We start from the raw sequence: 288,358 nt of genomic DNA, 5'->3' as shown, positions 1-288,358 counted from the left end.
CCTCCCTCATTCACATATCAATGTTTCTCCTGGGAAGATGCTGGGAGCCAGAACCACCCCGCTCTTTAGCATCTGTACCTCTGCGTGGTGGTCTCAGAGTGGTGAGCCTTTAAGATGCCAGTTCAGGATTCCCACATACATGTCACAGGAAAGAAAAGAAAGCAAATGGAACTCAGTCCAGGTCTCCCATTCGGGCAGCAAGAGCCCAAAAATTTGAGCCATCACTGCTGTCTCCCAGAATATGCATTAGTAGAAAGCTGGGATTTGGAATGAAGGTGGCACTGAAACACAGATATCTGATATGGGACATGAACGCCTTTTCGAATCTTCAGTGCTGTGCCAAATGCCCACAAAGATGTTGTTTTAAGAGTTGGAGTCTGGGCCTGGCACGATAGCCTAACAGCTAAAGTCCTGGCCTTACATGCGCTGGAATCTCATATGGCTCCGGTTCTTATCCCAGCATCCCCGCTTCCCATCCAGCTCCCTGCTTGTGGCCTTGGAATGCAGTTGAGGATGGCCCAAAGCCTTGGGAAACCACTCCCATGAAAGGAGACCCAGAAGAGGCTCTGGGCTCCTTGCTTCAGATTAGCTGAGTTCTGTCCATTGTGGCCACTTGAGGAGTGAATTAACGGATAGAAGATCTTCCTCTCTGTCTCTCTTCCTCTCTGTATATCTAACTTTCCAATAAAAAGTTTTTTAAAAAAGAGCTGGAGTCTGTAGAAATGGAAGGAGACGTTCCAGACAATCAACAGAAATGCTACAATGTACATAGGACCACTTTAATTATATTCAGCAGCTTCTGACACAATGAGATTCTTATCACCAAGTAATTCTATTGATGCATATTAAATAATGTGATTATGTTAAGCAGTAAGTGTATCCACAGTGCCTTACCTTAGAGAGCTCGAGATTCAGGATGGGCTATACTACTCAATTTCTTCACTCTTTCCAAAATAAACAACATATTTTCAAAAGGTTTTAGCCAGGCTTATTGGAATATAATTTCCATTCGGTAAGATGCAATCATTAAAGCAGACAATTTAGACAATTTTTAAATGCATATGTCAAAGAACTTATCAGCACAAACCAAATAAAGAACATTTCCAGCACTCTAACATGTTCTGTATAGCCCTTTACAGACCCTTTAACAGATCCCATTGTGGGATACGGGCACTTACTGAATTATTTTCTGTTACCATACAGTAGGTTTCAAAAGACAATTTAAGGGCTAAGTAAGAAATGTGCGGCTACATAAAGGCAGTTCAGTAAAGGATGGTAGAAAATTGTTACCACTCACCATGAAATCAAGACCAGTAACCTAAAATAACCTCTTTAAATATGCCTATCTGAGTAAGTTCTCTATCAACACTATTCCCAGTCCCTGGGACACAAAGTGATATTTTTCAACACACTTCAAGTTACATGGAGAATTTCCAATACAAGATTAGAAACTTTTCTTACAATTGACTGTTTCTTTTAAGATTTATCTTATTCATTTCAAAAGCATAGTGAGAGAGAGTGAGAGAAAGGGAGAGAGAGAGAGAGAGAGAGAGAGAGAGAGAGAGAAAGACAGAGACAGAGACAGAGAAACAGAGAGAGAGACAGAGAAAGAAACAGAAATCTTCTGCAGGTTTGTTCTCCAAAACCTGGGCAGGGGCAGGCCAAAGCCAGGAGCCAAGAACTGCATCCATGTCTCCCACATGGGGGCAGGGCCCAGGGATATGGACCATTTTTCACTGCTTTCTCAGGTTTATTATCAGGGGGCTGCCAGGACTCAAACTTAAGCTCCAGTGTAGGATGTTAGCACTGCAAGCGCAACAGAGTCCACTGTGCCTCAACATCATCCCCACATTATCTTTCTCAGAAGTTTGATTTTACTATGATTTGCAAAAGTATCAGTAACAGAGTGCACATTCTAAAAACTGATACACTTAAAAAGCAGAATGTTAAACTTCTGTTACTAAAGGACTACACTACTATAATAATATGGGGGAAAATGGAACGGAGGGGGAAATCAGAGTGAGAAGCTGGGGGATTCCCCATACCTGAAAAACTGAATCATGAAAAATAACAATGACAAGGCCCTAAGACTTCACCATAAGACAGAGACACTGACCTCCAATAGTTGAGTTTTCCTCTTTGCTTTCTAATTTGGATGATAGCTTTTTAACATTCAAGAGGCAGAGAGACAGAGATAGACACACCAACAGCTCCCATGGACTGGTTTACAATCCCCAAATCTCCACAATGGCCAGAACTGGGAAAGGCCCAGAGCAGGAATGAGAAACTCAGTGTGAGTGTCACATATAGGTGGCAGACCTCCAATGACACTTGCCATTAGCGTCTACACCCCCAATCCTCCACTCTTTGCCAAGAGTGTGCTCTAGCAGGAAATCAGAATTGGGAGCAGAGCTGAGACTTCCTCTTAGCCACTCCAATATGGAATGCAGGCATCCTATCTGTATCCAAACTGCTAGGGCAATTATAGCCAAGTAAGGATGTCTGAAAGATATACACTGGATCAAGAAGAGGAAATACATAAGCAGCCTTCCAGAAGTTCATGGAAAATGTGTATCATGAAAAAACTATGCCTAGTTTTCAAAATTATTTGGCAACAGCAAACTTGTTTTAATTCTGTTTTTCTAGAAGCTTTGGTGAAGTACTTTCATATGAGGTTTTTATCAAGTTTTTAAAATATGCAAGCAGAGAAACAAATTCTCAGTGAATTATCTAGATTTTAGCCAAAATAATTCTCAAAATTAAAAAATATATACTGCTCATTAAAAAAGGGTCAAGGGAATTGGTGCTGTCCATAATTTATTTAATCTAGTTAAGTAGAACTTAGGTGTATTTATGATAATGGCCTTTCCAATGACCATGGTGAAAATCTCCCAAATGTTTCATTTCTATCAAGGGCTCAGAAAAGGTAAAATTAATATTTGACTTTAAATTAAAATATATAATAATACTGTCTTATAAAATACATTATTCAAGATAGTAGTAGAAAATACATATAGTTCTTATAATAAGTATTTATACCATTTATATGAATAGCAAGATAGCAACTCATATCTTTCCCATTTTATAGATTGTTATTTCATTTTCTCTCCCATAACATGTTTTTCACTTCCTTTTTAATAGTAATTTCTCTATCAGAATTTCTAAGAGAACACTTATGATTAAATCTGTTAATAGTTTATCATGTATCACCAATGAAATGTCACATTTTCCTCTTGTATTTGAATGTTAACTTTTATATTTGTATGGAGTGATATGTTGAAATATAATAATTTTCTAGTTTATGACTTAAAAAAAAAAGAAGCTAAGGACAAAGAAATTGTGTGGTTTGCCCAGGATCACACAGCCAGTAGTGGCCAACGTGGATTTTAAGCCATGGCACCATGTGTCCATGTCGTTGGGACTGATTTCTAGATTTGTCTTCTTTTCACTGTTGAGAGGGTTAACTTTGTCACAGGAGCCATTAAAAAAGGGGGGACTAAAAAGATGGAAGTAATTAGTGCTCCATTAAATTTTCCTGTGACTTTGTCCTATCACTTATTAAATTAAACATTGAGCATTAACTTGTTACTCCTCCCTGGAATATTTTCCTTGTAATTTTTTTAGTAACACTGAGATTATATAACAATCCATTGAGAAATTAAAGAGTAACTCTCCAACAAATTGCTTTTTAAAATAAGGTTAAACAATTGTTTATTTTTCCCACTGAAATAATTGTCTACTGTGAATGATATTAATCCACAATTTGCTTTGGTGAATAGTATAAAATATGATCTAGGAATGACTGTTTATGTTATGCATTGTCTACAAAATATCAATCTTATGGCTGAACTCCTTCCCTTACTTTATAATTTCTCTTACACCAAATAACATACTCATTCTATTCATTCTGTTTTATGTCCCACAAAATTAGTATAAACCTATTATGAATTTTGGTAATACTAGAAAAATCAAATGATTTGATTTTTTAAGTCAGGAAAATTGTAAGATATTTCCACTAAAATAAAACTTTTTTGCCAAGAACATAAATGATGTGTGTTGTCATTGTCTAAATGTATGCATTCACTGTCCATCAATTCAAAAACTGGACATGGGATGGATATTACCACCCAGCCGTTTTAGCCACAGCTTATATGCATGCATCCTTTATAAAAGCTGATTTTTGGCAATTTTGAGTCCCAGACAGCTTTCTGTTAATGGACCTAAAACAACAGTAAATGATGGTCTAAATACTTCAGTTCTTGCCACCCACAAGAAAGACTCAAATGGAATTCCTGACTCCTGGCTTCATCCTGCTTCTGCCTTGGGTGTTAGCGTCACCTGAACTGTTAAAGAGTAGGTGGAAGCTTTCTTTACCTTTCTCTTTCTCCCTCTTTCTCTCTCTCCTTCACTCCCCAGCCCCCTTTCAAGTAACTGAAATATAATAAACAGTGAATAAATAAATAAATGTAAAATTGATCTGAAAGATGCCAGGCACACATCTCAACTTAATGAAAGTACATCTTCCAAGACCTTCCAGAATGACAAATGTCTCTTGAAAAGTCTTACTTTGCTTGTTATAGCAGTTACTTGGTTGAATAGTAAACTTGGGTGCTGAAAAAAAATCACCCAAAATGTCCATTGGTTTCATTTTCTTATATTTTCCCCTTTTTTATTATTAATATTTTATGATACAATTCCATATGCTCTGGGATTTCCCTTGCTCTCTCCCCAAACCCCCTCCACCCTATCTACTGATTTTCCTTATATCACTACAATAGCATAGTCCGTCATAAACTGTCATAAGTCCAACATTGTGGGCAGGAACAATGGCAGGTAGTCCAGCATCCTATTGTGAAGATACATTTAACAGTTTCATTGATATTTCATCTTTGATCAGGAAGTAGAGATGCATGTTGCATTGTATCCTCACGTCTGGATATATTACACAATTACTATACACAATTACACAATTACTATACATCCCCTTAAATGAAAACCTTCACCAGGAAGAAAAACAGAAATTTACAATGCCAAAGCTAAATAACATGCTACTGAATAGCTAATGTATCACTGAAGAAATGAAAAAGAAAATCAAGAACTTTCTTGAAGAAAATGATGTTACAGTATGATCTATGAGTCAGTGAAGAATTTGAGCAAAAAAACTGTTTTAAAAAAAAAATAAAAACAAAAACATCAAAATCCATGAGATATAGTTTCCACTGATATTGTTGGTGGGGGCTACCCAGACCTATTTTAAGTGGAGCTTATAGGATTCCATATCAGAGCAATGCACCGTGCCTGAAATGAGTTTGCTCCCAGGTTAGTGCATGCACAGTTCTATCCCAAAGCCTTTACCTCTCTACACAAAATGGCACCTAATGCAGTTCTGGGCTGTGAAATCCACTCTGTTCCTGCAAATTCTGCTTGGGATGAGCTGCTCTCTCTCTCTCTGCTACTGTTCAAATTTTAAAAAAAACTCAGCAGGTCGGACAGTTCTTGCTTGGGTTCAACTACTGATCTCCAGGTGAACTCTCCATCCTCCCTGGCTATGGGTGGAGCTGAGATCACCACTTGTTGACTGCCCCTGGAGTATCTAATCACTGCTACACCACACCATTGTCTTCACTGCTTTCCTATGTTGGTCAATCTCCAGATGCCTCTTTGCCGTCAGCCTGTCCTTTATTTCTTAGAAGGTGCTCTCTGTGATTCACCCTAGCTAATGATTTTCCATCTGTTTAAATGTGTCCTTAACCTATTCTGCCATCTTGTTTCTCCCCACTGATTTCCTTTTAAGAGCATCATTACATTTGTACCAAATACAGTAATAGAAGCATCTATTATTTTCCACACATTGATTTTTCTATTAAAATAACAACAAGATGAAGATATTAGGAGAATTTTTGCGAAAAAGGTTAGTGACAGGTTAGTTCTTTAAACATCTTATTCCCCTAGAAGTTAAAGATTTCCAATTACCAGATGAGCTGTTCAGTGTTGGCCAGGGAGAAATTTCTATCATGGTGTGCAAAAAATATTGAATGAAAACAATGGGTGCCAAAACAAGAGAATTGCTGAGGGACATGTCAGAATCAATTTGAAATATCACACAGACTACTGTGTATTTTGGCTCAGATGGTTTCTTATAAAATGAGAGCTTATCACTCACAGCAATATCACCAAGCATGAAAGTATTCAAATGTGTAGGAACTTCTTAAAGAGAAAAGCAGTCACAGTATTTTTTAAAATATTTTCCCCTTTCTCTACATGTACCTCCATGTATTTATTTACTGAGTACTGAGAGTCACACACAATGCTCTCCTGCTTTAAGTGAGATAGATAGTAATTAACATGATGCCTGCCACCGAAGTATGTCTGAGGAGGCAGATGAGGAAATGACTGGTACTTCATAGGCATCTACACACACACACAGGATGATTAAATGAAAACATCAGCACAGTATTTAAATAACTCTCTCCTAGAAAAAAAACTCAAGCAAAATTATTTTTGCATACTTAATTATGGAAAAATTCTTTAAAAATTGCAACTCAAGAAGTATGATTTGTTTTAAGGAATGTGGTGGGGGTGTATAAAAGAGGTGCTGGGATGAAATGCCCATAGAGATCTTTGAAAAGTTATGACATTCACGGAGAGGAAAAGTCAAAGTCATGAGCCTGTCCAGAGAAGATCTGAGAAAACAGTATCTCACCACTGGCCCTTTGAAGCTTTCTCAAAGCAGGAATGAAGGCAAAATCACAGTGGAATGCTGACATTCACACACACAGACAGCATCTTAGCAAAGGGTAGGACCATGTAATACATTTAGCCTAATTTCAGTCCAATTTTTAGTTGACCACTAAGTTAACCAAGTGAGGATTTTAACCTTTCCAAATTACAAGTATTACAGACTTTAAAATTTGACCAGAATTCATTCATATTAAACAACAAATGGCAACAACAACAAAGATCATCAAGGGCCTGGCATGATGGCTCAGTGGCTAAATCCTCACCTTGCATGGGCTGGGATTCCATATGGGCACTGGATACTGTCCTGACTGCTCCACTTCCCTTCCAGCTCCCTGCCTGAGGCCTGGGAAAGCAGAGGATTGTCCGAAGCCTTAGGACCCTGAACCCACATAGAGACCTGACAGAAGCTCCTGGCTTCAGATCAGAGCAATTCAGCTTTGGCTGTTGCAGCAACTTGGGAGAGTGAACGGGTGAGTATAAGATCTTTCGTTTTGACTCTCCTTTTCTCTGTATACCTGCCTTTCCAATAAAAATAAAGAAATTTTGAATAAATGAATTAATTAATTAATTTAAAACTCATCAGTAATAAGGAGTAATGGTAAAGAGAAGTCTGATTTCTAGCATTTCTAGACAGTATTACCTAAAATGCTCAGGGTAGATTATTCACCTGGCACATGAGATAGACATATTTCTATATATGAATACAAGGGTGGATTTTTTAAAAAGATTTATTTATTTTTATTACAAAGTCAGATGTACAGAGAGGAGGAGAGACAGAGAGAAAGATCTTCCATCTGATGATTCACTCCCCAAGTGAGCACAACGGTCAGTGCTGCGCCGACCAGGAACTTCTTTCTGGGTCTCCCACATGGGTGCAGGGTCCCAAGGCTTTGGGCCGTCCTCTACTGCTTTCCCAGACCACAAGCAGGGAGCTGGATGGGAAGTAGAGCTACCGGGATTAGAACTGGCGCCCATATGGGATCCTGGCACGTTCAAGGTGAGGACCTTAGCCGCTAGGCTACGCCGCTGGGCCCTGGATTGTTTTCATTTTTAAGATTTATTTTATTTTTATTGGAAAAGTCAGATATACAGAGAGGAGGAGAGACAGAGAGAAAGATCTTCCATTCGCTGATTCACTCCCCAAGTGACTGCAACAGCCGATGCTATGCTGTTCAGAAGCCAGGAGCCAGGGACTTCTTCCAGGTCTCCCACACAGGTGCAGAATGCCAAGGCTTTGGGCCGTCCTTGACTGCTTTCCCAGGCCACAAGCAGGGAGCTGGATGGGAAGTGGAGCTGCCGGGATTAGAACCGGTGCCCATATGGGATCCTGGGACGTTCAAGGTGAGGATTTTAGCTGCTAGGCCACGCCGCCAGGCTCCAAGGGTGGATTATTGGCCTGGCACATGATATAGACATGCTTCTATATATGAATACAAGGGTTCAAGCCAGTCTTGACTCCCAATTCTAGCTTCCTGCTAATGGCAAACCTTGTGAGGCAGCAGATGATGGCTGAAGTGGTTTCTGCCACCAACATTGGGGACTGGGACTGATTTCCACACTTTGGGTTTTAGTCTTACCCAACCCCAGATATCACAGTCATTTGAGAGTGGAAGGACAAATGGGAGCATTTTCTCTATCACTTACTCTCTCTTTAAAAAGCAACAACAGGGGCTCGGTGGCGTGGCCTAGTGGCTAAGGTCCTCGCCTTGATCCCATATGGCTGCTGGTTCTGGTCCCGGCAGCTCCACTTCCTCTCTATTTCTCCTCCTCTCAGTATATCTGACTTTGTAATAAAAATAAAATAAATCTTTAAAAAAAAAAGCAAAAACAAAAAATTCCAAATTTAAGAAACATTATGAGACATACAAAGCAAGAAAGTATGATCCATATGCAGTGGTAAAAACAGAAATATTATAAATAAATATGATCTGAAGAAGTCATTGTTCTAAAAATAATTTAAACCAGTTATAAATTTTGTCACTTAATGAGACTGTGTCTAAGGAATCAAAGAAGAGTATAAGAATGATGTCTCACTAAATGGATTCCATTAGTTAAGAATCAGAAATTACTTTTTTGAAAGAGTCCAGTGGAAATCCTAGATTTGAAAAGCATTAATAACTGACATGTGAAAGTCACAGATGACTCTCAGAAGCACAAGTAAGCTGACAGAAGAAAGAATCTAAGGAATTGGAAGATAAATACAATCTACAATCTAGAGAAGAAAAAAATTTTAAAGCTTAATTAATCCCCAGACATATGCTGACATATCATAGTCAAGTTGTCAGAAGCCCCGGGGGACGGGGGGATCAACATGCAAAACAGTAAAAGAAAAGCAATTCGCATGACATGAGAGTCTCCAAGATTAATATCTGAATTCTCATTTACAACGGAAACAAAAACAAAAAACAGACGCCAAAGGCAATGAGCTCATGAATTCAAAGGGCTAAATGGAAATGACTACCAACCAAGAATTTTAAGTTTAGGATATTCCTAAATAAACAAAACTAGAGGGAATTGGATTTTGGCAAACAAACCTACCCCCTGCAAAAAAAAATGCTAAGAAGTTTTCCAAAGATTCAAATGAAACAACAATAATTGTAGATTAATTCTATGAGAAGAAATAAATAGATCCAGAAAATACATCTGCTTAGATAAAACTAAAACGCAGTCAAAAAGGAATTTTGTTCATAAATATTTGTCACCCAAAAAAGTAAAGGATAATGATACAAGGTCATGATTTTAAAACTGCAATCATGTGCTTATAAATTGTATGAGAAAAAAATAGCAAAAAGTGAGAAAAAGAATGTAAGTAAAAAGGCATACATTTTATATGCTATTGAAATTAGACTAATATTCTGAACTAGATTTTTTAAATTGAGATACTAGTTATTATAACAGGGACTATGAAAATAATTCAAAAATCTGGGGAAAATTTTAGAAGCCCCATATTTAGCACAATAAAGATGATGGAGGAATAGATGTACAAAAAGATGAAAGTAGAAAGTTAAAGAAATAAATGCCTCATAAGTATGTACGTCAAAGTAAATATGTAAAATACTCCAATTATTATCCAAAGTTTGGACGAATATATTCTTTTTAATGTTCCATTGTGTGCTGTCTACAAGAGGTATAGTTTAGGTCCATTAATAGAAATAGGTTTAAAGCAAAGACTTGAAAGTTCTAATGTCTAAACTCAACCAAGCAAAAGCTACAGCAGCTATAGCAATATCAGACAAAAAGAAAAAAAAAGAGGACAAAAGAGGACATCTCTAATGATAAAAAAGCTAATATCGATTAAGATACAACATTTACAAATGTATCAATAGAATAAAAATGTAAAATACAGACTCTTCTGTATAATTAAGGTCCATGTCATTAGAACACATAAATAACTCCTACAACTCAATAATAAAAATGGCATATACCCAATTATTTTCAAATAGACAAAATAGTTGAATAAACATTTTTTCAAAAAAAAATAATTGACAGAAAGATGCTCAGCATCATGAACCTTCACAGATTATAAGCCAAAACCACAAAGAGAAATAATTTGAGACTAAATATGATAGCTAGAATTTCTTTTTAAAAGCAGACAATGGAGGCCAACACCCTGGTTATCCTCTGCCTACAGTGCCAGCATCCCATGATGGTGCCAATTCTTTTTTTTGGGGGGGGGGTGATGGGGAGACCCCACTCATTTCTTTTTTTTTTTCTTATTAATTATTATGGATGGTGCCAATTCTTGACCTGGCTGTCCCACTTCTAACCCAGCTCTCTGCTTATGGCCTGGGAAAGTAGAAGAGGATGACTACATACTTCAGCCACTGCATCTATGAGGGAAACCCAAAAGAAGCTCCTGGTTCCTGACTTTGGATCGGCTTAGTTCATGCATTTGTAGCCATTTGGGGAGTGAATCAGTGGATAGAGGATCTCTCTCTCTCTCTCTCTCTCTCTCTCTCTCTCTTTCTCTTTCTCTCTCTCTCTCTCTCTCTCTCTCTTTCTCACTCTCACTCTTTCCCTCTCTGGCTGTTCTTCTTTCAAAAAAATAACAAGTATCATAAAGGACGTAGAGATATCAGAACACTCATATATTTAAGATTAGGATATAATACATATTATGTAAATATTTTAGAAAATATCTTGGGAATTCTGGTATAAATCATATATAAATTTAATTACTGTGTAACACAACTGTTTTATGACTGTAACATTTATAAGTTAATTAATAGTCAGTACTCAAATAAAGCTTGCACAGAAATGCTAATACTGGTACTACGCCAAAAGATAGAGAAAAAAAGCAAATTTTCAGAAACTGAAAGTAGATAAACAAAATAATATCTGTCTATACAATGAAATATTGCTCAGCCATGAAAAGTAGTGAAATAAAGTCAGTTGTCCTTATAAGCTAGTTTTGTGGTATGACTTCAACCAACTGCAGAAAAATCCAGAAAGTTCCCAAACACAAACATGACTTTGCACATGCTGAAATTTGAAGTAAACCTAGACAAATACAATAGTATGTGGGCATGTTCTGCTGTGGCCTCTATCATGGCAAAAGGCTTAAGTCTTTCTCCAGAGCTCCTTGTTTAACCTTTGTTCACCTTGATTCTCCTTCATGTGCAATGCAGTAAGTCAGAATTGTTGCTTTCATTTCCTAATCAGTATAGAACAACAGTCACAAACATGTCCTAGGAATTTTAAGTAATAAAGGTGATTCATAGTATATGAGAGGAATGTGCATTTCACACACAATTTTACACAGGGAGCTTGCGAATTTGTGGGTTCTGGTATCCATATGGCATCCTGGAACAATCTGTAGAAAAGAAGGGCTGTCTGCATTGACACATGCTGCACCATGGACACAACTCAAAAAGATTCTGCTGAGAAATGCCTGTCATAAGGTGCTACCTACTGTATAATCAGATTCATACAAAATGTCTAGATAGGAAATTTCATAGAAACAAAAGTTATTTCATGATTGTCAGCTGCTGGGAATAAGAACGCATAGGTAGTGACTGATAAACGATGAAAGGATGCTATGGTGGATGATTAAGACATTCGATCAGTAAGTAGCAGTAATCACAGCACAGCTCTGTCCATAAAAATCTCATTTAAAATAGATGAATTTTAAGCTATGTGAATTATATGGCAAAAAGTCATTGTTTAAAATGTAACACTCATAAATTCATGTCACTCTTCATAATCCAATTATCAATAAAACAGTATCTCACTTTTCCTTTTACGGTTACATCTTTCTGTGAAAGAACAAGTGAGAAAGCATTCTTACAGAAAAGAGATGGAATCTTTGTAGTTGAAGATATAAAACATACGGTAAATTTTAACAATAAACCCGATAATTCCAAAGTATAATGGCATTACACTTAAGGACTATCCATTGTGGTGCTATATAGATTGTGCTAGAGTCCCACATCAGCCTAAACATTGTTCCACAAAACTGTGGACAAAAGAAATGCAAATCTAGAGTTCTGTAATCCTGACTACCTGATATATTTCATTTCTCCAAGGATATTGAAAGGGAGACTCTACTTCATCCTCAGCAATTTAGAAAAACTTCTCAGAGCATAGTCTCCATGGAAACCTCAATTTCACACTTTGCTCTCAGCCTTTGTGAGTATCCTCTTAAACCCAGCTAATATTGTCCATAGAATGGTTTTCCATATTTCCTGAAAAACACTTGAAGTCCAAGCCAATGCTTTATTCCTGTCATCAAGACAGAAGTGTTAAAAAAAAAAAGTGTATTTTTATTGGAAATTCAGATCTACAGAGAAAAAAAAAAGAGAAACAAAGAAAGATCTGCCCACAGAATCTCTCCCCAAATGGCTGCAACAGTCGGAGCTGAGCCAGTCTAAAGCCAGGAGCTAGGACCTTCTTCCCAGGTCTCCCACTTGGTGCAGGATCCCAAGGCTTTGGGACATCCTCAACTGCTTTCCCAGGCCACAAGTAGGGAGCTGGGTGCGAAGTGGAGCAGTCAGGACAAGAAGCAGCATCCATAAGGGATCCTGGCGCATGCAAGGCAAGGACTTTAGCTGCTAGGCTATTTGGGGGCCCCAAAACATAGGCTTTAAGAACAGCTTCAGTTTACATAATAAAGAGTTATTGTATGTTCTGACTGAAAAAAAAAAGATTGTATTATACACATCTAGGTACAATACAAGGCTAGAAAGGCAAGTTAAGTCCTTGGCTGGAATTCAGTTTATTTGGTTTGTAATTCTCAATGCTACTAGGGGAGAACTCAGCCAACAAAGTTAACCCAGTCATCCTTAGTTTTCTTATGTTAAAGATGCTGTATAACTTAAATATTCTATGAATCTGTGAATTTGAAGAATCATGCAAATCCTAGACAATAGATTATAATATCCCAGGGTCATAAATGAAGCAGTGCACTTGGGGCCAGGATAATCCTCGTGAAACTTCTATCCCTATCATCAGAAGTGAAGAGGCTAGCCCTGTGGATCCAGTGGGCTATCCCAAAGATTGTCTTCCATCTGTATGGCCAATTTAAAGGGCAGACTTCCCTGCTCCAACAGGGATGGGGCAGGAACTATGAGCAGAATGGGGTTTCTTCCTTTATACCTCCCACCTGCTCAGAGACGAAGAGGAAGTTGTTTCTGAAATACACTCTTCTATGCCTCAATACCCCATTCTGCCTCAAGTTTCCACAGAAGCTAATCTCATTTTTTTTCTTTCCCATTTTGTCAGTCAAGATGAGAAACCCCAGATCTTTGGTCAACTCAGGTTCACCTCCCAGTTTTCCATCCCTATAATACTTTTCACTACCACATTGTGTCACTGGAAGGTTATAATTACTATAAAAATGCCCATATTCTGAACCCCAATTCCAAATGTTCATTTGTCATTCCATACAGAACAAAAGTGTTTTTCTCCATGAACACATTACTTCCCCTACAATCCTTTCGGAAATTATTGCTTTCCTCCCAACTCCCTTTCCTGTTTAGGCTCAGAGATAGGAGAATTGCCCTTCTTTTCCAGTTTCGAGTCATTCTTGATTTTTCTATAAAATGATTCAGCTTTGAAAACCATGGCATAAAATGCCAGAAACTGATAGTCTCTTTGGCAGACCACTTGTAATTTCCCTTTGTTGCTGTCATCTATAGCTTACTAGTCTCCATTCATGATTGTAGCCCCTCATTCACTCTCTTCCTACTCTAGGATTGAAACTCTCTCCTGCCTTAATTCTTGAAATTCCCCATTTTCAGCAGCGTTAATGCATATACCATTCTAATTTGTCAACTATTTGATTGCCTTTCTATTCATGCAAGAGTCTTATCCACTCTCTGTACGTCATCCACTCACTCTCATTAGCAGTAATTGCAAACAGGATGGCAGACTCTGTTCGGACATCAGTGATGCTTATCATCAACAAACAACACTTAGGAATAAGCATCCAGGAACTTTGAAGCCCAATTTGAACAAATCTAGGTCCTCTGCCTGAAAAACACAAGCTGGAGGGCATTTTAGTTTTATGTAAATCATGTTTTTGTGTAGTACACACCACTATTCTGCTGAAAAAGAAAACAGTGTATCATCCACTAATATTTTGCATAAATATGTTTAAAATCAATAACAAAAAAGAATGCATATCCAAAACCAATGACAGATCTCAGTGTAAAGAAGAAATACTCTGGCTCTCCTCTTCGAGTAAACTATTAGATCATAATTTTTTGTAAACATGCTACATGAAATTGACTTTGTATGCTTAGTATCTTAGGCAAAGTTCTGATTTTTCAGTTTGGTTTAATTTTGTTTAATTCGATACTGGATTCAAATCACTGTCAACATGCAAGGGTTTTCATTGACCCTAGCTAATTACATATTTAATGTTAAATTAAGTCCTGTTTTTCTGCAGCAGCAAAGCAATCTGATGAGAATGCCATGGCTCAGCTGCGTATTTGCATTAGGACTGCCTAATTACACCAGGATTTGCTTGGGCAGCACTGGTTGATGTTCTTAAAACTTGTGCAAAAGACAGTCACGGTTTCAAAGATGACAGACACTCATTTAGGATCATCCTAATGTCAGTGCAAATACCTATCTCAGTGCTTCTGTGGATCAAAACATGTGCTGAATACTTCTTAGTATCATTCCGTACAGCAAATCACCTGAGCATCTGTAACAAAGGCATTTGCTCTCCATCTGCATATGGATATATTACAATAACTCATAAATATATTGAGAAAACTGGTGACTTGTAAAACAAAATGTTGCAGAACACAAATTGTTTAAATGATCATGATCAAAGCTTTTATCTCATTACACAAGTAATATATTTCCATTGAGCTAGCTGATAGTAAATTTTCTAAAATTTTTATTCAACATAAGGCATGAGATTTAAGACACTATGAGATTCTGCTTGTTTTAAGCCCTAGTGGTTCAGAATTGAGTGGGTGGCACCCTGCCAACCATTTCTGCTTCATAAAGGAATGAACAGAACTAAGCTCTTTTGTTTTGTGCCTCATCACACACTGGCATACTTCAAAGAATAATTGTAGGGCAGACAAGTGACAGGTGACATATCTGAACCCATAAAATTTGCGCATGATCGGGGTTCTCCCTTATCTACCACACCCAGAAAATATGCCAAGGGTTCATGCATACACAGTTTCACTCCCAGAGTTCTGGCTGTGTCACAATCGCTCAGATCAACCGGTTAGGTATTAATTTTGAGCTAGGAAATGTGGACGACGCACATTTGGTTTCCCGGAGTTTTGACTCTGCCTTGGAAATTTCCGTCCCCTGAGAAACAGCCCTAGAGCAGATCCTGAAGTAGCCCTAGAACTTGGCTATAATCCCTTTCAGCTGCAGGCCAGAAGGGAGAGCAGCCCTGTCCAACTAGGAGCTTAAAAGGAGATATGCTCATCTGTACTCTTAGAGGATCAATGAACTAGAAGACAGATAATTTTAAATTAGGCAATTAAAGGAGCAGAAATAAAAAAGGGATGAAGAATATTGAAGAAAGTATAGTCACATATGGGATGTCATTAAACCTACAAACATTTAAATTATGGAAATCCCCACAACAGAAATAGAAATATTTGAAAAATCAATGTACAAAATATTTATCAGAAAGCTTCATAAATATTCGGAGGAATAATGACATTCAATTTGAGCATTCAAGATCACTGGCAGTATTTTTTTATATGATCTCAAAACACAAGAGACAAAAGCAAAACTAGATACATGATATGAATCAAAATACAAAACTTCCGTATAATGAAAAAAATATTCAATAGAGTGAAGAGAATGGGTTGAAGTATCTGTATCTGACCCCTTTGTGAAAGAGTTTTATATATATATGTATATATATATATATATATGTGTGTGTGTGTGTATATATATGCATATATATACATATAACTCTTTCAGCTAAATAATGAAACACAACTAATTTAAAGTGGAGCAAAAAAACTTGAACGGATATTTCTGAAAGAGCACACACAAATTGCCAAGCAGCTGTGTCTTTAAAATGCTCAACATCATTAATCATGAGAGAACTGCAAATTGGAAACCACAATGAAAGGACATTGTGACACAGGAGTGTCACCACTTGTGACACAGCATCCTACGCTAGAATGGCAGTTCTAGTCCTGCCTGCTCTGCTTCCAATTCAGCTCTCTGTTAATGTGCTTGGGAAAGTAGCTGAAAAGGCGTCAAGTACTTGGACCCTTGTGACCCATTTGGAAGACCCATATAAAATTCCTGGATCCTGGCTTCAACCTGATCCAAACCCTACTGTTGCAGCCATTTGAAGGGTGACAGTACTTCTCTGTCTGTATCTCTCTCTCTCTATCTGTCTCTGTCTCTATTTCTCTGCCTTTCAAATATGAGATATCATCTCAAACTGGTTAGAACAATCGTTACTAAAAATTAAAGATAACAAGTGTTAGTGAGAACATGAAGATAAAGGAACCCTCCTGTATTGTTCATGGTAATATAAACAAAGCCAGTATAGAAAAGCAGTGTACAAATACCTCAGAGAATTAAAGAGAACTGCTATGTGGTGCAAGAATCAATCTGCAGTATACATCCAAAGAAGATCAAGGCAGTATTTGAAGAAATATCTGTATCACTCATTCACTGCAGCAGTATTTACAATAGCAAAAATGGAGTCAACCTAAATGTACACTAATGAATGAATGGATAAAGAAAAATCTAGTACATATACAATTAAATTTTATTTGGCTATAAAGAAAGAATTGCTGTTATTTTGACAACATGGATAATTCCAGGGGATAGTATGCAAGTGAAATAAACTAAATACTAAAGTAAATATTATCTTATTTATATATGCCTGTAAAAACAAAGCCAAACTCTAGCTGAAAGTAGAACAGCAATAATGGGGAACTTAGCAGTAGGGAACATGGGGAAATGGTCGCAGTGCAAACTTTCTGTTGCATGATGGATAACTTCTGGGAATTCAGTGTGCAACATAATGAGTATAGATTGCAGTGTTGTATTGTTTATTTAAAATCTGAAGAGAGAAGATTTTAAGTGTCCTTACCTAATACACAAGCATAAACACAGAAAGGTAACTACAGGTGGTGATGGATATTTTCATTAACCTGATTATACTAATAATTACACATAAATACATGGATCATCACACTATACACCTAAGTGCAATTTCTATTTTTCAAATAGACATACTTCTTAAAAACAACTGTTTCCCAGTAACACCAGGAGCTCCTACCTTTGACATGTTCCTTCTTTGAAATCAAGTGATTCTTGGTTAGGCAGTGTAAGAACAGAACTATCCCTTTGAGAAAAATTGGAGAGTAATTCTGTTCCCTTTCCAAGACATATCACCATATGTGAGTTACCAAGGGGCACCAACTGCCATCATTCCTGCCATGTTCTATCATGTCTTTCTCACCCTCCCTATCCCACACACATGCTGCTGCTGTGATTTTATAGAACAGAAAGAGCAAATTGCTTGAAGACAGTAAAACTGGTCTGGGTTACCATCATATCCAAAGCAACTAGCACAATGCCAAGCATACACCAGATTCCTAACAAAAGTTTATTAAGTAAATGTTAAATGCCTTATTTGTTACCAATAAAACTGGCAAGAAGAATCAGGACTATCTAAATAGCGTGTCCACCAAAGAAATAAGCCATGTCAGGAAAACTTCTGTGTGTAAAATTGTTATGCTGATGGTCCTCAGTGAACTACATCTCCCGACATTGTCTTCCCTAGCATGCATTACTGTTGTCCTTCCCATCAAATAACTGAGACTATTTCTCCTCTCCCTGGTGTCTGGACTGACTATGAACATCTTTGGTCACAGCAATGTAAGATAAGATACATCCTAACCTTTGAAAATGTACTCCCACAAGGCTACTTCTTTCATAGTCTTGCTTCTGTTCCCTTGGAGCACAACATGAAGAAATGGAGACTGGCCACCTGGATGAGAAGCTACATGGAGAATAAAACAGCCCTATCAATCCTCAATATCCATTGCCAGGCTTTTGAATAAGGCCACCTTAGACACATCAGCTCCTGTAAAGACATCTGTGTATATATGCACAAAAACCACCCACCCATACCACAAATCACAGAATCATAAGCAACCAATCATTCCTGCCTTTGCAGGGTCAATTACACAGGAACACAGAAACTCCATCATGCCTGGGCTATTAGTGCTTCTTCTCCCACCACCAATGGCTGAAGCCTATTGTATTCATACAAGACTATAGCTACATTCATAGCTTCAAGACATTCCTTGGGCTCTTAACAGCCATAACCCAGAATCCACTTACTCTCATTTATTTCCCCATCACTATGGGCCTTTGTTTTGTACTTCACTATCTAGCACCACCCCTGACATAATTAGTGTCATGATCTACTGATTTTTCATTTGAAATGTTTCCCCAAGAACTAACAGTTGCACCTCTCTCTCTGGGTTCCACATCGACATCCCAGGACAGATGAACTTACTTTGTATAAATTCATGATCCCTTGAACATTGGCATGATTATGGGAGCACACATAGCCAAGGTTATGGTTCTTTAGGAAGGTTATTCAATTCAGTAACATAACTTATTCCAAGTTTGGGGGAAAAAAGATGTGTATAATGATATCCCACATAAAGCAAAAATGATTATAGAACATTATCTTGAACTTTCTCTGTGCCCCATTAAGTCTTTACTCTTACCTGTAGTATGTTCTTATCCTTTATTTTGGTATGAGATGAGTAATTTCTGGTAATGAATAATGGACTATTTTTAAATATTTATTTATTTGAAATGCAAAGAGACAGAAACACAGGGAAAGATGGAGGGAAAGGGAGATATCTTCCCATCCATTGTTTTACTATCCAAAGGCCTGCAACAGCCTGGGCTGGGACGGGCTAAAACAAGGAGCTAGGAATTCTGTTAAACTTTCTAACATGAGTGGAAGGGTCCCAAGTACTCGGCCCACAATCCGTTGTCTTCCTGGAAATAGAAAACTGTACCAGAAGCAGAATATCTGGAATTTTAAGCAGCACTATAATATAGGATGCTGGAATTAAAAGCTACACTTAATCTATTGCACCACAATGGCACCTGCAGAATAGAAGTTACTAACAAGCTCTTTATCAATGAATTTCTTTGCTATTTGCTATCTCAGGAGTAGAAGCCTTGTCTGTTTACTTCATTTGGTAGTGTTATTTACAAACAGAAAGACCTAGGTCTAGAGTTCCCCAGAGCAACATTGAATCCTCACCAATTTCAGGATATCCTATAATATTGAATAATAATTATCTCAAGCTCTTTTTAGTATGAGCAGTCATTATTTGAACAGAATTCCAGCTGTAATGACAACCAACCCTTTCCAGCATCACCACATATCAGTCCCCTGGCAGTTGTTGCCTGGGGTTGTGTTTCTGCTCAAATCTACCACAGACACCAAACTGCACCTGCAGACTCAGTTGCTGTGCCAATGGCAGTCCAGTAAGACAGGTGACAGTGGCAGTCACTCTATGGCCATTCTTCCCTGGTCACCTGCTTCCTCTTCCATCTTAGGCTCCTTCCTGAGTATTCATTTGAGAACAAATCAACATCAGAACTTGGGCTCTGAACAGATCACTACTTATCTTTCCATTTGGTCTACTACCACTCTCCAGAAAAATGATAGGGCTTAAATTTTCACTAGACAAAAGCATCCATTAACAATTATCTTCTTATGGAGACATTGTACCTCTGCAGCAACAACATCTACCAAATCTGATTGAATGCATATCCCCTTCTTATTTTAAATTTTAATATTAATCTAAGTAAAAATTCTTATAGGGAAAACATCAAGGATGAACTACAGAAATGATACAAGTAAATTTTGTATTTTTGTAGCCCTCAAATTTTAATGTACTCTACCCAAACAGCACTTTTGATTGTTTTAAGTGAGGATAAAGTAGAGGAGGAATCAGTGGGAGAAAAATGGAAAAAATGAGTTTCATTTCCTCCCATACTCCCAAGAGTGAATCATAATATGAGTGTGGAATCTACACCCGTCCAACTTCCACTTTCAGTCAAACTAGGAATTAGAAGGAAGAAGTGCTGGGAGCCACACACTAGGAAGAGGGTTCCACAAGGCCTCACCTATGCAGGAAGGACAGAATGTCTGTCCCAAAGGCAGGGACTCATAGCCTAATTCTGACATTTTCTGAGAGACCAAGGATATGACAAAGTAAAAACAACATGAATTTCTGGTCACACAAATATAGGTCCCAAAACAAGCTCTATTACTTTTTGTTTTACCATTTTTGGACAGTGTTTTTCTATTCACAATGTTGTTTTGCAGTGTGTTACAAGAATAAGAAAAGAAATGCAAGAGATAAAATGTAGTAGTTACCACTGTGCCTCTGGTTGATATTTTTAATTAATCAGTTTGTGTTAAATATCCACAAAACTGAAATGCATCCAAATCATTTTAGTATTCATTTCTTAGCTCTCTCGGGGTGCTAGAATATTTTTCTAAAGTGGCTCCTAATCCAGTTCAGTTCATTAAAAAGAGAATTATCTAAAACAAACCATACTATTATGACATCCGTGGGTTAAAAAAAAACTTTTTAAGATTTATTTAAGACAGGCCTGGTAGAGCTGCAGCACCAGCCAGTTCACATTAGGGTCTTAGGACTCACTGGGTCAGTTAGGCAGCACCCGCCAATGTGAGCTGGAACAGGGGCAGACTGGTCTGGGCCTGCTACTTTTTGCAACTTCAGAATTTCTGATATTTTATGTCAGAAATTATCTTTTTCCAGGGAACTAGAATTTATAAATTTGAGTACTGTAAGTTTGCTAGGAATTAGTTTTGATTCTCGATGATGTCCTAGAGAGAGAAGCTGTGTTTGTTTGATGAGTATGTAGAAGCCCTTGTGTAAGATCTTCCTGAGACAGGCATGGTGGCTCAACAAGTTAATCTTCCACCTGTAAGTACCAGCATCCCATACAGGCAACAGTTCACATGTTGGCTGCTTCTCTTCCCATTCAGCTCACTGCTTATGGCATAGGAAAGCAGTGGAAGATGACCGAAGGCCTTGGAAAACTGAACCCATGTGGGAAACCTGGAAGAAGCTCCAGGCTCCTGGCTTTGGATTGGCTCAGCTATGGCCATTTTAGCCATCTGAGGAGTGAACCAGTGGATGGGAGGTCTTTCTGTCTCTCCTTCTCTATACAAATCTGCCTTTCCAATACATTTTTTTTAAAGTAGGGCTGTCATGTTTATGTCTTTTTTGAGCTGTGCTGGCACTCACAATTCTCAGCCTTGAAAAACTGCTGGGCTTCCATCCTACACAGTCAGTGATATTCTCTGAAACAGCAGTAAAAAGGTCTAAATTCCAACAGCTCATCTCATGTACACACCTTTCCTTTTTTTCCTATAATTGCTTTGTTAAGGTGGCCCAAACAGACTAGAAGTAAGCAACACACAACTCTGAGGGGAAAAAATAAATTAGAATGTGTCTACAATTATGCCCTGTGTGACACAAATTATAATCACTTTCTTAAGACTCAATTGTCCTAGAGTTACTGCAACTGCAGCAAATAAAACTTTAGTATCAAGGATGAAAATGAAGAAGTGTGTTTTAATAAGTATGCAATTTATAAAAACCACCTCTTTGTTGGCATAGTATAATTCTAAGACTGCTTCACAGTCCATTTTCTGCAGCTATGGCTGAATATTTGAGAGTGGGAAATTTATGGTGAGCAAGAAAGTTTTTGACTCACAACTCTGGATCCTGGAACATCCAGGAACATGATATTAACATCTGGTGAGGGCTCATGTGCTATCATCCACGCCTGAAGGTGGAAGAGCTAGGGAAGGTGAGAACCAGAGATTAAACCCACATTTTTAACAAATTGGTGTTCTGGTAACTCCCTTTCACTACCATACCAATCCACTCAGAAAATCAGAACCATCACAACCACTCAAGTAACACTTTCAAAACACTCCTCCCTTACATCAGTCTCTAAGTCATCATCAAATGGCTGTTCCCTCATTCCCAGGTGCTGATGTAGTTTGACAACAAGGAGTGGTACCCTCCTCTTCCCCTCCTGCGGACACAGTAGAAAAAAAAAATTGAGACATTTGCCCCACCCCACCTTCCATACCTCCATTCCTCCACCCTCTGCACCCTAATCAAAGACCCACATGAGTGTGCACCCCTGTCAACATGTAAGCAATGTTAAAAATAAAGTTTTAAAAAAATTATTTTGCTTATCTCAGTTGGGGATTATTCCAAAAATGCTTTGTTCTGCTTGCCTCTAATCCGCATCTGCTCTATAGACAACCCTGACTCATTGTTTGACAATAATCATCAACCTGGTTATAAAATAATCAAGTGAATTCCTTATCAAGGAGAAAATAACAATACTGTTTAAAAAGTAACAAAATGTTTAAAGTATTGTATTACTTTTGGAAAGGCAAATCTACCTTAAGAGAATTACTTTATCAAGACATATATATGTATGTATATATATATATACATACATATTTTAAAAACTATAATTTAGTAGAATAATCCATAAGTAAGTATTCAGAGGGAATGATTCATATTAATAAATTGTTATTATACATTTGATGCAAGCTTATTAATTTTTTTTCCTATTTGAAAGCCAATCAGAAAAAAGAGGAAGAGAGAGACAGAGGGAGTAGGAGATATTATCTGTTCTCTGGCTCACTTCTGAAATGGCCCCAGTGGTTAGAACTAGTGTAGCAGAAGCCGGTAGCCTAGAATCCCATTCAGCTCTTCAGTGTGGGTATCTTGTGGCCCGAGCACCTGGACCGTCACCTGCTGCCTTCCCAGATGCATGAAGAGGAAGCTAGATCCAACCAGAGTATCTGAGACTTGAACCTGCACCTTAATACAGGATGACAATACAAACATCAGTCTGTGGCTTAAAGCCCTGTACTACAACACTGGACCATAAAATCTTCATTTCAAAATAATTATTTTTATTAAATGTAAATAAAGGTTTTAAAACTATGACTTGAAACGATATTAAAGACATTCACATTTCAAACATGCATTTGTTGTTTAAACTACGGTACATAAAAACCGTAAATGTGCCACCAAAATTCTTCCCATTTGTTTCCACTTCTTTCTCCTTTCTGCCATGTCCCACTACTGACCTCTACTGAGCATTAAGTAGATTTTACAAGAAAACATGAAAGTTCTTATCTTAATTACTTTTCTTTTACTTACTATTACCCCACAAATGTATATGCTTATTGGAACTATTACATGTAAGTAATGATTTCCATTAGAATGGCCAGTGGAGCAGCCTGCAAGGTCAGAATAGGCATGGGTCCACTGGAGCTGTTTAATTAAGGACTTAAAAGTTACTTGCCTTGGAGTACACTCTGCGGAAATCACTCTCTTGTCTTCCCAAAGAGTTTTACATTTTTATTGTACTTTTAAGATACATTTCCTGTCATCAGAATTACTGTTGCAGTTAATTAACACAACGTTGAATCACAAGAATCCCAATGAATAATTTTTCTTTTATTGTTCTGTATGTCTGTAGTCAGGAGCAAACCCTAGGGACCTAACATCACGCACATTTTTGGCAGAGCCACATTGCTTTAGGGGCTCTAAGGGAGGATCTGTATCTTTGCCTTTCCCAGCTTCCAGAGGCCACCTACATTGTAGCCAAGTCCTACAGCTTTAAAACATGTTATTCTAGAGTTGTGCACATGGTTTGCTGGTGAAGAGGCTAATTAGGACACCCAAGTTACACACTGGAGTACCTGAGATTAATCTGGCTTATGCTCCTGACTCCAGCCTGCAGCTAACACACAGCCTGGTAGGCAGCAGGTGATGGTTCAAGCGCTCGTGTTCCTGCCCGAAAAACCTGGATGGAGTTCTGAGTACGTGGCTTCAGTCCTCACTCTGTCCTAGATGTTATAAGCACTTGGTGAAAGAACCAGCAGATGGGAGCTTTCTCTGCCTCTTTGTCTCTCCCTCTTTCTTCTCTCTCAACTAAATAAAAGAGGAATCGTGAACATTTTAATAAAAATCACACATCACTACAACCTCTGCTTATATTGTCAAATCTCTTTCTCCCCGTCTGGCACTTCTGCTCCCTCTCTCATAAAGATCAATGTCAACATATTAGGTCCATCTAGATAATCTTGGATAAACTCTGCAATAAGACCCTCAGCTAATTACACACCCCAAATCCCTGGTTTCAGACTCATTGGTTTTAGGGCTGCAGTGCACAGACATCTTTGGAGGACCAATCTATCTAACAAAGCACCCAAAAATTATTGCAAATGAAACTTTCTTTTAAAAGTGAAATAGACTCAACTACAAAAGGCAACAATACAGTTTAAATATAAGCAAAAGAGTGCTCCAAAATGTACATATAACTAATAAGTGCATAAAAACACTGATATTGATCAATGGCGGAACATTAATCAAAACATTATAAGACATCATTTTGTACTACTAGGTGGTTATTATCAAATGATAATAATAGGACATAATAAATGTCAATAAGGATGTATTCAAATGCAATTTTTCATGCTTTTCTAATGGAAATGTAAAATAGTACAACATCTGGGTCCAATGTGGTACCCTAGTGGCTAAGGTACTCACCTTGCATGCGCCAGGATACCTTATGGGTGCCAGTTCTAGTCCTAGTGGCCATGCCTCCCATCCAGCTCCCTGCCTGGGAAAGCAGTCGAGGACGGCCCAAAGCCTTGGGACCCTGCAGCTGTGAGGGAGATCCAGAAGAGGTCCTGGACTCCTGGCTTCGGATTGGCACAGCTCTGGCCATTACAGCTACTTTGGGAGTGAAACAAAAGACAGAAGATCTTCCTCTCTGTCTGTGTATCTCACTTTCCAATAAATAAATAAATCTTTTAAAAAATAGTACAACATCTGTGCAAAATTGTTTGGTGACTCATCAAAAAGTTCTTTATAGACTTAACACAAAACACAACAACTCTGCTCTTTGCATATATCCAAGAGAACTGGAAACTGGGGTTGATACAAACCCTTACCTAAGAATGTTTACAGCACCACTATTCACAATAGTCAAAAAAAAATGAAAGCCACACAAATGCCCACTAATGCATGATGGATCAATAAAATGTTCTATAAACTACAATGGAATGTTTTCCACAAACAAAAAGGAATGATGTATTGATGCATGCTACCACATGGATGGGCATTGAAACATCCTATGTGAAAGAACCAGCTCGCAAAATACTACCTATGATAAAATTCCATTTATTTGAAGTATCCAGAACATGCAGATCAAGAAGGCTGTGAGCAGGTGAGGGTTGAGCTAATGGGGTGAAGAAGGAAAGTTCACCTAATCTTTTCTGACCAACCAGAGATGCTTCACAGGTCTATGACATCCTCAAATTGTTGAAATAATGTGTGTCAAACAACTTGGCAAGTGAAGGGATTATAGCACCACCCATAAACCATTCCAGGCTGAGAACAAAGAAGCCACCATGTTTCTAAATGTTCTGTGTCCAAAGAATAGGAAAGTAAGATGATACAGTTCTCTGGCGGAAATAGTTGAGGAAAAGAGGTGAAGAGACCCTCCTGTGGATGAAGAAGGAGGGAGGGAAAGTGACACTTAAAATTTCAGAAGACTGTGATGGGCATTGTGGCACAGCTAATTAAACTGCCACTTACAGGACATCTACCTATAGGTTCCTGCTAATACACCCTGAATAGTATCAGGTAACGCCCAATTACTTTGATGTCTGCCACCCACATGGGAAAGTTCCTAGCCTCTGGCTTCTGTCTAGCCCATCCCCAGTTGTTGTGGGCTTTAGGGGAGTAAACAAGCAGAAGGAAGATCTCTCTCTCTCTCTCTCTCTCTCTCTCCCTTCCTCCCTCCCTCCCTCCCTCTCTCTTTCTTTCTTTCTTTCTTCCTCTCCCTCTATGGAGGGATGCAAAACAGATCATGCCAGACAAGTCTAGGCTGTATTAAGGAGGCTTTATTAACCAATCTTGGTAATACAGGGCCCACTAGAAATTAGCAAATGACCAGTCCATATGGCAATTCAGTCTGAATCAAAACCCTGAGAGAAAAAACTGGTCATTACCATGAAGTCAACTGCGGACCTATGTTCCAACTTTCCCAGCAATATAAGTTATCCTAAGAGACATGCAGCAAAAAAACCTGGACACAATTACAAAGCTGCAAACACTCACCTTTTCCTGGCCTCTCTGTCCACATTCCATTACTACTAGGCCTCACCTCTCCTGGAACACTTGAAAGTACACAGATTAGAAATACAAAGCATCTTAGCAATCACATCTTCACTGACTCATCAAGCAGTGAGCAGAGGGTGAGGAATACAGACATACAGGGACCATGCTCAGGGGCTACCTGCCCTCGGAGTCTGTCCATGGGAAGCCAGAAAGCAAGCAAGTACTGAGGAGGCCAAGAGCCACAGTGCCACAGTAATGGAAGCACATGACCAAGAGAGCGAGTCCCTCCCTATCATGGGCCTTTATGAGGGCTTGCAAGGGGAGTGGTTATGCAACAATACAATATAACCCCCTCTGAGGTTCCAGGTGGTGATAGGTGAGCATCAAAGGTTGACAGAAAGAATTATGTGTGTGGGGAAGGTGTGACTTCCAAGCTCGTGACACTGAAGTAGTTGCCTAAGACCACAACGCCACTCCCTTCTTTCCTCCTTCCATCACTTTGCCTTTCAAACCCATAAAAACTTTTGAAAACGTTTGAAAGCACATTGGGTACACAAGACTGAGTAGCCATCTAGCAAACACAGCAGGTGAAGATATTCCAGTGGTGTTGACCAGAAAGAAACCACACCTGTTCAGAGGCCTCTGTGGGTAAGAAGAGGAAGAAAGCAAGGGCAGACAGGCAGCCCGACTCAGGATGTGTCATAGACAGGAGGCAGGAAAGATCTGGTCATACAGCCACGGGGGTCACTGCTTCCCCAACATGGTAAGTACACTGACTACTTGAGGCAGGTAAGCTAAGTGCTAGGTGATAGCTACACACATGTACAATCACTGTTCCATGTTGTGGCTTCCACATCCACAGGTTCAAGTAACATGGGTAGCATTGAGGGGAAAAAAACTTGCATCTATACTAAACAGGTACAAATTTTTTTCCTCTTGTCATTATTCCCTGGACAATACTGTATGTCAGCTACTTACACATCATTTTCATGTTAGGTATTGTAAGTAAATGAGATTATTTAAAGTATATGAGAGGATAAATAATATATCATGTGATAAAAGAGTCTTTAAGCACCACAGATTTTGGCTGTCCAAGATGGGGTAGAGAATGTCCTGGAAGAAATCTCCAAGAATACCAAGAAATGACTAAACAATTTTCCATGCAGTTTTTAGCATATGCCTTACATCAACTGCAAAATTTCAAAATATTATCCCTGAAAAAAATCTGAGGAAGATTAACTTTATTGTGATACCTGATGCACACTGTACAATTGCTAGAAATTTGAGAAACAGTGTTTGATAATTCTTCCAAGAAACTGGTCCTGAGTGTTCGCACATGTTTGAGGGCCTGTTGTACGCATTGTTTAACAGGGAAAGCCTAACTTCAAGAGCAAGATGTTTGTTTGCTGGTGCATCTGGCTAGAAGAGCAATTGTATTGGATGTTGTGAAGGGATTAAACTAAACACTGCATGTCATGTCCCAGCAAGTAATGGCAAAAATTCCCCAGGTGAGAAAGTGAAGAAGAGCCCAAGCTGCATTCTGTAGTGTTAGTAGGATCTGTGTGTGTTTTAAGTACAGAATGCAGCACAGATCCAGAAGGAAAAAAAAAAAAAACCTTTTCCTTAACCATGAATTGTATCATTTCCTGTCTGATTTTTCTTCATATCACAAGGAAGGATGTGCATTATTAGAGTAAGCTTATGATTCTAAGGGGATAACATAATAATTAAACTCAAGATGGGAAATAATGTTTCATTACTTGTCCCTTTCTCTTAAGTGAGATTCTCAGAAAGAACTATAAAAGCATAATATTTGTGTCATTATTTTCCCGCACTGATTTTCTGCAATTTCTAAAGTATTTCCTGTTTTGAGGGTTATAATCCACTTATACCCTCCTAAGGGAAAAATATGATCAAAGACTGCTTCTTGGTAAATAGTCTGGATTTATTCCAGTCCCTTTGTAATTAAAAACATTCTGGAATATATTAGTTGGTTAAAAAAATAGCAAGGGTGGTAACAATGAGTGTGTTTAACAATTGACTATGCCACAAGTAAAATATGTAGAAGAACAAAGTAGAAATGAACGTCACAAATTATTGAAAACTCATCCAACTTTAAATGTACATTTTATTTTCATTTTAGAAAGCAGTGTTGATCTCAAGTATCTTATTTACTACTAAATATTTGTACCAACAAGAAGAAAATAAGACACAAGAGCATTAGTTCACATAATGAATTGCTACTGAATTAATCAACCTATCTCTCTGTAGTTTCAATTATGATTTATTAATTCTAAAAAAATCATTGTCCCCAACTTCAAATCAAAATGTATGTGATAATCAGAAACTGTATGTACAATATTGAGTAACTTTAAAAAGCAGTCCACAAGTGGGCAGGTACATGAATGAAAGTCACAAACATGACAGAACCCCTCATTATCAGTGAGGGGGAGTGACACCCGTGTGAAAGTAACCAGAACACAAGGTGAAACAGGTTTTCAAAGATCACAAATAATAGATGGTGGGAGCCAAGAAGAGAGAAATAACTGTGACTTGAACCCTGAAGAAAAGCATAACTTAAACAGAGATAGGTGGGAATGGAAAAAAAAGAATAAGCCATGCAAAAAAGATAGGAGAGCATGACATGTATAGCTTGCAGGCAATAATGAAATCAATCTGCAAAAAGTCAATGAATGTGAAGGATGTCACTCCTACTGGTTACTATTGCACATGAACTCTATGCCAGATACAGTTGGGAACGTTTTATACAAGATGGCTTATTTAATTCTCCCCCAATCCTGTGAGGCGGTTACTGATTTTATCACAATGTTAAAATAGGGAAATCAGAACAAAGACATTGAGGAATTTCTTGAGCTTCTGAAGTGCGGAGAGGCAAGGTTGACATCAGAGCCTACAATCTTAACCAAAACACTGTTTTACTCCAAGCTAAGCTCAGTACCTTCTTTCTTCATCTCCTCTCCCCTAGTTCCTTGTATCAGTAACCCACATTCCACTCACTGTGGAGCCACACCCCAGACGGGTGCCAGCCTTGCCTCCTCACTCTTCTCAGTCAGTCACTGGTTCTGAACCTGCCATGCGTTTCTCAGCTATTCCACTTCTGTCTGTCACCTCCACCTCTCCTATAGTACAAGCCACCCTCATCACCTACCATGGTCTCCAGGCTCTGGTCATGCTTATCTCAGAGTCATGGCCCTCAAAGTATGATCCCAGGACCAGCACTGTCAGCGTTTCCCAAGAGCTTGCTAGCAATGCAGATTTGCAGAATCTTCCCCACATCAGCTTGGAGATGGGCCCGGTGATAGGCTGACCTAGCAATGCCTCCAGGGAATTGTGACACATACGCAAGTTTCAGCACCACTACTTCTAATCCTGCCCCCATGCTATAGCTAGTCAAGCTGTTCCATTTGCTGATGAACTAGCAAGTGCTTCAGCACAAATATTTTGCCTTCAGAAATATCAGCCTCTTCAGTTAGTTGGGGTTGCCTTTGCATCTTCCCCTACATCCGCGGTTCCCTATCGAAGCACTCATGATGGCTAGCTGAGATTCCTATCTGTCTTTCCATTTTATCTGCATATTCCATAGTTAGGAGTGGAATTTGTCTTGCTCCTCAATATATTTTCAACACTTAACTAAGGAATCGTTCACAGTATGTAATTGGAGGAGGAGCAAGTCAAGAAGAGAAAGGAAAGAAAGCAGGAAAAGACAACTAAGGTCATAAACTGGAAACCCTGAATGTCATCTTAGAAAAATAAGAACTCCAATAGACAATGGGAGTCACTGAAGGTTTCTGAGCTGGGGAAAAGAAAAGGCACAAACAGAGTGAGTCTGAGTGACCGAATCACAAACAGATGGCGGACCAATCAATAGGAGGGCAGGCAGAACAGATGGGGAAGAGTTCTGAGTGGATAGCACTGAGTACCTGAAACGCAGTGAAATAGAATAGAAATACATAGACATTACTAAGCCTTTAATTGGCTAGCCAGAACAATCTGGAGGCAGTGCACCTCGGAAGCTTTTTTTTTAAGATTATTTATTTTATTAGAAAGGCAGATCTACAGAGAGGAGGAGAGACAGAGATAAAGATCATCCATCTGCTGATTTATTCCCCAAGTGGCCACAATGGCCAGAGCTGACCTGATCCGAAGCCAGGAGCCAGGAGCTTCTGTCAGGTCTCCCACGCAGGTGCAGGGTCCCAAGACTTTGGGCCGTTCTCTACTGCTTTCCCAGGCCACAAGCAGGGAGCTGGATGGGAAGTGGAGCAGCCAAGATACACCTGGTGCCTGCCTATATGGGATCCCGGCACATGCAAGGAGAGGACTTTAACCACTAGGCTACCACACTGGGCCCACCACAAGAACTTTTATATTCCCAATCCAGGTGAATAATAAACATAGAAACCCTGTTACAAAAGAGGGAAAAAAAGTATTATAGAGAACAAACTGAATTCTGACTATAGGCATGATAGGCTCAGGCTATGTTGCACCCAAAGCCACTGGGTTACCTGGATGGCAATGTATTATGAAAATATAAGAGTGAACTGAAAAGAAAGGGAAGCCTGAAGAGACAGGCTTGGGATGTAGCTGTGGAGAGGTCAGAGTTGAAACCCACAAAGCAGACTCCTATCATAAATGGTAATAAGAAAAAATGGCCTATAAGCCCACCAAAATAAAAATTAGGTGAATTAAGTTATATTCCTGTGGCAGTTCCACTTTCTGGGCGTAACAACACTGAAGGATTTGCTCTGTATCCTTTCAAGTGTTTTCTTTGCTTATTCATACACAGTCTAGGGTTTCTCTTGGAATCTCCTCTTCATTAGAAAAACCTATATCCTTCCTTCAAAGTCATTCTCCAGGAACATTTACAAAATGGATTCATCAGCTCACAGCACACAAACCAGTGATTATAGCTGAATAGAGGAAAACACAGAAAATGGCACTGTACCGAATCTACACACTGAAGTATCTTATTAAAATGTGAAGCTCTTTAACCATACGCTCAAATATTCAGATGTCATTTTTTAATGGAGGAAAACAACTATACCTAGCATACTAATAAAGCATTTAAACACTTCACATGATTTGATATTTCAATTTTGGATGTTTTACTTTCCTATAAATATTCAGCAAAAATAATAATTATGCTAAAAAATCCATAAATGCTTTTAAGAATTTAGGCTTTTCTAGTAGAGGAAAGTGTATAAATACCTAATCAGGGTACTCACATTATTCAAGTAGACCCCACATCAACCATCAGAACAGCTGGTTAATAACACTCTGAACAGCATAGACAATTGCAATGAAGAACATTTTTAGCCTATTGAGACAGACTAAAATCCTTAAATCTGTCTAGTCACAAAATAGTTTCAGCAGGAAGATCAAACTTTAAGAGACAAATACTTACTTGTGCCATCATGATGATGATGGCTGACAACTATCCTGCCTTAGTTCCATCAAGATTGGCCTGTATTCTTTTCTTTCCTTGTGTAGCCTCAAGCTTTAGTAGCCATCCAGAGAAATGATCAATACATGTAGAATGTATGTAACAAAGCCTGCTGTAATGAATAAGCGAAGCCTCTCCTTTTGGGCCTATTGTGAAAGCCAAACAACTTCAAACTACATTCAAGTGCAGCAAGTGTGTTCAGCTTCCCTTACTAGCCCAGGATCTTTCTTGACCTGCTATTCAGAAGATAACTTCCTAAGGATTATTTTCTTGTGTGTGTGTGTGTGTGTGTGTGTGTGTGTGTGTGTGTGTGCTTTTTTTATTGTGTTTTCAATGGAGAAATACATCATCTGTTTACAAAATAGCTCTTGAAAAATATAAGGAGTACAGATACTATAAAACAAAGCAAACTCCAGTCATGAGACACTACGTACATCGTGCGAAAGCAACAGTCTGATCTCCAGGTTATGAAAACTAGAATTAAAAAGTCACTACACAGAAAATGTCCAAGTTCCCAGCTTGGCAAAACTTGGGTGCAATTACATGAAATGTTTAATAAACTGAAATTTTCCCCAATGTGTAAACAAAATGACAAGACTAAATCTGTGCCTGGCAATTTCAATCTAACTCTGAAGCTACACGAAACACACAGACACCTTGTACACTTCACCTGTTGGTAGGACCGTCTCTCCTGTGTAGGTGGTGGAAGAAAGGGGAAGGTGATGGGGCAGCAGAGATGTGGGAAGCGGAAATGTTGTCTACTAGACATTAGAAAGTCATGGTGGAAAGAAAGCTTCAATTAATGCACAGCCTACAGGGGGAAAAGACTAGACTCCAACTTCAGCAAATTAATGTGAAGGATGGGGAAGAGTTTAAGTCCTTGCAGATTAACATGAAGAATGCACATGTGATACAACGGAGCACAATGGAAGATTCATAAAGCATGCTCATTAGAACAAACGTTAGGTCTGCTTTGTCCAGGTAACAGTAAGCTGATCCACATCTGGCAACCCTCACACTTTGGAAAGATGCATTTTCTTACACTTAATTATTAGGATTATTTTCTGTAATGGAAGGAGTTCATAATCATTTGGTAGAATAAAATAAAAGGAAAGCTGACGTCAGGATTATTTTCAAAAGTATGAAATCAGTCACACCACTGTTTTTGCTGTTATTGCTATTGTTTAACAACCCTAAATGTCTTTTTTTTAATTCTATAATTGGGTGAAACATCATTCTACAAAATAAAATAGTGTTCTGTTGAACAGAGTAGAAGAGATTGATTTTTATAGAGTGAGAAAGGAGAGAGCAGAAACAGCGCTGAAAAGAGGGAACTGATCATTTAAATTTACTTTCCTTTTAAGTCATAAATACAACAGCAGAGAAATAACTGTGTGGTTGATACCAGATTATTTCAAGATTATTTCCACTGTGGATAGACTAAAGCAAAGGAAACTTCCTTATCATGGCAATAAAAACTGGCCTGCTTTGAGAAATGTGGCTGTTTTCTGTCTAATCCTCATTGTGTTGAATGTCAGATAAGAAGCTTAGTTTCAACTTGGTTACACAAAACTCTAACATGAGTGACTCTGTTTGACTCTTAACCTGGTCAGCTAGTGCCTAGTGCAGAATTTAGGTCCAAAACAATGGACGGATGTAATTTTTATTTAACAATTTCCTCCTTTGCTCATGCTGTTACTTAGATGATCTTGGTCAGAGTGTTAAGGTATTAACACTACTGTCACCATCAGTTTGGGCCTTTGGTAGCAATGCATTATTTTTGGGTTACAGTATTTTTGTGCATTTTCTTTGATTTATTGCTGCAACTGAAGAGAAACAAAATATAACTATGAGAAAGATAACTGTAAAAGTCTAGGGCCCAGTGGTGTGGCCTAGCGGCTAAAGTTCTCGCCTTGAAAGCCCCGGGAACCCATATGGGCGCTGGTTCTAATCCTGGCAGCTCCACTTCCCATCCAGCTCGCTGCTTGTGGCCTGGGAAAGCAGTCGAGGACGGCCCAAAGCTTTGGGACCCTGCACCCATGTGGGAGACCTGGAAGAGGTTCCTGGTCCCGGCATCGGATTGGCGCGTACCGGCCCATTGTGGCTCACTTGGGGAGTGAATTATCAAATGGAAGATCTTCCTCTCTGTCTCTCCTCCTCTCTGTATATCTGGCTTTCCAATAATAAAATCTTAAAAAAAAAAAAAGTCTACACCTTAGTCAGCATCCAAGGGAACCAAAGCAACTAAAGTCAAATAGATCAAAACCCAGATGAAGAGTCTACTCAATTTAATCAAGTATATAGGTCATTACCATCTAAAAAATTGAGTCTCCATAATTACCTATGCTCAACAAGAAGTATCAGCAACTGCATATATTTCTGCCTGTTCTATTGGTAGGTACCAATTCTTTTTTTTTTTCAAGATTTACTTATTTTTTATTGGAAAGGTGGATGTACAGAGAGGAGGAGAGACAGAGAGGAAGATCTTCTGTCCGATGGTTCACTCCCCAAGCAGCCGCAAAGGTTGGAGCTGAGCCAATCCGAAGCCAGGAGCCACCTCCGGGTCTCCCATGCAGCTGCAGGGTCCCAAGGCTTTGGGTTGTCTTCAATTGCTTTCCCAGGCCATAGGCAGGGAGCTGGATGGGAAGTGGAGCTGCCGGGATTAGAACCGGCGCCCATATGGGATCCCGGCGCATTCAAGGCAAGGACCTTGACCGCTATGCTATCACGCCAGGCCCAGAAGGTAGCAATTCTATCAGTTAACACATAGGGATGGATTAAAGTAGGAATACATGCTTGATTTAAGACTACCACACTTAGTAGAATGATTCATGTGTGACTGTTGCTGAACAACTATACTGTTGTAATAATATAGTGGAAAGCATTGGTGTAGGGGAGGTAAATGGGATGGTGGAAGGGGAAATCCCTGAGACTGGAATTTTACCATGAAAAACAAACATGAGAGAGAGAAACTGCCAGCATGATTTTAACAAACCGTTGCTTTCGGAGGGTTCCTAATGTCTAATGTGGAGTAAAGCTTTACTTAGGACTTCTCAATATCTGAGTTTGACCTGACAGATTTACCATTTACCAAGTTATCTGCAGATACTACTGATTGTGAAAGTTTGGTAATAGTCTTATCCTGCCAAGTGAAAGAGGTGAGCATAAACAAAGAATAAAAGGGGAAAGAGTTTTGTAATAATGATGCTTATTCTGATAGCCCTGAAACCTGATCACAATGTGAGGTCATCATCTCATCCTGTTTTGCAACCCTAATGCCCCTGGTTATCTCATCAACTGTTTTAGTGAATTCTGTGTAGCACACTAAGAATATACATTCCACACAAGTGTCAACATTAGGAGCCACATCCCATTTATTTAAACATTAGATCCCCCTCCATTTGTAATAGATTATCACTGGTGGATAGTTATATAAATGCGAGATGAATGAAATGTTTTGGATGTTGTTACTGACTAGATATTTAGGTCCTTTCATAATCAACATGCTGCAATCCTAACCTCCAAAGGAATGGCTTAGGAAGCAGAGCCTTTGGGAGGTGATTAGATCGCGAGAGTTGGATCCTCATAAATGGGATTAGTGTCCTTATAAAAAGAAACTCAATCTAGGTCTTCCTCCATGAGAGGAAACATCAGGAGGGTATCACCTATGAGGCAAGAATTACATCCTTAGCAGATGCTAAATTTTCTAGCACCTTGATAGTCAGCCACAGCCTTGAGAACTGCAAAAAGCAAATACTTGCTGTTTAAGTTACAGCATTTGCGTTATAACAGTCAAACTAGATTCAGATAGTCATTCAAGAGATTTCAGAAATATCATGGGTGTAGGAAACTAAAAGATAAAATTTTTTAAAACATATACAATTTTGTTTTTTGATATATGATTCAGACAGTTCAAAAGACTATTATGAGAAATTATATCAATCAATTCATCCATTCCTAAACTACAGAGTTCTCGGATTTAATCACATCAACATAGTCTTTTCTATATTATTAAAAAACAGGTGACATTAAAAAAAAAACAGGTGACATTAGCAAACTAAAATGTCATAAGACCTGGAAGATATATGTCATGATATATATATGTCATTATATATACATACACATACATATATATGTGTATGATTTCTCATTGAAAATCACAAAATGTTCCTTGTCTAATGAGATGAATGAACAAAGGATTTTTGGCAAAGCTTTCCTAAGCATTTTTATGTTTAAATTTGGACTAACTTCCATAAAGCTCCTACAAAAAGCTTATGTTAGTCTTTGACCTCTCAGAAATTCAACCAAAAATGCATTAAGCATACAACCAAAGCTGTTGGCATGACCTTGTGACTATTCTGTTTGTGCTGTGATTGCGTGATTTCCAATTCTTGGTAGCCATTGGTTCAGTCATGCTCTGTCTTCAGGATTATGTTGATAAATTCAAGTTTCCTGTTACAATTCTCAAAAATAAATACTTCAAGATCTTGAATTTACTTTTAAAATTTTCCATTAAAGCCTTGCTCAGTACTACTTATCATTAAGGAGAAGTAAATCAAAATTATAATGAGATTCTACCTTTCTCCAATTAGGTTGGTTATCATCAAAAAGTCAAAAGCTCACACATGTCAACATAGATGCCAGAACTGAGCCAATCCGAAGCCAGGAGCCAGGAGCCTCCTCCTGGTCTCCCACACTGGTGCATGGTCCGAAGGCCCTGGGCCATCCTTGCCTGTCCCAGGCCACAAGCAGGGAGCTAGATGGGAAGTTGGGCTACCAAGACACAAACCAACACCCATATGGAATCCCAGCACATGCAAGGCAAGGACTTCAGCCACCAGGCTACCACGCTGGACCCATATACACTCTTGATAAGAATGTAAATTAGTGTAATCATTGAGAAAACAATGTGCAGCTTCCTCAAAAACTTTACAGTAAGACTACCATATGGCCCAGCAATCCCATTACTCGATACATGGCTAAATAAATAACGAAAATGGTCTGTGGAACAGACTCTGCACTCCCATGTTTGCTGCAGCACATTTCACAACAGCACGAAATGGAAAGAGTCTGCAGCTATTCACTGATCAATGGATAAGAAACTGCAAATATTTACACAAAGGAATATTGTGCCACAAACAGCATGAAATCTTGTCACTTTCAACAACATGGATGGAATTGGCAGTCATTGTCTTAAGTTTAAGTCATTGTCTTAAGCTAAGCACAGAAGACAAACTTTACATGGTTTCACTTGTATGTGGAATCCTAAAAAAAAAAAAAAGGAACCACCTAATAATATTTAAAACTGTAACACTGGTTACCACAATCCAGGCAGGGTAAGGGAAAGGAAGAGATAGGGAAAGATTGATTAGGCTATAGTTAGCTAAGAGTAAGAGGTTCAGGGATTCTGTGGCACAATAGGATGGGTTTTGATAATGTTACAATAATGTATATTTTGCTGTGGAAAAAAAATGAAAAATAAAAAGTTAGGGTGGGAGTGGTCTCATTACAAACTAATAATATTTTTTTAAGCAAGGAAACATACTAGCCCTGATTGGAAATCACATAACATAAACAGATATAAAACTGCTTTTATATATTTGTTCATTTTTAAATAAAATGTTTGTTGGAGTGTTTTTTTTGGGGGGGGGTGCTGAATTTTTTCACATGGTGATAAATACTGAAGAAAAGCACAGGATTTGTTTAAAATAAAATTAAACCACTCTTCCAAGGTAAAACAGTCCTCTTCCTATTCTTATGAACATGTGATACACATCCAAAGTATATTACCAATGATATCTCTCAACTTTTCTGAATGAAATTAAAACTTCTTCCAGAAAGCAAAAGCCAGAAGCACCCAATGCACAAAAATGCTTCCTGTCGCATCAAATCGAGATTTAAAAACTTGCAGAAACTCAGCAGGATGCTCCACCTTGCTACTCCCACCTGAGAGATGAGGAAGTGGTAGTCTTCCAGGTTAAAATGACAATATTCCATCTCCATGCAATATGTCAATGTCCTATCTCCATGATAAACTCTTGGGGTTTGGAAAATTACATGCATCGGTACATATTTAAGAAACAAGAGAGACCTCCCATTGGCCAATTCACTCCTCATATGTCCTCCTTCCAATTTTAGCATAAGTGCACTCCTCATATGTCCTCAAGGAGCCCTGTGCTGAGGGATGTGGCTTGGGGGAGGACAGGGAGGGTGGGCTCAAACCAGGTCTTCCAGGTTACTTTCAGCAATCCAACTACCTCAGTCATCATCATTGTCCCCTAGAGTCTGCATTGAGAGCAGGCTGAAGTCAGGAACCAGAGACAACAGTTGAACCCAGGCACCCCAGTATGGGACATGGACATCTTAACAGCTCAGCTAGCTGTTAGTTCCAAAACAAATCTCACCAGCTAGCAGAATGAGCAAAGGCCTTACCTGTCACCACAGTTTCAACTCAAGCCACGGCAAAGCAACCTCGTGGAACAACATGTAATACAGTGGTGTTAAGAGTAAGTGTGCGTTTACTTAAATAAGAGACTGATGGACTTATGACTCCTTATGAAGGACTATATTATTGTAGCAACATGGGGAAAATCTGTTGGGGTGGGAGTTTAGGGGGAAATCCCAGTCTATACGAAATTATACCACAAAATTCAAAAATTCAAAATAAAAATATAGCAAAAAAAAGTGTGTGTTGAGGGCCTGCTGTAATAATTTCCCTTTAAATTGCTTTGCATCTGATACCTTATTTAATATTCCCTCAACCCTGTGAGATGACTCTTATCATTACATTTGCCATTCTGAAAAAGAATAAGGCAAGTGTAGGGCAGTTACATTACTTTCCCTGAGTCAGAGAAGGTCAGTTGTGGAGTTTGTGCTTGTGACAGCTTTATAATGCTGCTGCTGGTGCCTGAGGACAGCTCAGTCCCCTTTCTAATACTGCTCTGTGCTCTACTTCTGGACAAGCCAAGTTCCTGCCAGGCTAGCTCTACATGAGCCAAAAGAGCATGAAAAACATGACATTTAGTCTGGTTCTGCTTAGGGTAAGAATAAGGAAACTGCATGGAAGCAGTGACTTAAATATACACTTCAGATGACAGAGATTTGAAACACATGCTCTCAGAAAAAGGGAGTGGCATCACTGTAATTATACTGTGACCCATTTTAAGTGGCCTGTATTCAGTGTTCTATGTATAGGGCCTTTCTGCAGGCTAGGCAGACAAAAACCCAAGCAGGAGAAAGAAGGAAAGAAGGAAAGAAGGAAAGAAGGAAAGAAGGAAAGAAGGAAAGAAGGAAAGAAGGAAAGAAGGAAAAAAGGAAAGAAGGAAGGAAGGAAGGAAGGAAGGAAGGAAGGAAGGAAGAAAAGTCCTCAAAGACAAAGTCAATGTACAAGTACTGGTAATCCCAAAAGAAAACGCAGAGCTGGCACACAACAAACATGAGCTGGTTGATTGGGGGGATAGCAGGGGTGTCTTTTTTTGTTGGGAGGGGGGAGTCAGATGCACAGAGGGGAGGAGAGACAGAAAGATCTTCCTCAAGTGGCTGCAACAGCCAGAGCTGAGCTGATCCAAATTCAAGAGCCAGGTTCTTCCAGGTCTCCCACGCAGGCTCTCAAGGGTTTGGATTATCCTCTACTGCTTTCCTAGGCCACATGCAGGGGAGTTGGAAGGGAAGCGGAGCCACTGGGACAGGAACGAGTGCCCATATGGGATCCTGGCATATGCAAGGCCAAGGACGTTAGCCACTAGGCTACCATACCAGTCCCCAGAAGGGAGTCTTTATCATATCATGATCTAATTGTCTCCATAAACGAGAGCTCCTTTCCTGACATGGTGACAGCAGATGTGTTTCCATGAAATCCATAAAGAAATAAATAAGGCAGAAAAAAAAGCACACTGGGTTGAAGAAGTCATCTAAGATACCAGAACAACCTGGAGGAAATCTACTGTCATAATACAGGAATTTTTAAAAAAATACTTGTCACTGCCTTATTTGAGGAGATGTGTGGAGAAACCAACTTTGTGAGAGAAGCTGAGCCCCAGGCCTGTGACAGTGGGAAGCTTCTCTTCAGGATAAGCAGGGAGCCACTCTGCTGGGCCTGGCACAGCGTGCAGAGCACAGGAGGGAGGAGTACCAGCGAAAGCTCCCAGAAGAGACAGAAAAGGAGGCAGCATGACCAAAGCCAGGAGGCAGATGACGGCTGCCTGAGGGCAGCTGCTGGGGATTGTTCCTTGCTGTTGCACAGGAAGTGGGGTGACCCCCTCCACTGTCTCCTAGAGACATGCTCAGCTTCGGCTCTCTCCCACAGGCTCTTTTGGTGCCATAAGTCACACTAGCTGGATCCATGAGCTTCTGTCACACACAGTGCGGTGGGCAGTTCTGTAAAAGCTCAGATTCATCTCCTGGCCATTGAGGAAGCCTTAGCATTCTCCTAGGTTGTATGGGAACTAGAAATGGGGAAGGGGCGGAAAATCGATGCCAGGAGCCTCTCTTAAGTCTTACAAAGCACAGCCTAGCTGTCTACAGCAGTGACCTTGATAACTAGCCTTTTTTTCCCTCCTTTTGTGAGGCAGAGTCCTGCTCTGTCACCCCAATTTCCTGAGATCAACTCCCAGAGGAACTCCCTGGCCTGAATTCTTGCTTTGAGCAGAAACCAAAGCTAGCACTCTCCCTACTGTGTTGGTGTGAAATGAATCTTCACGTAGCGAGCAGGCACAATGTTCCACATTCAGCAAATGCAGGACAAAAGACAAGCATGACTGTCCACCTGCAGCAGAGGCTCGGGGAACAGAGGGGTGGGATGTGGAGGCACTCAGGAACGTGCAGTCCATGTTTCCTCTTTACCTTGCTCCCTTCATTCTTACCTCTCCAGTGGAGTGCCTGTTGCCCATGTCCTGTAAGCTTACTAAATGGTGCAGTTTTAAAAAATGAGTAACAGATTCAGACACTCACATAAGATGGCACACAATCTGTCAATAATCATGTAAAAACCATACAACATCATTCATCATCAAGGAAATGGAAATTAACACCACTTCCTGCTCACTAGAGGGGTGGTATAAAAAACAATAATGGTCTCAAATACTGATCTCGGTGTAGATCAGTTGTGGGTTGGAACACAGAATGGTAGAACCAGTTTTGGAAAAAGTTTGGCTTTTTCTATGAACCTATGACCCAGTAATCCCATTCAAGTAATCTAACCCAAGAGGTAAGAAAACATACAACCACTGAAAGACTTGCACAAGAATGCCTTATGCAAGTGCAGAAGCCAGGCTAGAGCGCAAGTCATGCCGGGCTATGCTGTCACACATACTGGTTTGCATGAATCAGGGATGGGAGCAGACTGAGCAGGGTCACATTCCAGCACCTGCCAGCAAGGGTTAGGACTGGGGACAGGCCAGGTCAGGCCAGGTTACAGCATTCAAAGGCAAAGGCAGTGAGGTGAAGGACTATGCCAAACTGGATCAGAGTAACCACTAGCATGTGCAAGATCTACGGCAGGAACAGGCCTGGTTGGGGAGCTAAGGGGACCCTCTGGCTATGTTGTGGGTCTGACTGGTGAGCACGTGGGGCCAGAGTGTGGGCTGCGTTCTGATCTGGATATGGCTGCATTAAGTGTGAACTGGGTCTGGGGTGTGCCAGACTAGACTCAGACTCCAGTACCCACTGGTGCTCATGAGAACCAGGGGAAGTATAGGTCAGGCTAGGCTAGGTCTTTGCCCCTGCTGAGCCATGTGTGAGCTGTGTCAGGGTGTGGACCAGGCTTGGGGGACTATAACATCCAACAATAAAAGCAGGAATGGGTTGAAGGCTGGTCAGAAAAGGCAACTGTTCCGGGTAGGACAGGAGGTAGACTAAGTAGGACAGGCCCATGGACCCACAAATAAGCATGAGATCTGGCATCGGAAGAGGTTCTGATGGAGGAGCATGGGCACCTCCTCTGTCAGGACTCAGTCTTTGCAGGTGAGCACAAGAACCAAGAAACGGAGCAGCTCAGACCAGGCCAGGGAACAGTATCCACCGGGATACATTTGGCAGAGGTCGGTGGGCAAACCAGGCTGAGCCAGTTCATATCACCTGCTGGTGAATCTGAGCACCAGAATGGAGTGTGGGTGGTGCAGGGTTCAGTTGTAACACATGACAATTCACAAGAGGGCCGTGACTGGAAGCTGGCTGGGTTAGGCTAGACTGTAGCCCCCACCAGCATGAACTAGAATTGGGTGTGGGCCAGACCTGGCCAGGCTATACAGCACCCACTGACAAGTGCCAAGGTGACACTGGCTGTGCCAGACTGGGCCACAGTACCCAGCCAGTGCACATGGGACATAGGAAGTGAGGGGGCAAAATTGGTAGGGTAGCTGTGTGGACCACCCAAGCTGGACTACCATTCCCACTGTAGAGCATGAGTTGGGATGGGAGCAGGCCAGACTGGGCAAGGTTATAACACCTGTGGGCCTCATGTAAGCTGGATCAGTGAAACGCCAGGTGAGCTGACTGTTCCTCCTGGTGCATGGATAAGCCAGAGAGGGTGAGGGTTGGTTGGACTTTGCCACAGCATCAGCTGGCAGATGCTGAAACTGAGGGATAATTCTGTCAAGTTAACCTGCAGAATCACCTGGAGAGTGCAGGATCCAGGAGTGAAAGTGGGCCCATTAGGGAAAGAGTGGGCACCTCCCTGTTGGGTTGCCACTCACCCTGGTGAGCATGAGAACCAGGACTGGACCAGGCATGGTTAGCTAGAGTTGCACCTGCTGGCATGTGTATGGGCTGGATAGTGGGGCTGGTTGTATTGAACTAGACTTCAATGCCCACTGACATGTATGAGAGCTGAATGGGATGTGGGATAGACTGGACCAGTCTCTTGTACATACCGGCAGGCATGGGAACCAGGCCAGGGTGTGGGACTGGTGGGGATTATTAGATTGCTCCAACTAGGCTGCAGCTCCCACTGGTTTGCGTGAGGCCCAAGTGTGTGGTAGGTAGGATCGGGCTGGGCTGCAACACTAATTGGTTTGTGTAAAAGACAGGGCTGGAGGCATAACTGACCCAGCAATTGCAACCACCAACATATGCATAAGTTGACTGGGGCAATGGACCGTGCCTGACCCTGTATTGACAAGCACATACAAGAATCAGATCTGGGATCTCCTCAGATGAAGTTTCTTTGGGGATTCCCCCAATTGAATCACTGGATTCAGAACCATAACCACGAACAGAAGTGCAGGTTCTATGGTTTGACCATGAAGTGCATGTGTCAAAGCTGAGCCTCCTCAGTGGCACTGGACAGCATATCCAGGTGCACATGCAGGATATGGCAGTACACTGGAGCCTGCAGAGGACACCTGGTACCTTGACAGAGAACAGAAGGAACTGACCAACTACCGCAGCCAAGTGTTGGCAGTGAATATCTTGGCAAACAGAAATGCTGGGATGGACTATGTTAACCAGTGGATTTGGAGCAATTTCATCATGCTTGGAGTGATGAGACTGGCAATAATGCAGAACTGTTGAACTATCAAATCCTCTTGAGCAGGACCCTCAGGGCATGTCTCACATCAGGGACACTGGGGTGGTGTCAGGTGTCTGTCCTCCATCCCACGGTGCAGAGGCATTGGGAGGCTGGGTGTGGCTCCTCTGCTTGTACCTTCCTTCCCCCATATACAGGAAGGATAAAAAAGAGAGAGAATGTTTAATGGTAATCTCACCCACCTTCCTATAGCCCTTGACCCTTATCACCTTAATCAACTATCATCAAAAATAAATATAATTAATAATAAAAAGAATGTCTTATATAAGGAGAACATACAGGAGTCTATTTCTATGAATGCTCTGGAACACACATAGTTTAAAAAATGATTGCCATTAGGGACATTGAATTAAGGCAATGACTGGGAAGTGGAAGGAGGTTTTTGTGCTAAAAAAAATAGTCTGTTATCACTTAAAAAGAAAACAGATTTATTTATTTACTTGAAAGGTGGAATGATGGAGACAAATAGAGAAAGAGATCTTCCATCCACTAGTTTATTCCTCAAATGACTGCGACAGCCAGGGCTGGTGAGACTGAAGCTGGACTAAAGACTCCATCTGAGTCTCCCACATGGGACCCAATTAATTGGGCCATCTACCACTGCTTTCCCAGGCACAGTAACAAGGAAGTAGGTCAGAACTGAAGCAACTGGAATTCGAACCAGCACTCTGACATGGGATACTGAATTAAGTGGATGGCAGTTTAACGAATTGTGACGGAATGTAGGCCCCAATTGATTTTAGCTTTGAGCTCTCACTGTTACATATGTTTCTACTTATGATAGAATATTCCAAAGCTTTTATAAAAACCTTCACTATAGTATACATGTAAAATTGAAGTAGTTTTGTTCTAAACTATTTCACATGACCCACAACCATGATTTCCCTTTCGTATGTGTCTGACTCATTTGATCCAGGATTTGTGTTGTGAACTGAAGCAAGGATTGTGAGCTTCATTATCATGCATGACCAGAAAGAGATCAATACAGCCTTTGTTTTTCTTTATGAAACTTAATTCAAACTGACAGACCATTGACAGCAATTTCTGCATTCTGTGTCAGTTCCAAGAGTTCCACCAACCACACCTGCTGCTCTACTCTTGACCTGATTCTTCACTATTCTTCTGGGTACTAGGGGAAACTGACTCTGCAGCACACCACCCTTTCAACTCTTCGCTTTGTCCTCTAAATAAGATTGTCAAATGTCCAAGTGTCATTCTAAAAATATTGTACAGCATTTTATGAAAGAGAAAACAGAGTGGGGAGGAGCAGGGAGAGTAGGGGTGGTTCCTTGCTTTGGAGTATATAAGCAAGGTAAAAGCAATTTCTGGAAAGGTGCTTAGCTGTAGTTTTGGAGATTCGATACTCAAAATCAGGTGTTACCATCTGTATAGTATCTTCAAGACAACACACATTGATCCAGGCTGCGGAGACACACACAAAAATATCACATTCCCTCCTAATAACACCACCAGTTTACCATCTTAGGGGATCTAGCTCAGCAATCTAATCCCATCTACCCACTTTCCAAAGTTCCCTTCCTTAACAAATCATTCTTAGATCAAGGCTCTACCATATAACTGTTTGCAATACATGACCCTGGAAGTCACATGTCTACATGAGGCAGGGATCAAGCCCTACTCAATTTATATTAGTAATTATGTGAGCTTAGACAAATTTTATATGATAATCAGTAACAGAGATGCAGAATTACTTTCATTAAATTGTGTTTCTAAAAATTCTTTTATGGGTTAACAAAAAAGATTTCTCTTATTTCAAAATTAAAAGCATAAAGACAATTAGTAAAACAGTGAATCTTAAATATCTCCCAACCTACTTTAAAATTAAAATCTTTAGTATGAAATCCAATGTCAAATCCAGCATTCAAGTTTAACACTGTATTCAGAGTGAAATTAAGTAGATCTGATGATTTTACAGGAAGAAGTGATAAATGCTACCTGAAAATTTCTGAAAAGTTGATTATGCATTTTTATTATTTTTGTTTTTATTTGGTTTTTCTCAGAGTTTTTTTTTTTAATTTTACGGTACAAATCCATAGGTCTGGGATTCCACTTCACCACAAATTCCCACCCCCAACTGATTTTCCCCATACAGTTACAATAGTCCTTGATGACAAGTTATAATTCCATCAGTCTGCTATTTAAGTGTGTGCTGACACTGCTGGTACAATGTCAGACAGTCCGGCATTCCATTGTCTAAATATGTCCAACAGTTTCTTTGGGAGTCCATTTATGATTTGGAAGTAGGGATGCATATTGCATTGCATGTATATTCACATCTGGATATGGCAGTCTCTACTATGTCATCACTATACAGTCCCTTAAATGAGAAGCCACGAGACAAAGTCAACAACAGATATGAAGTTAAAACAATAACAACAACAAATTACAGTACCATGGAGTCAAAAAAGTGCACCACTGAATAACCAACACATGGGTGACAAAAAGAAAACACAAAAACCTCTTGGGTAAAAAGATGCCACCACATAATCCATGAGCCAGTGATGAGTCCCAAAAGAGAAAAGAAACCATTTGGAAGACATGAAAAAGAAATCAAAAACATCAAAACACATGGGATGCAGCAAAAACAGTATGGAAAGGGTTATTGAACTTATAATTTCATGATGGCTTCCTTATATTAGAGAGAATATACGGTATTTGTCCTTTTGGGATTGAGTTATTGCACTGAGAAAATGATCTCTAGTTGGGACCATCTAGTTGCAAATGGTATAATTTCACTCTTTCTAGTGGCTGAGTAATAGTCCATGAACTAGATGTGCCACAGTTACTTTAGCCACTCCTCTTTGAATGGGCATCTGGATTGTTTCCATGTCTTTGCTATTGTAGATTGTGCTGCTATAAATTGAAATGTCAATGAGGTGGTCACAGAATGTGGTTTAGAACTCGCATTTATTTTTAACATATTGGTTACTCATTACTATGTCAATTAATTCCATAATGATGTAAATTTTTGCTGATGGTATGTTGGAGCATTTAATTGATCGGGATGATACTCTGCTGGCTCTGTCTTCAAACCAGAGAGGGTCTAACTAAGAAGCCATTGAACTTGACTGGACAATAAGATGCTGGACTCTATGTCTGGTATATGCTTCCAATGAGGGAATCTCAACTGAACTTGAACTGTGGTTATGCAACAAGGTGGAAGAATCCACCATGGGGGGAGGGTTTGGGGAGCGGTGGGGAGAATCCCAGTACCTATAAAACTATGTCACATAATACAATGTAATTAATAAAAAAAATTTTAAAAATTATAATAAAAAAATGCAGAATTACAGACCCCTTCTCATATGCAGTAGTTTTCACTTTCTTTGGGTATATTCCTAGGAGTGGGATAGCTGGGTCATATGGCAGGTTTAATTGCAATTCTCTAAGCACTCTCCATACTGATTTCCATATTGGTTTTACTAGTCTGCACTCCCACTAGCAGTGAAGGAGGATACCTTTCTCCTCACATCCATACCAGCAGCTTTTGATAGTAGAGTTCTGAATATAGGCCAGTCTTACTGGAATTAGGTGGCACCTCAACGTGGTTTTCATTTGTATCTCCCAGACAGCTAGAAAGCCTGAGCATCTTTTCATATGTCTGTTAGCTATTTGAACCTGTTCTTTTGAAAAATATCTGTTCATTTCCTTCACTCATTTCTTCACAGGGTTGTTTGTTTTACTATGCCTGGTTTCTGAAGCTCTTTGTGAATTCTGGATATTAGTCTCCTATCACTTGTATGGTGTGCAAAGATTTTCTCCCATTGTGTTAGTTGTTTCTTCACTTTGTTAGTTGTTTCCTTTGATGTATAGAAGCTTTTTAGTTTGATGTAGTCCCATTTGTTTATTTTGTCTTTGACTGCCTATGCTGTTGGCATCTTTTCTAAGAAGTCTGTCCCCTGTTCCTATTTTTTGGAGAGTGCTTCCTTTAATAGTTTGAGGGTTCCTTGGCATACATTTAGATCCTTGAACTATTTAGAGCTGATTTTTGTATAATGTGATAGGTGTGGGTCTTGATTCTTAATTTTGCAAGCTGCTATCCAGCTGTCCCAACAGCATTGGTTGAAGAGACCAGGTTTTTGCTCTGGATTTTTTTTCAGTTTTCTTGTCAGAGATTAGTTCACTATACATGTATGGGCTTCCTTCTTGTGTTTCTGTTCTATTCCATTGATCTTCTCTGTTTCTGTACCAGTGCAAAACTGTTTTGATGACCACTGTTGTGTAGTACATCTTAAGGTCTGGAGTTGTGATTTCTCCAGCTTGATTTTCATTCTTCAGGATAACTTTGGCTATTCATCATAGTCTCTTGTGTTTTTAAATGAATTTTTGTATCTTCTTTTCTACTTCTGAAAAGAATGTTGTTGGGATTCTGGTTGGGATTGCATTGAATCTGTCCATTGCTTTTGGTAATATGGACACTTTGATGATGTTGATCCCACCAATCCAGGAACATGGTAAGCTTTTCCATTTTTCAATGTCTTCTTCTACTCATTTTTATTATTAAGGAAAACAATTGCCATAATTAATAGGATAACTCTAGTATTCCATGGTTGCAACCTAACTATCAGTCCTGTACTTTATGACAGGACTGGAGACTAACATCCAGATGTGAGGATGCAGTGTGGTATGCATTTCTGTTTCCAGACAAAGATGGACTTACAATGAAACTGTTTACTATATCTTGACAATAGGATGCTGGACTCTCTGCCACTGTCCATGCCCGCAATGATGGACATATGACTGTGTATGAAGAACTATACTTTAGTAATGATATAGAGGAACTAGGTGGGGGGGGAAGGAATTGGGGAGAAGATAAGGGAATATGGAGCTGTATCATAAAAAGATAGCAATAATAATAAAATGTATTTAAAAATATTGAAAAATTAAAATTGAAAGATAAAGATTCCAGCAGGCATATAGAATCAGCTAGGTTGAGCAGAGGCTGGTGTCAGATGCATTGATAGCAGTAGATCAATATCTGAGGTAAGGTAGGGTCAGATACTGGAGTCTGATTCTGTCGACAAAAATGATCAAGATAGAGTCACAGAAATTCATGTTAAAATTGATAACAAATAAGAATTTAGGAGCTAATGTTAATATGTATAACTGCTTAACATTTAAAAGGAAATAATGGGCCTGGCAGCATGGCCTAGCGGCTAAAGTCCTCGCCTTGAAAGCCCCGGGAACCCATATGGGCACCGGTTCTAATCCTGGCAGCTCCCATCCAGCTCCCTGCTTGTGGCCTGGGAAAGCAGTTGAGGACGGCCCAATGCATTGGAACACTGCACCCGCGTGGGAGACCCGGAAGAGGTTCCAGGTTCCTGGCTTCGGATCAGCGTGCATCGGCCCGTTGCGGCTCACTTGGGGAGTGAATCATCGGACGGAAGATCTTCCTCTCTGTCTCTCCTCCTCTGTGTATATCTGGCTGTAATAAAATGAATAAATCTTTTTAAAAAAAGGAAATAACTTCTTTAGAACTATGGGGAAAGGCTATGGAAATAAAGCTTACAGAAGACCAGCTCCAAAGGGCTAAGGAACATGGAAAAAAATGGAAAATGCAGAAAAATGAGATATTATTATTGTCATCCAGATGACATTATTCAGTGTCTAGATAGAGAACTGACCGTGTTTTATTCCATTTAAAATGGTTATCAATGGGATAACATGAACAAATGTTCACTCAAAGTATGTCTAGTAGAGGATTATTCAAGAAAAAAAGGGAGCTATCATGTTTCAACATTCATTAATGTGCTGCAATTCCTTTTTGGCACTAAGTACCTCAATTAGTAGCTACCCCACAAGAGAAAGGTTCAGTACTGCATATAACTCCCCCAAATCAGATACCACCCACAAGCTATTGGCATCACCAGATTACTCCCAACATTATCGAACTGATGAAAAATCAGGGGTTCTCAGCCTCCGACAGATTCGGATGTTTGTTAGAATGATTCACAGAAACCAACAAAGCACTCCATTGACAGCTCTGTGTTTAGTGTAAAGAGTTCAACTCATATACTTTTCTGAATTTCAGTAGAATATAAGGTACAGAATTCTGTAAAAATACTGTTGACCTGGGGTTTCTAAAGATGAATAGTCAATTGGAAGAAATCCAGGCTAACTGTCAAATGTAAGGACTCTTAGAAGTGAGAGTATTCTAGAGGCAGGAGTGGACGATACATACAGAACAGCTGGCTCTTCTAAGTACAACCAAAGAACCATTAAGTTTGTGAACAAAGAACACCAAAAAAGAGAGCAGAAGAGAATAGAGAAAGAAAACTTACTTTGAAAGTATAAGTACTGACATTCTTTTGTTTCAGAATTTGCTGTTTATCTTTTCAATTGTTCTCTATTAAGTGCTTCCCAATTCACACCAATTTTTACTTTAGCACAATTTAATACTTAACATTTGATTGGTTCAATGAACTCAGCCTGAGGCATGGCAAATTTAAAATATTTATATATTTTTTATTTTACATCTGTTTTGCTTCAACTATCATAATAGTATTTTTCAAAAGACTAATGTGTAGAAGTCAATCATTTGTTAACATTAAAAACATGAAACCTAGCACCTGAAGGCAAGAATGTAAGGCACTCAAACCTCATCTAAAATTAGTTTCTCTTTTAAAGTCACAGAAGCTAACCCATATTTTGCTGTCTTTCACATTTATCCAATCTTTGGTGAATGTTCCATTTTTAAAAATTCATTTATTTTTATTGGAAAAGCAGACTTACATAGAGAACACAGAGAGAAATATCCTCCATCTGCTGTTTCACTCACCAAATGACCGCAATGGCCAGAGCTGAACTGATCCAAAGCCAGGAGCCAGGACCTTCCTCTGGGTCTCCCATGATAGTGCGGAGTCAAAAGGCTTTGGGGCATCCTCTACTGCTTTCCCAGGCCACAAACACAAAGCTGGGTGAGAAGTGAAGCAGCTGGAACATGAACTAGCACCCATATAGAATCCTTGTGCTTGAAGGAGGGAGATTAGTCAATTGAGCCATTGCACTGGGTCCAAATTGTCAGACTTTAACATAGATTTTTAGTGAGTTCTGTTGCTGTGAATTTTGCTTTAATATAGTTGTATTCATAGTCATTCTTCTTTATTTTAGAAATAGCTCTCAATTTTCATCTTGTCAATGCTTCAAAAGTTAGAAATAAATGTTTTAAAGGTTTGTGTTTACTTGAAAGGCAGATTTACAGAAAGAAAGAGATCTCCTATCCACTTGTTTATCCTTGAAATGACCACAAAGGCCAGAGGTAAGGTTAATCAAAGCCAGGAACCTAGGTTTTCCTCTGGGTCTCCCATGTGGATGCAGGCATCCAAAGACTTGAGCCACCCTCTGCTGCGTTCACAGGCCATAAGCAGGGAGCTCTATTGAAAGTGCAAGTAAGTGGGACACAAACACCATATGAAATGCTAATCCTGTGAAACATGCAAAAATACCCATAGTAGAAATTCTACCTCTACCCATACCTAGTACCTCACGGTACAGTTAAATAGCGGAAAGTTACTCTTATAACTTATTACTAAGGGACCAGACTACTGTAATCATTTGGGGAATAATAGCATGGTGGGAATGGGTAGCAGCGAGAGAAGGGAGTATTACTGTATTGCAATAATAAAAAAATTAAATAAAAGAATAGTAACTCAGTTCAAATTAGATGAAATTAAAAGTGGGATTTTGTTGGCTCATATGCCTAAATCACATGGCTTTAGCGATGAGGAGAACCAAAGCCTAACAGCTTTCAGGTTGTGACCACAAACTCCAATTTCTGTGTCTCTCTGCCAGGTGTGTTCCTTCGTTACAGATGTTGAGGTGCCCTCACACGTCAAGAAATGGGATGTCAGCTGACTCACAGCACACATTCTCCTAGTTCTGCACCAGGGAGGACTTTTCCCCTCAACAACTGTAAAATAGCTCCCTGGAGGATAATTACGATTGACTGCCTTTGGTTATGTTATGATCTGTGGTCCAATACTAGACAGAAAGTGGCACACCATGACTGGTAGTTGCCACTAGAATGACATTGACGTAAGAGTTCTTTGGAGGGCCCTGCGGTGTGGCACAGCGGCTAAAAGTCCTCTCCTTGAATGCGCCGGGATCCCATATGAGCACCGGTTCTAATCCCGGCAGCTCTACTTCCCAACCAGCTCCCTGCCTGTGGCCTGGGAAAGAAGCAGAGGACGGCCCAAAGCCTTGGGACCCTGCACCCGTGTGGGAGACCTGGAGGAAGTTCCTGGATCCTGGCTTCGGATTGGCATAGCACCGGCCTTTGCGGTCTCTTGGGGAGTGAATCATCGGTCAGAAGGTCTTTCTCTCTGTCTCTCCTCCTCTCTGTATATCTGACTTTCCAGTAAAAATAAAATAAATCTTTTCAACAAAAAGAGTTCTTTGGAGAAAAGGGGGAGCTTTGTTAAAAGCTGGGAAAGAATGCTAATTTCAACTACTGACTACCGAGACTGTAAACAGAAATGAATATTGATTGAGATTAAAGCTCATTATTTCACATGATGTGTCTTCTTTCATCAGAATCTCCATTTCAACACATCATGGTTCATGCATCAATATTACCTTTAATGCTTATCTCTTTAACTTATTTCTTTAACTCTCAAAAAAACTGATTATATATTATTTGTATTGCTTACATTTAACATGATACCCAGCACATAGCAGATGATTAAGAAGTGTTAGACAAACTGAGTAGATAAATATACATAAACCCCCAGCTGTTGGCAACTTGCCTAGGTTGTCTTGTACCTAGGCAGGTGTTAGGCTGCTGAGAGAAAAGCAACCAATAGCTGGCAGGCCATGCAGGGTCTTGTTAATGCCAAATTTGTGTTAATTATAACAGTGTGTCAGCACAGTTGCCCTTTTTTTTCTTTTTTTTTTTTTAAGATACATGGGGAAGGTGGGAAACTCCAGATTGGGACACATCACTCCGGCCCCCATGCGGGGGACCTGCAGATTATCTGGGGACATATTGGAATGGCAATGGCTGAAGGCATGTTTAACAGGAAGGAATGATTTCTGGGGTCTTTCACAGACCCAGCCACTACTCTTGCAGATACTCAAGGGAACCGAGATGAAGTGGTTTTGAAGGGGGAAACCCAAGGGCATGTCTGGGTCAGGCCCCGGTACCCACCCACATGGAAGACCTGGATTGGACTAAATAGCATCACAATCTGCCCACTGGCACTTGCAAAGCTGGCACTAGGAGGAATGCCTGGCTGGGCTAGGCTACAGTGCCCACCCATGAGTGTTGGAGCAGGTACCCACCAGAATGCTAGAGAACTGGGTCTTGGAGCAGGTTCTGTAAGGGAATTCTGGGCTCACCTTTGTGGGACTGCAGCAACTGCTAGTTTACATAGAAAACTGGGGCAGTGACAAGCCAAGCCAGGCTGGACCATGGAACTCACTTGACATGAACCCTGACAAGACAGACACTTGCGGGGTCTGAGGGTAGGAGAAGGCCTGGTGGTGACAGGCTGCAGCACCTGTTAGCACATACAAGGGCCCACCAGAACATGCAAACCTTGCCAAGCAGGGTCAGTGTTCCTGCTGGTGTGCATGAGATCCAGGTCTGGGAGCAGGCCTGGTAGAGAAACTTGGGGAACTCTCCTACCTACTCATCCTTATCTTCCTCTCGGGAGCTCATAAGCCAGGCCTGGGGGAAGGCTAGGCCTGGCAAGGCTACAACACTCATCAGCACTTATGTGGGCCGAGTCTGGAGGCACACTGGGCTGAGCCAGACTGCAGTACCCACTGGCATGCATGAGAGTCAGGACAGTGTGTGGGCAATGCCGAGCTGGGCTGCGCTGCAACACCTGCCAGTGAGAACTGAGACTTTGGGCAGGCCATGCCATTTTGGGTCAAAGCACCCATGAGCATGAACAAGAACGGTGCTGGGCACACACTTCATGGGAAACTCCGGAGACTCCCCTGCCAGGCTGCATCTCCCCTTGGTGAGTGCAAGAGCTAAAGCTGAGAGCAGGCTAGACCAGGCTTGGCTGCAGTACTTGTTGGCACATGTGTGAACTGGGTCTGCAGTCAAGCTGGGCAGGTCATCCCACAGCACACCATTTCATGAGAGTCAGGAGCGGGTACAGGCCAGGCCAGCCCAGGTTGTGGTGCAACCACCAGTTCATATGAGGGGTGGGTTAGGCTGCTGCACAAGAGCCAAAATGGATGTGGGCCAGTTAAGCTAAGCTATAGTATCAGCTGGCAAATGCCAGAGCCAGGTGCTAGTCATGTCAGATTGGACTGCATTGCCCCCTGCCAAGCACAAAATTGGGCCTGAGGACATGCTTAGCAGGGAAACTTTGGGCACTCCCCTGCAAGGTAGTACTTATCACTGGTGAGAATAAGAACCAGGGAGCTAGTCAGGCTGGACTAGGTGGAGGCACCTGTCAGCATACTTGAGGGCCAGGTTTGAGGGCATGGAAGGCTAGGTCAAGCTGCAGCACTCATGGGTGTGCATGAGACACAAGAGCCAGATGCAATGTGGGCTGGGCCAGGCTGGGCCACAAGGGAGGCTGGCACATACAAAAACTAAGACTGGAATCAGGGCTGATGGGTTATTGGGGGTCACTCCAATTAGGTGTGGCACCTGCTGGTATGCGTGAGGACTGAGTCAGTGGAAGACTGGTTGGGCTGGGTTACAGCACCCACTGGTTAGTGTGATGTATGGGGCTGAAAGGGAACTGACGAAACTGCATCTACTGGTGTGTGTGTGTTGGCCAGTGCAGGTGACAGACCATACCTGAACCTGCACTGATTGGTACATTTAAGAGTCAAGTATGAGGTCACCCCAGGTGAGGTTTCTTGAGGGTGTTCCAGACTAAATGACTGGACTGAGACCCTGGCCAGAGGGGGACTCACAGGATGTATTGTCCAACCCTGGCATGAATGCATAAGGACTGGGCCTTCTCAGTTGCTGAAGCATGGGCAGTGGACAGCATGTCCAGATGCATGTGGGGGACATGATAGCCAAGCTCATCAAGGCCAGCAGAGGACATTAACTGCCTTGTCAGAGGATGTAAGGAACAGGTTGGACAATTCTCTTGGCCAAGCTTCACAGCATGTTCCTGGATCTGTGGATGTACTAAGGTGGACTTTGTTAACCCTGCAGCAACAAAACCAACAATGACTTTGGGCTATCGAGACCACACAGTAACATCCTTGGAACATTTTTCCCTACATTGGAGTCACTAGAACAACATCAAGGCATGGTCCCCCATCCCAAGTGCTTATGTAGTTATATGCAAGGATTGGTCCTCTCTGCTTTATTTCCTGCAGACAGACACACACACACACACACACTGAAATATGTGTCCCACCCATTCCCCTCTATACTGCCTGCCACCTTCCCCACCCTAATCAGAAGCCCACAAGGGCATGCATCCCTCTCAACTACGTAAACAATATTAAAAATAAAAGTAAAAATAATTAAGTAAATAAATACAAATAATTGTTAAAAGCAAAAACAGGAGTAGCCTTGATCAACTCATAGACACCAACCCTCCACCTGTTCCCAATGTATAGTTACTAATAATCAGGATCATTTTTATTGAAGAATAATGAATAGTGTGGAACAACTTTTGATACTACACATTTCTTGGGCTCTCTTATACTTTAAATCTGACCTCTTAGCTATGTTCTTTAAATGCTGAAACATTTGCCACTTGGGAAACTAGATTTTGGACTATGCACTTGGCATTTTTCTTTCTTTCTGTTTGCTGGAACCTAGATTCATCAAATCTTAACCTTGCAAATAATGATAACACCTTGGAAAACTGTGCAGTCAGGCAAACAGGAAGTTTGGGTAACCCAACAATCACATGGAGCAGAGTAGACTGAATACACTGGAGAACTCACCTTGAAGTCAGTAACAGAGGACAAAAACGTTACCCTTAATTACATTGTTGGGTTGCTCTTTGTGACTGAGGTTAGTATCTTACCCCAAACTTTCATTTTTAAGATTTATTTATTTTTATTGCAAAGTCAGATATATAGAGAGGAGGAGAGACAGAGAGGAAGATGTTCCATCCAATGATTCACTCCCCAAGTGACCACAACAGCTGGAGCTGTGCTGATCCGAAGCCAGGAGCCAGGAGTTCTTCCGGGTTTCCCACACAGGGTTGCAGGGTCCCATTGCTTTGGGCCATCCTGGACTGCTTTCCCAGGCCACAAGCAGGGAGCTGGATGGAAAGTGGAGCTGCTGGGATTAGAACCGGTGCTCATATGGGATCCTGGCGCATTCAAGGCAAAGACTTTAGCTGCTAGGCCACCGTGCAGGGCCTCTTACCCCTAACTGTTAAAATAGCACAAAGAATTTCAAAATCAGAACAAGTCAAAATCTGGGATATGATTTACTTAGAACATAAGAAAAAAATAATAAAGGAAGAACAAAAGTAGATTTGAAGATATAAGACAATTTGGGAAAAGGAGTCCACACTGGAGACGAGCAATGAGAGCAGTTTCAGGTGGAGAATGCTGTGGCAGCTGTGGAAAGGCAGCAGGCCAAAAACAGACTGCCGAAAGAGCATTTTAAAAAGTTGTTAATTTTGAATTTATTTGCTCTTATTTTCTTAAACAATGTAAATATTGGTGACAGCAGGAGGGAGGGTAAGGTGTAAGTAGTACTACCTTCCTAAATCTATATCAATGTGAAATTTATTTAATTTATATAATTTTTTTTAAAAAAAATAATAAAATTTGTAAAAGGATTACAAAATATGAAATGTTTCTGGTCACTCTTGGCCACTATACTTGTGTTAAATTAAAGATGATATTAAGTAAATGGAATGGCCCTGCAAGCAATCAAATTAAATTACCTTACAGAGAATGAAGTGAATATGTCTTCTCACTAGAATTAAGATGAGTAAACTGCTTTTGATTTTAAGTTTGAAACCACTTGCCAGAAAGACCTTTTTAAGCTAATTACTGAGTAGAATATAATAATTTCTATATTGAAAAAATACACTTACAAATACTTCTAGATGTGTGTAAGGCTAAGAAGTAACATTAAAAATTAGAATTATTTCCATTGCTTTTTCATTGTCATCAATCACTGTCCTCTTCCTATTTTACTATGACTTGTATTTTGAAAAATTTTAAACCTATAAAAAGTTTGAGAACTAATACAATAAACAATAATATAATAAATACTAATACGTCCCTCACCTAAATGTGTTTCTTACTAACATTTTATCCTTTTCTATTTTTGTGCCTCCTTTCACATATTCCCCAATATTATCTTCATTTTATTCTAGAGGAATTACCTTATTGTTTCATAATGAAACTGAAAATCTACCTGGCAAAGATTTTTGTGCATAAAATTGTAGCAATTCTTAATTTCTTTAAAATGAAAGATGGACATTGAATTGTTTCCTGTACCACAAACCTACACTCGCAGACTCTGTGGCAGTTTCTCTTACTTCTCCTTTGCTACCCAGTAGAGAATGGTGAAGAAAAGCTAGAGTTTCAGACAAACCAGCGACATTCTCCTTCCTGTGCACTCTGTTAATGTCATTCCGATAACAACCCTTCAGCACACAGTGGCTTTGTATTCACAGCAGTTGTTTCAGTTTCTAGGTATTTTTTCCACACCCCTGAAACCTATCTCTTCGTACCTTCTTAGAGATATCAATGCCAGCCAGCTTATACCCTTTCCTGTGAGGTCAGGGTCCACATTCTGGCAACCACAAATATTTCTTTCCCTTTGAGCTGTCTAGGCCTCAGCTGTGGCAACTGCTTCCTCTGTGACATAACTCTCATTCTTGCCACTGCACTTCTCTGATTCTTAGTTACTACATCTCCTACATTCAATTCTCTCTGTTAAAATAATGATGTGATTGTTACTTTGCTCTGTGGACTTTGATACCAATAACCCAGCATTGTTTTGTGCAAAAAAGAAAAAAATTCATTCTCACAATGCAATGAAACCACCACTTTGCACAAATCACACAGCAATAAACCTGTGGTTTTATTTTGAACTCTTTATAGTTCCACTGATATATTCATCTTTAGCCATTACTTACTCTGTAAGTGTAATGTTATAATGAATAGTAATACCCAATATTGTAAATCTTTTCATCTTGCTCATTTCTTTCTTCATTCTTTTTTCTTACAAGATTACATTGTGAGAATGCCCAGATATTAGTTCTGTAAGGATATTCCTCAACTACAGAGAACCACTTTGTCAAGGTAAGACACTTACTGAAATAGCCTGTTTCTAGTTACTAACACACACAAGTACATAAATACACAGCCATTTGAACCAGGGAAGGACCTTCTGGAGGATACAGCCGGTCTCTGCACTCCCAGCCAGGTTGCCTGAGGCTTTGACAGACCCACAGTGCTGTTAGACATCTTCCCCTTTCCATCCTGCTTCCATTTTCCTTTCACAGGTGCTGAATACCTTGCATATCTCAACACCCTTTACAGGAAAATCCAAAGTGACACAAGATTTTATCTGGGCTGACCTAGCTTCATTTATTTTATTTTATTTTAGTCTGAAAGGCAGAGAGAGAACATCCTTTAATTTATTCCCCCAAATGCCCACCACAATCATCTGTGTTAGGTTAAAGCCAATAACCAGAATTCAATTTGGATCTGCCGTGTGGCTGGCAAGGACCCAAATACATGAGCTATCACCCACTTCCTCTCAGATCATACATTATTAAGAAACTGAAAGAAGCAGAGTCATAATTCAAAGCTAGCTACTTCAGTATGAGGTGTGGGCTTCTTCAACAGTGTCTTCACTGCAGTACCATTGCCCAACCTTTCTATTTTAATGCTAAGAACTGAAGTCAATGTCCTTGGTTATTATAATCTGTTGTCTCATTGATGTCACAGAAGTGAATTGTACCATAACGAACATTGTGCTAAAGAAGAAAGTTCACAAACTCTGAATATAAAATAGCACTTTGCTATAGAAAAACAATGCAGGGGTTGTGGAGAAGGATCCAAGAGCCATAGGCTTGAGATCTCCATATGCACTGATACTCCAGCTCCTTCTTAATGCTCTTCCGGAACTTCTTTTCTCTTGATCGTTACATCCATAAATTTGTCTGCTTCCACTGGATTTTTGGAGAACTGACATTTTGTTGGTAGCTGTTACATCATTGTTGCTTAACTTTATCGTCTGAGCCATTGATTTCTGCTCTAATTATTATTGTTCTGTACTCTTTGAGATGATTTCCTTTTTATTGTTTAACATTTGGCTCATTAATTTTTTACATAATGTCATTTTTTTACATAATGTGAAAACAGTATTTAGATCTCATTATATATCTGACTTCCTTGGATAGAGTCCACCACGGAAAAGAAAGAAGCTATAACTTTACTGTAGAAGAACCTGACAAACACTATCTTTGCCAGGTTATGAAGGTCAACATGAATAGGAGTAAATTCTCATGACAGTAATTATCATTAAAACATATGAGGGTCACACTTTAGTTCTGTGGTCTTGCTCCCCCCCAAAAAACAAATATTAGAAAATATCAAACAAATCTGAGTGGTGCATCTACAGAATGCTTAACCAATGTCTGCAAAATTAGCAAAATCATCATAATCAAGGAAACCTCAGAGACTTTCACAACAAAGGCGAGCCTAAGGAGACATAAATGGACTGCGGCATTTTATCTATACTCCTGGAATAAGAAAGCATGGTAAATATGAATAAAGTATGATGCTTTCTTAACAATAGTATAATATTTACTCATTAACTATGGCAACAAGTGTATTACACTAATATAAGAAGATAATAATAATCAAAAAATTGAATGTCATGGATAAGGGAATTTCTGCATATTTCCCCACCATATATGTAAAACTAAAGCTGTTCTTAAAACTATGTATATAATATGCTGGTTCTAGATATATTTAAGTATAGTCATGATTCCTTTTTTAACCCATGTGTTACTCAACAACTTAATTTTTAGCTTTCAAATATTGTAGAGTTTTATCATTTTATTAATTTCTTCCTTATTTAAAATATGTTCACAGATCACAGTCTATGTAATATCCATACATTGAAATTTTGAGGCTTTCTTTGTGGCTAAATTATGATCAATTTGTAGAAATGTCTCATGTTTACTATTGAAACAAGTACGTTCAGTGCTTGTTAGAAGCACAACTCTTAAACAGGTATAAACCCAAATAGTGTTTTTATTGTCTTCATTTACTTGCTCATACTTTACTGCTTAGCCTGCAGCATTTAGGAGTTGAATTGGAACTTCCTATAAGGAAGTTTGTTTCCTACTGCTGTGTTAATTTTTGCCTCACATATTTTAAAAATTTATTAAATGTTGAATGATTTAGGACTTTCATCCTTGAGCTGTTACAGATCTTGCTATGTCTTAAAATCTCTGCTAATATCAATATACCAGCTGTGTTTCAGTTAGTATCTCTGTGTCTTGTCATTACATCATTTTACTTTTGACCTTTGTATCCGAAATGCTTAGGTGTGCCTTTTGTGAATAATACTATCTGTCAATATTTGGTTTTAGCTGCTGTTTAGTTCATTTACGTTTTGTACTAACTGGTATACATTTCTGTTTCAACCATGTGTGTGTATTATTTCATTTCATCCTCACTTTTGAATATTTCGCTTTAGTTACCCAGACGTGAAAATTTTAACCTGTTTCAACTCCCTTGGTCTGTGAGCGCATCATACAAACCTGTGCAAGCCTGGCACTCCTGGAAAGACAACAAGCATGATCAAGCTACCTCCTGTTTGTTTCTGCACATGATTGTTTGCACCATCTCCATACTTGTCAGTCTTTTTAAATACTTCACATAAAACTATTTTTAATGAGGAATTTTGCACATCAGGGTGTTAAAAGTCTTCCTTGTGAGAGAAGAGTTTTTTCACAATTCCATATATGATTTTAAGTTGGCTAGGATATAAAATACTATGTTATGGGACCAGTACAGCACCAGCATCTCACCAAGAAATCAGTTCATGTCCCTTCTGCTGTACTTCTGATGCAGCTCCCAGTTTATGCACTGGGAAAGCAGCAGAGAATGGCTCAAGTCTGTGAGCCTCTGTTTCCACATGGGAGACCTCAAAAAAGCTCTGAGGTTGTCAGATCAGCTTACCTCTGGCCATTGCAGCCATTTGGGGAATGAATCAGTGGACAGAAGACCTCTCTGCAACTCTGTGTTTCAAATAAAAATGACATAAATCTTTCAAAATTTTACATTCTAAGTGTTTCTTCTCTTTCAGTATCTTGCAAATATTACTCTTCCCCTCTACAGTAATCTGATTTTTTTTCATTTTGTGCTCTTTTCTCTGTATGTGTAGTTATTAGAGTCCTCACTTTTTTCTTAGTGGCACAAAATTCTTGTTATAAAAGACAGATGTGTATCCTCATCTTTTTTTAATCATTCCAATCTAAGACCCATTTTATGTAATTTTATAAAATTTATCTCAATCATTTTTTCAAATATTTCTTTAAATATTCTCTCTGCTTTTTGCTTTGCTTTTTTTTTTAGGACTTGCATTATTTAGAAATGCTACTTCTATCTTCCTTAGCCCACAACTGTTTCTCTGTATTTTATATTTCTTTGCCTCTTGCTCCTGCATGGAAGATTTTCCCAATTTGCTCTTGTAATTTTTCAATCCTCTCCATTGTATTACTCTTGACACTGATGTATGCTCTATCAAAACGTTTGAATAGTTGAACATGGGGGGGTGCAGGAAGAGACAGATATTTGGCCTAGCAATTCAGATGTCTGCATTCTATATTGGAGTGGTTGGATTAGGTTCCTGACTCTCACTCCTGATTCTAGATTCCTGCCAATGCAGATTCTAGGAGGCAGTGGTGATGACTCAAGTGACTGGGTCCGTGAACCCCAAAAGGGAGACTGAGTTGAGTTCTTGACTCTGGCTTTGACCCTGGTCCAGTCTTAGCAATTGCAGATATCTGAGGGATGCAATGAGCCAGTAGCTGGAAATTTTCTCTCTCTGTCTCTTTCCTCCCTCTCAATTTAAAATGAGTATAACTATGGAAGTACCAGATACTTCTGCTTGGTTCTCAGTTTTATTTTCTCATCTTTGTTGCTAATACACTTTCTTATATCATTCTTGGTGTCAATCAAGCTACATTATTAGCATATCTCTTCTGAGAGTTCTGTTTTCATGCAAACCATAAGAAAGATAGTATGCCTTTTTTTCTTTTTAAATGCTCCTTGCACTGCTTGTTGTTTTGATTGGGAGCTGTGTTTTGCCCTGAATGTATGAACTGTTGTGTCAGGCAATATCCTGAGAGCTCAGAGGAGTAGATGAGTAATGAATGGGTGATCTCAACAACTAAACCACATCAATCAACCTGTGGTCATACTTCCAATCATCTCTTCAGCTCAGAGTGTCTTCACTCACTCACAGCAAGATGAGGCCTACTACACTCCCTGGATTACAGTTGTCCATACCAGGGAAGTTTGGAAGGATAGAGATAGAAAAAGCTCATCCTAGTGCACCCACTAACTTTTCACAATGCCCCTTAAGCACAGAACTTCTGTGCTGCCCTGATTCTCTTCCAAATGATCCTTCAAGGAGAGCTCTATGTTTTTTGCAAGTGATTAGATAGGCCCAGTCCGGGCCAACACAATAACAAGAAGGGCAAAAACAGAACTCTGGAACTTCTTTTTGATTTTATCTTCCCACAATATCACCACAACTTTCTACAGCTCAGCAACACCACAATCCACCCACACAACACCTGCGTACTTTACTTCCCCATCATGGGGCTTCTTTAACTTTTAGTTCTTTATGTTTTTCTTCTATCATTCTTTCAGAGTTGATCTCATATTGGGAGCTATAGCAAACTCAGCATCTTGACAAGAACTGGAAATTCTCATTAGTATTAAGGTTCTTTAGTACATCCCAACCAGAAGTCACCTCACGCTCAAGCACAATTTGCATTCCCTCCAGAGTGGACTTGCGGCAGCAGAAAAGAATGAATTAGCTAGAGGACAGACTCTCTAGTGATTCTGAACATAGAGTTCATTGCAGGGTACGGAAATTCTCTATAGCCATAAAAACTGCATAGACAGGATGTGGAGAAAATACATTTGAAATGGACCAGTGTTTGCCCAGTAAAACTTTAACAGCCATCATTATCTTCAGACATCTAACTTTCTTTCTGTAACACTGTCACTACAGTTCTGTTCCAGGGACATAGGGCGAGCTATGGGAGCTGAGGAAATGTGAAAGAAGCTGATGGAACTAAGAGACACCCAAGGCTGATGCTGTAACCAGGTGGAAGTGGTGAGGGAGGAGAAAGCAAAACCACAGCTGGGAACACACAGAGTGAAACAATCACAAATGTCTACTGTCCTAGCCAGCTCTAGCGCAATCCAGAAAGAAGAGTCCTTGGTTTTCAGGAGAGGAGGACTGTGGAATTCAGTGTTAGAAACAGATAGCAAAACTGAACTGGGGGTAAACTGATAATGAGGAGACAACAGGCAGGGAACTGTCCCCAGAAGTGAAGCCAGAAGTTAGATTGTAAAGTGTAGGAGGTGGAAGGAAGTGGGAAGGGTATTCATACATTAAAGAGTTCAGTACATTCAAATAACTAAACCGACTGGTCTCAACTGGGGCCACTAAGTGATGGGAGGTTTTTAAATAAATAAATACATGTAAGGTCAGGTCCTACCCCCAGATATTCCAACGTAATTGGTCTGGAATGAGGTCCAGGGCAGGCATCAGAAGAGTTTTGAACAATCTCCCAGAACATTCTAAGCCACGGCCTGATTTGGAGTACCCGGTCTAAGAGAAGAACCCAGTAGAGAGGAAGGCAGGAAACACGACAAAAGAAAACAGAATTACTGGAGTGAATGGACTCATGCAGGGGCAAAGGACTTGGTTTTAGCAGACAAGGCATTTATTCTTTTGGTACACAAGAAAGGGATGAAAGGTGGGTTCAGAATTCAATAACTTTGTGGCTGCAATATGGAAGAAAGTTGAGGAATTTGTGACTGAAAGTCTGTATTTTTCTTTGAAATAGGAAAAAAAAAGTCATCAACTGAGGGTAGAAAGAGAAGCTGGAGAGGAGACCAAGAGGAGCAGTGAAGGGTTTGCATGGATCTTGAAATATTGTGGTCTCCCCATTCGAAGTTGCTGTGGAAATATGTGTAAGTTAGATGACTCTGTCTGACAGTAATGAGACCATGGATCCGAGAAAATTGGCAAAGTGACAGATACGGTTATACTGGCTCATTGAGATAGAACGTTCCTACTGCAGATAAAAGAAGTATGGATGTAGATTTTAGGGTGTGGGGAAGAACAGAAGAAACAGATGAAAGAAGAGGGTTAGCAGAGAAAAAATGGAGATTCCAAGAAACTGAAAAGATAGAGGTTGAAAAGTCATGTAGCAAGAGAAGCTATGTGAGTAATGGGGAAATCAGAAGTGTTATCTGAAAGCAAGTATTAGGATCCATGTCTTCAGACATGAACAAAACTGAGAACACCTTGCTGCATACACAGTCGAGGTGTGTGTGCAGTGGAGGTAAAACAGGGAAAAAAATGGGGACAAAAGCTTTAGGAGATCCATTCCATTACTGCAAGTATTCCAAACAAGCTTGACTTAGATAGTATATTGATTTATGTTACACATGCAGGGAATTTTATATCTTAAGTAGCATATACAGAATGACTTTGAAAATATCAAAAGGAAGAGGAAAGAAGAAAGGCACCATGGTTATATACTAGTATGCATAGTTGTAGGCATAAAAAGCACTAAAATAACGTATACAAAAAAATTTTAACAGTGAGATCATGGTTCACTTTTGTTCTTTCTCTCTGTGTCTCTTTCCTACGTGTTTTACAAGAATCAAATACTTTCTCTATAGTCATAAAAGGCAATGTACTTTACATTTAACAATAAATGTATTAGCTCAAGATGCATTTTGTCCTTTCAGGCTATATTGGTCATCAAAGAAAGTACTATTACAAATGCTAAAACATATTCCAAAGCATTAGTGCAGACTGCTAATGCAAACAGAAATTGCAGCAAGTCACTTTCTTTCCGGCTCATTTTAACTGTGAGATAGCAATCAAGCCTGATTGTTTAGACTTACAAATATTTATTCTCAAGACAAGTTCCTGATGCTGATAATGTTGACTTACTAAAAGCAAGTTGACATTGATATACTATGACTTCCTTCTCAAAGGGCAATGTTTTCAGCTGGGAGAACTACGTGAAGGAGGACAAGAAGAAAGTAAATGAGCAAGGAATTCTTTCTCTTACTATCTAACTGTAACTTACAACCTCTCCAACCAACACACATGTACATTTTCTGTCCCTTTTCAACTTCAAATTCCTTATTATTTATAAACAAACTATCTTTTCCACTGGATATGTGAGATCTTTACAAGCATGCATAAACACATATGGTAAATATTAAATCTGAAATAGATTTACAGGCTGTGTTATGGAACAGGCTTTGCTATTTTGCAAAGCTTTGTGGTGATGCTTATGAGCAGCCAGGATTGAACATGATCAACTTTGTTTGAATCAATGTGGAATTTCAAGGACCTTGCTCTTTTGTTCCACAGACAGCAAGACTTTCTTGGTCACTACTATTCCTACTGGTTTTGTTGTCTCAGCTATCCTGAATATTTGGTATTCAATTCCAAGCTTATCAGCTGGTGACCCCCAGTACACTTATCCTCAGTATCTGTATCTATCCATTTTGAAATTTTAGGAAAAACGAAGAAAATAATTTCCTCAGTTGCTTTTAAAGACAACAAACTAAGGGCAAATTACATCTCCTGGGTTCTTCAAAAGGCAAAATGAAAGAAGTACCTTCTGGGTCTGTATGGTGGCTCAGCAAACTAATTCTCTGCTTGTAGCACTGGCATCCCATATGCAGGCTGGTTCATTTCCCAGCTCTTCCACTTCTGATTTAGCTCCCTGACACAGAGCAGGAAAGCAACAGAGAATTACTCAAGTCTTTGGCCCCCTGCTTCCATGTGAAACACCCAGAAGAACCTCCTAGCTTCAGATCATCTCATTTATAGCCATTGCAGCCATTTGGGGAGTGAACCAGCTAATGGAAGATTCTTTCTCTTTCCTTCTCTCTTTCTCTCTGTAAATTTGCCTTTCAAATAAAAATGATACTTTTTTTTTAAAAAAAATAAATACCTCTGATGGAGAGTGGTATTGATAACTGCTTGAAAAGACTTCTCTACAATGATCCCTAGTGACCGCAGAGTCACAACTGGCAAGGCTAATAAGCCACCTGTAATACAGTTTACCAGAAACCGTGAAATGACAGTTGGCAGGGCTTACACAGGATACTTTAAGGAAGTTCCTAGAAAATGGTAAAGCAGTAGCTGGCAGGTCTGCAAACAACTCACTTTGTTAGGGATACACTGTGGTACAACTAATTAAGCTGCCATTTGGATCTCTTACATCTCAAGACAGACTACCGTGTTTAAGTGTCAGCTGCTTGCAGCTGCTCATTCAACTTCCTGAAACACATTCAGGGGGCAACAGGTGATGGTCCTGCAACCCACATAGCAGACCCCGGTGGACTTCCTGGTTCTTGACTTCAGCCTACCCCAGTCCCAGTTCATGTAGGGGAGTCTTTCAGTAGATTAAGATTCTCTCTTTTTGTCACTCTTTCACATAAATAAATGAATAACTTTTTTGAGATCATGAAAGATACAAGGTCCCATGTGCTTTCTACACAGTTTGCTGCAACATTTGTTTGTTGAGGAACCATCTTAATATGTCAAAACCAGCAACCTGCATTGCCACAACATGCATATACAGCCCATGCCATTGTCATCATGTGCATATAATATAACCATCATTGCAGCTGACATAGAGTTTTCCCATTCTTTATCATGTTTCTGGGATAAATACTCGCATGTTTTATTCTTAATGTTCTCTCTGGACCAGGTAATTTTCTTTGCCATTTTTTTAAAGACTTATTTTATGTGATTTCTTCTGTGATATTTACATGGACTATCTTCTTCTATTATACTATTATCTATAGTATTATATTTGATTTTATGTGATTTCTTCTGTGATATTTACACGGACTATCATAATATTATCTATAGTATTATATTTGATATGAATTTCTTACATATAACATATAATTGGACTACATTTTAAACTTCTTAAAAATTAATGGTCTGTTTTTGGAGAAGTTATAGGTTTATAAGAAACAATGGGCAGAAACAGAGAATTTCTATATGATCTTCCACTCTTCACTATTCCCTCTTCTCACAGTTCTTCTGTTAACTAACATCTTACACAAGTGCAAAACATTAGTCACAATTTTAAACCAACCCTGGAAAATTATTAGCTAAAGGCCATTATTTATGCTAAGGTTCACCCTTTCTGTTGTTCAGTTTACAGATTTAAACACATCATATTAAGATTGAGCTCCAATAATTCAGCCTTTCCTCTCACCCCCACATCCCTGGCCCCCACTGATACTTTTAATATATCTATTGGAATTGTAGGCCAGTAGACAATTTTTAAATGATAAAATTTTTAAAAATTGGCTTAAAAACTAACTTGGGTAACAACAGATTTTAATAACTTATTTATTGATACACAATGAAAAATTTCACAATACAGATTTTAGGAGCACAGTGATACTTCCGATTCTACCCTCCGCCCTGCCCCTATTCCCCACTTGCTCTCCTCCTTCCTTATTCAAATTTTAATAATAAAATGAATAGAGCAGATAAACAGTTTTTGTTGAATTAACAAAAATGCTACTCATTTAAGTTCATTTTGAATTTTATATAACTATTTGGCTTAATGATTAAATTTTGAATCAGAAGTTAATATTTTTTCTGAACTGTCAGCAGTCTTTGTGAAACTACGGAACAGCAATAGACATTCCAAATAGAAAGACAGTGCATGTCTATTGGCCTCTAACATACCATTACAACAGGTTAAACTAAGAAGGGGGTTTTTCTACCTGTTATATAAATTAAGTCTAAGCTGCTTACGCTTATTGTTAATGCTTTATATAGTTAAGCAATGGCAATGTAAATATAACAGATTTGTATTAAAAGGCATTGAAATCTCAACAGAAAAGAAAATACTCCAAAATAATAAAAGTTCATTATCTCTATAATATAAAAAAATTATTCAGGGAAGTAGGCAAATTCTACCCATGGCTCTTCTCAACACTGAATACCCTGTTTATTAACACAATGTGACATATCTTCTGAACCTGCTTTGTTCCATAGCTCAGTTATCCTCACACTTTCCTGTCCTAAAGTTTCTACAGGAACCATCCCATTAGCATTTATGTGATTTTTTTGGAGATGTAATACTAGCATACTATGTCCTACACCTCCGAGGGTCAGGGTAGCTTTAGTTGTTGCAATGAGAAAACTGGGGAAGATACATCTAATCTTTTTCTGCTGTCGACTTAGGGAAAGGATTTAGCACACACAGTATCCAGGAACTTGTTTATTCTTTTTTTACATAAGTACTTATTGAGTGCCTGCAATTCTATGTGTGTCTTGGGTGTTAGCAAAACAGTGACCAATATACATTCCTGGCTGCCATAGAATTATGTTCCTATGCTGGAAGATAATCACTAAATACTCGAGCAGAAGGATGTACAGGTGCATACTATAAAGCCAGAGTAATTAACCCATGAGGAAAAGCAAATCAGGTTAAGAAAGAAAAGATAGGAATCAACACCGTGGCTTAGCACATTAATCTTCCAACTGTAGGCACTGGGATCCCATACGGGCACCAGCTGTTTCACTTCTGATTCAGCTCCCTGCTTAGAGTCTGGGAAAGCAGCAGAGGGTGGCTTAAGTCCTTAGGCCCCTGCACCTACGTGGGAGACCTGGAGGAGGCCTCTTGCTCCCTGAATTTGGATTAGCTCAGTTCTAGCAGTTGTGGACATCTGGGGAGTTAACCAGTGGATGCAAGATCTCTTTCTCTCTCTCTCTCTCTCTCCTTTTTTACGTGACTCTACCTTTTACATAAAAATATACAAATTTTTTTAAAGAGAGAGAGAGTGAAAGAAGAAATAATTGAGACAGCAAGATCATAAAAGTGCAATTCCAGTCCAGCTTCCTGCTAATGATGGACCTAGAAGGAGGGGAAGATGGACCAAGTACCTGTACCCATGCCAACCATGTAGAAGCTTCTGGCTTCTGAGTGCTATAGACCTTGCTATTATAGCCATGAATCAAAGATTTTTCTTTCTTCCTGTCTCTATCCCCCCACCACTCTTTATTGCTCTGCTTTTTAAATAAATAAGTACATTTTAAAAATTAAATATGAACAGATTATTTGAATGTATATTTTTAAACATTATGGGAAATGGAATCTAAAAATAAGCTTTAATTGCACTTATTATTATTATTATTATTATTATTATCCCTGAGCATACAAGAGGTCCCCAAATGTTCATGGAAATGCTTCACAGTAAAAATCTTATCCTTTAACTCCATTTTTCACAAACTTTTTGAGGTCCATTTTAGGATGTATTAGGGAAGGCCTGTGCATGTCTGCGACCTCTAGGTCCAGAAAGAAGAGAGAAGAGAAGCCCCATGGCTAAGTAGAAAACCAGAGCCCCTGCAAACACAAAAGCTGTGAGCTATGTGCATATCTCTCACATTCAAGAAAGTTAAGGAGCTGACCAAGCTAGATTAAAACAAACAAGCATGGGGAGGAAGAAAAGTCAGCCAGAAGCTGGGGAGCAACTCAAGTTGGCTTTAGAGGTCCTAATTAGAGCCTCACTTGCAAACACCTCTTTCTTAGGCACACCTTCCTATCTACCTTTCAAATGTCAACACTCACTGAGATAATGTCACTTCATTTTTTTCCACAGTTATTACAATCAATAGGACTTAGACTACATTTTTATTTATCTTACGTTGTATGAAAAAATGTTGAAGGCTTTTTGGTTGCTTGCCTAGACCTGCCCCATGCTTATGAGCAATCCCCTTGGATACCCTATGGAGAACATTATACAGGAGTCATGTACAAACCCAGGTGGTCACCCTGGAGGCTCTCCCATGAGACAGTGGCAGTTTAGGAAAGAGTATTTGTGAAGAGGTGACATGAAAATATAACTTGTAGTGTAATTTCCATTTAGGGCCATTAAACATTCTACTCGCCAGTGATTTAAATGCCTGTAGAGAAATAGCAACCTGGGAGATGTTGAGTCTTGAAGGGTTGGTACTCTACTATGGACTGATGAAGGCTGAGTAGGGGAGAAATCCTGAAGCTCCAGTATAGGAGAAACTTGACTGTTTGGTTGTTTGGTGTTTCGTTTTGTTTTCTTTTCATTTTTGGGGGGTAGTTGTTGTTGTTTGTTTGTTTGTTTGTTTGAGATAAGCAAAAGGTCCTGAAGATTCCTTTATGTTCGGGGTCCAGCACGCTGGCCTAGCAGCTAAAGTCCTTACCTTGAACAAGCCGGGATCCCATTTGGGCATCAGTTCTAATTCTAGTGGTCCCGCTTCCCATCCAGCTCCCTGCTTCTGGCCTGGGAAAGCAATTGAGGACGGCCCAAAGCCTTGGGACCCTGCACCCGTGTGGGAAACCTAATGGAGGTTCCTGGCTCCTGGGTTTGGATCGGCTCAGCTCCGGCTGTTGTGGCTGCTTGGGGAGTGAACCATCAGATGGAATATCTTCTTCTCTGTCTCTTCTCCTGTCCGAATATCTGGCTTGCAGTAGAAATAAATAAGTCTCTTTAAAAAAAGATTCCCTCACATTCAAAGATATCACTATAAGTTAAGGTAGTTTCCATAAAATGCAACTAAGTGGTCTCTTCTTTTTAGGCCCTAAAAAATCATTCCCTTGCCCTGTGGACACTTTGGGTAGTGACCAGAGCATTTTCCTAACCTCATTGGTTTACGGTTATCCATTCAGAATATAATTCTATCTAAATATTAATTTGCCATTACATGCTAGTTTATCAAAAACTTTTAACTTCCAAAGTTTCTTGTATGCATTTTCTCTCTCCCTGTCAGCAGCATTAATAGTTTGTTTTTGGCTGCTTTTCACAAAGAAACAGAAATTATTTCCCCTCCTGAGTGTTGCTGATTATGGGACAATGATTCAGCATGAGAAAGCCAATTAAAGATAATTTTGTCATGTGAGCTGTGAATCTCTCCTCAGCCATATAGACCAACAGGAATACCAGCTTACCTTTCTCTTAAATAATCCGCAATATAAATCAGCCTCATTTTAAAATATTTCAAGTAATGACATCTTAGAAAATGATTAACACCAAGGTTTTCAAACCATGAATGTCAATGATCTACTACATAAATCCATCATATTCAGTGTATGGTAATTTTATATGCTATATGCTTTTAATGAAGTTACAACTTTTTGGAGATCCAAAAGATTTCTATTAAGAACCTCAGTAAATCTCTAAAATTTCCAGAAAGTCTTTGTATTCAGAAACAAAAAGATCTGGATTCAAACCTTGTGTACCATTTTAAAGTTGGACGACTTGGAAAAGTTGCTATGCACTCTGGGCATATTCCTCCATCTTTAAAAGGGACCAATGACACCTTGGTTGTGAGGAGGTAGTTCAAAACAGTCTGCAAGGTCTTCAAAAGTCATAGAAGTGTCACTCGGATTCCCCAACGTTCAGGAGGTCTTGCTGTGAGCTCTGTTGGCTGCCAGATCTGGCCACTATGGTATTTACTCTGAAGGCCATTGGCCCCAGTACATGATCAAGTGTGGTGGGAGTGTTGAAGCTGATCATAAACCAGGATATACCTCTAAAAGTGAGACTGGGTGTGGCTTCTCTCCTTGTCCTCCTGCCACCCCCAGACATAGGAAGAAGATAAGGAAGGTGTGGAAATGGTGGTTTCACCCACTTTCCCCTAGTCCTCGCCCCTTCCCACCCTAATCAACTGTGTAAACATCACCAAAAATAAAATTAAAAAAAAGAGTCTGTGTTAGAGATCCCACTGAGAAAAAATGACCTACTGTTTCTCCTAACTGTAATAGCTTTCCTTTTCTGTCTCTGTTCTCACAGTTAAGCCATTTCACAGGCCAAAGGGTTCCTGCTCTACTACTCCTTGCTAGCCTGTTAGCCTCCAGAGATGCTTCTCTCAATGTACCACTTGTGTGCATGCTGCCTCTCTAGGACAAGTCTTTAATGGAGATCAGTAGGACCTTTGGCACTGCCTGACCTTAGGTTACTTGGCACTTTAGCATTTCCAACAATTTTTCCCCACCAGGTCATAAAGCACAAGCTCTTTCTGCAGAGTTAATTATGAAAAGCCAGGGCACCATTAGATGGGCTTGGATGCTTCCTATGCTCATGACAGCACTTCAGCCCTGGTCCCTGCACCTTCTCCTTCCCAGTGTGGCCTTCCCTGTCCTCTTCAGAATTCTAAATCTCACCTTTTTACAGTCTCCTGCATTAGTTGTCCTCACCACCAATCCTGGTCCCTGAATTTCCTAAGCTCCTGGACAAAATACATACAGCTGAGCTCTGGAGTTGAGTCATAAGCCCCTCTATCACTTGACCATAAGACACAGGGACACAACAGTAAGGCTCTTGGAAAATCACCATGATTACATAATAAATCATCAGCGCTGAGTGGATGAGCAAGTGTGTGTTCTAGAGCCAGACTGCTGCAGTGCAGATCTGGAGTTGTCATTCATGAGATATGTGACTCTGAATATCCTTAATAGCTCAATTTCCTTGTTTATATAATTTGGATAACAATTACATCTACATCTTAGGATTGATGTGAGAATTATGCAAATCAATTTATATAAAGACGCACTAAGTCCAAGTACATCCTAAATGCTCTTTGCTAATGTTAATGTTTCCTATTTTATCTGTACTTATGGAAATCTAAAATACAAGATTTCCCCAGTTAGCAAATGTTTAAACATTACAAATTTTATTTTCAATAATATTGCATTTTATTTTGAGAACAAAATTAAACTTGAGAGATTGTTTTTTTTTAATTTCATAGTTACTCATGTCAGCAAGCATAGTGCCTGAATCTACAGAATCTTTCAAGTTTACTCCTTTGTAATAGCTTTTATCACTATAACAAAATACCTAAGACAAGCTGCTTCTCATGGAAAGAAGTTTACTACAGCTCATTATTCAGGAGGTACATAGCTTTAGACAAGATTCCATTGGTTTGACATCAGGTAAAGCTGGAGGATGGCAGTGGTGGAGTGTGTGTGGAAGAAAGTTTGTAGGGTGAGCCAGAATGCAGAAATAGAGCGGTTGGCCGCAACACCAAGCTCTATAACCAGTCATTTTTGGAGAACTGTCTTTCAGGGGAATGCCCCAAAAGACCTAAAGGTCTCCCACTAAGGCTACTTTCTGAAAACCATAATTGGGTTAAATGTCCACCTTCTTGGTACCATTGTTTTTTGACTTGGAGGATTAAATGTCTGCAAGAGTTCAGAAGAGAAGAAATAACTGAAGAAAAATGGAAGAAGAAATGATGGATAGGAGGGGGAAAAAGCTAGGCAGCAAATAAAACTACATGTAGGACCATGGGCTAAAGATGGGGTATCAATGAGGCAGATGGGTGAAATAGCAAGCAGTAAGGCAGTGTTTCTCAGACTTTTACCTATGAAACTGTGTCACATAATACAATATAATTAATGAATAAATTTAAAAAAGAAAAAATTATTGTTCTCCGTCAACACAAGAAATCCATCACTTATTTGCAATCATCCCTTCACCCCATAAAAATGTAATATCAGAGCTGTACTATGCATTTGTGCACTGTGACTCCTTGAAGTTATTTTTGTCTAAGTATTTTTATCCCACCAATATTCATGTCCAACTGTAACAGCCAAAGTGATAGCATTAAGAAGTGTGGCCTTTTGGTGAAGGAGCTATAGGGTAGGCGGAATCTGGATTCTTATGAGGAGTGTGTTGTTTCTCTTCTGCTCTTCTGCAATGTGAGGACCCAGGGTTACTTCATTCCAGAGGAGGCAGTTACGATGGACTGTGAAGCAGAGCCAGGTTCACCAGGTTAGAAGGCACATAACCCATTGGTGCCTTCATCTTGTATGTTCCAACCCCCAGAACTGGGAGGCATGAATTCCTTTTTATTTACAAATTACCCATTTTTTGGCAGAATAAACCAACTGACAGGAGTTGGCCAGTGTAATAGTTAACTTTTTGTTTTGTTTCATTTTCCCCTAAGTGCCAAATTTCACCCTACTGTAGGTACAAATGCATGCTGTGAAGTGACCAGTGCTAGATCTACCTTAACTCTTTTGCAAGTCACTTAGTTCTTCAAGATTCAATTTTCTCATTAGCAAAATGCAGAGGTTGAATATTTACTTGAAGGCTCCTTTATGGTCTGGAGGCCTACGACTTGTATATGATATGCATGAAATCACAATAACTGACTTCTCCTGCCCTGCCCACCCCCTTTTTCAAGACACTTTTTCAGGGAGAAGCAGAAAGCTGCACACTGCCTTGTGATCCTTAGTTTGCCTGCCAGTTTCCCTCTAAAACATTATGAATTCTTTGGGAACAATGTCCATATGAATCTGGTACAGTGTCTAGCATGAAGTAAGCACTTGAGTAATGTTTGTAGAGTGAGGTACTTAGTACATTTACAGATGGAATCACATGAAATTGTCATAGTTTTATTCAATTTTGACAATTGCATATCCTAATGTGGGTCATGGAATCAAACAGTAGTTGCCTTGTACTATAACTCACATCCACACTGTGTCTGATCTGTCACAGAGCCAAGAAATGAAGGAAGGAACAGTGAAAGTAACAGAGAGAGAATAGATCAAAGACATTGTAACATTACATATTTCATATTCCCGCCCCCCCAAAAAAAAGCCTCAGGCCACCTTTCTTGCCGGCTTACAGGGAACCAGAGGAGCGCTGCTGGTGGGCATGTGTGGGGACCTGGAGGCTAACATCCAGGCAGGCAGAGTTAGCCTGGGGATTTCCCCACATGCTTAGTCCTCAGCAGACTTGGGGGAAGGCAGGGGAGAGCCCTAGGTTAGCATGCTAGCCTGGTGTGCTTGGGGAACTTCGAATGGGCCTGAATCTTGCAGCTGGAGGCTTTGTCACAACATTGGCTGCCAAGTGCTGGGACTGGGGCAAGCCCTGTCAAGCTAGACTCCATAACCACCTGGAGAATGCAAGAACCGGGAGTGGGAGTAGGCCCAACAGGGAAACTGTGGGTGTGCACCTCTCTGATTGGTTGCAATTCCCACTCTTGAGCATGGGAACCAGGGCTGGCAGTGAGCTTGGCTATTGGCTAGATAGGCAGTGGCACCCACTGGCATGAATGTGGTCTAGATAGTGGGGTTAGTTAAGTTGAGATAGGCTGTAATGCCCTTTGACATGTGTAAGAACTGAATGGGATGTAGGACAGATTGGGCCAGTCTGCTGCACATACTGGCAAGCACAGGAACCATGGCTGGGGGAAGGTCTGGTGGGAGTTATTGAGTAGTGCTCCTACTAAGCTGCAGTTCCCGCTAGTGTATGTGAGGACCAAGTTTATGGTGGGCAAAGCTGAGCTGGGTCGCAGTATCCACTGATTTACACAAGAGATGAGGCTGGAGGCAGGACTGACCCAGCAATGGCAACCACCAGTGTGCATGTAGACTGATGTGGGCAACAGAGAGAGCTGGACCTCATACTGGCAAGCATAAAAAAGGGTCAAGTCAGGGATCACTTCAGACCAGGTTTCTTTGAGACTCCACCCCTGCTTCCTACCCCCCCCCCCCCCCGCCAACTGAAACGCTGTACTCAGAACTCCAACCATGGGAAGAATCACAGGATCTGTGGTCTGATAGTGGAGTGAATGTATCAGAGCTGGACCTCAATGGCTTAGATGGAGCAGTGGACAGCATATCCAGATACACATGGAGGATATGGCAGTCCATTGGAGCCTGCAGAGGACATCTGGCAGAGGAAGCAAGGCAGAGCAAATTGATCAACTACCCCAGTCAAGCACTGACAGCAAATATTAGGTGAATGGAGACTCTAAGGAGGACTATGTAAGCAAATGGATCATGGAAGGAACTTCTCATCCTAAAATGAGCAGAGTTGACAGCATTTCAGAACTATCAAACTATCAAAGTCATTTATCATAACCCTTGGAGGATGCTCCACATTAGAAACCCTGGGATGACCTCAGGTGGCCGTTTCCCATCCCTGGGTGCTAATGTGGTTTGGAGGCTGTGTGTGGCTTCTTCTCTTTTCTCCCCTCTTCTCCCAGATACATGAAGAAGAAAAAAAGTTGGAAACAATGGTCTCCCCTAACCCTTGATCCTTCACACCCTAACAAGTTCTATTCTCTTTATGCTGTAAATTTCATATTTTTGAGGAAGCAAATAACACTTGTTCAGTACTTTGCAGTTTCTAATGGATTTTCTCATTCATAATATCCTTGCAATCTCCAGAAAAGATTCATGTTGCTCAAAAAGCATGACATACTAAATACATTAATAATGTTTGCCGAACCAGTGATAGCATAATTTCTTTGTTGGCCACATTTGTATCTTACGTAGTGATATTAGCAGTCTCTTCCCATACTAATGGATTGTATTCAAAATTTCCTTGACTACAAAACAATTTATTCACCACTCTCAAACATTAACCACGTGAATAGACCCAGCAAATGCAACTGATCAGCTTCTAAGACTTAATACCACAAAATGAGAAAGACAGCATGACTTTCATTTTCTGAAAGAAATATTCTTGACTTTAGGTACCTGAATCTAATTGAGGAGAAAGCTGTATAGCTGTGCAACTGCTTACCACAATGGTCCACATCTTTTTCAGAGCATCAAAGACTGGGGGCTCCCCGATGACAGCTGGCAGAGGCCAAGTGAGGTTCCTCTTGTTTCACAGCACTGATCCCAATGGTAATCCTGGAAGACACAGTTCTGGTTGTCTTAGGTCTGAATGTTGAAATCTCAACAAATTTGAAGTCCCACAAATGTAATTGTGACATGCCCCCTGCCCTATCCTGCATCACAACACCAAAAGCTTAGAATTTTGATGTCGAAATCCTGAAAGCCAAAATCCTAAATACTTCATGCAATTTTCACTGAAAAAAAAAAGCTTACATTAAATGGGTAGAAGCCCAAATTCTGGGGACAGGATTAATATGATTTCTGTTACATGCAAGGAGGTTGCTATATGGCTGGCAAATGAATCTCTAGAAATCTGGAAAAGCATTAATATTTGATTCTGTACTATTCCTGCCCCTTCACACACAGCATCATGCTTGCTTTCCACAAATGCCTTTCAGCAGAATGTAAAAACAATGAAACAAGCCCTGACACCTTTTGAACCAAAGACACTTCCTGATATGGAAGCCCCTCCTATGTTAAAATTAAATAATGAGCCATTTTGTTTAGGGATTTAGCTGTCAAAGAAAATAGACTTTCTATATTTGCAAAATGTAGTAAATGTATTTACTACTTACTAAACCTAACAGGAAAACTAGGCCTATTTCACTTCGTGCAATCCAACATTGTCTTCTGTGTTTTTAACACAATTCATGTTACTGTTGGGTCTGAAAATTATAGAACATGTTCTTTCACTTAGACATTGATGGCTGGAAAAATTGAAGCATTTTATAAATCTTAATTCAAGGACTGGATGCACTTTGCAGAGGAAAATGGATTTCTATGGGATCCGTAAACCAAACTAACAGATTTGGAATTAGGTGTGATTAAGGTTTCTTAAACACAAGTTTCAAAGTATTAGATTAGTTCGTTTTTTCAATTTAACTCAATGTATTTGTGAAAATTCACAAATAAATTTACCACGTGATGAGATAAAAATAACAGAAACTTCAGTTCAAAAATGTAACATTTGGGGGCAGGCATTGTGCAGTGAGTTAAGCTACCTCTTAGGATGTTCACAATAATGGAGTGCTAGGAATTGAGTTTTATCTCCCCTGATAATTCCAGCTTTCTGTTAACGAAGACCCTAGGAAACAGCAGAAATTGGATTAAGTACTTGGGTTCCTGCCACCTAAGATCCAGATGAGCTCCAGGTGCATTGCTCTGGCATTTGGCTGTTGCGAACATCTGGAACGTGAATCAAAAGAATGGAAGATCTCTCTCCCTCTTCCTCTCTTCCTCTTTTCCCCCATCTCCCCTTCTGTCCCTCACTCTCTCCCTCTTTTTTTTCCCCTCTCTATTATCAGAACTTTGCTTTTCAAATAAAGAAATAAACATTTAACAAAGAATCCTTTGTCTGCATTGATATTCTTGCAAGCTTACAAAGTTCCAGGGCCTTTTAATGAATTAGGGGCTCATTTGTCTGAAGAAGCCAGTGAAGCTATCTCATAGTAGGATGAGAAGACACTTGCCAAAACAGTGCTATTATTCTATCAGCAGCATTGTTTTTGCAAATTTATGATCTGTATATAAGTCCATGCATAGTGTGTTTCTACATACCCCAATTCACACAGATGGAAAAATTAATAGGGAATGCTTATGTCAGTGTTCATAAATTCATAGCATTTCAACAAGAGCAGCACTATGTAAAATACAGAGTAAATATGTTCTCAGAAAACAGCCAGGCCTTTTTATTTTTTAAGCGGCTATTCATAATAATTGCAAGACTTTCAAATGCAGTTAATGAGCATGAAAGTTGGCAAATGCTTATGGACTTTTTCCATGTATTCATCCGTAGTATATTCATATAATCCACTTCTTGGCTTGTTTGCTTAGGGCATTTCTGTTTAAATTTTTTTGAAGATCTATTTGCTTTTAATTGAAGGGCAGATTTATAGAGAGTAGCAATATTTTGAGAAAGTAAAAGTATCAGCAATAATTTAAACTAAGGATAAATAATTAATTTGATTGTTACTCCCATAAAAATGGGAAAGAATTGCAGCTGGTTTTAAAAAGAAACAAGTCTGTACTCTTTTGGTACCTCCCTTCACTGAGATCTTCAGACGTTTTATATTTTCCCTGTATCAAAACTAGCTTTCAAGATAAAGGGTTGAGTTTCTAAAAGATAAAGCCCTGACTATACTGTCATGTCTGCATGGCAAACAGTGCAAACCACAAAAACAGCAGGGAATACTATCCGTCTTACACACACACACACACACACACACACACACAATATGATGGCTAGCAAATGATTGTGTATCCAAATATCATCCAGCATAACATACTTCTGAAATGAGGTAAGTAGAATATAAATCTACAAAAAGAAAGTGGAGCCTCAAGATGAAGGGAAACAATAAGTGCATTCTCTGTGCTTCCTAGGCAGCCAACGGAGTTCCTGTAAATGTTAGAGAAAGCACCACCCTCTAGTCATCTTCATGGTTCCCCAAAAAATCTTGTAACTTTAGTTTCATATCAATCTGAGTAACATAGCAAGCAGTTCATCATATATGAATCATTTACATTTTAAATTTTCTCAAGTTGGGGTTAGGGTATGTCTAAAAAGCCAGAAATTCTATACTTAGGTTTTTACACACCTGCCTGTATAAGTATATATGCCTCCTGACAGATACCTACATTCTTTATCTCTCCTTTTGCATTAAAGCTAGAAAAAGCAAGCACAATAAGGACATCTTAAAGGCATAAAGAAAGCAGAATTACATATGATTTGTGAGACAAATGTTTAGAAAACATTTTCACTAAGTTTTCCTAGTTAATATGTTGCTTGGCACTGGGAGAAGTCGCTTCAGGGAACATCTAGGGCATTAGCATCTCAGTTTAACGCAAAGGGATCTGCCAAGATAGAAATGAGTTGATTGCTTGATGAAGTCAGCATTGGAGCACTTTCATAAATTACAAAATATCCAGAGCTAATGTTCAGAGCTGTAATGCAATATCAACCATTTTTAAAATAATAGATATTTCATAAATTAAAGAAATGATATAGAATTTTAAATATATTTGTAGTGGTTTTTTTAGCTTAATAAAATCTTGCTGTCATGGTACAGGGAGATTTTTCCTCATTTTCATACTAGAAAGCCTTTAGACAAAATCTCTTCAAATTTTTTCATACTGGCATGGTAATGTTTGGTCATGTGCTTATAAAATTACAGAATAGATTCAAGTGAGGATGATGACAGTGCAAAATTGGTTCAGTTAAACTAATTTGGTATATGTAATGCATGATTTCCCATTGCCTTTCAAAGATTTAAGTAAAGTAATTGAACCAATTTCACACATTGTAGTAATACTATTCATTATGAATCAAATTCATCTCTTTTGCATGCTTATTCCACTTGATAAAATTGGGATATTGTAAAAGGTGGCTTTAGGATACTTTTCCTTGAGTCAATGACATATCTCCAACTGAAGATAATTGTTTTTAATGAAAGAAAAGGAAACACTTGTTTTGGACACACATACACTATATTCATTAGATCCTTGGAGCATATATGGTTTAAGCAATACTTAACTGCTATACTGAAAAAAAAAACTGAATTTTTGAGATTTCTCTACATTTTGCTGTTTATCCCCCTTAGTTTCTAACAATTTCTAAAACATACTGCTGTTTCCATTAACACAAAACATTGCTGGGATGCAATAAATTCTTACACTCATTTATTCCACACCATAGGTTCTTTCTGGCATTAAGTTTGAGACTTCAGAAGAGTCGGTTGACTCTCTCAGGCCCTTCTGCTGGGAGCTTGGAAACTGAAGCCAGGACAAGGGCCACTGCTAAATGCAAAGGATTCAAATGAAATAAACAACTATTTTCTTACCTAGTGTGTTTTCAGATCATTTCCCTCTATCACAATTGCTATTTCCAATTTTAATCTACCTGCCACTAGGTTTTAACATTTTTCTGCTCACATAAATTCATCCTGTGTATTTCTGATGGAGGTACTAGCCAGGCTTATTGTTTTCTATGGTAACAGAGAGTAAAGCTACTTGGTGAACATGAAAAATCACTTACTTGTTGGAATATAGCACATATGGGAATAATTGCTTTGAGAATACTAAGAGTGCCTTAAAAGTGCCCTTGTACTTATCAATGTAGCCCTCATTGCAACATATTCTAGCAATGAATATGAAAATACACAAGTGACTTGTGACCAGTTCAAATGCATTGTTTTTCACTCTGGTCCAATTTACATTGGTAAATAAAGATGAGGAAATATTAAGTATTTATTTGCAACAATGAAATTCCACATTAGAAAAATTGCAAACAAGCTAAAATGAGGTGAGTTAAAACAGAACTTTAGAGCAATGTTTTTTAAGTGTAATTCCAAGAATATCTAATTTTGAAAGCATTTGAGTAGAGGTTGTAAGGGATCAACAGGAGGTAAAAAACAAAGAAAAAATTAGACAAGTGTTGTTCTCCAAGTTCTACTTATAATCCAAGTGAAACCAAGGTTTATGGAACACAGCTTCAAAAGCTGTATTACTTTTGTATCAATGCATTGTCCTAGTTAAGCCTTGTCTTCCAATCTGTTTAACATTTCACCCAGGGTTCTTTCATGACTTTCTAGGGACTCACAGGCAGGAAACAGACTAACAAGGTGGACTTGACCCCTTATTTCATTTCAAGGATACTGTGACTTGCTAATCTCCCTCACCCAGTGACAAAAGGTCCTATGTCAAGGAATTCACCAGCAGGCAAGCTGTGTGATTGTCAATGTCCGCATGTAAAAGCAGAAAACATTGACAGATATAAAATGCATACTTGTAATCCTTTTGGGTTCCTAAAATTGAACCCTAGAAGTACAGGCTGCCAACAGAATTGACAATATGAGTATGGTTGATGCATTTTATTTCAGAACGTTTGCTTTGTAACACTGAGTGAATCACGCCATTCTAGCTATCTCTTTGTGACACAGCAATGAACTAGATGGTCGCTTACTTCTTTTAGTCTGTACTTACAAATCATTTGTTTTGTCTGAGTGCTGCCTAAGGTAGCAGCAATGCACCTTGTCCTTGGTTCAGGATAGGGTTTCTGGAAATGAGGGAGCAAGGAAGGAAACATCACTTCCTGGATTCTAGGAGACAGTTATTAATGACCTTTTTTTTTTCAAGATGGATTTTGATAAGCATCTAGTTTGGGTTTCACACCTGTCTTTGCAGCCAAGACCAACAAGTTTCAGACAGGCAGCTGCTAAGGGAAGGGGAAGTGGTTGGACAACCTCCACTCCAAGTGAAGCCTCCGCCAGGAGCTGTGATTCAGACCACAGCCACCCAGCTGAAACAGCTAATTTCATATTCCCTTTGCATCGGTTTGTTAGCTCCCTGATCTTACTTTGATCTCTCAGAACTCCAGTTACATCATCCTGAAAACGTGGACCTAATTAACAGGGCTTAGTGAGAATTCAAGAGTTAAAATATGGGCCTGGTGTGAACGACTCCATGGCTAAATCCTCATCTTGCATGCACTGACATCCCATACAGGAACTTGACTGTGTCCTGGCTGTTCCATTTCCCACACAACTTCCTACTTGTGGACTGGGAAAGCAGTGGAGGATGGCCCAAAGCCTTGGGACACTGCACCCATGTGGAAGACACAGTAGAGGCTCCAGGCTCCTGGCTCCTCCTGCCTTTGGATCAGCTCAGCTCAGCTCTGGCTGTTGTGGCCACTTGGGGAGTGAACCAGCAGATGGAGGATCGTTCTTTATGTCTCTCCTTCTTTCTGTATATCTGCCTGTGCAATAAAAATCTACATATATACATATATACACATATATACATATATATTTTATATATACATATATATATATAAAGTGAAAATACCTTGGGGACTGAGAGCACTTTTTTAATTTTGTAGGTTAGCTCTTGTTACTATTATGTTAACTATTGTAGCTCAGTGTTGTCTCAAATACCAGGGCTCCCAATTGTGGTTGAGATAATGGTAAAGGGTTGCAAAGGAGCTTGAATGAATAAGTGGCTGTGTTGGGGGCAAGAATGATATGCCACAAAAGCTAAAAGAGATGTTTGAGAAAAGTTCAGCGTCCCTACCCCTTCCTATTCCCATCTTGATAACATGAAAAAGGGAAGAGAGGGCCTTCTCCCCTTTGCAAGCAAGATCTCAGGCAACACAGCAGAGAGGGCACAAGAGGGTGAACCAGGGGACCTGCTGAAGGTGTGCGTGTCTGAAGAAGGCGAAGCAAATGGAGGCTTCTCAGCATCCACTCTGCCCGCGGAACCCTCCTAACACACTTTCCGGAAGATGCTCCCAAAACTCGAAAACACGGACAAGAATTGGGATGGGGAGAGCGGAACCTAAGGAAGCTGACAGGGCACAGCATTCACTATTAGCGACACAAAGGTGACAGTGACGCCTGGAGCCCTGAGGTGGTGCAGCCAGGGTCTCTGGCATCTTCAATGTCCTGTCCCGAATTCTGCAGCCGCATCAGCCCCAGGGCACCATGCGAGCTCGCAGGAGGGGTCTGAGGCGTTGGGGACGTGGAGGAAGCATGATGTAGGCGTTGGCCTGATGGGGTGAGTTCAGAGAGTGGACGCCTTCCAGGATAACAAAATGAGCTTTCTGTGTCTTACGTATATTCTCACCTGTCAACATTCCCTCGAAAACAAGGATGGTAAACTCCTGCTTCGAATTTGCACGGCCCCATGACCATCGCTGCAGCGTGGAATTAGTCCTAATACCATATCTGAAGCGTCTTCATATTCATACTGACAAGAAAACAGGGAGCTCTTTCGCAAGAAGCAGTTGGCATTTCTTGGTGTCAGTGGGAAAGGGGACCCGAACTCTCGTAAGGCCCAGAGGCGGCACTTTCCGGCGGCCCGCCCCCGCGCTCGGGCCATTCCAGATCCAGCCGGGCCCGCCAACGCTCGCGAGAGTCGGCCGGCTTCCACGTCTGCCACGTTCCAAAGGACCGAGACCGCCTGCAACGCGGCGGGCGGCTGGAGCTCACTGGCGGCGGCGCCGCGCCGAAGCAGCCCTGAGGAGACAGGGGGCGGGGCGGCGCGGCAGGCCGATGCCCCCTCACAGTGGCGCTTGTGAGTGGCTCGTGCTGCCGTCACTCAACTTCTGTGGGCGGGGCGGGGGCGGAGCCGAAGGGCGGGGAAGCCGCGCGCTCTCGGCTCGGTCGCGAGTCACAGGTTCGGCGCTCGCGAGGGCCTGGTGCGCGCAACCTGCACGCGGCCGAAAGTCCTCGGAGGCGCGGCGGGCGGTGCTGAGGCTCGGGCGCTGCAGCTCGGCCACGAGCGCTGCTGCTGCGGGAATCCCGGCCTGCACCCTCCCCAGCACCCGCCTCCGCTTGTGGCCCCCAGGACCCCGCGTCCCCACAGTCCTCGCCAGCCTCCGTGGAACCCGCAATGGCCCCGCGCAAGAATGCCAAGGGCGGCGGCGGCTTTAGCACCGCAAGCAGCAGCGGCAGCAGCAGCGGCGGCAGTGGCGGCTCCAGCAGCAGCGGCGGCACGAGCACGAGCAGCGGCACCGGGAGCTACAGCAGCGGGAGTCGGAGAGGTCAGAGGCCCTGCGGGGAGGGCGCCTTGCTCTTTCTCGACCCGTCTCCTCGCGCGCCTCCTGCATCCTTAGGGAGCGCGGGGCGGAGGCCGCGCTCGGGGGCCTGGGGAGCAGGCGCTCCTGGGGAGCAGGAGCGGGGTCCGCGCCCTCGGGTGGGGCTTGGTTAGGCAGCCCCTTCCGCGCACTGCCCACACCTGCAGGGCGCAGCCGAGGTGGAGGTTTTGCTCTCTCCTGGCTTTCAGTGGATAGCAAGATTGGAGCAAGGAGAACAGTTCATTTTGGCCGGGCATACTCTCATTTTGGGAAGTGAGTCTCTGCCAAAGGCAGGGAAAGTTAAGTGCCTGGCTAACCAGCAGCCTTCGAAGACCAACTCAGAGGGAGATGTTTGGGGACTTGGAGGTTTAGGGGTTAGGAGGGATCTGAATATTCTTGGAAATTTTCTGAAATATTTTTGCTGTTAGATATTACGTTTTGAGGTGAGTTATAGTTACGTTGGGGACCAGCTGCTCTATTTTTCCTAACACCTCAGTTCACCTTTTCCTTTTCCTCTGTGCTTACCCATTGAAGAGGGAGAACAGATGTTTTAAATCTGTTTCGTCTCGTATTTCAGTGGTTCTCAGTTTCTTTTCTGTTCCCTTTGACTCATGTTGAGGATACTGGGGCAGCAATACACATGTGTGTTGAATGTGACCAGCAAACCTCCCTGCAGATGCTGTGGTCGGAGCTGAGCCCCACGTGCACTGCATCCTGCTACATCAGAGAATTCTGGCTGTGCCGCACAGAGCTGTTTCTGGTAGAGCACTTGCTGGCTCACTTATTTTCATGTGTATAGTTTTTGTCTCTCAACTTTTGCTCATTTCTTTTTGAAGGTTTATTTGTTTTTATTGGAAAGGCAGATTTACAGAGAGATACGAGATACGAGAAAAAGATCTTCTTCCATCCTCTGGTTCACTTCCCAAGTGGCCACAGCAGCCAGAACTGAGCCAGTCGAAAGCCAGAAGACAGAGCCTCTACTGGGTCTCCCACGTGAGTGGAGGGTCCCAAGGCTTTGGGCCATCCTCCACTGTTTTCCCAGGCCACCAACCGGGAGCTGGATGGGAAGTGGAGCAGCTGGGACAGGACCATTCTGCACAAGGAACACTCATGCGTGGAGGTGGAGGATCAGCCAGTTGAGCCATTGCCACAGGCCTAACTCTTGTTTATTTTTTCTCCCCTACAGTTAGTATGGTTCTATCCCATAGTAAGTGCTCAAGTATTTTGTTAGCCATTGAATGACTATCAGTGGTGAAAGTAGTACAGGTAAATCCAGTGCACACATTTGTGTTCCAGAACTAATATTGGTATTCTGAATGGGAAGAGGTGCTGTCAGTGATAGTTTGTGTTCCTTTTCCCTTTGTCGTTAAATGTCGGTTAAACACAGCTTCTCAGGCTAGGCCTGCCCTTTTTAACATTTCTAAATGAGAAGAGCCTTTTGTACTGCCTTCAGAGAAGGTTGTAGAACAAGACATTAAAGTTTTAGGTAGCTGTTAACAGGTGAGGCTTACCTTTGTTTTATATTGTGTGCTTTTGAGTAGAAGATTGGTTAGCTATGAGCAAATCACAGCATATGGCTTTTTATCGATAAGAGTATCTAGAAATGCCAATAAATATGTAAACCATTTAACTGGGAGTTAGCAACTTTAGGAAATTATCTTATTTGAGTTTCCTCTTCAGGCGTTTTAGAGTAACCTCTTGTCCACATTGAGGCTTTGCAGCGCATTTAAGCATTTGGCACATTGATTCCATAATTGTCATGAAACACACAATATGTAATACAGAGAAAGGCCTTTTCACATGCAACAGAACAAAGCGAATCAGAAACAAAACCTTGGGAGTTTTTCTTGGAGTTCTGCATTTGACAAAATAAATATTCTTTTTTTTCTTTTCCCCACAGTGTTTCTTTCCTAGTAATTGATTTTTGTTGTTTTTAAAAAAGGACTTATTTATTTTCACTAGAAAGGCAGATCAGATTTACAGAGAGAAGCAACAGAAAGATCTTCCATCTGCTGGTTTACTCCCCAAACGGCCACAATGGCCAGAGCTGAGCTGAAGCCAGGAGCCAGGAACTTTCTTCTAAGCGGGTGTAAGATCCCAAGGCTTTGGGTCATGCTCCACTGCCTTCCAAGGCCACAAACAGAGCTGGATGGGAAATGGAGCAGCTAGGACATGAACCAGTGTCCATATGGGATCGTGGTGCCTGCAAGGCAAGGATTTAATCACTGAGACATTGTGCTGGACCCCTGTCGCTAAGTTCTGTGTGTGAGGTGGAAGGCATTGGGACTCTTTCCATCAGCCTACACAGATGAGAATGAGTATATGAAAATGAAATTCATATTTCTGTTGTTTGCTTGTCATGGAATAAGCAATAAACCAACTTTTCTTCTGTGCCCAAGATTGTCTGGTTATTGAGGTTTACACAAACCATTCCTACTGGGGAAGTCTTGGGAATCTTTCCAAAAAACTGCCAAGGTTGTGGAATCCCTGCTGTTATCACATCGATTAGGACATCAGCGTACCAAAAGGTTGTCTGGTTCACGGAATGTTTCTCACTCCATGGGAACCCAACTTCCAGCAGCACCGAACCATAACCGAAATTTCTGTTGCTCATTCATTACATCATACTACCTCCAGTTATGTTCCCTGATGTGGAAAATTTCACAGGAATCAGGAGTTGGCTGGGTCATCAGAGATTTCCTTCCTACTCTTTCAGGACATGTTTCATTTAGTTGCTGAAGAACAGTGTGCTTTTGTCAAGATGCTAAATACCTTTCTTTGGAATTAAAATTTTGTGACAACAGAGCGTTCGAAAATCTTAGTTTGATTAGAGTATACATGGTCAAATAGTAAGTTTTTGAAAACGTTTTGCGTGTGTGAGTTCAGAGTTGATAACAACACAGGTCACGTTTATATTTTTATATAAAGGTGTGAGGAATGGGGGCTTAAGCTGTTATAGCTTGCATTTGAAGGGATACAAGTAAAATTGAAATAGTGTCTGCTTTTTATTTGAATCTACATTGAAGAGCGATGTAGTAATTCCTGCTGAGCTTTTTTTAACTCTTCCGTGTTTTTTTTTTTTTTTTTTTGTCTTTAGAACAAAATAATCATAGTAATAAATTTGACATCTTGCCTTTGCTTGTAGAACTTGTGTTGGATGGCCAGTTGAGATCAGGAGAAACTTCAGTTAAATCTTTGTCAAGAAAGAGCATGATGTTCTTTTGAGCACAGGCAGACTGAAGTGTGTCAGTGTTGTTTGTTTAGCTTTTCCCTTTTGAGTGTCCCTCCCACTCCCTGAAGCTTCTAACCTGCTTTCCATCGCTTGTTTATTTTGTGTGTCAGCCTGATGCATTGCCCTGTACCAGTAGGTGTCGCTTGAGAACACTTTACTTCCACCTTTCAGTTGGAAACCTCAGGTTACATAACAGCAATTAGGTTTTTAACAATTATTGTTGTAATGATTCTGTCCGTATTCAGAGCTATTGATGGGTCATTGAAAGTTTTAGCTATTTCTGTTTCTCTCAAGGTTCTAAGCAGATTTTAAAATTTAGTAGTAGTAATTTGTCCCAACCAGCTTTTTGCTTAGGCTTCTCATATTCAGAATTGGAAACACTACTACACTGTCTTTAAAGCACTCACAGATGCATTTGATGGGTATTTCATGGATCATTTAGAGGCACGGTTCTGAAGGGGGTGCTTTTCCTCCTATTTTCAGTCTGGCTTAAGTTAGTAAGTAACTCAGACATACCATGCACTGTTGGTTACATTCTTGCTCCTCGACATAAAGGGTTGTAGTGAAATTCTCTCTCTTTAGCCAGAAGCTTAGCCAGTTAGGGCCTGTTGTTAAATCCTCCCGTCCCCATTACAGGATGAAGAGCTAGGAGCCCTGATTTTTCTGTTACAGGCATTGTGTACTAGTTTGAAGCTAGTCCAGCCTGGCCAGTCACAGGAAATCATGCACTAAGGAAATTCTTGAACAGGTTATAAAAAGATCAAGGATGCTAACCTCTGGTGGGCTCCAGAAGTGAAAGGAAAGGCCTGCACCTTGGTCTGCCTTTAGATCAGGAAACAAGACTATCAGAGGTTGGCGTTTTCAACTGGTTAACAAAACAGTAACTTGGATAATGGAGTATGTGGGCTCTCTACCCTGTTTTTAGTTAGTAGCACAGATTTAACTCCAGAGCTGTCTATGACCAGTGGTGAACAAAATAACAACAAAACCCACCAAACTATTTTGCTCCTGAAAAGTATGATAATTTGAGATAGAATTTATTATCCTGGACTAAATTTCATATAAGAATTGTGTGTCAGATTTCTTCAAGTCTCTAAATCTCAACCTTCTGAAGTGAAAAATTACTTGCTGCTTTGCTTTTGGAGTTGTAAGAACCCCGTGATCCATTCTGTATACCTTCATGTTTCTTAGATGTTTCCATTCAGTGCTTCCAGTGGTCGGGGGAGAGTGCAAGATTTTAGAGAGTATTAAAGTGAAGATCCAAATAGAATATTCCATAGTTGAAATTCCTTGATGATTTATTGTAAAAAAAAAAAATCAATAATTTGGAGGCTGGTGATGAGGTGTTTCGGGTTCATCTGCCGCCTGCAGTGCTGGCTTCCATGTGGGTGTCTGTGTCCCTGCTGCTCAACCTGTGGTCAAGTTTGCTGTCAGTGCCCCTGGACAAGCAATGAAAGATGACCCACGTGTTTAGGCCCCTGATAGGCACGTGGGAACCCCAGATGAAACTCCTTGCTTCTTGCTGCAGCCTTGCCCAGCCCTGGCAGCTGTGGCCATTTGGGAAGGGAAGCAGCAGATTTCTGTCAGTTTCTCTTTCCCACTCTCATGGCAGCTCTTTTAAATAAAGAATTGTTTTTTTTTTTTTTTTAATTAGGCACCATATTTGATTTGTAGCAGTTGTGTTTTAGGTAAAATGGATGCTCTTTATGTAGTGTTTATCATGTGACTTGAAGTACACTTGATAACAGCTGTGCCCTGATGCATTTGGATCTGCTTCTGGAAGTGTCAGTATGCCATTCGCACAACATGGTTCAAGTTGCTTTTCTCTGCAATTGTTACTTGTTTTCCAGGGATGCGTCTTAGTTACCTCTGGTTGATACTGTCTTAAAGACAAATCACTGAATGTAATTTGATTTTCTTTATAGACGTGATGCATGATGGCAAATTGAATATGGATAACCTGTTAAAATTTGAGCTCAATTGGTGACTAAATCTTTTAAAAAACTAGTTCCTAATGATCTTTTCCAGGCTCCGGGCTGCCTGTGAAAGCTACATGGCTTCTCTAGTTGTTTAAACACCATCACTTGTGATAGATATTTCCTGAGCTCTAAGCTGACAGGGTCAGTGAGTTGAATTGCGGGCAGCAGAGGTTGTCGAGTTGTAGAGGGATTGTCATAGGCAACCCTGGCATTGGGAAAGCCCCCGCTGAACTGCAGCAATACCAGCCCTCCTCTCCTGCAAATGTGCTCACACATCTAACTGTGACTGTTCTGTATGCAAGTAAGAATGGAGCAGTCTTCATTTTAAAGTGGGAGGCTCTTGTTAGGTACAGTTCTGTTCCACAATCAGCACAGACCTACCAGCCTGTAGTCATATTTTAAGTAGGTTTGTTAGACATTTCTGCTATCCTGAACTACAGAGTCATTTGTGTTTTGTTTGTTGTTGCCTAACTTGGGTTACTTGTTTACTGTACTACTAATGAACACAGTTTTCCTGACCTTGGTGAATAGTGTCAGGCAATGACATTTTGGCAGAGAGAGAAAGGAAGAGACAGTGAAAGTGAGCACGCTATCTTTTTAACTTGTAAAATAAAAATATTTCTATATACTGTTCTTTAAAATTGTATGTTTTGAAAATAATACCTATTTAAGGCCTATAAACATATAAAGACCTACATAGTGAATCCCCTTGTGTTTGCCATATAGATGAAGCAACAGGCCATTACCAAATTCTTAAATTGTCTTCTTCTGTGGATGTCTGTCTGTCTGTGACTATTAAGATAAATTTTGTGATAGCTATTTTCAAACTTCTCTTTATAATATATGCTGAGCAAGTACAGGTAATGCAGTGAGTCTTCAGAAAATTAGTGGAAATACTTATGACAAATGCATTTCAAAAAGATTAGAAATATGTATGTAACTTGCTTATCACATGCTATAAGTGTTGTGGACAGGCTCCTACCTGGCATACACAGTGAGACACCATTCGAGGTTCTGTTGTTCTCTGGTTCTTCCTTTACTCCTATAACTTACCTGTTTTTTACATTGTAGCTGCCCCTTTCAATTGAGGCATCCTGCTAAGACCACATTGTGGTCTTTTAAGCAATATTTTCTCTGAATATTCTGTACCTATGTATCCTTTGTGTTTTTGCCTGAATACTTTTTGAACACATCATCTAGGTTTTGAATTTTGGGTTTTAGTAATTTTTTTAAGTTTTAATTTTTTATTTTTATTGTAAAGTCAGATATACAGAGAGGAAGATCTTCCATCCGATGATTCACTCTCCAAGCTGCCGCAACAGCTGGAGATGAGCTGATCTGAGGCCAGGAGCCAGAAGCTTCTTCCTGGTCTCCCACACAGGTGTAGTGTCCCAAGGCTTTGGACCATCCTCCACTGCTTTCCCAGGCCACAGCAGGGAGCTGGATGGGAAGCAGGGATGCCAGGATTAGAACCGGCATTCATATGGGATCGTGCTGCGTGCAAGGTGAGGACTTTTAGCTGCTAGGCTACTATGCCGGGCCCTTGATCTTACTAAATATTAAGTGTTAAGCTGTTACTAGACACTGGCTATATTTTAGTCCCAAAGTGATTGTGTTGAGTTACACTCTTACAAGGAATATTCTCTCCATTAGGGGAGCCACTTTGGTAAGGTTTAGTATTTCTAAGTTTAGTAGGTATGAGGCAGCACTCTATGGATTAAGTGTGCATTTTTTCTGATTACTAGTAAGAACAACTATTTGTTCTCTCTTCTGTGGATTACTTACTCAGATATTTTGCCTACTTTTCTGTTTGTTTTGCATTTTTGGTATTGATTTGCCGAGTTTTTATTGTATGTGTGGTGGAGGCTTTTTTCCTTTTTTGATTATTGTCATACCATTTGCTGTGACGTATTTTATGGATAAGGATTTTTAAGTTTCATATAGTAATTTCCAAAGTTTTCTGTTTTCAGCGTTGATGGATTAAGCCACTGCTTGGGACACCAGAATCTGAATCTCAGTCTGATTTTGAATCCTTTCTGCTCGGTTTGGGTGCTGCTTCCTGCTGATGCTCCTGGAGGTGTGTGGCCCTTGCCACCTATGGGGCAGGCCAGTAGGGGTTCCAGCTTTTGACTTTGGCCTCTTCCATCCACCGTTAGCTGTTTTAGCCATTTGGAACCAGTCACTGAAAGATCTATCTCTGTTCCTTTCCTTCCCCTTTCATTCTGTCCGTCAAAGAAATCAGAAAAGTATTTATAAAAATAGAAATGTTTTTATTTGATGGTTTGTGTGGCTTTTACCACATACTTCCCAATATAGAGAATATGAAATTTTCTTTGATATTCTAAAAGATCTTTGCTTTTGCTTTTTATGTAATTAGATCGCTGATCTATAATTTGTTGAATTTAATTGTTCATATGGAGACATAGAGATCTAGTTGAAATAGTTTTTGAAGGGAGACCATGAAGATTCCTGTTAAGGTAGTTGCTCTGTCTTTCTGCATAAGCCTGCAGGCCTTTCCCATGTGTGTCTGTGGCGCTCTGTTTTTGACCAGATGTGTGGGCGCAGGTGTCTCACTGGGTTGCACACTGTGTATCTGGGAGGGGCTGCCCTTCTATCCCGTCTTTTTCACCCTTTTCCTCACTTTTTTTAAAGCTCTTTTTATTATTATGTCACCATATTTTAGAATATCAAGAATATTTAGAATATGAAGTAAGTTTCATGAAAAATATTTTGAAATTTTGACTGGATTTATTGAAAAAAGTTTAAGCATTTATTTATTTATGCTTATATAGCATTGTTATTATTATTATCATTTTATGATACAGTTCCATAGGCCCTGGGATTTCCCTTACTCCTTCCCTGCCAATGAGTTCCCCTATATTATCACAATAGTATAGTTCTTCATAAATAGTCCTAAGTCCCTCATTGCGGGCCTGGACAATGGCAGAGTCCACCATTTTATTGTCAAGATATAGTAAACAGTTTCATTGGGAGTCCATCTTTGATCTGGAAGTAGAGATACATACTGCATTCTATGCTCACATCTGAATGTGACAGTCTCCATTACACAGTTACTACACATCCCCTTAAATGAAAAGCCACGAAACATAATCAACAACAGGAGGAAAAAAAGAACTTTAGAATTCCGTAAAGTTAAATAACATGCTACTTTCTTCAAGAAGGTTCTTGATTTTCTCTTTCGGTTTTTCAATGACATATTAGTCATTTAGCAGCATGTTATTTATTTATTTTAAAGTCAAAATTGCAGATAGTTGGGGAGAGACAGAGAGAGAGGGGAGGAAATAGAGAGAGAGCCTCCATCTGCTAGCTCACTTCCAGATAGTCTCAACTAGCAGGACTGGCCAGGCCCAAGTCAGGAGCCAGGAGCTTTGTCTGGGATTCCTGCATGAATAGCAGGGGCGCTAGCACTTGAATCATGATCTTCAGCTGCTTTTCTTATTTATTTAGTTGTTTGTTTGTTTGTTTACTTATTTATTCTGTTACAGATAGAAAAGTTTATTTTGAAGGGGCCAGATGAGCAGGGAAGGGAGACTGAAGGGGAAAGCACTTCTGGAGAGAAACCTGGGAGGCGGTGTACCTCTTGAAAGGGGAAGGGGAGAGAGGCACCATATTTTTTTTAAGATTTTTTATTTTTATTTTTATTTTATTTTGGAAAGTAGGATATACAGAGAGGAGAAGAGACAGAAAGGAGGATCTTCTCCCAATGTGGGTGCAGGGTCCCAAGGCTTTGGGCTGTCCTCAACTGCTTTCCCAGGCCACAATCAGGGAGCTCGATGGAAAGAGGAGCAGCTGGAGCATAAACTGGCGTGGAAATGGTATGCCAGCTTCCCAGGTGATGGCTTTACTTGTTATGCTGGCTCTAAGTGCTGTTACATTTATAGAATAATTCAGGGCAAACATATACCTGTAATTTTGAGTCTATGTGTTCATGAACATAGTGTCATTTCTTATTTCAGTCTTAAAATTCTTGTAAATTTATATTGCAGTACTCAACTTTGCTTAGCTTTAGTATAGATGCCTTAATATTTCTTGGTAGTTTTTACACCAATATTTGTCTTCATTTACTTGAAAGGTGGAAATATCTGCTGTTTCACTTTCCAGATTTGTGCAGTAGCTAAGGGTGGTGCTGCCAGGAATCCAGAACTCTGTCGAGGTATCCTGCATTGATGGTAGAGATCCATCATCTGTCTCCCAGGGAGACAGTTAGCAGGGAGCTGCATCAGCAAGTGAAGCACAGGTACTGCAGTTAGCACTCTGCTATGGGGAGCAGGTATCCCAAGCCTGTTCTGCATGTTCAGGCCACAACACTTACCCCATAGTATTTTTTTAAACTAACATTTTATGAAAATCTTAAAAATACACATCTAAGTTGAAATAATTCTCCAGTGATCCCACTGCTTGCATTCTACAGTGTTTAACATTTTGATATTTGCTTATATCATATCTATCAATCTGTTCCTTATATGCATTTCAAAGTTGTCATTCCATCAGTTGCCTCTGTTTAGCCATTTCAGAGTAAGTTGTAGGCATCAGTGTATCTCACTCTTTTAAACATTAATGTAGATCTCAACATTTTATGAGTTTTTCCACATATAATAGAGTGCGCACATTTTGGTATAGGATTTGAAGAGTTTTTATAAATGTATACTTGTATAACCCAACAACCTATTGAAACAGAATATTTCTGTAACTTCAGAGTTTGCCCAAGTTCGTTGACTGTTCTGGAACTTTATCTTGTGAATGCTTTTAGTATAAAGATTTTTTCTATTTAACATAGTAATTTTGAGGTGGCTTTCCTCATTGGACTGCTTATGTTGTCTTTGTCAATAAACAAATGGTAGTCTATGGCACAGGTCTACTTCTGCATTCTCTTTTCTGCTGTTTGTTATTTGTCCTTTCGCTTGTACCACAGAACTGGATAATGTAGTTTTACAGTGAATATTAAGAGCACCTACTGGCAATTTTGGAAGTTTTTGTTTCCTTATTAATTTCTTCACTGGCTCATAGGTCATATAGTAGCATCGTTTTCTTCAAGAGGGTTTTGATTTTCATTTCTTCAGTGACACATTGGTCATTCAGTAGCACACTGTTTAATTTCATGCTGTAAATTTTCTGTTTTCTTCCTGTTGTTGATTTTGTTTTATAGCTTTTCACTTAAAGGGATATAGAGTAACTGTAATAGAGATGATCATATCCAGATGTGAAGATACAATGCAGTTTGCATCTATAATTCCAAATCAAAGATGGACTTCCGATAAAACTGTTAAATGTATCTTGACAATAGGATGCTGGACTTTCTGTCATTGTCCATACTTACAATGTCAGGGTACACTTAAAGAGCAGGATGACAGGCTTAGGACTGTTTCTGAAGGGCTGTGCTATTGTGATAATGTACGGGAAATCAGCGGGCGGGAGGGGATTTGGGGAAGAGGTAAGGGAAATCCCAGAGCCTATGGAACTATCATAAAAGAACATACAAACAAACAAAAAAAAACCTGAAAAAAATGAATGGAAAAGTTAAAAAAAGGCTGACTAGCACTAGGTGTATTTACATTGTTTAAAATTTAACCAGGGACATCATTGTAACACAGTGTAGTAAGCTGTGCCTTGCAATTACAACATCCCCAAACAAGTCCTCCCTGTTGTGCTCCCATCCAGCTCCCTGCTAATGTGCCTGGGAAGGCAATGGGTAGTGGCCCACATACTGCTGCCACCCGTATTGGAGACCCGCATGGAGTTTCTGGCCCCTTGGCTTAGACTGGGCCTACTCTAGCTGTTGTAGCAGTTAAGGAAGTGAATCTACAGATGGAAGATTTGTATCTCTTTCTTTCTGTCCTTCACCGCCTTGCAACCTCAACCCCTTCGCTCTAAAGTCAGGTAAATATATATACATATATATATATATATGTATGTATGTATACATATATATGTATACATGTATATATGTATTTTTTAAATAATAAATAATATTAAACTTGTCTTCATCAACAAATTACTATTAAACTTTAAGATGTATTTGATTATTTTATGTGTTTAGCTGTAACACATAAAGTAGTTATTATACATAAAAGCCTAGGTACCTGGTACAAGCTAAGACATCATTTTTTTGACAGATTTGTGGATCTTGTGGGGGTACTAGTAGATTTATGTGTCAGACATACCTAGTGTTTAAAGTACGAATTTACTCTGTAAAACCACAGAACATTTGAAAGATGAAAATGTGAAACTTTTTTTTTTATTGGAAAGGCAGGAGAGACAGAGAAAGGTGTTACGTCCATAGGTTCACCCCACACGTGGCCACAATGGCTGGAGCTAAGCCAATCTGAAGCCAGGCACTTCTTCCAGGCCTCCCACGTGGGAGCAGGGTCCCAAGGCCTTGGGCCGTTCTCAACTGCCTTCCCAGACCACAAGCAGGGAGCTGGAAGGGAAGTGGGACAGCCCATATGGGATACCAGCACGCGGAAGGCAAGGATTTTAGGCATATGGAAGGTGAGGGCTTTAGTCAGGAGGTTATCGTGCTGGGCCCAAAGGTGTGAAACTCTTACACAACTTGTATTCATTGTATTGTTTTCTTTTGGGAGTTGTACAGTATTTGTGTGAAGATCTCAAGTAACTTTTAAAATTCTCTTTTGTTGAGTGAGGGACTTAAGGTGGAGTAAGAAAACAGAGTTTACTAGTATAAGCTTATTTGGGATAAGATTGAAGGAAATTAATATGTTCAAAACCTTACCCTACAATTGGCATCTAATCAGCATATTGTAATCTTCCCATGTTTCCTTGGTTTCTGTTGCTCCTGTTTTCAACACCAGCAATTTAAGCCCTCAACTCTTTGAGCAGATACATTGCTGTTGCCTTTCAGTTTTGACAGATGACTATCTCATTTTGCAGATACTGGTGCACTTCCTTTCAGAGCTCCCTTGTCTGTTTGATGTATAGGCACTGGCCTTGGACTTGTATGCATTAGACATGGAAGTTATCAACAGTAGGTCTGTGTGGCACATCCTTCATGTATAATTCCGTAAAGCCATTTTCTTATTTTATCCTGAGGTGAAGGCCCTGGGCGTGTAGTACGTGAGCAGAGACGAGCCAACACCACAGATACTCTTAGGTTTCTCTTTCACTTAAGAGAAAAGCAAAGGTTGGGCAGGAGCTCTGGGTCTTTCTGAGGGAGACAGTTTTCCCACATTGTGTGTCTTATCCATGGGAACGTCCTTCTCCACTTCCTCTAGCAGTATATATTTCTTGCTGTGGTAGTTTGAATTAAAAACAAATCCAAACCGTCCTCTTCCCCTGCCTGCCTTCCCAGCCATAGTGTGGGCCTTTTCTTCTCTCCCTCCATTCGTTCTCTCTAGTCGAAGTCACCAGAAACTGTGTTAGTCTTCAATCAGTGAGGTTCTTTGTGTTGCTTGCCTCTATTTTCCCTTAAGAATGGTCTTCCTGGGATTCTTGGCTTGGCCTGTTCTCTGTAATATGCATTCTCCATGGTTTTAAATGTTACCCTTGGTGGCCCCTGATTCCACTAGCACTCTGGAGCTATAGACCTAAGTACCCACAGTAATGATGGAGGGAGAAGACAGCTTCCTCTTCCTGAGGCTAATTACATGTCAGACACAGTGCACCGTTTTCTTCTTTAATGTTTGATTCTCACAGTACTTCTCCAGATTCTGTCTTTGTAGGTGAACAAATAAAGGGAAGGTTAGCGAGGTTAATTTGACAAACAACAGAAGTCAAAACTGGAGTTTAGATTTCAGTCCTGACTGTAAAGTTACATGACTTGAACATTTTAGGGCCTCATTAGCTGTTACTTCGATTATTCATAGCTGGTGTTACTTTGTCCCCCTGTGGTGGCCAGCTTTATCAAGTGGAAATTAGATTATGTCCACTTCCTTATTGGGAAACCTCAAGTAGTTCTTCAAAAACTCAAAATGTTGGTTCAAATTCTTTAACGTGTTATAGCATAAGCTTCATGTTCTCCTTTTTCATACCCTCTTTAGCCATTCCCTGCCTCATTTCTTGGTATTAATGTTCCAGCAGTGAAGAAAATCTATGACTTCAGCGTTTGAATAGTTATTCTCTAGGAAGCTAACTTTTTCACATAGCAGGTAAAGCTTCTACCTGCAATGGTGGCATCCCATGTAGATGGCAGCTCCTGTCCACTTACAACCCGAGTAGGAGATGGCCCAAGTGCTGGGATCCCTGCCACCAATGTGTTAGGCCCAAATAAAGCACCTTGCTTGTGGCTTTGGCCTGGCTCAGCCCTGGTTGTTGTAGGCACTTAGGAGAGTGAGCCAGACAATTGAGCACCTTGTCCTGTCTCCCTCTGTTTCTATAAACCTGCTTTTCAAATAAATAAATACTTTAAAAATATTATTCTCTAAGCAGCTCAAAACCTTGACTTCCTTTTTTTGACTTTTATAGAACCACCACACAGGTTCCTTCCTTAATTCTTTTGTGTCCTTCCTCATCTTTTTCTGCTAACTGCGCTTGGTAATACTGCTCTCCCAGTCCACAAGGTGCTTTTGTAGAACCTCACAATTTCAGTGATATGAGCTCCTTCAACAGATGAAAATGTGATGTTAGACTGACCTGGGCCCAAATACTAGCTCTGCCGACTAGTAATTTTTAGTAATCTTTAATTCATCAAAGCTCTCTATAGTAATACATTACGGTTACAAAGAGACGTTGTGAAGAAACTGTAGAACTATTTTGTAAATATAATTTTACATTTGGGGATTGCAGTTTTACTATGAATAAACATTTGTTCTTGCCTGATTGTAAGGATGCCATCTTTGTTCAGAACACATGCCATACTCAAACTCACATTATAAAAAGTATGATGCTCCATTAAGAAGAAAACCAGAGGAAGGTCTGATTTTATCCAGTCTGGTTTCACGGAATCACATTCCTTCGGCTTTAGCACTCAGTGTAGGTGTCATCCTAAGACCAGTCCCCATGTGGGAGCTTGTGACAAATGAAATAGCATGTTTCCTTGTTTGTGTATACAGAAGAGAGAAGCCTTCTTTTTGTCTTTCACTTAGAACAAGACTATTGGTGTCTCACTGGTTTATATGTGTATAGGTCTCCTGTCTGAACCAGGCTTGGAGGGATTGCCATGATTGCTTGTTTCAGATCTGGCACTGGCCTTGCCAGCCATACATTCTCCTTTGCAGCTACTCATCTCTATTGTTGGAGCATGCAGGAAGCTGTAGACAGTAGGGTATGCCACAAAGTGTAACTTCCAGTGCAGCTTTATTTATGGGCTCTGAAATTTGAATTTTATGAAATTTCCTCGTGCTGTGAAATTTTCTTTTCAGCTGTTTCAAAAGCAAAACTGCTCTTGGTTTGTGACAGAAAACAAGGCTGGGTATAGTTTGCATATCCTGGTTTAGAATAATTGATGGGGTTGGGACAGTTATTGCTGACATTTGAGTACACACTATTTTGTGTTCTTTTTATCTCTGTTGCTGAAAAGGACTGCCTTGACATAGTAGGTACATCATATTCAATGGCGCAAGAATTGTGTAGGGACTTGAGGGCCCAGCGCGATAGCCTAGTGGCTAAAGTCCTTGCCTTGATGTGCTGGGATCCCACATTTGTGCCAGTTCTGGTCCCGAGTGCTCCACTTCCCATCTAACTACCTGCTTGTGGCCTATAAAAGCAGTTGAGAATGGCCCAAAGCCTTGAGACCCTGCGCTCTTATGGGAGACCAGGAAGAAGTTCCTGCTTCCTGGCTTCTGATCAGCTCAGCTCTGGCCCTTGCGGCCACTTGGGAGTGAACCGGTGGATGGAAGATCTTTCTCTCTGTTTCTCCTTTTCTCTGTATATCTGTCTTTCCAATAAAAATAAACAAATCTTTGAAAAAGAAGAAAAATTGTGTAGGGACTTGAGTCTCATGGTGGGTAGTGAACATGCTAAAAGGTGTTAATGAAAGTTGGAATGAACAAGTTCTCTTGAGTTTTAAGGGTACTTCATTGGTGTAGAGGATTATGTGAACATTCACGCTTTGAGTGACAGTGACTGGCATTGTGTGGGCACTGTACTGGGAGGTTTCCCTGTCAGCTGTAGGAGTCATGTTCATGGGAAGCTTTTCTGTATTGAGGGGCTTCTTCCCAATATTCTTTCCTTCTGAATGGTGAGAAGGTTGGACAGAAGCAGGCACTTTACTTGTTCTATAATATTGTGACGTTGGAGAAGCTCTGCTTACTTTGCAAGATTTTAATTTTCTTCTCACTTTATTTTTAAACATGGCTTAAAAATGGGCTGTTATTTACATGAATGTTAAAGCATGCAGTAATTTGATGAATTTTCTTCCCTTTTTGTTCTTTGGTTTTGTTTTTAAAATCCCTTCATAAGAATTATGAGTATTTTCTTTTTGACTTAAGGCTAAGATTTGGTGAATCTGGATTAAAAAATAAAAACTTGCAGTTATGGTGCTAACATGTAGAAGTAAGCTTGGAGTGAAAAAATTCACAATTGTGATCCTTCCTGAGTGATTATTTGCATCCATTTTGTCTCATCTGTCCTGTTACCTTGACATTGAATTTATTACTGTGAATTTTAATTGTATTTTTTTCCTCCACTTGACCATAACCTGAGTGACCTCTTCAGAACGTTACTACGCTATAGAGAAGAAATTTAAAAATTGGTTGTTGAATGCCTGAACATATAGGGGCATATATAAATTTCTTGAAGCCCCTAAAATTCACCATCTTGACGTTTGTCTTAAAATCTGAGTTGGCCTACAAGAAGTGTAAGTTTTTCTGGTCTGAATTTGATGTTGTTTTGAAGCAATCTGTTTAGAGCAACACTTTTGATTCAGGATGGTATTAAAAATATAAACCAGCCTGTTCAGGATGCACTTATACAACACAGGCTGTGTTTACTGCCAGGGCATTAGCTTCCCTGTAGCTAGCATAGAGCTTGAAGACTTTATGCTTTGTGGCTAGTGGGATGGTTTTGGAGCTAAACACCCGTACACTTTGAGCAGCAGACCAGGTTATGATGGAGTATGACTGAGAGACTGGAGGGTTTGGGAAGAGATTTAGAACAAAATGAGCCTCTGAGAGTAGGGCTAAGGGAGGATTCTGCACATGCTGGTGCTGTTGACCATCAGTTTGGTTTTGAATTGTGAAGCAGTTGGGAAGAGAAGCACAGTTGGGGTGGATGCTAGGCAGTGGAGTCCGTGATGAAGTCTCAGGATTGTAAGTATCTGTCCTGGATATTCCTGATCCTTACCTGGAGCAGTTTTTCCCTCCTGTTCTATGTTTTTTTTTTTTTTTAAGCACTTTGTGTGGGTTATCCCTGATTTAATCAAAGGATGGAACATTTATTTTTAGATTTTTGTGCGATAAGACGTAAACTGTCCAGTGAAAACCTGCAAGTTTTCAGACTTGAAAAGCTTCAATTCATCTTCATCTTAGCTTCTTTTCCTTCGTGCTAGATACTGTACACCTTATGCCTTATTATGCTGCAGTCCTCCTGCTCCAATGATGAGCTTCCCAGAGGCAGGCAAAAGGTTTCCCTGCTGAAAACCCTCCACTATTCTAGCACAGAGCTTGGATGAGTGTCACTAACAAGAGGGAAAAAAAAGACTTAAGATGAAGATGAAGTAAAGCTTTTCAAAAGTCTCAAAACTACAACCCAACTGGACACTTTCTGAATATGTAGCCTTTGCTGAATCATGAAAGTTACAAAGACACTCAGGGGACATATGTCACATTTTTATTAAGGAATAAAGCAAAGTAGATTTAGAATAATTGCAAATGAATGTCTCCATAGCATAGGCAAATTCTGCAACAACAACAAAAAAATGTTGATAAGTGCTTGGAGAAGAAACTAAACTGAATGCTATCTGGTGGCTAGGGGTTTTCTAAGTTCAGGTAACCTGAACAGTATTTTAACTATGTTGATAGGCTTTGTATACTGATTGGTTAGGATACAGTCTTATCATTTTCTTGACTTCATCAGAACATATGACTAAAAATCCCCTATGGCTAATATGGAGAGCATTGTGCTGTGTTCAGTATGAGTTCCAGCAGCCCAAATATCTGAGCCCACAGAGAGCTGAGTTAATGGGTTCATGTCAACCTTGAGAGAAGCCTGTCTAGTTGCTGCTTGTTGAACTTGTGTATAGCACAAAGCTATGAGGGGAATCTGTAGCTGGAGGGAAAGAGATTCTGTGCAAAATCACTTCAACAGTTTTGCAAAGCAGATTGACTGCAAAGGATGTAAATTATTAAAAATTTAACTTGTTTTTGAGTTTTGTTCTTTGTTTTTTATTTGTTTGCAGTTGCCTGCATGTTCTATGTCTGATCAAAGAAGCCCTTCAGTCATTAGTGTTATTAGCGAGGGGCTGATAATCCCAGGGTTGAACTACATCTGGAATACTGGCTTTCTTGTGGGGCTGCAGGGTAAGAGGGCAGAGATGCAGATGGCTTAGCAGATTGCCTTGGGGTGAGTGTGTGGTGACTGCAGTGAGGGAGGGGGCAAAACCCTTTAGATGGTTATCTTGGTGAGGAAAGCTTTCCTGGCAACATTACCATATCCAAGTTTAGAGGTTTTTTCCAGAAATTGAGCTGAAATGGATGGCATGCAGTTGGAATGGCAGGCAAGCAATAGAGGATGTGGGAATAGAAAGTGAAGGTAATTTGAGATACCAGGCCTAAAAGAATGTTCCCATTGGTTTGTATCTTTTAGGACCAGAGGCTGAATTGGTTTAACTTCAGGCTTAGTTGAAGAAGCTGACCTTTGCCTTCCTTTTTACTTTTTAAAAGGATTTATTTATTTTTACTTGAAAGTTATAGTTACACACACACACACAGAAGGACGGGTTGAGAGAGAGGGAAGGAGGGAGGGTTTGAAAAAGGGAGGAAGGGAAAGAAAGAGAAATAATCTTTACCACCAAATGACTGAAGTGGCCAGATTAGTCCAAAATTGAGAACTAGGAGTTTCTTCTGGTTCTTTCACATGGATGCAGGTGCCCAAGGACCCAGGCCAGCCTCTGCTGTTTTTCCCAGGCCATAGCAGGAAGCTGGCTCAGAAATGGAACAGCTAAGACTGGAACTGGTGTCCACATGGAATGCCAGTGTCTCAGGCTGAGGTGTTCAAGGTACAGAGGCATACCCTCCTTCCTTTTTCAAACCCAGTTCTGTTATTGTTCTTGGATAATTTCAGTAATTTATTTTGGAATTCTTCAACTTATAAAATAGCACAAAGATTAGTGCATGGCCACTAATTGACTTGGGTTTACCAGCCATTAGCATTTTGCCATCTGCTGTCTCTGTCCCCATTTCTTTTCCCTTCCTTCTTCCCTCTTGCCTTTCTTGCTTTGTTCTTTCTGTCTACATGAAGGTAAACTATGTTTTACTGAGGCATTTTTAGTTTGTGTTTTTTTGTTTTGAGAGGCATGGAGGGAGACAGAGAGTTCCCTTCTGCTACTTCATTCCTCAGATGTCCACAAGTCCCAAGACTGGGGTAGGCAGATGCCAAGAGCTAAAACCGCAATTCTGGTCTTCAGGTGGGTGGCAAGGACCCCACTGGTTGAGTCATCCTTGCAGCCTTGTAGGATGTGCACTAGCAGGAAGCTGGAACTGAGAATTAGAGCCAAGAATCTAACACAGGCACTCAGATACGGGCTGCTGGTTTCTTGTTGGGTGTCTTTACTGTTAGGCCAGATGCGCCATTTCCTGACCATACTTTGCCTAAGAGCAAGACCATTCTCACATGTAGGCACAGAAGTGACCGCAAACCAAATTGAATTGGTGCTGACACCATTATTAATTAAATGCACTCCGTGTTCAGATTACAGCAATACTTTTATACAGAATGGTATTAAAAATATGAAACCAGTTCTACAATAGACACAGCCTGGTCAGGATACACCAGTACAAGTATTCCTAAAAGTTGGAGGTTTTTTGTTTGTTTGTTTGTTTTTGTTTTATTTTTGATGATGTTTACATAGTTGGTCAGGGTAGGGAGGGTGGAGGATCAGGGGAAAGTGGGTGAGACCATTGTTTACACATTTTCTTTTTTTCCTTCCTGTATCTGGGGTAGGGAAGGATACAAGGTCAGACACCAAGCCCAGCCTCCCAACTGCCTCAGTATGCAGGGACGGGGGACAGCCACCTGATATGGACCCAGGAACCCCAATGTGAAGCATGTTCTGAGGGTTCTGCCCAAGTGGTTTTGATAGTTCTGAGATGCTGTTACTGTTGCTGATCCAAGGATAAAGAAATCCTTCCAATTTCCATTGGCTGACATAGTCCACCTCAGAGTCTCCATTTGCCCAGGAATTAGTTGTCAGGCTTTGCTGGGGTAGTTGATCAATTTGTTCTCCCCTTCTTCCTCTGCGAATCAATAAGTACTGCGGCCTAGCCCTGCCCTGTCCACCACACACTCGGCCCTCACGTGTAACAGAGCAGCCCAGTCAGAGTGACCGCCAATTACCCCAACTAGACTGTCCCCAGCTCTGGCTTCTGTGCCTGCTAGTATGTGTAGTGGACTGGTCTGATCTGTCTTACATCCCATTTCGATTTTGTGTACATCATTGAGCACTGAATCCTAACTCAGCCCAACCGACTCAATTCTCCAGCCCATACTCATGCCAGTGGGTGCCATCGCCTGTCCAACTAGGCCTATCCTCTGCTAACCAGTGGGAGTTGCAACCCATCAGAGAGGTGCCCACAGCCTCCCCATTGTACCCACTCCCTGACGTGGGTCTTGCACTCTCCAGGTGGTTCTGCAGTCTAGCTCAACAGGACTTAACATTTGCCAGTTGATGCTGCAGCAAAGCCCAACCCACCTGCCCTTACTCTGGGTCATACCTGCACCAGTGGGAAGAATCAATTAGTCCAGCCTGGCTTTCCCCCTAACTGGTTCACATTAGACCAACAGGTGTTGTATCCCTTCCTAGCCTGGTCTGCCCCCAGTTATAGCTCACATGCTCAACAGCAGGAGCAGAGGTCTAGCACGGGAGTCCCCATGACTTGCCTACTGGGCTTGTACTTTTTTTGTTTTTTTTTAATGAGTAAAGATAATGCCCCCTAGAAATCACAGTGGCATGATTTACTCAGGATGTGTAAATTAAGTGTTGCTGTTACTGAAGTAAAGCCCATATTCAAATGTCCCCAAATTATTTTAATAATAGTCTTCTAAGTTGTCCATCACACATATGGCCTTAAATTCTTGATATCATGCTTCTAAATTATTTTAAAATTTCTAATTATGAACACAGATGTCAGGCCATATCAAGAAACTCTGTTGTTGTCTATAATATGTGTGTGTGAGAGAGAGAGAGAGAGAAACAAAGAGAGATTTTCCTATAGATTAGAAAAAGGAACACTCACAGATGAAAGTGTTTGGTTTTCTTCTCATTGCAACCATCTGGTCACTTAATTTAGGGCATTGAACTTTTTGCATTGGAATCATGAAGTTTAGAATTGGAGAACACATGAAAGATAATGTAGTTTACATATTCATTTATTTCATGTTACTGAGGTCCATAAAACAAGGGCTTATTCAAATTCGTGTACCAGTTCCCAGCCTACTGAATTTTCCATATAATGTAAATTTCAAGAATGTCAAATGCAATGAACTTTTTAAAAGAGAATGAATATGGAACATGTCTGCCATCTGCAGGTTCCAGATACACTCCTGACTCCAGCACCCTGCCAGTGTGCATCCTGGAGGTAATAGGTTATGCTTTAAGAGCTGGTGTTCCTGGCTCCTGGCTGGAGCCTGACCCCCCCCCCCCCCCCCCCGGCTGCTGCAGACATTTGAAGGATGAACCAGCAGGTAACAGCACTGCGTCTGTCTGCCTCTTAAATAGATAAAAGAAAAAAAACAAAAGAAATGGGAAAGCCACAGAATGAGAAAAAATTAGATTTCCTGCAGTTCAATTTCAGAAAATAGGCAAATGTGTGAAATATTTGAACAGGTAGTTTACAAAAAAAGAGAAATAGGTGGCTGATGAGCACATGACAAAAGTATTCAGTATTGTTGGTTCTCTGGGGAGTACACGTGGAAACCTCATTGAACCTGTACTGTAAACTCACCAGTGACTAAAGCTTAAAAGATTGAAACCACCAAATGTTGGTTGTTCCTGCTGAGTACATAAGATGATATAACTACTTTGAGAATAGTTCTACAAAAATGTTTTAATATTGAATTGTGTATCTCCTGTGTGTTGGTTAGCTTTTCTTCCTCAAATGAAGTATCTAACTTTATAACATCAGTTAATTCCCACAGTTTTGGAGGTACAAGTGCGTGGTCGGGTGTTTCCATTGGTTTGGCCTGTGATAAGGACAGTAGGTGGTGGTGCTCGGTAGTGTGTCGGAAGAGGCTTACATGGTGATCTATGAAACAGACAGAAGCTGAGCCCAACTTGGATTTTATAGTGACCATCTGGAGAGAACCGCCTTCCAAGTACATAGCCCTCGGTGACGGCAGCGCCTCTGAATAGCACACTGTCTTTCTTTTTTTGATTTTTATTTTTGATAATATTTACATAGTTGATCAGGGTGAGAAGGGTGGAGGATTAGGGGAAAGTGGGTGAGACCACTGTTTACACATTTTCTTTTTTTTTTCTTCCTGTATCTGAGGGCAGGGGCCAGATAAGAGGAGATACCTTGCTTAGGCCTCCCAACTGCCTCAAAACCCAGGGATGGGGAACAACCACCTGATATCAACCCAGGGTCCCCAATGTGGAGCATGTTCTGAGGGTTCTGCTCAAGCAGTTTCAATAGTTCTGAAATGCTGTTAATCTCACTGATCCAAAGATGAAGAAATCCTTCCAACTTCCATTGGCTGACAAAGTCAACCATAAGAGTCTCTATTCGCCCAGATACTTGCTGTTACTGCTTGGTTGAGGTAGCTGTCTGATTTGTTCTGCCCTCCTTCCTCTGCTGTGGTACCAGATGTTCTCTGCAGGCTCTGAGGGACTTCCATATCCTCTGTGTGCATGTAGGAATAGGCCCACCTTTTAAATATTACAATTTGATACACTTTTTGCCATTTTAGTACCATTAACTTTTTTTTAAGATTTATTTATTTTTATTGCAAAGTTAGATGTATAGAGAGGAGGAGAGACAGAGAGGAAGATCTTCCGTCCAATGGTTCACTCCCTAAGTGAGCGCAATGGCCGGTGCTGTGCGGATCTGAAGGTAGCAGACAGGAACCTCCTCTGGGTCTCCCACATGGGTGCAGGGTCCTAAGGCTTTGGGTCATTCTTGATTGCTTTCCCAGGCCACAAGCAGGGAGTTGGATGGGAAGTGGAGCTGCCAGGATTAGAACCAGCACCAATATGGGATCCCGGCATGTTCAAGGAGAGGACTTTAGCTGCTAGGCCACGCTGCCGGACCCAGTACCATTAACTTTTGACTCTGAGGTTTAATATCCAGCAAGAATTTCAGATCTCCATATATTGATAGTATTCTTGTTCAAGAATATTCTTGGAATATTTATTTAGAGCCCAACATAATGGCTCAATTGCTAAATCCACACATTGCCGGGGTCCCATACGGGTGCCAGTTTGTGTCCTGCTGTGGGCCACTTCCTATCCAGCTCCCTGCTTCTGGCCTGGGAAAACCTACAGGGTGGACCAAAGCCTTGGGCCCTTGCACCCACATGGGAGAAACAGAAGCAGCTTCTGGCTCCTGGTTTCAGATAAGTTCAGCTCCATCCATTGTGGTCACTTGGGCAGTGAACCAGTGAATGGAAGATCTTTCTCTCTGTAAATCTGCCTTTCCAACAAGAATACAAAAATCTTCCAAAAAAAAAAAAAGAATATTTAGACTGCAAAATGTTTAGGCTTCTGCCAGTAGGAAAGTGGATAACAATCTGGTCTACTGTGTGTGTATAGATCTAACTACCCATCTATTGATACACTCATACATTCATATGTATTCCCATTTATATACTGTGGAATATTTCTATACAATGGAAAGGAACCAATTACTGCTACAGTTGATTTGCATGATTCTTTCAGGAATATAATTTAGTAAGAGGATCTTTATATAGACAAGTGTACATATTAGACTGTTTAGTAGCTCCCTTTTCATTATTGTAGTAAAATACTTGAAGCTGGGTACTTTCTAAGCAAAAGAGATTAAAAACTTAGTCTGGGGTCCAGCGCAGTGGCCTAGCAGCTAAAGCCCTCATCTTGAATGCACCGGGATCCCATATAGGCACCGATTCTAATCCCGGCGGCTCTGCTTCCCATCCAGCTCCCTGCTTGTGGCCTGGGAAAGCAGTTGAGGACGGCCCAAAGCCTTCAGACCCTGTACCCAAATGGGAGGCCCAGAAGAGGCTCTTGGCTCCTGGCTTTGGATTGACTCAGCTTCGGCTGTTGCGGTTACTTGGGGAGTGAGTCATTGGATGGAAGATCTTACTCTCTGTCTCTCCTCCTTTCTGTATATCTGACTTTGCAATAAAAAGAAATAAATCTTAAAAAAAAAAAAAAAAAAAAAAACTTAGTCTAGTCCCAGCTTGAATGGCCCCTTTGGTTTGGCCTCTGTTGAGAATCTAGCTGGTGACATTATGGTGGGAATAAATGTGTAAGGGAGACAGTAATCTATACTATGCTTGGGTTCCCATAGTTTCAAGTGTATCCTCTCTCAGATTAGCCTAAGGACTTGCCATTAAGTTGCAGCTCTTAAATATTCTACACCACCATACTGAGGTCCAAGCTCCCAACCCAGGAACAGACTTGGTCCTTATTTAAACCAGGTCAGTGTTGATACATTTATAGTAAAAATGAAGTAAGCCAAGGGAACTGTCTCTGAGGATGGGGTGTATAGGAAGGGCCCTGAGAATGCCTATGTTCTAATTATTTAAGTGCTAATATCTTGGATAGTGTGGATAGTGTTTAGGAATTTGGATCACAGCAGTATGTACTTAAAACTCAGGGAATGTATGCCCTGCATTAATATAGTTCAGTTTTTGTAAGTTTCAGTTTAAAACCTATAAAAAATGTGGTGTAATACTGCAAGATGAAGTATTTAGGGGACCTGTACTCTTCTCAGTAATTTACTAGAACCTTTGGTGTAGCATTGGGGATGAACCTGCTGTCTGCAGTGTGAACATCTCATGTCAGAGTGCCTGCTGGAGACCCGGATGCTCCACTTCTGATCCATTTACCTGCTAAATAGCCTGGGAAAGGAGGTGAAGATGGTCTAATGGCTTGCGTCCCTACCACTCACGAAGGAGGCCTGGATAAGTTTTCCAGCTTCTGACTTCAGCCTAATTCAGCCCCGGTCATTACAGGTGTTTGAAGAATAAGCCAGTGGATGGAAGATCCTCTCTTTCTCTTTTTAAAAATGTTACACAGATAAATTGCATTAATGGAAGCATTTAGAGAGATACATAGATGTGCCATATGCAGTGTAAGATATTAATAGCAGAGTCTAAATGATAAGCCTACGGATATCTGCTCTTTCCTGGTTCTTTTATCCTGATTATGTGTTTCAAAATTTTCAAAGTAAGCTATTAAGAAAATAGTCTCATTTCATTCACTTCATACATTCATTTCAGTGCAATCTAATAGTTATTTTTAGGGGTAGAATATGGTCAAATACTGGCAGTTTCCTATGACTGAGCTTGTCTTGAGAGTGCATTTTATAGTACATTTTATTCTCTGACAAGCTCCTAATATAAAGTAGCATCATGTTCCTTCACCATTGCGTGTGTGGTTGGGCCAGATTCCTTTTCCCGGTCCTCTGCGTAGCAGATGCTCTTGGCCATCTCTGGGATAGATTCCTTAATAGCCCAGTCATGCCTTGTTTTTGAAACTCTGTTTTAGAGCTGATCTCATTTTCAGTGCAAAATTTATGTCTTTTTGTGGCAGGGAAGGAGTGGCCTGCAGTGATGAAATAGTTGTACTCTACCACTGGGGCTGTGCTCTCTTGGCCTCTTCCAGGCTTCGGCTTCTTAGGAGCATTGAGGCAGGAAGAGCCTGTCTTCCACTGCAGGACCTGTGATGTCAGAGTCTTCTCCCTGTCAGTTAACTGGCAGTTATCTGTAAGATACAGGTGCCCAAGTACAGCCTGTGAATGCTTTGGGAAGAGCCTAAGGACCTTCTCCATGGCATTCTGTTCCTTCCCCAGGCTTTACTCTGATAGAGAACCCGCACGCTCTCCCTCCTGAGGATCCTTTGCCTATCAGTGCTCTGGATGAGGTACTAGCAGGTTGGTACAAAACCAGTATTTACTTACTGCCCATTTCCATTCAAGGGAAACTGACACTTTGCTGGGAGTTCAAGCTGGTTCCTTTGCTGTGCAGCCACCCTCCCTGCTTGTCTTAGCCAGACCTGTTAGGCCACTAGGCCCCTCACTTGAGTAGACATCCACTGTGGAATGAGAAGCAAGGTGCCTTCCAGACACCCTTGGTTTTGGTAGAAATTCTTTTATAGTCCTCCTCATTTCCCTTTAGACAAGGGTGTTTGCAATTCATAAGTGAGTGGTTATACTTGCTAAGCTAGTTGGGAACTCCAACTCAGTGTGGAAATGCAGTTTTTTAGTGCTTGACCAAGATGTGTGCTTTACAGTGAGGCCATGTGTGTAGCCAGGTTGCAGTCTGTGCAGCTTTGGGGAAAAGACTGTTTGATGCCATTTAATTGGCCATGATTTCCATTGGGAGCTTGGCTTACAGTACAGTGTGCAGGAACAGTTCCCTTAACTGTTCTCAGTTCAGATACAAGCTGCAGTTTTAGCCACTATGACTTCAGAGCAACTGACCATAAATTTAAAGGTTCCTACAACCACCTCTGCGATTCAGTAGTTTACTAGAATAACTCACAGAACCCAAGACAGAGCTTCACCTATTTCTTTGAAACTCAGACAGTGGATAGGCAAATGGAGCCAGAATTTGATTCTCTTCATTCTGGGATAAGATATGAGAATACCGAGTGGTGTCTTAAACATTTCATAAAATGCCATTTGGTTTATGATGATAATTGTCTAAGAAGTCAATTTTCAGACATGTATAAGAGCACATTTTTAAAAGGTTTATTTATTTATTTTTATTCAAAAGGCAGATTTACAGAGAGAAGGAAAGCAAAGAAATAGATCTTCCATCCCCTGGTTCATTTCCCAGATGGCTACAATGGCTGGAACTGAGTTAGTCTAAAGCCAGGATCCTCATCTGGGTCTCTCACATGGGTGCAGAGTCCCAAGGCTTTGGGCCATCCCACAGACTTTCCCAGAGCGTAGACAGGGAGCTGGATGGGAGGTGGAGCAGCCAGGACATGAACTGGTGTCCATATGGGATGCTGATACTTGCGTACAGAGGATTAGCCTGTTGAGCCATCATGCTGGCCCCTAAAAGCATTATTTTATTGACAAACTTACAAGGTCAGAGGCAGAGAGATTTTCTGTCTCTTGGTTCACTCCCCAGATGGCCTGCATGGCCAGTGAGATTAGAAACATCACCCAGGACACAGCTATATAAGTCAGTGGTGGTTAAGCTGGCTTTGTGGCCTTCTGTTATTGCTGTGAATTTAAGTTAAAAGAGTAGTTCCAGGATTTTTCTAGTTATTTTTAGTTTTGAAGAAAGAACTTTTGTTCATTGTGACAACTTTTGCCATCTCAGAGATTCTAACTAGATATCATAAGTCATCTTTCTTTAATCCTTTTTTCTCTCTCAGGCCAGTAGGAAACTATTGAATTTTGAACACCGTATTATTGTCCACATATTTGGACAATGACTAGCCCAGGGCACTGGTTTTCCTATTAGATGAAGTCTTCTGTATTGAATGTTCTGTCTGGCGAACTAATCAAAGAACTGATTCATGGGACCTGGCTTGAAGAACTGACCTGTGACATCAGCTGCCATTTATGAGACGTTGTTAACATTTTTAGTAAGGTCAGCACCATGCAGATTCCTGAGATGGGGTTGGTGCACTCATGTTCTGAGCCCATCATTCTTTTTTGCAGCCAGTCAGCATTAGGATAAACCTAGGCTATGCTAGGGCAGCAGTTGCACCAGTGGGGGCGGGGGGGGGAGGGGTTCTAAGGAATAACAAGAGTTTCAGAAAGTACCCAGAAGCTGATGTAGTTGAGTATTGCTGGCACTGTCACTTTTGTTTACTAATATGTTAAGACCTAGTGGGGGCCCTTGTCATTTTTGCAGCTATTATACCTTGTCCACACAGGGCCAGTCAAGACAGTAGTGGTAGATCTCTGGCTGGTGCAACAGAGGAAGGAAGTTGTAGAGTCCTTCCTGCCTGACTTTACTCATGTTCAGCCCATATGTCAGTCACCCTGGATGGAGCAGGAAAGAATTTATCTGAGCTGTGGAAAGTTGATAGTTGACCAGTTGGTGTCCAGAGCTTGGGAATTCATGGCCTTCATTTTTGATGTTTCGCTGTCTTAACTATTGTTGGTCTCTTCCTCTTATGAATTAATTTTAAGTCCTTAAGTTGATGTTAAGTCAGGTGTTTGACCTGTTGGTTGGGATGCTGCTTAGCATGCCCACATCCCATATTGGAGTGGAGTACCTGGGTTAACATTCTGACTCTGTTCATAAGGCCGACTTCCTGCTGATGTGCCCTTTGGGAGGAGGCAGGTGGTTGCCAAAGTACTTGGGGTCCTGTCTCCCATGTAGTTGAGACTTTGCCAACCTGGAGAAATTGTTTAAATGCCTGGATCTCCGCTTCCTTCTGCCTGTGTGTGTATTTAAGGAGTGAGCCAGCAGATGGTACCTCTTTCTGTTTCTTTGTCTCTCTACCTCTTAAAGAAAGAAAATTCATAAATTCATGGAGTTGAAGAAAAAAATCCAAAAAATCCAAATTTCCTCCCTTATTTCTGAAATGTCAGCAGGATAAGATTTGGTTACACATTTAAGAAGGAATCACTTGTTTTCAAAGGGTTTTTGAGTTCCTGTTGGGTACAGGAAAATACAGTAATGAGTGAGGCAGATTCAGACCTAGACTTCATGTGTCTTACATTCCAGAGGTGAAAGTGATTAATAACTAACTGTGTACATTCCAATGTAAGAGTGCTGTGAGAGAGCAGTGCGTGCTGCAGTGAGGGCTTGCTGGGGTAGTGGGATGGCTTCCTTGAGGAGGTGGTGTGAGCAGGAGCTGGCTGCCCAAGGAGCATGTGGTGGTGTGGTGGTGTTGACATCCTGAAAGGGGGAGCATCCTGGGCAGAGAGCCTGACACCGGAAGGAGCGTGGTGTTTGTCTGCAGCCGGAGTCTAGACAACCTGGGGGAAATGTCAACACACTAAGGCTGAAGTGGGAGTCTGGGGCCGTGACCCAGAGTCTTACAGGCCACACTGAAGATTTTATATTTTACTCAGAGAGTTCTGTGAAGCCATGGGTGATTTTGTTCTAACAGGTAGTGATAAAGAACTTGAGTTGAAAAATTGCTCTGTGGAGCCAAAGGGTTCCACTAAGCTGCCAGAGTAGCATAGATGAAGATAACTCAGATTGGAGTGTCACAGGTGAGAGGCAGGAACTGGGGAGACTTGAGACAGGTTTTGCTCTTTTTCATCCTGAGACAAAAACACTTTTTAAAAATATCATGTGGGCCCGGCACTGTAGCCTATTGGCTAAAGTCTTCTGCCTTGTACACGCCGGGATCCCACATGGGCGCCAGTTTATATCCCGGCTGCTCCACTTCTCTTCCATCTCCCTGCTTGTGGCCAGGGAAAGCAGTGGAGGACAGCCCATGCTTTGGGACCCTGCACCCACATAGGAGACCCAGAAGAAGCTCTTGACTCCAGACTTTGGATCAGCTGAGCTTTGCTGTTGTGGCCACTTGGGGAGTGAACCAGTAGACGGAAGATCTTTCTGTCTTTCCTTTTCTCTGTAAATCTGACTTTCCAATAAAAATACATCTTTTAAAAATCATGAAAATAAAAATGTAGACTAGGGTGGTCAGGTCTCAGGAGAATCCAGATCTGAGCGAGGTTGTGACTAACCATTTGTGTCATCCATATGGAGAAACTCCTGGTGAGATGAGAGTTTGGGAAGAGGAAAGAGTATATCCCACATGTTTTGGTTCAGTGCCTGGCTTCACGAAATTACTCCTGAGATGCAAACCTGAAGAGGCGAGGGGGAGGGCTGATGGTTTGTTGTGGATGTCCTGAGTTTGAGGTTTCCATTAGTCATGCAGATGTAATGTTGAGACTGGTCTGATCTGGGGTTTTGGAACTGAAAGGAGAGCAGAGTTGAGGTTGTGCAAGTGTCAGCTGCAATCAGCCAGGGAGGCTATATAGGTCAAAGGTTTGTGAAGCTCCCACGCTTCAGTGCGAAAGCAAGGAGAATGAGACAGCAAAGAAAACAGAACCTGAGCCGTCAAGGGAGATGACAAACACCAGGGGACCCTGGAGTAGTGAAGGCGAAGGGGAGAGAATGTTCACGAAGAAGGGAGAATCTGCTGTGGAGGTCCTGTGGCATGAGCACTGAAAATGTCCTGTGGGTTGAATGACAGGGACATCACAGTTGTGCTGTTCCAGCGACAGTCAGGTGCAGAGGCCAGATAGCAGCCTACAGGTTATGAATGGGAAGTTAGGAAACCAAAGTGGTTATCAACTGTGTTAAGAATTTCTTCTATGATGACGCTAAGAAAGACAGAGCCAGGGCTGGCCACAGGGTTGAGGGAGATGGAAAGATACTGAGGCTGGGGAGTGGGAATCTGAAGAGGAAGTCAGGAGTGGCAGGTAGCTGGGAAGAGGGAAGTTCGAATGTGTTTGATTGGGTCATTAACAGTTTCCTGTTTCCTTTGTGAAACAACAATAGTGATTTTGAGTGTAAGAAGACTTTCAGTGTGGGTAAGTTGGAAATAGTCATTGCAGAGGAGAGGAAAATGAGTCTTCTAGAGAAAGGTGGTGGGATTCACTGATTCACTGGCAGAACTGAGGCCATGCTGAGGTTGGCTGTGCAGCGTTCTGTTCCTTATTCCATTCCATGTGCCCTGGGGAGAAGAGGGAGTCTCTGGGACAGAAATGCTCTTCAAGGAGCGTGCCGAGTCAAGGGTGTAACTTACGTGGTGAACTTTGACTCTAAGATGCACACAGAAAGAGGTGAAGAGAGGAGGTGAAGAGGGGATGGGGGAAGTATGAAGGCAGCAGAACTGTAGAGTTCCAGAAGAAATGATTAAATAAATAAGCTGGAAATGGAAGTTTGTGATCAAAGAGTGTTTTCATGCTATATGATACATAGCCATAGAACTTAACATTTTCTGAGCTTTCTTACTGTGAGAATTCTGGTGATTTACTGAGAGCTAGTATGGTTTCATTTGCTTGTGTTTGGTTTGGGTACCCTATCTGGATTCAGTTTTATGATTTGTTTTAAAGAGTCTGATGTTGGGCCCGGCAGTGTGGCCTAGCAGCTAAAGTCCTCGCCTTGAACGCTGGGATCCCATATAGGCGCCGGTTCTAATCCCGGCAGCTCCACTTCCCATCCAGCTCCCTGCTTGTGGCCTGGGAAAGAAGCACAGGATGGCCCAAAGTTTTGGGACCCTGCACCTGTGTGGGAGACCTGGAAGAGGTTCCTGGTTCCTCACTTTGGATCGGCCATTGTGGTCACTTGGGGGGTGAATCATTGGACGGAAGATCTTCCTCTCTGTAATAAAAATAAATAAATCTTAAAAAAAAAGAGTCTGTTGTTTAGTATATCATGTTGCCCTTATAAATGGGACCAAATAGAGCTTTCTTTGCTGGGTTCTGGTGTGCCGGAAGAGTTAAGAAATATTCCAGCCAAAATCAGGTTGTGGTTAGGAAGAGGGAAGAGTCTGGATTTAACACTAGATGTATGGTAAGGAGAGTGCTGGGCAGAATGGAAGGAGATAAGTTCCTGGGTATGAAGACTGGAGGGAAAGAACTTGTCAGGTTAGAACTAGGAATTGACATGGAAATCATCGGCCCTCCCTGGAATTGAGCTGCAGATTTCACTGGATGTGGGATGGGGCTGGCGTGCCACTGGAGCTGACAGCCAGTAGTGATAAGACCCAGTGGAAGGCAGTAGAACTGCATGCCACAGACTCCAGGGAAATGGAGATTTTTGTTTGTTTGTGTGAATGCAAGAGGATGAGAGATAGAACTTTGATCTACTGGTTCACTTTCCAAATGCCTGCATAAGCTGGTATTGGACAAGGGATATAGGTAATAACCAAGAAAACAGACAGGGACACCATCCTCTGAGCCACCACTGCTGCTTTTTTGGCGTCTGTATTAACAAGAAGCTGGACTAAGACACCAGGACCTGGCATTGCATCCGGGCATGAGAGTGTGAGCTCTATGCATCCTAACCAGCCAGTCTCTATCAAGAATAGATTTGTGTTGTTTTTGTTATCATATTCTTTTCTAAAAAGATGTGTGAAAGAGCTGAGTTCCTCCTCTTCCTCTGTCCCTGGAGAAGGACAGCTGGTGCGCTATTGTATTCATTGTGTGGGAGCTAGACCAGGGGCATCAGATCGCCTCGGGCTTAGAGATGCACCTTCTTGGATCCTATTCCAGAAATACAAGACCAGAAATTCTAGGGTAGGGCCAGAATCTGTTTTATCTAGCCTTTGGTGGGTGACCGGTGTACTCAGTTTTAGGACCCTTGCTGTGTAAGTGGCTAGTGATGGAGCATGAGGGGAAAGAAGCATTCAGCATTGACCCAGGAGGGAACTGGTGAGTTTTCCCTTGGTAGGTTTCTGGAGCGAGGTAAAGCCCTTGACTCTGAACCTGGGTTCTGGCTCTCCTGCTCTCAGGTGGTGTCAGGCTGCTATTAATAGCTTCAGAAGAGCACTTTTTTCAATTTTTTTATTGGACCTGAGAGTCACTGTCCCAGAAACACTTAAAAGGGATAGTTAATATTACTTGGTTGCTCCTCTGGGATTTTTAAGACATACCTTGTTAGCATTCTTAACTGTAAAAATGAGTTGTTGTAGAAGATGGTTACTTAGACTTCAGATTAAAAAAAATTTTTTTTCCCATAAAGCTGTGAACAAACTGAATGATATTTAGGAGAGAGGTTCTCCTCGTCACCCAGTCTAAAATTGCAAGCATGCCATTGTCATTTTGAAAGACATTTTATCAAAATAACTACGGGTAAAAATACTTGTGATAAGGACTTGTTCTGGACAACTATTGGGAGCTCTGTTAAAGAAGCTTTGGGGTTGAAGTATATTCAGCTTTGATAGATGTGGCTCTTGTCTCAGTGCACATATTGGCCACAGATCTGCCCTTTAGAAGGTTGCTGGTGTTGGGCAGGTCAGTAAAGAGAAGAAAGCCTGGTGGCAGAGCAGATTGTGGGGAGGGACAGCTGTGACTTTGCAAATAAGTATGAATTGGAAGAGACAAGATTTTTGCTCTAATTCTGAGTAATTCAATAAAAAATTTGTTGCATGGGTAAATTCTACCAACATTTGCATGGCAAGAGACTTTTTTTTTTTTTTAATCAGAATCAGGCCCAGACATTTGAGGACTTCCCCCAAAATGAAAGTAGTGGAGAACCTGAGAAGAGAAGCCAGCTCTGAGAGTCTGAACCCCTCCAAGGTTGTCCACCGTAAGATGCAGTGACTTAGTTTCTGCTTGTCCCAGGAGGGGTCACTTGTCACTCTCACTCTGCCTCCAGAAACAGTGTAAAGAAAGACAGCTTCCAGAATATTTTTCTAATGAATTTGTATGGTCATGGGAGTTAGATCATCTTGAGCTGTCTACCAGGGATTCACTCTCACTGAATCATGTGACAAGCACTAGCTTTTGTGGGACAAATCCTGGAGTAAAGTAATGGGGACAAAACCACATGGTCGGGGACGCCAGGGACACCCCTCAGTTTTCTTGACTTGACCCTGCCCCATGGTTCACTCTGCCCTTAGTTGGGCAATGAAATATTGCTACCATGGATGGCTGATTCCTTGTCAGGGCACTTAAAGATGTTTAATTTCCCCAAAGTACCCTAGATTTGAGTGAGAAAATGAAGGACTTACAAACAACTTTGAAAACCTGTTGCTTTGCTCTAGATACTATGTGTGCTAGGTTAATTTAAGATCCTAATCAAAGTTTTAATGAATTTTGTCAACTGCTAATCTTAGGTAGTGAAAAATGGTTTTAAAATTGGACTGATTTTATTTTCCAGAAGAGCCTCTTTGGGAGTTGGGGTAAAGGAGAAGTTGAAAAATACCTATGTGTGATGTAGAATCTCCGGCCTCCCTAAATGGCTACCCTTTCTGGTTCCCTTTCCTCAGGTCTCCCCTGTCCCTTCCCGCCTCTCTCTTCACTCCCAGGCCTCCCTCCTTCCTTCTCTAGTTAAACAGTTGTGTGTTTTATTTTTTGCCTATGGAGGAAGTACTCCTGGCATAGTAATGCCTGGGAATCAGAATTTTAGGGCCTTTACTAATTTGATTTCTTTTTTGGTTCTGCTTCATTCAAATAAAGTACTGTCTCATCTTAGAGATGTCTAATTTGATGGAGGATTAGCTCAAGCTGTGTCTGAGTTTGGGGCCACATGTTATGTATCAAGATTCCTTTTAACTTTGAATGCCTTGGTGCTTAGGTTCAGTTCATTAAACTTACTTTCAAAAGAATGAAACTGGTAACATAATTTGTTCCATCTTATTTCATCTGGCGTGCTTCATCTTTTTAAGGGTTGGAGTTGGGAGCCAGGACCGACTAGGAAAGGAATGCTTCAAGTGGGAGAAAGGGTGCAGTGTCAGGCATGCGTTGCAGCCTGAGTGGTTAGCAGACTTTGGCCACAAGGAGGAAGCCTCTAAAAATAACTGGTGAGCACTGTTTGCAGTCAGGTCCAATTTCAGTTCTAGAGGCCCTGCGGTGTGGGGGTGGGCCATTCTGAAGCTCTGGTGGGGAAGGACATGTGGCCTGTACCATATCTGCTGGGAGCATTTTGATTTTTTTCTTTAGTATATATTATTCATGGATTGAAGAAATAAAAAATGGCTGATGATAAAGGTATCAGTTTTTGTTGTTTGGGTTAAAAATGGTTTTGGATCCAGCTGACAGCTTTTAACCTTAGCTTTTGTGCTGCCTTACATTTTTGGCTAACCACTTTGATTGATTTTTTTTGTTTTTAAATTCTCAGAAATAATGACTTTTCACAGTAATTGAAATTTTGGACTAATTGTAATCTGGTATGTTTTGGCGTCTTAAAGCTATGTTTTAAGTTTGTTTTACTAACAGATTGTATTTTTACAAACTTCAAAAAAGTGCTAGGAGTCTTCCTAGCACTTTTTTGAAGTGCTAGGACAATAAATAAAGTATGTATTTAAGTTCATTTAAAATGATAGCAAATAAATTTAATCAGATATAATTGATTCAAGCAAAGACCATATATGGAAATTGGCCTATTTTTTTGTTTGTGTGAAGCAGATAATAAATTGCTAGGGAAAGACAGAAAAATTATATTTTTAAAGCTGAATAATTAACCTTTAGCTGTTCCTTAGTAATGTGTTTCATTTACTTTTTTGGTGCATGTTTTCACATTCCTTTGTGAGATCATTAAGTTTGCTAAAAGCGGCCTGCGTTTACTTGTGCTATTGATAGTTTTGTAAGAAAAGAGCAATGGGTGTATGGAATTGTCCCCACCTCTAATATTCTAAGGAACAGAAAGGATTCTCCCCGGGAATGGAGAATGGGCACACCTCCACTTTGAGTAGTTAACAGGCTAGATTGGGGCAGTTGGCTAGACTGAGACAGTGCTTCATTTACCTCTGATGAGTATGAGTGTGCATCTGATTTTTAGTTGTTTAAGGATGTGTTTCCTTCCTCCCTGGATTAGATAATCCACATAATAAAGTGAAATCACCTGTTAATTCTGATCTGCTTTGAACCGGCAGGCCTTGATTTCCAAAGGGACCCATGCAGGCATGGAAAAATAATGCTTGATGAGTTGCTTGTCATGTTTTCGGGTTTCTTAAAACTAAACAAAGACACTCTGAATCAATACGAAATGCAGCATAGTGACAGCTAAAATTTAGAAACAGTTGATTTGTAATTCAGTCAGTAGTAGGTAGGCTTGGTAGCTGTCAGCTCTTTGTGTTGCTGTATACATTTTCCTGTTTTTTTTTCTTTTTTTAACCAAGTAAATAAAATGACCTGTTGTCCTTAGCCTGTTCTCTATTTTTGGAGATTCTTTATTTTGGACTCCTGGGACTATCATTCCATCATCGTATTTGTTTATACGCAGGAACATTTTCTGACTTGGAAGTCTGGTACTTTCATGGGACAATATGGAAAACTGAATCACATTCTTAACATGTTTTTGACACCACTCCCCCACAATAAAGCTTCCTTTGACTTACACAATTGCAGGTTGAACATAGAGCCAAGCAATGGACGGAAAGGCTCGTGGATTGATTCCGATCATAGAAATTTGGGGCAGTTAGTAAATACTTTTCCGGGATACGATTGGAGCAAAGGGCTAGGTTCAGGTTTGCTTAGGGAGTTTTGAGCCTTCTCAAAGCGTTTGTCTTACTGTGCTTCCTTCAGTTTGGTTAAAAATCGATTTGTCCTTTGAGACTAGATATAGTATTTTCACAGAGTAGCATGTATTTCTACTTTTGCTAAACATGATGTTTTAAGAAGGACTCCATAATTTAGTAGGTTTTTTGTTCCTTTATGAAATTGGTAATAGTAAAAGGTTAAATATTCACAGTAATAATGTAATGTCTTTAATGTCTTTTTTTTTTATTTGACATTATAAAGAGATGAATAAAATAGCACTAGCAATTTGGTATTCCAGGTAGGTAATATTGACTTGAAAGTGATGAATCTATTTAATAAAAATGATTTTGGATGGAAATCTAAGATGGGTTATACATTTGTTTCATTCTCAAAATTTGGTAGTAGTGTAATGATACAATAATAGGCTTCGAAACCTCTGTCCCATGGCAGCCTTCCACCACTTGGCTTTCTGTGCTGTGTATCCATATGTTATGAGTTTGTCTTTAAGAATATGTGTATGGGCCCGGCGGCGTGGCCTAGCGGCTAAAGTCCTCGCCTTGAAAGCCCCGGGATCCCATATGGGCGCCGGTTCTAATCCCAGCAGCTCCACTTCCCATCCAGCTCCCTGCTTGTGGCCTGGGAAAGCAGTCGAGGACGGCCCAAAGCTTTGGGACACTGCACCCGCTTGGGAGACCCGGAAGAGGTTCCAGGTTCCCGGCATCGGATTGGCGCGCACCGGCCTTTGCAGCTTGCTTGGGGAGTGAATCATCGGATGAAAGATCTTCCTCTCTGTCTCTCCTCCTCTCTGTATATCCGGCTTTCCAATAACAATAAAATCTTTTTTTTAAAAAAAAGAATATGTGTATATTTTAATTATGTTTCTATCCACACATACAGGTGTATCAATTTGTTGTGTATACACACACACACACACACACACACACACTCACTCAGACCTGCTTTATATTGGTTGAATTTTTATGCCCCTCCTTTGAAAGATTGATCTAGAGGCTGTTTTTAAAAATGTAGTTATTTTTGTACAAGAGAATTTTACTATTTCAGAGGTATTCATTGGTAGTATATTCTGAATGTGAACTGCTGAAAACGTATCAGTTCCATTCTGAAGCTGGAAATGGACTGGAAGTCAGAGGTCAGGTGCGAGATGAGGGCAAGTGGAGCTTTCGAAACCGTGTCAGCTGGCACACACAGCGTGCCTGAAGGAACTTAGGACCGTAGAAGTCAGAATGTGTTTTCCTTCTTCCAAGCTTGTCTAGGGAGTTGGCTGAATCGCTGAGTCTTCCCTCCGTAAAACTGTTAGCTATTCCTGTCCATACCCACAGGAGTTACTAGCCAGGTGCTGCCCTCCTCAGGGACACGTGGAAACATCTGGGCATGTTTTGCCTTTGGGCGCCAGGGGAGCCAGGAATACCCAGTGTTCTGCAGTGGGAGGAACAGTTTCACAGACATGGAGGAATGGCCTCTGCAGAAGCATGCGCAGCTAAGCACAGGAATGCGCTATATGGAGATTTGGCTTGCTACAGGGCACAGATGTGTCTTGCTTTTCTATCTGGTTTGCTAAAACTTTCTTTTCTTAGATGCCATTTTTTAGATACAAAATATCTTTTTTAGTTATTGACTTATCACATTTCATTTTTAACAGAAAATTATTGTGATCTTCCATTTTAAGTATAGTGTTAACTAAATTTTTGCTACTCACACTTGACCTCTGTAGGGTTTTTTTTTCCTTTTTTTAAATAAAGATTTATTTTACTTTTAGTTGAAACGCAGTTACAGAGTAAATAAGAAACACAGAGAGAACTTTCATTCACTGGTCCACTTCCCTAATGGTTTCAACAGCTGCAGCTGAGCCTATCTAAAGCCAGGATCCGGGAGCTGCTTTCGTGTCTCCTGCATAGGTGCAGGGCACAAGCACTTGAGCCATCTTTCGCTGCTTTCTTCGTAGAAGCAGGGAGCTGCCTTCAAAGTGGAATGGCAGGGACACAAACCAGCATCCATGTGGGATGCTGGCACTGTAGAAGGAAGTTTAGCATACTCTGTATGCCACAGAGCCTGTCCCAACCTCCATAGCTGTATATTTGGCTGTAAGGAGAATGTTCCCAGAAGAATAGAGGGGGTGTGAAGGCAGCTCAGATGTGACAGATGATACTTGGTGGACAGCTGTTGACAAAGCCATTTCCTGCATTGAGGCCACTTCTAACTGAGCCTTTGCTGAGACATCTGTGGCCCTTGCACAGTGGTGAGAATGCATTGATTTGCTTTCCAGTTGCCTTTTGTCCCCTCTATTCTCTATGGTTTTCTTCTTCCCACTTAACAAGAAGATGGAGTGGTTTTGGAGATAGGCTTTTTCTTTTCTTTTCTTTTCTTTTCTTTTCTTCTATTTTTTTTTAAAAGGGGAAAGAGTAGAAAGGGTAGGCTGGGGTGTAGGACATTTCATGGAGAACTTAAGAGTCAATAGAAATGAGGGTTGATAAAAGGAACATGCCTTTCTATATGATTATGTTGAGTTAAAATGTTCTGAACTTGAAGATTTTATTCACACAGTTTTGACAAGAAGTGTAAAATGGAGAATAGGCATCTTCTATAAGCCCGTGCTTTTTAATATTCATTAGTTAACATTTTAGTGGCTTATTTCTTCCATTATTTGAAGTGTAGGGTTTTAAGACATAGGTGTTGAGTGTAAGCAGATCTTTTTCTGTTATTGAAGTCCTTACTTTGTGCAATATATCTTAAGAATTTAAGTGAAAACTTTTTAAAATGATCTGACAATTGTTCAGAAAAGTATTTTCTTTTTCTATAATGACCTTTTACATTTATATTACAGATCCAAAGCATGGCGGACACAGGAATGGGAGGAAAGGAGGACTTTCTGGAAGCTCATTTTTCACATGGTTTATGGTCATCGCATTGCTTGGCGTCTGGACGTCAGTAGCTGTTGTTTGGTTTGAGCTTGTTGATTACGAGGAAGTGCTAGGTAAGGACCGTGATGTGGTTTCTCTGGTGAATTTGTATGAGGGCAAGTGACATCCTTAGATGTGGTCACTTCTCAGTGCTATTCATTTCTGGAGCCTTTCAGTGCTTCTCAATAGGGTAAGGATAGAAGGAGAATAAGAAACATGTTATTTTGTAGTACCTGAGCTTTTAAACATGAAGAATAGTACATATTTTTAGAAAGAGACTGTACAAGCACTATTCATTCTCACTCCATGTGGTACTTTGTAATGTCCATTCAAGCTTGTTATGTTATAAATTTAAAAATTATTTGATCATGAACCACTGAAATTATTTAAGAATGCCCTAACGGATGATAATAACAGTTTCCAAAACTCTTCCTTATGGTTTTCAATGCAAACTCCTTAGTGTCTGCTGCAGTGGGGCTGTTTGTATGCATGTGCATGTCTGTGTTGTTGTTGGGATAGGTTGTATGAGTGTGACATGTGCATTTATAGGTGCTGGGATGCGAGTGCATGCAGATGGTGAATGCTGGGATATTTGGGTTTGTGCTGGCATGGAAATGTGTGGAGGATGTGAGTCTGTGTGTGTAGGTGTGTGGTCTATGTGGTATTCTGAGGAGGTTGCCGTGGAGTTTCTGACAGTTAATCCCTTTTACTATTCTTTCTCTTTCTTTATAATCTCTCCAATTTAAAAAAATTAGTTGCATTAACAGTTCTTTATAATATTTGGAATCACAATCCTCATTTTCCCCCATGTAATCAAAAATCTTCCTATAAAATCAAGATACAGTTCATATAATTTGAAACTCAATATTATAAATATTTGAAAATGAATTTCATAGCTCTGACACATTTATCATGAGAACATTGTCATTCATCTAATTCCAGAATATTTCTATTGTCCTTTTCCCCCAAACACCTAGTCCTCCACTTCCTTGCCTTTGCTGGCAAACATTAATCTGCTTTTTGTATCTCTGGATCTGTTGTTATGCCTATCCTGGACATTTTATTTTAGGGGAATCATATAACACGTGACCTTTTTGTCTGCTTTTTGTTCAAAATCTCATTGCTGAATGATTGCCAGTGGTATGGATGTGCTCCATTTTGCTTGCCTGTTCATTGGAGGTGGGCTTTTAGATTGCTTCCATTTTCTGCCTGTTGTGAATACTGGCCTTCAACTTCAATAATCCAGTAGAAGACATGGGCCTGTCACTAGAAAAGTTGCCTACAAGACCCGCTCCCTTCTCTCCAACCTCCTGCGCCTGCCTCTGTTGTAGTTGGCAGATTATACCTGTCCCTCTAGGGGCTGGGAGGCAAAAATAAAAAATAAAATGCATTCACATGTTTTCTGCCTTGTGGGTTTTTGAAAAATCATTCTAAGGAAAGTGTCTCTGGATATACTCATAGACAACTAGGGACAATTTTAGTGTGAAGGTGAACTTCTAAAAAGATCTGTACTTCTGTTTATTTATAATGAAATGTTTTAGGGGTATCATGTTAAAGGAGAGATTTAATGTATTTATACCTTTAGTAATGATATTCGTGTTTTTACGTGCATGCAGCCAAAGCAAAGGACTTCCGTTATAACTTATCAGAGGTACTCCAAGGTAGGCTGTTGTAGAAGCATTTTTTGTCTGTCTGTCAGTGTGTGTATCAGCAGTGGGGAACCTTGTTTATGCCTAGAGCCATGTGGGCACTTCTAACATAATTTACAGACATATATACAGTTACCAACTTGAAAATTAGCCTGCTATGGATTCCTTGAATTTTGAGTCCCACCAGAGGTTGCTTTGGCAGGGTCACACCAAATGATTTTTCTAGCCTTATTTGGTCTACAGGCCAGATGGTCCTCCCCCTTGTAAGTAAGTCCTCATCCATATTTTGCTAATGTCATGATCACTTATATCAAGGATTGTAAATGCGGGACTGATTTCCCCTCTGAGTGGGTCAGGAAGGATGGGATTTTTTAACTACTTAGCGTTGTTTCAGTTCTGTACTCTGTGTGTGCCCTTGATCTGTCCTTTTAATTTCCTTAGCAACTCAAATCATAATGTTCCGACTTTTCCATTAACACTATCACTTTTATTGTTTATGTGCTTTCTAAATCTGACATCTAAAGAATGAACACTGATTACCTAAACACAGCTGGGGTTTTGAGAAGGTGAAATTGGTCATAGTTGTTCTGTGCCAAAGTTTCTGCTTGCCCTTAAGCAACCTTTGGATGTACTATGTGTTAAAGCAGTGGGAATCAAATTTGATGCATTCATTTGTGAATGCCGTTTACAATGTTCCTGTACCCTGTGCTTCTTCATAGTCATTGCTTAATGATGAATTAGAAACCATATTGACTTTAGAATGCTTTTTTGGTTATTGAATGCAGAGGACTCATTTGAAATGCTAGATGTGGCAGTGCTCCAGAGGACAGAGCAGGGAAGGTTCCGGAGCTTCCTAGCTGCTCTAGAGGAGCCAAGGCCTTGAACTGTCTTCACAGCAGAGCGGTTTAGGAGTAGATGGCCAGCACTAATGAAGTTCTTAAGTAGGGTAATCTTAAGTTTCCCTGTGTAATTTTAGGAAGCCTGCTGTTTTTTTTATGTGTTATTTTCAGGTGGGAACTTTATATATTTTTAAGGCTGATTCAAGGTATTTCTGTTGTATTATACAAATGTAAAATTTACTACAAAATGTAAATTTATTTCCCATTGTTTTTAGTACTCAATACTCTGTAGATTGATTTCCATGTAGTCTTTATTTGAGGCTTAGTCGATTTTGATGTTTGCTTCAGATATTGATAATGTGATACTTCAGAAACATAAAACTTCTTGTTAGAAACGTGTCAGTATTATATGTGTGTGTGTGTGTTAAAATTTTTACCAAACTGTGTCTTTGGTAGCATAACAAAAAATTATTCTGAAGTGGTTAGAACAGTAAGGGCAATATCATCTCAGTTACATTTCTCAGAACTTCTTAGGCACAAGTTTAGTGACTTGCTGTGTGAATTACTTCTCATGTTCAGGTTGACAGTTTCTGTGTCACTCATGCGGGACTAAAGAATGGAGTATTGCTTTGATTGGTCATGTGTATGTCTGGCGGACAGTACTGCAATCATAATACATTCTTAATTTTTTTCATGTACTCTTCATTTCTCTCCTCTTGTAGGAAAACTAGGTGTCTATGATGCCGATGGAGATGGAGATTTTGATGTGGATGATGCCAAAGTTTTGCTAGGCAAGTACATTTTTTGTTGTTTTTGGTAATGGTAAAAACTGGAAGAAAAACAATGGTATTGCTTTAGTAATATCTATGTCAATTGTACTTACTTTTACAAAAGGATAACTGGAAAAGATAGTGCTAATTTTAATAAATAAATTTTAGCTAATATGACTGGGAGACTTGTATTTGTCCTATTAATCAGCATTTTTTTTCTTTGCTGTAGCGCAATACATGATAAATCAATATCCAATCATAGAAGACCGCTGGGCATGATGTGGTATTATATGCAAAGCTTAATAGAGTAAAGACAAATAATGACACAAATTCTTCTTTACCATACTGTTTATGTAGTTATGGATATAAAAAAAAGTTGGCAGCTGTGACATCCGTCACCAATGAAACTTTCATATTAAATTTGCCTCCTTGTAAAACAATAAATTTTAGGTAAAAAGAGTTAAGCTTTCTTAAGTGTAATGCCTTAGTTTTTATCTCAGTTTATGTGTTTTTTAATGATTCCTCAGTGGGAATTAATCTTTGCTAATTAGAGGTGGAAACTTACTATAAAGTTTCCTAAAAGGTTTTTTTCTATCTTAAGCTTAGTGGAATTTTCTAATAATTCTCTAAAAATATTAAATCCTTAAATGATTATTTCATTAATTAAAGTGATGCATTCTGAATAGTGTAGCTTTTATAGTTTTTAAATTTTTGAAAATATTTATTTACTTTGAAAATCAGGTTTATATAGAGAGACGTTCCATCTGTTGCTGCACCCCCTGTGCGGCCACAATGGCCTACACTGGGAGGAAGCCAGATGCTTCATTTGGGTCACGCATGTGGGCGGCAGGTGCCCAAACATTTGAACCATCTTCTGCTGCATTGCCCAGGATGTTAGCAGGGAGCTGAATCCAAAGTGAAACAGGTGGGACCCAAACAGGTGGCCAAGTGGTTTGTTGCCTAGGTGGTGGCTTTAGCTGCTGCACAGTGCTGGCCCAAAACTTTGTTTTGAAGATAACTTCATGGGGCCAGCTTCATTCATTTTTTTAGTGATGTCCACCTGGGTGGGTGAGAAAGACAGAGTGTCTTAAAACTTACTGTCAAGTTTACAGGAAATGTCAACCATGTTTGTGTTTCTTGTAGAGAACACACTGATTTCTACTGCAAACTTTTATATTAAAAGCTTTTTGGTGTATTTTAGACTTCAAGTGATTATTCGCATTAACATTTTTAACCAGCCATTAAAAAGCTAACTAATTTTAACATTGAAAATTGCTTTTTGCAGCAGAACATACATTAGTCAAATCATGACTTGTTTCTTTTATAAGAAGTATGGGCTGGAGGTAAAACCAGCTTTGTTGATTTCACTAGTATTTTCACAGAGAAAGGCAAGGCCAAGCTATATGTCAACTAGTTTCTTGTACGCATGTACTGTTTCACAGTTGGCTTGTGGCTGTTGTGAAGATATTAACAAAGCAAACGTGAACTGTGAGGCTCATTTATCACCTCTGCCCTTGTTTCTACAGTGTTCAATTCTCTGCATGAAATACAACTTTAATGTGATTGTTATAACTGATGTTCTTTTCTGATGTGTAAGATTGCTGGAAAATTTTGCTGTTTTTCTGCTACTGGTGAAATTGTTGGGGCTTACAGAGACTTGCAGGCTCTGTGCATTTGAGGAGAGGCTATGGGAAGAGAAAACACAGTGAACATATACCGCAAAAGAAGCCAGGTTTCATGGCTACATTTGTACTGGAGAGCAATTTAAAAGTTCAGTGTGAACCCTACGTGTTTGGCTTTGGATTAAGGCACAAGGAATACCAAAGAAGGGAGGAAGGAAGTAGCACAGAGATTAGCAGAGAGCTTGATCTGGTAGCTATCATAATAGTTGAGATATGTTGAACTCTCTTATTTGCTGTTGATTTCATACTTCATTTCTAGATTCTTAAATCTGCATATATGTAAATCTTACCAAGGTGGGGGAAATGAACACATTCACGTTTACATGAACACATTCATAGTTACATATTGATTTTACATTTAAAGGTTTTACTTGTTAAATAAAATTTTAAAACAATTAAATATGTACAAGTGAATCAAAGTCTATAGATAACATTGCTTTTATCATTTCTGCCAATGCCCTTTTGAAAGATTTTGAATATATGCTTAAACCTGTTTTTGTTTGTATAACGTGATTTTTTGTAGGCAAATGATCCAAAACTAAAAGTCTCTGATCTTAGTGTGGATTATTGGAAGTATATTGCCTGGAAATGTGTTCTTTAAAATAATGAAATCAACAGGAAAATGTTCCAGGGACTGAATGCTGAGAGTAACATCATCTTAGAGTAATGCCACCAAAGGACTGCATGGCAGTCTTTCTGTTGCATGATCAACACCTGGTTGGTACCAGATCAGGTATGGGTGGGACTCAGAAGGGATCCAGCATATGGTCACTAGACTCTCGGTGAATGTTCACATACTGGGACAGACATGTGAGCAAGGGACTGGTACTTGCCCAACCAAAGGCGCTGACAACTTGCTATTTTGGTGGGACCCACTCTTAGCCATTATGAAGGAAATTTCACACCCAAGATGTGGCTACAACTTTTCCTCTTTGGAATAACACATTTGCTTTAAGAATGACATGATAATCAATTTTGTTCCAACACGTTTGCAAATTTGTTGCACACTTGCCACACAGGAGGGTGGATAAGTTTTATGTTTTATAGTCATTACTCAGAATACTTATATTACAAAATACCAGAAAATAAGAAAAGACATTTATACTAAATATGCAATCATGTACTAAGGTGGGAAGAAGAAAGTTATTCCCATAAATTTGAGTGGCAATACGAATTTCTGTTCATAGCATTTGTTATTTACTAAAAATCGCTGAAAATTTCAGAAAATGATACCTGCAGGGAGTGCTTCCCATTGTGTTAATTCATGAGGAGAAAATTCAGTATAATCTTTAAAAACAGTTAATTTTCTTATTATCTCTTAAATTGCCTCTTCATTGTGGATAGTTAAACAGCATGAAAGACTTGAGCAACGCAAATGATTGAGGGGGTAGTTATAGTTAGAAAAACTCTGTATCAGCATTCATTACAACTAGAACCCATCACCTTATTTTTCTTCCTCCACATGAGGAAATCCTGGTGTATATGTAGATTGGCAGTATCCATAGAATTTTGACATCAACTGGAGCCAAGAGACCTACCAGTTTCTCATAAGAAAAAACAAGAGAAAAGTAAGAACTGATGAAGACTATCCACACTTTGATTTCTTTTTATCTCATGGCCCTGTTTTGGGACCAGCACTTAAACACAAGAGATGTTTTTATGAACACAAAAGAAACTCATTTCATGGGTTGATAGGGGAGAGAAGTTTGAAATGTTCCTGCTATGAATAACTAAGCCCTCATTTAAATTTCTTTATCAGTAGGCAGAATGAATTACCATTAATAGTAATTTCTTACTATTGGTCAAAAATACAGAACCATGAGTCATTTGCTAGAGTGTTTTGGTGCTAATAAATGTAATGTTGAATTTCATTGTTAAAAATAGTTGGAGTTACATAATTTGAGAGCATTTATACCAATCTGTGGATGCTATAAACAGTAATCTCGCTGCCCATGTTAAATTTAGTTTCCCAAGTTAACTTGCAGTCCTAAGAGAAAAAGTTTAAGAAGAGCCAGCATTTCTATTTTCAGTGACTATTGACATATATAAATGTTTGTATAATCAACTCTCGATAACAATTAACCGTTAGCTGAGCAAATCTGGAGCCTGTCAGAAGTGTCTGTTTTCTCTGACACTGCTTTTACTCATTGCATGACAGTCAGTTTTTCTATTCCTGACTATTGATTTGGCTTGATACAACTTTGTCATATTTTCAACTATAAATTTTTTAATTCAAGGAAACCCAGCCTGCTTAGGGACTGATAGGAATGGTGATAATTGAGCACAGGTGGCTTTTCTTCACTATATATGATTGAGAGTTGAGTTGAAATTGTGCATCTTCATCGATTTCTTTGTCTTCTCAATAATCTTCTCTGTATACCACTGTGAACATGATGCATATCCTTGTTGAGATCACCTTTCTTCAACCTCTTTTTTTTTCAGCCTAACTACTCTCCTTATTTTCTCTTTCTCTCTTCCTTTATTCTTATGTAGGCCTGACCAAAGATGGCAGTAATGAAAATATTGATTCTCTTGAGGAAGTCCTTAATATTTTAGCAGAGGAAAGTTCAGATTGGTTTTATGGTTTCCTCTCGTTTCTCTATGATATAATGACTCCTTTTGAAATGCTAGAAGAAGAAGAAGAAGAAGAAAGCGACATTGCAGATGGTGTTGATGGTACGTCACAGAACGAAGGGGTTCAGGGCAAGACTTGCGTCATTTTGGATTTACATAACCAGTAACTATGATGCAGGAAAGGAAACCGTGGGTTTACAAAAACCCTAAGCAGTGTCCTTTTTCATTTCATCCCTTGCTTATGCACAGCTTGACTGTGTAGTGCATACTCTGAATGCACAGTCAAAATGAACCTTGCCCAGTATGGCTCCTGGCTAGTCCGTTGCTCAACTGCCTTCACTTTTAGTGAGGAAAATGGCATTCTTTATTGTTGCCATCATCTGCAAAATGCATTGAAGTTGATTTTCATGGGGGAATAGTTGATTTCTGTGTTGTTTTATTTTGACTTATGTATTCACTGAACTAAGTTTGGAAGCCTAACAATAGCAGTTTGTGTTGTGATTAACCTTTGATGCTTGTCTTTCTAACACATTAATGAGAATGATACTGTTGGACTTAATCATACAAAGATTTCCTGCATGATTCGTGACTTAAATGCTTTTCTGTTGATCCTTAACATGTCTGTGTATAATGGTGTTCTTTCAAAAGCTGATATTTTCTTTGTGATTGTTTTTGGATTAACTGACTTGTCCGATAGGCTCACACAAGTTTCAATGTAAAAATTTGTATTAATGGTGCTTTTGACATAATTTTAAAGCAATCCCTTATTTTTACCTTAGGGTAATTAAGTTAATGTGTTCAGATAATAGGATGTCTGAATATTTCTGCTTATGAAAGCCAAATTTATTTTTAATTTTATTTTCAAATAGACATTCAGACTAAATAATTTGTATTTTTTTAGTTGACATATGAAAGGGAAAGTGTGAATATGTATCTTAAAAATGTTGTATATTAAAGTTATTGATCCTAAATTAAAGTCTTTTCTATTTTTTCCTGTATTAACTTACTACCAATTTTGGCTTGGATACGTGCATATGATTTTTAGATTTATAAATGAATTTATTAGAGAGATGCATTTTTCCCATTAGAAAACCTTACAGGCAACAAGCATGTTTAAATAAGTTTCCGTAAAATGAATGTCAATACGTCAAAAACAATTGTTTTGTCTAAATAAGAAGTGTGAAATCCAGTGATTTTTTTTTTTTTTCTCATATTACTGTCAGGTCAATCTGTTTTGGCTTGAAAAGGCCAGGGCTTGAGGCCAGCCTTCAGTTTCTGTCACTCTGTGTTGGAGTGGGATTTCATGTTTATAAGTCACTTTGAGCTTCTCAGGAAATTTTCTGCACTTTGTTTCCTCAAAGAGTTTATGACTTGAAAATGTTTGCATGTTTAAACACTTTAACAATAACAACTTCTTGTTTTTCTGTATTTATCTAACTTGGTTTGTTGTGTTCATCTGTTTGAGAGGATTATGACAGAGTTTTCCCCCCATTATTATCAGTCACTCTTGTAGGCTACAACAAAAAGAGTCTGAAAAGTTAAATTCTGGAGTCAGTACACAGGACACACATCCCCTGTTCCTACCATTTCCAGGGGTCAGCAAACATGGTATAGCCATTATTAACTGCAAGCATTCTCCAGGTACTTTTGTATACAAAAGCACATGTTGTACGTTGTATAGTGGCCTTTAACAGCCGGGATGGCAATTAAAACGTAGCTTGTCTTGTCCTCATTGTTCAAGAAACAGATTTTATTTTGTTAATGTTTCTGGCACTAGAAACTTCTATTTTCCAGATAGTGTAGCACTTCAGCTAAGCCATCTCTTAGAAAAGTTTCTGCCACAAATGGTATCATTTAATAGTGTTCTTTCTGGAAGTTTGCCAGTGTTTATTGTGAACTTGAGTAATGTAAAATGGCAGAGGTCATTGGATTTCAGTACCAAGTTAGTTATGCTTCCCTCCTAAATGAAATACACTTAAAATGTCTGAGATGTATCTTTAAAAACAATTTTAATTGTTATTGTATTATGGCTATTAACTCCATAAGATGTTTGAGAGATTTATGAGAAGTAAATAATTAAATGTGTGTGTGAAAAATGCTTGGAATCATTAATTTCTCACCAGCCTTCCCTCCTCTCTTGTTGGTCATGATACTAATACATGTTTTATACACAGAAATTAATTATGCTGTATTTTAAGGCAGAAAGCAAGATAATCATTGGACATTATTCTGTACCACTTCTCCTCAGCCCCTTTGAAAAGCTTCCAATGAGGAAAAGGACAGGTAGCCAATGAACCCCTGAATTCTGTGACTTCCTTCAACTTGGGCCTAAGGCTGTGTGTAAATGAGAAAATGTAAGGCTGTTTGCAATATTGTGGTGTAAACAACCTTGAAGCTGATCTACGTAACTCAACCTAAGTCTTAATTGGCTTTATATGTAAATCTTAATTTTCTAAATATTTTGTAGTTGCCTGTTTCATACAATAAATGTTTTCCTGTCTCATGGCTTTTAAACCAGAAAATTTACTTAAAAGTGCCAAAATTGAACCCTGCATATTTACTTGGTTATACTTACAGTATTTAAGTCATGTGTTATTAGGTGTTTTAAGTTTTGAACAATTAGCAATTTCAGTGGACCATACAGGGAATTGAGAGGCCATGTGATATACTCACAGCTGTGTTCCTCACTTCTGCACATGACTGTTCCATGGGACTGGCACTGAGTTTTGCAAAAACAAAGCAGTGGCACCCTGGAAGGAGATTGTTTTCCTGCATTTTTGCTGCTTTCCTCACTGGTTTCCCTCGGGGGCAAGCATGGTGGTTGAAGGTCAGTTGGAAAAGAGTGTTGGCAGTGCTGTTCTTGCCAACTGCCTCCAACCAGCTGTCAGCCGTACATGCACCTGCAGAGATCCAGTATCTGGCGACACAGTGGAATCCTGGGCTCTCCTGCTGGCTTCTTTTATTTGCAGATGACCTTTGTCTTTGCAGAGTGCTATCCAGACATAGAAGAAATTTTTTTTTGCTTCTTAAACTCTGGTTTCTTCTGTTTACAGTTAGATCAAACAGTGTCACTTCTTGAGCTCAATGTTTCTAACTTTAGAGAACTGTAAAAACAGATAAGTGCTTAGCTATTGATCTCATGGCAGTTATACCCTTGGGGGCATGATACTCAGTCTTGCTCTTTGAATATGCTTTCAGCTAGCTACTTAAGTCCATGAAAACTACAAGACATTGTTTGTGATTGGAGCTGTGGAATCCTCTTTGTCACAGTGCATCTTGGGAACACTTAGTGAGAAAACTTAGCAAGAAATACAGCCTTATTTTTGGAAGTTGGTTGATGGGACAGGTGTGCTCAATTCTTTGCCTCTGTCGTTGTTTGGTATAGCCATGTAATATTTGGGCGCAGATATGAACTGCATTGTGCAGTTGTTGAAAGAATCGGACCTTAAGCTTTATTTGAATTCCTTTTTAAAGCTGAGTGCAGTATATGATATTGTTTAGTCTGTTAAGAATATCATCATATGCTGTCTTAATGAGCTTTCTCAACTATTCTTTGCACCAACTGAAAGAAGTGAGGGATTATTGAACTTGCTTTTGGCAAGAGAAATGCATTTTGGAATTCACAAAGCAAATCAGCTTGTGCTAACAAAGGTCTTCAAGTGATCTTTGCACTGTGACGTGTATTTGAATGCTCACTCATCCTCTCAGTTGGATATATAACCTTCCTCTTCTTTTCGAGTTCTGACCCTCCCCTTCCCTCTCTACTCACTCATAGAGGGTTGGTAATTTATAATGTGCTTTCCAAAAATATATATAATATTTTTGTTTCTTTAGGAATTTAAACATGAAAAAGAAGTTGGTGTAGATTTCTGGTTGTATTTTAGCCCAAGACTAGACATTGGTTGCAGAGCTAGAGTCTGCCAAACTCACAAGACGTAGGGTAGGTATTTGGAAACTGTTTCTGCTCCATGTTTTCAATGGAGAAATGATCACAATGTTCTAATTTGGGAAGGAGGAAGAAACTAAGGCACAGAGTCTCAACAACCAGGGACCATGGGAGTGACTGAAATCTTGTGTGTGATACCAGCTGACCAGTCCTGGACACAGTGTTGAAAAGTCTGTGATAGCTATGTGGCAATTAGTCATGGAGCCAGTTGTCTGAAGTTGTTACCTGTTGCATGTTTTGGCATCATAGGTCCAAACACTGGCTGTCTGACTCAAACATTTTGATTTCATAAAATCCATCTGATTTTGAAAATGTGCTTGAGGTAGTGGCTCTGAGGCAATTGCCATAGTAGTATAAATTGACTTAAGCAAGGATTCTTTTTGAAGACTTATTTATTTGGAGGGCCTCTCCTTATTTATAGAAAGGGAAGGACAAAGGGAAGGGGATGAAAGGAAGGGGTGGGGAAGAGGAAAAATTACTGCCAAATTACTCGCCAGATGGCTGCAACAGCTGAGGTTGGACTAGGCAGAAGCCAGGATCCAGGAACTCATCTCAGTTTCCTGCGTGAGTAGCAGGGGCCCAAGCACTGGGACCATTTTTCACTGCTTTCACAGGTGTGTTGAAGTGGGACTAGGGCTCCCAGGACTTAAATGGTCACTCAAATGGAATGCTTAGCCCACTGTGCTACATGCAGTGCTGACCTCAGAAGCAATACTTTTTTTTTTTTAAAGACTTATTATTTTTATTGCAAAGTCATATATATATATATAGAGAGAGAGAGAGACAGAGAGACAGACAGAGGAGGAGAGGCAAGGATCTTCCGTCCAATGATTCACTCCCCGAGTGACTGCAATGGCCAGTGCTCCACCAATCTGAAGCCAGGAGCCAGGGGCTCTTCCAGGTCTCCCATGCAGGTGCAGGATCCTAAGGCTTTGGGCCATCCTCCACTGCTTTCCCAGGCCACAAGCAGGGAGCTGGATGGGAAGTGGAGCAACCGGGATTAGAACCTGCACCCATATGGGTTCCCGGGGCTTTCAAGGCGAGGACTTTAGCTGCTAGGCCATGCTGCAAGGCCCCAGAAGCAATATTCTTGAAGACCATAAAACTTGCTGTGAACAATTCCCAGAGTCACCACAGCTAGCAGTAACACCCATAAAACAACCAGATGGGAATACAAGGTTGAAAAGTAGATGAATGACGGATGATGAAACATTTTTGCCATTCTCTTTGGCTTTTACCGCATTCTAACAGCTTAATTTGAAAGAGGTTCCATCAGTAAAAGCAGCTTCTGTCCAAATGGATTACAAATCGCCAAAATGCTTCTTTTTAAAATCTACTTGATGGAATATTCTCCATACTGCTTAGAATCTATTTTTGAAAGTCATCACGCTGCCGTCAGTTTTGTTTGCTGAGATTCAGCACCCACCCCCCCCCCCCCCCCGTCTTCTCTGTCTGAGTACTGGGTACATAATAAACAGAGAAAAGAAGGAAAGTAGGGCATGCTTGTTGATTTTTGGCACTGCAAGGTCAGTTTCTATCATCTGTAGATTCAAATGCTGAAACTTTATTTCTAAGAATCGGAATAAAAGAGCTGTTCCTAAGACCACTTGTTCTCCCCAAATCCTTTTTGTTTTTTAGCTTCATTTGGCAAAAGTCTTGGGTTACTTTTGACTGTTTTCTGCACCACTGGACATCACGACATCTTTAGGAAGAAACATGCTGCAGAGGAGTGAGTCTTGGAGCAGGTGTTCGCAGCCAGCCTCCCAGATCTGTTTTGTTCTCTTCCTTCTTCCAAGTTCATTTTTCTGCTCTATAGAGATGATTTTGCTTTCTGCTTTTTCCTAGACTGGCAACTCTGGCCATTCTGTCTTCACTTTTAAACAATTGGTTACTCTCATCAATGGAATATGTAAGTGGAATCCCTGTTTCCCAGAGGTTGCACCTTCAGGTTTCGAAGGCTAACCTTTCTCCTATTCCTGCACCTTTTTCTGGCGTTACCATCTCTTCCCTCTCACTAATTTAGCCTTTTCTTTCAGATATTCCTACTTTTCCTCCAGCCTTCAAAATATACAAACTCAGATAAGCTCCTTCACAGTTCATTCCTTTTCTGCCCATTGTGAGTCTTGGGAAGCTCCATCTGTCACCAACTCTCCGAAGTATGGCACACCCTCGTGAGCTTTCCGCCTACATTGTCTCCTCATCCTAATGGGTCTACTACTGCTTGTCTAACGGATCCAAGGGCCTGCAGCACATTTTTTAACTTCCACAAATCACTGCTGCCTTCTTCTCAAACCCTGGTTCACATTTTCCTTCCTAAAACTGCTCTTTGACTTTTAAAGTATCAGTTTGATCTTTTTTATATAAAAAAAATTCATGACTGTGTTTTTTAAGTTGAGAAAAAGTTGCCTCACTTGGTACTTTGAATTTTAAATGGTTTATTGCACTTGACCCATTTGTATCAACCGTGTATACCATACATGGAAATGTTTTAAATAAATGTACTTACTGTTTTAGTGTTTTACTAATCTGTTGCTAATGTAAATTTTTTTTGGCCTACTTGTGAGAGAAATTAACTGTATCCTTGTCAACAAGGTAGCTCTTTTAAACTGTGTTCTAAAAGTGGGGGCGGGGAATGGATAATCTGATTTTCAGCACTGCTTTTTAACAAAGTCTGGGCCCAGGTGAGAGCATGCATTGGTCATTAGGGAGATGTCAGCAAAATTAAAATTATGTTTTAATACTTTATGCTAATTTTTATATATTCAGCCATGCCCATGTTTTTACAAGATGCTATTACAGGAGTAGGTGTGATGTTTTATTCTGAAATAAATGCTAGTGTTTTTCCAAAGTAGCATTCTGTATGTCAAGGTGGTGTGCTACTTTTGACATAAATTTACAAAAGAATGAAGTTGATGTGAGAATGAAAAAACAGTACCTCCCTTCGCCACACACTCATGCTTACTTGATTCTCTACATATATCTAGTAATTGGGCAGGGGTAGTTACTAGGAATGGTAAGTGCTCTGGAGTTATTCATCTTCTTTTCATCCTTGTCAGGTATAAGGTAAACTAACAATCTCTTTTTCCCCCAAATGGTAATGCTGATACCTTAATGACAACAAACTGCTGCTCTCCCATGCATTACGTCATTTGATGGAACCAATCTGCTGTGACTAGAAAAAGGAGAGTTAATTTAGGAACGGAGGGTAGTTTGAGCAATGTGAAGTGCCTCCTGCCAGAAGTGGGAGTGTGAGTATTGTTTCAGGAAACACAGAGTTCCACAGTTTACAGCTGCAACTCATGCCAGAGGGCTTAGCCATGGAGAATGGGTTGTATAGGGAGCCGTCTCTCAGCTTCCCCCACCTCCGTCTCCAGGAGATGAACAGTTAGGACCACACTTTCCACCCTGATGGGCCACCAAAAAGGATTGGCTGTTAAGAAGGCCTTTTTCGAAAGTCTGCTGATATGTAAATATCAGATAACATGTATGTGATGTGGAGATTGGAGGATCAGTTGGGTGGAAGGCTAAGCACAGCCAGCTGGGAATAGAGCACACTGAACACTGTACCATGGAAACAGAAAACTGTTGAAATCAGCATAGAATGAAAGGAATGAAAAACAGAATGAAGCAGATGTTATGGGCCTACATAATGGTTTCACTTGTTTATTCCCTTAATTTTAAAGAAAATTTGCAATCATCAGGAGAAAACAGTGCTTGATCAAATAGCAAAGATCAATAATCTGTGAAAATACGCTGTGGTGTTTTGAATGACAGTCATGCTTTGTGTAAGGAAACAAGGTCTTGTGTCTTTCACCCCTGGTTCTTGTCATAGATTATGTGTGGCCCAGGCAGCAGCCCACAACGAAGTGTGAAATGCCATTGCCAGTGATAGTTAGGCCTAAGGAAAGTTGTGAGACTGAATCATAACTGATTAAAATGCATTTGTCTTCTGCATAGTGAAAGTAAGGCTTTAAAGTGACACAGAAGTCTAAGAAACTTGCATGTTGCATTGTTTTTATGATGAATTTAAATATTTTGCTTCATAGAGGTGATTTTGGTTATTGTGTAGATACTTATTTTTTAATTCCCTTAGTATTTTCCCTTCATAACATGTTTTCATCTTACAAATACCAACAGAAGGACCTGGTGGGGTAGCCAAGAGAAAAACTAAGGCTAAAGGTACTTTCTGTTTTCCCAGTTAGCCTTGAGTTAAAGTGTATTGCTTGAATATGCATGACAGTTTTTGGCTGTGTTATGTAAATGCAGCTACTAATACTAATCATTATTGCTTTTGGATTTTGGGGTGCACATTAAGTCACAAGCAGCTTTACCAAGACTGTTGAAAAATTGTCTACCATCAATCCATAATCTTAAATCATGTCCTTGGTATTTTATCCATAATCTTTAATTTAAGAATGTATATAACAGTCATATTTGTTATACATATTTACACATATGTAAACTACTTTGCTGTGTAAAATTTTTCTTAGTTTGACTTTCTTAATTATTGCTTTAAAAAGATGAGTCATTCAGTGATTTCATTTCTCCGGAAGCTCTGAAGACATTTTGTCTTAGAGCACAGTATAAACTAACATGGTCGAACCTGCAGTTTTCAGTAAGATGAAAGTGTAGGTTCATGAAAGTGTTGGTACGGAATTTATTCTGTTTGTTAAAAATAACCATACCTGTGAATGATCATCTGTAAGCTAAGAGCTTACTCTGTTAACCTTATTTTATATTGCCATGACTTTCTTTGTCTACATGTAAACATTTACGTGTTTTAGATGAGGAGGTTTACCAAACTTTTTGTTTTGTGTATGTGTGTGTGGGAGTACTTGGTATATTGCATGTAGTTTATTGGCAAAACGTGAAACATAAACAGATAATACTTTCACTTTGTCATTTTGTTATGTTTAGCTTCTTTTTTTTTTAGGGAAATTTATTCAGTTGCAACGCAGAGTAACAGAGAGGGAGGGACACACAGAGATGGAGAGCAAAAGAGAGCAAGAGAGAGAGAGAGATCTTCCATCAGTTTGCTCATTCTGCAAATGGCTACAATGGCCAGAGCTAGGCCAGTCTGATGTCAGGAGCCAGGAGCTTCCTCTGGCTCTCCCATGTGGGTGCCAGGGCTTCCACATTAGCAGGGGTCTGCATATGAGGTGGAGCAGCCAGCATTCTGAGCTGGCACCCCTAGGGGATGCATACGAGGTGGAGCAGCCAGCATTCTGAGCTGGCACCCATAGGGGATGCTGACACAGCAGGAAGTGGTTTTACTAGTTGTTCCACAACTTGGCCCCAGATTTGTATTTTAATATTAGGAAATTTCAATATTTTCAATTTGTGTTCTGATCCAGTTCATTTCAAGAAAGACAATTTGTTAGTATCTAAATAATGATGAAATAAGTGGTCAATAAAGTACAATTTTACATCCTAATCCTCACAGGTAAATCAAGTGTGAGATGTTTAATTTTATTAAGATACTGTGCAGAACCAATCCTGGTGACATTGCACATTTTATTGTTTTGAAATGTCAAGTGTGTTGCTTTACAAACAGCAGTGAAGTAGAATGAAGGCTTGGTGGTTGATTCTCAATGACTGGGCTTCTGTATTGCAGGATTTTAATAAGATTCAGGAAGGATTGAAGGATTTCCTGTTGTTCTCCAGGAAATTCACTAAGGAAAAAATCCTATGTGGGTTTTTTTGTTTTGTGTTGTTTTTGACTAATCAAGACTACTATCTAGTAAGATAGAAGGCAGAAGATGTTTCATTGAACACATAAATCTGGTGTGCCTGAGATACGTGAATTTTCCATGGCTGTGACGGCCAAGAACACGTGCATTTTCAAAGAGGCTTTCATTTCCTTTGTCTCTGCTTCAGAGGTACATTGTACAGTAAACATTTTTTGTTATACTTTTCTAATGAGAGGGAAGTTCAAAGCATTTGCTAACTGCTCTGTTAAACTTTATGTAAAAAGCACTTTGAAAGCAGTGTCTCACCTGAGATTTAGAAATTGGTGTGTATTCCATTTAATTGCTGATGCTTCTGTTGGAATAGGAAAGACATCTGTTGGCTTGTGGGTTTCCGTTCATTAACAGGGAAACATACTTAAAGGAATACTGATTGCACAATGTGGAATACAAGTAGCAAAAAAATATTATTTGTTATTTAAATACTACTTCACTAGCTAAGATATTTAAATTGCATTTCATTTTTATTTGTGTAGTTTTAAAGAATGCAAGTCTAGATATTTTCAAAGTTTTAGTTTTTTTTTTTTTTTTGAACTAAAAATTTTCCAAAAGCTTGACATGGAAACAAATTAAGAACAGTTTTCAGTTTTATTTCCAGTGTTCCTTTACTTATGTTGTTACAGTCATGGAGTGTGATTGTTAACCCCGTGAAGCACTGCCTTTGGGGATGGACTCACTCTGATAGCATTGCATGTTAACATTGGATTTTCAAAGCAAGTCATACTTTGCAAGCTGCAGAAACATGATCGTAGGTTTCTAGTGTCTAGTTCCTAGGTGTTGTGTTCTGGAGGTGTGCATGTATTTCTTAGTCAACATTAAAGAAATACCTGTTCAAGTGACTTAACCAGCATCTCCTGTGTTGGGAGATCTTAAGAGAGTTTTTCACTAAGTTGCTCCTCTATGAATTAAGAGATATTGTCAGTAAACATGTTTTCCTTTGATTGAAAATCATGAAAACCCAAGAACTCATTAAAGAAGAGCTCAAGAAGGAAAAAGAGAAACACGAGTCAAGAAGGGAAAGTAAGAATGAAGAGAGAAGAAAGGGAAAGAAAGGAAAAGAGGATGAGCGGAAGGGTGAGAAAATGGCTGCTCTAGAAGTATCCAGGAGACATTCCCCTCCTGTGAAACAGAACAGAGAAAAGGAGAAAGCGGAAAGTTCAAAGACCAAGGGGAACAGGGGAAAGTCAGCACCCATGAAAGATCCCAGTAAACCGGCACCCAGAGAGAAGAATGACAGGAAGGAAAGCCGAAGTTCTGCCACACATGCACTCCTAGCAAAGGGAAACATCCAGAAAAGAAAGAACTAACGTGGAAGTGGCAATATTCTGGATTGTGATTGGCCACAAAAACAGGCATTGAAAACTTAACATTGCCCCAGTTGGGGACGATGTGTAAATTAGTCCTGGAATGTATTTATTGGTGCTCAGCAAGTACATTCTTTGAAATTTACATATATTGTCTCATGCCTTTAACAGCTGATGCCTTGAAGATGTGTCATTAAATTTTAATGTAAAATTCCTGTTTTTATTAATTTATTGATGTAATGAGATAAGTGTATGTGTATACTCTGAATGATAATATATTCTCTGGATGCCTTCATTGGGGTTGAACAAGTAAGCATACCTCAGTTGTTAACTTTTGGAATGGTGTTTCTCGGCCCAAGGCCTGTCGCTTCCAGGTGTGTGTGTGCTGCGTGCACACGCTGGAGAGAAGATGTTGTCGTTTCTGTTTTCATTGTGTTCCTTCCCCTCTCTTTCCCCCTGTTTTGCTTTCTGTTTCTTCTGTTCCTTTTGTTCCTCCCATCCTCCTTCGCTCCTTCCATCCCACTTTGCTCTTTCCTTCCCCTCCGCATTTATTAATCCCTCTCTCCTCCAGAGCTGTTTTGTGGGTATCCCCTAGGCTTAGCTGCTGCCTCCCCTTCCCCTTGTGCCCCCATCCCTTGCTCTCTTGGTCTTTCAAGCCCCCACTTCCTCCTCATTCCTCATGCTTTACCTGGGTTCTGTCTTGTCTTGTCCTTTCCTTTTCCTTTTCCTTTTCCTTTTCCTTTTCCTTTTCCTTCCTTCAACCCTGTCTGTTCCCTCATTCCCAACTATCCCCTATCCTTCCCTTTTGAACCACTTCCAGGTCCTTCTTGTCTGTCCTCCAACAGATATTGACTGTGTGCCAGATACATGGAATTTGGTCCCCGAATAAAAGAAAATTCTGCTTAAAAGTTTAGTTTCAGAACCCTGATTTGTAAAATCTTTACAGACTCGGAATAGTTATGGAAAGGCATCATGACCTCAAATTGGGGCATCCTTGAAGCTTAGGTATCTATCTTTTCATTGTATGACATCTGTTGTTCATGTTTGATTGTATCATAATTATCACCATTTCTCAAGAGTTGAAAATTTTAAATCTGGGTAAAAATCAGTTTAACTTCTCAGAAGATATCTAATAAAATGCGATTTCATTAAGAAATATATTTCGGTAAGTGGCTTATAGTATCTTGTGCCTTCATTTTTTATTTATTTTTATTGGAAAGTCAGATGTACAGAGAGGAGGAGAGACAGAGATGAAGAACCTTCATCTGTTGATTCACTCTCCAAGTGGCTGCAGCAGCCGGAGCTGAGGTGATCTGAAGCCAGGAGGCAGGAGCCAGAAGCTTCGTCCAGGTCTCCCATGTGGGTACAGGGTCCCAAGGCTTCGGGCTGTCCTCTATTGCTTTCCCAACCACACGCAGGGAGCTGGATGGGAAGAGGGGATGCCGGGATTGGAACCTGCGCCATATGGGGTGCCAGCACTTGCAAGGCGAGGACTTTAGCTGCTAGACTACTGCACTGGGCCCATTTTTTTTAAAAAAAAAAAGATTTATTTATTTGGCAGACTTAGAGTGGTGAGAGGGAGTGGCAGTGGAGACAGAGAGCTTCCATCTGCCGCTTCATTTCCCAAATGGTCTCAATGGCTGGAGCAAGGCCAGTCTGAAACCAGGAGCTTCTAGATCACACACGTGGGTACAACGGACCAAGAACCTGAACCACCCTCTACTGCTTTCACAGTCACATTAGTGATTTCTGTGTCCAAAGCAGAGCAGCCAGGACTCAAACCAGTGCTCGTAGGGGATGCCAGCACCAGAGGCAATAGCTTTACTTGCCATGCCATAGCGCTGGCCCTTGTATGTATGAAATATTTATGTGTGATGACTGGAGAAAATCAGTTGATATTGAGAACAGCCTGTTTGTAATAAAATATCTGAATGCTGCCACAAATATTTCTATAAAATGGCTCTTCCTTTTTTAGTACGAAGAGCTTAAGCTGCACAGATACTTCAAGGCAGAAATGTGTAAGCTTAAGTGCAAATATATTAATTTTTTAAAAGTTTAATTTTTCACGACATGGTTCCATAGGCATGGGGAGTCTCCCCTGCACACCCCCCAATTGTCCCACTGCTGCCCCCTGTGTATTACAATAGTGTAGTCCTTCAGCGACTGTCACAAGTCTAACATTGTGCTATTTAAGTGTATCAAGGCATTGTAGGTATAGACAAAGGTAGAAAGCTAGTATCGTCTTGGTATATTTAACAGTTTCACTGGGAATCCTCCTTTTATTCAGGAGTAGAGATGTATACTGCAACATAGCTTCACTTCTCAGTATGCTAGTCTCCATTATACAGATCAGCTATGAAAATATATGAAAATACATACTTACCTATATATCCTGTAGTTTGCATGTGTACTTTTTTCTTGCATACCGGCAGCTTTTATTGGTGGGAATCAAATACCTGGCATTTGGTGGTCAGAATTCCAATATTTGCAATAGTATTACACAGCAAGGGGACATCGTAGAATAATTTATTAAAATCCAGACAAAGAATAAAATCCTAGAGAATAAATAATCCAATACCTTTGTTTAATCCAGTCTGAAGCTTTCTTGGATAGAAACTCGACCCAAATTTAGCAGTTGTTGGTTAGCAGGACTTTTCTGTTGTTTGGATTCCAATAACACTTTGAATAAGAAGTAAGCTTTACGACTCTGGTTGGCAAACACAGGTTTCCTGACTTCAGCAAACAGATACCAAGTGCAGGGTGTCATCAGGGCTGTGTTGCTCCCTAGCCCTCATCCCCTGTTGGCTCTGCTGGCTTCTACCCAGCTTCACTCTGTAGAGAGTGAAAGAGGAGTCTGGGCCTCAACAACACCTTTGCTGCTTCTCAGCCCTGCTGCAAGCACGCGGGTTTATGGGCTGTCTGTGGGAGAGAAGCTGGGCAAGAATTCCAGCCAGCTGGGTCGGGCGTGGTGGGCACTGTGACCCTTAATCGTGCTGGAAAGTCTTGGCTTGCTTAAGAAGGATTGAGTGGGTATTTCCCCTGCCAGACTGCAAGAAGGAGGGTTCTTGGGGCAAGAGAATGGCTCTGATGAAGAAATGGACAGAAAAAAGGGAAGCAGGTCCTCATTGCACATACACAAGTTATGACATTTTCAAAAGCACACGTGGTGTTCTGTCTTGCTGCTGAGATAGATGGATTGCCTTTTTGTTTATGCATGAAATGTTTGGAGTTAACTTTCTCTATGGACTGTTCTCTCTTACAGAAGGGCAGAGGATTATAATTAGGACAATTCTAGTAATTTTCTCTTGTTGAAAGACAAAGACTGTTGGGGCAGAAAGCACGGAAATCCGAAATTCTAAGCAGATGAGTGAAAACAGTTTATAATACCCTAATTGACCTAAGCCCATAGGCATTATCTGTTGTTCAGTCAAGTGCTTGGAAACAGTTCAGTTTCATCCTGGCTTGGACCATTCAAGAATTAAAACATTTCTACCAGAATGTTTTAAAGATGCTTCAAGAGCACTTGGGAACTGGAACCTGATTAGTTTCTTCATTGTCTTATCTCTCTCTTCCCCTTTTCTGCCCCTCCCTCACCCCTTTGTTTAGATAAAAAAGCATCAACAGTTCTTTCAAAATTGAGGTTACACTTTATCCAGCTGTATTAAGATTCAACTGAAAACTTAGTAACCTAATGTATCAAAACTATGTTTGCACTTTGTTTTGCATCAGCTTTAATACTACAGGAAGTGATTGGTTGTTCCTTTGTGTTGTTACCTAAGCGTAATTAAGTACGGAAAGATGACCCTGTCTGGGTAAAACAAACCAACTAAGAACAGGGACATAATTTTGTAATAGTAATAGTAGGGAATCAGAATAAGTTTTGAGGAAGACCTCACAAGTGAATATTAAATATTCAGAATGTAATTGTGTATTGCTGACAATATTTTATTTTATTTTTTTTTTGCTTTTTTTTAAAAATTTTTTTTATTATTTATTATTTGTAATTCATTAATTATATTGTATTATGTGACACAGTTACATAGGTACTTGGGTTCTCCCCACCTCTCCCCAAAGACAATATTTTATTTTAAAATATGGTGTATGATAATACTTAACAATTTCTAAAAATTGTATTGGCAGAATTTTTCTTAAACTGTCTATGGTAACATTTCACATTTTAGTAGCTTACTTTTCATAAAGATAATTAGCCTTATGTAAGTATTTGATTGCATATACATTTAGCTAAAAATCTAGTTTTTACTGTTCACGTCACTTTCTTTGAAACCATTACATCATTGATTTCTTTGTTGTGTTGTCTAACCTCTGTGCTGCATTTAGTTTGTGCATGAATCTTCATTCTTTCTAATAGGACATGTAATCAACTTCCTGAAATCTTACCTTTTAAAACAATTCATTTATTTCTTTGCAAATGAAAGAACACTTTTATCCATTGATTCTTTTCCGGAAGGCCCACAACAGCTGGAGCTGGTGACTGCTAAAGGAAGGAGCCAGGGACACAGCCCAGGTCTTCCAGACGGGCCACAGAAATGCAGGTGTTCCAGCTGCCTGCTGGGATCTGCATTCACAGGAGCTGGAGCCTGGCATCAAGCCCAGGCAGGACCTTAATCATGAGGCCAGACCCCCATCCCCCTTCCCCTTTTTAAGCAAAAATTTCAGTTGTACTGTAAGGATCGTTAGTTGGTCTTGTGCATGGATCCTGTCTCCTACCCGTCTCCTGAGACACTGGTAGAGAAATGGACGGATTTCAGTCCTGTGACTGACTCAGCTCTAGAAGGGTCAAATTCACTGACAATGTTTTGTACTATTAGAGGTTCTTACAATGATTTCTTAAGTCTGTAAATACTACCATGAAAAATGATGGAAGTCAGTGACTTTTAATGTCACATGTTTTGAGGTAACTCATTTCTGTGAAGTGAGTCTGATGCCTTAGGCTGTGGCTCCCGACTTTGGTGTCTTTTTTCTTTGTCCTCAATTATTGCTTCTGTTTGTGTTCTTTGGTAATACTTGTTAGATTTGATTATTCGGAGAATGTCACTACAAAGTGTTATCTTGGAGTTGGTGGCTTTGGTATTGTTAGAACTGAAAACCTGCAGCTGAGCTTGTTTGTCAGAGCCACCTGATGCTGCATTGGTGGGGGCTGCTGGCACCCCGTGGGCCTCGGCTTCTGTGTGCTTCAGCACAGTGACGGTAATGAAATGGTTAAAAATTTGGAGTCACTGCAGCTTTGCCTTTTGTCAACAGGTCCAGAGTCCTTTGTAAGAAATCTAGTATACCTGTGAAGTAAGTATACTAGACACAGAGTTAGCCTCCCGAGATGATGGGGCAATTGAAAATACTTAAAAACATTATGTATTTGTAAAACAACAAGAATGGTTAGTTTCAGAGCATACCACATAACATTAATGATGAAACACTAACGATGAAATCTGAAGGTTAGTGTGGTACTTAGTACATTGTAAACTTAAATCTTAAGTTGGGAAGTTTTATCACTAGCCAACCTTTAAAAAACCCACCTGTGAGTTTGTACTCAGAAGACACCTTCCCGTAGAAGCAACTTGGTGGCCCTCAGAGGTTTTCTACTCTAGTGAGCAAAAGCCTGCTCGGTCCCTAAATGCCGGTTCTGCATTGTCTCTCTCTTTCTGTGTCTTCTTGTCACTGTGTTTCTATGGAAAAAGATATTTTTCTTTTTTTTTTCTTTTTATTTCTTTTTTTTTAAAGATTTATTTATTTTATTACAGTCAGATATACAGAGAGGAGAGACAGAAAGATCTTCCGTCCGATGATTCACTCCCCAAGTGAGCCGCAATGGCCGGTGCTGCGCCGATCCGAAGCCAGGAACCAGGAACCCCTTCCGGGTCTCCCACATGGTCGCAGGGTCCCATTGCATTGGGCCGTCCTCGACTGCTTTCCCAGGCCACAAGCAGGGAAGTGGAGCTGCTGGGATTAGAACCGGCACCCATATGGGATCCCGGCGTGTTCAAGGCGAGGATGTTAGCCGCTAGGCCACACCACGGGGCCTGGAAAAAGATATTTTTCTACCTCAGGAAATTAGGACTATATTTAATAGATTTTCTGCCAAGTATTTCCCAGAATCTTTTGGTTACTTGTAGTAAATCCATTCAAATTGGTTTATATGGACAAAATATTGATTTACCTCACGTGATTGTAAACCCCAGGTTGTCATTGATGTTTACTGGTTGAGGAAGAGAAACAGTGTTTTGGGCCCCTCTGTTCGTTTGTGGTCTCTGCCAGAGTGTTGGCCTCCTCAGACGGAGGTCACATGCTTATCTTTAATCCTCGGAGGGAGAATGGGCTGTGATCACAGGACCTGGGTCAGGCCACTATCCACTTAGTAATGATGGGAAAACAGTTCCGCAGAAGGAAACCAGTGCGCTGTTCTCTGAAGAAGATGGGAGAGGTAGGGAGCAGCCTGACACAGAGTCTATGCCCCATTCTTCATCTGCACTGAAGGCGGCCAGATCACACAGTTTATTTTCTGAGCAGCGCTTGCCAACGTCACCTGCTATTCTGGCTAGACTGTGCCCTTGCTCTGTGTGGGGAGCTTTTCTGTATGTCTGGCATGACCCAGTGAAGGGAACATGTTTGCACTCGGTGTCTTCCGAGGAGCATGTATCTGTTACCATGCTCATCATCCTGCTCCGTCTCTGGCTCTGCTGCCAGACTGAATGGACTCCCGCTACTGGGAGTGGGAACCTACATTAATAGACACGTGTGGTAAATATACAAAACAGAACATTTAAAAACACTTCAGCCTGGTGTGCTTTGGGGACTCCTCTAGGGGGGACTGGGACTCTAGGAGTTTCACCTAGGGGGGACTGGGACTTGAAGTGTGACCACCATGCTGAGAAGAATCGGGACACACGGGATGCAAAATCAAAATGAACCAATGCACACATTACTGCTTTTTCCTGGGCATCTTTATGCTAAGATTTTTGCAGGGCAAGCAGGCAGCAAAAAATTACTTGTTAACTGAACAATAGCATACAAGCCACTCTAAAGATAGATCACAAGGAATTTGGGAAAGGATCACCTGGCTTCAAACAACAGCGTAGCAAAAAGGAGTTACAGGAACCAATGCCGGTAAACAGATCTAACAAGCAAAGGAACAGAACAAAACTGTTCTCAGATACGTTTAGGCCACAAGCAGTAAGAGAGGAGGAAGAGATAGTGAGGTGCCTCCCACATTCCCAGTCACACTTCGCCAGCAAGGCGGCAGGCAATCCCATCAGGAAGTCTGCTTCCTGCAGCATTCTCTGTCAAGAATGTCTGAGACTTTGGCTCCTCGGGCGTCTGGTGGTCCGCTTCAGGGGGCAAATATCCCCACAGTGTGCACTGTTGAAGAAAGCGTTCAGATTTCTAAAAAAAGAAAACCCAAGACTCTTCCATAATTGCGATAGGTTTTAACAATATGGAGGTTGCCTGTAATTCATGTCTATATGTGGGGAAGGTGAATGCACTAAATCGGTGTAAATGAAATAAAGGGAAAGTGGGTGCAATATTTATATTTTTCTATAGTAAATATGTCAAGACAGTATTTACTGGACTAATTTAATCCTTAAAACTTTCCATTTGGATACTATTTTATTCCCTTTTTGTATTTGTGGTAACCAAGATGGAGCAGCAGTAGTGTGCTTGAGATGGAATGTTGCTGTGACACAGTGCTGGGGGGTCTTCCTTCTGTCACAAGTCCGTTAATTGAATTTTACTTATTGTTAAAGTGAAGTCATAGAGTTCCTGCATTTGTTCTAAAACCAGGAATCTTAGAAACCTTTTCAGCCATATAATTTTTGGGTCATTTTCATCATCCCCTTTCTGAAATCTGCCTGTTCATCTAGAGTCATGTCATGATGCATTCAATTTGGAGTAGCTCTCACTGTGTCACAGAATATCTAAGGGACACATACTGCCTAACCCAGCACATCCCAGGAAGAGGAACTGTGGGCTGTTCCCTTCACCCAGTTTGACTCTCATGCCACAACCTGGGTTTCCTTGGGGATGTTAAGATGTTAGAGTCTCGCCTGTTGATTGTGGATAGCCCCTTGGCATTCCCTGCTGCCTCACTCCTCTGCATTGCCTCCACAGCATGTGTTTCTATCCAGTCTACTCAAAGTAGTTCATGCTTCATGTCTTGTAAATTGCACTCTCTGCAATGTTGGAATATTGTATGTTTTTGTTTGCTATACAACAGGGCCCTACATTCGTAGTTGCTAAGTAAGTATCTGTTGACCAAATGAGTCTCATGTGCAGTTTACAGAATTAGTCCTCGTACGTGCTTAAAGGAGGTGGTGCCTTCATGCTTTCCTGTTGTGTCAAGTGGATTAGGGTTACAGTGAGTAAAGTAAGTTAATTCCTAGACTAAGGTAATGTGTGAAGTGATTCCATATGTATGAGTGATTGATCTTGTGGTTGATTTCATCTATTTTTAAATTTCCAGTTTTAAGTAAAATTGGAGTAATTAAATGTAAGCTTTTTAAGCAAATGTCTGCATATAACTAAAGAACTAAAAGCAAGATGTTTAAAGGGGATTGGCTTATTTTCAAAGTTGCATTGAGGCTATTGCGGTGGACTTGCGTTCATTCAGCACTAATGGCTGCAGCAGCTGTGGCTCCCTGGTGGTCTCACCAGCTCAGAGGGCAAAGTGAGTCTCATTCTGAGGACTAGCACTGAAAGGGAAGACTGCTGGGAACTCCTAAAAGGGATCTCCTCAAGCCCAGGAAAGAGGCAGAGCCTGGGTGATCCTCTGCTTCTGGCCGTCCTGTCATCCAGGGGAGAAGCTGCGTGGGGTACCCGGAAGGTGTGAGCATAAAGCCAGAGCTTCCTCCCCCGCCACGCAGTCACAGAAGGACTTTTCTTCTGACTCAAGCCTCTCCTAGGTGGAGTTCTTTTGTTTGCAGCCAGAAACATGAAAATTGAGAAACCTTATTTCATTGCATAATAATGTTTATTTCACTGATTTCCTTGCTATTTTTACTATAATAAATCCACTTTGAAAACTTTTTGTTGACTGAGTTGACCGTATGAATTGGTTTTGTTACTTAGTTTTTAACATTTTGCCTCAAATTTGTGAGCCAAAAGCACCTTGGGTAGAAAAAAAATGGGGTCCAGGGCATAAGGAACCACACCAGTATAAAAGCCTGCAGGGCTAATTCTTTATGGCATGTCCAGTACAGAATGTATTCTTGTTAAATTTTAATGGCTTCCTAGGGATCTAAGGGAAGGGATGCATTATGAGCCCAATGTCTTGAAAGCTGACAGCATTATTTCTGTGCAAGTTCACCTCTGGAAATAGCTGTGACCTGATGTTAATGAATTTATAATTCAGCTGCCTCTTTGGATGGAAAACAGCTCAATGTTTCTTCCCATTAGAGGGCCTGGTGTTCCACTGTTACAGATTTCTCATTTCTTTTACAATTTAAATTTTAAACAGAACTCCAGGTTGAGTTAGAGAAAGCCAGCTGTTAGAGGTGTTGTGTGTCTGAATTTTGAAGCATTAGTGTTTTCAACTTTCTGTAGCACTAGAATCCCCGCCCACCCTCCCACTACTACCACCCAAAATGAAACCTTTTTAAAATGCAGCAGGAGTAAGTTTTTCAGGCAATTGAAATGCCTGTCTTTTTTAGTGGGAAACTGTTGAGTTTCCCTTGTGCCTTTGAGCACATCCTGAAAGCCCGTGGGGGCTAGTGAAGGGAAGCATTACGTTTTTATGGAGCGCACAGGGTAACAGGAAGTTCAAGTGCATCTTAGCTGTTCTCATTGATGAGCTCTGAGTCCAGGGCTTAAGAGTTAGCCAGAGCAAACGCACAAGGAGCTGCTTCCTGCACATTTAGGTATTTGTGAACATTCAAACAAGAACTTCTCTGCTGACCTGTAAGTAAAAGGTTATGTTAGAGAAGCTGTCAAAGGCCCCTATGAAGTTGAAACTACTTTCCCACTTCAGTTCCAATGTGTTAAACACTGTCAGTTACTTTATATTACTGATGACAATGTTTGAGGGTGTTGTTTTTTTCTGATTTAATATATCCAAAAAAGTAAATAAGCTGAAGGTAACCTTGTAAATGAAAAAATGCAGGATTTAAAGAAGGATCTGCTAAAGAAGCCTTTGCTTCGGAGCGGAGAGTCCCTCCCGAGGACGTGGAGCTGCCGGATGAGCTGGAGGAGCCGGGTCGCCTGCGGGCGGGTAAGTCCTGCTGGAGTCTCACCAGGGGCCATCTTAGACTGGCACTGATCCTCTGCGTGGACTTGGCTTCACTTCGTTTACAGAATAGCTACATTATCTTCTCTTTGGAAATCTTGTAGTATACTTCTTTTTTTTTCCCTGGTGAAATTTGCCCAGCATGATCTTAATTTTGGAGATCCAGAATCCAAGGCGTAGACCATTGTCCTTCGTTCAGGAACGCCATGAACTAAAGGCTGTGTTTCTTCATTGCAATTCCAACATTTCTATACTATGTTATGTTGCAAATAAAAATAGACGCTGAACCATTGTTGTCATTGTTTACCCCATGACTTCAGAGAGTGGGTTCCTGGCACATTAAAACAACTTAAAAATTATTTGAGGGCCAGCGAGGGGAAGTTCCCGACCATCTACTGATTTATACCTCAGATACCTGTAGAAGCCAAGACCGTCTAAGTTTCCCATGTGGGTTTTAGGAAATTGTCCCCCAGGGTCTGCTTGGATGGGAAGCTGGCATCTGGAACTGGATCCAGCAATGGAACCTAGGCATCCTGATGTGAGATGTGGGCGCCTATTCTCCCAGTGTGTTTATGAGGGTCCTACTGCTATAACGAGATATCCCACATCTCCTTACGAGAGGCTGCAATTACGCCTGCGGGGATTCATAGATTAATTCAGTCCATCTGTAATCACTACACCCATAGGTTTGGAAATCAGATATATGAAATTTTAATCTGTTACTATTATATCCCCTGGATACTGTAAAATTCAAGTACATTTTTTTTTTTTTTGGACACAGTTCTTACGAAATTTGGTCTTATTCTGCCACCTATTGGCAATGCTCGGTATAGCATTGGATGCTAAAAATTAATAGTGGACGTTAAAAAATTGGGTTCAAGAGGCATCCTGATGATAAGACGTTTGGTTTTCCTTTTCTTTAAGATCACTATATTGTTTGGAGGTTTTATTGCCTTCTGGCATTCATGCTTGTGAAATTGGTATAGTCATACTGTGGCTCCAGAAACAAAATAGTTTTTGCTAAGTTTTTTAGAAAAGAAAACTTGGATTCAACCCAGCAGAATAAATTTAAAATTTGAGCATTTTATTTTTCTAGAATTATACCTACTTATATATGTTCTCCTTGGTTTCTAGTATTCCTTAATTTTAAAATACCTTTAGTGCACTGGTTTATTATGAGCTCATATCCCTTCAACTTCTTGGTAAGAGTAGTTGTGAGTGTTAACTTGTGAAACTTCCTCTTGTCTAAGTGCTTAGCTTCTTTGTTTGCCCTTGAGTCGACCCACCCATTCTGTATACACAGTTACGTAACCCATAAAAAAAATGCAGTGAACAACAACTCAGCCATCCAGTGCCTCCCCTCACCCTTAGCAGTCACACGTTTAAAGGCAGAAAGTGCAGTTGGGTTCTTACCATGTTTTCCATTCGTTACTCAGCTGATTGCACTTGGGCTTCTGCCTCTATCCAGCAGGGGGGAGAGAGAGCATTTGGGAAATATGGAGCTCAAAGTCAATGAAAATCTGAAGTTGTCATTAGCTACTGAAATAGTATCTAATGACATGAAGTGACTTGGCCATTCTTGTAAGGTCTGAATGTGAGGTGCCGATGACACATGCAGCAGCTATCTCAGGAGATCTTGCAAGGGCACAGGCGTAGCCGTCTCACTGCCTGTTTCCCTGGGAGCCTGGCTTTCCACCTGTGTGGGAGAAGGAGGCCGCCGCAGAGCACAGGTTGAAGTGGAGGAGTGAGGTTCTGCATTCTCGGTCTAGGGACTGATTTTTCTGCTGGGGTGGTGCTTTCAACAGGTGGGACACAGGATCCAGGTAAGCAGCTGTATTTTGAGAGATACTTATGAAGAATGGAGATTGAAGACTTGTATGGAAATAATTTGTGAAACAAACATCAATAAAAATACAAGGCAGTCTTGTGTTTTGAAATAATTTTGCAGTGTGATTAGCACAGTGTGATTAAGCTTCTTCCCTTCCTGAAATTAAAATACCTTTTTCACTGTTGCTATTGAAGATTAGCTCTGTGACATAACTGATATTGTGACACTATCTCATGTGACAACATTTAGGATGCCAAATCTAGGGCTTATTCTATTCACCAATATTCAGGTTATGTTAGATAGTAAAGTAACGTCAGTGTCTGTGAAATGAAGAGTTTCCTGTTTGTTATGCAGTGTTGCTGCAGTCTGCCACCCTGACAGGCAGCATAGTGTCAGAATGTCATCCTTCGTGTTCACTTGTGTGAGTCACATGTGTTTGAATGCATGGCTCTGGCTGATACATTTCTGCAAACTTGAAAGCATGGTCAGTTCCACTTGCCACTTCATCTCCTCACATGTCCTGCCCTCCGGGAGTGGTTGGTCAACCCTGACAACTCGGGTGCTGACCGTATGCTTAAAGCCATGTCGGCTTTTCCGTCCACACCTCTGCTCTTATTTCCCAGGACTTCCTGTGTGAAAGCTCTCCTCTTCTCATTTTATTCTATCATTAATGTGAATGTTAGTAATTAGAGACGAGTTTACTCTTAGTGAAGCTTTCAGAAAAATCTAAAGCTAATGTTCTTTTTAAAAAAATTGGAATTTTTTAAAAAGATTTATTCATTTTTTATAACAGCCAGATATACACAGAGGAGGAGAGACAGAGAGGAAGATCTTCCGTCCGATGAATCACTCCCCAAGTGAGCCGCAACGGGCTGATGCGCGCCGATCCGAAGCCGGGAACCAGGAACCTCTTCCGGGTCTTCCACGCGGGTGCAGGGTCCCAATGCATTGGGCCGTCCTCAACTGCTTTTCCAGGCCACAAGCAGGGAACTGGATGGGAAGTGGAGCTGCCGGGATTAGAACCGGCGCCCATATGGGTTCCCAGGGCTTTCAAGGCGAGGACTTTAGCTGCTAGGCTGCCACGCCACCGGGCCCAAAAATTGAAATATTTTTAACTTTTATGTTTGGTGACAAAATAAAACCAATGTTTAGTATTTACCTTTCTTTCAACATGGGAGGAAAAGTAGTAAACAGATATGAAAACATATACAGTTTCTTAGCCAAATATATTGTTCTTAATATGTATATATGCAAGAATGCCTTATTTGAATAAGAGAATCCCACATTAATGCCTGGATGTTTTCCACTTATTTTTGATTTTATAATTATTTCAGAACCCCAGTATGTTGAAGATGAAGTAGATGAACCAATTCAATCTGTTCTTCATGAAATGGTACACACAGAGCATGGTATGAAATAAAATTAACTTGTTACAAGTTTTTAAAATAATGTTTATATGAAATGACCTGGACATTACTTTAAAATTTATATACTAATCAGATATTTGGGTTACTTTTCCAAAAAGAAGAATGTGTTCCAAGTCATCAGAGCCCAAATACTATGTGTAAAATGGAGCTAGGTTTACCTGATCTTACCCTACCTTGCTGAAAGAAAGTGATTGCTGTATACCTGGCAAAGTGATGGACTAAATGAGGACAACTAAACCAAGGATGAATGGGTGGGGCTAAGAGGAGGAACATGCCACGGACGAGACGCTGGTGGTTCATTGGGTGCTATCATCAACTCTCACCTTACTTGATGCTGGGCTGGTTGCCAGAGCAAAACGAGAGGTTTCATTATTGGTAGGTTATATTTTCTGACGGGGGAAAAAGCGCATTACCAACTTAGGGGATATAAAGCATTTTCTCAACACTCAACATTGATCTCAGAAAGTTCTCCTGTGAATTCTGTTAGAAAAGATTCAGTGATAACCCAGAAACCAATGCTGTTCATTTTTGTAAGGTTGTTTCTTAAGTGTCCCTTGATGAAAGCGGAAGACATAACCCTATAAAAATAACTCATGCAGGGATTGTATCCTGACACCCATGCTGGCTTGGTGCAGTCCCAAAGTAGCCCTAAAGGGGAAATAATCGTGTGCCTTAAATACGCAAACATTCCTGTGATTTGAACTGATGTTTGCTGATGGTTGTTGGGGATGCAGGAGCTGTTTCCTCTGTTGGCTGCTAGGAGAGCCACTATCTTGAATGTACCTCTGCCCATCTGAGCTAGTAGTCATTCCCCTGCCACAGTCTGTTTCTATTGTATCCTAGGACGAGGAAGATGCAGTCTAAGGAAGTGATTTCAGCATAATGAAGTGAGTGTTGAAATGGTGAAACATGTGCTCTATGGGACTTACCCACATAGAGCAGGAAGAAACATCCCTGGAGGAGAGGACACCTCTGTATAGGAGCTGAAGGCTGGTGGAGAACTCCAGGCCAGCATTGCTAGTGTTTGTAGAAGAGGGCATAATGAGTGTGTGAAACCCAGAGGCCAGAGTATCTGCGACCATCAGAACGGCCGGCACATGGGTTGCACAAATGGTGAGATGGAGTTTCTCACTGAGAGTAATTGACCCCCATGCAGCATGGTTAGCAATGTTGTGCACTCTGGCTACAGCAAGAGAGACTTGTATGGGAAGGTGCGGGAGGTTAGCAGGCAGACCAGATGGAGGTTGTGCTGGTGACCCAAGTGAATCGAGACGATTTGCCAAGTTCAAGTTAGCCAATGTAGGTCTGCAGAGAGGAGGATAGGCGGTTTTAGGTGTGTGGGATGGGCTTCCAGCCAGAGGAAGGAATTCAGTCTAGCGTCATGTTCCCAGCCAAACACTTCTAACACCTGCTCTTTGTTTACTGAGGCTTTCACTTTAGAAAATTACATGTATGGTCCATGGCTTTAGATACTATTTATATGCTGGTAACTTGGATATATATAGATGCAACCCTGATCTCTGCTCTAAACTTCTAGTTTACCCTCTTATGCACCTGTTATCACCATTTAGATGTTGTTAGTGTATCTTAGACTTAGAATATATATATAACCCTGGATTCTTGGTTCTTCCCCATCTCATGACTCATTCCCACACTCCTCAACTCCTGCATCCCTGAACTGCCTCTATTCTAGTCTTGTAGTTTTGCTAATGGCCTTCCTACCTACATGGCTGGGTCCGCTAAAAACCCCGTGTTCCTTGGTTTCTCTTGTCTGCCTTCACATCTCAACCATTAGCGGGTCCTGTCAGCATGGCCTCCAACACCCATCCTGACTCTGGTGGTCAGCTATGACCATTGCCAATTGCCTTGACCTCTGCCGTGGCATGAAGCTGGGTCCTCCATGTATGTTTTTGCCTTTGTAACCCTGATCTCATGTGGCCTGCCAGTCCTGCTTTACTTCATCGCAATCTCTCCCTTTTTCTGTAGCCCAGCTGACCTTTCCTGTATTTCCTTTTGATTCCCAAAAGTGCCTTTGCCTTGAAGATCTTGTTATAATTGATTTTCTGCTGGGGTAAGTTTCACTCCTCTGTCTGATCCTCATATCCCAACATGCCTTCTCTGACCACCATCTCTAAACTGTCTGTCTTCCTTCCCCCACCAGCATGTTTGATTACTAGAGCCAGGTCCTATATCTGCTGTTCATTAGTGTGGCTTTAGCACAGTGTCTCAGAATTCTCATTTTTCAAAGTGGGATGATAATTTCGCCCTAGGATTGATATAATAGATGTAGAGGGCTTGGCAGTATCATGTTAAATAAACTTGCAAAAAGTCATTTTCTTCATACTTGGCTGTCACTAAGCAATGCTCAATGGGGGTTACAGTGGTGCTTGGTCTCCCTACCGAAAAAAGGGAGATTTTGCTTAACTAGTGGAAAGGGTTATGTTAACTGTAACCCTAAAAATCATGAAACTGCGATGAATACTTAAGAAAGAGGATAAGGGACATGGGGAATATGTTAAGAAGAGAAGAATAATAAAGTTCACAACAGGAATAGGATTAGTGAGTTGCTTCCTGGGGAGCAGAAAATGAATCCCAGGAGAAACAATATACCAGGCTGTGACTAGAAGACAGGAAGCAAGGAAAGTTTGAGTACCAAGAGGCCAACGTGGTTCATCACAGCTGAGAGTGTCTCCTAGCTGCATTAGTCACTGAGTTAGTCAGGAAGCTATAGTGTTAGTACTGTAATAAGAAGAGTAACAGTAACACCATGAGGCATATTAAGGGATAGCTGTTTTTGTTTTCCTCTTCATACCATTGTTGTGAGTAGATAACCCACTGCGTGGAGGCACAGACCCCATGTCATGGCCTGAGGGCAGCACACAGGCAGAGCTAGGTGCACCTCCTCATGTTCTGTAGTTAGAGCAGCATGCACAGGAGCTGCTCTGCTGGGTCCCTGGACGGTAACTGCTGGGACAGTTTTGAAGCAGTGCATCAATCCAAACCATATTGCAGTGCATTTAGGTAGCCTTTCCAATGTCTGCACAGAAGAAGCACACCAGCTCAGTGAATCATGGCAGTCAGTCTCAGAAGAGAGAAAGGGCAGATTTAACCTAATGGCTTCTCAATGGAAGGTGTGCATGCTGCTACATCAGTCATATGACATAGCAGGTGAGTTATGTAGGCTGGTCTGTGTGTGGAACCATTTGAAAGTCAGTTTTGATCGCTTTGTGGGCTTCTATGCCAGGGCTCAGGGAAAGGTCATAAGGTGATGTTTTCTGTGACACAGTAGTTATAGAAGAGGCAAACAGGTCATGAAATATTGAACAGATAACGGATTTTGAATATTGAGCACTCTGTGACTAGGAATACATTCTGGGCACACATAATAAATTGAATATATAGGATCCTTTTCATGATGAGTTCTCATTTTACTGAAAAGAGACTTGTCCTACCCCACTGGTTTGGGAAGACCAGAATTGGGCAGAGTGAGGAAATATCTTCAGAGTGAAGGGATGGTGGCGTCAGCAGGGGTCCATAGGAGGGTTGGAACATGCTCCGCTGTGGGAGAGCTAATGCAATACCCTTCAGGGACCTTTACCATGACCCACTTCACAGCGTTCATTGTCACTGTTGCAGGAGAAGACCTGCCACCAGGAGAGGCGGGACCATCAGAAGAACCCCTACCAGACGATGATAGTTTCCTGGTAGCCAGTGACCAAGAGGATCGCTTTGAGACCCCAGAACATGAAATGGTTTCTGAAGGTAGAACACATTTTCTTGTTTTCAGGATAAGATGCGGTAGATGATTTATAATTATGAATGTTTTTCTTATGCCCCTTTGAATCCAGTGTTAACTTGTAATGTGCAAGTTGAAGCTTAAAGCTACTTCCATTAACATGAATTTTCCTCCTGATCAGATATATTGGTTTGGATTTGAATCACTTTTAAGAGAAACTTTGACTATATAAATTTCTCATACAAAGTAGGTGAAATACTTCAGTAAACTACGTTTTACTATGCACTCCTGCTCAGGGTGCCATTTATTGTGTGAAATTCAAATAGTTAAGGGAATATTTGACTTGATGAGATGTGTTCCAGCTATTCCTACGTCACGACCGCTGTGGCTACGAGGGGTAGAGCTTAGCAGTTCTGATCATCTACACCAGGCCTCCTGCTCTTTGTCAGCATCCAGTCTGTCAGTATTCAGAGTTTGCAGAGTGCTGCGTGTGGCCGTCAAAGAGCAGGCACAGCCAGGGACAGCACCTGATCGGCGGAGGAGGGCTGTGTTGCTGCTACACATTATACAGTTGGCGAATCATTTCGGGGACTTCTTCAAAAACAAAAATAATGAAAAATGAACTTTATTTCTTGAAATATTTACCTTTTGAACTTTAAAGTTGTTTGTTGAACCTAGAAATACACTTTATCTATATATTAAATAAAATGAACAAAAATCTTTGAACATAATGAGGAGCATTTGGTGGGATTTGAGTATTTGCCGTTCAGTCTTCCAAGCACGGTGAGTCAGCCTCATCCTTGCTTTGTGGGCCCATCAATGCTCAACGTACTTTTGCTCCAGAGAAAGGAGGCCAGGCCTAGAGAACAGAGCTGTGCAGCAGAGTCCAAAGCCCATTCCCCAAGTGCATCCTTGTGTCCGCCTTCATTAGCCCAGTTGTATGTTCGAGCCTTGGAGTGGGTCTGGTAGGAGAATACATGAGACATCTCACGGTGTAGTTCTAGTGAAATACAAAGTGTTAGGCAGCCATTTGATTGATTTCTCTAGGTTTTACTATAATAGTCGTTTCTATGAAACAAAACCAATGGTAAATACATCCAGAATATACATGTTTCATGTATGTATCTTTCAGTTTATCAAAATAGTAATACTGGCTTCATGTTTTTTCAGAAACTGAGTGTAGTTACTGTGTGGAAGAGAAAGGTGAGATTTTAATTAGCCAACTTTTCTGATTAGAATGAGTGTTTTCTTCTAAAAGCATTCTGTTTACATGTTGATAATTTATTAATATTTTAAAATTATCTAGTGTGATCATATCACATATATTTAATAATGTTATATCTTACTATAGATACTTATCACAAAGATACATTTTTGTTAAGCTACCTTGTGCTTTGAAGTCTATTTCCTGAGGAGAAATTCCTAGTATCACTAGGAATCACTTGATCAAACGATGCAGTGGAATTATTCTTTTATAGTTTTGCATCACACAGTCAATGAAAACTCGAAGCTGCATGTTGTCTTATATAATGTGCCCCCACAGAGTGTGGCCACCTGAGCTGGGCACAGCATCTTCTAGCAAACCTGTGAAGTTGGCTGGTTTTCTTTTAGTGTTGGAGCTGACCATTTTCTCAAAGCTTGAGGACCACGTGCATTTAGGGCACCGTGTCTTTAATTCACTGTGTATCTGTGAACACAGGAACTTAACTTCAGTCTGGGAGGAGAACGTGTGGCGCGCTTAGGTAGACAGAGAAGTGAGGGCTGCACAGCCAGGCTCTGCTGGCAGGTGCTGCACACCAGGAAGGAGGAGGGCTCCCTTGCGCTGCTGTTTGTTTTGCTTCTGCTCTTGCTTTCATTGCCTGAAACCATACTCGATTTTGCATATGTGAAATGAGAGCATAACTCTGTTGTTTTATAGTTAGATTGTACACCAACTAATGATGGGAACTGTCTTATTCATCTTTGTGTTTGGCATTTTAGACACACTTAACTGTTCTCTGAATGAGCATGTTTTGATATCATTGTGTTTTGTTTTTACATTTCTGGCACTATAAAGAATTGTTCCAGTTTTGAATGACATATATATTCCTTACTTGAGACAATTTGTAATTTTCCAGTTAGTCCCTAATTTACAGTTTCACAGGGCCCTAACCAGTATACAAAAGATACGGTGTTTTAATAGGAATATTTAGGTTCACTATTATAAAAACAATTGTTGATGTATGTTTCTGTCTGGGGAAATAGCATAGACCTTTTAACTCAGGATGAACAATCCACTCAGATTTAACACAAAAATCTCTTTATACTACTTACAAGCAGTTGGCCAGGAACTTACAGAAATTTCTCCAGGTGGCTTACATGGACAGATTGAGGGAGTAGAGAAATGCACTTCTCAAACATGATTGGGCTGTTGGCTTTTGTAGATCAAGTGTTGGGAAGAACATCTAGAAATGAAAAAGGGAGTACCATGGAGTAGGGTCAGCTTGGACACAGATTCCAGTTTCACTCTTTTTCATCTTTGCAACTCAGCAAATTTTGGAACTCCTTTAGTCTGAAATTTTATCAGATGATCACAATGATGTCATCTCTCAAAGTTGTGACACTTAGAAGTCATTTGTGAGTATTTTGCAATGGTGTCTAGGAAAGTGTTCAGCTTTTTACACAATTGTCAAAGGTGTATACTTTTTATTTTTTAGATTCCAGGGAACAAAACGAAGGTCATGAAGGACAGCACTATGACCAAGGTATAACATATTCTTAAGTTTTGAATGTTCTGTAAGGTGTTTTTCAGTTGCAGTGTTACGTTTACGTGGTGATTTTTCTTTCGAAGAAGTCAAGAGGCAATTTTAACACATTCGTAAGGCTTTTTGACTTGTAGAAGATGAGACTTTTGAAAGAACTTTAAGCATTCATATTTTACCTATCTTTCTAACACCTCCTTGTAACAAAGAATCCTAACTCTTCTTTTGTCGATTTCATTGTGTATCAACTTGAGGCATTTTTATGAAAATAATATAGTTGCGCTCTCCTCTTTGCTGAGGAGGCATTTATCATTTAAAGGAATAGGATTCTGTTTTTTCAGATTTCTTAGCCTAAGCTAGGAATGTTATACAGAATGATTCATGTAATACTTGTTTTTGTTCTTTTTTTATAGATGATGTCATATACCAAGACTATGATGACCAAGGTTTGGAATTGCTTCTTACTTTTAAGCCATCCACTTTTTAAAAAATAGCCCTATAGTTTAACTCTGAATTATGATGTCTTAAATTTGAAGCTATAAATGTCAGATTAAAACTTCCAGTTGATAATAGTCAAAAGACTTCTGTTGGGGATATCATTTACGACATCCATGGCTCTCCCATTGCCTAAATAATGTCTTAACCCTTTACAGGTTGCAGAAGAGGCAGTTGTAAATTTTTCAAGAAAACCCATGTCATTATATATATATATCTTTCTCTTTAAAGTATGCATGAACAGCTACTTTAAAGCTTTCTTACTGTAACTAACTCTTTTCAAGTGTTTTTTTTATTATTATTATTGGAAAGTCAAATATACAGAGAGGAGGAGAGACAGAGAGGAAGATCTTCTGTCTGTTGATTCAATCCCCAACCAGCCGCAATGGCGGGAGCTAAGCCAATCTAAAACCAAGAGCCTGGAGCCTCTTCTGGGTTTCCCACATGGGTGCAGCATCCCAAGGCTTTGGGCCGTTCTCGACTGCTTTCCCAGGCCACAGGCAGGGAGCTGGATGGGAGGTGGGGCTGCTGGGATTAGAACCAGTGCCCATATGGGATCGTTGTGTGTGCAAGGCACATTAGGCTACTGTGCCAGGCCCTGTAGCTCTAACTCTTAAGGGTGACTGATGTAGCAGCCTGGAGAAGATTAAGAAAAAATGGTTTCCTATCTCTTGGGCAGCATAGAGAAAGTAATCTTGGTAAATATTCCGTGAACAGCATCAAATTTAGATGTAGGCCACCATGACTCCTCTGTGTCTGAGCATTTAATGTACCTTTCTGTTCAGTGCCGAGTTCAGAACTCGGGAAGGGTGCGTGGATGAGGCGCAGAAAGAAAGAGACGGGCCACTAGGATTCCAAGATGATAGTGGACATAGCAATAAAACCGTCTGCTTTATTTATACAGAATCAGTTAAACTCTGACTCAGACTTTTTATGTCATGATTAAATGGGTGTTTCTAAGAACAACCCTGCCATCTGCTTTATCCAAAAACAATAGAAATTCCTGCTACCATTCTTACCCTACAACCTAATCTTGTGTCACAAAGAAAAGGAGAAACCTAAAGATTAAGAATGAAACCCTAATTACAGGTCCCTTGATTAACGTAAGGTCAATGGAGACAACCAAGACAGTAGGAATAATAGAAGGCCCTTTTGTAAGACATTATGATTGACATTAACCTCCAAGCTCACATTGTGTAAAAAGCCAGTCTCACAATAGCAAAAATGCCTGGACAGATTAGAATTCTTCCGCTGAGCCAGCATAGTAGGCTGAGCCGGCATAGTAGGCGCGGTGAATGTCCAAGTGAAAAGCACCGACACACAGAGACCATGGTGGTGGTAGAAGTGCTGGGAGCCGTCTGATCCTAAGCCTCTTTTTTACATATTATCTCCTCTTCCCCCCAAGTCCATTAACAAGACAATAGGACGCCAATGAGTCTGCAAAGGCCAGGTGCTACTGCCTTAGGCCTGATTCCTGAGTGCTCAGCTAAAGCAATGTAAATCAGCTCCTCAGCCCACAACAGTTCAGCTTCTTGAAGAATATATTTTTCCTGCTCTTATGTTCAGAAAATATAAATAATTTGCTTACAATTATAGGACTAAGAAACAACAGAGCAAATGATAGATCCTTTTTCTCCCAATGTCTTGATTATCTCAATATCCCAATCTCTCATTGTTGGTATAACTTTGTGTGTATATCAAGAACAATAATTCTGTTGGATTGAGTTGAATATGGAAGACTTCCTATGTTCCGTGTGGTTTTGTGATTTGACATGCCAGTGTGAGTAACATGCAGCCCCTGTTCCTAAGTCTGTAGTCTCATGATAGCTGTTAAATGGCACTGAAGAAAGTTGGGAATGATACAGTGTAGACATGATTTGCTAATTTACTAAGAGTGCCTATTTTTGAGATTTGATATACTAAGATCATTATTCAGAGAAGTTGTTTCTAATGGGAAAGAAACAATACCATTGAAAGAATCCTGGATTGTGTCTAGGTACTAATATTTCATAGGAAGTTAAACAATTGATCATTGCGATTACCTTTAGATTTTCTTTCTAACCTTGGGTTATTGGAGGAAATAGGAGTTCAGGAATTAACAGTTATGCAGAGAAGCTGGGCTTGAGATTACTCTTCTCATTTTTCTCCATCACTATAGTGTTTTTTTTTTTTTCTTTTTAAAAGATGTACTAGAAGGAGCATGTTTGGGATGCAGTTTGTCTACTAGTGCTAACGGAATTTACAACCTATTTTGTAGGAAACACAAAATTATACTAAAAATGATAAAATGATAAAAATAATAAAAAATACATTATGGTCACAGTATCGTACTAAATACAATTTTACATGTTAATAAAAGTAAAGAATATAATCAAAGGGGTCACCAAGATAATTTGATAATTTGAATTAACTTGCTATACAGTTAACTTTTAAAAACAAAGTAGATCTAAAAGGACAGAGATTATTTTGTACTGAAAGGATATTTTTGTGATAATTTAGGTACTAGATGAGGGAAACCAAGATACGCCACGAAAGTAAAGTTTCAAGTAGGATGGAAACAGAACCATATTTCACTAGGTTGAATATATTCTGTATGAAACACTGCAGCTGCAAAACCAGGTAACAGAGTTGAATAGGCCTAGAAAAGATGTTAGAATGGGCCTGGGCCAATAGCCTAGCAGATTAAGTGCTCAACCTTGCATGCACCAGTATCCCATATGGGCACTGGTTCTAATCCTGGCAGCCACACTTCCCATCCAGCACTCTGCTTATGGCCTGGGAAAGCAATAGGATGGACCAAAGCCTTGGGACGCTGCACCCATGTGGGAGACCCAGGAGAGACTCCAGGCCCCTGGCTTCAGATTGACTAAGATCCGGCCATTGCAGCTGCTTGGGGAGTGAATCAACAGATGAAAGATCTTGCTCTCTGTCCTTCCTCCTCTCTGTATATTTGACTTTCCAATAAAAATAAATAAATGGTTTTTTTTTAAAAGATTTATTGTTATTGGAAAGCCGGATATACAGAGAGGAGGAGAGACAGAGAGGAAGATCTTCCATCCGATGATTCACTCCCCAAGTGAGCCGCAACGGGCCAGTGCGCGCCAATCCAATGCCGGGAACCTGGAACCTCTTCCGGGTCTCCCACGCGGGTGCAGGGTCCCAAAGCCTTGGGCCGTCCTCTCCTGCTTTCCCAGGCCACAAGCAGGGAGCTGGATGGGAAGTGGAGCTGCCGGGATTAGAACCGGCGCCCATATGGGTTCCCGGGGCTTTCAAGGCGAGGACTTTAGCTGCTAGGCCACGGCGCAGGGCCCTAAAATAAATAAATCTTTTAAAAAAAGAAGCTAGAAAGCTTTCAGCCTATGTTGGTCAGATCTGGGCGCAAGTAACAGCACAGTCTTACTACCTAATTGATAGATTTATTCATGCCCTGCATATTTACATATTTAGTGTATGGTGCTCAAACCATCGGAAACTTTAGAAATTCTGGTGAGGAACACACAGGAACTTATTTTCTTGCCCTTAAATTTTGCATTTTGGCAGGGAATTGAAAATCAGAATGTCAGTAGAGTGATTAGTTGCAGTTGTGGAATATGGTGGTGACAAGTGCAGAGGGTGACTAAAGTTTAGTTAATAAGGAGACCTTAACTCGGGTGTGGGGGAGGAAGGCGTCCTAATGTTTGAGCTGAAGGTAACTGCAGTTAACGCGGAGCGGAGAATGGTGACGTGGGCCATCCTGTGAGCTCTCTCTGGCAGGTGTACCAGGAGACAGGTGTGAACTGCAGTGAAGAGATGGTCCAGGTGCAGAGGCTGCCTATCTCTGGCTTAGACCAAGGATGTGCATCTTCACTTCAGGGCACTATCGGGGGCTCTGTAGGATGTGATCTGCCTTTTGAAAAGATGGATGCGCTGACTCGTGACTGATAGCAGTAGATGTGGCGAGACAATTAGTCATCCAAATTCAGTCTTTGCCTGAGTCTCGTCACTGCCAAGCGGGGAGTCACAGGAAACAAGTTTAAAAAGTGGGACTGTTCAGTGGTGTCCTGGGCAAAGGGCCACTTGCGCTGAGCATTGAAAATGTGCCTGCTATTTGGTTTGGTGCCAGAGTGGCTTTACAGATGACCTCAGTGTGCTGGAACCAGAGAGAGTGGTCTAAACTGAGGTAGTGGCAGTGAAAGAAAAGGGATATGGACAAAGCTAGGAAATGTCTGGGAGGTACAACTGGCAGTAGTTGATGTTACAGTGAAGTCAGGGAAGGCAGGTGCCTGCCTTCTGTGCTTCTGGCTGTTGCAACTTGCTGGCAAGTGGTACTTTCCTCTGATAGAAGAGGCTGAAAGATAGGGCAGGGCAGAAGATTATGAATGCAGTTCTGGACCTATTTATAGGGGGGTTTTGTTGGTACTGTTCCTGTGATTGTAGGAGTCATCAGTGTCCACATACATGATCACCAGACCCAGGATATGGGATCCCTAAAGCAGGGGGAAAAAAACCAGATGGGAGAGTTTTCTAGCTGTCTTTGGAGAAAACCTGAACTTGACACTTAGAAAAATAATGACATGATGAAGGTTGGTAAGGAGTCCAAATGGAGAATCTGGTCACACTGACATCTAGGGGCAGGAGAAAAAGAAGGGTGTTGCTGAGAGATGGGCCAGGTGGGGCTGCAAGGCCCATAGGATGACAATCCCAGCAGGTACCTTTACGCTAATGTGGTCTGATTCATGAGACAGGACTGGGCTGAGGAGGGGAGAAAAGTGCTTAGATATCAAAGATAAATTAGGCTATGGCATGGAAGGAGGAGCAGGTGGAAAAGGTGTGGGGTGGGACTGCCTTTGTTTTTGCAGTTGAAACTGGTGTGTGTGTTATTAGTGCTGCTCCGGGTGACAGTGAAGGCACATCTTCCTGGCCCCTTTGCTTTCCAAATGCCACCAAAAGGGCAAAGCTATTTATGTGCCCCCTCATATAGCTCCAGTCCTGAGAATAACAACTGAAAAATAGTAGGTGTTAATTTTTTTTCTTTACTGAGTGAGTCCAAAAGGATAAATATGGAATTATTTTAGGGAAATAAGGAGGTTGGCTCTTCATATACTGGAAACCTGGAAGATGAGGCTGGCTGACAAAGATGAGACCCCCAGGGTATGAGAAGGCTGTGCAGAAACGAACCTATTCTGGGAAGGGCAGAGACGCGTGAGGCTCCTGCCTGCCTGTAGGTGAGAGCCGCGTTGGGCAGCAGCACAGGTTATGGTGTGAGGGCAAGGCCTATCAGCACTACTCCCTCTCACCCCCCTGCCTAGCGCATTCTAAGGGGCTGGCAGGAAAGGTGTTTGCCCCAAGATTAAAGATCTGAACATTGTTCCCTAAACAAAATCAGGAATCTTCCTGGTGAAGCCAAGTCCAGGGTAATAAGCAGAGTGGAGTGTCAGCCAACTTAGGACAAAGATTTAAGAAGAAATTTAGCAAATTAACGAATGTAGGAGACGTGATCACGGAGGAACATGTAGGTTACCCAGTGAGGAGGAAGGAGGTGTGAGCACTTGCCCCACTCCAGTGGCTGGAGTTTGAATCCAGGCCTGCTTCACTCCCATTGATTCAGGCTCTTCCCCATCCTGCTCTGAAGGCTGGTTTCCCAGTGACAGGGCCCCAGAGGTTTGGAAATAGAAACAACATAGTCTCTGCCCTTTTTTGAAGTGTGCTGTCAATTTTTTGTAATGATGAAAGTTATGTAGTGCTAAAGGATTGTCTTTTCTGTTATTTTACAGTGTATGAACATTCAGATCATGAAAGGATAGGAATTTCAGGTGAGTTTTTCTGTTGTCTGCAACAACTTCTTTTATTGAAATTCATGTAACTTACAAATCAAAGTGATGTTGTAAGAAATGCAAGGCATTTTCAAGTCACCAAGAAAAGAGCTGGGTATTATCAATACTTAGACATATCTTACCTGCTTATGGTGGAGATTTTATGTGAGCAGGAATACTTCTCTTTTTGATTTGTTCTTTAATATAATTTAGAAATTGAAACTGGTATACTAACAGCAATAATTATGTTTTTCTCTAAGAAGACACAGCCTTAGGTTGGCATTTTGGCACAAGGAATCCAGCCACCACTGCTATACCAGCATCCTATATGAGACCCAGTTTAAGCCTTAGTTATCTCCTTCTAATCCATCTCCTTGCTAATGTGACTGTGAAAGCATCTGAGGATGGCCCACGTGTTTGTGTCCCTGTCACCTCTGTGGAAAACCTAGGTGCAGTTCAGCCTTTGGCTCTGAGCTGGCCAGTCCTGGCCATTGTGGCCTTTTGGGGAGTGAGCCACTGGATGGTAAACTGGTTGATTCATCAAGTGATCCATCTGTCTCTCCCTCTCTGTAGCTCTACCTTTCTAATAAATACTAAAATAAATTTTGGGAGAATAAAAAGAAAGTGCTGTCTAAAAAGAGACAGATACATATTTCTGAGTAATAGGAGTTAATCTTAGCAATCTCAATGGAATTGTGTTAAGGCGTATTTGTATTTTCAGATGATGTTGTTGAAGACTCCAATGTGTTTGCAGAAGGTAAGTTAATTTTCTAGAAATCATTCTATCTTTCACAACAAGGGTATGTTTATTTGTTTAATTAGCATTTAGTGAGCACTTTCTGTATGCTTTTATGCAGTGCTCAGGAGGGGAGGACAGGAGTGACTAGACCAGGTAGAATTCTTGTATTCATTGGCGGTATCTTTGTAGAAATCAGTGGATAGGGACATTGATTAACGATTGAGAAGTAGATGGACAGTTATCAAAAATTTCAGGATGCTACAGCAGAAAATAACCGTGAGGATGTGGGTCGTGCACGTAATGGGATGGAGAGAGGATAGAACAGGAGCTGACCCGGTGAAGAGCAATCAACTGCAGACAGAGATGGCTGAAAATTGGGTCCTTCCTGTTGTTACTCAGCTGGGAGAAAACTACTTTCTTTTAGGTAAAAACATAGTTTCTGAAAAAGAAAAATAGTGTACATAATAATGATGGTAATTTAAAACTGATATTCTAGTGCAAATACTGTGGCTTTTATTAGAGAACTAATCTAAAGAGAGCCACATTTACATATGGGTTACAGTTACATGATTTTTAACAGGTTATAAAACATGCATTGTTTCGGTAGACACTGAAGAAACTTGTTTTATAACTGATGAACTGAAGGTAGAGCAAGGTCAGGTGAGTGGCTTGTTATCCAGGCAGCCTTGGGGCCAGAAGTTGACTCCCAACAGGGTCTATGTGCCCAGCACTCTACGACAAAGGACACTTGGAGGGAGTTTCCTTCTGGAGGCTCTCCAGTGGTCAGTTTTGAGATTAAATGTTAACTATTTCTGAGGCTGGATTACTGTGCAGCCAGCAGAAGTGGGGTGAGGCCATAGATGTGGAAGGAATGAGGGAGACCACAGTTGTCCTCCAGATCTGAGCCCTGTGGGGGATCTGTGCTTGAGCCCTGGAGTCCCACTATGCACAGTCAGGATTCATCTTGCTGAGCAGGGCTAGACTGGCCTAAGATTTTTCTCCCATCTCCCACATCTCCATTTTCTATGAAAAATATTAACGTTCTGAAGACTGTAGTGCCACTTTATGTTTTGAATCATTGAGAATCAGAAAGGAAACCCAAAGTTCCCAGGAAGAATTTCATTGAGCCTCCTCAATGTATGTTTAAATAAAAAAAAATGATATTGCAATATGGAATTTGACCCTGCCTTTCTTGGATTAAAAATTAGAAATTTCCCGATTTGTTTGGAATTTTGAGCACCTAAGGAAGCGCCATCGCCATCTGGTGGGCCATGAAGAGTGTACCTGCAGCTAGTTTCCTGCTTGCCTGAGTAGTTGTGAAGCAGAGCCCATCTTGTCCGCACACCCATATGCTTCCCCTTACCCCTGTCATGCCTTGCTGTGGCTCCTCATGTCAGTAGATGGTTCAGTTCCCAAACCAGACTCTTGAGAGTCACTATTCAATCTTCCTCCTCCCTCCATTTCTGCAGATAGTCACCTGTTCCATGAACAGATCTTTGTTTCTTTTTTTTCTTTTTTAATGTTTTACTGTTTATTTATTTATTTTTTTGGAAAGTCAGATATACAGAGAAGAGGAGAGACAGAAAAGAAGATCTTCCATCTGCCAATTCACTTCCCCAGTGGCTGCAATGGCTGGAACTGAGCCAAACCGAAGCCAGGAGCCAGGACCGTCTGGATCTCCCATGCGGGTGTAGAGTCCCAAGGCTTTGGGTTGTTCTCGACTGCTTTTCCAGGCCACAAGTAGGAGCAGGGCAGCTGGGATTGGAACTGGTGCTCATATAAGATCCTGGCAATGCAAGGCGAGGACTTTAGCCACTAGGCTACCACGCTGGGCCCAGACCCCTGTTTGTTTTTTTTGTTGTTGTTTTTTTTGTTTTGTTTTTTTTTTTAAAGATTTATTCATTTTATTACAGCCAGATATATACAGAGGAGAGACAGAGAGGAAGATCTTCCATCCGATGATTCACTCCCCAAGTGAGCCGCAACGGGCCGATGCATGCCGATCCGATGCCGGGAACCTGGAACCTCTTCCAGGTCTCCCACGCGGGTGCAGGGTCCCAATGCATTGGGCCGTCCTCAACTGCTTTCCCAGGCCACAAGCAGGGAACTGGATGGGAAGTGGAGCTGCCGGGATTAGAACCGGCGCCCATATAGGATCCCGGGGCTTTCAAGGCGAGGACTTTAGCCGCTAGGCCACGCCGCCGGGCCCCAGACCCCTGTTTGTTTTAACTTCGTTATCCTTCTTACGAAATGGTAGAAGCTTCTAGACTTTCAAATCCATCTTTGATACAATGCTGGCAGGATGTATTCAAAATATAGATCTCACCTCTCACCATACCAATCCTGTGTTTAAACCCAGTAATTTTCTTCCACTAGTATCAGATTAAGTTCAGCTGCAGATAATAAAAAGTTAAGTTGTTTTATGTGATAAAGAGATGGAAACATATCCATCAAGGCCTACTACATTTTTATTCTATTCTAGGTCCAACCAGAATTTATGGAAATAATTTTAAAAATATGGTGTCTGATTTATATTTGGAAAAAGTATCTCCACTCTGGCTACATAATGTATTAGATGGAGCAAGAATGGGACAGTGGGGCACCCTTGTAAGGAAATTAGTGTGTACTTACAGGGAAGTGATTGTGGTGTCCTGGAACATGACCGTGACAAGTGAGAATAGAGGGGAAACTTGCAAACTTGACATCTACTTAGGATTAAATTGATGGCCCTTTCTGGTGATTGTGAAGCCAAGAATGAAGGGACCTTTTGGTCATTGGGTTTAAGGAATTGTCGGATGTTGGGACTGTTTATTGAAAGGAAGAAAACCAGGATATAAAATAAAATGGTATAGGGGAGACAAAAGGCTTCGTATTGGGCATTTTAAGCTTGGAGATGTCAAGCAAAGTACTGGACACGCCCATCTTATGTAGCAGTGCAGGATCTGAGAAACACGTGGGCATCTGGGAGTCATCGTGCAGGTAGCTACTGAATGCATGGCTGTGTTGCGATGGTCTTGTTGGTAAACGCAGAGTACAAAGGCATCCCTAGCACTGAACTCTGAGGAATCCAGGCATGGAGAAGGATGGATGGAAGATGAGTAACTGGTGAATCAGGAGCAGTGACAGAGAGGAGTGTGTCCACAGGATAAGAGGGGTGTATTTTCTATGGCCAAGTGGCCTAGGAATTTGAGCACTGAGCATTACTGGTTGCACGCAACATGCAAGATTGTTGTTCCAAAAGCCACAGGTGGGACAAGAGGCCATACTGATAGAAGTGGTTAAAAATACTCTGGGGAGTTAGGGAGTTCTGTGGAGCAGTGGGTTAAATCACTGATCAGGACATCCACATCCCCTATTGGAGTGATGATTGGAGTCCTGGCCCCATGCTTCCAGTCTAGCTTCTTGCTGGAAAGGAGCAGAACATGGCTCAATTGCTTGGGATCCTGAAATGTGTGTGAGACCCAGATGCAGTACTGGTCATCTGCATTTACAGTTAGCAAAGATCTTTCAGGATGCTACTGACAAAATTTAGTTATTTCCTTTTAAAATCCTGTGTGATATGTATGAAAATAAGTTACAGATTAATTTGCTAAATGTGTACTTTTTTAAGATTTATTTTAATTTGAAAGGCAAGGTTACAAATAGAAGTGGGGGGGTGGGGCGGGCGGGGAGATCTTTCATCTGCTAGCTCACTCCCCAAATGACTGCAACAGCTGGACCTGGGCTGATCTGTAGCCAGGAGCCAGGGGTTTATCCTGGGTTTCCCAAGTCTGTATTAGTTTGAGACATGTTAATACAAGAAGAAAATGGTTTGTTATGTTTGCAGATAGTACTACCTGGTGCAGCAAGGCCCATTCTTGCATCTTTATACCAGTGGGTGGTGACACATACAGTCTCGTTGGTAGCAGCTGATTTGGAGTATCTAGAGGGAAAGATGACATGTTACATCCAGCATCCATGTGTTTCACTAGGTTTAGAATATATTGTCTTCAGTGTTACTTTACAGAAGCAATTGAAAATGCAAATTCCGTTTCATATTAATCTCCTTATGTTGTTTGACTAATGTTAAAACTAGTGTTATAAGGGAATTACTTTTCAAGAAGAAACTGAAAAGAAACAAGATGCTTTAAATGTCTTTTCTTGATTTATCAGGTATGATGCAAAATTGTGGTAAAAACCTAGATATTAGTCAATATTTCCTTTGCCAGGCAATGGGATAAGGTTAGTCAAGCAAATAATATTGTGAGGTTTGTTTTGCCAGCCAATTGTGAAACAGTGAAAGTTCTTGGAACATGTTTATTAAGAAAAACATATGCATGGCTTTTGTATTTTCTACACCAAAATAAGCTTATCTTTTAGTACCATTTTATATGTGCTTTTTAAAGTACCCTGCTGTGGAACATTTGGTTAAGTTTTGTCATATTGTTAACAACCACCTAACATTTTTATGAGAACTGTAACTGAACATTTTTTTAAGTTTGCAGAAACAATCACTTTAAATATTGGCAGTCTGTGTTTTAAACACTGATCAGCAAGATGTAATGTATCATGCCTTTATTTTTCATTTTAGATGTTTATGCTCCACCTGCAGAAGAACAGCAGGAAGTGCCACCAGGTATGACTGTTAGTTCAATGTATTACATTTTACATTGTGGTTTAACTTAAAAATGCTCTTGGTGTTGGTACATGTTGTATGAAATAAATCTGTAGGGAGTAATAATGCTGAAACGGTCACAGTGCTGAGAGATTTGTCAGACTTACAGTTAAAAAAGAAAATTTCTGTACTTTGGTCTGTTGAGCCAAAGTGGTAAAAAATGTGCATCAGTTTCCTGCTGGTACATATGTGTTGTGCTAGAATTGGAGCGATAGTAACAATCAAGGTACTTTGTAACTTTACTTTTATAGATGGTGATAATAGAAGTTACCTTTTTGGATTTTATTCCACTTGTTGATTAACAAACTGTTTGACTTGGAATTAAAATGGCTTCAGGATGCAAATTGAAGAAGGCCTAAGTTGTGACATTACTCCTTCTTTCCCATTATTTCCTGCCTTTCTTAAGAGCATCCTTCATCCTGTGTAGCTGCCTGGCCTTGTTGTACCTCCACAAGAGATGAGACTTTTATTTTAACCCACTACTTTAAACCCATTTCTCTACTTTTCTTTATGTCCCATGCCTGTCCTTCTTGTGTCAGTGAATTTAAAGAATGGGAATCCGAGCTGGCATTGTGGTATAACAGGGTAAGCCACCACCTGTGACACCGTTGTCCCATATGGGAGTTGATTTGTGTCCTGGTTATTCTGGTTCTAATCCAGCTCCATGCTTATGTGTCTGGGACAACAGTAGAATGTGGCCAAAGTACTTGGATCCCTGTCCTGCACATGGGAGAACCAGGTGAAATTCTGGCATTGGCCTGGTCCAATTTGGGCTATTGCAGCTACCTGGGGAGTGAACCAGAGAATGGAATATTTCTCTCTCTCTCTCCTTTCAAATCGGAATTAACATCTCCTCCAAGCCTATGCTTTCACGTGTACTTTATAGATGATACAAATTGTATCAGCAATCAGGAATTAGCATAAATGTATCTTTTTTCATAGTGAGAAAGTTTTAGAGTAATGTTCTATATGTTTTATTTCACAAGTATAGTTCTTCTCATTTCTCTATTTTATTTTTTCTTTCCCCTGAAATGCATGGCTTTGCTCTTAATTCACATTTTACATATTATATGCAGTATCCTGACTTTTATGCTAGTGTTGTATATCTCTATTACTGTTGTACCTTCCACAATTTCTTGACTATTAGCTTTCAAGGAAAAAATGTAGCCAATGAATAAAATAATCAAAGGATGACTTAGTTGTATTACAACTTGTCTTTGCTTGTTTTGTGAATGCAGTGTTTTAAATTTTTGACAATGGTCGTACCATATACGTTTATTATCATAATATATAAAAGCTAGTACTTAATTAAGACATTTGGATGGCTGGTACTGTGGTATGAACAAGAAAAGGAATCCATGGAGAAACTGTTGTTTGCATGGTGGCCATTGATGTGTATTTTCTGTTTAGAAAAGGTGGACAGGGTAAGGAAAGTGAATATCTATCCTTGTTTTGCTAGCTTCTTCTGTGAATAACACTTCACAGGATGCCCTGATTCTGTCTGTAGAAGTAGAATTAGCATGCTGATTGCTAGTCTACTCCTCTAAAGAAAATTGCTAAGCATTTCTAAAAATAATGAATATCTATTAGCATCTTTTAGTCATAACTTGTTTCGTTTTTACTGTTTACTTAACTTTGTGGTGATACGAAAGATAGTATTTTCTGGTCCTACATCCCTCTTGATTTCAGTGTTTTATAAATGGCCTAGGAATTTCATTAAAATATAACTATTCTATAAATATATGTGTTGTATATGTTCTATATAATATGGTTATATCATGTAGCTCAGATGATGCAATGAGATTCTTTTCTAGATGAGTTATTTGATAAGTGAAGCACTTAAGAATGAAAATTTGAGGAAGTATACATTTCTGTAACTTAATTAGCTCCATGTAAATTTTAGTTCTGGTCATTATTTAGTAACTCATTAACCTGATCCTTGAATTGGATCAGCTGAGTTGTGGAACACCTGCTCAAGGAGTTGTAATCTGCAATTTGATTTTCTCAAAGTGTGATTGACCTGCTGCGTGATTATAATTAGACCTTGTCAAAAGAGAATATAAGTGTAGCACAGTAGTAGTTATTTTTAACCGTCATTGCCTGTATCCCATAAATCTTAGATTTTCTTTGTATAACAATTTTTAGTTCAATTGTGCAAAATGATAGTATCTATGGATCTGTAGCGATACTTCGGTACAGTAACAACTTTTCTAATAATGTTTAGTTGCATATCTGATGATCAGACTGTTTCCTTACTGCTTTTTAGTCTGAAGCTTATTTATTGGGCAGAAAACACAAATCAAGAAGTTCTGCAAAATGTTCACTAATAGTTTACATTTTTGTAATTCTCAGAACCTGACTGCTGATCAATTTGTCTTCTTTGATTATTGTAAGATTAGGTTGTATGATCTTAATACTGCTCTATATGAACTTTACATGAATTGTTTTATATCACTAATATAGCTTTAATGTGAATTACAGTTCATAATAGGAGTGGACTTTTACCTTACTTGCCAAATGTCCACAACATCTAGAGCTGAGCAAATCCAAGGCCGGGACCCTGCAGCTTCTTTCTGGGCTCCCATGTGGGTACAGGGGCCCAAGAACTTAAGCGATACCCTACTGCTTTCTCAGTCCATAAGCGGAGAGCTAGATAGGAAGCGAAGCAGCCATGGCTAGGATGGTACCAATATGTGATGAAGGTACTGCAAAGCCGAGGGTTAGCATGTTGAGCCACCTTGAGGGCCCTGCACAGCATATTTTTAAGGAACATTTATGAACTAGGAGTGTGATTTCCTGTTTGTGTGTTACAGGTTGGGGAGTATAGATTTTAACTGCTCGTGAAAGTTATAGGAGTTGACAGTTGGGGTATAGATTAAGCAAGAGCTTATGGATCTAGAGCCAAAACCATGTGCCATGCAGGTTATAAATAGGTAGGTGGAAAAGTGGGCAGGTACCTCTTCTTAGAGTCTGTCATGTTACCATTCACATCTGGGCCTACACAAAACAGGAAGCCATTGAATAAGCACACTGGTCATATAATAAAACCTGGAAATGAAGACCAGTCCAGCAAGGAGGCAGAGATGATTAAAGGGTAGCAGTAGTAATCTAAGCCAGAATTCATGATGGCTGCACTGTTGGGAGTGAGGCATTGCTTTCCTAGAAGCTGAACTGGAAATAATATGATGAGACAGAGGGAGGAGCAAAGAACGATTCTTCCATTTCTGACCTGAGTCCTTGTGAGTGAATTGTGAGCCTTTGTGGAGGGAAGTGGAGATAGCAGGAGCAGGGAGAGGAAGAATACTCATCCATTGAGGCCTGGCTTAGGATATATTGTTAGCGTCTTACTGAACTCCTTCTAAGAGGGATGTTTATAAATATTCAGGACCATTTACTTGAGATATTCAAAATTGCTACTAAACTTCATTCACATTTTTGTTAATACCAATCATACTTATCCATTGTCTCAAGGCATTCTAAGAAGTTTCTTCCAGAATCTTGTGAATTGTTGAATTCTAAGTGAACTTGAAGTCAAACTCATTTGAAACATTTTCTGTTGAGGTATAGTTGACACAGGAAAATACCTGTGGGATTTTCAGACAGGCTCAGCCTTGGATCCACTCATCAGACCAAGCTGTGGAGCACATTAGCCCCAATAGGCCTCTTCTCCCCTGCCCCTCACTCTCAGTAATGCACTCCACTCTCAACCATAAGGCCAATGCTGTTGTGCAGTCAACAGCGTCACAGACTAGTTTGTGTGCTTCCAAGTTGAATACCATTCAAACTGCAGACACACACACTCGCTGTTGTGACTGGTTCCTGTTACTTAGCCTCATGTGTAAGTCCCATCCACCTCATTAAGGATGATGATTTTGCCTTATTCCTGACTGTTTTTGTGCACTGAGAACAGCTTTTATCCATTTTATGTTTGATGGATATAGTGGTGTTTTCAATTTAGGGCTGTTAAGAACAAAGTTGTTATGGGTATCTTTGTATAATATACGTTTTGGTTGCTATAAGCATTTATTTCTGTGGGATGTATGCAGTTTGACATGTTATTTCTGATTGTTCCACGTTAGCATATAAGCAGTTCTGGCTTAAGTGACAATTTTTTTTGTAAACATAGAAGACAAATGGGAAATGAGTAAGGCAACATTACAATCAAGATGTAGCTGGGAATTTATGTCTCCTTTTCTAATCCTAGCACATCCAATGTTGTAATAGCAAAATAAATCTGACATTAATGTTGGGGAAGAGAAAAGACTTGTAAGAAGTTGGATAGGAATGAATTTTTCTTCCTTTAAAATATCATAGAAATAAAATTATCAAGCTAATGTATTAAAATAAAACTTACAGTATCACAGAAAATCCTCCCTGAATTTTCTCACACACTGTATTAGATTTCTATTTGTTTTTAGTTCGGTGAAGGCATTGATCGGTGAAAAAATGTAATGCTTTAAATTTCTTGAAAGACTCAGACTCTTTCGTTCCATTGTAATTCCCAAGTGTTCAAACGAATTTTGGATTTTTATCACCAATTCTGTCAAACCATTCCAGGGACTTCTCTGGGTGGCTAAGTATTCTTTTATTGTCCTTAAAAATGACCAGGCAAAGAAACCAACAAAGCACCTTTACTTCTATTGGTGGGTTTTAAAAAAGTAGATTGAAAACAAAGCAATTAATCTATGTCTGGTTGGTCCTTTAATTTAGATTTCCCCTTATTTTTGCAGATACTTAAAGCTTCAAAAAGACTGCCCCTACTTCCACAGGAGGACCAGCCTAATCATACGCTCCAAACGATGGGTGTGCAAGATCTTGTGATGTAATTAGTGAGCAGATCAAGATCTTTGCGAATGAACACTAAAGATGTTTTGAATGAACTATAGACCGCTGGCATTTTAGTGCACTACATTCCTGCATGTCCTTTTTTGATAGCATTAGTGGATCTGTTGGATTTCTTCTCTTTTTATGATGTAATTTTTAGTCTTCCCTGCATTTATGTATTATTTTCAGACAGTAGTTAATTATTTACATTGATGATGTAGCAGCAATTGTCGTGGCAGGGTTTTACTGTATTACTAGTAGTTAGCACTGTGTTGGACTGACTTGTTTAAACTCTGTGTCAGACAGAACTTAAAAGCCATGCCGAGTCCTTTGTGTCAGCACTCTTTAAAGCACTCAAATGGTCATCCTTAGCTGTGAAGGTTTCAGTTGTGTATATCCACACTGTGATTCTATGTCAGCTTTAACTGTTCAAGGTAAAACTTCAGTTTTGAGATTTTTCTAGTTCTTAGCTGGTTAATTAGAAAAATTTAATATTCTAGTAGAAGTTTTAAATTATCTTTAATTTATTTTAAAACGTGAGTTGTAAAACTAATATTCCTTGCTAGGACATAGAGCAAAAGAATGTCCTGTTATATTATGCAAAACACATTTTACCACCTCAGATTGATTATACTATAGGTGTAGTCGATTCAGTATATATTTAGATTTTTAAATTTAGAAATATATAGGAGTTACAGGTGCATAGCTTTTTGCCTTTGGCTAACTAAATAATATTCTCACAGCTCTCTAGACTGCACAGTGGTCTCAATAGATAAAGCCAATCATACCTTCATTGGGTTTAGGGTTTGTGAAAAATGCCACAGAGCCCAAGCCTGCCGCTGTTTCACAAGGAGTGAGCCTTTTCCTTTCTACACGAAGACTTTCTTCTGTCTTCTGTGGTTTATTTCTGGCTCAGAAATAGTTACTGTGATGGAAGTAGCCCTTTGTTAGAAAAGAAGGCAGCTTCAGCATCATTTTGAGAGAACCATGAGCTATTAAACCCAACAGGGAATGTTTTCTTGTCTAAGTGTCAGGAGACGCGTTTGAGTATGTGAACATTATTTTAAAATAAGATGATGGTTTTCCTGCTTCTAGGGTAAAATCAAAGAAAGTCTGTATTTTTGTGACTCTAGATTGATAAGATTAAGTTCTGCGTGTTGATTTGATCTGTGCTAAACCTGAGAAAATAAGTTAGTAAAAAAGCAATAATTTTTTAAAACTGTGACATAAGTGGTATAGAGTTAATAATCAAATCATCATTAAGTTCCTCCTGTTGAGAATTGTAGTACTCCATTTTTTATGAAAGCCATATTTTTAAGGAAATTCAGGAATAACATAGAACTTGTGGATGATTAGAGAATTTTACTGGATTTTTATATGTAATCATCTCTAGCACTCTGGAAATTGAGTACTCATTATACAGTGATCAACTTCAAATACTTTTCAATTCCAAATATCTGAATAAATGGATCCTGTCTTTACAACTATGTGCCAAGTTGGATAACATAAATGGATTTTCTAAAAGTAATGTGACTGTCTTTCATTTAATGTTGCTTGAGTGCAATAAAATGCAAAAGAATTCTTCTCTATATTGTCATCATTTTCAAGTTTATTATTTTGTGTTACGTAATGATGTTGATGTATTTCATATATACTAGCATTTTAGCATTAGCATGTAGTATTTTTATTATTAAAATATAAGGGAGTACCTTCAGCCCATCTTCTTACCCATATTTCACATAGATCATATTTACTTAATGTTTACCATTATGCTACATTGCTGGGGGTGGAGGGCATGACTAAAATGAAAAAGCCCTTGCATTGTTCCTTAGAGGGTTTTGCCCTGTACCTAGTTTTGTTTACTTGGTGGTGACCATTGGCTTTCTAATCCTTTGTGACCTCCTTATAACCAGAGAGACAGATGGAGAAAGGTGGAGGAAGTGTTCTTTTTTTTTTTTTCTCTTTCTAGTTTTCATTTTCTGGAATGGAAAAGAGAATGAGATAAGTGTGAAATATGCACCTGGGGCTCTGGAAAGTGTTGTTTTCACTTCCAGTGTCTTCATTTCTCCTCAAAGACCTTATGGGTGGGTGGACTGCCTTCGATGGGATGGGCCGACTCTGCTGAGTACTTCATGCCTGCCAAAACACTGACTTGGATTGCAGATTGGTGTTACCCAAGCTAGCACATGAGCAAACTTAGTGACAAAATGGCAGGCACTTGCGCTGACTTGCAATTGTCCGTCATTTTCAGCAAGAAAACTAGAGCAGCAGGTAGAAGACAGGAACAATTAGAGAAATGACAGAGAGCAGACAAGATGTTAGTTGGGAGACTAACAGGAACTGGTTCATGAAACTGTGAGGGGATGGGAGGATGTGTGACTCAGGAGATGCTAGTATAGAGAATAGAGGAAGAAACAAAAATACAGCTTGAAGACTGGTCATTATGTTCTCCCAAAGAGGAAGCAAACTGCTAGATCTGGGATTTGAGGATGAACAGATGCCTGCGTGAGGAGGCATTTGCAAAGGCAAGTAGGCCTGGGTTGAAATTAGTTTGAATATATTTTGGGGTCCAACCAGAATGGCTCAGTGGGCAGATTTGCCCAGTAACAGGAACATTCATAGAATATGTAGAGCCTATCTGAATCCCAAAAAGTGACTATTTTAATGGTTGCATGGTAGTTTCTAAAGGTCAAAATGCTGATATTGTTAGGAAGGTTTCCTTACTCTAATTAAACCATGTTCAAAAAAAAAGTGATGTTATTATGAAGAATGTAAGATCTTTGTGGATGTGAATAAGCACTGAATGTGAGTTACAAGTTAGCTTGCAGTTTTGTGAATCTCAGGAGTAGGCTGAGCGTGTGGCTTCCTTAATAGATTGTCAATTGTGAGATACATGGTGTGATTAAAGTAGTATTGTTACAGAGTATGACTTCTGAAACTGGACTTATTATGTTTAACTGGATTTTTAGCCCTTTTTTTCTTAGTTTCCTTCATAAAATTATAACCAGCTCCTGTGACGGATGAAAAGGTTAAATGTGGCATCTGTTAAGTGCTTACAGTCTTGCTTAGTTTATTCTATGTGGTCACAAGGTAATTTGCCTCTTTGGCACAATGAAGTGCCCATGAAGTCTCCAGAGAGGCATCAGTGCTGAGGAGAAAGTAAAGCGAAGTAATGTTTACTGGTTCACTGAGCAGAGTCCTAGTGAGACAAATGCATCTTAGAAAAAAAACTCCTTTGCTTAAAGTTAAGCATTAGACACCAAAGTGGCTAAAACACTGTCTGTGTTTTTCTCCATATCAAAACATATCTCAGAACTCACTTGGTGATATTCCCTGAGGGACAGAAGGGGAAATACAGGAAGCACCAAGTGAGAGCTTTTGCACCAGAGCCTAGCATGTTGTAGGTATTTGTCAAGTTGCTGGGAAGAAGTGAGTACAGAGGATATGCGGAGTTCTGCCAGGGCCCCAGGACTTTTGGGATCACAACCTGCTACCTCTACTGAAATGTGAGCTACTCCTCCTTCCCAAGTTTATCCCCAATCGTGAGGTCTGCCGAGATATAGGTAATCATGGATGTGCATGTAGTCATCTACAAGAACTGTATAGTAGAGACTGTCATATCCAGATGTGAAGATACAATGCAGTATGCATGTCTACTTCCAAATCAAAGGTGGATTCCCGATGAAACTGTTAAATCTATCTGGACAATAGGATACTGGGCTCTCTGTTATTGTCAATACCTACAACATCAGCAAATACTTAAAGAGCAGAATGTTGGAGTTATGACTGTTTGTGAGGGACTATACTATTGTAATAAAATAGGAGAAGTCAGTGGGGTGAAGGAATTTGGGGAGGGAGAAGGGTGACAGGGAAATCCTGGAATGTATGGAACTGTATCATAAAATGAATAAATTTTTAAAAATGAAAAGAAAAACCGAACTCCCCTTTATAACCAGCATCCAACATTTCAGTTTAATCAGGATAGAAATCAGGACACAGAGGACCGCAGGCTTCCTGCAGCTGTTGCTGACCCCACTCCCAAGAAACTCCTTGGGGACGAAGTTGCTGATGCTTTTCTTCACTGCTGTATCCTTGTAGTCTCTAAGACTGCCAGGCAGACAGTAGTTGCATAGTTAGTATCTACTGAGTGAGCAATTCAACCCCCTAAATTTATGATGAAGTTAAACCTGTCAAATTCACCTGTCCAAAGGTGAAAAATCCACAGCCACCATATTGTGTAACCCATTGTCAGCATACTCTATTTTTAAAAAGATTTATTTATTTTTATTGGAAAGTCAGATTTATAGAGGAGAGACAGGTAGATCTGCTCGTTGCTCCACTCACCAGGTGGCCACAAAGGCCAGGGTTGAGCCCATCAGAAGCCAGGAGCCTCCTCAGGGTCTCCCACATGGGTGCAAGGTCCTAAGGTTTTGGGCCTTCCTCTACTGCTTTCCCAGGCCACAGGCAAAAAACCAAATGGGAAGTGGAAAAGCCAGGACATGAACCAGTGCCTGTATGGGAACGTGGCACATGCAAGCTGAGGTTTTAGCCACTAACCTGTTGCTCTTAACTGTCCCCCAGCACACCCACATTCTATCGTCTGCTGTGGGGAGAGGGCAGTGTATAATTCTACAGCAGTCTCCTGCCTCGTCTCTGTACCTCCACGTATACAAGTACACAATCCTCAAACTACCATAGGTAGCCCTATGGGATTGTAATCAACTGGTCTACCTTAAAAAAAAATCAGCTATGCCATGAACAGTAGGTCTGATACGTACTTGTAGGTATAGAAATAATTTGTTATATACCTAGTCAGGTCCTGTACCATTTTCCAAGTGAGAGGTGTGTGTTCTTTGACCAGTCTAGGTTCTTGGGTGTCACTACTTGGTAACCCCATTTGTGTCTGTGGTTAATGTGAGGTTAACACAGTGGTCTCAGTTTCATATTGCACTTCTAAGTGAGTGTGTTAATGATGCATACTTCGGCCTCAGCTCAGGCTCATCAATGGATGGACTCTGTGTGTGTGTGTGTGTGTGTGTGAGAGAGAGAGAGAGAGAGACCTTAGGGTAGTGAGACTAACAATCTAGGTAGTATAATGTGCTAGATTTCTTTCAACCACATGCACCTCTAATAAAGGATTCATGGTTTTATGAGATAACAAAGAATTGAAGAATTTCAGTAGTTCCTTTCCCTCTCCAGTTTGCCTTTGTGCTTCTAGAACACTTGCACTTGGTGGACACCATACTCTCAGCTTTCTTATCTTAGGACAACGAACAGAGCCTGGTCTCTGGTAATTTGGTTATTGATAGTGAATTTTCATAAGAAATTCCAATGATTTTGATATTTTGTAATGAATTTCATGGTATAAAAATTTGAAGATTTGGAAGTGAACCGTGTAGCCCCAATATTTTTTATTTAGTTATTAGGATTCATTTAAATACAGTCCTGTATTTGCAAATACAGAATGTTAACTTGCACAGTACTTATTTTGTTTTATCTTTTATTTTCAGAAAAAAGCATAAAAGCAGATGATCCACCACAAAAAGAAACAGGTGAGGTTGTCAAATCAACAGCCATGGACAGAGTTGTCACTCTTTCCAAAAATAATACAACAATGCTACTTTATATAGCTTGTTAAAGGAAATTAATCACTGGGTTCTTATTTCAGTTGCCTTGCTAATCATATTTAATAGTTATCTACATGAACATTAAAAGCCATGGCCTGGCCATGACATAGCTTCTTACCCACTTTTACCATTGATATAGGTGTGTCCTTGGTACAATTTAACTTTTTTGCCTGAGTTTCTTCTTCTAAAGTATGAGAATACATACAGTATCACTCTGAGAAGGCTGTGTTTCCAGATAATAACTAATTGAAAGCATGCATAAAGTACTTAAAGCAATTTCCAATGCACAGGAAGTCTTAGCAAATATTAATTAACATTCATTTTAGTATGGTATTAGTATTGTTAATATACACTAATTACAGAAATCTAAAGATTATTAGAACATGATTTTTCCAGCAACTCAGTTGGGGTGAAAGATAAATAGTTCAGTCATATTGAAAGAATTATCTATGCCTTCTGAAAGTATATTAAATAGATATTCTGTTAAATAATCCAGTAGTATTTTGGCTCAACTCCCACAGAGATCTCTAAGCTTAACTTAGGGCAAGGAGAGCTTTTTAACATTAAGTTGTTTTTAACATTAAATTGCTTTTTAACATTAGTTGTGTGGATAATCATAGGATAATGTTACATTTTTAATATCATTTAAATGATTTGAAGTTTAAACTATTTCAGCCAGGAATGTCTTTCATTTTTAATGATGAACACAGAGTGAACACCTGAAAGTTTATCGTTTATACAGTGAAGCAGGCCTTACTAAGGGTGTAAGTGATGCTGAATGATCACGTGAGCTCCTAGCCTTGGACTCTCATTTCACAACCTGAGGTTAAAGCATCAGGCATCTGGCTCATAGGATTGCCTTTCTGAGTAGCTTTTTAAAAAATCTATTCATTAATTTATGCATTTATTTTTTTAATGTATTTACTTGAAAGACCAGGTGACTTAGAGATAGAGCATCCCTGTGCTGATTTACTTGTAGTCACTGGAACTTCACCCAGCACACTGATAATGGAGTGTGGGCATCCCAAGTGATGAATTATCTTGCTGTGCTATAACCCCTAATCCTGACTAAATCTTTTTAGTTTTAATTAAAGTAATATCAAGATAAATTTTTAGAAAAAGCTTATGATAAAAATCAGTAATTCTTTGCCCCACTACTCCCTGTGAATCTTACTTTGCAGTGTTTTTCTAGCTCTTTCTAAGTTATACATTTCTAAATAATCTTAAATTTTTTTCAGAACATTAGAAACAGTTGGCTGGCTTTATTTTACAGATGACCTTAGTTGATTATCATATTAGCGTAAGTTTCCAATCCTCCAACACGTTATGCCATAACTATAATGGATGGTTATAAATGACAAGAAGCAAAAAGCACAGCAGGAAGGAGATTATCAGCAGACGTTAATAGGAGTGAACGCCTCCTGTTTGAACACTGTTGGCTTGGGTTGCTGGCTACAACATTCTTTTGATTTTTCTTCTTTCCACTGGTTATTCTTGAGCTCTCTTGCCTGGCCTTTCTTCCCACATTTATTTCTTGCTGTTTTTTTTTTTAAAGATTTATTATTTATTGGAAAGCCGGATATACAGAAAGGAGGAGAGACAGAGAGGAAGATCTTCCATCCGATGTTTCACTCCCCAAGTGAGCTGCAACGGGCTGGTACGCACCAATCCGATGCCAGGAGCCAGGAACCTCTTCCGGGCCTCCCATGCGGGTACAGGGTCCCAAAGCTTTGGGCTGTCCTCGACTGCTTTCCCAGGCCACAAGCAGGGAGCTGGATGGGAAGTGGAGCTGCCGGGATTAGAACCGGTGCCCATATGGGATCCCGGGGCGTTCAAGGCGAGGACTTTAGCTGCTAGGCCACGCCGTCGGGCCCCTATCCTATTTCTTGCTTTTTTTTTTTTTTTTTTTTTTTTTTTTTTTTTTTTGAGAATAAAAAAAAGTTTTTGAAAAGTAGAGAGAAAACTGTAGGAGAGGGTAGAGAGACCCTTCTCCTGATTCACTTTCCAGCTTCTTGCATTGATCAGAAATGGGGCTGAGACCAAGCTGGGAGCAAGGAATTGATCCAAGTCGCTCACATAAATGGCAGAGACCCAAATACTTGAGCTCTCATATCCTCTGAATTGACGTAGAGAGGGAGTCAGAACCTGGAGTTTAGAGTTTGGTGTAGGAGATATGCATCTTCAACCAACAGGCTACATACCTACTTCCTCAAGCTCTTTAGACAGGTGCTTTCTGTCTCCCTGACCATTAAACAGTAGAGTGTCTCACTGCCTATACACAATCCCCTAAGGACTTCATCTTTCAGTATTTCCAAATGCCAAAGATCACCAGATACACGTACAACCACAAGTATTCAATGATCTCAGTTGGATTAAAGTATTAATCACTTAAACTAGACATAAAGTCAACTCTTGCTATTCTGTCCCTCAAAATGTACTTCTACAAAGCTTTTCTTTAGTGACTTGCTTCCATTATGTTTGCAAATATTGCCAGAACTCTTAGAATCCAAAAAAGCACCATCCTCAGTATCTGCTGGAATGAGATCCAGGACCAGTGCAGAAACCAAAATCTGTGAATGCTTAAGTTCCTTGTATAAATTGCTTAAGATACTATGTGAGATGCTTCAGTCTGCATCCGAGTGCCTGCGTTCCAGTTTTGGTTGCACTCCAGATTCCCTTCTTGCTAAAGCACACCGTGGCAGGCAGCAGGCTCTAGCACATGGGTCCTTGCCAACTACATGCAAGATCTTTATTGTTGCTGGCTCCCAACCTTGTCCTTGCTCGCCCTGACAGCCCTGGTTATTGCAAGCACTTGGGGGAATAAAACAGTGATATAAATCCATCCATTCTCTTTCACTTTCTCATGCTATCTCTCTCCCATTTCAAATATGTAACTTGAAATTTTGCAATGAAATAAAATAGTGTAATAGTTGTATATAAGCTAAGCCAAAATTCCCATAAACCTCAAATAATCTCTAGATTACTTATAATAACCTAATGCAGTGCAAATGCTATGTAATGGGTTGCTACACTGTGTTTTTAGTGATAACAACGGAAAAATACCTAAACACAGTTTAGACATTTTTTTTTCTTTCATAAGCTTGATCGTTGGTTGAATTTTAGGATGTCAATGCTGCACATGTAAAGGGGCAATGTGCTGCCAGCTGTTCACATTTCAGCTACCAGCACGAGGTCCTAGCCACGACTGTCTTGCTTCCTAAATGCTCTTGCCAATTCCACTTTCTTGTCTCTGCTGTCTTTCTCAGTACTGTGTCCACAGTGGCCCTTTTTAGACCCAAATCATATTGTTCAGATCCTTCACCATCTGTGGATGTTCCTCAGGGTAAAAGCAAAGGCCTTTGCAGAGGTTTACAAGGCTTTACACCATCAGTCCTCTGTTCTGGTTTCCTTTCCACCTTCATTTCCCATGACTTTCTCTTCTTTTAACTCTGCTATCCTTGCTTCCAAGCCAAGCACATCCTGGAGTCAGGGCCTTTTCATGGCTGCTTTTATCAGGCCCACTGTTCTTCCCTTGGATATATTTGCAGGGCTTGTTCCTTTCGTCTGTTTTCAACTGTTGCCTTCTTGGTGAGTTTTCCTGGCCTTGCAATTAAGATTGCAACCTTTCTACACCCCTTACTCTATCTCCTTGCTTTATTTTCTATAGTGCACTATCACCATGCAATATGTTTGAGTGCCAAATTCCTAAGTCCTTATATTCTTAGTCACCCACTGGAATGAAGGGAGGTACATGTTTGTTTTACTCACTGCTGTACCCCCTGGGCTTTAATTAATAGGAAAATTAACTTCAAATGAGATCAAAGGCTCTATAACACCCAAACTGGAAGGATAACAGCCACAACACTAATGAAACACCAAAGATGAAAATTTGTGGGAAACCCAAAACATGAAAGTGTTGTGGGGTGGCGGAGCTCTGCTGCTGTCCTAAGAAACCCGGTGATGGTGTGGACTAGTCTGTGGCTAGCTGTGTCTAACTCAGCAGATTGTTGGAGTCATTCCCATGCTATTTGGAGCACAGAACTAACAACAGAAATCTTCTCTGAAAGCCATTTAATTTCCAGTTTCTTCATAAAGAAATGAGGGTGTTTGTCCTTATGCCTCAACAACTACATGTTATAACTAAAGGATAGATTGATGACAGCATCTGAATCATAAATGTAAAATTATTACCCGGATTTCAGTCTACTTTCTATTATCCAACTATTTGGACTTTGCCTTACTTAGATTGACAAATGTGAATAAAATTTGGGCATCTAATATAAATGTGTGTTGTGGGTTGAGGAGTTGATTTACATTCCTTAAGCTAGCACTCAGGAATCCGGCCTAAGGCAGTAGCACCTGGCCTTTGCAGACTCATTGGCGTCCTATTGTCCTGTTGATGGGCTTGGGGGAAAGAGGATATAATATGGTAATAAAGAGGCTTAGGGAGACGGCTCCCAGCACTTCTAACACCATGGTGGTCTCCGTGTGTCGGTGCTTTTCGCTCGGACATTCGCCGTGCCTACTATGCCGGCTCAGCTAGCCGTGACAAATGTGCCAATTTAAAAAAAGAAAAAATTGTAGGACTTGTAAAAAATAATCTGCAGATACTATCATGACCAACTATAAAAACAAATGTATTTTCAGATCTAAAGAAAGACACACATTTGGGGCTGGCACTGTGGCACAACCTGCTAATCTTTGCCCTGTGGTGCTGGTATCCCATATGAGTGATGGTTCATGTCCTGGCTATTCCACTTCCAGCTCTCTGATTAAGGCCCAGAAAAACAGTGAAAGATGGCCTAGACCCTGGGCCCCTGCACCCACGTTGGGTACTAAAAAGAAACTCCTGACTTCAGATCAGCTTAGCTCTGGCAGTTGCAACCATTTTGGGAATGGCTGACAGAAGACCTCCTTCTCTGTAAAATCTACCTTTCAAATAAAAATAAATATTTAAAAAAATCACTTATTAAAAACAAATATAGCGTCCATAATTCAAGGATTAAGAATGGTGTTTTAATTTGAATCATTTTAGCTTTATGAAAACAATCAGTGAAAAGTGTCACTCGGTTTGTCTTGCAGCCATCAGTGAGGCAGCATGGGGCCCCACAGCAGAGAGGCCTTGCTCCAGCACCAAGTCCACGTACAGTGCTGGATTCCAGAATGTGGCAGAGAACAAGTGAAAAGCAGTCTTTGTCTTTCATTCACGTTTTCCTCTAGAACATTGCTTAGGAAAATAAGCACTTTTAAGAAAAATCCTAGGGACTGGTGTTGTGGCACAGTTGGTTAAGCCGCCACCTGTGACTCCAGCATCCCATGTGGTGCCAATTGCTGATGTAGCTCCCTGCTAGCAGCAGAGGCTGGCCCAAGCACGTGGCTTCTAGCCTCAATCAGCCAACCCCAGCCATTGCAACCATTTGGGGAGTGAACCAGCAGATAGAAAATCCCTCTCTATGTTTATCTCCTCTTTTTTTAACTTTCATATAAAATAGATAGATCTTTAAAAATGCTAATTTTCTTAATTGCACCCTCCTCCCTATATGGCAAGTTGAATCCAAAGCAAGAGATTGGAGTCAAATCAACGTTGCGGATCGCCACATCCCCATCACAATTACAATGAATTATATGTGATTTGAAAAGCTCCAATTTCATTACTTGAAAGAGACAGGAGGTTAATCTAGGTCCTCTTTGGTGAGTCAGGAGGGACCCAGTTCTACTGTTGCCTTTCTGCCACACCTAGGCTGGTCAAGTGCCGATCTGCACAGCTCGATACATATAACAGAAGGAGTGGATGACAAAATAGCTGGCCCCTCTGAAGAACCTTATTTTATTATAGCTAAAATTCAGGGTGTTAGTTCTAAGAAAGTAAAAAATGTGGACTATTGAGAGAAAGTGGTAATTAACAGTCCTGGGCATACCCTATTGTAGTCTATTATGAAGATGTGTCACAAATGATATTTAAGAAACATAGCTACCATTTAGCGTGGCAAAGCTTGAGATATATATATATATATATAATATTTACATATATATTTATATGTATAAATATATGCGTAATTTAAAAATAATTACTGCTTCCCACAATTCATAAAAATTGGCAATTCCTCCGTCCCCTTTAGTAACCACAGTGCCTTTTGCAAGCCAGGCACGTTTCACATAAAAGCACACAACAGAAGACATAATTCTGCGTACTGGCAAGCATGGGAACCAGGGTAGGGGTCAGAACTGGTGGGGGTTATGGGGAGTCACCCCAACCAGGCTGCAGCTCCAACCGGTTTGCGTGAGGACCGAGTATGAAGTGCGCAGGATCGAACTGGACTACAACACCCGTTGGTACATGAGGAAGACAGGGCTGGAAACAGAACGAACCCAGCAATCGCAACGACCAGCATGAGCATAAGCTGATTGGTGTGACGGACGGTGTTGGACTCAGTACTAGCAAACTCGCACAAGAATCGGGCCTGGGATCATCTCAGATGAAGTTTCTTTGGAGATCCCTCCGACTGAACTGCTGATCTTAGAACCCTAACCATGAAGAGACTGTCAGCCAGTGGATTCTGAACAGGGTTCATTGCGATTGGACCTGAGAGATTGGCAGCAATCCAGAACTGATGAACAATCAAAACTGTATGAGCAGGACCCTCAGAGCGCGCCTCCCGTTGGGGATCTGGGATGGGTGGGAGGTTGGGTGGGGTTTTTCCCTTTGTTTTTTTCCCTGACCCCAGATACAGGGTAAAATGATATTGATGTGGAAACAATGGTATTACCCACTTGCACCCTGTAGCCCTTGACACTTTGTTCCCTAATCAACTAAGTAAGATTATTAAAAAATAATTTAAAAAAAAAGTGAAAAAAAAGCTAAAAAAAAAAAAGAAATATAAAAAAAAAAAGACATAATTCCTGCTTTCAGAGAGCTTATCTCCAAGGAAGGAGACCAGCAACCCACACAAAATACAGGTGCTGTTGTTGATGCTTTCTGAGGAAACGAGGGAGATATGCTGGATGGAAGTGAGGAGGAAGGGAGGAAGGTCTCACTAGGAATTTAACGATTTGTTCAGGATGTCTGTGCAGTTACTAGCACTCCGAATGGAGGGGCAGTCTGTACAGAATTCCTAGGGCACCCTGAGTGGAGGAGAGGTCACAGAGCTTCCCCAGGACACCTTCAAGTGGAGGAGCGGCTTATGCAAATGTCTCATCATAGCTACACTACCAGGAGAGCACTCAGCAGAACTGCAGTGTTTGCATAGGCCATGAGTGGGGAAAGATCCCACGAAGCTCCTGCGCCCTGAACTGACCCAGAGCAGGCGAAAATTAGAGAGCAGACCTTGGCAGCAAGCCTGGACATTATTCTCTTTGCATGGTTCGTCACAAATGGAATGGTTAGAAAAATAATTGTGCTTGAGTAGTTAAACTTTTCTTTCTTTAAAAATTTTTTTTTCCTATTGGAAAGTCAGATTTACACAGAGAAAGAAAGACAGAGAAAGATCTTCCATCCACTTTTTCACTCCCCAAGTGGCTGAAATGACTGGAGCTGAACCGATCTGAAGCCAGGAGCTTTTTCCCACATGGGTTCAGGGTCCCAAGGCTTTAGGCCATCCTCTACTGCATTCCCAGGCCACAAGCAGGGAGCTGGATGGGAAGTGGAGTAGCTGAGATATGAACAGACACCAGTATGGGATCCCTAAACGTGTAAGACAAGGATTTAACCACTATGCTATTGCTCTGGGTCTTCAAACTTCTATTTCATCATAACATGTTAAGATGTTTTTAATGGAAAATATAAATTGTCTCAGGATGAATTATTAGGCCAACTAGTTTGCTATCTAAATCTTCTCTAAGATTAATAATTACATGACTCCTTTCTTCCTTTGTTCGGTCGTAGTTAGTTCATTTGTTAGAGTCACAGGAGTGGAATAAGCCTTACTCCAAAATAGATTCTCATTTGCAGATTCTGATTCTGAAACTGAATGGATTTATTTGTCTTGATAGCATTGCTGTATCAGCTTTTCCCCACTGGATGTCATCTTTCCCCATTTATTCTGTATTCCACAGCCATGAAATATGAATGTGAACCACTTAAATTGTAACAGAATGCAAATCTGGCTTATTAGGCTGTTAAACACAAGCAGTTGTTGTTTCTTTATTTGTTTGTTCAATACATATTGAGTGCTTCCTTTGTGCCAAGTACTGTTTTAGGCACAAGGACCAAAATAGGCAATAAAGCTAAATCCCAGCTCTCACAATGTTTACGTTTTAGTGTTGGGAAGTGGGAGTAGATAGATAGTTTTTTAAAAACCAGAATATAGGGCCTGGCACTGTGGCCTAGCGGCTAAAGTCCTCGCTATGAACATGCCGGGATCCCATACGGGCACTGGTTCTAATCCCGGCAGCTCCACTTCCCAACCAGCTCCCTGCTTGTGGTCTGGGAAAGCAGTCTAGGATGGCCCAAAGCCTTGGGAGCCTGCGCCCACGAGGGAGACCTGGAGGAAGTTCCTGGCTCCTGGCATCGGATCGGTGCAGTACCGGCCGTGGTGCTCACCTGGGGAGTGAATCATCAGATGGAAGATCTTCCTCTCTGTCTCTCCTCTCTGTATATCTGACTTTGTAATGAAAATAAAATAAATCTTAAAAAAAAATCAGAATATAATGGGCATTGCTAAGTAACCAAAAAAATGAACAGGAAAAAGAAAAGTAACAATGGGCAAGAGATGTTGGTGTATTGATTAGGCCTTGTGGTTGGTAACATTGAAACAGATATGAAGAGGCAAGGTTGTGAACAGTGCCACCACCTGAGGGACAAGTCTCAGAGGCAGAGGGGAATAGTCCTCATGCCCGGGGGCTTGTGTGCCGAGCCTGTTTCAAGATGAGCTGGAGGTGGTTGCTGGTGGAGAAAGGAGGGTATGAGACTGGAGAAGCTGAGGATCCAGATCACACATGGCTTTGAAGGGCTTAGCAGGGACCCATGTATTGGCTCTAGTGATAGAGGAAGCCAATGGCAGATTCCAAGTGGAAGCCTGATCTGATCTGTCTTACGTTTCCAAAGGCTCATCTGACTGTAGAGGTGCTTGATTGGAGGTAGTGAGATAACAAGGGGCCTGTTGTTTTAGTCCAGCCCAGAGACAATAATGACTAGGGTTAGGGTTTATTGAAGACTTGGTGAATGCATGTATTTGCAATTAAATTCAGTAGAGTTTTCTAAGGGAATGGATAGAGACTATGAGAGGCAGAAGTACAACCTGACTGCACTTCTTAGAAAAGTGTGCTTTGATAAATTTGCTGAACACAAGTAGGATTTATTAAATATCAAAAGTCAGTTATGAATTTAAGATTTCTGTATGTTTAAGGGATTCTGAGGAGTAGTGTAATGCCCTTGTTTCCAGAATGGAAATGAGTTTTTACTTACTGGAGGGAGGGTATGTAAAATTGCAGTTGTATTGTGGACATTTCCTGAAAATCTTTTTTGATTTTGGCTAATGTCTAATATCCCTTTATATTATATTATTCACTATATTTCAGAAAGTGCTTAAACAGTAGGAGGGCACTTGAATGAGTTCAAGCAATATGTGCATATTTCAAAATTGTATTGTTCCAAAACAGCTTCTCTTTTAATTACATTTCCTTCAACTTTCTGAAAAGCCTGTTATATGCTGTGTCTTCAAAAATGCATTTGAAACTTTCCTAGTTAGTATTTTTGATCTTTTAAAACATAATTTTCCACTCCATAAGAAAACACCAGATGGCACTAGAAAACAAATCACAGCCACACTAGCACAGAATACATTTTCTTTAGCTTAAAGAAAAGGCAGAGGGCCGTTTTATAGCAAATAGAGAAGGTTGCTACAACTAGTCCTTTTTGTAGATAGTTTTGTGTGATGTCATCATAATGAAAATTAAGATAGAATAAACAAATAATTATGACATCCTGTTCAGAATTTTTTTTTAATCTGAAGTTTTTTGCCTATCATTCTTACACTGTATATAACATATTTGAGCAAACTTGTTCTGCATTGCTGTGAGGATACAAAACCCTTTACTACAGAATATGAATCAACTCCCGATCTAGTTTCTGCCATGGCTTTCCTGTTTGGCATTCACTCCCTTGTCTTCCAGTCCCCTTTTATCTGACACTATCCTGTCACTGGGGAATTGCCTCTCTGAAAACGCCTGCTCTCCTATGCCCTGCATCCAAACAAAATTTATGCTTTTTTTGTGTATTCTCCAGACACCTCATGTCTACTGACAGCTTTGTGGAACACTTTATGAATCTTCCCATTAATTTCTAGACAAGAAAATTTTCTGGGGGATAGGAATCATAATTCCCTCCCAACCATGTATTGGAGATTTTAGAGTTCTCAGAGAGATGGTGTTGTTATGGGGAAATGGACACAAGGGATGAGGGAAAACTTCAATTCTTATCTCCCAGGAAAGAAGAATCTTTGTGCAAATGATTAGAGTGAATAAGCACGATTTATTAAGTCAGGCACCTGCAGCAGTACCAGCAAGGGGCTCCAGGAGCTGGAAACCTGGATGTGTTCAGGAGGGTGTGATCACTAACTTCTTTGCCTTCTCGTGATAAGCTAAATCTCAGAAGCGTGGAGTCTCCTTGCAATTTTCATGATTAAACTAGAAGCGAAGGAATGGGGTTCATAGCTCAATAGGGCTCCACCAAACTGTCCAACAGTTGCTGTTCTTGTGATAAAATTAGAAACTAGGAGGGATTTGGCAGTTTACTTTTCCAAAGAGCAAAACTGGAGAGAAACAAGATCTTACACATTTTTAAAAGGTACCCCACTTTTTCTCATTTTACCAGTTACCTAACCCTATTGGCCTAATACTCATCTAATTCGTTACTCTCTCTCTCTCTCTCTCTCTCTCTCTCTCTCTCTCTGTGTGTGTGTGTGTGTGTAGAGGTAGAGACATTAATTTCAAGTAATTGTTCAAAAGTCCATTGGCTAGCCAGGGTCCTGCTGGGATCTGATGGCAGGATCCCTACTTCATTATGAGAGAAATAGCCTTAATGGTGAGCAGCAAGAATGTATAAACAGAAAAGGTTTAAATGAAAAATATCTACCATCAATATGCTACATCTCTATTTTTATGTGGCTTCATGGTTAATTTTGAAATCCGAATCCTGTGAATTAAGCATTTTCAACTGTTTTTCAAATGCCATCTTTTTTTCTTTTCAAATGTCTTTTCTTTTTTCTCTTTCTTTCTCTCATGCTTCCAGAATACTAGTTGCATGTATTTTGGACTACTTGATCCTGTTCTATGAATTCCCAAAACATTTGTTTTCATTTTTTTCCCTGAAAGACTGCACTATTTTAATCTTCTGTCAGTAAGTTCAGTGAGTCTTTGTTCGGACATTTTAAATCTGCTCTGGAGTCCACTTAACAAAACTTTAATTTTGTCTATCTTTCTTTTCAGTTCTGGAATTCCACTCTTTCTCATAGTTCCTGTTTCATTATTGAGATTCCCTCTTGGTTCTTTCATTACTACCATGTCATCCTTTAGTTCTTTGTACTTGTTTATGATCAGTGAGTTGAAGTATTTTTGTAATAAACTCAACATCTGGCACACTGGAAGGCAGTTGTTTTGGCTACATTTTATTTCTCCAAGTGTGAGTCAGGAGATTCTTATTTCTTTGCCTAGTAATTTTATGATTGAAACTGTATCATGTAAAGTATTACAGAAACTCTGGAATCTGTTTTGCTTTGATTTTCCCTAAAGGTTGTTGGACGGGCAGTGGACAGTTAACTTGCCTGAACTAAAACTAAAGCATCTGCCATGTAAAGTAGTTAGCTGTCTTCTCAAATGTTTAGCTCTCCATTGCTGATTTAACATTTAGCACTGCAGAGTGGAGGCGCCTTGTGCCTGTAGAGCTTACTGTTTCAACAAAGATGGGGGCAGAATTTCTACTTGATTTGTGAGCCTGCTTCTGGGACTCACTATGGAAATTGCTGCTGGTGAGTTTGGCAGTCTATATAATATCTCAAGCCAATTGGACTTCAGTTTTCTATTCCCAGGAGTGTGTTTTTGAAAACTGCAGTTCAACAAGCCATTAGCAAACTTGCAAATCTCACCAGAAATGATTTTTTGAAGATACTCGACAGCACCAAGAAGGTCCCCAGTGATTTTTGTCTTCTCATATTTGTGTATCTTTGTGGTCTTTTTTCACAAAATAGGGTTGACTTGTGTAATTAGTTGGATATTGTAGAAATGACTGTAACTTCCAAGACTAGGTCATAAAGGATATTGCAGGTTGTACTTGGTCCTTTGGCTTTGAGGGAAGCTGTCTCTGTGTTACAACAGCATCCAGCGGGGTCCCCATGGCAAGAAACCTCTGTAAGATAGTAATTGTTTACAGTGGTTGAGAATTGCTCAATTAGTGAGTGATTTGTTTTTGCTGTCATATATGGCTTGAACTTTTTTTCCTGTTTTTTTTTTTTTTTCATTTTTTTGAAGCTGTTCATAAAAGTGAGAAGTTATTTAGCTAAGCAGTTGGGCTGAGTTTATTCTCAAAGTTTTTATTTCAGCCTTTCTGTGACTGTGTTGCCCCCATCGTTTACTCTTTAAGTTACTGTGTGGTGTGCCACTCTAAATGCTGTGATCTGCCACCTTCCAGAGGGAAGGCCACAATTTCCCACTGAATGACTTGAGGTCGCATGCAACTCACCCTTCCTACCTAATATGTAAGAGTGTTTAGGAGTGAGTTCTATTTCTGCCTGAGTTTTAATCATTTTCTAGCGCCTTCAAATAGTGGTCTCAGTGTTTTAGTAGTGTGTCATTGACTTAATGAAGTGCTAATGATAATGTTCTCCAAATACTCAAAAGGCTAAACTCAAATTCGCAAGCAAATCATTTTGGATTCCCTAACTGTGACCTACTTATTTGCATCTTTTGCTAATTATTCCTTGAGTTTATTTTTTTGTTGTTGTTGATTTTGAAGTTTCATTTGGGACTGATACTAGTTTCTTACTGGGTTTTGATTCTGTGAAAATATTTTCCCAGCTGCTGTAGCTTCCTAAAAGATGCCCTACACATATGTAATGGTTGGGAAAAATGAATGTATGAATGCATGCATAATAATACTTTGAGCAATTCCAAAGATAGATCTTTGCTTTCATGTAATTTTTTTCATTTGAAAATAACAAGATATTTACAAAGTTGTGATTCAGAAGGCTTTGGCCTGGAAGCTTCGGAAATGGAAAGTTTGGCCCTTCCTTCAACAAATTTATTCATTCATCTTATTGAGGTGACTGGTATCTTGCTGCAAAGGTATTTTCTTGAAGTTTCAGTCATTCTGTCTCTGAGGGCCTTCCTGCTGATGCACATGGACACACCCAAGTCATGACTGCCTTGAACATAAACTGAGCAATATCATTGGGTCCTCCATATTGGCTACCTGTGAATGGAGATGATTGCAGTTATTGTCTGTGAAAGTGCTAAGACACAGGCACTCTCAGCATCAGTCAAACAACTCACCTAGATATTGCAGCATAGCTGGTGGTTGAGTTCAGGTCAGGCCACACGCAAATAATGTACCCATATTCTAGAAGAGAAATGTAGCAGTGGCACATTTAACCAACTCATGGAAATTGTTGGGAAAAAAAAAAAAATCTCCCTCCTACTCTTGCAGCTGTGAAAGGAGGTTATGAGATAACTGCTGTTAAAGATTTATTATAGTCATTACATTCAACAGCTACAGTAGTTTTAGTAGTTCCTAAAATATACCAGCAGTTATTGTCTGATTACGTCTACAGATAAGTTAATTATAGGAGATTTCTGACTCTTATACAAGTCTGATTTAGAAAGAAGTTTAATTACAGCAATTTTGGTGGTTGAAATAAGCTCAGCATATATTACCAGTCTCAGCAAATGTAGCAGAGGTTTTTAGCTGTGTTGAAATACACATCCGCTTTGTTTTTAGTTTTGATTTCATGACTTGAAACCATGCTGTAGTACATGTGATTTTTCGGGACACCTGTTTTCACCACAGTTAATCTTCAGTCAGACACACCACAGGACAGTTATAGCAAAGTCTTCCTTATCATTAAAATCCCATTTTAAAGCTTCCCATTGAGCACTCTGTATTTGACATAGCTAATTTGTGTAATGATTTTGATAATGTGAGCAGGAAAGTAAGATAGGCTTCTTAACAAAAAAAAAAAAATCACATGTTAGTGTGTTTTTTAGAGTATCAGTAGGATCTTATTTTTTTTTCAATTGATGGGATATGGAAACTGTTTTCAAATCAGGATAATACCATTTATTCACATCATATCTATATGTATCCTGAGGTAAATTAAAGGCCAGCTATATTCAGGCATGTCTGAGCTCACTTAAAGTTAAGCTATTAAAAATATAGTAGCCTATGGAAATGTATCATGGATTAATGAATAAAATAAATACAGTAAAGAGATGTTTAGTTGAGTATATTAATTGATTTAAGCAAGAATTTAAAATGATGAGTGTATTAGCTTAAAAATGCATTCCAAAAATTTTCTTGGTCTGAATTTTGTAGTTATTCTCCAAGGTGTTTTTATTCTGATGTAATAGTAGTTTTGCATGTATTTATAACAATAATTCTTTCCATATATGCTTGTTGTCAATTAAAAAGCAACTGTGTATGGATGACAGAAATATAGCAGTCTCCCTTATCTGTGATTTTGCCCTCTGCTGTTTGTGACTCATTATCAATCAGTATAAAATACAGAAATGCAGGTTATTGGAAGGTCAGTAGCAGCCAATACATCATTCACTTGTTTTTTTCTCATATTGACATTGTATCATCTTACATCAGCACGGAAAGAATGGACACAGTGTAATAAGATCTCGTAAGAGATAAAGCACATTGATGTAAGTTTTCTTACAACAGATTGTTATAACTTCAGTTTCACTAGTTCTTACTGTTCATCTCTTACTAGACCTGGATTATGAATTAAGCTTTGGTATAGATATGGTATAGATATAATCTGTGGTTTCAGGCATCCACTGGAGTCTCCCTGTGGGTAGGAAGAAGACTAATGTAATAGTGAGAGTGTTTGGGTGCTTTTATGGCATCCTTCCCAGCAAGCTGGTCTGTCACCTCTGCAAAATTCTGGAAAACCACTCTTGCTTCTCCTCTTTGCTCAAGCGTTCTTCTCCACACACTCAAATCCTACAGCCCTTTGCTATTACTGAGCATGGCAGCATCGACACAGTGCTGAGTAGGAGTATCTGGAACCAGGAGCCAAGCAAAGTAGTCAGGGATGGGAAGAAGCTCAGGCAGAAGCAGCAGCAGAGCCTGGAAGCCAGGAGCAGGCCATGGACAAAATACGTCACAGAAATGGGATGATTCATAGCCTAACACCATTGAGCTTCAGAAACAGACAAGTAAAGCGGTAAGCAGAGGACACCTGCTGACTGAAGGCAGGACTTCCACTTGGAGGAGCAGTGTTGGATATCCTAATGGCACCGAGCGCTGCAGAGTCCATCCCTAGCCCTGCCTACCACAGCCATTAGATGCTGGTTAATGTCAGCTACACTCATGGCTTATCAGATGCCATGTACATTTATTTGACATTGCATTTTCCTAGTCACCCTCCATTTAAAACATCAGCTGCTAATGTATGGGAGAATTGACTGCTGTTAAAAACTGGAGATGCAAGTGTGTACTATAGCATTTCCCGTGAGGAATTTTCACACAAGGCACTGAGCCCTACCCCCAGCTGTTCTGGCAGACTTTATAGCTCTGGGTGCAAGAATTCTAATGAGTACAATCAGGACTGAGAAGTACTAGGAAAAATGTCTTGCTGACCTGGTTATTCAGATCTGTATGCTAGGCTTTGCCTGGTTAAACCACTTAATTCTGTTATTCCTTGGTAATACTTGAATCCCATTTGAAGGGATTCTTTTTAGTAAGCCCCAAAGACAACAGAAGGGTAGTGTGAGGAGAGTTGGACCTGTTGTATGGCGAAGAATATCTTAAGATATCTGTATGACTAACAAGATAATTGTATGGTACCTAGGCAACTGGTAAGCGGTCTTGCTGAGTGGAGAGCCGAGGGAAGCCTATAGCACTTCATCTTCCTGGTCTTTGCAGAAGATTGAGCTGGACAAGGGGCTATCCCTGTCTGAATCCTGATGGGAACCCTTCTCCTTTTCCTGGCCCACATTCTTCTCTATGAAATCCCCTCTCACTCAATCCATTTCTTTGCTAAGCCTCACAAATTTGAATCCGGACTAAGGTAATTATTTTAACAGTTTTTCAGTTGCCATCCGCCCATGCTTAACATTAAAGAGCATGATTTTGGAAGCTGGCATTGTGGCACAGAAGGAATAGCCACCACATGCAATGCTGGCATTCCATATGAGCACCAGCCATGTCCTGGCTTCTCCACTTCTGGTCTTGGAAAGCAGTGCGTGACGGCTCAAATGCCTGAGTGTCCTGGCGTGCAAATAGGACACCTGTAAGAAGCATCACACTCTGTCTTCAGTCTGACCCAGTACTAGCCATTGCAGCCACTGGGAGAGTGAACAAGTAGATGGAAGATCTCTCATTCTCACTCTCACTGACTTTCAAAATAAATAAGCAGATCTTTGAAAAAGAGAGTTTTTTTTCTTTTTTTAAATTACCAATGCCATTTCCTGAGGTCTAGCTTTTGATAACCAGACTTATTATTGCATTGGTGCTAAAAATGTTGGAAGCCAGGTAAGCTTTTTCTGATGCTGCAGATAAAAGGACCATTTCTGTTTTCCAGCCTTTGACTAGTAGAAACCCACTTCTTGCTTCCAGAGCCATGATAACTGAAGTCTCCCCCATTTCCTCTCCCCCCCTCCCACCTTCAGCTACCCCACCTTACTGTGCTGTTTGCCCATGTTTGTTGTGGAAGCCGGGAGTGGAAACCATTCTTTGTGATTTTTGCTGTTTATGTGTTTGGAGAAACAAATTTACCATTTATATGAATTACATGGTATCTGTGAATCTAGAACAACTCACTCATTGAAGATACATCCTTTTATGAATGAAAATGTTTGAGGAAAAATATAACCCTAATAACAAAATGTGAATGTACTTTTGTTTGTTGGTTTGCTTTTTGTTTTCTTCTGATGCGGTCTGGCTGCACATAATAGTAAGAAGGTGCTCAGGGCCAGCATCATAGCAGTGCACGTTAAGCCGCTGACTGTGACACTGGCATCCTATATGGGCACCAGCCAGTTCAAATCTGCACTGTTCCATTCCAGTTTAGCTCCCTCCTAATGTCTCTTGGAAATCTGTGGAAGATGTTCCCAGGGCCTGGTTCCATCTCACCTGCCTGGAAGATCAGAATGTAGTTCCCAGTTCCTGGCTCCTTCCTGATCTAGCTCTGTCCATTGCAGCCGTTTGGATAGTGAACCGGTAAATGAAAGATTCTCTCCCTCCTCCCATAATTCTGCCTTTCAACTAAATAAAAAGCAGGTCACTACAATAAATCTGTTCTTAAGTCTTTGAAAGACAGAAAGAGAGCTATTTGCTGACTTACTGTCTAAGCAGGACTGAACCAGGTCACCATCCAGAGCCAAGAAGTCAATCCAGGTCTCCCACATGAGTGGCAGGACCCAAATGTTTGGGCTATTCCTTCTGCCTTGTAGGGGCACATTGACAGGAAGTTCAAATCAGAAAATAGAGGAGGTGATTATTTCAATGTGAAATGCACGTGTCCTAACCAGGATCTTAATTTTAAGTAATAAATAAACATCACTAAGTTGGTTAAAGACCTCTTTTGCATGATTCCTTTCCCAAATTATTCACTATTGTGTATATAAGCCACCAAAGAGGATTATACAATTATTTGTGGTATAAATTCTAAACGTTTTCAAATCCTAAGTATATTCGTTCTGTTCACTATGATGGGATTAAAGAACACTGATTTTCAGTTTGCAATAAAGTTTTAAGAAGTCCGTGGCCTCCTATTAATGTTACTGTAGAGTCTTTTCTTGAAACTGTTGACACCATCACTTTTTAAAAAAAAAAAAGATTTATTTAATTATTTTTTTAAGATTTAGTTATTTTTATTGGAAAGGCAGATATACAGAGAGGAGGAAAGACAGAGAGGAAGATCTTCCTGCTGATGGTTCACTCCCCAAGCAGCCGTAACGGCTGGAGCTGAGCCGATCTGAAGCCAGGAGCTTCTTCCGGATCTCCCATGAGGATGCAAGGTCCCAAAACTTTGGGCCATCCTCAACTGCATTCCCAGGACACAGGCAGGGAGCTGGATGGGATGTGGAGCTGCCGGGATTAAAACCAGTGCCTATATGGGATCCTGGCATGTTCAAGGCGAGGACTTTAACCACTAAGCTATCGCACCGGGCCCAATACCATCACTTTTTAGGGAAATTGTCACTGTTCTTTTTTTTTCAACTCCTTAAAATTCAGTGATTTTTTATGCTTTCCTTACTTTGACTCTGCAATACCATTGATGCTTTTTTTTCCTGTTTGTTCTGACTCTGAATCATGTAGTAGATTTGATTATTGTGCACTTCTAGGAATATGAGTATTTTATTTGCCTGGGGCCTTTAATGCCAGGTAGACATCATGTTTATAATGCTGACTGGATTCAAGTTGTGCAAAGCATCCTTTAGACTTGAAGCAAAGGTGGATGAGATCTAATAGGCAGCATACTACGTTTAATTGATGCCCAATAGGTAAAAGCCAGCATCTGATATAGGACTGTTTCTGGTTATAACCTTGATTTTTATGCTTCATTGAAATTTGGCTCCTCTCCCCCAAGGATCACTGACTTCTTTGTGTATTTATACCACCATAGTGGTAATGCTCTTCCTAATGCCATTCAGCTAGTTATAGGGTGGCAGTAGCGTTAATTGCAAATTATAGCTTTGACATAAAACCAATGAACTTGGGTGAGCTTTTAATTTCTGTGCCTTGTCACTTTGATTCATGCCACATCTTGCTTTTAACTGCCGCCATGAACCCCAGGTGCATTTCTCTGCAGTATATTTTTTCATGGCACTTCCAGACAGGAGAAGCCAGCAGTATAGGACCCAGCAGGGTATGTGTTGCTGTGCCATTAATTGCATACCTCTGTGAGGAAGAAGGCCAGAGGCAGATTGTCTTTTACCCCCTGAGAAGCATGATAATAGCCTGACAATGCACTTCCTGGAGGATTTCTCTGTGATTATAAAATACAAGAAAGAAAAGTGAGGAATGCTTTGTGAGGTTGTTATTGATTTTCATATACTTGAAAGAGAGGGAGAGAGACAGACAGAGAGAACAAAACAGGACAGCCAGGGCTCCGTAATTCCGACAGTAAGAACTCCAGGAACTCCATCTGGGTCCCCCAAGGAGGAGGCAGGAACCCAAGGGCTTGAACCCTCGCCTGCTGTCTACCAAGAAGTTGATTCAGAGGCTGAGGAGTCAGGACAGGAGTCAGCAATTCTGATACAGAGTGCAGGCATCTCAAGGGGCCTTTTACCCACTCCGCCACATTTTCCACTCCAAGGAATATTTTGCAATTTCCTGTCGGATGAATAGTCTCTAACTCAGTGCAGTGTCAGTAGGGAGATACATATATTCTTACCATATTTTGACTCTTGGCCAGGCATCTTTGACTGGGTTTGGGGTTTTATGATTTTAGATTCAGGTGTGTGGCTGAGTGTGATATTTGGACAGAAAGGGTCTCATTGACATTCTGGGAAATGTGGGATTTATGTTAGCCTTCCACATTTTTTTTTCCTACCCGTGAGTAGTTTCCTAACGGACATTGAAATCCCTGTGAGTAGTGTGAAATCACTTTCATCAAAACTGTAAGGTTGTTGCAGTGCAGCAGGCAGAATCCTTGACCAGGAGGCTTTTTTCTCAGCCCTCAGCTCTTCCAGTTCTTACCCACAGGTTGATGTTGAACAAGGCCCTTGGCCCAATGGAGCTGTTCTTTCTTCTGCCTTTGGTGTTAGCTGACTGCGTCACTTCATCACTGGTGTCGCACTGTGCACATGCCAGCAGTTATTATCATTGCTTTTCCCACATGGCATTATTTTATTTAAAATCTGTGTTACCCACAATGCTAGACAGAAAAAAGAATATGATGTTCCTAGTAGAGTTTGTTCTCTGGCTAAAGGGCTCAAGATGAATGTAATGGTCTTTACCTATTTGACATGCCAAGGTCCTTTAATACCTTAAGTGCGGAAAAGGAATGCTAATTCTTCAGGGCTATTTCTCAAGAAAGTGTTTATGTGTGGGAAATGAGCATCCACAGGCGGAATAAGGTGTGAGGATATTGGAGAGCTGTTGGGAGAATGCTTGTCAGGGCTTCTAATTAAAGAGTAAGTTATGCCTCCATTCTGCCTTGGGTGTTAAAGCTTTATTAACACTAGGTTGGAAAACAGCTAACAAAAAAAGCTAAATGCTTAAGGGATTGATTATAAAACTCAATAGTGCCATTAATTTCCATGTATGCCTTAAATTGCTAGAGTCAACTAATGTATGCGGCAAGGAAGCAAGTTCCTGCTCTCTCTCGTGAGTCTCCTTGATTGTGGGATTGGTATCTCATTCTTTAATTAAACTCGTCCAAAGATAGGATCAGCTACAGAGTTTACTGTATAAATAGTTTTCATTCCCAGTGTGCATGCTTAAAACCGTGGTAAAAAAGAGTTCACCATCTGTTGAAAAGCAAAACATGTGTTAGGCTGTTGCATAAAAATAAACTGCACACTATTTTTTAGAAAGTTCACAGCACATAACAGATCTTTGGGCTGACAGTGATCTGTGATTCTTTTTTAAAGGATGTATTTATTGAAAATGCAGATTTACAGAGAGGAAAAGACAGAGAAAGATATTCTGTCCACTGGTTCACTCCCCAAATGGTTGTAACATCTGGATCTGGGCTGATCTGAAGCCAGGAGCTAGGAGCTTCTTTCAGGTCTCCCACATGGGTGTAGGGTTCCAAGGCGTTGGACCGTTATCTGCTACTTTCCCAGACCATTAGCAGGGAAGTGGATGAGAAGTGGGGCATTCAGGACTCAAACTGGCACCCATGTGGGATGCCAGCACTTGCAGGGGAGGATTAGCCAAATGGACCACTGTGATGTTTTTGAATGTCACCACCTTTGCTGTGAGTGATTGTAGGCTCAGTAATGCATGCTGCTACAAAACATGATATTGATAAGCATAGTAATAATCAGGTGTTATTATTCAGGTATAGTAGATTGATCTCAATGTGAGTTTTACTGATTAGAAATTAGCGCTTTTTATTCCAATTTAATTATCCGTAGGAGTTTTATTTTCATGTCCCCCTCCCTGAAATTTGGCCGTATTGTTTAGCCATTAATTCAATGGTTCCTTTTCTCCCTTCAGTAATGTTCCTTCAGCTTCTTGACTTCTCCAGCCTGAGCACCACATTTAAGGGATCTTCCTACTTCTCCCTTGACTACTGTGCTTACCCTTACCTACTGGAGAAGCTTCCTGAAACACAGGTTATTGGTAATCGCTCAATAAAGTCAATATACATTAGACATACATTAGACAACAACATACATTAGACCCTGTTTGTGGAGGTAGATGCATTCCTCAGGACATCGCACATAGGGAGTCAGTGTTGTGGCACAGACTGTGATGTTAACATCCTGTATGCGTGCTAGTTCAAGTTCTGGCTGCTCTACTTTCAGTCCAGCTCTCTAATCATGTGCCTGGGAAAACAACACAAGGTGACACACATACATGAGCCCCTTTCTACTGTGAGGGAAACTTGGATGAAACTCCAAGCTCCTGACTATGGCGTGGCCCAGCTATGACTGTTGCAGCCAGCAAATATAAAATCATTATCTTTGTCTCTCTCTCTTCTCTGTCACTTTGCCTTTTTTTTTTTAATAGAGCATTGTCATGGATCCCCATGATCTGGCTTCAGGCCACTTACATAGTCTTCATAATCTCTGTTCCAGAATCTAATGGAATCCCTCAGTGTTTGCATAAAATTTTTAACTTAACCTCCATACTTTCCTCTTCCTTTGGACTATTTTTGCCTCCCTTTTCCTCATTCCAGATGAGATCTGTGCTTTAAGACTCAGTTCAAAAGCCAGGTGTTACCTCATTTTTTTTCCTGTTCCATTTAGAAGCAATGCACAGCTGCTCTGTATTCCCAGAACACTTTGTAATTCTTATTTGATAATTTTCATCAGATTACTTTGCCTTCCTTCCCAATGCCCACTTTCTAATATTTAAAGTGGTTGAGGATCGTGGTTGGGGGATTATGTCCTGTTCATTTGTCTGTATCTTACACTAACAAGCATTGTACCTTGTAAGACACTCAACATGCTTTGTTCTTCACTATGTTAGATTATAGATTCATATGTCTGTTATTAATAATCCATAATCATATTTGTCTGTAACGAACAATCTACCATTTAAGCAGGTGCTTTCTAAAATGCCAGAAATGATTTGCTTGCCAAAACCATTTTGCTGTTACTAAAGTAAACTCAAGCACTTCTCACTCCCCTAAGATCTTCATAGATGTGTGCTGCACATTGTGGTCATCCTGTCATGTAAACTGCCACTCCCATAAAACAAGGTTAACAAATTCTGTAATCCCTGGTTTTCATTCTCGCAACACAGGGATAAATTCTAAAGGCACTCTTGGGAATCCTCTCATCATTTTGTGAATATAAACGTTTGTTTAAAGGTTTCTACTTAGGTTTGTGAAATCTCAAATGATACCTGGAAAAGAAGAACAAAACCCCATGAATTCCTTGTCATGTCTGTCTTAATTAAGAGATCTAAAGATGAAAGACAGTCAATGATAATGTTCAAACAGACTCTTGACGTCTGGATACTCAAATGGAAGATAAGATAGTGTCAGACCCTGAACTTACAGATAGCTGTGTGATGCATCCTTGGGCTCTCTGGGAGACTGCAGAGCAGACTCACGTGTAGTTGTTTTCTTTAGCATTAGGGAAGCTTGACAATCTCTACTTTGTGTTTGCTTCTCCTGGAGATATGGATACATAACCAGGTTCAGAAGTGATGGACATTAGTGGAAAATCAGTATTTTGTTAGAAGCATACTTAAAGATGCTTGAAATACCTTAAAGTGTCCTTTATACAAAATTCTTGAAACTTGGCAAATACTTTTCTAAAGTACTTTTTTCAGCCTCTCTGGCATTTGTAAATGTAAGCTGAATGTAATTTGACTTTTTTTCCTAGTAATTACAGGCTAATGATGCTTGTTTGAGTGAACATTGATGTTCACTGCAGAATGCGAGCATGCTTTCTGCAGTTACTGAAGTATGACTGTTCACCCTACACAATTTGACCCATATTGCAGTGACACTGGAGCTGGGTTCATTCCTAGAGAATTTACTGTCTTTCTCACTTCTAGTCTGGAGGCTGGTACTAAGTACTGAGTATCTGGGTCTACCTGATTCACACAACTTTCACTCCTCTTTCACATGTGCCTGGTAATGAGAACTAGCTAGAGAACCAGCAAAGCAGGATTGCCAGAATTGTATCTGAGATTAAGTTTGAGGCAGTGGGTTGTTTTCTTAGGACACAGAGCATGTGTAGATGTCACTCATAGACGCTGAAGTGGTGGTTCGTAAGACAAGGGTTACCTTGGTACTGAAGAGGCTTCTGTTATGTATAGAAAACATGTCACTTAGCATCTCTGAAATTTCTGATCTAACATATGGGGTCACATCTGTTAAAGTATTATTACTGAAAAATGCAGTGATGTATAATTTATTAAAATAAACCTGTGGGAAACAGCCAACTACATTTAATAAACCAAAATAGTTGCTAGCACCATGGAATGCTCCCAGCTGAATCTTGCATTATTTCAGCACAGGGGGCAGGTGAACACGATTGCCCTTTATATAATGGTGAATATGTTAGTGCCTCTTGGCTAAAAAATATTTATGTTCGTTGTTGTGGCTAAGCCTTGGACATTGAGCTCCTCTTGGTGTGTAGCTGAGATTTAATTCTACACATAGCAGAAATCCATTATTCCTTAGCTATAGGAGGCAAGAAAGAGTGCATCTCTCTTCCCACCAGTTGGCAGCCAATGGCAGGCACGTATGCAGAGTATCTCCCCAGAGCTGCCAAAATTCACCTCTTCTCCTGGCAAGAAGGCAGCATTACGAAAGAAGCCGCAGCAGGGGTTATTTTTTTTTTTTTATCTAGCATGTTAATTTTCCTTTCTCCTGAACTGCTAATATAAACAAGGGGCCCTGCCGGAGGCACTTCCCATGACTGTGGATTGGGTTTTTCAACAGCAAATAACATTACTCTCTCTCTCTGGTGTGATAACAGATTTGTCTCGGGCCCAAGCATGAAGCTTAGCAGTAGGGAATACCCTGTGCAATTCCCAGTTTTAAATGAAAGATAAGAGAACGGAGGGCTCCTCACCATGCTGCTTGCCTGTGTCTTGTAGGGCACTGGAAGATGCAGGCTTGCTTTTCCTGTGTGTGGCAGACAGGCCCATCAAAAAGCCTAATAAGGCACTCAAGAGTTCCTGAATGTTTTTCTGTGTTTTTCCCTTCTTAGCCTTTTGCCTTTGATTTCTCTTACTGCCAGGAAACTGGAACATTTATTCCCATATATTGAAATCTATCACTGGGTCTTGAAAGAACAGACAGATTAACTTTCAATTCTGTTTTAGAAGATTAAAATATGCAATTGGACTCTGGGTTATTTGACCATTAATAACCAAGAATGATATTGCAATGAAGTTGTTTTTTATGACTGCTATGAAATTTTAGATTATATCTCAGAGATATAAAGGTGCTTCAAAAAGTTTATGAGAAAATGAACTAAAAGACAGAACATGAATTTTCTGCAAAAATTTGATTTGAAATCCATGTAGGTATCTTTTTGCATGATACACATTTTCCATGAATTCTTGGAAGACTTCTAACAGAATACATTTTTCCTTCAATGTCTGACTTTGGTCTTACTTTTCCTTCCCTAAGATAATGTTTAGATTACTTTTCATCAGATTTTGTAATATTTTACTACTATCATATATGTTGTATGTATTGGGTTTCCCATATATGAATTGGTTGGGACCAATGACATTTCAAATTTTGGAGTTCTTCAGATTTGGAAATGCTTATATATGTTAACCATGGATGAGATCTTGGGATAGAAATGGATTCTGAATATAAAATTCATTTATGTTTCGGGGCTCGGCAGCGTGGCCTAGTGGCTAAGGTCCTCGCCTTGATTCCATATGGCCGCTGGTTCTAATCCCGGCAGCTTCACTTCCTCTCTATCTCTCCTCCTCTCAGTATATCTGACTTTGTTATAAAAATAAAATAAAATAAAATAAACATTATTTCCCACCATAATAAAAAAAAATTCATTTATGTTTCATACTACATTATTTCCAGTAATGTTGTGCATGAAACAAAGACTGTAGTGCGGCCCTGAGACTTGTGATATCTAGGGATATGTATTCAAAAGGTTTTTTATTTTGTAGTATTTCAGATTTTTGAATAAGTGATGTGCAACCTGTAGTAGGGTCTGTGGAGCAAAGAACAGGTAAATGCCCTTATTGACTCAGGAAATATGAACTAGATGTATTAAATTAATTAGTTCCAATATGATATTAAAGTAATCTAGTAAATCTTGAATTCTTTAAAGATATAATAATCTAATCATTAAATTACTTATAATGCAGTGAAATTAAATTGTCCAAAATTTCTGCTAGGGATATTTGACATTAAGGTAATTCTGCAATTGTTTTTTCTTTAAAAACAAAACAAATAATTCCTCAAACATTTACTAATAAATTGGATACATTTCCTTCTTTAAGAACAGAATATTTAAAGATTCGTTTGAGAGACACAATGATGAGAAAGAGAGAGAGAGAGAGAGAGAGAGATACCTTCCATCTGTTGTTTAATCCCTAAATTCCCCGATACCTGGAATGGTCCAGACTGCAACCAGGAGCCAGGAAGTCCATCCTGGTCTTCCACATGAATTGCAGAAGCTCAAGCACCTCAGCCATCATCTGTAATTTCAAGCATATTAGCATTGAGCTAAATTGGAAGCAGACTAGCCAGAATGTAAACAGGCACTAGAATGTAGAATGTGATTGTCCTCAGTAGTGGATTAACTGCTACACTACAATACCCACTCCTTGAAGAGCATAATTTTAAAGTGGATGGAAGTTGTGTGTAGATTTTTTTTTCCTGGCCCATGGCTATTTTTTACCATAGATAGAAGACAGAAGTAGTTTGCCTGTTTCATGGATGAAGAAATAGGGACTTAGCAAATTTAAGAAGAAACCTTAAAAGTTAGAGTAAAGTTCACTTTACTGCTTTCAGACTCCTACTCAGTTATGTTTCTGCTAATTCTGGGTGTGCTTGTGTAATGTGTAAATGCTGGGCTCAGAGACACAAAATGAAGGAAAATTACTGTGGTTAGTTAGCCACCTTTGTCCTTGTAGACAAGTAATACAAAGTTCAGCTACCTCCTTTCCACAACATGGTAGTTACACTAATGCCTAATTCCACTCTGTCATCACTCTTAAAGTTCACAGGAACACCCTAGTCTCTTAACGTCTGGGAAAGATGCCAAAGTCATAGGAAAATGGTTAAGAACGTGGGCTTTGTAGTCTCTGGGAGACCACGTCAAGGTCAGTTCTTGACTCCTGCTATTTACACTGTGTGCAGTCTCAGTGAGTTACACATGCCTAACAGAGTAGATACTCAGTAAATGCCAGCGTGTTATTGCCAGCAAAGAATGGATAAGGCAGTAAGCAGTAACTCAGTGAGAAAGCAAGTTGCTTTGTGAAGTTTCTGTGCTTTACTATTAGCTGAACTTTGCAATCCAAGGATTTGTTTGTGAGTTCTGCTTAATCCTCTGCCATTTACCTTTCTCTTAATCCATATTCTGTTGCCGTTAGGACCATACCACGGACTGGGTAAGTTACAAATAAGGAAGATTTATTTTGGTTCACAGTTGGGATCGGAGATCAAAGGGCCACAACTGGTGATTGTCTTGTTGCTTATGGAGTCCTAGGGTAGCATAGGGTAATAGATATTGAGAGTCGGAACTTGTGAGAAACTAAGATTTAAACTGGCTTTTAATTAATTCAGTCAGTCAGTAAGTTTATTTTAAAGACATAAAGACAGAGAAATCTCCCATCCACTGGTCAGTCCCATAAGGCCCACAAGAGTCAGGCTGGATAAGATAGAAGTTAGGAGCTGGGAACTCAATCCAGGGCTCTACTATGGGTAGCATGACACAACTACATGATTCAGCACCTGCTACCTTCCAAGGTGTGAAGTATCAGGGAGCTGGAGTCGGGAACCAACCCAGGATTCCATTATGAGGTGTAGTGTCCCAAGTGGTAGTTTAACTGCTATTCCAAGTGCCCAACTTGAACTTGACTTTTCTAGCAGAGTGCTTTTCTAGCACTCTTGAGATAACCAATTTTGGATTAAACCATTCATAGTCACAAAGCCCTAATCACTTAAAAGTAGATGCTTAACCTCCCTCTTGGTTCCACTGTTAGTATCTCATTGTGGGCATTAAATTCCTGCATGGGGGCTTGGCATTGTGGCATAGCATGCAGAGTCACTGCCTGAATCCTCTGTGGAACTTCTAACCAAGCTCCAAGCTAATGGTTTGGGAAAAGAAGCAGGAGGAGTCACTAGTTTGGGGGAATCCTGACACCCTCTTGGGAGATCCATATGAAGCTCCTGACTCTTGACTTCTGTGTGGCTCAGCCAAGGCCACTATTGCCACCTAGGGGTGAAACAATGGCTGGAAAATGTCCCATTCTGTCATTCTGACCTATAGCATAGATAGATAGATAGATAGATAGATAGATAGATAGATAGATAGATGATAAATAGATAAACCTCACATTATCATCATGGGTACAAACTATAACTGGGTCCTAAGTTACTAACTGTACTGAAAAACTTACATGAAAGCATGTGAAATATCACTGTTCTCCAGTGGAAATTGTCTCAAGCATTGTGTTTCTTTTTCTCATCTTCCTCCCTGCTCCCCTGCAGTTTTGTTGTTTGAAACTTTAGGCTAGACCTTCTTTATACGATAAGATACTCTTTGTTCTTTATCTTGGGTTGCTTATGGTTTCTTTCACAAGCCACTGTCACTGTGTATATATTCTCTCAGCTATGTATGCATGGTGGACTCTGCTGATGCTTGAAGTGAGCTCAGCATGAGTTAAGATCCCATCATCAGATGTGGGGAAAAGGCAAGTCAGTGTCTGTGTCCATGAGCCTTGTCTATACCTTCAGCTTTCCCAACTTCTAGAAAGCCCATGTACTAATAATCAGAAAGTGCATACATGTGTAGCACCAGACCCTAGCATTCAAGCAGATGATTTCTAGCTTTTCACCTACAAGAAAATAACTGGTAAAGGTACAACTTAAGCACTGTAGTATGGCAAGTGAAGCTGCTGCCTGTGGCACTGGCATCCCATATGGGTGCTGCTTCAAGTCTTGATGATCCACTTCTGATCCTGCTCCATGTTGACATATTTAGGAAAGCAGGTGCATGCTAGGCATTCCCAGAGTTCCTGCTGTGGATCTGCACGTAGACTCTTCTATAAAAGCAGAACAGGCCACTAGGAGACATAAGTCAGTGCTGAGATGACAAGATACAAGCTCCCACCAGCTTAAATCCATGTCGCAGTCCAGTGTCAGTTTACGTTCTATGTCAGCGAACATGTTAACGTGTGGTGTCATGCAGTTGGAAAAGACTCTGTTCACTGCTTGCTCAGTCTCTGACTTAGAGACAATTTTCAGTGGACAACAGAGGAATTAGCAGTAGGTGGAGAGGAGAATAAGTTGGCATAAACAAAATACAAGAACATGACAATATTTTGAAATTGCACATGTAGGTAGGTAAAGGGAATCAAATTGCCATTCTTCAAATTCTTCATATTGCCTGATGTAGCTGACCAAACGATGTAGCTTGGATGGTCTGTTAGCAGGGAGCTGAACGAAAAGTGGAATAGCCAGGACTTAAATTGGTGGTCGTATAGGATACCGGCATTATGAGTGGCAGTGTAACCTGCTGTGCACAACACCCACCCTTCACAAAGGTTCTGTGAGATGTGCGGGTCAGTCCAGTGTTCAGTGGGGGCAGGGCCATAATGCACCCGAAGAGCCTCAGCTGCTAAAGGAAGAGACTGTTTTACCTCACACTCTTGAGAGCAGCTTTCCATTTTAGCTGTAAATATATGCAAGAAATATTTTAAGCAGTGTTTTGGACTTAGCCAAGAAGAGTCCAGAAATCATGCCTACTGTTTTTAATTTAGAAATCTGAGCCACTATCCCCGAGCATTTCAGGACACCAGTATCCACTCAATCTTTCATTAATATTTTGGTGCATAAAATCAGAGCTGTGTCATGTTCCTTTGCAGCTGGTGACTTTGTCATACCCTGTGAGGATCAATGAGAATGTGGTACACGGGCACCTGCTCCTGCAGTTGTGCGTTGGAGACCAATGCTGAATTCCTTGCTCCTTGTAAATCATTATTCTTAAAAAGTAATTCTAAGCAATAAAAACCAAAAGCATCTCTTTTTTTCTTTCAGTTAAGAAAAAGAAGCCTAAACTTTTAAATAAATTTGATAAAACTATTAAAGCTGAAATCAACGCTGCAGAAAAACTCCGTAAAAGGGTAAGTGAATATTCTTGTTTCACAAGGTATGGTGTTTTTATGTTAACTAAATCCAGCCATTCCTCTTGGTACAGTAAAAAATAATGATAATGAATGCAAAAGAAAGCCACCTTTAGGTGGAGTGGATTTTGCTCTGGCTCTACGGGCATATTTCCGTGTGTGGTAAATGAGGTGAATAAGATTGGTAATCACATAGACAAAGAAAGGCAGAACCATCGTCTGCTGGCCAGCTGCCTTGGGTGTTAGCCTTCCTCTGTTTCCTTCTGGCTGTGTGGTTTTGGGCAAATCACTTGGTCATTCTCAGCCTCCATGTTCTTATTAAATTTTTTTATAAAGAAATGAAAAAGGGTAAGTACTCTGCTAACTCCATACTTGATTTTTATAAAGATCAAATGAAATTAAAAGAAAAAAGGCAACATTTTCAAGGAAGATACAGATGGATTTTTAAAATTTTATTTTAATAGCCAAATAACAATGATAGGTGTTTATGTGATATAGTATAATAATGGTACATATATATAAGGCATAACATTCATAATAGTCTAATTAGAGTTTCCACCTCTATGCATGGTAGGTAATGTCTGGCTGTATAGGCCTACAGCATCATTTGGTCTAATCCTACCAAGGCTCCCTCAGGTGGGACTTTAAATTTTGTAAGTATGGAGTATGTAGGCAAATTTTTAAATTCCTGAGTTTGTGTGGGCTTGAATGATGTGATAAATATCTAAATAGCCCTTGATATAACAAGGTTGTCTGCTACTTTAACATTTATCATTTGTATTTGGAGTGTGTAAACTCGAAATACTTTCTTTCCCCCCTCTATTTTATTTATTTACTTATTTATTTATTTATTTATTTATCTATTATTTGAAAGGAAATGCGACACAGAGAGATCGCTCTCCCATCTGCTGGTCATTCTCCATACAGCTGTAATAGCTGGGTCTGGGCCTGGCTGGAGTCAGGAACCAGGAACTTCATATAGGTTTCCCACATGGGTGTAAGGGGTCCAGCTCCCTGGAGCAGCTTCCACAGCCTTCCCAGGCACATTACCAGGAAAAGAGAACAGAAGCGGAGCAGCGCTAGGCTTTGATATGTGATACTGACATCTTTGCAAGCAGTGGCTCATTACACTATGCCAAAAACTGTCCCCAAAATATTTTTAAGTTTGTAGTCTGTATGCAAGAGGAAAAACTAGATTCATCAACACTCTTTTTGATGCATGTTGTTAGATGTAATGAATTTAATTTAACGTCCTCTGAGTCAGTGTTAAGCTCATGCATCTTCATTTCTCAGGCTGGATATTTTCCTTTCATTATAAGTTAATTTGAAAATTTTCTGTCCTATCTTAGGTACTAAAGTTTTTGAAAATGATGAACTGGCACAATATAGAAGTATTTATTCTTTTTACTCAGTTGTAAAAATGTCTGTTGTAATGTATTTAGTCGTTGTTGATGAGTCATCTCTTGTTTTTCATGGAGGCTTGTCTTTTCTCTGCTTGTACTTAAATTTAGATCCTTTATAATGCTCACGAGTTTTCCTGTACTAAGCTTTTTTAAATCAAGTAGACATTGGCTGCCAAGAAAGAGGAGACACAGAATATATAACTAAATGAACAATGATTTAAAAACACACACAAATTGGACGCTGACATGGAAAAGAATGGGCTTCACAGTTTGGTTGTTGTTGTTGTAATCATGAAAGCACCATCAGGAATAAAGGCTTTTGTAACTAGCACTACACAAGTCAAGGTATGGCTTGCCCTGTTCACCAGTGGCAAATATGTGTTGTGGCAGCTTGTTATTCATTACCCCTAAGTTTAAACACATGGAATGACTTCTAAGTCTATCATGTGTAACTTTATGAAAGGAAATGATCAACTGCTTGTAAGGGGTGATTTACATTTCCTTGTAGAAATGAGATAAGAAGTTCATATTCTAACCTCATTTGGTATCCTCAACTTTCTCTGTATTAAATGTCATATATGAAACTGTAAAGTGCCTGGTGGACAGGAGACTGAGGATAGAGAACAAATGGATGATTTTAAAGCAGGGACTTTATGTACTTCTAATGAATGGTAAGGAGGAGCTCAGTGACCAAGTGGCATTTAAGTCAGGGGGACATGAACCTGCAAACAGTCCATGGGATATTCTCATCTTGCTTCTTTGCAGAAATTGTAGTGTTTTCCTCAAGGAACACAGTGACTCTATAACAGTGCATATAAAAGAGAAAGAAATGGCCACATAAGCGATTCTTGCTTCTGAAACAAATGGGAGTTGTATTATTTACTGAGTCATCAGCATAATCAAGTCTTTTAGGGTTATTTTTATAGCTAGTAGTTTCAGAGGATTTGACTTGTGCACTTCAATAGCTGAAGGCTGAGCCAAGGCAGTTCTGTCTTAGTTCCCATCTTAAATTTCAGAACTTCATTGTGTGAAACCACTGGCTCATGTTTTCTTCCAAAATTTACGGATTAGGAAAACTTTTCACTCATTCATATTTTCAATGTAATATTCATTATTTAAAATTCCTCCCTAAATGCCTGAAAAAGATTTGGAATGGTATATTGAAGCAATCATTGATGTGTTGGAATCATTTATTATTGTACTATAAATGGAAAAGTAAAAAGAGAGGAGAGGGAAAACATACATGTACAAACCTGGGTAAGGTCAGTGCATAGAAGTTTATGCCATAAGCTCTGAATTGTGCAAGGAGTGATAGCAAGTATTCTTCCTTGTGGTTAGGACAAAGAAACAGAATTAGCCTGTGAGGCCAACATTGCTCATCAAAATAGCTGTTCTGCATCAACTCCAAGCAGGAATGCTCTACTGTAGATCTTCACAGAGCACCCTCTGATGACAGTCTGTGAGACTTCCTCCCTGATGTCAAGCTACAGAATTCCACAGTACAGCTTTGTGCTGGTGTCTCACTGTCCTTCAGCACAGCTCATTGACCTCAGGCCACGATGATATGTCCCAAGTTGGAGGACAAGTCATTTTCAGGCAGTTTTTCAAAAACATTTTGTTTTACAACTAAGGATTATACCCTAGTACTAGGAGCTGTATTAGAAAGTGAAGAAGGAAAATTGTTTCCAACCAAAAACAAACACACACTTGACCAGCTAACTGAAGTGAAAACCAGACTAATGCCCCCTTGGAAAAGCCACCCACACAGTCTTTATCTTCAGGGACTCCAAAGATGGCTAGGATAGAACCGAAATATTCCATTGTTTTTTGCAACTTTTGTAATGTCAAACAGGAACAATATGAATGTTCAAAATTTACTCTAGTTGAGGTTACTTTTGTGTTTTAAATCAGAAAGAAAGGAAGGGGGAAATTTGCTACACACGCACACAGAGCAGAGAACAGGATGAACACAGCAGTGTACATTGGCGTGGTATAGCATGACCACAAATCAAGACATGGAGTCCAGCCTCTGGAGGTACCATGGTCCTGCCAACAGCTAATTTCAGACCTCAGAAGCTTATTTTGGACAGCTGGTCCCTGGAACTATGAGAAAGCAGATTTCTTTTGTTTATAGTTACTAGTAATTTGTTACAGCAGCCACAGAAAATGAATACAGATTTTGGTACTATGTAGTGTTATGCCACTGTTACAAATAGCTTAGAATTTGAACATGGTTACTGAAATTGAGTAAAGTGTAGAAGCTGGAGGAATTTTAAGATACATAATAGAAAAAGCCCAAATCTTGGGCTCAGCACGATGGCCCAATGGCTAAATCCTTACTTCCCAACCACTGGGATCCCATAGGGTCACTGGTTTCTATCCCAGTGCCTCCATTTCCCATCAAGCTCCCTTCTTATGTCCTGGGAAAGCAATGGAGAATGGCGCAAAGTCTTGGGACCCTGCACCTGCATGGGAGACCCGGAAGAAGCTCCTGGCTCCTGGGTTTGGATCAGTTCAGCTCCAACCATTGTGGCCATCTGGGGAGTGAACCAGCAGACGGAAAATTTTTCTGTCTCTCCTTTTCTTTGTAAATCTGCCTTTCCAATAAAAATAAATCTTTAAAAAATTAGGACATTCACTGTTAGTAAAGAGCACCCCAAACAAAAGTCAAATGTTGGCACTGGACATTGTTTTTCTGAAGAGATCAGGTGTGAGACTCTTGGACCCATGCATGTTTTAAGAAGAGTCAGGAATAGGGAAGAGATTATACAAGAAGTGTTTCGGAGAGAGCCTCTTGTCTAATGACCAGGGATAAGGATGCAATAGCCAGGAACCAAGGTTCAGAGAGCCTCTAGCCGCAGAAGATTATTCCCACACCTTGGATCCTAGTGGACCCTAATCCTAATAGCTGGATTTTGAACTTGCTTAGAACCAGTAACTCCACTCTTCTTTCCTTCTTTTCTTGCTTTCATCTTCTGTTTGGAAGTAGAAATATCATTAAATGTTATCCCATACTTATCCCACCTTTGTTATTTCAGAACACAATGAACTAAGAAAGGACTCGTTTCTCTTACATTGAGTTTCTAATTTTGTGGTCATTTGTTACAGCAGCTACAGGGTATTTATAAGAAAGTCACTTAACTGGACAATAAGATGCTGGACTCTATGTTTGGTATATGCTTGCAATGGGGGAATCTCAACTGAACTTGAACTGTGGTTATGCAACAAGGTGGAAGAATCCACCATGGTGGGAGGGTTTGGGGAGGAGTGAGGAGAATCCAAGTACCTATGAAACTGTGTCACATAATACAATGTAATTAATGAATTAGAAAAATATATCCTCCCCCAAAAAAAAGAAAGTCACAACAGAAAAGATCATTTAGCATGAATTCCTCAATGTTCATTAAAACCACTAAAAAATAGATAATGGTTTTACTACTTTAAGAAGTACAGTTTAGAAAGCAATACAATTATTTGTGGCAGTAAGTTTAACATAATGCATTCCTGGTTGATTTATGTATACTTCCAAGTGTGCATTTGCTTTCCATCAAGCCAAAGATTTGTTGATTGCTTCGAATGGCAGAGTGATAGGGAAGGAGGAGCAGACACAGAAAGATATTTTTTCTATCTTTGGGGAGTTGGTTCACTCCCCAAATGGCAACAATGACCAGTGTTGGGGCCAGCCAAAGGAAGGAGCCTGGAATTCCAACCAGTAAATAGGGGTTGAGATGTCTGTTTCCCCAGATGCATCAACAAGGAGCCGGATCAGAAGCAAAGCGTAACGGACAGGCACTCTTACTCCTTGCCCAGTCGACCTGCCACACATTCTCAAAGTCGTTTCTTGCAATGTGGTCAGAGGTCTCCAGCTGAAGCTGATGACACATCTTCTTAAGGCCCAGGCAGCTGCAGGGGTGAAGGGGCAGGTCTCATGACACAGAGGCCATGATGGACTGCCGTCAACCGGAGGAGCCAAATCAACCTTGACCTTCAGTGGGAGAAAAGTGTCATGACCAATTGGTTCCTTTGTGATTGTTCCTTATCCTTGGGCAGATGCTTCAGAACTGCAATGAGGCATCTCATTATCTCCCAAAGACCCAACACATTCTAATAATCTTTTCCCCAACTGAAACATTTTGACAGTGAATATGAGAACTGTATTATTGAGAGAAAATACAATTTGAAAAAATAATTATATTACATCATTTGTAATGTATCTGTCTGTAAAAGATTGGTTATGTTCATATTATCTTCTAGTTTTATATTTGCCATAATATGGTTTTAAAAAAATATTAAGTAAAACTGCCCTTAAATTCTGATTGGAATCTTGGAAGTTCTAATGAAATCATTTGCTAAATATTAAATAACTGTATTGAATGATGTCATATAATTATATTTGGATTTTTTTATCTTCCTAACAGGGAAAAATTGAGGAAGCAATAAAAGCATTTGAAGAACTAGTACGCAAATATCCTCAGAGTCCACGAGCCAGATACGGGAAAGCACAGGTACTGTAAAACTCTTCTCTTAGAAAACTTTCTGATGCTCCTTTATTCTGTAATTGGATTTTTCACTCTGCCATTTGCGTTTTCTCTCTTCTCCTTCTGATTTCTCTACAGAATCAGTTTCTCATGTATATGTATAAACTTAAGCAAGAAGTTCTGTTTTAAATAAGACAGTTATCACTATTGCATAAGTTGAATTTAGTAACATTTTTCTTTTCTCTGTTCCTCTTCCATAAGGCTTCCCACTGCTTTTGATAAGGAAGGACAGTAACACTTTTGTCATTGGTTTCCTGTTACCTTCCGTTCCACTCCATTTAGACTCACTGCATTGTTGTCCCTTGGTACTCCTCAAAGCTTTTAGATACTCAGTACTGTACCTAGAGGTTACAAGAAGTCAGACAAGCTTTGTTTCGCTGACACATGTCTGACCAATGACTTTCTCCTCATGCACACTCCTACTGTCTCCTTGCCTGGATTTCTCCATCTTCTAGTTTCTTCATGACACTTGTCCACATCCACCTGAGTAAATCTACCTGTGCCAGTTGCTGTTATAGCTCTTGCATATATCTAGTTCGTATTTTTTATGAGACATTCTGGCCCATCAGGTGCATCTACAAAAGGAGACACCGGAGGGACTCAGGAAACCAGTTTGTTCTTCTGAGATAGGAGCCACAAGAGGCAACACAGGATCCTACAAGGACAGTCAGGAGGCAGGCAACACAAGTGCAAGCAAGCCTTTGGCTCTAACCCTTGATGGGATTCCCAAAGGCCAGGAATGGTAGCCAAAGGTGAGCCTTAACATGAGTTAATGGGAAAAACAGCAGGCCTTGGCCTACAGGATCTGCTTACCTGATACCAGACACTGGAATGATGAAAGAGGAATTTTGATTCTCAGGGTTTCTCAACCTGAGAGAACTCCCTCTCAGTGACTGATTTGCATATTCAAAGCCTGCTGCTGACTGAGCACCAGCCTAAGGAATGGCTAGCCCTGAAGGGCAGGCTATCCACAGAGAGAGAGGTTTTGTAAATACATCCGATCTACAGAATACCACACAGCCATTAAAAAGAATGAAATTTGACCATTTCAACAAAATGGTCCCAACTACAGACCATTATACTCAGTGAAATAAGCCAACACCAAAAGGACAAATAGCATATGTTCTATCTTGTATAAGGCAACCTTCTTGAAAAATACAAAGCAAATAGATATATAGGTAAACAGCATATACGTGTATTCTTATAGATGAACTATACAATGGAGACTAGCATACCAGGAAGTGAAGATGTGTCGCAGTAGGCATCTCTGCTCCCAAGTATAAGTTAAATATACCTTGACAATATGACACTAGATTTTCTAGCTTTGTCGCTATCTACAAGTTCATGATATACATAAAGAGCCAAATGGTAAACATGTAACTATTACTTAAAGACTGTTAATATATTATTAATGTATTATTTCTGTAATAATATGAGGAAAAATGGCAGGAGGGGAAAATAGGGTGAAAGGAAGGGGAAGGAAAGGAGGAAATCCTCTACCTAAAAAAATGTGTTAATAAAAATGATTTTTCAAATATTTACTTTATTTATTTATTGGAAAAGTATATATACAGAGAGAAGGAGATGTAAAGAGAAAGATCTTCCATCTGCTGGTTCACCCAAGTGGCCACAACGGCTGGAGCTGAGCCAATCTGAAGCCAGGAGATTATTCTGGGTCTTCTATATGGGTGGAGGGTCCCGAGGTTTTGGGCCACCCTCCAGTGCTTTCCCAGGCCACAAACAGGGAGCTGGATGGGAAGTGGAGCAGCCGGGACATAAAGCAGCTCTCACATGGGATCCCAGTGGATGCAAGGCGAGGATTCAGCCACATGGCTATCATACCAGACCCAAAAATAATTTTTAAAAATGTCGAAGCATCATAAAATACAGAGAATGTGAAAAAAATTACCATACATTCTTATGAGCACTCTGGCAGTACTTATCCTTCTGGGTCTTATGTTCTAGTGGAAGTTTTTTGTTTTTATTGTTTTATCATTTTTTAAGAGACAGAAAGAGAGAGAGCTCGCAGTGCACAGAGCTCACAGTGAAGCCAGGAGCCAGCAACAAAATCCAGGTCTCCCAGTGACTTGGATCACTATTGCTGCCTTTCCTGTTGTACTCTGTTGAGAAGCTAGAAACAGAGCTTGAACACCAGCACTGTGATATGAGAAGGGCGAGTCTTAAACGCCCACTTGTGGAAGTTACTGGGTCCCTGCCACCCATGCAGGAGACCCAGTGTGTGCATTCTGGCTCTCAACTGGGAACCAGACCCAGGCTTCACGGCTGTTGTGGGTTTTTAGTGAGTGTAATGGAATGGACCTTTCTCTGTAACTCTCTGAATCTCTCTCTTTCATCTTCTCTCTCTCTCTCTTTCTCACACACACACACACACACACACACACACTTTGCCTCTCAAAATAAAAAAAAATTGATTTTAAGTTACTTGGTTAAAACATCGTGAGATTCACCCTGTGTGCCAAGCTCTTGGAAGCACAATCATCAATTAAGCACCTGTGCTTGCTGAGCCTCCCTTACAAAGCAAGCATAGGACAGGTGAGTATTGGATATAGGCTTGCTCATGATGCATGCTGAGGAGAATGAGAATAAGGAACATGTGAGGGGTAGGTAGGAAACAGGAAAGGCCTCATTAAAGGGGTGACATTTGAATGTAATGTAAATGCATATAAATAAATACAAAGATACTTCATAAAGTTTGTGGAAATGGAATTAATGTAAGTTTTCTTGGTGCAGAAAAGAACACTTGAAGATCATGTATATGCAGGGTCCTTGAAAAGTTTGTAGAAAATGTATGTTATAAAAATCTGTATGTGCATTTTAATATTTTGTACCCATATATTTTTCCTCCCATTTTCATGAAATTTCAAGTACTCTTATAGATAGATCTAAAACTATGATAAAGTATTAAACATTAACATATTGGATCTTCTTACCTGTTAATATGTACTGTATGCAAAAGGAAATAGGATGAAGAAATGAAGAACACAGCTACTAAGACTTTTTGTTTGCAGTTAATATGACTGAAAGTGACAGGGCAAAAGGCATTTTAGATAAGATCAGAAAAGGACTCTAGGGAGGTGTGTGGCTGGGATGTGACAGGGTTGATGAAGGAGCTGTACAGGCTGAGGAAACAGGGCAGCAGAGGCTAAGATGATGCCTGCAAACAGTCTTGGCACACCAAGCCCAGAACAGACAGAAGGGCATGCCAAGGAAGGGCGGTGGGAACAAAGGGCCCAGGGCTTTACCCATTGTTCTACAAATACTGGGAAGCCTTTGGAGGGCTTTACATGTGAACATTGCCAGTCTGTTTTTTTTTTAAATAAATATTTCTTCAGTTATTGAGAGGAAGATGGATTAGATGGACCAAAGCAGATGCAGGAAAATTAGGAGGCTACTGCAAATGCACAGAAAAAAAATTCTGGCGTCTGCGTATGATCATGACCGTGGATAGGGGGATGACGGCCGTAATGGAGATGCAGAGTTGGTGATAGGTTAGATGTAAGAATTAGAGAGATGATTCCAGGGTAACTCCTAGTGCTCTTGTTTAACCAGCTGAGAACAGGACAGTGCCAGTTGCTTTCCAGAAAAATAGATGGGGAGAGATGCAGACATCCAGGACTTGCTTTTGGTCTTGGTAGTCTCAGAAATTCAACTGTACCGCTGGGGTTGTGGAATGTTGAATATTCAAAGTGAATGCCACAGCCAGACATAGAAATGTATCAGCCAGGGAAGCCTCCACAACCCTGGCTGTGCAGTTGAGGTAATGTGCTGTGCTGGGACATGGTAGGTGCAGAGCTGCCAAAATTTTTCCGACCAGGGGAAAGCTGGCAGTCACCTTTCCAAGGGGGGGAGGGTCTTTGCAAGAGCTGTAGCAACTAACACATCTGTAAATAAAGTACGTATACTTTGCTGTAAGTTCAAGGTGGCAGCCACTTGCAATCTGCAAGTTCAAAATCATCCTCTCCTCCCCTGAAAATTCCACCAATGAAGTTTTCTAATGATTAACAAGCCCATTAATGATTTTACTAATGATTCATTCATGAAAATTTCATTAATAAAATTTTATCAAATTAAAGTTGTGAAAAATTAATGCATTTTTACCTCTTACCTGTGGTGCATGCCCAGTATCCTGGAGCACAACCATGAGTTATAACATGGTTTGCTCAGTACTCCTCTAAGATTTCTTAATTGTTCTGAAATAAGAGAGTGTGTGTTTGCTACCAAAAGTTCAAGCCTGTTCAAATAAGTGGTGTGTTCTGTCGGTAGTATTAAGTCATTTGATTCAGGAAAGTATATTAGCTAGAGAGAGAAAATGGCTCATACAAATGCTAATTATGGCAAAATATTTTGTTCCTTATAAGTTCATTGTATGTGATGTTAATTATGGGTACCAACGTCTAAATAAATGCACTACTTCTGAAACATGATGATTGTTGCATTTATTTCCTTGTTTCACAGCAGGTATTTGATGTTGAGGCCTTGGGCAATATTTTTTATTTCTAAGTTATGCTACAATGTGTTATTAATATTAACATTAATGTGGCATTAAATGAAGTCTAATCATGGTAAATTAAATTTTAACAAAGTAACTTAAAAGATTTTAGATGCATGAGAGTTTTAAAAATAAAAATTCAATAGAAGATCGACTTTATTATAGAGAGGAATAAATCAGAGTTTTATTCTTTGTCAGATTACAATTATTTTGGAATATCAATGTTTTCAAAATTCAATGTTAAGTCAAATATGAATTATGGTGTCTACCACTTCTGAAGTAGTATTGATACTGGTTTATTCTTTAGGTGACTGTAAAAATCAATTTTGAAAATCTTAACTTATAAACTAGCCTCACTTTATTATCATTTGCAAGCCATTAATGCCTCTGAGGCAGAAAATAACACATCTGTGAGGGTTGTTGGGTGGGTGAACTAGAGTCAACAAAAGTTTAGTGTTGTTAACGTCCTGTAACAAATGTTCAGTTGCATCCTGGCTTGCTTTGTCTACAGATGTTAAGCTGATGAAAATCAGTCTGTACAACTTTCATCTTCAAGGCAAATGCTGACCAGGTTCATTCAAGATATTTTCAGGGATTATATGCGTTTGATACTGATATTTCCCTAGTTCTCAACATTTAGAAGGTTTATATTTCATTAAAGAAAAGACCCTTGGGCTCTGGAAGGAAGCAATGCATGCGGATCGTGGATCTCTCTTTCCAGATTAGCTTTTAAAGTCACTTATGGCTAGCTCTGTGAAGAGTTATCTTGGGAAGCATTTGCTCTTTTGATAACCTTAGAAAGGTCTCCAGTCCTGGGATCCATTGGTAGTTTTGTAGGTTCAAAGTGAATAGGCCAAACTTACTGGTCTTAAATTGATTCTCGCAGTTCCTTGACTGAGTATGTTTGGTAATCTACCAATGATTATCTTCTGGGAACTAACTCATCTAAGTCGAACTCACAAGAAACCAGTGCCTAAACAGAAAAGCTGGTATGGCCACTGTTGTGGCTCTGCAAGTTAAGCTGCCACTTGCCGTGCTAGTATTCTGTATCAGAGTGTGTGTTCATGTGCCAACTGTTCCACTTGCAGGTCAGCTCCCTGCTAATGCTCCTAGGAAAGCAATGGAAGCAAACATTGGGTCCCTGGGTCCCTGCCATTCACATACGAGACCTGGTTGGAATTCCAGGCTCCTGGCTTCGGTCTGGACCAACCCTGGCTGTTGTGGTCATTTGCAGAGCAAACAAGTAGATGACAGATCTCTCAGTGTTTTCATCTCTCCGTGTCACCCTGATTTGCAAATAAATTAAAAAGCTGGCATATTAATAATGTACAGTGGCAGTGAAGAGACATACATGGATCGACATTAGACTTTTCTCTCCAGGTAGGAGGTCTTTTGTGGAGACCAACCAGACCAGAAAAGATAGTTCAGTGTTATGACATGTATTTCCATCAAGCTAGGAATATTAATCTTTCTTACTCTTAGAGAATTTTGTCACACCCAATTTCCTTTTTTATAAATGTATCCATTACTGTTGGCACTGTGTCAATTGCTGGTCTTCATCATCTTAGGAAACTTACACTAACTGGTACTTAGTGATCAGAATAGGTTATTTCATTGATGTATTGTTTTCTGAAAAACATCTACAGTAGACTCTTTTACCAATTTATGTTGGTTCTTGCTAGTTTCCGTGTTCAAGGTTTGGGGGAGGCTAGATCATTTTCTTTTTTTTCTTTTTTTAGATCTATTTTTTATTTGAAAGGCCGATTTACGGAGAGAAGGGAGAGAGAGAGATTTCCAACTGCTGGTTCACTCCCTAAATTGTTGTAATGGCCGGAGCTGAGCCGATCTGAAGCCAGGATCTGGAGACTCTTCTAGCTCTCCAGCATGGGTGCAGATACCCAAGGACTTGAGCCACCCTGCCCTGACTTCCCAGGTGATAAACCAGGAGCTGCTTGGGAAGTGAGCAGCCAAAACATGACCTAATGTCCACATGGAGTGTTGGCATTAGCAGGTAGCCTGTTGAAACACAGTGCCAGCCTCCTCAATCATTTTTACCAAGTCTACAAAAGATGGAGTTAAGCTTATTTTGATTGTGGACATCTGCATGTTGACTTCAGCATATACCCTATTTCAGTAGCATGTCTAAATACTCTGAGAAAAAATTATACATGTTACTGTTACTGTTAGTATCTAGGTGAAATCATTTTTCTGTAAGTGATGATCTTTTAATTGTTATTGACCACATCTCAGGACCCATGGATAACCTTTTTATCCATCTTTTTACCCTCTTTTCCCCTACTTCTGATGTTACACACCCCATTCTTAATCCCCATCTGCAGATTTTGCCTCTTATTTCACTAAGAAAATAGTTGTGTCTTAAGCCACGTTGGTAACTCAACAGGCTAATCCTCCAGCTCTTAGTGCTGGCATTGCACATGGGCACCACTTTGTCTTGGCTGCTCTATTTCTGATCCAGCTTCCTGCTTGTGGCCTGGGAAAGCAGCTGAGGATTACCCAGATGCTTGGGCCTCTGTACCCATGTGGGAGACCAGAAGGAGGCTCCTGGCTCCTGATCAGTTTGGTTCAGCTCAGCTCAGCTCAGCTTTGGCTATTGTTGCCATTTGGGGAGTGAACCAACAAATGGAAAACCTCTCTGTCTCTGTCTCTTCTCTGTAAATCTGCCTTTCAAGTAAAAAAAAAAATCTTAAAAAATTAATAAAGATATGTCCAAAGAATTTCCACTTGGCCACACTAGCAATCTGCCTGTACCTGTTCTCATGGGCTCCACACTCACCTTGCTGTTTACTGTCCACTGTTACCTATAGAAGGGCTTTAGTATAATTTTGTATCAACTTTTGCATTATCAGATTTCTGTTATTTTTTCATCCACTTCAGAAACAGCTGTGCTATTTCCTCCCCTAAATATCTGTACCTTATCTTCACATTCCACTCAACTTGCTGTTCCATGTCTCTGCTTCTCTTTATATTTAAGCACCCTGAAAGAAAGGGCTTCACCAGCAACTTTTCACTGTGTGTGGGGGTGGGGCAGGGGGGTTGATCCTGGTGCATTTGGTTCTCTGTGTAAACATTCTTGTTCATCAAAATCTCATCACTACCCAGTCTGACATGATCTTGTCTTAGTTATCATTCCACCCAAAATTGTGGCCATGTTTAGCACACTTGATCTCTTCTTGTTTTTTTTTGTTGTTGATAATTGACACATTTATTTATATGCATTTAATTTTTTAAAACTTAATTTCAAACATAAGCTGAAGTAAACATAATAATACAGTGACCAGCTTTTATACTTTCTGAATTTTTTTTGGGGGGGGGAGAATAATTTTTTTTATTAATTACATTGTATTATGTGACACAGTTTTATGGGTACTGGGATTCCCCCCACCCCTCCCCAAACCCTTCCCCCATGGTGGATTCCTCCACCTTGTTGCATTACCACAGTTCAAGATCAGTTGAGATTCTTTCATTGCAAGCATATGCAAAGCATAGAGTCCAGCATCTTATTGTCCTGATAAATTCAACGGCTTGTTGGGAAGATCATCTCTGGTCTGAAGGTAGAGCCAGCAGAGTATCATCCCTATGAATTAAAAGTCCTGACGTAACATCAGCAACAATTTATAATGTTGTGGAATTAATTGACATAGTATTGAGTAAACAACATGTTAAAAAAAATGCAAGTTCTTTACCACATCCTGTGACTCCTTCATTGACATTTCAATTTTAGTTTATACACGACCAGGTTTTTTAAAAAGGATATAGATTAATATTCAGCTGGCTTGTGTCTATTTTCATTATAGTATTTAGCATTATATAGCGTTAAAGCATAACTTGTGCTCCAGAACTTTTTGATGCTTATTTTATTCTATGTCACTGCTGTTTTTTGCTGACCTCTCTTATCTTTCTGATTTCCAAGGACCTGGAAGCATCAGAATTCTTAGGTTCAGTTTTCTGACCTCTGTTTCTGACTCTGAACTGGCACCTCCTTCTAGTGTCCTCATTTTAAATACTGTCTCCTTCCTTGACTGTTTCTAAGTATTTGTCTCTTACTCTGACCTCTCCCCTGAACTCCATATGTACATATACACCTTTCTATTCATTATCTCCATTTGAATTTCAAATAGGCATCACTGATTCAGTATTTTAACACTGAATTCCTGACTTCTCATGCTCAAACCCATTGTATCCTATCTTCCCATTCCTAGAGAATGACAATTCTATCAGATAATCACTGAAGCTATAAACCTTGACTTCATCCTTGACTTTAATTTCTCATGTGTGTCATGCCCTGTTCTCTTTTTATAAATATGTTGACTGACCATCAAGATGTATCTGTTACCACCTCTGTTACTATAATTTCTAGGCCACCTTGTCTATTTTTCTGGAGCATGCTAGCTGAGCTCTCTGCTCTATGAGGCTGATTTTGATACTGGTGACAGCATGATCACTTACTTACGTCAGATATGTCAACTTCAGCAGTGTCTTTCCAGACATGGCCTCAGAAAGTGGTCATCAGTTAATGGTCCCTGCATCACCTGAGGCCAGTCATCTGTACTGTCTTCTTCCCCCCACTGTGCTGGCTTTCTCTCTATCACTCACTCCTGCCCTGAACTCATGGCTTTTGCTAATCCCTCTGGCTAGAAGGCTCTTCCATCAGATAGCTTCATATCTTGCCCAGTCTCTTCCAGCCCCTCCTGGATTGTTGTGATTTAGCTAGCCCTTTCCCTAGCACTGGACCCAGCTCTCCTCAGCCTGCTTGGCTTTAATTATTAGCATTACACCCCACAAACAGGATGCTTTATTTGTATTTAGTCTTTCTCTTTTTTTTTTTCAAAATGAAAGTCACATTAGAAAGGATTTTGTTTTCAAATTATCTATACATACATAAAACAGTAATTGAGTGGATGAGAAAATGAACACAGGAATAAACTAATAAAAGAAGACAAACTGGATTGGAGTTATCTTTATATAACACTAGCTGAGATGGATTATAAAGCATTAGCTACATATATTCTTATTAGTCTTGATTTTGATTCTTACTGGCTTAGTAACTGGTTGACCTGCAGATTAGAAACTAACATATTGTTTTGCTTTTGTTTGTCTCATCTTGATACACAGGAAAAATTTATCTGTAAGTTCTCTTTAAGTATATCCAAACATTGCTTTTTGTGAATATTTTGGATAATGGTAAGCCTAACGGGTCAGGGGTCATTGATCCAATTTGCTAACTTCTTCTAGTGTGAAGATGATTTGGCTGAGAAAAGGAGGAGCAATGAGATACTTCGTGGAGCCATTGAAACCTATCAAGAGGTGGCCAACCTGCCCGAGGTCCCCACAGACCTTCTGAAACTGACTTTGAAGCGGCGTTCAGAGAGACAGCAGTTTCTTGGTAAGAAGCAGTGACAGTTGATTCAGTGGAACATGCTTTCATCTTGAAGAACCTGAAGGTCATATGCAGATGCTCCTCCACTTAAAATAACCTCACCGCTCCCCAATAAAACCATTTTAAGTTGAAAGTACATTGACGCCACCTAAGTTACTAAACATCACAGCACAGCCACAGAGCAACGTTGTTCCCCTTTCTGACTGCAGGCTGAGAGCTGACCTCACTGTCACTGTCTAGCATCTCCAGAGAAGATAAAACACACTGCACTGGCCCAGGAAAAGATCAATTCAAAAAGTACTAAATGCATGTGACTTTTACATGATCAAAGGTCAGAAATTTTTAGTCCAGCCCTCGTATGGTGGGGAACATCAGTATACTGCTCTTAGAAGCATTCAGTTACAGGGGAGGCAACCTGAGTTTCCAAAGTTTATCTGACCCTTAACCTGAGCAGCTTTAAAACTGAATTCCTACATTTAACAATTACAAAAACACAAATGATATTTTTATACCACCTGACCTTCACCACTTTACAGACATATAGAAAGCTGAGAGCTTGGATAATTTAGCCAAGGAATCAAAGCTAATAAATGAATGAATCTGGGATCAGAAGCTCTTCTGTGATGCCAAGTTTTTCACTTTCTTAACTGTAACCAGCTGACTCAGAGGTTACAATTATCAAGAGATCACTTTTGGTAGAGTAATGTTTGTTGTTTCAGGCATTCTAAAATTTTACTTGTCAGATTTGACCCTAGACCAAGGGAAATAGTAGGAAAAAAACATTAAAACATTTTTAATTGTAAATTTGAAAATTCTTTGTCAAGAACAGCATATAGCATGCTCTCAGCTAATAGTGTTTAGTGCTAAAGGCAAGTAAGACCTTTCTTCAGTTGTTTAAAGATGTATTTTATTTTTTTATTCGAAAGAGTTACGTAGAGAGGAAGAGAGACTGAGAGAGAGATCTTCAGTCCACTGGTTCAATCATCAAGTGTCCAAATTTGATCCAGCACCCGTATGGGATGCCAGTGCTGTAGGCACTGGTTTAACCCACAGCAGTGCCAGCCGCCACTCATTTCGTTTTTAACCAGGTTTTTAATTCTCTCCCTGCTACCCTGTCACCAAAAATCCAAGAGGGGAGGAAATCTAAGCTGCATGTCATTGCTAAGGTGGGGGCTCATTGTCACACAGAAGGGACTCATCTCAGTAACACACAAGGCCAAATTGGCTTCTTTATCACCCAAGCAAGTAGGAAATGGTAGTTGTGTCACCTTTGTAGATGATCAAAATCTATGGGAGTGAGTCAGGTTCAACTGAAGAAGCTCTAGGGCAATTGCAATTGGAAGAATTTAGTAAAAGGTGACGAGGTAGTCAAGTTTGCTGATGGAGAAGCAGGGGTCTAAGAAACAGAGTGGAAGAGACCAGAAACAGACTCTGTAGATATTAGAAGGTTGACCTGTTTTATTGATTGTCAACAGGAGAGGTTTAGAAGACAAAATATACAGGCATAGATAGGCCGGAGAGGGCAAGAAATGCTGCAGACAAGTAGGCACAGGTGTGTTGGTGAAAGGGTGACTGGCTGAGCAAACCTATCCCCAGTTATGATTGGAATGTGATTAGCCAATTATGAGTACAAATCATGGGACAAGTTGATGATGCTTTCTGCTACAGTTTGTCAGTGTAAAATATTATCGCATTAGTTCACTAATAGCTCTGCATCTCCTCAGCTAATATTCCAGCTTTTGAGCAGCTAAGTCCTTGAGATCATTAGTTTTGGAGATGTGTGCACTAGCAATATTTTGCACATTTTCTCTAAGATAACTATGACAAGAAATAATGATAGTCCCCAAAATTTTAAATTTCCATCAGACTGCCTTAAAAATACATTAGAGTTCTTGAAATTCAAGTAGTGCACAGTACCTTGATGTCCACCAGAGGGTCCCATAACACTGGATGATGGTGTTTATTTAAAGATGAGTTCACTTGCCTTTTTTTTTTAAGTTTTTATTTTATTTATTAGAGAGATAGAATGTATATTCCAGTGCGGTGGCTCACTCCTCAAATGGAAGCTGAGAGGCAGGAATGACATCCAGTTCTCTCACATGATGGCAGGAATGCATCACTTGAGGTATCAGTACCTCTCACAGAGTCTACATCAACAGGAACCTGAAGTAAGAACCTGAGCCAGGAATCAGACCTAGGCACTCCAACATGGGACTCACTTCTTAACCCGTAAGCCAGACAGCCACTCAGAGATGCAGAACATATAGCAGTGAAATGCTCTCTTATGCATCTCAGTGCTGTTTCAGGCTTTATACAGGATGCTAGACCCTGAAATCAATCAGACTCGCTGTGATCTACTCTCAATTTACAATTTTAAAATAAATAAGCCAAAATTATCTGCAAAATATTTATGTAACCATTTGATAACTGAAACTTTCTTGAGAGATTTTTATACAAAAAAACTGATGAATTTAGGAAATGTTCAAATATTTGGTCAATATTATTTCATTAATTATAATATTTATTTATAATTGCAACTACATCATGAGCTTGTTCCTGGTACTTACTAAACCGTTTATATGTAAAGTCAGACTGAAGGTAGTCTTCAGATTCTGAATATGATTTGTAACATAAAGGTATACCTACTTATTTTTACTGCTGTTGGATTTTTCTTCTGCCTTCCCCCAAATCAGGTCACATGAGAGGTTCCCTGCTCACCCTCCAGAGGTTGGTTCAGCTATTTCCCAATGACACTTCTTTGAAGAATGACCTTGGAGTGGGCTACCTCTTGATAGGAGACAATGACAATGCCAAGAAGGTTTATGAAGAGGTGAGCATCAGTGTATTTGCTATGTCAAAGGATCTTGACCGTTATGTTTTAATGTTACTTGTATATGCCCATTCTCTCATTCTCTTGTGTTATTCTTTTTTGAAGATTTAATTACTCATTTATTTGTAAGACAGGGTGACAGGAAAAAAAAAACTGAGAGACATCAGAAAAAAATATCTTCCATCTGCTGGTTGACAATGCAAATGCCCACAGCAGCGGGCTGGCCCAAGCCAAAGCCAGAAATTTGGAACTCTTTTCAAGTTTCCAATATGGGTGGCAGGGATCCAAGTTCTTACCATCATTTGCCACTTCTCAGAATGTTTTAGCAGGAAGCTGGTTCAGAAACAGGGTAACCAGGACTCCAACTAGTCACCTAACTTTGAATTCAGGTGCTCTAAGCTATGACTTAACCTTCTATTTCACAATGCTCAGCCCTCTTTTTATTTTAAATTAAGTAGCATGCCAGTATTATTATAATTCTCATATTCTAAACTTCATCTTTATGTTGCTTTATATAATCATCAAATTTTAAATTTTAACTATTTTTTGGTGTATTTTTAAAAGTTCGTGTGTATTACTCCAAAAACATTCCTCCTAAAAATTTTATTTAGCATGCAAGGTACTCAAGTTCCTATGAATGTAAAACAATCCACTTTTTTTCACAATAAGTCCATTCTAGAGTCTACAGAAAATGTGTTTCTTTGAGGCATATGTAATAAATGACTCTTTCTTCAGAAAGGCATTGCTTCTTGGATCCTTTCACAAGGATGTCTTTGAGAGGATTTCTCTCTTGTAATGGACATTTTACTAGATAATTTCTAAGTTCCATGGAATTATAAAATCTGCAGAACTGTGACTACTTTAGACAATGAAGAGAATTCATTTGGTGCAGAAGTAATGTGATACCCAGTAAACTTTGAATTTTGAGCAAGTTAATGCCTCTGTAAATGAAAGATGAACACATTTACTCATTATGTTTTAGTTCGGGCTTGTTGATTAATGGTTGTCAACTGATATAGTTAGCATCAGCATAGTGTCCTTTGGTGATAGCCACTGTGATTCAAAATGCCATGAAGTATGGTTCTTTTGTGTTTAGTCCAGGGACAAAGTCTGCCCAGGGCATGCTGTTTTTCTGTTTATTGCTTTTAATGCTTAATTGACAAGCACTGAATTTCAGAACAGTTGAGTTTTTACCCATGCTCTGCTTTTTTTAAATATATGTATATATTTAATGAGACAGCAGGGATCAAATCTTTGCTTTTTATAGCATTGATAATATCTACAAAAACGGTTTGAGTCTACAGTATTTAAAATGTGCACCACCTACCAAAGATTTGGCCAAGGCTCTAAACAAGTTCTGTGTGTGGTATTGTATTGCTAATGGCCAAAATATAGTCAGCATCCTAACTTGCAGCATTTGGTTTAGGCAGGCATCATCTATCTCTCTGAGGACCCTGTGAATTGAAGAATTATTAAACTAAGCAGACATGCCCATTATTCTATCACTAACATAGGAAGCAAAGATGGAACCATACAATTCCCTCCTTGTTTCTTTCCCTCCATCCTTCCCTTGTGTCTCTCCCACATCTCTCTCACCTTCTTTCCATCTGAAAAGTGCCATCAAGTGCTGACTGAGTACCAAGCACCTCTGATGAGTTCAGGCAGGATCTGAAAGGCTAGTAGTTGCTCTAACCCACTGTGGATTTGGCCTTCCTCCCCCTTTCCAACCCTCGCTTGAGTGTATTCATCTTTTTTACCTGATGCTAAGTCTGTGCTCTGTGAAGCATTTTACCTTGTCTTAGAAAACCAAACTTACTCGCTGTTGTTAATACATCTCAAACCATAATCTCATCTAAATAGGTCCAATAGGATGGAGAGAGTCTAAAATACAGCCACATTATGGAGACGAGTGTATTTCTTTTTAAAGAAGCAGTCATCAGCTGAAAATGTATGTGAGATTTGCCTCCCCTCCCTTCATCTTCCTTTCCCATCTAGGTTAATAAGTTGTATCTAATGGATTCACTTGCCTTAACCAAAGTTTAGCCTGCTATGTTTATGTCTCCATCCAAGATCATTTTCATAAAACCAACATTATATTTTATATTTTTCTTCATGTTGATTTTTATTCTTGGGGAAATTGTGAAAATCACAGACAGTCATCTTTCTGGTATCATTCCTTTTGATTCCAATGAAGGGACTAGCCATCAAATGGGTTTGACCTAGGTTGCTCATGTCATTACCTACTGGAGGCTTTTCTAGTGCCTGCAAGTTAGCAACACATCCATGTTGTGACTCAGACCACCCATGCTTGAAATTCAGACATCATTCTTGATTCTTCTTCCCCCACCCCATGCATCCCATGTATCCATCCACCCAGTCAACATGCACTTATCAATACCACCCACCGTAACTCTGGAAATCATTGTTAATGAAACAATCTCAGATCTAGTATGAAATCACTAATTTCTGAAAGTCTTTCAAGTCCCCTCTGTTTTTGTTTTTTATGATTTAGTTATTTTTATGGCCCAGCGCAATAGCATAGCTGTTAAAGTCCTCGCCTTGAACGCACCCGGGATCCCATATCATTGCCAGTTCTAATCCTGGCCGACTTGCTTCCCATCCAGCTCTCTGCTTGTTTTCTGGGAATGCAGTTGAGGACTGCCCAAAGCTTTGGGTGGTTATTTTTATTGGAAAGCCATATATACAAAGAGAAGAAGATACATGGAAAAACTCTTCCATCCTCTGATTTGCTACCCGAGTGGTCACAACAGCCAGAGCTGAGCAGATCAGAAGCCAGAAGCCAGAAACCTCTTCCCCATCTCACATGCAGATGCATGCTCCCAAGGGTTTGGGCCATGCTCTAGATTTTCCCAGGCCAAAAGCAGGGAGTTGAATGAGAAGTGAAGCAGCTGGGACACAAAACTGGTGCATGCAAGGCGAGGAGTTAGCCACTAGGCTATCGCTATGCCCCGCCCTCATTTTTAACCTGAACTCCTAGTTGATCTAAAATCAAATCTCACTATTTCTCTTGTCTTTAGTTCCTCGAGGTTCCCACTGTCCACTGCAGTATGGCTGATTCAGTGCTATCACAGTCAAAAATATTCAGGCAAATATGTGTAATTTATACATGTATTCATATATCATGTACATATATATATATGCACACTAATGTATGTTTATAAACAATAAGCATTCTAGAGTAAATTTTAAGATGAAATACTTTAACTCATTTAAAAATTTTTTAAAAGATTTATTTATTTTTATTGGAAAGGCAGATATACACAGAGGAGGAGAGACAGAGAAGAAGATCTTTGTCCGATGATTCACTCCCCAAGTGAGTGCAATGGCCAGTACTGCACTGATCCGAAGCCGGGAGCCCGGAACTTCTTTCCAGGTCTCCCACGCGGGTGCAGGGTCCCAAGGATTTGGGCCATCCTTGACTGCTTTCCCAGGCCACAAGCAGGGAGCTGGATGGGAAGTGGAGCTGCCGGGATTAGAACCAGCTCCCATATGGGATCCCGGCGCATTCAAGGTGAGGACTTTAGCCACTAGGCCACGATGCCGGGCCCCATTTTAAATTTTAACTGCTGAAATTTTTTCACTGTCACTAAAAAATTTATATTTAACATCAATGTGCAATGCTTTTTTTTAACTGTAGTATAAAATTGTCCCCCTTTGTCCATAGGGAATTATTCCAGGCCCCTCAGTGGGTGTCTTAATTAGTTTTCTACCCTACATGACAGTGACATTTGAGGTCTTTATTAAGTCAAGTAAGAGTTACTTGAACACAAAGACTGTGAAAGCACAATCGCAAACATAATAGCTGAGAAGACCGTTACGTGAGCAATGGGCAGGTAGCATAGAGAGTAGGAATGCCCTCAATAAAAGGATGGTTCAGGGCCAGGGCAGATGGAGTCGGCTGGCATGGGATTGCATCTCACTACCTCAGAACAGCGTGCAGTTGAAGACTTAGGGTTGTTTATTCCTGGAGTTGTCTGTTTCATATATTTCATCACAGTTGGCTGTGGCGCATGAAACTGCAGTTAGGGAGAGACTATTTCTCACCGCTAATGTTTAATGCACAGGCATTTTACGTAATTTATCCTTGAATCATTGTGAACACAACCTGCTTTTTAATCACAGAATTTTGGATTTGGGCACCACTATCTTCAGTTACTGAAAGGATCTGAATATTCAAGACAGTTTTTCTAAATGATGACAGTTAATTACAAGTGAAAATTAAATTTTTCCTGAGTTAAGACAACATGTAAAATATGTATTTAAACAGTTATCTTCAAGTCGAATAAATTTAAAGCAATTTTACCTAATACCGCAATAAGTATGAAAGCCATATTAGCTGACAGGTATTTTGCCAGTCTGCATTGTTAAAGCCTTCCTTAGTGAATGTCACCTTTTCTCTCATTTCTTCATTGTAAAGAACCAGTGTGTAAATACAAAAGGCATATTTAGTTGAGGGGGGAGGGGGCCCTTTAATCATAATGACATTGAAATGAGACAAAATGCTGTGGTGTTCTAAATTGTGACAACACGATCCACCTCATGCAGAGCAAGATGAAGTGTAATTTGTCCTGACAGTCACTTGTAGAGCTTACACAATATCACAATAGTATTTTGTTCTCTTTGCAGGTTCTGACTGTGACACCTAATGATGGCTTTGCCAAAGTGCATTACGGCTTTATCCTGAAGACGCAGAACAAGATTGCTGAGAGCATTCCCTATTTAAAGGTGACGTCCCTGCTTGTCCTCTCCTTCCGTCTTGACCTTTCTTCACCTTTGATTGTGCCTTGTGAATTTGGTGGCATGCATTGCCGAGTCTTTTCATAAACAGAATATCCATCTCTAACCATGTCCTTCGTAGGCAACGGGGAGCCTTATTATACTCAAACTTTGGAGACTATTGGGCAAAGACCCTGTGGGAAAACTACTAACTTGCAACTTTTAATGCAGATTACTCTAACAATTTAAAATATGGACCATTCACAAAATGTTTCACTTATCAGTCAAATAGCAAGTCTGTTGTGAACAGCATTCATGATTTCCTACACAAGATGACACAGTGAATGCAGACTCAATGGGTCAACTCCCAAATGCCTATCAGCTAGCTCAAATAATATTTAAATTGAATATTTTTCTCACATATCTAATTGAGTCCTTGTCCAGAGTTGCATTTGGTCTAACTCAGGGCTATTCAATAGAATTTTCTTCCCTGATAGAAATATTCCTTTTTAAAGATTTATTTATTTTTATTGGAAAGGCAGATTTGCAGAGATAACGAGAGACAAATATCTTCTATTTGCTGGTTCACTCCCCAAGTTGCCATAACAGTCAGAGCTAAGCCAGTCCAAAGCCAGGAGCCAGGAGCGTATTCTGGGTTTCCCACGTGGGTGAAGAATGTCAAGGCTTTGGGTCGTCCTCTGCTACTTTCCTAGGCCACAAGCAGAAAGCTGGCTGGGAAGTGGAACAGCCAGGACACAAACCGGCACCCATATGGGATCCTGGCAGATACAAGGCGAGAATTTAGCCACTAGCCCATTGCACCAGGTAGAGTATTCTATATTCTCCTGTGGTAGAGTCACCAGCCGAAGTGGCTGCTAAGCACCTGAAATGTGGCTGAATGAGGAAGTACATTTGTCATTTATTTTATTTTAATTAATTTTAAATGGTAATACATGGCCTGATCTACAATACTGGACAGATAACCGCTTGGATAACTGCGAATGGTTTTATAAGTAACAGGATGTTCTACTTTCTGATTTCTTTATTTCACATGATTTATGTCAAATAACTCAAGCACCAATCCTCTGATTGCAGATACCTGTGAATTTCATTTTGCCCAACACATGTCTCTTAAAAAACAATTTTGAGTCTTTGCTGTATGTGAGGATCTAAACATTTATATAACTCCAGATTTCTAATTTCTCTTGAAAGTTCATGTTTCCAAATCCCGGCATAAATAGCCTTGCACCCTGGTGCCCCCTCGAGGTGGACATGTGGTCCCACTATCCAGGCCAGATGTCAAGACGCCTCTACAAACCTTTGTATTCCCTATCAAGGAATGTGTGAGTTTCTCTGCTTCAAAGTATTGTCTGTAAGACACTGCTCTCCCCCACACATTTAAAAGAGGAAAGAGAGCCAGCGTTGCTAACAGGCAAGGACATTTGAGTGTCGGGCAGGCGGAGCCCTGGTCACAGCTCTCCTCCTGTCCTGAGCAGTGTTTCTCCTGATCCATCACACTGCTTGCTGCTTTCCAACATTATGCAAATAATTTCTTCCTAGTGAAAGGTAACAGGCTTCTTGGGCAAAGGGCTCTAGATGCAGATTTTTTAGGAAGAAGTCCTTGACATTTAAATGTCATTGATCTTTTTTTTTTCAACTTTTCTAAATCCATATTTTTTTAACAATATTCTTTTCTCATGTTGGAGAAGAGTACATAGATCTCAACTTCCTTCATTGTGTGGGAGAGGAGGGGAAATCAGGTAAATGTTTTAGAATAGAAATTTTTCTATTAAGACTACATATTTAAAGATTCAAATTAGCTTTAAGCCTTCTGTGTGTTTTACAGAAAAATAAAATCATTAAAAGGTAAGAACACATTTGTTTTGAATGGAAAGAAATCTGATTTGCAGGTGGACTGCCATCACTTCATACATGAGCAATTAAGCAATTTGGTTCAGGAATAAAAAGCCTCAAGATGACATATGGTCAGATTTGGAGAGCAAAATAAATGTGAGAGATATTCAGCCAGGGAAATTCTTTGTAATGTTGAAATATAATTGCTGCCACACAGAAGGTATACCAAGCGTCATACTAATTTTACACAATATTCCACTGTTGATCGGCAATACATGCATTGCCAGGTTTACTGGCATCACCTCCTTTTGACTGTGCCTTGTCTGTGTTGACCTCATTGGCAAATCATACTGAGATGCTTTCCTGGTTCTTAGATTTTCCTGTGATGTCGGTAGATGAATGCATTAACAAAATAATGAAATTATTGAAATATAAATCAGTAAATGAAATCTAATTTTTAATATTTGCACAAATACTAGCATGGTTTTCTCTACAGGAAGGAATAGAGTCTGGGGATCCAGGTACTGATGATGGGCGATTTTATTTCCACCTGGGGGATGCCATGCAGCGGGTTGGGAACAAAGAGGTAAGGGGGTTCTGCTATCATGTCCTCTATAACAGGATAGTGGAAGACATTGTTGCTAGAAGGCTACAATTTGAAAGATAATGTTAAACAGATATTCTTCCAGGCTGTGATTTAACTGATGTAACTGTTTAAACTGTTTGAACAAGTCCGGTTTAATGCTACAAAGAATTTTAGAGATCTGGCCTCTGTTATTTCCTCAAAGAAATTAGATAAGTAATTGTCAGAACACCCCACGTGTGTGTGTGTGTGTGTGTGTGTGTGTGTGTGTGTGTGTGTGTGTGTTGATGTCTATATACAAAGAAGTAGATGTTACTCTGGAAAAATCTCTAAAGAAATGAAGAGGTGTCTCAGATATTGTTTACATTTGTTGAAAGAAATATTTAAACAATTTGCCTTGTTTCTTATCTGTGTTTTGGGGGATATGAAATGCAGTTTGTCCAGTTGATTCCTATGCACATTGACACTGATAGTAAACTGTGCATCTTACTTCCTAAAATATTTAGCCCCAAGTTAAAGATGAGCCCTTGCAGTTACAGTAATGACAGATACTGACACAAAAAGGTAGTAGCTAAAAGAAGTTACGTATTTTTGAGGGGATTATGACACTTTTCTGAATAAAATGTCAGCTTGTATAAACATAACATTGAATCATTCATCACCACATTGTGTGTTATAAATTTCAAAAGTTCGTGATATACACAGAGCACTGGTGTTATAGCTCACTTTTGTCCCCCTCCATGGCAGGATTCCCATGCTAGGCTAAACTTCCGTGGAGGGAGACACAGAATCTTTGTGGCCCTTGCATTCCATGTGTGTAATAGAGTGACATCTAAGGAAAAGACAGTTTTGGGTTTCTGAAATTAACAACAACATGGGGCTGTCTAGACAGTTGAGGATTCAGAGAAACACAAGGGTCTGTGATGGGATTATCCCTGCTGGAGCTATGGACCAACTTGGAGGAATAGAAGTTTGGGTGATTAAAATTATTTTCTGTATACATTTGTATTTATTTGTACCTTCCCCTCTCTATCCCACCCATCAGTCAACTAAAAGAGAAATGTTGGATGTATACAGAAATAAAGGAGAAGCGCTTGCTGATGAGTGATCATTTTTAATGCTTTATTTTTTATATAAATGGCTGATGCCTGCTTTAAATAAAAGGAATAACAGACTTGGCAGCAATATCTAACATTGGGTAAATGCTCATGTCTTTGTACCGTGAATATAACTGTCATTGATTAATTTATGTTCAAACATTTCAGAGTCTAGGGCAAAGGCAGATAAAAGCAGTGTATGATTTGCCTCACATCTTGGATGAAAACAACACATCAAGGACAAAGAATTCACTATAAAACACTTGTTAAGGGCTTAGTATTTGAACCTATGGGACTATTCTACCAGCTTAATTAACATTAATATTCAAGGAACAGTACAGTTCTTGAATTTTAAATGTGCACAGGATTTATTCTTTCAAGAGAGCAAAAACAAGCCTATAGAGGCCCCTTCCCAGTATCTATCCAGTATGAGGTGCAGGATGCGAATTAGCTGCCGTACTCTTGAGTTTGCATGTTGGGGAATAGCCACTCTTTGCATTTTTATACATGGAACTCTGTTCCAAGTTCCAAAGAGGTTAGACCCAGGCGAAACCAAGCCACAGCTTCTGTGCTACAGAGAAGGAAGAGAAAATCAGTTTTGAGGAAAAATTGTCTAACAAATGTGCTGAATTAGTACAGATCAGAAGATAGAGGAATACAAACTGTGATAATCTTTCAGGAATTCAAATTCAGGCTTTCCTGTTCTCTCCGTAACTTCCAAATCCACACTCTCACAGGATCTAATCCCCTTCTCCAAATCCACTTTCATGTGTCTACAGCCTACTTGGTGTCACCACATGGGTGTCACAGGGGCAGCTCTCTTGTCTTCTATTCCATTTTCCTCCTGGGCTCCATCCATCATGTGATGATATTGCCAACTTTCAAGAAGCAAGGTGGAGATTAGCTTTAGGTCCTCCTCTCTTCCTCGCTGGTCAGGGCAGTTACAGGGATGCTGCTTTCCGGAGTCTTGGGTGTTTCCCCCCTCAGCTTCCCTGCTCAGGCAGTGTTCATGTGAGTGTGTGTCACCTGCACCTCAAGGATGGCTGCAGGGACGTGGCTGTTTTCTTGCTTGAGTCTCACTTTCTGCTAGATAACCCTATAGTTAGGTGTCCCACACAGGAAAATACAATCCTATGTCTATTACAATGATGTTTGTAATTCTTCATATACAGCCTGCATACAACTTACAGTTAGCCCATGCTCAGCCAAACTGTGGCCCAGACCCCAGCTCCAGGCAGAGCAGATCCCAGCTGGGCCACTTCTGTTTCTGTGAAGTGACCTGTCCTTTCTCTGTTGAAAATCTTCAGTGTACCATTTGTGTTTGTGTGTGGTAGTGGGGATGTAATCCACACGTGGCAATAATTTGAAGAAAGTAGAGGTGAGATGGATGTAAAACCCTTAACGTGGCCCAGCCAGTTTTTACTATGTTAGTGTTTCTGATTAAATGTGAAATAATAAAGAAGCAATTTTCAGCAGTTTCTAACTTCATCATTGATTTTCCAGTAAGTTTTATTTTAAAGGTGATTTTAGTGTTAAAAAAGAAAGCGATCCAGGTGCATTCATTAGGTCCCCTAAACGATTTCTGATGTATGATTTGCACAGTTCTGTTTCTTCTGTGTGTTAGATGGAAGAGTGCAAGCTTAAGGGTGCTGTTGGATGCAATTAGTACCTTGAGTATCAGAAAAGACCTCATCGATATTGTTGTAAGCTATGTGGCTGGCCTAGGTATTCCAGATGGTAAGAGCTAAATTTTAAGATTTTTAACCACTGAACTGGGACTACTATGTTTGCTAGTTTTATTTTCCTCAAAGAAATTTTTGTTTCACTATTCTGACAGTGTACCTAGTCCTTAAAAGAAATTGTTGGTGGCTGAATGGACTGTCAGGTGTTCAAAACGTATCCATTGTAATTATTATTATTTTTCATTTTAATTGAAAGGCAGAGTATATAAAATTCTAAATTGCAACTGGGCAAAAATAGCGGAATAAATTTTAAAGGTAAATGATATTGCTTTAAAAATATCAGACAACAATGGGCCATTTTTATTTTCTGTGTTTTGAAAAACTCTGGCTATAAGGAAGAAATATGACAATAATTAGATATATCCTCTGAAATTGAGATATTAGAATGATAATTAAATCAAAATCAATTTTTAAATGATGTAAAGACAGGAGAGTAGAATGAGTAGTTCTGGATTATTTCAACATTATTTATCTTTTATAAATATCAGATTCACATTGGAAAAGTGAAGAAACATGGAGGTTATTAGATCAAGTGAGATTATGCATATAAATGAAAGTGGTAAACTATAGTGGATTACCGAAAATAGCAGGTGATATTACTATCATCCTTCAGTTTTCTAACAAGAAGGAATTTTAAAGGTGAGTTTAAAAAGATATTTTAAATCTTTTTTTTCAAGTTTGATTTTTATTTTTGAGAAAGGCAGAATTAGAAAGAGAAAGGAGAGAGAGAAAGAAATAGAGAAATTAAATCATCCGTCCACTGGTTCACTCTTTAAATGACTGCAGTAACCACGCCTAGGCCAAGCCAAGTCAGGAGCCAAAAGCTTCATTCGGTTTTCCCACATTAGTGACAGGGACCCAAGCATTGCCTTCCCAGGCACATTAGCAGGGAGCTAGATCGGAACTGGAGCAACTAGAACTCAAACCTGTATGGATGCCAGCATTGTAGGCAATGGCTTAGCCTGTTAAACCACAGTGCTCATCCCAAACGTATTTTTAAATTAATATTTGTTATCATTCAGGTACATCTGGATCCTTGGTAATATTCCAGTTAATATTAAGCACTTTAGTTGTTCAAAATATATTTTTGAAATCATTCTTTTAGATCTATCTTGTTATAATGGAGGGGATAATACTCAGTATGCTATTCAAAGTGCCTTCCATTCTGGAGACAATGGGCATGCATAGGCAGGAAGCCAGTGAGCAGTCTCTATGGGGCTTCTAGGTAGGGCTGCCTCCAAGGGGGTAAGGGGAACAGTAGGGCCAGGATGCTCTACAGCCAGTTGTCCCTGAAAAGGCCAGCCTTCTTGGAGTCCATGTATCAGGTTACAGCAAACCCCAATCCCCACATGTTATCCCTTATGACTGGAAACAAAATATAAGGAATAAAAGTTCCCTTTGGGAAAAAAAATCTAATAGAGGCTATCTCTGTATTTACTGCCAGCTCAAAACAATATTTCCTTTCTGTCTGCCTAATTTAATGGACAGTTTCCACCCTTACCCTGAGATAGCCTTGGTAAAGACAGAAATGGAATGTATGTGTGAAAATAAGTCACTTTCCAATTCAGTAAATGCAAGTGTCTGAAGAATTTACTAAAATCAAAGCTATTCCGTTTTAAAGGGAACATCGAAATGTTAAATGAAAGCTGAAAATAAACATAGTCCACTTTGATGGTGTGAACTTATTCACCTGTTCAACAGATGAGTTCTAGAACTTTTCTGGGTCCAGAAGGAACCTGGAACTAATAGCACATGAATCCAGTATTGACAGAATGTACAAACAGTGAAAATGAAACATGTTCATTTATACTAATAGGACCTAATCAAGAGCTCACTGAAATAGCAGAGTTGTCACCAGATTTCAACAGATTGTTGTAAAAATGTAAGTACCAATCAGGTACTTGTAAAGACCATCTTCAACTTAAATGGTTTAACCTACAAATTGTTCAGCTTCATGATGGTATTAATGCAACATGCATTCAGTAGAATTCACCATGTGGATTGTGAATTTTATCTTTTTCAGTCTAGTGCTGTGCCATCCTGTCCTCTTTGGCGATGCTGGGCAATGACAGTGAACATAGCTCCCAGTCAACCCTAAGACCAAGAAAGGAAATGTGCACTGAGCGGCTGAGCTAGGATGTGAGAGGAGTTAGGAGCATTTAAGTGCACTCTCTGCTTAGATTTTCCGTGTGTGATGAATTTAGTGAGACGAAGCCCACCATAAGCGAGGCAGCATGTGTAATACCTTGGTTTTAGTGACTTCAAAGTGGATACCTTTGTTTCATTTTAAGCATGATATGGAGCACATCCTTCTGTTCTTTCAGGCATATAAGTGGTACGAGCTTGGGTACAAGAGAGGACACTTTGCATCTGTATGGCAGCGCTCACTCTATAACGTGAATGGACTAAAAGCTCAGCCCTGGTGGACCCCAAAAGAAACAGGCTACACAGAGTTAGTAAAGGTAAGTGTTAGCTTAGACATCATCTATACTTCATCTCTGCCTAGATCTGCCTCAGAGTAAGAGAATATCATGGAATGGAATGTCAGGGCTTTTATTTCCAGGGACATTTACAAGCAGTCCTGAGAAAAGGATTTTGTTATCCCACTAGCCTAAGTTTCATTTAAATAATGAAGAAGGTGAGTTATCTGGCTCTTGAACGGATTGGATTCTGTATCCCTTTATTAAGCTCTTAAAAATTATTGAATAGGACAGGCATTTAGCCCAGCAATTATGTCACTGGTTGAGAAGCCCATATTTCATACCCAAGCTAAGCTGTCTCCCAATTCCAGCTTCATACCAATGCAGACCATGAAGCAATGGTGATGGCTCAAGTGGCTGCGCTCCTGCCATCCACAAAGCTCCTCGACTGAGTTCCAGCTCCTGGCTTTGGCCACGAAAAAAATATGAGGAATGAACTTTGAGTACCCTATGAAATTTTTTTTGTTTATATACAGATTAAAACTGAAAGAAAACATCGTATTTATTCTGTAAACATAGCATGACTCCATTAGATGTTAATAGAAATGATTTTCAAAATTTTATAAATTTTATGTCTTTGAGAGAGAGAGAGAGAAATCTCTCACCTGATGGCTCGCTCCCCAAATGCCTACTCAAACAGTACAGAGGCAGGCCAAAGCCAGGAACTGGGAACTCAGTCCAATCTCTCATATCGGGGGCCAGGACATAAATATTTGATCCTTCAAATGTCACCCTCGAAGTCACATATTAGCAGGAAATTAGAATCAGGATTAGAGGCAGGATTCAAGCCGAGGTAGTATAATAGGGGGTAATAATTACATTTTGAGAACAAAAAAATTATGAGACTATTATAGTTATAGTTTAATAAATATTTTAATATCTGGTTTAATAGAAAACAGGGGGATTTTCACGTTTACTTCATATGAAGCCTATTCAGGCAAGCTTTTTTTCAATTATTTAGCTTCTGTAAAGCTCCTCAGTGTGCCTGTGAATGAGTGGGCATGAAAAGTATACATTATCTTTGTATTATTAAGAAAATCATTTTGATCTCTGATTCCCTTTTAGGGTCTGGGGAACCCCAAAGTATTCCTAGACTACACTTTGAGAACTACTTCCCTAAGAGTATAGAAAAAAAAATAAATATTCTAGAAAGTGTAATAACAGATATGCAGCATCTTTATAAAAGATGTTGGTAGATGAAATCTGAACTTTGAAGATCCTCTGCTCTGTGATTTGTGTGTAGACTAAGGAAAAGTTTACTTCTACTTACTAATCTTTTTTCACTTTAGGTTCATTAATGAATTGAGATGCATAAGTATCTCATGCTTCAGTAATGTTCTTTTCTACTCAAAATATTAAGATGTCGTATTTCATTGATTAGATGGGTTTCTACATTGTGGCCTTTGGATTAAGTACCACTTGTATATGGTTTACAGGAAAGCATAAATGACTATATTACTGGTCTTTTGAACACTTGATGTTACTGTGAGAGAAGTGGGATAGGAAGAACAGGAGAGAGAGGATTTTGATGATTCTAGAATGTGGTGATGGATCTGTGAAAGCTTATATTATTCTTTCTTCCCTTAGGTATATGTTTAAATTTTTTAATAAAATTTTTGTAAAGAATAACAAAAGGACAAATATTACATATCCTTTCTGATATAAGACACCCTTCATGCAAAGTATAAAATAGATAGATATAAGATAATTAATTACACACATATATTCTTATAGATGAACTGTATAATGGAGTCTAGTTTACTGGGATGTAAAGCTACATTGTAGTACATATCCCTATTCCCAAATGAAAGCAGGATTCCCAATGTAAAAGGAAAGAATAGCTTGAATAAAATAGATCTTCAGGACTTAACTTTACTGAAAATTTAGTCTATTGGGGAGAAGAGTCATTTTAATGTGATTTCAGTAGGTCTTGGATGACTACATGCTGTACTTCATCATAAAAATGTACTTTATAATTATCATAATCCAGTTGCAGAGTAGGTTGCCATCAGTTGGCATTTGAATATTTTATATATCAGAAAACAATGGGATGGGTGACAATGCAGATTGAATTGAAGTTCTTCCATCTCAAGACAGAAATGGTTTAGAAACAGCATGTCCCTTGGTAGATCTGCTGCATTTAGCCCTGTTGGTGATTCTTTGTGAAGTTCCACCCTCCCTCCAATCTGGTTACATTAAGCACTTCTGGTTTTCTGCCACCATTCCGTCTCCTTTTCTTGTGTTTCTTTCATGTGTGTTTCTTTAATGAGTTTTTCTGTACTATAGCATTTAGGAATCTTTCAACCCCAAATAACAGAACTGTAACTCAAACATGGCTAAAGTACCAAGGAATTTTATGATTTACTGTATGTTATTCAGCTTCCCAATACTACAGTGAAATACCTGACACAAGCTGCTTATGAAGGAAAAAGGTGTATGTGGCTTGCATGTTTGGAGGTTCAGTGTCCCAAAGACATGATGTAAGAGGCCTGGGCAGATTGCAAGGTATTGGCAGCTGGCCCATGACAGATGGCAGATGATGCACAGTGATGATGGCATGTGCCCAGAGGAAGGATCATATGACAATTCAGGAAGCACAAAAGGTTGGTGTCAGGCTCGGGCTTTTATAACTATCACCTGGCAAGAACTCAAGGGGCTTCATAAGAACTGCCTTCTGATAAAGGTATCCCCATGGACCTACGAAACTCCACCTAAGGGTTTCATCTCCTTCCAATAGCACCACACTGAGAGCTAAGATTTTACTTCAGAGGCCATTGCTAAGGCTTCTAAGGCTTTCAATAACCAAGCTTAGCATTCACGTAACTGGAAGCCTGATAGTGGGACTGAGTTCAAAATCGTCAGTCTCTATACTTCCGCCATGGTAAACTTTGTTCTGGATTTTCTGAAAAGAGCTACCAGCTGCAGCTGGAACACAGAGTGATAAAAACCTGAGGATTTTGTGAGCTTGTGGAGCCACCACACCCAAACTGTTAATGCCCTAACAGACCCTTGTCTGTTGGTGATGACCTTGTCAAGGCGGCCTGAGATGCCAAATGGCTGGAACAGGTTGCCTCTCCTTCAGTCAGAGAATGGAGATATTTTTTGTCATCTTGATTCCCAAGTCTATTCAGAGGAACAAAGAGAGGGGATGAGTATGAAGAAGGCAGTGAGGTCATGATCCTCACTGACTTTTCACATGCACCAGGTCCCAGTGATGATCTCTTCTGTTTTCCCTTGCTTATCATTCATTTTCCTTCTTAAAAAAGATATACTTGAATGACAAACTGATTAAGAAAGAGGGAAAGGTAGATGAGAGAGATTTTCTATAACCCGCCAGAGCCCAAATGGCTTTAACAACCAGGTAACCCAGAAACTCATTTTTGTGAATGCCAAATGCCTAAGCTCATGGACCATTATCTGCTACTTTGTGGGGAGATGGGTTAGAAACAGAGCAACCAGAACTCTCTGGTATAAAATGCCAGAAGAGTCACAGGCAGTGGCTTAGCCCAGTGGGTAATGATGCTGCCCCCTTTTCATTCATTTTCCAAGAAACCTTTTCTACTGTGGTTCAGCTAGTGTGAAAATTTCTACCAAATCTATGCTGTCTAAATATACATCTCTTTTTTTTTCTATTCTGTCGCCAGAAATGTTAATATTCAGCATGAAAATTAATTCACTCTTTAATCCCTTGGTTAATATCCCTACACAGAGTTATGTTTCTGTTACGGAACAGCTGGGTCAAAAAAGAATTCCAGTTTAGCAGAGAATGAGACTTACTTGCATGCAAAGCAAAAATACATGTTTGAAAGGGAGATGGGCATGCTTGTGAGTGAGCTACACTCAGCAACAGTCAGCCTCTGGAGGCGTAGACGTGGTGTCTGAGATGGGGAGTAGTTGAATGTTCACAGGGGGCAGTTTTTATGGTAGGATTTGAGTTGTTCCCATTTCTTTGCCCTTTTGTGGAAATCTTGGAAGTGTCAGTGGCATCAGGTGCCATGATGGGAATAAAAGTGTCAGTTATGGTAAGTTTGTTATAATATTATAGTTAAAGGTCATCATGGGGGTGCAGCTGGCAGCCATGTTGGTTGTTTGGGGCCATTACTGCTTTTAAGCAGTGATTTCGCAGAAACTGCAAGTTCCCATTACATAGAAGTGAGTGAGGAGGAGAGGAGGTTGCAGCAGAACACAGGGCTGCAGAAAGAGGCTGCTAATAACCGCTGCTCCTTGCTGGCTGCTTCCTTGCCTACACCAGTATTGGCCAGTGTCTTTGTGTATTCAGATTATGTAACAAAATACTGCAGACTGGGAGATTTATTAGCAATAGAACTTTATTATTCCCGGTTCTGGAGGCTTGGAAGTCCAAAGTACTAGCAGATTCAGTGTTTCTGAGGGCTTCCTTCCAGGGCTCTTGTTAGTTTAATGTCTTCACACAGTGGAAGACGGAAGGCAGCTGTACTGTTGAAATTAGATTAGTGACGATTTGATTTAGGTTTTTTTTTTTTTTTTCAAATTAGAGATACCAGTTCTAAGGCCTAGGGCAATCACTCAGAAAATAACTCAAAAGACTACAATAACAGCAATAGCCAAGCGATGAAATGGCACAAAGGCTTGATCCTGATGCAGACACAGCAATTGTGGCCATTTAGGAAATGCACTGGCAGATAGAGGATCTCTATCTGTTCTTCTGTCACTCTGCCTTTCAAGTAAATGAGTAAATAATATTTTTAAGAAATCTAACATGGATTAGAACAACTAAAACCAAAGCAAGCAGGAAGAAGGAAATAAAGATTAGAGTGGAAGTAAGCACAATTTTGAATGCAACAAGAGAAAAATCATGAAATTTTAAATGTGGTTCTTTGTAAGTAGTTATTTTACAAACTGTTGGAATGACTAAACTAAAAAAAAAGTTATGACACAAATTACTAAAGTCACAAATAAAGAAAAAGTACAATCAACCTTACAAAATTAAAAGGATTATGGGAGAGTATTATGAACAACTGTATGCAAACATTAAATAACCTAGATGAAATAACTTGCTAGAAAGACATAAATGAATGAAACAACATCAAAAAGGCAGAAAATCTGAATAGAACTACAATGGATAGAGACATTATATTAGTAATTTAAAAACCTCCCTGTAAAGATATTCTATTGCTGGATTTCTCAGGGGTTGGAACACTTAGCAATTAGCCTTATTTTATGATGCTGGTCATACTCTCATACCAAAAACATGAATTACAGATCACTAATCAGTCTTTTTGAATATGTGAGGATATTTCAAAAACTTGTAGAAATTGAATTAAATGACAAATTTATTTTGCTACAAAACAATTGAAATTCACACATTATTCTCATAATATACATTTTTTCATACACCTATTAAAAGGTCCCTTACATTGCATGGATTTCAAACTTTTGAGAGTTGATGTTTGTTGCAGTGGTTGACAGTGCTTCAGCTGCCCACATCCTGTGTCAGAGAACGTGGGGTTGAGACCCAGCTCCACTGTGAGTTCCAACTTTCTGCTAATGAGCACCCTGGGAAAGAGACTATGATGGCTCCATTACTGGCTCTCTGCCTCCCACCTGGAAGTCTCAGTCTGGGTTCCAGGCTCCTGGCTTCAGCCTTGCCAGCCTGTGATGTTGCATACATTTCGGAATTGTATCAGTGGATATCAGATCTCTAACTGGTTCATTCTCTCTGCCCCCACTCCCTCCCTTTATTCCTCACTTTCAAATAAATCAGAAAATATTGCATGAAAGTACGCTTCGCTTAATTTCATTTCCCACAAACCTTTCGTCAGGCTCGTTTCGATATCAAAACATTTAATAAGCTGTTAGAATTTTGAATCTAGCAACATATAAGAGGAATTTAAGAAGAATTATACACCATGACTACTTGAAATTTTTCTGATAAATGCAAGTGAAAATATATCAATTCAACAAACGAACTCATGGAGTAAAGAATTAAGGTACTTCCATTGGCAATTGCATTAAAAAAAAGGATAACATACTATATCAGTTTGCCAGGGCCAGTGTGAGAAAAGAATCACAGACCAAGTGACTGAAGCAATAAAAATGCATTTTCTGTCTTTTCTGGAGGCTGAAATCCAAGATCAGTGTGTTGGCAGTTTTGGTTCCTTCTGACTCCATTCTTCTTTCCTTGATCCTGGTAGTTTTCTGGCAAATATTGTTGTCTGGCTTGAGGATCTCTACCTTTCAATTCACATGGCATTTTCCATGTCTGTGTGTCTGTCTCCCATTTCCCTCTTTTATAAGGGCACCAATGGTATGAGACTAAGGCCCTCTCATGTCTTCATTTAACTTCATTACTTCTTATTACTTGTAATCTAATTTCAACAGTACAGTTGCCTGTTATCTTCCACCATGTGAAGGCACCATGAGATCACATTCCAAGACATTGAAGATTGAGATTTCAGGATTCAAATTTGGGGAACACAATTCAACCCCTCAAAACTTAGAAATAAATATTACAATTATCAAACTTAAATGAGGGAAATTAAAAAATATCTAAGTAAATGCAGATATGTCCTCCTATGTTTGTTGACTGGAATACTTGATGTTGTTAAGGTAGCAGTACTTTCCAAATGCATTTGAAGCCTCAACGCAAAATTTTACCTGTCTGGGTCAAATGTTTGGTATAGTGGTCAAGACACCATTTGGGATGCCTGCATCCCCTTTTGGAATGCTTAAGCTTCAGTCCCAGCTTTGCTTCTGGTTCCAACATCCTGCCAATCAATACCCTAGTAGGTAGCAGATAATAACTGCAATTCTTGGGTCCCTGAATACGCAGGTGGGAAACAGATGGAGTTCTCAGCTCCTGGCTTCAGCATGGCGCAGCCTAATCTTAGCCATTATGGACCTTTCAGAAGTGGACCAGTAGGTGGACAAAAATCTCTTTACATTGACTCAGTCTCTCTGCCTTTCAAATCAAATAGAAAACAAAAGCAAAGAACATAGAATTAAAATTTTAAAAAAGAATAGTTACCCAGAGTCTGTCCTTAAGTGACTGTTAGCTACTGCACATTTTCGTTCACATTGTTCTTTGTGTTTCAGCAAGATGGGAAGTGCAGTTTTCTTGAAGACCAGGATAATGTGTAGTTGGAGGCATCATCTGTGTTTTTCCCTTTTATGGAATTGTCATCATTCCCTCTTCCTTGTGTAGCTTAGAATTTGCAACTCTGCCACTGAGGGTTATACAACTCAATGAAAAAATTTAGAGAAAATGTTCCAGTGGAATTTTGTCTTTAGGGTTTATTTTCATTGAATTGAGTTGGTTGCTGCCCAAATCACAAATATGAAAGTGGTAAGTGCCTTTGGGATATTTAACGTAGAAGTCGAAGTAAAAATGGATGAAGGTCTTTGCTGGGATCAGGATAGAAAAGAGCTTTTGTAGCCAGAGAAAAGCCATCAACCTTAAGAGTTTTTGCTCTTCTCTTTTTGAGATTAGCTGTTTGATCCACAGTGTTCCATGGCCAATTTAGAAGTAAATGTGTATGCATGGAAATCACTGTAGTAACGAAATCTAAGAGCCAAGCACAACAGAAAGCTAGAATCTATTCTTTTTGTATTTGCTTTTTTCTTCTGCCAACTCTTCATATTTATCACTGGGGAAAAGCAAAGCTTTCGCATCCTTTTCTGAATTTTTCAGAACCACTTCTGCTAAGCAAACAAGTAGTATCACATACAGGGTTGCCTTTCTTCATATTGTAGTTGTAATGTGGTTGGAACACAGCCCAGTGATGCTTTGTCAGTGATGTGACAGGGCTCATTGCAATGATTGATTAGAATAGCACTCTCTGTCATTTTCCTTCAGACGGTTGCTGTTATTAAGAAATTCATTGTGTATGAATAACTTTGCCTAGACAAAAGTGAGACTTGGACAGTTATGCATTAGTGGTTCAACATTTCTTTCTATGTGATTAAATATTTGAAAGCCTTTACAAACTGCTTCTGAAATAAAATGGATTAAGAAAGAAGCAAAAATGTCAGTTTTACAGTAGAATTAAGCTGTAAACTAAGAGGATTATCAAATGTCTGTGAAAGTAAGTGTCGTAGCATAAAGAAGGGCTGAAAGAGGTTCCCTAAGATTAACATAATAATTTAACCTTATTTTTTTAAGTTGGATTTTAAATTTTGTGGATTCCAGTGATACTTTCACTAAAGATGACAACAAAATGACAATGGGGTCCACTGTTTGATGATTATCTGATTTAAAGGAGAACTTTATAGATGGGACCTCCATAGTTAGTAGCAAATTCATTGTGCTGTGAACTCTGACATTTTGGTAAGTCATTTCACCCTCTATATTTCAGCTTCTTTTTCTTTAAACTCAAAATTATCATATTTCTCTGCCTGTAAGGCTCAGAAAGCAAGAGGCAAAGCCTACCACCATATTTGTTCCTTTGTGCTATTTAGTGTTGAGCCGCTAACATGAGCTGATGCTATTGAGGTGACAGAAGAGGGATGCCAATGACAGTAGTATGGCCAAAGAGCAATGTATTTGACCTTCTTTGAGTCATTTCAAGTTGGAAGGAGTAGTTCCTTCTCAAAGCAAAATCGATGAGTTTTAAGTGTCTGTCAGTGTGAAAAAAGACATGCTTACAAATTGGCCTTAACTCTGACCCTCTTTTGAAGTCTCCATTGAGTATGTGAAAATCCACAATAATTGCAAATTGTGCCTGTAGGCTGTCACTCTGAAGTTCTAAAATGGCAGGTCATGATCTGTGGCTTAATATAGGAGCACTAACACACTGATTGATATCTGAAATATGCACATTTTACGTGCTGTGGATAATTGGCTTAACAGCAAATTAAGTCGTTTGTTTTCTTTATACACAGAATGGCTTTCCTGGTGCCTTTAGGATTTATGCCCATGACTGCAGCTCCTCCAGGACATAGGTCAGAGCATGTTTCTTGGGTGGTAGGAGAGATAAGGAGATGAGCACCATCTCTCTGTCTTTGACTGGTGATGGGGGCTGGCCTCCCTACCTTCTCTGAGTAAGTGTGTATTGAAGAAGCAGGTCCTTGGCCACCTGCTTCCTTGGGACCCTTGGGCCAGGTTTTTCCCCTGGCTGTCTGGACTGTGTCTTCTACCATTCTCAGGAAACAGTGAAATTTAGTTCTCCAGGACTCTTACTTGCTCCAGTGCTCAGTTCCTTCAGTCAGGATAATGAGGTCACAACTGACAGTGGGCAAGCCATATATTTTAAATGAAGTTTCTGACTCACTACCTACCCAAGAAAGCCACCGCTATCTTCTAGAGTCCTTCAGAAATGTTCATGGAAAAAAATGTGTTATGGGAAAAACTGCCTGGATTTTGAAATTCTGTAATATCTTTTCCTTCCAATTTTCTACCAATTTTTATAAACATTTATTATTTTACTTGCAAGTCAAACTTAGAAGGAGATTGACAGAGATCTTCCATCCCCTGATTCACTACTCAAATGGCTATAATGGACAGAGCTGCGCTGATCTGTAAGAGCCCCTTTCAGGTCTCTTACATGGGTGCGGAGACCCATGGCTTTGGTCCATGATCCATTACTTTCCCAGGCGACAGAGAGCTGGATCAGAAGTGGAGCATAGAGAATCGGAACTGTTGCCCATGTGGGATGCCAGTACTATAGTTGGAGCATTAGTGTGCTATATCACTTTGCCAGGCCCTCTAGTCCTTTTTGAAGGACACTCAGTATAAAAGCTCAAGAAGCCAGCTTGCTACATGTCAGAATTTGACAAAAATCTAGTAGCAATCTAGAAGCCAAATATCTCCTGTGGCAACCTTTCAGGATGTCCAGAACTTGATGAGAGAAGGACAATGCTTCTAATATCTGTCCACAGGTTCAACTTAAGCCATAGAGATAGCCAGATATGCTCCCCTGTCCTTAGATGGAGTGTCCTTCTTCTAAACAGACCCCCAGCACCCCCTGGCATCATAGCTATCTGAACCCAGGGCACATTTGACCCTCCGCTTTGTTCCCCTGTGACTCTCCTGACCCTTCCACCTGCCAGCAGCTGACTGCTACAGGCTCTAAATCAGTAGCTTCTGTTTTTCTCATTTGGTTGGTTTTTGTTTATTTTCACAATAAGACATCTTCCACATAAGAAAGCTACTTTATGTTTATATTAAAGCTGAAAAAGCAAAGGAGATCTGATTAGTATGCATGTGAATTAGCGAGAGATTCTTCTTTATGCTGCTGCTAATTTCCTTAGAGGTTTTATTAAAATTATCGCAAAGAGAATTTGCTGTGAGAATGTTACATTCACTATGTTGTTTACTCTGGTTCTATAAGCTTAGTTTAGCACTCACACAGGGCTCCACATGTAGTGTTGCTAGTAGGGCAGAGTATACACTACCCATTTCTTACAAATCAGAATAGTGTAAAAAATAAGCTTGTCATGGTTAAGATTTAAGCAAAGTGATTTTATATCTAAAATATAAACATAAAATTCCTGAAATCATAATTATAAACATATCCTAGCTAACTTGGTAAGATTTTTTTTGTACAGTATAGTATCTTACCATCATTAATTAATTTATTCTAACTCAAGCTTCTTGCATTAACTTTGTCTAGAATGACTTTTGACTAGGCACACATACGCATCTCTAGGATTTTTGTCAACCACCAGTGTCTATGTTTTCTGAGTTCCACCTTTCTTAACAGTCACACACAATTACTCACCCAATCTTGTGTTACTCTGAACAGTAAGGGTACTTGCATTATGTTTGCTTCACATGATAACAACATAGCTCTTGCTATTCTCCATGACTGTATTTTCTGTTTTTCTTACAGAATTATCTTTTCCCATGTAAACATAAATTTATTCCTGTTTCTTTTCCTTCTTCTGTTTGAGCTAGTGGACTTCAAAGTGCACTTTCATATCATGGACTGACTTGTATTTTCCCAGAATTTATGCATTAAAGCTCTAACTTCAATACTTCGGAATGGGGCTGTGTTAGTAGGTAGACTTTTTAATGAGATAGTTAAATTTAAAAGTAGCCAGAAAGATGGACCCTAATGCAATCTCATTCCACTAAGAGGAAATTTGCTCACAGAGAAAGGTACCAAGGATGCACACAAAGACCACTAATCCAAGGTGAGAGGCTATAAAAGAAAACTAAACCTGACAAGCATTGGTCTTGTGCTTATATCCTCCAGAATTGTGACAATGTCAATGTCTGTTCTTTAAAGCATCTCTTATTTTATTATGGCAGCCTGGCAATTGAGTACTATTCATGACTTGCTTGCATAACTTTCTTTATTTAGCCAGGTGCAAACTTTCCTGACTATCTTTGTCAAACTCAGGGATTCCATTCTCAGAATAAATTCTGTTTGTTTTTCCTTTATCTTTCATGTTGAAGTCTCACCCCGAATTTGGATAATGGTTAGCCAAAAGTCCCAGAAATTAAATAGAAGTTGGACATTCATGTAAAAGAGGAGGGCCCAAGAATCCTGGGCTTTGCAGTTGGGTGCATGATCAAGCTAGTGATTGTACTGGGAAACCTAAAACATTAGGGTAGGTGGGTCTGTCCTTCAGGGATACATAACTTCTTAAATTGCCTTAGTCTTGAGTGCTTTTATTTCTTCTCAGCAAGCCCCTCAAAAATTAGTTTCTACCCTTTTGAATCTCCCAAAATAATTACTTCTATTTTTTGTTCAAAAACAGATGCTAATAGTATTAATTTCTCATGGTATCCTTCCCCTCCCATTTTAAAATGTGTGTTCAATTTTTACTCTTTCATTAACATTTTCATGAGACTTCATATGTTTGTGAGGTGGTATTTGATGCATCTGTCTGACCTGGTTTAATTGTTCTTTAATCGTGTTTTCTATGTATCTAATAGTTGATTATTTTTTACTATTTATCTGCTTTTCTCCTAGACTAGATGACCTTGTATAACTAAGACAAACCTATAGTTAACTTTAGAAACAACACCTTACTAGCCTGTAAAATCCTTAACCAGTTCATCAAATGTGTGTTTGGAAGATCATCAAACTCAATGTAATTGTGCTTCCCTTGTTATAGCGATGTGGTAAAGAGTGAGAAGTAAATATGTTTCCACTTTGCACCATTCTCTGTGAGTCCAAGTAGTGGTTTGTTATCTACTTAGTTTCTCTTTGCCTCTTTCACTATTCACTTTCCTTGGAAGAATGCTTCGGTTCACCTCCAATTACATGAGATTCTCAGATAATGATAAGATGATTGCAATACCTAAGCTTGCATGGAATAACTAGTTTTGATTTAATCAACACAACTTGTCTGAGCTTCAAATATTTTCTTCTATGGTGGAAATTCTTTTGCTGAGGCAGTTGATGAATGCTATAAATGGTCTCACAAAAAAGGAAATATGTTTGCCCCTCAAAATTCCTGGGTAATTAATTCCAGGACCACCTTTGGATATCAAAATCTGTGGATGCTCAAATCCCTTATGTGAAAATAAGGGAATATGCATTCAATCTATGCATTCATTTCTAGATTATTTACAGTATCTGATAAATTATAGATGCTTTAAGATAATCATTTTACTGTTTAGGGAATAATGTCAGTAAATAGAATCTGTTCATATTTGGTACTGGTGCAGTTTTTTTAACTACTCAAGTGAAATATACAGATGTAGAGACAGACATTTGGCATAGTAGTTCAATCAGTACCTGAGAAATCTACATTCCATATTGGAGTGTCTCGGTTTAACTTCTGACTACTCTACTTCTGATTGAACTGCCTGCCTGTGCACACCCAGAAAAGTAACAGGGTCAAGTACATGGGTCCCTATCATCCACCTGGGAGACTCACACTGGGTCCTGGGCTCCAGGCTTCTGCTTGGCTTCATCTTGATTTTTGAGGGCATGTAAGAAATGAACCATTAAATGAAAGAGCTCTGTCTTTGTCTCTCTGCTTTTCATATAAAAAGGTGAAAACTCTTGTTTATTTTAAGATTTATTTATTTTCATTGGAAAGATGGATATACAGAGAGGAGGAGAGACAGAGAGGAAGATCCTCTGTCCAATGGTTCACTCCCCAAGTGAGCTGAGCCAATCCAAAGCCAGGAGCATCTTCCAGGTCTCCCATGTGGGTACATGGTCCCAAGGCTTTGGGCTGTCCTTAACTGCATTCCCAAGCCAAAATCAGAGAGCCGGATGGGAAGTGCAGCTGCCGGGATTAGAACTGGTGCCCATATGGGATCATGGCGCGTTCAAGGCGAGGACCTTAACCACTACACTATTGCACTGGGCCCTCTTGTTTTAATCCACAGATGTGCACCACACAAATACAGATGATCAACTGTAATAAATTATGTAGCATTTTTGGCAAAGGGTAGAATAGCAACAACAGATTTAATAATAATCAGCGTTAGTGAAGTATGAGTGGTGTGAAGTGCATTAGACTGCTAGACCAAAGAAAAGGGGGCAGCATTTTAAAAGCTGTGAATGAAATAAAGGGTAATGGTCACAATTCAAGTCAAGTGTGAATGATATTTCATTGTCATAATATTATAAAATCTGAATGTGAGTTTACCCAGGTGTGAAAGATTCGTGAAATTAACTGTATTGCAAGAATGGAGAAGAGGAAGAAGATAAAGACAACAAATTGTTAAATTGTTAACCTCTAATAGAAGAATGATAGTATTTTGAATTAATAAATCAAGAACAATACCAACATATTTAAATCTTTTCAGGTAAATCACTAGATTTAAAAGAATTGGCCAAGAGCTGAACTCAACACTGGAAAGAAGACTGCTGTTTTTATTATAAAACCTATAGTAATATTTGCCTTTTTAAAAAGTGTGTGCTGTAATTGAATAAAACTGTCAGTGGAGGAAATAAATAAGAATTAGCTTTGCTTTAGTTTGCTTGATTAAAAAAAGACTTTCTAGAAGCCATCAACTTTGAGAGGAGACTAAAAATATAACTTGATCTAACTTGACACTGAGGAAGCAAACGCTCTATCCAAGTGGGATGAGCAAGATGGTTATGGGAGGCAGGCGAGAAAATGGTCCTGCCCTGCATAATGTGTGGCTGGAGCTGAGCTGGAGCACACTGTGGGATTAGGGACCCTGGAAAGGGGGAAGTACATTTATAGGTATCCAAATGAAGCAGATTTTGTTCTCAAAGTGATTATGCAGTCATGTGGCACTGCAAAGACATTTGAATCTCTCTGCCAAAGTCTTTGTAAGGAAATGTGAGTGAAAGCTGTTGTTTTCTGGGCAGCCAACTCACGTGTCAGTGGTGCAGGGGTGGGGCTTGCGTTCCCTTTTCAGTCATGAAATGAATGAATTCAGGGACAAGGAGGTAATATTCAGAGAAGACCTTTAAAAACATGGTTGTTTCCTGCTTTGTATGAGCCTTCAGGTTCCCTTGCCTTCAGACAACTAAGGCATAGCTACACAGAACAGTCATGTTCCCTTGTTGCCCAGGATCAAGCCCCTACCACTACCACCACCACCACTGGTGCACATGTTGCTTCCCCTAAAACATACGGAGATTCCATCTTCTAAGAAGATTTGTTGTTAGAGACCTGTAAGAAGATGGAGAAAATTGAAGTACATGACCTAAATGTGTCTTCCCATTCAGAAAGGAGTTTGGGCATTCATGGAGTAATGTTTATTGGGGCAGGACTAGGTGAGGCTAGCTGACAGCACATGATAGGTCCAGATGAAAAGGAGGGGGCAGTCCTTGGAGCATGTGCCTGACCAAGTCATGCTTTTCCATGCATCAGTTGTTCAAAGATGGCTGCTGCAACATCACCAGAGGCTCAGGTATTTAGCATGGCAGTGCACTATATAGCAACTCACAGGCCAGTCTCAATGATGTGTGCAGACTCTAGATCTCCAAACAGATCAGGCTCATTGTATCAACAACCCTAAACAGACAACCATTACAGGATGGCAGGTTACTGTGCAGCATTCAGGCATATGATCCTTATGGTCCGTTAATATTATGCAGCTAAGAAGCTTGCTGCTAAGCAGAGAGGGAGGGCTTCTGTTGCCCATAATACCAGTCTCTTTTTTTCTCCCCTGCCCCTCTCAATCAAACACAGGCACACACACACATACATAATTGGGTTTGGTCATTAATCTTAGATAATCATACAGATTTATAATATGTGGTTCTTCAGTCTGTGCTGAAAAACAGCATTCCATGTCCCATACCAAATTTTTATCTAAAGATCCTGTGATTTCCTTCCAAGGTTGTACACCACTTCTAAAAATAGTCATCGTTTTGGTTCTAAAATGTTTACTTTAAACATTTATGAAGTTATAGTTATTACTATATTAGCATTGTTCACCAGGCTTAGTTTGAGCTGTCTTTCTTACATCCCATTTTTTCTACCTGCTGGGAATGTGAGCTGTCTGATTCAATCCCTCCACACAAATCTTTCCAAATACCTCGAAAGTGCATATTCTTCATTGTATCTGTACTAGTGAATGCTCATCAAATCACTGTGCATTGAAATCAGTTATTCTCATATTCCAGCAGGGAGCCCCACACAGACTAGAACCCCTGTGCCAGAGTGTGACCCTCACTCTTCCCACAAAGGAAAGAGAGGGGGTGTCCACAGCCATTCTATCCCAAACATGCCTGGTCTCACCTGATCTCAGAGGTTGGGCAAGATTGAACCTTGTTAGTATAGGCAGGGAAGGAATTATCAAGGGAAGACTAGCTGATGTTAGCTCTGCTGGCCCTGTGTCTGTTACATGTTTTCAGCTTCATTGGCTCTTCCAATTATTACATCATCTCTAAAGTGAAGAGTTTCCACTGATTGAACAGTACAAAGGTTTCCAGCTGTAGAACACCATGAGAAAGTATTAAACCTCTAAAGTAGCGACTGTTTACAAGGGGACTTCAAAAAATTCATGTAATATGGAACTAAATTCGAATTTTATTGGCATAAGAATAATTATTTAAATCCATGCATGTTTTTCATAGTACCTCTTTTCCATATATTAGGAAAAAATGAACTGAATTAAACTTTTACTTCGATTTTTCCACAATATTTTTTTTTATTAATTGGAAGAAGCACAGACAGAAAGAGCCTCCACTTGTGCTCTCTGCAAATTAGCAAGAGTTGAAGACTGGATCACAATCCTGGTCTTCCTCATGAGTCGCAGGGACTCAATCACCAATTCTCCACCAGTTGCCTCCCAGAATCTACATAAACAAGAAGCCAGAGTCAGGAGCTGGGTTTGAGTTTGAAACCCAGGCACTGCAAATTGGGACACAGGCATCTTAACTGCTGGGTTGAACGCCTGTCCTATCTATGATACGTTGTCTAACTGTCCTCATACAGCAAAAAGAAATGAGAAATTTATACAGTGCCTGGGTAGGATGGAGCATGCTCGTAGCATCTGAATAAGGTGTTCGGAGTGGGATACCCCTCTACATTACATTTTTTTCCTTTTGGGTATGAGTCTGTCATCCAGTATGTGTACTGTGTATAACCAACGATAACAAAAATTTAAAAATTCAGTCCTCCTGGCAGAAAAGTTCCGCAGCAACCCTTCCCCAGGGAGGCTGGAGCGAAAGGGGTGAAGGAACCACTCTTCACATAAAAAAGAAGGAAGCCTACCCTCAAGTGAAATTTTTCAAGTCATATTGAGCAATGCAAGCACTTACACAAGTTCCCCAAGGCATTTGTGCCCTATTTTAGTAGCAAAAGATTGGCCATTTCCAACTGTGCCCCTAAAGTCAGTCTTTAAAGGCAATGAAAGAAATGTCTAAAACACTGGGAAGGAAGAGAGGGGACACTTGGCCTTTTAAGGTGTTCATAACCTCGTTCAAAAAGTAATTTCTTGAGTCAGAGAGGTAATTCTGCCTTTGCCTGGGTCACAATTTAAGAAGAATCTAATAGCTTTATCTAGCTACTTGGGTGAGTAACTGTAACTGCAATGAGCTTTGGCATTTTAGGTGCATTTGAGGAAATGTGAATATACTAGCAAGTCCCAGCTGTATGTAGTTTTTGTTCTTGTGTTTTGTGGGATTTTGGTCTCTCTTCATGATCATGGAATAGTTGGCAAAAATAATTAAAATCTTCCAATCTGGGCTCCCATCAAAGTTGAGAACTTTTAAATACCTCTTCACTGAAATGTAATTTTGACTTGATAGGTGTGGGCTGCTTACTTCAGATGAAATGCTGTGGAAACAAGTGGTGGACTGAATGCTGAAGGACAACAAATGATCAGTAAGGCCTCAAGCAGGCAGGAGTAGATGTTGACAAGAACTAGTGGGTAGATTTCACAGAAATTGAATTATGAAATCAATCCCCAATCAAAACCTTGTGTCCTAGCATATAAAGTTTTTGCACAAAACATGTCCCTTCATATTAAAAGATTCTAACAAATCTAGTTTTTGCAGATGTTGATTGATTTTATTTGCTGAAAGTAGGAAAATAAAATAGACAAGATCAAGTGAACTAAAAATTGTGCAGAGTGTTCCATCGTATCACCTGGGTGGGTAACATTTATTGCCAGAGAAAAGGAAGTACACACAAAACAAAGTGCTTGGATTTGAGTCTCATCTCCACTAGCATGTTGCTGATGGATGTGCATCCTGGGAGGTAACATGTTTAGGTAGCTGGGTCCTTTTCAACCACGTGGAAGACCTCAAATGATATCCCAGCTCCCAGTTTGGGTTTGTCGAGGCCTCACCATTATAGACATTTGGGGGAGGAACTAGTAACTGGAAGCTCTCCCTTTCTACCTCTGTATTTCAAATAGAATTAAATGACAGAGCGGAAAACAGAAGTGGAAACAGGACCATTTGTTACAGAACAAGTCTCTCATAGTTGAATAGTCTCAGCTCATGAGTAGCCAAGACTTCTGGGTGCTTCACTCAACAGAATAAATGGAAAGTGTTGATGCCTTCTGGTATCCTCTCTTCTCAGAGACTGGTCTCTCCTGGGTTATTTGATGAGGTCCCTAGGGAGGGACCTTAAGAAAATTATATTTCCTTTGAAAGACATACTGCAGGTATATAATGGAACTGCAGAGAGACAGAGAGGGAAAGAGAAGCTAGTGAAACCCTGACTGTGTCAGAAGTGTTTAGCGTGCTAAGCATCATTCCTTAAGGGCATTTGTTTTCTGAGCCTAAGAATGGCCAGAAAGATCTTACACCAGATCCCCCAAGACTCACATAGTTATTCACAGGATCCCCTGATCCATAAGCCCATCTTCTGGCTGGAATTAAAGCACTCGTATAAAAGTCAAGGAAATATTTTGGTTTGCTTATTCTTAACACAAGAGTGTCCATATGTTGTATTTCCTGATAATTTTTTAATGCACTAACTGCTCCAACTGATACTTTCCTAGTGTTTTTAAAGTTTAAATATAATACTAACCATGGTAAATGCCATCTTTGGGAGAAACTATTAAAATGTGAAATTTATTCTGACTTGCACTCCGTTTTGGATGCCACAGTGTCACATGGGCCATGTTGAAGGACTGATCAACAAGAGCAAAGCTTCTGTTAGGTTGTAGGGTTTGGTTTTTGGTTTTTGTTTTTGTTTTTTTAAGTAATGACATTTAGGCAAACATTAAACTATGTGGAGGATTATTCTCTGGTGTTTCTAGGAGATACTAAAACATTTATGCTGTATTTGATTCAGAAAATTTATATGAATTATTGGGTATTCTTGTACTCTCAATAAGAGGCCCCAGAGAACACTAAAATAAGCAATTTAGATAAGAACAGAATGTTCATCACAGTATGAAACCAACAGGCAAGCAGATTTGAATGGTGTTCCAGCTGGCATATATTCAGTCCAGTAAATGCAGAATCTTCCCTTCAGACATTGGAAAGAAACTGGAAGTTGATCCGTGATGAGGGCCTTACAGTGATGGACAAAGCCCAAGGTCTCTTCCTGCCTGAGGATGAAAACCTGAGAGAGAAGGGCGACTGGAGCCAGTTCACACTGTGGCAGCAAGGTGAGCTCCTGACTTCTACACTGTTCTCTTCAGCCAGTGATAGGATGACAAGACAGTCTTCTGTTAACTTAAAGGGACTATCAGGAAAGCCTGGATTTTGAAAGTCCATTGCATTGGAGAAGTGTGTGTGTGTGTGTGTGTATTCTCACATGTATTTAGATGATGTAACATTTAGCTTTTCCTCACCTTTTTTGTGAACTGATAGGCTACTGGCAGCAACCCAACAGTGTAGACAAAGCTGCTACTGCAGAGGCTACATGTATTTATCTGTGTCTTAGAAAGGAGCATTGCTAAGCTTCATCAGATCCTATAGAGTGGAGATGATGCTGCATGAAGAAGTGATGGCACTACTGTGAGAGTTAGCAATGGTATACCATCAGAGTGATAAGAGAGTGGAAATCATTGTTTGAGTTACTGAGGAGTAGGAAGTGGTGCTTATTAGCTTTCTGTTTCTTGAGCTTAACCTGAGGTTATGCACATAGACAGAGCTTTAATGTGTTTGTCCAAATAACAGAGTTTAGGTAGAGGAACACTAAATGTTAGCTCAAGGTCTTTCCAGTTGATTTTGATAGGTCATGTTAACCTGCAATAGCACTGTGTCCTATGGTTTAAGTGGCATCCCAGGTGCTGTGGTGCAGAAGTAGAGGAGAGAAGGTACTGGAGTACAAGAGGAGGTCGAGGACATGGAGGGATAAAGGGAGCTGGGCAATTCGTTCAGCCACAAGGAGAACTCAGACCCAGATGAAGAGACCAGCGGGAGCCTCTGGCTTGGTGAAACTTTAAAGTTTGTGTGGTTGAATTAGGAAGTCATACTTCTAGGTAGTTGATGTCTGGAAGCTGTAGCTAGAAGCTTCTATCAAAATGAGAAATGAAATCATGGTAGATTTCTGTTATGGACTTACATATGCTCTCCAGCTTCAACCAGGCTCACATATCTAATACTAGCATCCAAATGTATTTGGAGATGGGCCTTTCTGGACGTAGTTAAAACCAAAGACAGTTATAAGGGTGGAGCCATGTTCTGCTAGGATTGGCATCCTTTTAAAAGGAGAGAGAGGGGCAGGCATTTTGGTATAGCAGTGAATTGCCTGGGATCAAAGCTGAGCTTAGCTCCCACATCTAGCATGCTTCCTGCTAGTATGCAAGCTGGGAATCAACAGGTGATGACTTAAGTTCAGTTCCTGTCACTCTCATGAGAGACATGGATTGAATTCTCATTTTCTGGTTTTGGCCTAGCAGCCCCAGTTCAGCCTTTACAGGCATTTAGGAAGTGAATCAATGGATAGGAGCTTGTACCCAGAAGCTCTCTTTGTCCTCTGTACAGAAAGACAGAAAACAACACAGAGAGAGAGAGAGAAAATGCTAGGCATGTGTATGTGCGGAGGAAAGATAGTGTGAGGACACAGAAAAAAAGTGGCCATCTGCAAGTCAAGAAAAGAGGCTACAAGAGAAACAAAACCTGCCAGTACCTTGTCTTTGTCTTCCAGCCTTCAGAAGTATGAGAATACACATCTGCTGTGGCAGCTGTAGCAGGCTCACGTGGTCTCTAAGCAGTCTAATTACTACTGGACTATTTTCCTTTTTAAAAAAACACAGCATTTTAGAGTTAACAGACAGAATCAGTAAATATAAACAATGGTATTTCCTCAAAAATATGTTTTAAATTGCTCTGTCAATATTACAGAACATCCATGTTGTTGCCGGATTAATAATAGCCATCAGCAAAGACCAAAGTATCCAGTCACTGAATATGGCACACATGAACATTGTTTTCTTCCAGAACCCATGACAATTGAGTGCTAATTGATTCTCTAGCCCTTCCTGGATTGACTCAGATTGAACCTCGAAGATGGAACCTGTGGTCATTACAACAGTAGAGCCTTGAGACTAACAAAAGTTATAACACAAATCCTTAGTTCCATGAACATTTCTCATAAAGTATATTCAAAAGTAAATATAATATGTTCAAATAATTAGTCCTACCATGATTAGCCCACCCTCCCTCAAGCCATTTTTCCATACTTCTGCAGAATTTGAACTTGGCAAGAAATAGTAAACAACAACAAAGTGACACTGAAATGTAACAAAACCTGAAATTACAGATTTTGCATTACATCAAAAAATTATTTTATGATAACAGTTCCATAGGCTCTGAGATTTCCCTTACCTCCTCCCCAAGTCCTCTCCTCCCTACCACTGATTTTTCCTTATTATTACAATAGTATAGTCCTTCATAAAAAGTCATAAGTCCATCATCCTGCTGTTTAAGCCTATCCTGACATTTTAGGCATGGACAATGGCAGAGAGTCTGGCATCTTATTGTCATGATCTATTTAACAGTTTCGCAGAGAGTCTATCTTTTATTTGGAAGTAGAGATGCATACTGCATTGTATCTTCAAATCTGGATATGATAATCTCTATTACATAGTTACAATACATCCCCTTAAATAAAATCCCATAAAGCAAAATCAACAAGAGGAAGAAAATAAGAAAATTTACAATGCCATGAAGTTAAATAACATGCTACTGAGTGACGAATATGTTGCTGAAGAAATGAAAGAGAAAATCAAAAACCTTGAAAAAAATGATACTACTGTATGACCAATGAGTCAGTGAAGAATTAATAAGGGAAAAAAAAACTTCTTTGAAGAAATGGAAATAAAACAAAGTAGGCAAAATCCATGGTTTGCAGCAAAAACACTATTGAAAGGGCTATTAACCCTGTATTTTGTAAGGAAGTTACACCATATCAGAGAGAACATATGATATTTGTCCTTTTGGGATTGATTTATTTCACTGAGTGTGATGGTCTCTAGTTGAGACCATTTGGTTACAAATGGTAGATTTTCATTCTTTTTAAAGACTGGGTATCATTCAGTGGAGTAGATATATCAGTTTCTTTATCCATTCCTCTTTTGACAGGCATCTGGGTTGTTTCTGTGACTTTGCTATTTTAGATTGTGCTGATGTAAATACCCGATTACAAATCTTTTTCTCATATGCAGATTTCATTTCCTTTCTATATATTCCCAGAAGTGGAATGGCTAGGTCATATGGCAGGGATCAAGGCTGAGCTCAGCTCCCACTAGCATGCTTCCTGTTTTCTTAGCACTCTCCATACTCCAGGTGGTCATACTAGTCTACACACCCACCAACAGAGAAGGAGGGAGGGTGGCTTTCTACCCACATCCATGCCAGCAGGTATTGTTAGTAAAGTTCTGAATGTAGGCCAGTTTCACTGGAGTTAGGTGAAATTTCAGTGTGATTTTCATTTGTATCTCCCTGATGGCTAGGGAGCCTGAGCACTTTTTTTTATATCTATTAGCCATTTGGATTTGTGCTTTTGAAAGCCGTTTGCTTCCTTCACCCATTTCTTCACAGGGTTGTTTGTTTTGCTGTTGCTGAGTTTCTGAAACTCTTCATAAATCCTAGATATTAGTCCCTTACCAGTTGTGTAGTGTCCAGATCTCCCATTCTGTTGGTTGCATCTCTACTTTGTTGATCATCTCCTTTGTTGTACAGAAGCTTTTTAGTTTGATGTAGTCCCATTTGTTTATTTTTATTTTTACTGCCTGTGCTTTTGGTGACTTTTCTAAGAATTCTTTCCTAATTCCTGTATCTTGGAGAGTGCTTCCTGTGTTTGACTCTAATAGTTTTATGATTTCTGGGTTTAGATTAAGGTCCTTGATCCATTTACAGCTGGTTTTTGTTAAAGGTGACAAGTAGGGATCTTTCTTCTTACCTCTGTAGGCTGCCATCCAGTTGTGCCAACAGCAGTGATTCAAGAGATCAGGCTTTTTCCCTGGATTGTTTTCAGTTCTTGTCAAAGATTTTGGCTGCACATGTGTGGGTTCCCTTCTGGTCTTTCTATTCTGTACCGTTGAACTGTTCCGATTCTGTGCCAGTACCAGACTGTTTTGATGACCACTGCCCTGTAGTTTGTCTTAAGGTCTGGAATTATGGTCCCTCCAATTTGATTTTTAATCTTTAGGATAGCTTTGACTCTTCATGGTCTCTTGTGTTTCCAGATGAAATTTTGTATTTTATTTTCTAATTCTGAGAAGAATGATGTAGGGATTTTCATTGGGATCACATTGAATCTGTATATTACTTTTGATATTATGGACATTTGGATGTTGTTGATCCTGCCGATCCAGGTACATGGTTTCTCTAGCTCTTAATGTCTTCTTCTATTTCTTTTTTTAATGTTTTGTAATTTTCATTATAGAGGTCTTCCACATCTTTATTTAGGTTAATTCCAAGGTTCTTGAGATTCTCTGCTGTTTTACAGTGCACTATAGCTTGGGTGATCACCCCCTGGGTCTCTGCATGTTACCTGGTCCATGTGGCTTACAACCTGCCTGCACATGACCTGAGGCACAGCTTCCAGCCCTGCATACAGAACATGACCTCTGACATGAGTGGGAGCTCAAGGGGAAATAGATGTGCCTTCTAGACAACTACATTGTCATTTTTGGGCGGGGGGGGGAATTGTCACAAGATACCCTCCTGTCCTCCCCTTCTTTGACCTTTATAAACTTGGAATTTGAACTGAATAAATAGACATCACTCGCCAGTTTGTGTCTGGTGGTTCTTGTGGCTGAAGAACATCGTCACCTCACCCTGGGTGAGCTGGGGCCTGCTTTTCAGGAAATACCTGAGACTGTACTTACAATTTCTTTCTCGGCCATGAAGTCATTTATGTATAGTAGCACCATCAATTTATGTTAATTAATTTTGTATCCTGCTTACCCTGCCAAATTCTTTTACGCATTCCAATAGTCTCTTGATTAGTCTTTTGGTTCTCCTGTGTAGAGAGGATCATGTCATCTGCAAACAGGGATAATTTTAATTCCTCATTTCTAATTTAAATTCCTTTAATTTGCTTTTCTTGACTAACAGCTCTGGCAAGGACTTCCAATACTAAATTTAGTAGCAGTGGTGAAACTGGATATCCTTGCCTAGTTCCAGATCTTAGTGGAAAAGCTTCCAGTTTGTCCCATTTAGTATGCTGCTAGCATTTGGTTTTTCATATGTTGCTTTGATTATGTTATTAAATGAATGTTCCTTCTATGCCTATCTTGCTTAAGGTTTTTAGCATGAAATGGTGTGGGATTTTATAATGCCTTCTCTGCATCTATTGAGATGATCATATGTTTTTTTATTTTTCAATTTGTTGACGTGACGTGATGTATCACATTTATTGGTTTACGAATGTTAACCCATCCTTTATGCCAGGGATGAATCCACCTGATGTACTGTTGGCTAGTATTTTGTTGAGGATCTTGACATCTATTTTCATTGGAGATATCAGTTTGAAGTTCTCTTTTTCTGTTGTGTCTCCTCCTGGCTTTGGTATTAAGGTGATACTGAATTCATATAAAGAGTTTGGAAGGATTGCCTCCCTTTCTATGGTTTGGAATAGTTTATGAAGAACAAGAGTAGGTTCTTCTTGACACATTTGGTAAAATTCAATAATGAAGCCATCTAGTCAGGATCTTCTTGTTTGGGAGGGTTTTTTTTTATTATTATTAAATTTATTCATTAATTACATTGTGTTGTAATTACATAGAATCTGGGATTCTCCCCCCCACCCTATTTGGGAGGGTTTTAATTACTAATTCGGCCTCAGTCCTTTTCTTAGGTCTATTTAGATTATTGATCACTTCTTGATTCAGTTTTGGTGGGTTGTATGCGCCCAAAAATCTGTCCATTTCCTCTAGGTCTTCTGATTTGTTGGCGTATATTTTCTTGTAATTGTTCCTAATAATTCTATGTATGTCCAAGATATTTGTTGTTATATTTCCTTTTCATCTATGAACCTATTGATTTGTATCTTCTTCCTCCTTGTTTGGATTAGTTGAGCTAGTGGGAAATTTATTTTATTGATTTTCTCAAAGAACCAGCTCTGTGATTCATCGATCTTACGTATTGTTCTCTTGGTCTCTGTTTGCTTTAATTTCTCCCTTATTTTGGTTATTACTTTTGCCCCCTGCTAATCTGGGATTGCTTTGCCGTTGTTTTTGTAGCTCCTTTACGTAGTGCTTTTTCTAGCTCCTTACGTAGTCCTTTAGTTAGCTCACTTACGTAGTGCTTTTTTAATTTCTTAACATACACATTGTTTGAGATGAACTTTCCTCTGAACACTGCTTTAATTCTGTCCAATAAGTTTTGCTGTGTTGTGTTGATGCCTTCATTTGTTTCAGGCAATTTTTTAAATTTCCCCTTTGATTGCCTTTGTAACACTTTGTTCATTTAGTAGCATATTATTCAGTCTCCAGGTATTTACATATCTTCTGGGGTATTTTGACTATTTGTTCTCCAGTTTTACCATGGTATAATTTGTTTGTTGTTGTTGTTGTTTTATTTTGCTGAGGCTTGTTTTGTGGCCTATGACATGGTAACCCTGGAGGAAGTTTCGTGCACTGATAAAAAAAGAAAAAGTGTTCTCTGTCTGTAGGATCAAAGGTTCCGTAGGTATCAATTAAGTCCATTTGCTCTAGTGTCTGGGTGAGCTTTGTTTCCTTTGCTAACTCTCTGTCTCGTCAATTTTTCCATTGATGTTAATAGGGTTTTAAGGTCTCACACTATCATTGTATTGGAGTATATTTCTCCCTTTAAATCCATTAACATTTGTTTCGCAGAACTAGGTGCCCTGGCATTTAGTGTGTATACATTTATTGTAGTTATCTCTTCCTGCTGAATAGGTCCTTTGATCATTACATGGTGTCCTTTTTCATCTCTTAATGTTTTTTCACGTTAAAGTATGTATTATCTGATACAAGAATAGCTACACCAGCTTGTTTTTCCTTTCCGTTAGCCTGTAATATCTTTCTTCTTCCTTTCGCTTTTAGTTTCCACTGATCTTTGTTGGTGTGATGTGTCTCCTGTGGGCAAGAGATAGATGGGTTTTATTTTTGGATCCAGTCCGCTAATCTATGATGTTTGATTGGTGAGTTTAAGTCATTTACATTCAGGGTTATTATAGCTAGGTTGTCATTTGTTTCTGTCATTTTAGCAATGGGTTGTTCATTGATTGATTTAGTCCTATTGTTTTACTGGGATGTTCTTCACATTTGCTTTTGGTTTTGGTGGATGCTATTCCTTTTCTCTGACAACATCTTTAAGTGTCATTTGTAGCGCAGATCTGGAAGAGGAAAATTCTTTGAGCTTTTCTTTACTGTGGAAGGATTATTTTATTTTCAAAAACAAAGGAAAGCTTCGCTGGGTAAGTTATTCTGGGCTTACAATTTTTTTCCTTTTAGAATCTGGAATATGTCACTCCATTCTCTTCTAGCCTATAGTTTCCTCTGAGAGGTCAGCTGTGAGTCTGATTGGAGTTCCTCTATATGAAAATTGATTTTTTTCATGTGCATACTTAAGAATCTTTTCCTTATGTTCAACATAAGAGAGCTTGATCATCATATGTCATGGGGAAGATCACTTTGGGCCAACCCTGTTGGGAGTTCTGTGCCCCACCTGTATGTTGTTTCCCAATTCTTCATATTAGGGAGCTTTTCATGTATTGCTTCATTGAATATATCTTTAAATGCAGCTTCTCTTTCTGTGCCTTCTGGAACTCTCTTGACTCTTATATTTGTTTTTTTAATTATGTCTCTTAATGCTTGAATACTTTTTTTAGCTTGAGTCAGTTTTATTTCCAGGTTTTTGATTGTTTCCCCATTGTGGCAAGAAATATCTAACTTTAAGCAGATGAAGTTAAACTCAGCTTTAGATGTAGAAGTTCTTTGTGGGAATCTTGAATAGAATTAAAATGTCTAAGACTTCTAAAATTCCAGTTTCCTTCCCTATGAGAGCAAATGATGCTGTGTGCATTCTGAACATTTTTTTTTTATTTTCTAATACACAGTGATTACATAGAATGTGAAGATGTCCCTCAGCCCAGGATGCTGAAATCTATACCCCAAATCTCAGGTCCTAACAGTGTTACTCACAGAAGCGTCATCTAACAAGTGTCTCCTCTGCATTTTCAGGGCATTATTTTTCATCTATACATTGGAAAATGCACTAAATTCCTATAGAAATGGTATTCTTTGCTTTATCATTAATACAGTCTGAGGAGTGGATATTAGACTAGATTAGATTAGACTACTGTAATAAATTCCCATAAATTTAGTGCTTAAAATACACATATGCATTTTTGCTTTGTTTTGTGGTTTTGTTTTGTTTTGTTTGGATAGCCTCAAGGCTAAGAAGTCTGCAGCTGGTCTCATTGTGACATCTTGGAGGTCCAGCTAGTAAAAGCTGTCCACATCCCCTGGTTTGTGGTCCTGTGCCATCTTCAAAGCCAGCGAAGTCTTTCTCATTCTGTATCATTCTAACTCTTGTCTCCCTCATCTACCTTTAGGGACCTTATGCTTAGTTAGTCTTTAATAATGTCTTTAAGATGAGCTTGTTAATAATCTCTGTGCTATCTCCAGCCTTAATTTCTGTTTACATTAAAAATTACTTATTCCCATGTTGCAGAACTTAAAATGTGGACAATGAAGAGCGGATATTATTCTGCCTGCCATAGGGAAAAAGTAAATATTCAACATAGATTGCACCTCTCCTACCTTAGTCAAATACTTCATCACTGAGCAGAGAATTTGGGTCCTTGCTCTGACAGTCACTATTAACTGGGGGAAAACACTTCATCTTTTGTATTCACTCATTGTTCTCATTGCTAAGTATGGATATGGAAGTCATATATGGCTAAGTTACAACTTTCCCAAGCTTTGCTTTTTAAAAAGAGTTTTACTTTTTATTGTTCTAGGAAGAAAAAATGAGAATGCTTGCAAAGGAGCTCCTAAAACCTGCACTTTACTAGAGAAGTTTCCAGAGACCACAGGGTGCAGAAGAGGACAGGTACCAGGAGGGTTTGATGTGCCAGGAGAACTCAATGAGTTGTTGGGAACAGGCAGTGCTGACTCCATAAGAAGCAAACCTTTTCTGTAATGCAAATCGATCTATCTTTTCTCACTCCACTTTCTTTATGAAACCCAATTACATATGGTTGATGTTAGAACTAAGGGTGGAAATGTTCAGTGTTTATGGCTTTGTGGAATATGCAATCACTTACATTTAATTCCTTCACAAAGGAATAAAATGTGAACATGAATGCTTTCAGTGGCCCTAATCCAAATTGACAGACATTCTGTACTGTCACTTTAGTGACTAAATGAGTGTGTATTTCCTGCTTAGATCAAATATTCCATCATGCATCCTGGAACTCACGTGTGGCCACACACAGGGCCCACGAACTGCAGACTCCGAATGCACCTGGGCTTGGTGGTTCCCAAAGAAGGCTGCAAGATCCGATGTGCCAATGAGACCAGGTATTTTTTTTTATCACTTTCTCTGCTACAGCAAATCTACATTTGCTTGATCATCTCTATTAGAAGCTAAGTGCAACATTTATGCTCCTTTGTTTCTTTGTTCTTCCTATTGGCCTAGAGATAGGGCACAACTTTTGGGTGCTCTCCTTGGTCATTTCTTCTCCAGATACTCTTATTCACTTACTGAGCCTTCTTACTTCTCTCTGTAGGTAGGCACACTTGCATCCAGGTCTGCTAGCATGTACTCAGCCCTGCATTATGTTATGTATATGCTCACTGCTTTGCAACCAGACATGTTCGTAAATGTGGAAAGTCCTCTGCATAAATACTCTGTGATTTCTGTTTCGTTCTGGAGAATACCAGACCATGTGGTACAAAAGAACCTGCTTGTTGTTCTCAGATACCAATTCTGCCACTCAATTCTGTGTGATCTTGGCCAGTTATGCAATCCCTTCAAATCTCTGTCTCATGCTTATGAAACTTGCCTAGATGACATTGACCCTGCAGGGATTTTTATTGATTAATAAAAGATACCTTAAGGCACTTCATCCATGTTCTTGCATCAGCATGCAGGGATATCATGATGAGCATTAAGTCTTCTCTTCCCCCCCCCCCCACTTTTTCCTTTTCTACTCATGGCAGGTGTTTTCAAGAACTGTGAAGAAACCATGGTTACCCTGGCTTTTGTGCCTGTAACCCTTACACTCAGTACCTTTGAAACACCGTCTGTTTCACTTACCCAGAATAAAACTGTTAGTAATACTCAGTTTAGTCACAGAATGGAATCCCTGCTCTGATTTCCTGGAGTACACATCAACTCCTGCTGTCTGTCTTCATTGTTTGGTACTAATTAGAATGTATTAGCCTTGTCTGCACAGTGAGTGGTCAGCTCAATGAGAACAGAGACCAAGTTGCTGATTACTTATGCATTCATTTCTTGTGGTCCTTTGTAGCAGTTGGAGTGCTGAGTGCATGTTCAAAGTCTTGCTCATTTGGTCATTGATGGGTATCTGTCCTGTGCAAGGCAGAGCAGCACAAGGTGAAGACAGTGTGGGCCATCCTCTGCCACATGGTTCTGACTGGGAAGACAATAGGAGAGTGAATGCCATATGAGCCATAAGAACGACAGGTCTGGGCCAGGAAACAGGTGCAGCTTAGGTTTAGGAATTTTGGTTAAAATACTAGAGATTTGGACATTGAATACAGAAGAAACAAAGGCATTCCAGAACAGAACAGCATCTGCAAAGGCATAGGGACCAAAATTTATGAGCCACATGCAAGATAATATGCTCCAGCACAGTGAGATAAAACAGTGCTTCTAACATTAGCATCCCACATTGAAAAACCAGTCACATTCCTGCTGCCCCACTTCCAATTCAGTTACCCGCTAATACACCTGAGAGGGCAGCAGAAGATGACCAAAATATTTAGGGCTTTCTGCCCACGTGGGAGACCAGGATAAAATTGCTGTCTCCTGGCTTTAGCATGGTCCAGACTGATTGCCATAATTGTTGTGATCATTTGTGGAGAGATCCAATGAGTGTAAGATCAGTTTCTTTCTCTCCCTCTCTCACTGTCTTACTCTCTCTCTTCTAAAACATTTATTCATGGACCTGGCACGGTAGCCTAGTGGCTAAAGTCCTCGCCTTGCATCTGCCAGAATCCCATATGGGTGCCATTTTGTATTCTGAATGCTCCACTTCTGTTCTAGCTCCCTGCTTGTGGCCTGGGAAGGCAGTAGAGAAAGGACCAAAACCTTGGGACCCTGTACCCATGTGGGAGACCTGGAGAAAACTCCTGGCCCCTGGCTTAAGATCAGCTTAGCTCTGGTCTTTGTGGCCACTGCTAGAATGAACCAGAAGATGGAAGATCTTTCTCTCTGTCCTCTCTATGAATCTGGCTTTTCAAGGAAAATAAATAAATAAATCTTTACAAAAAAGATTTATTCATTCACTCCTTTAATGGAAAGGCAAAGTAATAGGGAGAGACAAAGGAAGAAAGAAATCTTTCATCTGCTGGTTCTCTCAAATGGCCATAACATCTGGGGCTGAGCTTTGCAAACTAAATCTAGGAGCCATGAAGTTCCTCCTGGTCTCCCACATGGATGGTAAGGACTCAAGTATTTGGACCATTGTCTGCTGTCTTTCCAGGTCCATTATCAGGGAACTAGATCTGAAACAGAGCAGCCAGTGTCTAAACTGGCACTGCAATATGGCATATTGGCACTGCAGGTAGCCTGTAAGAACACTGCACCATCATACCAACCTCGATAAATAAACCTTTAAAAATATTTGTATCTATTCTGAAATTAGGAATCTAAGGTACATGAAAAATAAGGTGGAAATGAAATAGTTTAGAAACTAACTTATAAATTCTTTTGGATAGCAAACAGATGAGATGAAATGTCTGTAAAGAAGTTATTGTGGAAGCTGCAGTTGATTGTGATCAGGGAAGTTGAGGAAACAATTAGCAGGTTGTCACAGCAGCCTGTCCAAGAGATAAGACCAGCTGGAAGTGAGGTGCTAGATAAAAACGGAGAACAGAAAATAAATTGAGACAACCTGAGTTCTTTAAAGCAACAGAAGTGTGCTCTACCACAGTAACAGAGGCCAGGGTCTGAATCAGGATGTTGACCAGATTGGTTGCTTCTAGGGGCTCAGAGAGAACATACCATCTCCTTCCTAGGCTGGCTGCTGGCAAGACTTGGCGCTCTTGTTTTAATAGTGCATCCTTTCCATCTCTGCCCCTGTATTCACTTCTTTCTCCCAGTCTCTATGCTTGCATTTGTTCCGTTTTCATCGCTGTAACAAAAACCTGAGACAAGTTGTTTATGAAGGAAAAAGGATGACTTGGGCTCAGGGATTTTGGAGTTTCCCGTTGCAAGCTTGGGAGGCCCCTTTGGTCTAGCATCCTAAGAGAGCAGTGGATGGTGGATATGTGCAAAGGAAAGAGAATGTGGAGAACCCAGTGGGCAGAGATAGGCAATGCACTTTTCCTTTACTTTCTGGTCCCGCCTTATAAAACCACCTGGAATTCATCACAGAAGCCTCACCCCAGCAGCCTGGTCCAATCCAATCACTTCTCAGGGACCCCCGCCTTGAAATACCATAATTGGATTAGGTTTTCACCCTGAATTCATCAACTTCCATATTAGGGAGCAAGCCTTTAATACTTGGGCCTTTGGAGGATGCCGAAACTGGTATTCAAACCATGGCATCATTTCTTATCGCTGGTAAGGCTACTTCTCCTTGGATTTAGCACCCACTCTGATCCATGATGATTTACTCTCGAAATCCTTGATTGTGTCTACAAAGAACCTTTTTTCAAATAAGTTTACATTTCTAGGTTCCAAGTAGATGTATTTATTTAGTAGAGGGAAGTTGACATTCAATCGCTATCATTAAAATCAGCCTTTTACAACAGATAAGTCCCCACATTGTTGGGAGACGCCTCAATGGCAGTATGATGGACTTCTGAGGGTACTTGGAAGGTACCTAGTGAAAGACCAGAGAACAATAGGGGGTGAGGGGGAAGAGAAACCCCAATGCCCATTAAACTGTGGCATAACATAAAGAATTAAAAAAAAAAAAAGCCTTTCTCACAAAATTTCTGCCTTGAGCGTCAGTGATCCTAGCCACAACCCCATAACCTTGCTATGTAAGGTTGGGGTCTTCAGCTGTTTACAAAATGAGGGTCATGCTGTGTTCAGTGTTGTCTTTCATTTCCAGACAGCTGGGGTAATAATGCAGAAAACTGCTATAGAGTTTTCTTTTCTGTGCTATGTGTTTGTTACCGAGGATCTCCTTCCTTTATAGTCTATAAGATGAACTCTTCCAAAATGTTAATCCCCAGCTGTATAAACTCAATTCAATGAATAAGCAAGCCAAGTGAATGTGAGTATTAATTGTTAACCCCAAGGAGGGCCTGAGTTGTTGGAGCTTTAAATGATTCCAAAGAAGGATTCACTCTTTTGAGTCTCTAAGAGGCCTTCCAAATTACACTGGAGCCGTTCCAAGAGGTGAATGATGACCTCACAGACCTACGGGGGACTATATTGATGCCTACAGATTGCCAGCCTCAGATGGCCAGGATGCAGCCAGCCAGGAAAGGACATGTTGGCATTGGTGTAGCCATGAAGAATATATCATCAGTCATTTAATTCCTCTCTTTATGTCTATAGAAATTGTATCCTTTCCCCACACAGCTCAGCTATTTCACTACCTATATTTTCATTAAATGCTCAAGATTTCAGTTAGGTAGACTGCATAGAAATCATATGGCAATGCTCGTAGTAAGTGAGACTTTAATTCTTTTTAATCTGCTGTGAGTTGTTAGAACATTTGTTTTGTTTCTACAAGTTGTCCAAGAAGATAAAGTAGTTCTTAAAATTGTCAATTACATATGGAAGCTCTGAATTACTAGATCATGTAGACACTTTTCACCTTTGCTTTCATCTTTAGCACTACTTTCCCTGAAATCCTAAATCCGTTTGCAACATTAACCCAGCCATCATCTGTGTTGCAGTGTGACCCGATGCCTGCCTATCTGAGACTGTAAGACTGCAGGAGCATTTTTTAACTGAATGAAATGTTCTCCTGAATGTTTGTTGGTTAATAAATAGTATCATGTTATCACCTTTCTTCCTTCATTTGAGCAACTTAACACATCAATAAAGCACTTCAGCTGTGTTCTGTTTAGCCTGGCTGTGTGTTGCAACATTACACAGCAAATACACGGAATGCACACACACATTTTCATGTCTGTACCTGTGCAGGGAGGGCAACTCTCACATCAAAACTCATTAGGTTCTAAACCTTTATTGGCCGAACTATTGGTTGAGAAGTTAGAATTAATTTCTCTATGGTGCTGGTAAATGATGTAGAGATTCCTCGTCCAGTCCCTAAAAGGTTTTTACATCATAATCGTCATTTAAAAAAGCACCAGAAACAATGACATTTGTAATAATGTTTCTATAGAAAATGCAGCCTGAGTTTCTTCTTGAGATTTTAGTATAACTTATCTTTGTGAATTCAAATTAAATAAGTGAAGTTAACATGTTTTGGTTTCAAATTCTGACTTTCCCTCCAAGTGTAACTTAAGAAAACCTGCAACACTTCACTGAGTTTTGATTTCCTTATGCGATGATAAAAGAGAATTTCTGTGTGTATTGAACATAAAAACAATCCATATGAGTGCACTTTAAAACTGTAGTTATGGGCCTGGTGCAGTAGCCTAGCGGCTCAAGTTCTCACCTTGCAAGCTCCAGGATCCCATATGGATACTGGTTCATGTCCCAGCCTTCCCACTTCCCATCCAGATCCCTGCTTGTGGCCTGGGAAAGCATTTGAGGACGACCCAAAGCCTCAGGACCCTGCACCTGTATGAGAGACCTGGAAGAAGCTCCTGACTCCGGGCTTCTGGCTTCAGATCGGCTCTGTCCTGGCCATTGCAGCCAGTTGGGGAGTGAATCATCAGATGGAAGATCTCCCTCTCTGTCTCTCTTTCTCTCTGTATATCTGACTTTCTAATAAAAAAAAATCTTAAAAAAACAAAAAACAAGCACTATAGTTACAAAGTACCATATGGCAGGTGCACCAAGTCTGAGGTTTTATACTCTTTTTGTTACACAGAGATTTCTGCCCTTTGTGTTTCAGGGAGTGGATGCAAGCACTCCTACAACAATGGACATGCTCTTGGTGCCTGGCATGCGCACTCTGATGGACTGAAGTGAGGAGCTCTAGGAGCTAGGAACAAGACAAAGAATATACACAAGAAGGCTGCTGGAGAAATGGTGCAGAGGGGCAGTGGTTGAAGGGGTCTGGACCTGGGGGAGCAGGAGTCAGGGCAGCTCCACATATCCTGAGAGCACCTATACCTTAGTCCCATTTCCTTACCTCCCCGAAGCTACCGAAGCTCAGAGAATGGCAGTGGCCCCCATGAGGATGTCATGCTCTATTCTCTTTCTCTTTTTTCACTTTTAAGTTTGTATAACATAGTTCCATTGGCTCCCCTCCCACGTGCTGGTTTCCCCTATATTATTACAATAGTATAGTCTTTCCACAACAGTTACAAGTCCATCATTCTGCTACTTAAGTGTATCCTGACAGCATAGGTATAGACATGTTAGAAAATCCAGCATCTTATTGTCAAGATACATTGTGTTCTTGTTATATTCCAAATCCTTGTGCTGCCGGTACCCTAGGACCAAGAGGAAGAAGAAAGAAAGGAGAGGCAGTGCAGATGGGCAGCAGGATGGCATCTGGAATTCCCAGGTCCTGGTAGAGCGACATACAGCCCTGTGACCACCTGCATGGCAGGGTGCCACCACCACAAGGCAACAAGTGACAGGGCTCTAGGTCAGGGGCTGTCCAATGATGAAATATATGCAGAACCTGTGGAGAAACGAGATCCTTTGTCAAGTTAGCCATCTTACAGTGAAACTAACTATTTTACCTGAAACAAACTAGCAGATACTCTGCCTGTTTCTCAGGTGAAAATTTCTTCATTATATTCTGTGAAATGTGGTGTGGAAAAGGAGCCCTAACCAAGGTCTTGGCTCAGAGAATTAAGAGAGTTGTAGTGCCAGAGGAGCCTTGCAGGCTGTCTTTTCTTTATATGCTTCATAGAAAGTATTTTGGTGTTTTATTTATTTTTAAAGGTTTATTTTATTTTTATTTGAAAGGCAGTTACAGAGATCTCACATGTGCTGGTTCATGCCCCAATGGCCACAACAGCCAGATCTGAGCCAATCTGAAGCCAGGAGCTTCTTCCCTGTCTCCCAAGTGCCTGCAGGAGCTCAAGGATTTGCACCATCCTCCACTGCTTTCCCTGGCCATAAGCAGAGAGCTGGATCAGACGTGGAGCACTCAGGACTCGAAGTAGGACCTTTATGGTATACTGGCATCAAGTAGGGGCTTAGCCTACTATACACCAGCACTGAGCTCCATTTTATTGATGTTAAATACAGAGCGACAAACAGAATGACAGAGCATTTCCATCTGCTGATTCATTCCCCAAATGGCTCTGATGGACAGGGCTGGTTCAGGTTGAAGCCAGGAGTTTCATATGGGTCTCCCACATTGATGCAGGAGCCTAACTACTTGAGCCGTATTATGCTGATTTTCCAAGCACGTTGGCCTGGAGCTGAATCAGAAAGCAGAACAGCCAGGACTCAAACTAGCCTTCCCATATGGAATGCCAACATCACAGCAGTCGTTTATCCCACTGCACCACAACTCCGGCCCCTTCTAATGCACTTCTAGTCATTACACAAATGGGGAAACCAAGGCTTTGCCACAGTTGAATGGCTGCTCAGTGTAAGAACACAGTTGTCTTCACTTTTAGAAAGCTGCTTTCTCCAGAGAAAGAGATTGTTTTCTCTGTGTGGTAGGGGGAGTGGAAGTACTAAGAAAACCATTTCATATTTCAGTAATTTGGCAGGTCAAGAAACCTCTTTGACCCCTTTTGCTGTGCCTTCTAGGCCACAATGGCAGAGCATCTGATGCTCAGAATGACCCAAGGGCCATGCTGTTGATACAACAAGCCTAGTGACATGCTTCTACTGAGGTGTCCCTGTGGCACTGCAGAGAGCTGAACCTCTCTCCATGTGCTCCGTTTGTGTGACACTTGCAGCCACTGCATTTGCATACCTCAGCATTTCAGCAGAGATCACTGATATATTACCTAGAAAGATTTTAGGTGGAAAACTCCATGAACTCCTGGTATTACCTAGCCTTATTACTATTGATGACATTTTCAATAGAATTGCAAACACTAACTAGCTATGTAATTCTATCATTATCCTTCATTATAATTATAGTAAATTGAAAAAATAAAAGAATATGTAAGATAGCTTTTTCTGGCAACCAGATATTCTCATAGCTATCAATAGACTGTGGAGAAGTTTTCTTCTGCTCGTGGTAAGATGCTCATAGAGTGAATTACCCAACCAGGGAGGAAGGCAGCCCACCCCATCCCTAAGCCTACTTCTTCGGGTCTTGCCGTATGTGCTGAAGGTGTTCACAAAGCAAGTGGCCTGGAGAATGCCTGTGCACTCTGTTGGAAGTCTTTAGCCTCCATTCAGAAGAGATTACAGATCTTGGCCACCTCTGTGTTCTGTCTCAGTTAACCCAGCAGCTCCTTCAGTCTGGACCCAGTCTCCATAGCATGATAAAATCCCCTCCCTTTCCTCCTTCCGAATGTGGTCTGGACTGTTTGTTCTGGGTCTGTTTGCACTGTCCATCATTCTGATAACTGATTCAAGGGCACCATGTTTAAGTATTCGGAAGGGATCTACATGAGAAAAATCCCCCACTAATAGGATCATCAGTATTTTCTGACAAAAAATTATGGACAAAGAAATTTATGGGCAAATGTCAATCTCTATTTAGCAGGATTTAATTCACTATTGTTTTATGTTCCTGGGGGAAAAAAAGCCACTTAAATGTTTGGAATACCTCCCAGTTTTCCTGTTTAAAAAAAATGATTAATTAGCAGTTTACACTGAAATGCATTTGACTTAATATAACTTGTAAGCTACAAACCAGTGGTGCTAATATTCTAGACATGTGTACCCATATTCCTGAGTGACCATTGTGTCACTGGGCTAATAATTTTTCGCAGTTCATACGGAATTTTAGTGAATGGAATGCTTAAGTATTTTCTCCCATAAAATTTACAATCCTAAATCTTGACTTTGCTACACCTCTCAGAGTCTAATGAAGACTGTCACTTTGTGCAAGCCAGAATTTTCTCTCATTATTTTAATTACTTTCACTCCTTTAAGTATCTTTCAGATTCACTGCCACCCAAAAGCTTTAATAATCACTTGTCACTGTTGTACAAAATGTATTCACAGACTCTCTAAAGGTTTTTGATACCTTAAACTTTTAGAAATGTTCACTTTTCTCAAGTGAAGTTAGATTTCTTAAGGAGTAATACAAAGTAATTTTTGGTGACACTCATATTTTCCCAATATTTCATCTCTATCTTTTCTTTTGCTTGCTATTTCTGTGTACTCATTTCTTCTCTGTTTTTGTAACCTCTACCACTGATTATTTACTGTGTGCAAACCATAGCTATGTGCCATGCATCAACTATGCAAATGAGGATATAAGACTCAAATATCCTGTGTACAGATCATCCAAGTTATAATACTTGAACATAACAATTTTTCAACTGTGTGTGTGTGTGTGAAAGTCCTCTGCATTCAGTAAAGCTGTACTTGGAATTTTGAATTTGATCTTTTCTTGGGCTAAGCCTGTGCGGTGCCCCCTGTCTGCCCATCAGCAGCAACAGCAGTGTGTGCAGCTCCAAGCCTGCCTTCTGGTCAAGAGAAGAGTAGCCCACGCTCTGGAGCACATTTTACTGCCCAGCTCAGATGCTCTGAACACTAGGTGAAATTCGTGCATTTTCTAGCTAGAATACTTTTAACTTGTGATGGGTTTGTTGGGACATAAACTTACTGAAAGCCAAGAAGCCCCTGTCACTGTTTTGCAGTCATATAAATAATAAGAGCCAGAACCTTCAGGTCTGCTATCCACCCCCATATCTCTTACCTCATGTTCTCCTTTACTTTTCCTCTGTTTTCCTTATTATAGTAAAATACATATTACATAAAAATTGCCATCTTCTCTCCTTTCTTATTTTATTTATTTGGAAGACAAAGTTATGGGATGAGGGGTGGGGTGGTAGAGAGACAGAGGTGGAAATCTGAAGAGAGATTCGTAATGCATTCCCTAGGTGGTCACAATGGCCCAGGCTGTACCAAGCTAAAGCCCTGAGCTAGGCATTTCATCCGGGTCTCCCACGTGAGTGTCGGAGGCCCAAGCACATGGGCCATCTTCTGCTATCTTCCCAGGTTCATGAAGTATAAAGGAATCAAACCATTTTTGTAAGTAGCACTTTAACCCGCTGAGCCACAATACCAGCCACCTGTTTTTCAGAATGTAGTTTGGTCATTTTAAATACTTTTTTCTTCTAAAGCTATCATCATCCACCATGTCCAAAACTCTTTCCATCTTCTTAAACTGAAACATCATATTCACTAAACAGTCACTTCCTGCACCCTCGCCCTGTGGTTTCTGGCAGCCTCCCTTCTACTTTGTATCTCAATGAATTTGATTCTTCTAAGACTGTAAATGAGTAAAATCATCCTGCACCTGGATTTCACTCGGCATTATGTCCTTGGAGTTCATCCAGCTTTGAATATATCTCAAGATTTCCTTCCTTCCCATTGTGAGAATATACCACATTTGGTTTTCCATGATTCATTCATGGGCACATGGGTTGCTTACACCTTTGGGCTGTTGTAGATAGGGCTACTGTAAACACAGTTGTACGTTTCCCTGCTTACAATCTGCCTGTGTTGTAGGCTTGTCTGGGACACCCACTGACTTGTTTAATCCAACTAAGAACATCAAGACCTAATATAGTTTCATTTTTCTTATTTCTCTTAGCTCCTTTTCCTTTCTTTATCTGAAAGTTTGATTCTCCATGGTTATAAATGCCTGTTCTGTCATGTGCCCTTTTTACTGTTACATAGAACTCTAATGGAACTCTTGTAAACCTTCAGAGAAATTGTAGCAATGACCCCAGCAATGCTTATTTATTGAGTACAGGACATGAGGCTAGGTGTGCGTGAGACAGCAAACAATCAGGGTTGGGGGTCGAATGAGTGAGTAGCAGAAGTATTGGTTTAATGAGCTTTTAATTTGTAAATATGAAGTGCTTTATCAGTTACTTTGAGTAAACTGGAAATGTATTGTGAGAGTCACTCATTATGTCACTTATTCTCCACTGGAGTGATTTTACACATATCCTGCCCAGTCTCTGGGCACTTGACAATGAGTGGAAACATTTCTGTTACACTAATGTGCAGGTCCTTCTGCTGTCTAATGAGTAGAGACCATGGATGCTACTGCCATCCTGACAGTGCACAGGATAGCATGTCCAACACAGAGTGCTCCAGCCCAGACCAAGAAGCCCTCCAATCTGTAATCTTGCTCAGTTTACGTTGATTAATCACCAAGTAAGGAACATTGAAAGACACCAATTATTTTCCTGAAGAATGTCTTTATGACAAGATGCTAGCTTGAAATCAAGCCAGTATATTGATGCCATAATTGCAACTATTATTAATTCAGGATGTAAAATTTCAAGTGCTTAAGTGTAATCTTAATATATATAGGGGAAATTTTATTTTAAAAATATAACCTAACATTTAAGATATTGATAATTTATATATATAAATATATACATGTATTTTTATATATCTATATATAATACATATTTAAACAGTAGGAAGCGTTGGCATAATTAATGAGCTTTCTTTGGATTTGAAAAACATGATGAAGCAACCTCCTGTGTAAGCTTGCTTTGTTTAGACTATATTTAGACCTAACTCACCATCCAGATCTCTTAGGAAGTAACACTGTAGGCTGTATGGGGTGTTTTGAAAAGTTGACTTAAAATATCCCATGGATAACCCACTTGCATAGCAAATGACACTAAAAATATACAAAATCCATTCCCACTCTGCGCATTTTTTTCCTAACCAGTATAATAGCTTGAAAACACATAATTTGACTACATACTTTCTCATCACGAAGTTTAAGCAAAGACTCACTTCCATAAAATAGAACTTGGGACTGAAAGGAAAATCATTTGATGATGCACCTTCCCCTGCCAGGTGTCCCCAGGGGCACTGAGACATCTGTTTCCTGGTCAGGAAGGGCCATGGAGTCACTATCTGGGGAGTTTTTCTGTGTGGGAGCTACCATAGAATATGTTTAAATGCCTGCCTGATTAAACTAGCTCTTCCTTGGGTTACAGCCAGAATCAGTGGGATTCTACAAGTATGCCCTTATAATCAATCCCCTGTCTTTGGTGTATCTTCAATGCAAAACCATGAAAATACAATGTGTATTGCTAAGAATCCTGAAATCCTGTCTTGGTTGCCATAGAAGAAATAAATTTTGGCTTGGTGTTCTGGTGACCTGGTTGGATCCCAAAGGTTATCATAGAAAGGGCTTCCTGCATGGGAATGGGAATTGATCCTCAGCCAGCTGACCCACACAAAGCTATACTCACAAACCTGTCTCTGTGTTGCAGGACGTGGGAAGAAGGCAAGGTATTCATCTTCGATGACTCCTTTGAGCACGAGGTGTGGCAGGATGCCTCGTCTTTCCGGCTGATTTTCATCGTGGATGTGTGGCACCCAGAGCTCACCCCACATCAGAGACGCAGCCTTCCTGCAATTTAACAGGAATTCATCCAGCTTGGAACTCTACAGAGAAGCTGTCTTCTTTGGCTCTGTCTCTTTGGGTGTGAGGAATGAAATTTGAACACTAAGGTTCTTCATCCCCTGAGAATTTCTGTGCCTCCTCCTAGGTTTTGAAGTCACAAAAGAGGATTTGTCTCATTGTCATTCATTTGGGGAACACTCTTCTGTATCATCTCCTGACAGCACTGATCGTATGCCTGTACTAAGATGAACACTTGACAGCGTCTGCATTGCCAGCCAAAGATATTTTTCCATGTAGAATAACAAGTCGAAATCTGCATATTATGAGAATATGTGTATAAACTGTGAATATATGGCTTTAGTTCATAATTTTTCTATGCAACTGTATTTTTCTAGGATTGCTAAACTGTTTTGTCATCACACATCATTACATTTTGTTGATTGCAATGACAAACCGTGTAAATACTTTAGCTGCTTCATGATAATGTCTCCTGGTGAACTCCAATTTCCCTCTTTCAATTCTTATAGTAAAAGGCGCTCATGAATTAGGCAATATTATTTTCCTAATACAAAAGAGAACACATAATTACATCAATGCCCGCGAACTATCCTGAATCCCTACCTATTATCCGCATTGAGTCTTGTAATTTTACCTCATTGTGTTAATGGTAGAAATATTATCAAAATCATTGTTCTTTCTAAGAGGAATTTTTGCATTGGGATAGAATATGAGATAATTTTTAAAGAGACATAAAAATACTAAATAGAAGTTTTTTTAACACCAAGTATAAGGCCTTGTTTGTAAATGGATAAAAATTGGAGAAATATGTTCGTTGAGAACTTGGCAGATAGGTACTGCTAGAGGATCCTGACTTTTTTGCTGTCTGTGAGGAGGGCCTGGGAACACAGAGCATCTCCCTACTGTCCAGCTCTGGGAGACGGTTTAACCCCCACAATTTTGTAAAATTATTAAGGATAGAACAGAAGGTCACCATGGATACTGGGATATCTATGCTAAGTATAAGGGGTGGAGACTGCTCTTCTATTTGGACATGCTTAGAAGACTCTTGTATCTCCTGGCTTAAGGAACTTTTGGTGTGCCTTTGGAACACCACTTTGAAAGTGCAGTGACCTAGGTCCATGTGACCTAGAAATCAGAGCTGAAAATGAACTCAGCCTACTCATTCCCCAGATGACCAAGTCATTGATTTACTATAATACCAATACTTTGATTTTGTGTTTTTAAAATGCAGGCTAACCAGAAATGTTTGTTATAAGAATGTGATGATATATACTCTGGTTTCTCTTCAGATCGTATAAATCTTTCGCCTTTTACTAAAGAATGTGATGATGTTCAGGCACTGAATCCTAAGCCATGATGAACAAAAATACTGCCAAAATGGCATATAGGTCACTTGATTTTGTTCGCAGGTAGAAAAATACAGCTTTACTTTCTTTTCTTTACAATACCAAGGAGACTTCCCTGATCTAATTCAAAGAAGATTTCATGGGTTTGCATTGTGGCATTGTGCGTTAAGCCACCACCTGTGATGCCAGCATCCTATGTGGGCATTGGTTCAAATCCCAGCTGTTCCACTTCTGATCTAACTCCCTGTTAATGTGCTTGGGAAAGCAGTGAATGATGACCCAAGTGGTTGAACACATGCACCTGTATGGGAGTCCTGCATGAAGCTCTTAATTCTTGTCTAAGGCCTAGTCCAGCCCTGGCTGATGTGGCCATTTGGGATTCAAGCTACAGATGGAAGATCTCTCTCACTCTCTCCTTCTTTTCTCTCTCTCTCTCTCCCTCCCCCGCCTCTATAATTCTGCCTTTCAAATAAGTAAATACATCTATAAAGAAATTCTTTCTGTGCCAGTGTTGTGATGTAACAAGAATGGCACCTATAGAACTGGCATTCCCTATGGGTACCAGTCCATGTCCCATCTGCTCCACTTCTCATGCAACTCCTTTGATGGCCTGGGAAAGGTAGCAGGGGTGGTCCCGTTGTTTGGATCCATGCCATCCATGTTGGAGACCCAGATGAACCTGCAGGCTTCAGCATAGTCAAGCCAGGGCACTGCAACCATCTCAGGAGTTAAGCAGCAGATGGAAGATCTCTTTATGTCTCTCATGCTATCAAAAACTCTTGAGTTTCAAATGACTAAATCTTTTTAAGAAAAAATTCCTTAATACTGAAATTGACTCTTCTTGACTTTACAGATAGTGGCTTCTAGTAGAAGAGTATGCAAAATGTTTATCCTGTTCTTTCTGTTTTGCCAGTGTGCAAAAACCCCACAAAAGCAGATGCAGAGGCACAACAGAAAAACTGTCAAATACCAAAATGCAGAAGAGAAAAGAAAACTCATGAAAAATAATGCATTATTTGTGTCCATCAGTATTTATTGAACAGAGGAAATGACTGACAAAGGGCAGCACGATCCGGTGCTCATGGCGTGACATTTGCGTCACTGTTGATTTTGGTTCTCATCAGTAGAGTGCATACACATAAAAGAGATACAAACTGTAATCCATCATTGCTGAACCATCACCTTACATTCATTTAATGAAATTATGGGATAGAGGAAAACTAGCTCTTAACTAAGCAAATATATGGTATTTAAAATCAGGTCACTACAATAAGGTTCTAAATATTGTCAGTTGAAACACCAGAGGTATTATTACTGTTGCAAAGGGTTGGCAATAATTGATTCCAATAAGATTTTAAGTACTTGGATTCCACACCTGTTTTGTAAACCAAAGTGCAAGATGGATTTTCTAATTCACCTTAATTCTTTATGTTTCTTACCTTTGTCTTATGAGGAAAGTGTTTCGGTCACTGCATTGGTGGAATTATTTCAGTATTACTGTTTCGTGGCTTGAAATGTCTATACAAAATGAATTGGTTTTATTTATACTATAATGCAAGTGCTTGAGAAATATTTTGCATTGTGTTTCAATATTATTTCTTGAATTGTGGAATATAAAAATGAATTCTGTTGTTATTCTTTACCAGTAGGGAAAAAATGAAACATTAGAAAGAAATACAATAAAAGGTTAAGATTATTATCTGTTGCGGGTAATTGTGGCCAATTGCACCACATTTTTTCTTTTGAATTTTTCAGTTCACAAATTAGTACTCCCAAATACTTAAAATAGGAAGTCAAATTTTACTGTGCATTATCAACCAATTTGGTTTTTTGTTTGGTTGGTTTGGTTTTTTGTTTGTTTGTTTTGGGTTTTTTTTACATTGAGCACCAATTGATCATAATAAGAAATGCCCTTGTCAGGTAGATGTCTGGGCAAACAAGCAATTTGCATTGGTCTTGAAATCATTGGAACAAGCAAGGGTATTATATCCTATTACGTCTGTTTATTTTATATCTGATTTACTTTGAATGGTAGTTGGGAACTCCGTTTCTAAGGAGTAGATAAAGAAATAAAATGATCTTTGGCATTTTATCTTGCATTCCTTGTCTTCTCTGATCTCAGTGTTTGTATGTTTGCCATCTTTCAAGATATCTTCCTCCATGATTGAATATCAGCCTTCCTAGCAACAGCCAGGCCCTTTCTTCACACCTGTGATGCTTTTAGGAATATGGGGAGTTAAGTGGCTTGGTAGCTCTTTGCTGTAGTGAACCAAGTGAGGCAATTCAAATGTATTTGTTGTGTGTTTTCAGTGAGACACCTCTTCTCTGCTCACACACACTGGACTAATGGGTTCTCCAGCTATCTGTGGGAAATCAACGTTGCTAAGATGAAATAATTGCATCCCAAATTACACAGATCGCTTAAGCTGGAGGCCTGATGAAAGATAGGGCATCAAAATCATTTTTTCAGGACATCAATATAAGCAAACTGCAAATAGCCAGACCTATGAGAACATGCTCTTAGGCAGAACGATTCAATGCTGGTGATGAAGTCAGAGAAAATAATTCAATAAGAATGGAAATTACTATTGTCTTGGGACTTAGCACTGCATTAAACTTGACCATCTGACCGGCAACAGTTTAACTGCTGTTTTTACCTGGAAACATACTTGAT

General features: G+C 40.0%; 1 protein-coding gene across 7 annotated transcripts; it reads left to right on the top strand.

The window, feature by feature from the left end:
- Positions 1–83,431: 83,431 nt before the first annotated feature.
- On the top strand, positions 83,432–285,086 carry ASPH (aspartate beta-hydroxylase). 7 transcript variants are annotated; one of them, XM_058668659.1, is made up of 24 exons: positions 83,432–83,821; positions 122,315–122,464; positions 125,601–125,669; positions 151,013–151,120; positions 154,298–154,372; positions 158,027–158,152; positions 159,297–159,329; positions 160,823–160,870; positions 161,281–161,313; positions 167,116–167,154; positions 167,858–167,911; positions 172,464–172,508; positions 182,882–182,923; positions 212,539–212,624; positions 218,446–218,532; positions 228,329–228,479; positions 231,167–231,303; positions 235,951–236,049; positions 238,391–238,480; positions 243,641–243,778; positions 262,598–262,733; positions 271,511–271,602; positions 271,939–272,072; positions 284,184–285,086. In XM_058668659.1, exons 1-24 carry the CDS (start codon positions 83,671–83,673, stop codon positions 284,332–284,334), a joined length of 2,274 nt encoding a protein of 757 aa, XP_058524642.1. In that variant the 5' UTR covers positions 83,432–83,670; the 3' UTR covers positions 284,335–285,086. The 7 variants fall into 7 exon arrangements, with proteins under 7 accessions (XP_058524642.1, XP_058524643.1, XP_058524646.1 ...); XM_058668660.1 differs by having other exon boundaries at positions 83,433–83,821; positions 167,876–167,911; XM_058668662.1 differs by lacking the exon at positions 83,432–83,821 and adding an exon at positions 117,896–117,981.
- The last annotated feature ends 3,272 nt before the right edge of the window (positions 285,087–288,358 follow it).

This window comes from Ochotona princeps, chromosome 9, assembly GCF_030435755.1.
Source record: "Ochotona princeps isolate mOchPri1 chromosome 9, mOchPri1.hap1, whole genome shotgun sequence".
Classification (NCBI taxonomy): Eukaryota; Metazoa; Chordata; class Mammalia; order Lagomorpha; family Ochotonidae; genus Ochotona; species Ochotona princeps.
Note: the sequence above shows the minus strand (reverse complement) of the source record. Positions and strands in the feature narration are given on the sequence as shown.

Coding starts and splice junctions, on each gene's coding strand:
- ASPH (XM_058668659.1), top strand. CDS start 83,671: ATGGCCCCGCGCAAGAATGCCAAGGGCGGCGGCGGCTTTAGCACCGCA. Junction 154,373..158,026: donor AATGGTACACACAGAGCATG/GTATGAAATAAA, acceptor TCACTGTTGCAG/GAGAAGACCTGCCACCAGGA. Junction 262,734..271,510: donor GTTCACACTGTGGCAGCAAG/GTGAGCTCCTGA, acceptor TTATTGTTCTAG/GAAGAAAAAATGAGAATGCT.